Source organism: Marmota flaviventris, chromosome 8 (assembly GCF_047511675.1).
Source record: "Marmota flaviventris isolate mMarFla1 chromosome 8, mMarFla1.hap1, whole genome shotgun sequence".
Classification (NCBI taxonomy): domain Eukaryota; kingdom Metazoa; phylum Chordata; class Mammalia; order Rodentia; family Sciuridae; genus Marmota; species Marmota flaviventris.
In genome coordinates, this window is record NC_092505.1 from 106,418,934 (window position 1) to 106,707,291 (window position 288,358).

General features: G+C 41.3%; 5 protein-coding genes and 2 pseudogenes across 11 annotated transcripts; 2 read left to right on the top strand and 5 right to left on the bottom strand.

The window, feature by feature from the left end:
- Positions 1 to 10,284: 10,284 nt before the first annotated feature.
- On the bottom strand, positions 10,285 to 10,941 carry LOC114091488 (MOB-like protein phocein pseudogene; annotated as a pseudogene).
- An 11,887-nt stretch (positions 10,942 to 22,828) lies between these two features.
- Commd2 (COMM domain containing 2) lies at positions 22,829 to 31,757 on the bottom strand. 2 transcript variants are annotated; one of them, XM_027933978.2, is made up of 5 exons: positions 31,589 to 31,754; positions 31,434 to 31,511; positions 30,925 to 31,007; positions 30,400 to 30,573; positions 22,829 to 23,426 (listed from the first exon to the last, which is right to left on the bottom strand). In XM_027933978.2, exons 1-5 carry the CDS (start codon positions 31,653 to 31,655, stop codon positions 23,229 to 23,231), a joined length of 600 nt encoding a protein of 199 aa, XP_027789779.1. In that variant the 5' UTR covers positions 31,656 to 31,754; the 3' UTR covers positions 22,829 to 23,228. The 2 variants fall into 2 exon arrangements, with proteins under 2 accessions (XP_027789779.1, XP_027789781.1); XM_027933980.2 differs by lacking the exon at positions 31,434 to 31,511 and having other exon boundaries at positions 31,589 to 31,757.
- A 6,290-nt stretch (positions 31,758 to 38,047) lies between these two features.
- On the bottom strand, positions 38,048 to 64,325 carry Ankub1 (ankyrin repeat and ubiquitin domain containing 1). Of its 2 annotated transcripts, XM_027933586.1 has the most exons (6): positions 64,236 to 64,325; positions 62,644 to 62,787; positions 54,061 to 54,277; positions 48,538 to 48,652; positions 44,475 to 45,410; positions 38,048 to 38,177 (listed from the first exon to the last, which is right to left on the bottom strand). In XM_027933586.1, exons 1-6 carry the CDS (start codon positions 64,323 to 64,325, stop codon positions 38,048 to 38,050), a joined length of 1,632 nt encoding a protein of 543 aa, XP_027789387.1. The 2 variants fall into 2 exon arrangements, with proteins under 2 accessions (XP_027789387.1, XP_027789388.1); XM_027933587.1 differs by lacking the exons at positions 62,644 to 62,787; positions 64,236 to 64,325 and having other exon boundaries at positions 54,143 to 54,155.
- A 21,714-nt stretch (positions 64,326 to 86,039) lies between these two features.
- On the bottom strand, positions 86,040 to 86,384 carry LOC114091388 (large ribosomal subunit protein eL42-like). The gene has a single exon (XM_027933860.2). It carries the CDS (start codon positions 86,382 to 86,384, stop codon positions 86,040 to 86,042), a length of 345 nt encoding a protein of 114 aa, XP_027789661.2.
- A 9,848-nt stretch (positions 86,385 to 96,232) lies between these two features.
- On the top strand, positions 96,233 to 218,269 carry Rnf13 (ring finger protein 13). Of its 3 annotated transcripts, XM_071615519.1 has the most exons (11): positions 96,233 to 96,523; positions 123,645 to 123,720; positions 129,841 to 129,967; positions 133,560 to 133,640; positions 148,432 to 148,557; positions 174,387 to 174,474; positions 181,376 to 181,466; positions 189,970 to 190,075; positions 197,025 to 197,118; positions 216,538 to 216,618; positions 216,874 to 218,269. In XM_071615519.1, the coding sequence occupies exons 3-11, from the start codon at positions 129,851 to 129,853 to the stop codon at positions 217,236 to 217,238; spliced, it is 1,149 nt and encodes a 382-aa protein (XP_071471620.1). In that variant the 5' UTR covers positions 96,233 to 96,523; positions 123,645 to 123,720; positions 129,841 to 129,850; the 3' UTR covers positions 217,239 to 218,269. The 3 variants fall into 3 exon arrangements, with proteins under 3 accessions (XP_071471620.1, XP_027789348.1, XP_027789350.1); XM_027933547.3 differs by lacking the exon at positions 123,645 to 123,720; XM_027933549.3 differs by lacking the exons at positions 96,233 to 96,523; positions 123,645 to 123,720; positions 129,841 to 129,967; positions 133,560 to 133,640 and having other exon boundaries at positions 148,468 to 148,557; positions 174,387 to 174,484.
- LOC114091180 (ATP synthase F(0) complex subunit C1, mitochondrial pseudogene) lies at positions 136,848 to 137,228 on the top strand (annotated as a pseudogene).
- Positions 210,141 to 226,146, bottom strand: Pfn2 (profilin 2). 3 transcript variants are annotated; one of them, XM_027933553.3, is made up of 3 exons: positions 225,962 to 226,146; positions 223,920 to 224,112; positions 210,141 to 211,200 (listed from the first exon to the last, which is right to left on the bottom strand). In XM_027933553.3, exons 1-3 carry the CDS (start codon positions 226,091 to 226,093, stop codon positions 211,118 to 211,120), a joined length of 408 nt encoding a protein of 135 aa, XP_027789354.1. In that variant the 5' UTR covers positions 226,094 to 226,146; the 3' UTR covers positions 210,141 to 211,117. The 3 variants fall into 3 exon arrangements, with proteins under 3 accessions (XP_027789354.1, XP_027789353.1, XP_027789352.1); XM_027933552.3 differs by lacking the exon at positions 210,141 to 211,200 and adding an exon at positions 221,684 to 221,904; XM_027933551.3 differs by lacking the exon at positions 210,141 to 211,200 and adding an exon at positions 221,811 to 222,225.
- Positions 226,147 to 288,358: the final 62,212 nt, after the last annotated feature.

Genomic DNA, 288,358 nt, shown 5'->3' on the forward strand with positions numbered 1-288,358 from the left:
CTCATATATTCATTGATTGATTGTATATCATCTTCTGAGAAGTGTCTGTTCAGTTCCTTGGCCCATTTATTGATTGGATTATTATTATTATTATTTTGGTGTTAAGATTTTTGAGGTTTTTTTTTATCCTAGAGATTAGTGCTCTATCTGATGTGTGTGTGGTAAAAATGTGCTCCCATTCTGTATGCTCTCTATTAACCTCACTGATTGTTTCTTTTGCTGAGAAGAAGCTTTGTAGTTTATATCCATCCCATTTATTGATTCTTGATTTTACTTCTTTTGCTATAGGTGTCTTATTAAGGAAGTCAGGGCTTAATCCGACATGATGACGATCTGGGCCTACTTTTTCTTCTGTTAGGCACAGGGTCTCTGGTTTAATTACTAGCTCCTTGATCCACTCTGAGTTTTGTGCATGGTGAGAGATATGGGCTTAATTTCATTTTGTTGCATATGGATTTCTAGTTTTCCTAGCACCATTTGTTGAAGAGGCTGTCTTTTCTCCATTATATGTTTTTGGTATCTTTGTCTAACATGAGATAATTGTATTTATATGGGTTTATCTCTGTGTCCTCTCTATTCTGTACTATTGGTCTACAGGTTTATTTTGGTGCCAATACCATGCCATTTTTTTGTTACTATAGCTTTGTAGTATAGTTTAAGTTCTGGTATTGTGATGCTTCCTGCTTCACACTTCTAGCTAAGGATTGCTTTAGCTAATCTGGGTCTCTTATTTTTTCCAGATGAATTTCATGACTGCTTTTTCTATTTCTATGTAGAAAGTCATTGGGATTTTAATAGGAATTGCATTAAATCTGTATAACACTTTTGGTAGTATGGCCATTTTGATAATATTAATTCTGCCTATCCAGGAGCATGGGAGATCTTTCCATCTTCTAAGGTCTTCTTCAACCTCTTTCTTTAGTGTTCTGTAGTTTTCATTGTAGAGGTCTTTCATCTCTTTTGTTAAGTTGATTCCCATTTTTTTAGGCTGTTATAAATGGGGTAGTTTTCCTAATTTCTCTTTCAGTGGATTCATTGTTGAGGTATAGGAATGCGCTTGATTTATGGGTGTTGATTTTATATCCTACTACTTTGCTGGATTCATTTATTAGTTCTAGAAGTTTTCTGGTGGAATTTTTTGGATCTTCTAGATATAGAATCATGTCATCCTCAAATAGTGATAGTTTGAGTTCTTCTTTACCTATTTGTATCCCTTTAATTTCTTTCATCTATCTGATTGCTCTAGTTAGAGTGTCAAGGACAATATTAAACAAAATGGTGAAAGAGGGCATCCCTGTCTTGTTCCAGTTTTTAGAAGGAATGCTTTCAATTTCTTTCAATTTAGAATGATGCTGGTTTGGGGTTTAGCTTTTATAATGTTGAGGTATGTTCTTATATCTCTACTTTTTCTAGTGTTTTGAACATGAAGTTGTGCTGTATTTTGTCAAATGTTTTTTCTACGTCTAATTGAGATGATCATGTGATTATTTGATTCTATTGATATGATGAATTACATTTACTGATTTCCATATGTTGAATCAACTCTGCATCCCTGGGATGAACCCAACTTGATCATGGTGTACTATCTTTTTAATATGTTTTTGTATGCTATTTACCAGAATTTTATTGAGAATTTTTGCATCCATGTTCATCAGGGATATTGGTCTGAACTTTTCTTTCCTTGATGTGTCTTGTCTGGTTTTGGTATTAGGCTGATACTAACTTCATATATTCATATTGGAAGGGTTCCCTCCTTTTCTATTTTACGGAATACTTTAAGGAGTATTGGTATTGATCCTTATTTTAAGGTCTTGTAGAACTTGGCTGAGAATCCATCTGGTCCTAGGCTTTTCTTGGTTGGTAAGGTTTTAATGGTGTTTTCTGTTTCATTAGTTAAAATCGATCTGTTTAAATAGTATGTATGATCTCCTCATTCAGTCTGGGTAGGTCTTATGTCTCTAGAAATTTGTTGATGTCTTTGATATTTTCTATTTTATCGGAGTTTAAATTTTCAAAATAGTTTCTAATTATCTTCAGTATTTCAGACATGTCCACTATGGTATTTCCTTCATCATGTATTTTAGTAATTTTAGTTTTCTCTTCATTTAGCATGGCTGGGGATTTATCTATTTCAATCACTTCTTATTGTTGTCAAATTTGTGATCCTCTGGCCTTGGCCTCAGCCTCCCAAGTAACTGAAGTTACAGGTGCCCGCCACCTGCCTGGGTCAGACTCATACATTAAATTGCCCATTTGACATCTACATTTTGGGTTGTTTAAAGGGAATGTCAAAATTAAGGTGGTTAAAAATCAATTCTGAATGACTGTTGTGCGAGACATGCCCCCCTCTAAACCAGATGCTGTGGGCACATTACCCGTCTCACGGGAACTCTGAAAAAAAAAAAAAAAAAGAACTCCCGCAGTTGCCCCCTCAGTCTGCGCCAGGCTGGCCCACACAGAGCCATGTGTTCTAACCCATGTCTGGAAAGCTCATCCTTCAGACCCTTAAATGGGAAGAAAGGAAAGGGAGGAAGGCAGGATTCTGTTTTCCATTATAAAATTGAAAATGACTGAAGAACTTGATAGGGAAAATGACGGCAGGGGTGAAAGAAAACACAGAATGTTAGCGATTTCTAAGTCAGAGTTCCCTGTATTGTGGCTTTCTTCATGTTCAGTCCTCAATTTGTAATTTCCACATTATCTTGTTCTGAATTTTCCCTGGAGGACTCCTATGTTATGATTTATGATCCCACTTCTTGTTTTCTTTTCTTCTCTCTCCTCCTCCTCCTCCTCCTCTTCTCTTCTCTTCTCTTCTCTTCTCTCTCTCTCTCTCTCTCTCTCTCTCTCTCTCTCTGGTACCAGGCATTGAACCAGCTTTACCAATGAGCCACACCCCCAGCCTCTTTCACTTTTTATTTTGAGACAGGGTCTTGCTAAGTTGCTTCAGGCCTCACTAAATTGCTGAGTCTGGCTTTGAAATTGGGATCCTCCTCAACTTCCCAAATTGCTGGGATTACAGGCGCCGTGCCACCATGCCTAGCTATGATGCATATCTTGAATTTTTAAATCTACCAACTTATTTAACTTCTCTGAGGAAGTTTTACCTTCTATAAAACAGGGAAGTACAAATTCCGTATTTGTTCTGGGTTTTGTTTGGGGGGGGAGGTGGTTAGCTATGGAGCGTCATCAACACTTATATAACATTGTCTTCCTAAGAATCTGGGTTCCAAGTTTTCTTACAAAGAAAATGTTGATAAAATATTGAACCAAGACCTTTATGCAGCAAGAGCTCTGTGTTGAATTTACGAATTGCCATTCTAGTGCTGAGAAGCCTACTTATCCCTTTAACTAAGTCTAACCATAGTAGTCAAAGAAGAAACAAACAACACACACATACACACACATACACACACACACAAACACACACACACACAAAGATAAAAACAATCCAACAAATTTGAAAACTATTATATATATACTGTGATTAAGAAAAACCACAAAAGGAAAAATACATACTTTTCAAAGGAAAATAAATATCCTTATTTTGGGGGGGAAGTTATCTTTATGTTTATGCTTTTCTATTTCCTTTTAGAACCATTTATTCAATGATTGTTGAGACCTGATTTTTCACAGTAACCAAGCAAAAATTTGCATTTTATTTTTAAATTCAATTTCTATATTTCTAAATAGTTACAATATTTCTATAAGGGGGTGATAGCTGCTTGGGTGGTTCTGAATGTGAGCCTTAGGAGAAGGCTACGAGATTTACAGGTTAGAATGTGAACATTTTCATAAAGGGAGCTCAACAGAGAAATCCTGAGAAAGAAAATGTGAGAACCACACGCACAAGAATCAAATATTTAACTTTCCTCTGTTACAAAATGTGCTCCTGGATCGTTGATGATTTACCAACTACTTACTAGGGGTAGAGCTGGAGTTCTCTACGGGGCATTTATAGGGGGTATCTTTCCCCCTTAGAAAGCAGTTTCACTTCCACTATCTCATGTTATAAGCTTTTAAGGCTAGGGCAATGAATAGAACTTTGGGCTGTCTTTGATCTAAAAACAATGAAAGATCAGGAACTGTTCACAAAGACTATTCACAAGGGACTCACTGTTTAAATGTGCACCCTGCCTCCCTGGCAATCATTACCTTCCGTCTCTGGTGGGTATGTTGAAGCAACACAGCCATCAAGAAAGCCAATAGTTACCAGGATGGTCAAGAGTTAAATTGTTCCTCCCAGCATGGTCAATGTGCTGGGAAAAACTCTGCAGCAGAGAAAACTGGATTTGTGTCCCAAGGAAAGTGAGACTCAAGATGTGCGCCCCCTGGTGCCCTAGAGGTGAAGGGCAAGGTTGACAATTCCAACACAATGATCAAGTTGAAAGACTTTAATTCCCTGATTAGGTTTGGGAAGTGGAGAGCAAAAGAAACTATTCTCAGTTTGAAATACAGGCATAACATTTCATGTATTTGGAAGGTCTCACTTACATGCAGGTTTAGAAACAGAACATCAATAACCTGTGAAGATTCAAATTTTTCTAATTTGTGAGCATTCCTGTTTCCCTCTCAGATGTTGTATCATCATTCATAAAATAAGCAACACTGTCCTCACTTTGGAAAAAACACCAAGGCTAAGTTTGTTATGAAAATTAGTTAATTAATGAATGATAAAAAAAATCCTCTCTCTAAACTGTGCCATCAACTGGCAACTGGACCACCAACCCAAACAAATCATTAAAAATTGCTTACTCCTTTAGCTCAATGCACCCTCATTGAAACTGTAAAGTCCCCAGGCCCCATAGATCACTTTCAAAAGTCGGTGTGACCTTGAGAAAGTCAAAAGGCCTTCCTTAGTGTCCCACCTTCTCATATCTACCTTGATACCCCTATCCTGCTTCATAACCCTCACATCAAACTTGGAAGTTTACATCTCAGAGAAGCAGAATTCTTAGGAAAACAGACCAGACGAAGGGAGGGAGGAAGCAGAGGAATCAGGTGGCAGGAGCAGGAGACCACAGTCACTCATTCACTGGCCACAGGGTGCCAGGGCCCACCTCTGCTCCCCTAGCAAACCCAGCAGGTCTCAGAGTCTTCTGCTATCTCATCGGAGGGCCTTAATTTTTTTTCAATAGTTTTTATGGTAAAATGCATGTAAAAAAAAATTACTATCTGGACCCTTTTAAAGTGTATAATCAATGGCATTCAGCACATGTATATTGTTGTGCAACTACCACCTGTTCATCTCTAGATCTCAAATTGAAACTATATTCCCAGTAAACATTCTCCACTGCCCGCTCTTCCCAGCACCTGGCAACCATGAGTCTACTTTCTGCCGCTCTGATTCTGACTACTCTAAGGACCTCCTGTTAGTGGGATCATACAGTATTGTGACTGGCATGATATTGCCACTTATTGTAATATCCTCCAGGCTCAGCTATGCTGTAGCATGAGTAAGTTTATATTAAATGAATACTGAATGATATCCGTTGTAAGTGTATACCACATTCTGCTTATATTCACTAATTTATCAAGGGATACAAGGTTGTTTCCACCTTTAGCTACTGCAAATAATGCTGTTATGATTGCGGGTGTACAAATACCTTTTTGAGAACCTGCTTTCAATTTGGGGGGATATATCCCCAGAAGTAGTGTTGCTGGATCACACAGTAATACATTGTAATTTTTTGAGGTGCTGCCACACTGTCTTCCACAGCAGTCACGTCACCGTACATCCCCACCAATGTGCATGAAGCTTCCGATTGCTCCACACCCTCACACACACCTATTCCTTACTGTTCTGGAAGCGGCCATCATCAGGTGTCAGCTGATATTGCACTGCAGTTTTGATGTGGATTTCTCTAATGAGTAGTGATGCTGAGCATCTTTTCATGTGCCTATTGGCCATTTGTATATCTTCTTTGTAGAAATGTCTACCCACGCCCTTTGCTTACTTTTGACTGGGTTGTTGGCATTTTTGTTATTGAGTTTTAGGAGTTCTGTTTTTCTGCATATTAATCTCTCACCAAATCTATGCCTTACAAATGTATTCTCCCATTTTGTGGATTGCCTTGTCTATTTATGCCTTTGTTGCCACAAGAAATCATTGCAAATTCTAGTGTTGTGATATTTTGCCCTAAGAGCTTCACAGTTTTAGATGTTACATTTAGGGCATAGATGCATTTTGAGTTACTTTTTTTTGTTGTTGTTGTTATAAGGATTAAACCCAGGGGCACCTACCCACTAAGCCACATCCCCAGCCCTTTTCATTTTTTATTTTGATACAGGGTCTCACTAAATTGCTTAGGGCCTCATTAAGTTGCTAAGCTTGGTATCCAACTTGCAATCCTCCTGCCTTAGCCTCTTGAGTTGCTGGGATTACAAGTGTGCACCACCTCACCCGCCTTGAGTTAGATTTCGTTATGGTGTTGTGGAAAGGTCTTGTCATGGTGTCAGGGAAGGGTCTTGTCATGGTGTTAGGGAAGGTCCAACTTGATGTTTACATCCAGTTTCCTGCACCATTTGTTTAAAAGAATATCTTCTTCGCACTGAATGATCCTGGTTCCCTTATCAAAATTCATTTCACCAGGCTGGGGTTGTAGCTCAGTAGTAGAGTGCTTGCCTAGCATGTATGAGGCACAGGGTTCAATTTTCAGCACTGCTTATAAATAAATAAAATAAAGATCCATTGACAACTAAAATTAAATCAAAAAAGTGTATCTAATACAGAAAAAAAGAAAATTATAAAAAATTCACTTGACCAAATATTAAAAGGCCTATTTCTGGACTCTCTTCTATTGCACTCGTTATGTGTCTGTCTTGATGTTATTAACACACTGTCTTAACTGCTGTTGCTTCATATAGTAAGGTTTGAAATCAGGAAGTATGGCTTCAGCTTTGTTCTTTTCCAGGATTATTTTGCTGCTTACCATTCCCCAAGATCCCACATGGATGGAGATTTTTTTTTTTTATTTTTTATTTTTTGCAAAACAACTTATTACAGTTTTGATGGGAACTGCACTAAATCTGTAGATCAATTAGGATAGTATTGGCTTTTTAACAATATTAGGTCTTCCAGTCCATGAACATGGGCTACCTTTTCATCTATTTACGTCATCTTTATTTTTCTCTCAGAAGTGTTTTGTAGTTTTCAGTGTACAGACTGTTTACCTCCTTAGTTCCTAAATATTTTAGTATTTTTCATTCCCTTGTAAATTGAATTATTCTTTTAATTTACTTCTTAGGTTGTTCATCATTAATTCATATAAATGCAACTGATTTTTAAAGTTTTTATTAAAGCTGGGGATTGAAACCAGGCACCTGAACATGCTCTACCACTGGACTACATCCCCAGCCCTGCAACTGATGTAGTGGAATTTGCTGCTGGAGTCAGTTTTCTAGTATTTGGTTGAAGCTATTTTACATCAATGTTCATACAGAACACTAGTCTAAAGTTTTCTTGTGCTGTCTTTGTCTGGCTTTAGTATCAGGGTGATTCTGGCTTCATTGAATGCATGAGGGAACATTCCCTTCTTTTCTTTAGTCTGAAAAGGGTTGATGTTAGTTCCTTAAATGTTTGGTAGAAGTCACTGGTGAAACTCTCAAGTCCAAGGCTTTTCTTTGGTGGGAGATTTTGATTTGATTACAGATTCAATCTCCTTACATGCTATAGGTTTAGTCAGATGTGTGTATGTGTGTGTGTGTGTGTGTGTGTGTGTGTGTGTGTGTGTCTTAGTCTTGATAGACTGCATTTTAAAGAAATTTGTCCATGTCATCTAGGTTATCCAATTTGTTGCAGTACAACTGCTTGTAGTACTCTCTGATAATCCTTTTAATTTCTGTAGAATTGGTAGTAATATGGTCATTTTCATTTCTAATTTTAATCATTTAGGTTTTCTCTCTTAACCCATTATCTATTCAAAGAGTTGTCAATTTGTTGATATTTTTGAAGAAACAACTTTTGGTTTCTCTAATATTTCTCTATTATTTTTCTATCCTCTATTTTATGTCTCTCTGCTTTAATCTTTATTGTTACAGCTTTGCGTTTATTCTTTTAAATTTTTGAAACTTTGTAAGTTGCAAAGTAAGGTTGTTGATTTGTTTCTTATTTTATAATGTGAGTTTTTATCACTGTAAATTTTCTTAGAACAGCTTTCTCTGTCCCATAAATTATGGTGTCTTATGTTTTCATGTATCTCTAAGAATTTTCTAACATCCTTTGTTATTTTTTCCATGAATTTATATTTTCCAAATACTTAGAGAGTTTTTGGCCATTACTTCAAATGTTCTCTATCCTAGCATCTCTCAACTGTGGAACTTCTATACAGTGGCTACTCTAGTCCACTTGATAGTCTCATATGGGGCCCTTAGACTATTCACTTATATTTTTCTCCAATCTTTTTTTTTTTTCCTGTCCCTCATACTTGATAATTTCCACTGTCCTTTCAAGTTTTTCTTCTATCTGTTCACATATGCCTTTGGATTCATCTAGTAAATTTCTTATTTCAGTTATTGCACTTTGCAGCTCCAGAATTTTTAAAAAGTGTTCTTTATTAGTTTATTGATATTTCTAATTGATTCATACATCATTATCTTGACTTTCACATCTTTTTTTAGTTCTTGGAGCATTTTTAGGATAATTGTTTTAAAATCTTTGCTATGTGATGCATTATCAGCTCTTTTTCAAGGATGATTTCTTTTGGTGTGTTTGATTCCTCTGAATGGGCTGTACTTCACAGTTTCTTTGTACGCCTTGTGACTTTTTTGTTGAAAACTGTACATTTGAATCTAAGAAGGTGGTCACTCTGGGAATCAGCTTCTCCTGGTCCCTGGGTTTGTTGGAGATGTTTGCTTTGTAGGCTGTCTCTGTGGTGTGGATCAGCCGACAGCATGACCTTGAGATATTCTTAGCTCCTTCCTCCAGATGCATGACTAGACCAACATAGCCCTCTTTCTATCTCACCAGTGTAAATGATATTTGTACATGCCACTCCTGCATCCAGACTCCTTAAAAAAAAAAAAAACAGTTTTTACTCCATTCCAATGAGTTGAGAATCTGATGAAAGCCTTGGATCATCACCCCAATAAAAAGATGCACACACAATTCTGTGTGCAAGGTCAGGAGATCTAGCACACCTTGAAGCCGTCCTCGCCTGCAGGCTGAGCCCATGTCTTAGTCCACCATGAAAGGCGGATTCCCGTTCCATTTCTGACCTAGCCCCTGTAGCCATGGTTTTCTTCCATGTCAAGAGGGGAAAACATCCACACCCATTTCTTTTTTTGTTGTCCTGGTGAGGCAACAAGACACCAAGAGCACACACCTGTCCCAACTCCCAGAGGTGAGCAACAGACCCAGAGGCCGCCTACCTTTTTCACGTACACCTCATGTTAACTCTGTTCAAATATTTTCCTGAACCTTTGGAGCAAATTAATCCCAAATCTAAAAAAAGTCCTAAAATCCATTTCAAACACATGTACTTCAGCACCACCTCTACTCTTGCCTCCCTTCCCTTTTTTGTGCCGGGATTGTGTTTTCACAAAATTCCAAATCATTGGAATGGAGTAAAGACTTAGGAGATGGACTAGAATTAAATGGAAAAATCAATTCAAAACAAGCTTATTTTAAATTAGATATGTGTTCATGCTTCCTTGGAAAGTCTCAATGTATGTTTGGTTGTGCTATTTGCTTTCTGTGGGGACTCTCTGGAATGGGCCCATCGACCAGCATCGACTCACCTTGTGTAGGCTAGTGGAGCCATTCGAGGGTGTTCCCTGCACCTTTCTCCCCAGTGCTTCCTGTAATGCTTGACCTCAATTTTGCCCACGCATCATAAGCACCTGAGTGGTTTTTTTGTTTTGGGTACCAGGGACTGAACTCAGGGACACTTAACCACTGAGCCACATCCCTAGCCCTTTTTATTTTTTGTATCGAGACAGAGTCTCCCTAAATTGTTTAGAGCCTCGCTAAAGTGCTGAGTCTGGCCTCAAACTTGCAATCCTTCTGCCTTGGCCTCCTGAGTTGCTGGGATTACAAGCATCTGCCACCAAACCCGGTTTGAGGAGTTTTTCTTATTTTTTGGCACTGGGAATTGAACCCAGAGGCACTCTACCACTGAGCTACATCCCAAGTCCTTTTAATTTTTTGTCACTAAGTTGCTGAGGCTGGCTTCAAACTGGTGATGTTCCTACCTCAGCCTCCCAAGTAGCTGGGAATATATATATATATATATATATATATATATATATATATATATATATAACATAATTAACGTTAATTATGTGATCAGTACATTTTTCTATGATTCCCTTCATGCTTCACTTTCCCCAGAAACTGAATTCTGAACTTTCTCTTCTAAAATTGGTACAATCAGGTTATCCTTCGACATCAAATTATATTTCATCACAAATTTAGTAAATCGATGACATAAAAATGTTTCATTTTCATACTCATCAAATATCTGCCGGTGATGAAAATAAGCATGTGAAAATATTCTGTAAATTCTACGACATACTGATCCTAGTTTTGCTACAGATGATTCTTTTATGCTAACCCTGCTGGGAAAATATTTATTGCTATTCAGAAGACACACAGCACCATCAAGTGTGTGTCTAGTATAGTCTATAGCAGGACACTCTTTTGGAGTTTTATGAGCTGCACAAAGAAAAATCCATTGTTCAGTTGCTGTCATTTGAGTACAAGTATCTGGGTGGCATTCACTCTGAAGTTTGACAGCAAGTCCATTTAGTTCAAGGCAGAATTGCCTTAAATGTTCATATTTCCACATACCTTCATCTTGGCCTTCAGAAGATTCAAGAATTTTGTCAATATTGGAGCAATCTGCCCTTATGTTCTGTTGAATATACTGCTGAACAGCAAGTGTACTGTCCATCTCATCAAATGATTCATCAAGCCAATTATAGAAATCTCAAACTGTGGTGATCAGATCTGGAACCAAGGCAGGCTTCTCCTGGTGTGGAGTGGATAACCGGTTGAAGAGAGGGTCAGGTCCTATGGAAAAGTTGCAGCTGTCACAAGGGTCCAGAAGAGGTGGTAGAGTTTGAGAGCGGTGAGGATCATGCAGAGGATCAGGAAAAATGAAGTCAAGTGATGGGATGTCAGTCAGTCTGGGTCCTCATCATGCTGAGTGCATCCTTGTTTCGGCTGGTACACAACTTACAATTCTTACTAGAGGTGGTTTCCATCAGAAGGTTCAGGCCAGATCCTGGATTCTCTCTGCCTCACTCCAGGCAGTCACACAGGACAGGGCCAGTTCTCCTTCCTCTGCTTCAAGGGCCACCTGATCCTGTTTCTCCCAACTGGAACCCAGGTTCCCAGATTCCCTCTTGACTTTTCAACATCCACCATTCACCACTGTCGTCATTTCCAAATGGCGATGGGAATGTCTGTCTGCTCCTAGTGAATGACTTTACCTTTCCATCCAGGAAAGGGTAGTTTTGACTCAAGTGTGGGTGCTGCAGTCTTAGAATAGGGCCTTCACTCAGCATGGTCACACAGAGTCAAACCCAGGCTGTTCTGGAAGGCTCAAGTGAGGACCTGCCCTGCACTCCTTTCCTTGAATCCTCAGACTCACTTTTGACTTCCCATGAACAAGCCCATGAATAAAGCACATTTCACATGCCCAAAAGAATAAGTGAAACTGTACTGAGATGGGTAACGCACCTAATTCTACACTTAGCAAAGACATTACTTACTGCAAGGGAACTGTAATCTGAGAAACCATCTCCTAACCACAGACTGCTTTCACATTACCGGTCCCAGTCCGTTCACGCCTCAACTCAAAAACTTCCATCTCAGAAATGATATTTGGGACTTGATTCAAAATTAATAAGGGCAGGGCATAGAGCAAAGTGAGGGGGACTGTGAGGAAACAAAACTAGCCATACGCTGAATGTTACTAAAATCAAGTAATGGACCCAAGTGGTCATTATACTGGTCTACATTTTTTTTCCCAGTGTTGAATTGAACCCAGGGTCTTTTGCATGGTAGGCAAACACTCCATACTGAGTCATGCTCTCAGTTTTTTTTTTTTTTTTTCATTTTTATTTTTGAGACAGGGTTTCACTAAGTTGCCCAAGCTAGCCTTGAACTTGCAATCCTCCTGCTTCAGCCTCCCAAGTAGTTGGAATTATGGATGTGTGCCACTGTGCCTGGCTTCTTATCTATTTTTGTGTAAGTCTGAAGTCTCCTGTAGTTAAAAACAAAACAGCTCCATTTCTACAAAGGCTTGGCCCCTGATGTTTGCATCACTAGAAGGTTCTTCACTGAGGCATGCAAACAGATGTTGCAGCCCCAAAGGTGAATTCAGTCTGTACTTATTGCAAAAAAAAGAAAAAAGTCAAATATTCCCCCCATCTAGAGATGATTCCAGAGATTTTGGGGCAAATATTTATTCAAAGATCACATGCAGTTATGGGGGTCTTCCTTACCACAGCACTCTCCTTGAAGGAACTTCGAGCATTCCTCAGATGACACTATTGCTCACTATTTCTAGGGCTATGTGCCATCTTGCCTGATATGTACGCAGAGGATTTAGGCACCAGACAGGTAAAGGAAATTTTATCTGTGCTAACTTATGCCTCTTTTTTAATATTTATTTTTTAGTTGTAGTTGGACACAATACCTTTAACTTATTTATTTTTATGTGGTGCTGAGAATCGAACCCAGGGCCTTACATGAGCTAGGTGAGTGCTCCATCGCTGAGCCATAACCCCAGCCCCTATGCCTCTTTTTACAAAGGGACTTAATCAGTACAATTTGATGAAAAAGAGACTAACAAGGGCAGCTTTAAGAATGATTGGCCATTAAGCCTAAGTAGCATTAATCTTAGCAAGATTTAGGGAAGAGGCCTTGTTCTGCAATGTGGTCTTCAGCTTTATTAACTCAGAAACTTAAATGTTGGCATACACAGACCTAATGGGACCCTAAGGGATGATGAATACCAATTAATTAACTTGCAATGGGAGCCATAACTAGAAGCAGGCCCCAAATTCATTTTCTGGTTAGACATTTTCTGTCCATGGGAAACTTTTTATGCAAAGCCAAATTATAATCAAAAGGGTATTTGGTGAGAGCAAGCTCTAGAACAGTGAATTTTCAACTAGAGAGAGTTGCTATCCCTGGGGATAAGTAGAGCAAGGGCGGGGTGGGGGGCATTAGGGGAATGTGTACACGTGTGGTCTTTTGGCATGTGTAATTAGAAAAGGCATAACTAATGTTATAATTCAACATTTTAAAAAGAAAATGTAAAGTCTATTGCTTTCACAACTAAAATGATACAAAAGTCAAGCACACAATATTCCTGGCTGGTGACTCAGCTGGGAGGGTAGAAATCTACACATCAACGCTCTGGAGGACCTAGGACTTTCTGTCTTTCAAAATGAGGCAAGAAAACATTGTTTACTGGGACATTAGACAAGAGCTACACCAGACAACCTGCATTAGAGGGATGCAGATCAAGTTGTGTTTTCAAATTCTTTCTCACTAAACAGTTCTGTGATGAATATAATCATGCAGTTATTTTTAGTGAGAAGTTATAGAGAACCAGATCTATGTCCCTTGTAGAGTATCATATACTTCATAGTATATAATATAGTACTACAAAACTACTACAGTTTTTGTGAACAGATTCTGAAGCTGGCCCAAGACACTGTATGGGTACAGCAGACATCTGATAGATTCAGTGTTGATTCTTCTCTTCTTCCTTCCCATAAGACTCCATTTTCATTTGAGCATTGCTGTGGTTTCTGGGAAGAGAACTCTACTTTTATGTCAGCATATTCCAATTCATGAAGCTCAGCAATTGCTTTCAATCTACATGCTCATTCTACGGTAGCTGCCTAACTTCCAGATACATGATAATTTGCAGAGCTGTCACAATTTTTTTTTGTGTGTGAAATAAAGTATGCAATTTTACAAAGTTAATTTCATTGTATTGTTATACTTGCTAGCATTTAAGATCATTTAGGCCTTAACTTCAGCAGAGAATGATTCACAAGGCATGAATTAAGCCCCTGCAGAATCAAGGGACAGTCCTAAGACCAGGTCCCTAAAGAGAAGAACAGAAGCCACTTCTGAAGGCCATGGAATAGACCATCAAGCATCTTGCAAACATGCCACTAAAATGAACATGCATCAACCATCCTCTTCAATCCTGGGGCTTCAGAGTCCCAGGAGAGACAGGGGCTAAGTGTGGATTATGTAGAGCATGTTCCTTTGTCTGAGAGTCCCACCAAATTATGTCCAACTGGGAAGAAATTATTATTCTCCATATGTAAATAGAAGTGCAATGACCAAAACAGCAAAAACAATCATGAAAAGCAACACCTTCCTATGCTGATGCTCCTAGTGAGAATTACTCATCAAAAATGCAGACCTCCTTATTGGCTGTAGCTTTTCTCCAGTGCACACACCTGACTGAATTGATGTCCCTTTCCATTTCCTCCAGCTACTAAAGAGCCCCCCAAAGGCAATGGCTATAGCAGCTGCATCATCTGGATAACAGCATCCTGGGGCTCTCCAAGTGGGGCTATTTCAAAATTATTCTGAGGAGTGAACATAAGCAAAAGTAAATGACCTTTTCTCTATTCTACCAAAATTTTTAAAATTAGACAATTTTTACTTTTTTTTTTTTTTTTTTTTTTTGGTACTGGGGATGGAACTCAGGGACACTCGAACACTGAGCCACCTCCCCAGCCCTATTGTGTATTTTATTTAGAGACAGGGTCTCACCTCATTGATGCTGAAACTGGCTTTGAACTCATGATCCTCCTGTCACAGCCTCCTGAGCTGCTGAGATTACAGGTGTGCACCACCATGCCTGGCACAGATTTTTACTTTCTAATTTGAAAAACATACAAAATAAATATGCAAAGTCATAAATAGTTGCTTTCCTATTTTTTTCTGAATCTATAAAATGCCCACAGAACATGTCTTATTTTAGTAAGAAATTTTAAAATTAAAACAAAAAGAATAATAATCCAATTTATTTTTATTAACACATATTAATTGTACAAATTAATGGTTTCACTGTGACATTCCATACATGCATATTTTATGCATTGATCATGTCCAACCTCCCTTCCACTGCAGTCTGATTTTCCTTTTTTTTTTTAGTTATAGGCAGGTACAATACCTTTATTTATTTATTTTTATGTGGTGCTGAGGATCAAACCCAGTGCCTCATCAGTGCTAGGTGAGCACTCTACCGCTAAGCCACAACCCCAGGCTCATAATCTGATTTTCTTTAGGGTTGATTTCAGCTAAGCTGCTTCAACAGTTCATCAGATAAGTATAACTTTTGAGAAACTTCCCAAGTATAACTTTTTTGAGTAAGGCTAAAAATGAAATGTGGTACAGTGGAGACTAAATCTTCTAATAACTTGCTAAAGAAGACAATTTGCATCTGGGAAGAGAATTCTAAAATGTCATCATTGTAGAAAATACATTACTAAATCTGTTACCAGTTATGTATGTGTGTGTGTGTGTGTGTGTGTGTGTGTGTGTGTCGCTGGAGATTGAATCCAAGTCCTCATGCACTCCAGGCAAGTGTTCTACCACTGAGTCACACACCCAGTAACTCAAAGTTCTTTTATGAACACAAAGTTCATGCGGTAATTAATTTCACAGACCAGAAATAAGAATCAAATACTATTTTTTTTAAAAAAAACTAGACCATCCAAACAATGGGATATTTTTCAGTTGTTAAAATGGCAGGATATACTGATACATGCTACAATGTGGATAAATCTTAACATTACGCTAAGTTGAAAGAAGGCAGAGGCAGAACATATTACATAATTCCACTTATAGGAAATGTCCAGAAGAGGAATATCCACAGTGAACAGATTCAAGGTCATCAGGAGCTAGAGATGCTGCTAATGAAGATAGGTTTCTTCTGTGGATGATGAAAACAGTCCATAATCAGACAGCCGCAATGGCTGCACAGCTTTGTGAACATATTAGAAACCACTAAATTGCATACTATGAAAGAATAAGTTTTATATTCGTAAAACTTACATCTCAATAGAATAATTTTTTAAAAAGGGAGGAAGGAGATTTCATGAGAGGTTTGGCATGAAAATAAATTGTTCTAAGGACCTAAGCAAGGCATGCAATTTGATAGGTATTAAAACGACAAAGACTGGAAGAAAAAAGCACAGAAAAGAATACCCCATACTTACATCCTTGAGAGCCTGAACATAAAAACGTTTTTAATTACACTGGTCATACCACAAGATGTATCATTGTTGCCTTTTGGATACATGTTTTCCTTCTGCTATTTTTTTTCAGGTATTTGAAAAATTGCAGCCTTTCTTGGGCTCTTCTTTTAGCAATTATGTTGCAGCACTTATTCATTTGAGCCTTGTAAGAATTTTTTATTTATTTGGAATAAAGACATACGGTTTTCAGACTGTGCCAGGAAATCATATCCTAACCACCTAGACTTCCCTGGACTTTCCCCCTCATTCTCTGAATTTTAATCTGTGCTTTCAGTCTCTGAGTTAACTGAGAAGGCTCTTCGTTCTGTGAACTAAGCACATTCCTTTAAAACCACAGGCATCCACTTGTGACTGGATGTCTGACAATCACAACATTGGCATGCAGGTAAAAAAGAACTCAATTTGCTTTTCCCATCACACCTCTGGTTACCTCAGGGAACCCCATTCGATGGAGAAGGCATAAGGATCATCTCCGCCATCCCAGCCATATCCAGGCTTCTCGGCAGTGATCTCAGCTCCAGCCAGAGCGGCACATCACACTGTCACCTTCCAGAGGATGAAGGAAAGCACTGCCAGCAGCCAGACCAGAGAGCCCCTCTTCAGAATAGCCCCAGAGATTCTTTTCTGCAGCCTCATGAGTTTATGGATTAAACTATCTCAGGGGATGGACTGGCCTGAGGTATACTAAACTCATAAGATTAGGACTTTGTCCTTTGTTAGACACACAACATGGATCACTCTAAGCACTTAATCAACATTTAACAAAACTGAATCTGTATCATGTTTTTAAGAAAGTAGAAAAGGTGTCAAATTGTTTCTTGTTTTCTATCAAAATAATGCCATAGATAAGTAGGTAGATCACATCTTGGTGTAAGAAAGAGTAAAAAAATGAAGAATAAGAGGTAAAAGGCCTCATACTGTTGGTGAGAAAAGGCAGAAATCCATTTGTTTGTGTTCTCTCCTTTTTAGTTGATGACTGGGAAGGCTGTTCTGCAAAGGGCGGTCCTCTGCAGCTGGGGAGTGCCCATTTATTCAGCTTAGGCACAATAAGAGCATGTTCCCACTCCAATGGCCATGCAATTAGTAACATTCCTAATGATAATGCAATTTACACAGAAATCTTAAAAATTCATCTTACAAGAAGTTGTTTGGGTTTAGAAGAATGTGAATGAAAGTTTTAAAGCATATATACTCCTGATGTTTCGTTTACTTTAAGCTCCTTTAAAAAAGAAAAAAAAAAGGATTACTTTTCCTATATTTTTACATTATGATTTGCAGAATCTTGTGGACTCATGGTTATCAGGCAAACCTGAGTTATTAGAGTTCCTGGGCAAAGAAGAGCCATCAAAACATAAACCAGGGCTGGGGTTGTGGCTCAGAGGTAGTGCGCTCGCCTAGCATGCGTGAGGCACTGGGTTTGATCCTCAGCACCATGTAAAAATAAAATAAAGATATGTGTCCACCTACAACTAAAAAATTTTTAAAAATGTTTAAAAAAACATAAATCAAAGAGCCATTAAGATTCAGTGATCAGATCATGAAATACATATTTTAGTGCCATCAAGTTATTTTTTTAAACATCTGGCTTTTAGAGTTTACTCTTTCAAAGGAAAAAGGGAAATTATTTGTAAACTGAGATGCACAAGGTAGAGCCAACTATGAGTAGGAACAAAAATCCTACAGACGATTGAATCTCCACCGGTATTTTTATTATTTCCGTTGTTTTTACATGTACATGACAGGAGAGTGTATTTTGATATATGACACATACATGGAGTATAACTGTTCTTATGGTTGGTTGTACATGATACGCAGTTTCACTGGTCGTGTGTTCATATATGAACATAGCAAAATGATGTCCAATTCATTCTACTGTTTTTCCCATTCCCATTCCTGCCCCCTTCCCTTCATTCTCCCAGTGAACTTCTATTGTTCCCCCCCCCCACCCTTATTGTGTGTTGGCTCTGCATATGAGAGAGAACATTCAATCTTTGGTTTTGGGGACTGGCTTATTTCACTTAGCATGGTAGTCTCCAGTACCACCCAAAAATTCATAAAAAGTCATTATTTTTTATGGCTGAGTAAATATACCACATTTTCTTCATCCATTCATCTGTTGAAGGGCACCTAGGTTGGTTCCATAGCTTAGCTATTGTGAATTGAGCTGCTATAACCATCAATGTGGGTGCATCACGATACTATACTGATATTAAGACCTTTGAGTATATACTACAGAGTGGGACAGCTGGGTCAAATGCTGGTTCCATCCCAAGTTTTCTGAGGACTCTCCACACTGCTTTCCAGAGTGGTTGCATCAATTTGCAGTTCCACCAGCAATGTATGAGTGTACCTTTTCCCCCACATCCTTGCCAACATTTATTGTTACTTGTTTTCTTGATAACTGACATTCTGACTGGAGTGAGATGGAATCTTTGTGTAGTTTTAATCTGCATTTCTCTAATTGCTAGAGATGCTGAATGTTTTTTCATATATTTGTTGAGCATTTGTATTTCTTTTTCTGTGAAGTTCCTATTCAGTTCCTTTGCCCATTTATTGATTGGGTTATTTTATTTATTTTTTATTTATGTGTGTGTGTGTGTGTGTGTGTAAGTTTTTTGAGTTCTAATAGATCCTGGAGGTTAGTGCTCTATCTGAGGTGCAGGTGGCAAAGATTTTCTCCCGTTCTGTAGGCTCTCACTTCATGTTCTTGTTTCCTTTGCTGTGAAGAAACTTAATAGTTTGTTACCATCCCATTTATTAATTCTCGATTTTACTTCTTATGCTTTAGTTTTGTTGAAGAAGTCAGTTCTTAAGCTGAGAGTGGGAGTGGAACCTACATTTTCCTTTAGTAGGCACAGGTTCGCTGGTCTAATTAGTGCCATAAAGTTGTTTTTGTTTTTGTTTTTTTTTTATGGCACTAATTAGACCAGGGACCCTGTGCCTACTAGAGGAAAATGTAGGTCCCACTCCCACTCTCAGCTTAGGAACTGACTTCTTCAAGTCAGTTATTTTGTGTGTAAATACACAATAACAAACATGCGGCCCCTGGGGATTGAACCCAGGGGTGCTCTACCACTGACCTACATCCCACCCCTTTTTGTTCTTAATTTCTCTGAGACTTAGTCTTCCTAAGTTGCTGCCTTGAACTTGCAATCCTCCTGCTTCAGCCTCCCATGTTGTGCCCAGCTATCACTTTTTTCATCTCTACAGTATAATGCTTTGCAAAGCTGAAAAATGGGCTTACTCTACTTTTCTAATTAAAACATTGCTTTAAAAGTTTGTAAAGGTCACTGAACTAACCACACCAATGATGGAGTTGGGCTCATTTGTTTTGGTCTAAGAAAAGTATTTAAACTTGAACATATGGTGGTTTCAAAGGGAACACAGTTGAGTTAGAGGGACTGCAGGATGATGACCTTCCCACCAAAGTATTTTCTGCAGCTTGTGGAGGAAGACATGCGCACAACCTATGATTGTGGGAACTCTAAGGGTTAAGAAAAGTCTATTAAGGAGGGACTTAATTGGATACATATTTTTAAAAATAAGTAGAGAAGAGTGAGTAAATTATAGGAGGACAACTTTAACAATGCAACTGCCAGAACTTCCTGAACATAAGGCCTGTGAAAAAACCACAAAGTAGTGTTATATGTTTTCCTTTGGTGATTAAAATCAACACAGATACAACTATTTAGAAGTAAATTTACATCCAAAACTAGAAAAAGAGAAATGGCTTACTCTTGAAATTCCCATGCTTCTTTTACCAAAATGGCAGGCAGGGAGAAGTTGCAGAAAAGAGGGAGTCTATAAAGTCTGCTCACAAAACCCTCAGCCTCCTCACCTGTATCCTCCAGGGATCAAGCAGTCATGCACAGCTTTTTCTGGAGAGCTACATGTGTAACATATCAAGAATTTAAAATCTGGCAGGCTAGGGCTGTGTAACTCACTGGCAGAGCACTTGCCTAGCATGTGTGAGGCACTGGGTTCAATCCTTAGCACCATAAAAAAATTAAACAAATAAACTAAGGGCATCCTATCTATCTACAACTATAAAAACATTTTCTAAAAAATTAAAATCTTGGATACAAATATTATATTTAAATCCTAATATTTTCTCCTTTAAACTTAATATTTCCTAAATATTATAAAAGTCATTCAAATTCTAATTATAGACATAAAAATGAATGCCTATAATTTTATCACCCAGAAAAAAAACAATGGTCCCCCCCCCCCCCCGCCCCGTTTTCTTTTTTATGGTACTGGGAATTGAACTCAGGGCCTGGCACATTAGGCAAGCACTGAGTTTTATCTCCAGGCCTTGTAAAGTCTATTTTGAGACAGGATCTTGCTACGTTGTCCAGGCTGGCCCCAGACTTCCCTTTCTCCTACGTCAGTCATATGCCACCACACCCAGCTTCTCCCAGTTCTCTTACGGAGTATAACAGGATTCTTCAAAATAATTGGGATACTATATTAATAGTGTACACAACTATCTCAGTAACGGTAAACATTTGTTGCGTACTTTTGAAAGCCTGCTACTATAGTAGAGGATGGGAGCCAATAATGCATCAATGACACCCTTAAAGGCTACACGCTGTGGCAGATTTTAAAGGCTCCAACATAGGGATTCCTTTTCATTCAGTAGTTCAAGGAACTTTTGCTACTCCCATTTTTCAGATCTCAAAGAAAGTACATGATTTTTTTATGGCAATTCCATCAACTTTTTCAATTGCTGCTTTAAATTTCCAAACTTGGAAACATCTTTAAGTGTATTGAAATTTTGTGAAATGCTTAAGGAGACTTCAATGAATGAAGTATATTGGTAAGTGCCCACAGTTCTGCTACCGGATGTTCCTATTTTGGCTTTGAGACATGAAGGATATGACTCTCCTCCCCGCTCCCAGTACTGGGAACTGAACCCAGGGCCTTTGTGTATGCTAGGCAAGAACTCTGACACTAATGCCACTGAGCTATGTACCTAGCCTGAAGGATATGACTCTTAAACCTAAATGAGCATCAGCCAATCTTCAAAAAAAATCAGCATACTCACAATCCTAAAAGCTTTAATAAAAGTTTAGTTATCTATAATAAAGGCACATTATTCAGAGTCAAGAAACTTGGGTCATATTGGAGAGAACAGTGACTGCATCTGCAGAAAATCATGTTCACATACAAGCCACAAAAATTATCAAACATGCTATAAAACAAAGAAAGCAAGGGAGTCCAGAAGGATGTGGAAGGTTTTCACAAGAAATGGAAGAAGCTCATTTGATGGCCTGCACTAAAAGGGAGCCTCAAATTCTAAAAAGGCAGAGAAACAGTCCCCAGTTCACCCTTGACCCAGAAGATGCAGGAGGCAGAACATGATAGAAACAATGGAGTGCCCAGAAAGGTGGTCAGGAGCCTGACTCACGTGAAAAGATCAGCACACCCTTTCCTGTTCTGACTGGTGTGAGGACAGTGGACAAAGAGGTAAAGGCAAGGCTGCTCTGAGGAGACACAGGGTCACTCAGTCTTGTCAGGGCCAGCCTTGCTTACCTTCCATCAACTGTGGACAGACAACAAGTCTTACGGACCTACCGTGCATGCTGGGCAGGTGCTCTACCATTTGAGCAACATCCCCAGCCCAACATGTTGTTTTTAAACCCGATATCATGCTACTAATTTATATAATAAATAAAGTTCCCTTTGTGAGATGGTAATGAGACTTCCATTAATTGAATTGTCACTATAATTAAAAATGATTTCTGATTATACTTTCCTAATTAACATGCAGATAATATCTTTGTTTTGTAACTGCAGAACACATACTTAATGGAAGAGTGGTCCAGATGCCTGCAGGGGACCCTGTGGCAATTTCAAGTGTGCTTTTCTGACACTGTTCTTTGTTCCCTGGTAAGACTCTCCACAGAGAGAGAGAAATAGGACATCACTCAGACCTTAAAGTTTTTCACTCTTGAGAGTGTAGCTCAGAGACTGATGGTTCAGAAGGCCTTCCTGCAGCGCTCCATGGGGATGAGGCCTTGGACATACAGGGAAGACTAAACCCCATTTCTACCCTTCTATAAAATTCTTCTTTCTCAGCATCCCACTGTGTCTCTGTCTGATGTCAAAAATCAACATCTGAGTTTTTCAGATCAGTACCTTTCATTCACCTCTTTAAAAACAACAAAACACAAATCAAACTTGTACGGTAGGAAGGATATTTGCTTATAATGTAATGAAGAGGGTCTTCCATCCCCCATGTATAGTTTATCAAACGAAATGATAAAAAGTGACAAGGATTGATTATATTATTCTTGTTATTTATAAATGTATATGACAGTGTATCTCTTAGTTACTTTGGGTAAATGGGAAAAATTAATCCTTGTGAAAATTGAGTACTACTTAAGGCAATTAACCATAAGCCAAACTTCAGCAATATGGTAAAAACTACTTATCTTTACATACAAAGAAAAATGCATGAACTTCCTATAACAATACGGGCATATAATTAAAAAACTCATAGTCACTTTACATTATTCTGTGGCTAGTAACATCATGAGGTGCTTTTAAAAGTCAGAAATATTGTACTATTTAAAAATACTCTGAATAGGAAAGGAAGTAGCTGTAAATTTTATTCTCAAAATTGATCAATAAGGAAGAAAATAACAGTTAAGCAGACAAAAAAGTACCAAAAACAGGGTATTACTCATATATACAGAAGATATGAACAGTATAGATTCATTTCTAGTTGATTCAATCCTATTTACACATTTAAAATATAAAATTACATTTCAATCTGTCAAGAAGCTGACCACATTTAGCACCAGGAAAGGAACTTGACTTTAGCTTCTGATCATGACCTCAATATGCTGGAATAGGAAAAGAAATTTCATGGAATCTAGATGCATTTATCAACACCAATTAATAAAAATTAATTCTGAAAAGTAATTCCTGAATGTCATCCATTCACAAACGAGTCAAAGGCATTAGGACCTTAACACTTGGTACTACTTGATGTTGCGAACTACTCTCCTACAGTGGTTTGTTTTCATCTCCTCCAAGGCTTGTTCCAGTTGCTGAACTAAATGAAGTAGGGTGGCTGGGTCTGTCTGCAGAACTTTGGTGTTGTGGTCTCCATTCTGATTTAGGTGTAGTTTTATAGTCACTGCTGGCTTAATCTGTTGCCTGAGACTTCTGCTTGCAAGCTTGATGGTAAATAGAATAAGAGCACAATACTATTTAATAGATATGCAGAATATGAAATATTTATAATTACTTCACATTATACACAAAAATAAAATTTAAGATGATCATCACAGACTTCAAAATGAAGTCTCCAAAACCTTTGGAGAGAAAAAATGAAAATATATATGAAACCCTGTGGTACAGAAAAATTTCTTAAATGTCATACAAAATGTGCAGATCATAAAGACAAAACCAATGAATTTAGTGTTATATTAATAAATTTTCTTCAAAGAGTACTTGAAAAAATTGGCAACATGTCTATAATTAAAAAAAGGTTAGTATCCAGAATGTATGTCAACCTCCACTGATGTAGTAAGAAAAAAAACAAAATCCAAGAGAAAAATGGATTTTTTTCTGAAAAAAATGAAGATATGAATTAAGCATTTTCACAAAAGACAGGTAAACATAGAAAAATATGTTCACCTTTACCATACATCAGGAAAATGGTAAAAAAAAAAAAAAAAAAAAAAAAAAACTCATGAAATACAATTTTACATTCATCAGACTGTAAAAACTGAAAACCTAACCATATCAAGCACTGCAAACAATGGTAACGAAAAACTCTTGCTCATTCTAGTGAGTGCGGTGAGAGATCACTTTGAAAACAATATGCATTATCAGCAATTCTACTCCTAGGCAGACACCTTCAACTCTTACACATATGCATTTTACTCATAACAGTATTTGTTTTCAAGAGCCCAAAACAAAACATTTCAAAAAATCAGAAACATCTCAATAGAATGGAGAAACTGAGAATATTCACACACAATGAACTGTTCACTAAATGGCAGTGAAAAGAAATGAACTACAGCAACATAAAGTACTAGCATGTGTGAAGCATTAGGTTCAATCCTTAGCACCACAAACAAAGGCATGCTATCTACAACTACAAAAAAATTTTTTTTAATTTAAAAATGTCACAGAATATATGAAATATTTAAAAATGTACAATTTAGAGACAAAAAAATACTTTAAAAAACTATAAAGAAGAGTAATAAAAAACTCAGGATTATGATTTTCCTCTAGGTGGCTGGGGAAGTGGGGGTTAAAACTGGGAAGGGCCCAGATGACTCAAAAGTACTGATTTTATTCTACTTGCTAAGTTAGGTGATGGGTAAACATGTATTTGTTTCATTATTATTCTTTAAACTGGGCATCTTACAATCTTTTGTGTAATATGTTCTAAAGTGTAACAAATAAGCACTATTGACGTATTTTCAAAAGATAAAAAACACAAAACTATAAACAATGATAAACTTGAAGGGATGGCACTCAACCCCAGTGTAACAGAGTTCTCCAAAGACCCTCCTCCAGTAAAGAATCAAGGACCACTTTACAGCAGGAGCTGCAAAAAGGGACAGAGGAGTTGTACGATGAGCCTTGAAATATCTTACTACACAAGAAAGCTGTCACATCAGAAGGACAGGAAATCCACTTGAAGAGACTTCTCAGTAAGAACAAATCTAAACCTGAGATTTTGGGATTAATTTAATAATAACAGAATATTCTAATAACTTCTTCTAAATAATTCTAGGTGAGATACTTATCCAAGGCTGCAATTTTAATGTTTTAAAAACTTTGCAATTAATGACTTTGTTTCCAAGATAATTTGGAAACAGGCCAATCCCTTTGGACGAACTAGTCCTCAAACAAAAAATAGTATTTAATAAAGTGAAATATCTCTTAATATCATTTCCTAGAACAGAAAATTATAGATATGATATGCAAACTGTGACTGAAAATACTACTTATTCATTCAAATGTACAGTTTATTTTTGTGGGTTTTTTTGTTTTGCTTTTTCCTCCTGCATCTGCATTGACCGGGAAAAAATGTATTTAAGTGTGTAATTAATACATTTTTTTGTTGAAAGATTTAAAATCACTCAATTTATCCATCATTTTTTTTTTTTTTTAGAAATGATATCTAAATTCATTGACAGATGAGAGTCTATGTCCTTCCTTTCCTTTACATTTAAGCATACCATTTTTTAAAAATTTTAGAAAAGGCAAGGCACAGTGGTACATGCATATGATCTCAGTGGCTCCGGAGGCTGAGGCAGGAGGACAGCAAGTTCAAAGCCACCCTCAGCAACATAGTAAGGCCCTAAGCAACTTAGTGAGATTCCGTGTCAAAATAAAATAAAAAGAGCTGGGGATATGGCTGAATGGTTAGGTGTCCCTGGGTTCAATCCCTGAGACAAAACAGAAAAATTACAGAAATTAGTTTAACATCCTAACAAACACAGAAGACATAATTAGGCCTCATTTTTTCCTCAGAAAGAAGTTAAATGACATTCAGTACTACAGGACAAAGAACAGAAGCCCACATGGTCCACTGATATGAATTTATTTTTTAATGGGGATGAAATTCTGTCCTTCCTGTGAACATAACAATAACAGCAAATTTAAACTAAAATGTTGTATATCGATGCAAATTAGGGGAAAAAATGTTTAGTCTGAAGAACTATATCTCAAGGCCCTGAAGAGGGTAAAAAAAAGTAGGTAACAGAATACATAGGTCATGTTTCACTTAGTTAAAGTTGTTACAAGAATTTAGCCCTCTATTTGCCGCAGAGCAAGTGCTATAATATGTGAGCAGGACAGGAAGAGGATGCTTTGATGCAGCTGTGAATGAACTAGCCCCCAAAGCAACATTCTTCCGCATCAGTCCCAGATGCATTCAATGTACATACGCTATTAACAAGGGCATCAATTGTGCTGATAATTTATGAAGTCTGGGGAAATGCTCCTACAAGAAGCTAAACTATGATTACTTTGTTTCCCACAAGCAATCACACAATAATTAGATGGTGACTGTCCATTCACCACCAGTCTCCATGAGACAAGTGAATTTACTCCCAGATGAAAGGCAGCGTGTCCTGATATTCATTTCCTACGCATTTGACTGGTGTGATCTGTCATGCTTTCTTCCCCCAAACAGCAAAATCCACTTCAGTCAGAACCCCTTCTAACAGTTTCATCTAATGAGCTCAGGGACTCCATTAGTCCTGAATAGCTTTTTCAGCTTTAAATTTATTTCACCACATGTGGCAAGTCCCTCAGTATCTCCTCAACGTTAACCTGCACTCATCCTCATGTTCATGCAGCAACTCAAAGTCACCTCACTGGGCAAATTAACCCTCCAGTTTAATTTTAGAAAACTCGATTTTGTAATTTCTAACTTCTAAAAATGTCTTCATAATGGAAAATCAAAGTAAATCAATAGGGGCAGGGGCTGGGGCTGGGGCTCAGCAGTAGAGCGCTCGCCTAGCATGGGCAAGGCCCTGGGTTCGATACTCAGCACCACATAAAATAAAGGTACTGTGTCCATCTACAATTAAAAAAATAAAGATTTTTTTTTTTTTTAAAGTAAATCAATAAAGCCCAAAAAGACTCTATGGGCTACTGAGGCCTTAAAAAAGTCCTAAAAGCCAGAGAACACCCACTCAAGAGTCATAATTATGTACAAGATAAATTACTGATGGACCACCTAAGCATGACCACCCCCATATCTCCACCTGGTTATTAACGAAAGATCTAAACACACAAGTTTAAACACATTGATGAAACTTTTATGTGCCAGGTACAGTGCTGGGCACACAGTATCTGCTGTCATGGAGCATGCAGTCTGGTTTATACCATATCCTGTGATCGTGGCTACTCATCATGCTGGATTTTAGTTTACTTTTTGGTCTTCTTTTATGAAATTGTGATGACTTAAAGACAAGTATATTTCTTCATTGCTACACATATTTATCAACTTTCTGTTACTGTGACAAAATATCTGAGATAATCAACTTATCAGGAGAAAAGGTTTATTTTGGCTCAAGGGTTTTGCTTCCAGAGGTTTGAATTCACCTTTAATTGGTTCTGTTTTTTATGGGCCTGGGGCTCCTGGTGGGAGCACGTGGTAGGCAGAACTGTTTACCTCATGGAGGCAGAGAAACAAAAGAGAATTGGGAAGGGGCTAGAGTCCCAACATCTCCTCAAGGGTATACCACCAACTGCCTAACTTCCTTCTATCAGACTCCACCTCTTGAAGTTTCCATCACCTTCCATCAGCACCACAGGAAGAGCAAGTCTTTAATACACAGGCCTGGGTAATACACAAAGCCAAACCACAGCACTATGTCTACAAAGCCTGGCACGCTCCAGAAATCCAAGGAATGGTTTGATAATTGAATGGACATATGGTAGCATCAACTGATAAGTGGATATAAAAAATGGTCTTTTCTGTGGTTATCTACATATACTAAGGATGCTCATGACAAGAGAGCAACCTCTCCAAGCCAGCCACACTATCCCAACCGAAAAACCTCAAAATACAGCATGACACATACAGTGTCCAAATCCTAAGCCTTTCATCTTCTCAACCCCCTAATGGTCCTCAGTGTAAAATGCTACTCTTACTTCCATTGACACTGTATTGTGATATGGTTGTTCCTTTCTGAAACTATTCTCCCTTTAACCACCAGCTTTTCTTTTTTGTAATTTTTAAAATTTTGTTCTTTTTAGATATACATGAAAGTGGAGTGACCAGCTCTTCTTTTTATCAACCATGAGTAACCAATGAGATTCAGTTCAGCTTTCAGAGAAATCACTCTCATTTGTGGTCTGAAACAAGTCTTGTATGCAAGACTATGCTATGGACTGAGGCATACAGGGAAGAGGCTGTCCACAGCTGGCACGTGGGCACTTCCTCAGCTGTAACAGGGATGAAGGCACAGCACAGGTGCTAATGCAGGCAGGAGGCAAAGTGGTGGCAGGAATGTGTCAGAGTTCTCTTCTGATTTAGAAGAATGTGGAAATACAGGAGATGCTGAGACTTTGAAAAAAGAGCACATACAAGACATGCATGCTCCTTGCTATCCTAGGTTAACGGCTCACTGTGTGCTGTATAAAACAGGTACTATAGGAGTGAAATGGCTTTCCAAAATGGAAACACAGGTGCGTGAAAAGGAAAACACAAATGCCACCAAGATTAAACTGTAACTAGCAGCACAGGGAACTTCTCTCAGAGGGAGGAATCATTTTAAGCAAAAGCCAGCAAACCACGTATTTCTGAAAAGAACCAAATAATAAATACTATAGGCTTTGCAGAACCGCACAGCTTCCAGCACAACTAATTCAACTCTACCTTGTACTCAAAAGCAGCCATCGACAATATGTTAGCAAATAAGCATGATTATGTTACAATAAAACTTGACAAATAGGCAGCAAGTCAGATCTGACCCACAGGCCACAGTGGACTGAGCCCTGATGTAACCTGATATGTAAAAGGATAAGGAATACAATCAGAAGTAATGGCAAGGCAGGGGGAAGGCATTTCATAGAGAGGGCAAAATACATAAAGCCCCAAGTTCTTCCTACTTCTAACTCCCACTTTCATTCTGATCTGCCCAAGATACCAGATAAATTTTCTTAAATGTGACTTTCTTTTTCTTTTTTTAGAGCTGTGGTTTTCTTCTTTTTTCTAAATGTTACTTTCTTATCCAAGAATCTACAAGGGCTTCCTATTTATTGTTTGTGATGTTAAGTCTAAACTCCAACTGAATTTCTAATCTATTTGACCACTTTACCTTAATTCAAATCATGAAGAATCTATTCTAACAGCTGTTCACAAACAGTACTTAGTATTATTTGGGTGAAAGGGAAGCTTTTAAAAATTCTCATGTCCAAGCCAAACCTCACACCAATAAATCAGAATCACTAGGGGTAGAACATAGATATTATAAATTTTTTAAAGCTCCCCAGGTTATTCTAATGTGCACTAAGTTTAAGAACCAGAACAGTATACCAGATATTTGTATATTCATTCCCACATTCACAGGGGTGGTTTTAACTTGTACTGCCTCCTCTTCCAAGAATATTTACTCTTCTTTTCTCTATTCCTTCTGAAATTTCACTTTTTTTTTTTTTTGTTAAAACTTTCTGGATCATGCCAGTACACACTGAACTATGCAAATAAATAAATAAAGATAGATTTTTTTAAACACTCAGTTGGTATCTTTATTTATGTAATTATATTCTTTTTTCCCCTCCAGGACCTATTTTATAACTACTTAAATCTCTTATACCTTTTAGTGTCCCAAAACATTTAGCATAGCTGTTATCAGCCAATGGATGATATTCAACAAACATCTACTAACTTATCTTTTACTGCATAATAAAGGGCTACATGCAATAGTTTGAAAATTAATTAACTAATTGATAAATTTGTTTGAGATGAGGTCTCACTATGTTGCTCTGACTGGTCTCAAACTCCTTGGCTCAAGTGATCCTCTTAGCTTAACCCCGAGAGGAGCTGGGACTACAGGCATGTGCCACTGTGCCTAGCCTTTCCTTTTATTTAACTATGTGGCTTTAAAACAAGTGAAAGATAAGTTTCATACAAATAATTTTGTGCAAAAGCCAGAGACCAAAGAGTATTTAACAAATCATTCCAAATGTGGAAAGAGGAAAAATGAGTAAACTCTATGTGTTAGAAACAAGGATGCTGGTTACCTTTGAAAAGGACAGAAGGGGCAATAATTAGGAGGAGGCAAGGAGAATCCTTCTAGGATACTGGTGATGCTCATGTCCATTTCATAGGAGTTTCACCACGACATAATTCATTATGCTGTGTACACTTACTTATGTATTTCTTATATATGTGTTATATTTAAGGAGAAATAATTTTAAAAAGTTAATACCACCTAAAATGTCTGCTAACCATTTGCTTTGCTAAAGTAATCAAATTAAGTTAAATTGAACACATTATAAATAAAAGAAAATGAACTATTTGTGAAATGGTCTGAAAATGAACACTGATTAAAAAACCAGTTTCAAATCAGAGTTTGGTTGACATGGTAAAGAATACAATAAGTAGGACACAATCTTTAAATAATTCTTATTCTATGTCAGGTTTTTAAACACACACACACACACACACACCTGTACATCTAGTCGCCACTCAAGGCTGTGGTAACTGGGAAGGCTGGGTGCCAGTTCACCCAGAATAGTCCTGATCTCTTTTCTGTTGTCCAGGTAAAGCTGAAGCAACAATTTGTTCAGTTCTTCAGAGAATCCCAGAACAAAAACAGAGTCTTGGAAATCCACTTCAGAAATCTACAAATGAATTGAATTTAACAGAACATCAAAATCTATTTTTGTCAGGTAAATGATAAAATACTTGTTAAACACAAAAGATATATCTGATATCCCCTAATTCACTTGTCTAACATTCTTTATAGAGGAAGATAATCATTATTTACTATTCCAAGATCTGAGTTACTGTCACATAAAAAATACTTTTTTAAAAATATAAAAAGAACTAAGATGCCCAATATTGCCTCCTATTCTCTGTCAAGTCAGATACTGCTGATGTGCAAGGAAAGTAGATCATTTCCTTCCTCCTCCTCATAGGATCCGTCCCCGGCCTAAGGTCTGGGCAACACTGAATGCCGCAGGCGCCCTCACCATGAGCTTGGAGCTCTCGGTGAGCAGGTAGGTCAACCCTTCCACACCATGCTGGACAGCGTCGCTGCTCACGCTGAGCTTCCCTAAGAAAAAGGAAAACGAATACATCAATCACCGTGCGACATTCTTCTTTTTGTTCAAATTCCTACCTAAAAATAAGTATTTTAACTCGGCCTCTGGCTTTCTCCTCTGCTGGCCGGACGCCTTCCGGACTTCCAGCCCAGTGCAGGTCCAGCACGCGCAAGCGCACAGCCGCTGGCCTAAAGGGACGGCCCGCGGGGACCGCGCCCCGAGCCGCACCCGCTCGCTGCCCGGCCGACCCCCAACGCCCAGCGATTCTGAGGGGCGGGCAACACTGTGCTCCCCTGGAGCTGAGGAAACGACTCACGGAACTCCGGCCCACAGCCCGCGCCCCGCCCACCCACCCCTGGCACCCCGCATCCCGCCCACCCTCACCCCGTATCCCGCGGCCCGCCCCAGTCACGGAGGCTCCCGCCCGCCCCGCTTACTGGCGGCGCCCTCGTAGACCTTGGGGTTGGTCCCTCGCCTCAGGAACTCCACCGCTATCCGCCCGAACTCCACCACCACTGAAACGGAAGTCGGCAGGCCGTGAGCGCCCAGCGCCCGGCCTTCTCCCCGCACCTCGCCGTCGCCACACCCTTACCCGCGCTGTCCACCTGCGGCAGGAAGGCCAGGTGCTCCTTATGCTCCTCCGACAAGTCCAGCAGCATCTTCGCTGCACACCCTTTTCCACCCAGCAGCGCACTGGTCTTCCGCGCCACTTCCGGCTCCCGCGTCCAGAGCGAAGAGGGTCCGGCGCGGCAGCATCCTAAGCTTTGGGTTCCGGTCTACGACGGTCCTAGACTCGAGCGCCCCCTGCGGCGTATTCTGGGATTGCGGGTGGAGGTGTCCTACTAGAGGAGTCTAGAGGCAAAGCCTAGTGCAGGACGCTAGGCTGTACGGGGGAAATGGAAACTGTAAAATCCGACACCCCCGCCCCCATCACGTTTACAATAAAATACGTTTACAATATCAATAGCTAATTTGTTAAGCCCTGTATCAGGAATGTTCTTACCACCCCCCCACCACCACCACCTTCCTGGGGTGGAACGCAGGGATGCTATACCATTAAGCTACTTTCCCCAGCCCTTTTTGTTTTTGAGATGGGATCTGCTAAGGTGCGGAGGCTGGCCTTGAACTTGCAATCCCCCCATCTCAACCTCTGGAGTTGCTGGGATTACAGGCTTGCACCACTATGCCCATGGCATGCCTTTACATTTATTAACTGATTTATGGTTCATAAGAAACCTGTATAGTAGGCCCATTATTATTTTCATTAGAGATAAGGAAACCAACAGACAAATCAAGCAACAGAAACATTTATGGAGTTATTTCTTTGCAGGATTTTGTACATCTTATATATCTCATTTAACGCTCTCAGTAGCCACATCTCCTTATCACTAGTTATAAAGCAAAACTCCAGAGATATGTGAGCAGATCAGCGACAGAGATGGAAGGAGATGGTCGGCCCCCTCACTTGCCTGGCTCCAAGACATGACCTTCTACACAGCAGCCAAACGCTGAAGCTGCCTTTCTTATTGTTTTTTGTGGTGCTGGGATGAACCCAGTGCTTCACACGTGCATTATACCTGCTTTACTACTAAGCTACATTCCAGCCCCTGTAATGAGGTTTATGAGTGATGCTAAAATTAGGATAATAATGATGGAAATAGGAATGCTTGCCCGATTCTCAGCAATGCCATTTTTTTATGTTTTGAGAATGCATAAGAATTTGGTCCCTTTTCCCATTCTCTCTTCTCACCTGCTATAGTTCACATATAGGAAACTATAGAATTGCTAGGAACATGACTTTCCACCTTTCCTCCCCTTGGTAGGGGAGGGAGGTGAGTGAGAGAAGGGAAAGGGGAGGAAGAGAGGCACTTCGCATACACCTTTCATAACTAGGAATGTGGGGACTGAATTAGGCAAGCATTCTGCCACTGAGCTACACTCTCAGCCTTTAATTTTATTTTGAGACAGGGTCATGCTATATTGCCCAGGCTGGCTTTGAACTTGTCACCATCCTGCCTCAGCCTCACAAGTAGCAGGCACTGCAGGTATGTGCCACTGTGACTGACAAACAGCAATTTGTTTTTATGTTTTAGCCTCTCCATCTGTAAAATGGGTATTTTAAAGATTGCCTTTCTTTGCCATGCAGGGCTGTGATAGTGCTCCCATAAACTAATAAATTTACATTGAGAGACTTATTTTGATGATCAAATGCAACAATAAATTAGAATTAAGCAATTGAAAGACTTGTAAACGGAAGTGCCTGTATTTTATAGGAGCAGGTTTATGTACACAAATAATTGAGAATTCCTCGTAAGCCCGTCTTAAAATCCACTCACCTAATTCAGATATGCATTGGTTCACGCATATACTATGCCTCCGGAACTTGAGATGAATAAAACAATGTCCTTGCCCTCTAGAAGATAAAGACAGTAAAGTGAAGGAGACAGACACGTGATTTCAGCAGTGTGATAAGTGGTGACACTTGTGGGATGAATACAGTGGCCGGGAAGCACAGAGAAGGGGCAGTTAACCCTAATTTCATCAAGATCAGAGTAAGTGTCATTGGGTATCCTGTGCACGTTAATGATGCTTGACAGTTGCACCACAGGACAGGTGTGGCCATGCTTTCTTTCCATTCATGCTGTCTCTTCCAGGGCTAATATGGAAAGAGATCAGACATACAGTATTTTCCCATTGATTCTGGCAGAAAGCTGGGCTTCAGACTCATCATTCCCCAGTGCTTCGCCTCATCTTCCCTCTCCCTTCACTTTCATTTCCCCCTCAGACCTTCCTGTGTTCCTTTCTTTTTAGGAATTTCACACCAGACTCTTTGCACAACACATTTCCTTGCCTGTGTTTTGATAAGACATAAAATATTGTGACCACTGCAAAAAATCCCAGTTGAAGTCCGCACACATCACAGGGACGGAAGTGCAGTGACCATCCTTCCTCCCAAGCTGCTACCTCATGAGTCTGCAGTTGGCACCAAATGCATGAGTTAACCTCTGGTATTTTCTTCATTATTTCAGTTTACTTTGAAAATTTGTACTATAAATGCATATTGTAAATGGGTCAGGTAAGACAATATTCCTTGTTGAATTTTCTCAAACACTTAATATTCTAGAGCAAGAACTAGAATGCTATCAACTCCCTGGAACTCTGCAGTGCCCCCATCCTGGCACTATCTGCTCTTACTTTCTTTATAATAAAGAAGTTTACACACACTCCCTTACATCATTTTTTTTAACACACTCCCTTACATCATCTCATTAACATCAGCTTTGTATCTGCTTTTGCTCCAGTTGCATAATATCCAACTAGGAACTCAGAATTAAGTGTGTATGTGTGTGTGTGTGTGTGTGAGAGAGAGAGAGAGAGAGAGAGAGAGAGAATGAATGAGCTTTTAGATTTGGGGTGTTTTTCATTATTGTACCAGAATATATCTTAAAATCTTACCAGCTGGGCACAGTGGCACACACCTATAATCCCAGCATCTTGAAAGGCTGAGACAGGAGGATTGTGTGTTCAAAACCAGCCTCAGCAAAAGCAAGGCGCTAAGCAACTTAGTGAGACCCTGTCCCTAAATAAAATACAAAATAGGGCTGGGAATGTGGCTCAGAGGTCAAGTGTCCCTCAGTTAATCCCCAATACCACCCCCCCCCCCAAAAAAAAAAAACAACTCCAAATAGCATCAAAAACATAAAATACTTAGGAAAAAAATCAACAGAAGCCTTGAAAGACCTCTACACTAAAATTTATAAAGCATTGGTGGGGAAAATTAAAGAAGACTGAAATAAATTGGGGCTATGTTAGTCAGCTTTCTGTCATTATAACAAATCCCTGAGCTTAGCCAACTTATGCAGAGGAAAGGTTTATTTTGCCTCACAGTTTTGGAATTCCAGTCCCAAACTTATGGGTCCCAATGCTTAAAAGCCTGCGATGATGCAGCATATCATGCAGGGAGGGCATGGTGGAAAGAATCACTCACCTCATGGTTGGGAAGCAAAACAAAGAAAGAGGAAGAGGCTGAGCTCCACTGTCCTCTTCAAGGCATACCCCCAAAGACCTAAAGACCTCTCCTGAGGGCTCGCCTCTTCAAGGTGCCAGCCATCACACAGCACCAAACTGGACATGTGGCAGACGTTCCAGACCCTAACTATAGCAGTGACATGTGTCACGGATAGAGAAGTAAATCACAGGTGTGAGACCTAATATTGTAACGATATCGTTTGTACTGTATCAAAATCCCAATAGGCTTTTTAAAATACAGAATGGCAGATTCAATTTAAAATTTACATGGGATTGCAAAGGACAGAGAAGAGTGAAAACAAACTTGAAAAAGAAGAAAAAAAACCAGAGGATTCATACCTGATTTCAAGGCTGAGCACTGGTAATTAAGACAGTATGGTATTAGTGTAAGGATAAGGACATAGATCAGTGGGACAGAATAGAGTCTGGAAATAAATCCATATGCATGCTGCTCATTGGTTTTCAACAGAGGAGCCAAAGCAATTCAATAGGGGAAGGAAATTCTTTTCAATAGCTGGTACTAGAGCTTAAGAAATTTGTGGAAAAAATGAATCCTGATCTTATTGCTTATCTCACACATAACAGTTTGAGATAGATGTGAACTTTAACATAAAAGATGAAACCATCAAGCTTCTAGAAGACAACATAGAGAATATCTTCATGACTTTGGGGCAGGCAAAGAACTTTTAGAGAAGAAACAAAAAAAAAAAAACATGAGCCACTAAGTCAGGGGTGGTACACACCTGTAATCCCAGCAACTCAGAAGGCTGAGGTAGGAGGATCACAAGTTTGAGGCCAGTCTCAGAAACTTAGTGAGACCCTAAGCAACTTAACAAAACCCCGTCTCAAAATTTATATATACATATATGTGTGTGTGTGTGTATCTTATTAAGAATGTGTTTCATAAGTACACACACATTTAAAAAAAAAACAAAAAGTATGGGTTGGGTTGGGGTTATGACTCGGTGGGCTCAGTGGTAGAGCACTTGCCTCATACATGTGAAGCACTGGGTTCGATGCTCAGTACTACAGAAAAAGAAATAAAATAAAGGTGTTGTGTCCATCTACAACTTTATATATATATATATATATATATATATATATATATATATATATATATATGTGTGTGTGTGTGTGTGTGTGTGTGTGTGTGTGTGTGTGTTTATGAAATCCAATAAGTAAAAAATAACCCAATTTTTAAACGGGCAAAAACTGAATTTATTTCATAAAAAAAGATGTAAAATGGCCAATAAGTGTTGAGAGCCACAGCCGAGTCGGAATGGCCCCTGGTATTTTGCCAGAAGTAATGGTTGAGAGGCGAGCCATTAAGATGATGCTGGATTTATTCAATTGTATGTAGACCCCTGCTGTCCGCCTCAGGCGCCCGGAGTTCTCACTAGGGGATTTCCTGGGGAGTTCTAGTTGGTTGGGGAAGTTCTGGTGGAGGAAGTTCCGGTGGAGGGAGTTCCGGTGTGTGTGTGGTGTTCCTGGGGACCGCGTGGGTGGCGTTCGGGAGAGTTCCCCGGGAGTGTGCGTGGAGTGCTGTTTGAGTTCAGGCAATAAAGTTTCCTGTTTGAACATACAAGTGCTTTGTGGCGGCTCGGTGATTTGTGCCCAGCCAGACTGCGGCAAATAAGCATATTAAAAGGCATTTGACATTGAGATATCAGGGAAATGCAAACTAAACCCATAATGTTGTGCGGTTTCAACCCCACTAGAATGATTCAAGAGGAAAGGCGTTGGTGAGAGCAGGTGCAGGTGAAGTGTGTGAGGCTCCAGGATGCTGGTGTATTGCTGGTGGGGTGCCAAGTCCTAGGACGCTTGGGGAAAATGCCCAGGCAGTGTCTTATAACATTAAACCTTCACCCCATCATCCAACAAGTCCATTCCTGGGTATTTACCCCAAAGAAAGGAAAACATATACCCAGAAAAAGACTTTTACAATAATGTTCAAAGAGCTTTATTCATAATATCACAAAACTGGAGACAATTCAAACGTCCAAATAGTTGAATGGATACATTGTGGCACATCCATACAATAGGGCAACTTAGAGATAAGAAATGGACTTCTAATGCCTGCAACAGTATAAATGAGTCTCAAAATATCAGGGACAGTCAGGTCATCCGGAAAAATAAGGGAGGAACCATATGGTTGGAATGGTCTGGAAATCTTTACCTCTGGAGACAGAGTCAGAATTCGGTTCTGGTCCTGACTCGGGAGGTTGAAGAAATTCTCTGGGGGTAACTGCTATTCTTCATCTTGACTGGGAGAACCTTCCCACAAAGGTATGTTTGTTAAACCCACTGAATCTTATATTTACAAGCCACACAACTCATTTTATGTTAACTTTTCCTCAATTTAAAAAATTAGGGGCTGGGTTTGTGGCTCGGTGGTAGAGTGCTTATCTAGCATGCGAGAGGCACTGGGTTCAATCCTCAGCACCATATAAAAATAAATAAATAGAGGTACTGTGTCTATCTACAATTAAAAAAAAAAGGCAGTTAGTACCTGTTAAAAAAAATAATAGGAAACAATGTTTTAATAGAAGTTAAAAAGATGTCTGGACCACTATGCTAAACCTAGATGGTATCTGTAACTCTCCTAAGGACTTCCTTGTAGAATTTTAAAAATTTATTTACTCTGTTTTATGTTCTACATTTATGTGACTTAAAAATCTAAAAACATTGAAACAGATCCAAAGAAACAGAAAACAAGTAAAAATCCTAAGTTTTATCCTTGGTTCTCATCTTCGCTGTTACCACACCCTGTAGACAAGTACTGTTTTCACGTTCATGTAGATTCTTCCTCTGACTCTCTATAAAAAAAACTGTGCCCTACCTTTTCTCCTGGGGTGGTGGAGTCCAAGAGATCATGGCGCTCGTTGGCCATTTGGTATCCTTTTGGCCGAGAGCTGTGCGCGTGCACTGGGCTGTTGGAGAGATGATAGCTTAGGAATGTTAACACTAGAACTGGAGTTCTGCGGGAATAGGTCTTTTCCCAAACTAAGGTCGTCCTGAATTTTCAAAGCAACATTTCTGGAGGGTTCTCATCTGCTGCCAGGCCTCTGTGGGTGGTCAGGTGGGAAATGCTCTTTTTGGCAAGGGCTCTTGCTATTCCTAGCTGCTGAAGCCATCGTTTCTCCTTAAAGGCACTGTAAGAGAACAAGACATCATACGCCAGGAGGTTCAGTCTTCAGATCGATGTGCAGCTGTGGCTAGTTTATCTTACCACATGGGTACGATGTGAAACAGAAATAAGAATCTGTCTAAAACCAGCTCCTTTTGATCTGTGGAAATGATCTTTTCCAGTCAATAATAGAAATTTAGAAATCTCAACTGAAAGCAGAAAGCCCTTCATGTCAGGGGGGATTCTCCGGGTAGAGACAAGCTGCTCGTCCTTCCTAGGCATCCCTGTATCTCGCCGGTCGCTTGACCACTTCTCCAACCCCCACCCAATACACTTTAGGGTATTTTTTTTTTTTACAGTGATGTTAGTTTTTTTTTTTTTTTTGATAATCTAACTGAAATGCAATGGAACTTAATATTTTATGATATTTACTCTCTGGCTAGATACCTAATAAAAACCCTGTAAGTCTGAATATGATCACCTACTTTATAGGAGGCAAATATGACTTACAGCGGAAGACTTTTGCATTCCTAAAATGTGGGGGTTCTTCAAGGTTCTGCCTGTGGTCCTCCTCTCTTTACACCCTCACCCTAGGAAGCCTCATTTACTCCTTGCTGCAATTCCCATATGTATGACTCCTCAATCTTGGCCTTTCTTAAAAGTTACAAATCTCCAATTAGCAAATAAAAAGTATTTATCCTGTAGAGATTTCCAATTGAACAGTCTTTTATCTCCTTCCTAAGTTTGTCTGCTTCACAGTACCCTTGCTCTAACACACTGATTCTGTCATCCTTGCCATCCCCAAAACCAGAAACCAAACTCACTTCCTCCTTCACCACTGCTACACCATCAGTGACCAGACTTCATAGGCCGTGCCCCATCAGCTTCTCTCCCACGGCCCGTCTCCTCTTCTTCAGCATCGGTCTCCACAGCTCCCTGCACAGTCTGTCTCGGCCAGTCCCACCCTGCACAGTCGGCCTACACTTTTCCAGTGGCCTCCTACATCTCTCTACTGGACTCACAAACTCTGTGAATTACCTTATGAAAAAGAGCTTCTGAGACCTTCCCGCTCAACACCTCCCCATGGAGAGGAGACTGAGAAGCAAACTGTCCGCCTGGCACAAGGACGCTGCTCAGTGTGGATGTCCACCTGGAGTCTCCTCTCAGCCAACTTCTCTGCAACCCTCCAGGTGCATTTTGCCAATCCACTTTCTTTCCTGAAAATTAAATTTCTTGCCCTTTGACAAAGCAGCACCTTTGACAGTGTCACTGCCTCTACAGGGATCCTTTCCTCCACCACCAACCCTTTGGTCTGGCAAAATCCTGCAGACTTTTTAATTTTTCTTTTTTCCTGCAGATTTTTTAAGGGCTGTCACTCAGCTCATTGGGAGGGACCTTGCATAGACACCCCAGGGTTTCAAACATTTGAATAAAGTTTGTGTCTGCCTGTCTCAACGTTTTTGTTCTGCTTTCCATTTTGTTTGATGGCTGCATCTCCCTGGGCCCTCTGAAGTGGGTTAACCCATCTAGCCTGTCCACAAAACCCTGAGGCAACTCCCAGGCTCCTTAGCCTTTCTCCATAACCTACCTGACTGAAGCTGATGCACCCTCTCCCTCATTCTGACACATCTCTAGCTCCGCCTTGGTTCACAGCACATCAGATTCTCTCCCTAGCATTTGAATCTTGGCTTTTTTGCATTCGTTGAAAAATTGTTTATTGGGTAATTCCTCCATGCCTCTGTGTGCTGGAGATCCAAAAACGTGAACAAAAGATGTAAGACTTGCCTTTTTACTAAAAACAAAAGAAAACAGCTCTGCTTTTCTTTGGAGCACAGGAGCCCTCAGAGTTGGTGTCTGGGATTACTGTCCATTCTTGGTCCATTCCAACACTCAACCTTTCAGACCAATCCCCTGTCATCCCACTGTCTTTCCCATTTCCATCACCCTCCCTTCTGCCACTCCATCCCAACCCCCTGCCTTGGACTCTTCACTAAACAGAGCTTCCAAGTCCCAGGAACCTCACTGGAATCAGCTGACCAGCAATGAGGAGGGTTTAGGGACATTAGAGCTCAGAGGTGTCCCTTGATGCATGTGAAGCCTACACTGTCCTTTAGACAAAGGAATAAGACTGTGTGATCTTCTGGCCTTGGTCACTATCGTGGGCACCAGCCATAAGCACACACCAACCCAAACTCCCAGGAGCACTTGGTCGGTGCTAACTGCCGTGATACTATCTTTGGTTTAATCCTAAGAAGAATATTTTCATGAACCTGAATGGAGAATTCCCAAAGAGTACATGGTTCAGCACTTTCGCCTGAGGCCAGATAAGTTGTCTGAGGTCCTGACTGACCTTCCCAGACAATCGGGAATGCTAGCCTGACCAACTCTCTGGTCAGTACCATGAAGGACTACATTAGGTTCTTCCCCATCTTCTGGCCATGATGGTAGCTTCATGAGAGTGTGTGTAGACTTCAAAGTGTGCATGTCCAGTCCTCATGTGTGTGTCTTTTGGGCACAAGATCTGGACTGGTCATTTAGACTATCGGGCTTCCCAGCTCGACTAGAGGCTTCAGGTAGATATAGACATGGATGGGGAGGTAGAGCATGGTTAAAGGGAAAAGAAAAGGGTTGGAAAAAGAGAAAGGGAAAGAGCATTTGCTGGAGTGACCGCCAGGCACGTGTGCAGCGAGGCTGGCCACCACTCCCAAGACTCCCTTGTACTGAACCCTTTTCTTTCTTTCTTTCTTTCTTTCTTTCTTTCTTTCTTTCTTTCTTTCTTTCTTTCTTTCTTTCTTTCTTTCTTTTCTTCCTTCCTTCCTTCCTTCCTCCCTTCCCTCCCTCCTTCCCTCCCTCCCTTCTTTCTTTCTTTCTTTTGTGGGAGGGAGGGGTACCAGGGATTGAACCCATGATGCTTAACTATTGAGCCCCATCCCCGGCCTTTTTTATTTTTTATTTTGAGACAGAGTTAAACAAAAGTTTCTTAGGGCCTTGCTAAGTTGCAGAGGCTGACATCTTCCTGCCTCAACCTCCTGAGCTGCTGGGATTACAGGCATGTGCCACTGTGCCCAGCATGAAGCCCTTTCTTAGTAGGTGTTCTCCGAGAAATCTCCTTCTTGATCTTGCATTGCCTCCCTGTGATAACTCCAATACTCACGAGGTAAATCTATCAAACCTCAGCATACTGGTGTAACCTCTTTGGAAAGCTCTTTGGAAGTGTTTGCTAAAGCTAAACATCAACTTACCCTATGACCCAGCAATTCCATTCCAGAGAAACAAAAACTTATGTCTTCCAAAGCTCATATACAAGGTAAAATACTATACATTTATTCAAAATAGCCTCTAAATTAGAAGTAAGCCAAATGCCCATCAATAAGAAAATGAATAAATAAATAAGTTAGGATGTGGACTACCACATAGAAATGGAATATTACATTAAAATAAGAAAAAAAATCATACACACAAAACACTAATGAATTTCACAGGCAATATTGGTATGCAAAAAAGACCTAAAAATCATACCGTATGATGAACTTCATATGAAGTTCAAGAACAGACTAAACTAATTGTCAATCATAGAGATCAAAATAATGGCTCTATCTTGGAGGAATTATTATATTTTCCAAAATTTTTTACACAAGAGGAAACAAAATATACCTTGAAAGAGCTTATGCTCATTGGATGTAATTAGCCTGATTGCTTTCCACTAAACTACAGTGTCTCCAGACTTGAAGAAGTATTCACACTAATGTGTGTAAAGGAAGAAAGAGAATATTCGCTTAATTGGATTCAATTAAACAGCATACATGTACATTTATAAACATGGAGAAATCAACTTTTATTCAAATGTCTTTAAATATCTGAGAGGGATTATTGATGGGAAAGGGGCATGAAGGAAATTTTCAGAATGCTGGAAATAACTTACATCTCGTCTGGGGAGGGAGTTACATGGACACGTGCAAATGTAAAACTTCAACAAGCCATCGGGAGTGATGGCAGAAGCCTGTAATCCCAGTGGCTGGGGAGGCTGAGACAAGAGGATTGTGAGTTCAAAGCCAGCCTCAGCAAAGGCAAAGCGCTAAGCAACTCAGTGAGACCCTGTCTCTAATAAAGTACAAAATAGGGCTGGGGATGTGGCTCAATGTTGAGTGCCCCTGAGTTCAATCCCCAGTATGAAATAAAAATAAAAAATAAATAAGAATTCAACAAGCCATACCTGGGAGATCAGTGTTCCTTGTGCACTTTATGGTCTATTTTATTACTCAACATCCTCCTCCCTCAGGAAACACTCTGCACAGTACACCCCGGCAGACTCTCTCAGCTGAACCTATACACACATTGCCTCAAAGGCACACACTTCTGGGGCCGAGGAGGTAGCTCTATGGTGGAGTGCTTGCCTTGCATGCACAAGGCCCTGGTTGTGATCGTCAGCACCATAAAAACGAAGAAAAAACATACTTGTACATGTTTCTGTTTTGTCTACCCCTGCACCGGGCCATATAAACACTTACTGAATGTTTGCAAAATAAACGCATTTTCAACATGCATCTGTTGCAATAAATCCGTTTTTCCTTTCTTATGTTTACATCTTGATTTTAAGACAGGCTATATGATTTTTTTGTATTAATCAATTTCCTTGTAGTTTTCTAGGATTTTAGATGGCAGAGATATCTCACAAACTGAGGCTTTGATTAAGTTTTCTTTTACTGTCAACCTCAACAGGTTGGATCTTGTGCATTTTCAAGCCCAAGTAACTCTCACCACTAGGTGGCAACACCTAGCTGAAGGAAGGCCAGCGGACCCACAAGACCAACTCTGAAAGGCAATGCAGAGGCGCGCTGGCCTTTCTCTTCCATTTCCTTCTCATTGCATTGATTAAGGGGAAAAGCTCCTCATAAACCTATACTTCTCTAATATCTGCATCCAATAATACCTCATAAGTAATGGGTAGGACCAAAGATCTAATCTAAGACTTCTGTTTTCAGTGAAATCTAATGATCAAAATTTTCCCCTCCTCCCTTCCTCCTCCCCTCCCTCCCTTCCTTCCTTCCTTCCTTCCTTCCTTCCTTCCTTCCTTCCTTCCTTCCTTCCTTCCTTCCTTCCCTGAGGATTAAACCAGGCCTTTGCATGCTAGGTAAGCACTTCAGCATGGAACTATATCCCCTGCCCTCAACTAAACTTTTCGTGGTTCAATTTGTTTTTAAATAGTTCCTTTCTTCCACTTTCATTACCATCTAGTCTTTCATGACACCTTTGATGTCTCCATCTCATATTTAAAGTTTACTTATTTTCCTCACCAGTAACTAACAATTTCTTACCAGCTTCAAAAAAGAAATAAGCACCAGCAACTGATCTAAGTGATACTATGATCTTTTTCTTTGGGTTCTAGAGATTAAACCCAGCACTGCTCTTCCACTGAACTACATTCCTGGCCCTTTGTAATTTCTTACTTTGAGACAGGGTTTCCCTAAGTTGCCAAGCTCCCTGCCTCTGCCTCCCAAGTTGCTGGGATGACAGGCACGTGTCCCTGTGCCCTGAGACACTATGCTTTTTGTGTGTCTCTTTGACTCTTGAAGGGTTGAGGAGTAAAGCATTTACAGATTGTGGGGCAGCAAGATGGGCCACCCCTAGGCAGCCAAGATGGGGTCTCAGAAGAGAAGGAAAGGAGATGTCGGGTCTAGGGCACACCCATCATTTGCTCCTGACAGCCTCAACCACAAAGCTCCTCCTTAGTTATCCCTACCCCTACTCCCAGCAATGGCCAACCACAAAAGCTCCTTTAAAGCACTTTCTGTTGTGCCTAAAACCCCTCATCCCCACCTTATGTCAATAAAAGTTTGAAACTACTCTCCCCAGATTTGTTGAAGAAGACAAAAAAGAGTGTCAATTGGCCCCTTTCCAAATCCTATATCTCACCCATCACCTATAGGGCTACATCAAGCCCATTAAACCCCCTAGACAACAGGTACCCATTGGCAGCCCTGTCTTGGGATCCCTCTCTCTCCGAAGCTCTGCTTTCTTTCTATTGCTCTGATAAAGCCTGTTACTGTGCTCTCACTCTTGTGTCTGTGGATTTCATTCTTCAATTTTGCAAGACAAAGAACCCACTCGTGCACCGAGATGCATTTACACATTGGACTAGGCGGTGACTTCAGTTCACTGTGTCCTAGACACAGGCTAAGATGAGGACCTGGGGCTGGGTATGGCTGCATTGAAGCGACTTATGTTAGTACTGCGTGTGGCACAGGAGGCTTTACCAATGTCCCCTGCACTAGACCTGCCTTATCAAAGGCCTGCCCTTGTGTGTTCACAGAGGAAACGTTACCTGGCCACAGCCAAGCAGTAGATGGCGTTCTCCCTGGGAGTCCTCCCACTGTGCTGCTGGAAAGATGCGAAGCAGGACTTCAGTAAAACGTCCTCACTGCGCGCTGTGGAGTAACAGGGGAGCGAGTACCCCGCTCTTGAAAAGGGGGGGAGGGGCACTTGGGGGAGGTAGGCATTTTTTATGCACCCTTCTTTCCTCCGAGCTGTGGAGGTAATTTTTATCTGACTTTGCTGTTGATGTCTCTGTAACTCAGAGAATGCATCCGCATCTACCAGTGGAGGCAACACTAGGGGCCCATCTCCCGCTTCCCTTTGTGGAACTGCCACAGAGTCCCCAGGCTTCCTTCTTGTAGCGTGTCCTCTGAGAGGCGGTAGCTTGCTGGAGCTGCCTTGTGAGTCCTGGTTCCCAGCCTTATGCCAGCTCTTGGAGGTCATTTGGGGTTGGGTGAAACCATCCACCATCACAATATCTCCAACTTTCGCCCCACGGACCCCGGCTCTGCACAGCTGGCTCCTGCGAAGGCTGTGACTCTGAGCTCTGAGGATCCATTGTTTTATCTTAATATAAATCCTCATTGGGACAGAAATCTTCAGAAATGAGACCGTGGACCACATTTTATTCAGCAGATACAACACGCAGTCTTTATGCCTGTGTTTGGACGCGATGGCCAGGGGGGTTTGTCCTGCTGGGTCTTTGCATTCCAGGCACAGGACACTGCAGTGGACAAAGGTCTTCAGAACCAGCAGTTGGCCTGCTTCTGCAGCTGCATGAATGGGGCACTTGGAGACATCTGCGTGGAGGGCTTCGTGGCACCATGCTCGATAGGGGTGGGCACCCACTGCCTCATGGGGCCGCGCACCCTGCTTCAGGGCCCACTCAGTGAGCTCGGCGTAGCCATAGAAGGCAGCGATGTACAGGGCAACCCTTCTCTGATACCTGGAGGAGGGAAGCAAGTGGGGGAAGGGTCAGTAAAGCAGGGTCACCCGGCACTCACAAGACATTCTGCTGAAGTGCTTGCTCACTTCTTCCTAACGTTGACCTTGACGCTGTTTTAAGAAAGACTTATAGTAGCACCTGGTTGGATTCACAGGCCTGCTGATACCCCTTCTTCTCCCACCAGCAGGTAAATGATTCTAACTGGTTCCCTTGGAGTGGATGTCAATGTAAAAATCAAATGCTTAGGACAACTGTGAAGCTATATAGTAAAAAGGAAGTTATTGGAAGCAATTCAGCACATTTTAGACATCTGAGAGCTCAGTGTGTTTGTCTTGCTGTTTGGACAGTAATGTGTTCTGTCTTTTCAATTCTCTGCTACTCTCCTGAGCCACAGCCCTGCCTCCTATTACCCCCACCCTGCCTGGACTCCTGGTTGCTGTCCTCTGTCACCTCCATTGTACTGTGCCACCCTGGTCCTTCCAACATTCCCAAGGCATGAGCTGGGGATTGGTGATGGCAGTTCAGAGGCATGAATGAAGGAGGCAAACCTCGAGTGCGCCCAACCTCATCCAGGACACACGTGTGCAGGGGGACTGAACCCCTTGCAGAGATGGAGGCAGGTGGCCTGGTGTTACCCCTTCTCTACTTGCACACCAGCCTCTGCCTTTTGCTGCGCATGCAGCTTCCCATGTGTTTTCCTGGATGGGGAACATGCTCTGCCCAGAGCACAGGGGTCAGTTAGGTTATAACTAAATGGAGTTAAGGTGCTGGCATTTATGCACACATCAGCTTCACACTTGAACTTTGAAAGTCATCATGGCAAGGCAGCCTCTCTGAAGTTGACCCATCTTGGATGAGGAGCCTGCTCCTGAATGAGCTGTGAAAGACCCCTGGGACCTCTGGGCGGCTGGGCAATCATCCTTGCCCTGGTGACACCAGGTCCCTGGGCCATATCTTTCCTTCAGACATCTACAGTTTGATTGATGCGTCCAAATAAGCCCTTCAAGCTCACTGTGTCAGTGACTGAATTCCTCATCTTCTTTCCTAAGTTTGCTCTTCTTCTGAGGTTCCCCTCCTGGCCCAGCAGCTCTTCGTCTACCCCATCATTGAAGTCAGGAGCGGGGGCTTCAGATTTACTTTGCCTTTCCTCTCCTTTCTTCCCATACCTAGTCTGTTATTCACAGGGGCTGACTCTGCCTCCCACACCTACCCTCAGTCCGTCCTTAGCTCCCCCTGTCCTACCACAGGCCTGGCTCCACAGCCACCTTCTCCTTACCATCTACTTCTGTTCCACAGACAGCAGGCGGGGCTGTGATCTTAAATGCCAAGCCCATCCTGCCCCTTCCCTCCCTTCAGAGCCTTCCCACCGGCGAGAGACCAAGTCCAAACCCTTTCCATTCCTCCACAGGACTGCGTGGACTGGTCTCTCACCCTTCCAGCCACCAACTCCCTCTCAATCTGCAGTCCACCACCAGGAAAGGCATTCAGTTCCATGAACCTGCCCTCTTGCTGCTCGGCTTGGACACCTATTTTGGATCCTTGTCTTCTCTCCTACCTGCCATCCCCCTGGGTGCTGGTCCTTCAGGTCTCAAACAGGACCTCCCTTCTCAGGCAGCCTCGCTGATCCCTAGTGGAGCAAGTGGTCCACCTGCATGCTCTTCGGCCAGGCTGCACTGAGCCTTGTTTACAGCCCACAGCACACGGGCGGTGACAGCCGTGAAGCCTGACCCTCAAGGCTTCCGACCAGGCCTGCAGCACCCTTTGAGTCCTTATGACCACAGAGTCACTTCATCTCTAAAGCCATTCTCTGGGTAGATACTATTATTGTTGCCACTTACCAGGAGGCTGAGGTATGTGATGTTTAGGTTGCTCCCCATTATTTATGGAGCTGACCGTAAAGGAACAGGGTTGGCTCCCAGGCACGTGGGCACTGGAGTTGGACTCCCAAGCATTTTTTTCATTTTGCTTCTCCAGCAACTGGTTGTTTATTTTCTGTTTCCCCTACTAGATGTTAAGCTTGCTGAAGACAGTGAGGCCCTGTTTATTGCTATATTCCTAGGCTCTTAGTACATAGCAAGTGCTCAACAAATACCTGTTGATTGGGTGGAGGAGTTAAAGGAGCTTTTCATCTTGATCATGTACATTCTCAGCTCTTGGACTTTGAATATTAAGTCCAGGGGAGGTGATTGAGCACATGAAGACTAGAGGTGAATTGTCAGGATCCAAGATCCTGCTGTGCCCTTCCTTGACAGCAGCGTGACATTGGGGACATTTCATAACCTCAGTTTCCTTTCTGTTGTACAAGATAACAAATACTTACCTCATATATTGTCCTAAGGACAAAATCATGCAACTGTGCTCACGTCAAAGAGTGTACTTAGTAAATATGCTATGTTAAAGGCATCAAGGCGAAACAGATATTTCTTTGGATTCAGAACATGAAACAAGAGACTCATCACCATCCTAAATTAGAAATGGATGTAAAATACTTCAATATTTCACGAGACCGTGAAAGCTGCTCTTCCCATCTGTCCCCTCACCAAGCCCTTGGAGCTCCTGATAGTGCCTGCGCTTTTATAAGCAGGGCTGAACTCCCACGAGGGGGCGCTGTTCTGAACGCGGAGGAACGCGGACCTCAGGGTTACTGGGGCTTGTGCAGTTGGGCAGCTGCTGGCTGCAGTGGTACCTGGGAGGGTTCCGAGCCTCGCTCTTTACCGCCCAGGTACAGTTTGTGTGTGGCTAAATGCTGGCTGCTTGTATGAAATGCACTTTAAAAAATTACAAGTGAGCTTAGAAAGGGGCGGATCACGTTTTCAGCCAATTGATTGGAAAGTGTTTTTGTAGGATAACTAAAGTGAATGGCAAGATACTTATCGTCTCAGGTTTTAAAGTGACGTTTAGAAGTCCGATATCCAAATCAAACTGAAGTCACCTGTTTCATTAGTATTTCCAATCACTGCAACCCATCACCAAGGGCTGCCAGCTAATGCCTCACGTGTAATATTGTGTGCAGTGGAACCCGCCTGGAGCAGCACCCCAGGTGTAGAGGAAACAGCAGCTCACGGTCTGACGGGAGTTTAGTGAAAAGTTACTTAAATTAATTCCGTATGTGCCTCCTCTCTCGTACTTGAGCACTGGTCCTTCTCTGGATAAATAGCGTTGGACTTTTAGTTCCTGCCCAAGGAGGCAGCCCATGAGAAACTCCTTCCATCCATCCCAGACGTCCAAACGTAATGTTGTGCCTGTGGACACAGAGAGGCGGGTCACAGCTCGCGTTTGTCCTTGTGGTTGCTTAAAACTTCTAATGATAGCTCTCCTCCAACAGAGGCAGGAGCTGGATACACACTGGAAAGTAACGTTGGGATAAAGAGCCAGGGTGGTATTTTTAGCTTAGGCTTTGGGTTTTGGAAGAGCCACTCAGCTTGAGTACACTCCTGTTTTCTCATCTCTGGAGCCAGGGCATATAATGCTGTAGTTTCCTGCAGCCCTCTTAAAGCAGTCTTGTGGACGTTGATCCAGGGCTGAGATATACGTTACCGTGTAAACTGAAGCTGGTGGTTTTGGAAAAGGAAACTAAGCAAACTGGCTTTGTTGGACCCTTAGGTAAGAGCCTCATTAACTATACCGTCTCCTTACCTGTCCAGATAGGTTAAGGGGCTCTTCCTCTGGCTCCCATATATGCTTGGAAACTCTCTATCATTGAACATACGTTGCAGAAACTTTAGAATAGCCAGTTGACAAAGGCCAGTGGAGAACTGTGAGCCCAAGCACCAGGTCTCATCCAGTCTTGGGGGCCTGTTTTAATTGTGCCCTGGGGTTGCAAGAAGTCCCTCATGTGCATGAACAACCAAGATTTGCTCACAGTGGGCTGCTCCCTCTTCTCCCCAGGGACCCAGGACTCTCTCCCTTATACTCTCTATGTCTCTGTGTGTCTTCTCCCCTCTCTGCTGACAGGTTGCACCTGCTCACTCCTGCTTCTGTTCTAACATGACTTTGGCAAGCACGTGGCCTTGATCTGCCACAATCCAGCCCTGCAGTATGGCACCTTTCATCTTTTGCTTCCACTGATAAATGGCTTGCACTTATCAATTGCCAGACACACTTACTTGCCTACTCCAGGCCCCCACCACTGCCCTCTCTAGGTGTGTGCAGCTGGGTTTTTCTCAGCCCATCCATCCGTCCCTAGGTTCAGGGTCCCCACCGTCCCTAGCTCAATCCTCCTTAATATCAGTAGGGCACCTCTGTCAAGACCTGTATTTTATTCTACTTTAATTTCCTGTCTGTTAGAATTATCATTATTATATCATATGATATAATAATATATAATATATACTATTATTCTATCAAATCAGTTCCTTGCAATAAAGAGCCCTAATTTTTCAAAGATCAAAGATAACAATCAAAGAGTTTTCTTTTATTGCTCAACTTTTGAATATCCAGAGAATTTCTAAACAAGTTTAGTAAGCACCATTTACTGGCTAATCTTTTCATCCCAGTTGGTTTTTAATGCTCTTTTTTTCACATATTAAATTTCTTCATAAGCTTAAGAATTCTGTTGGAAAATAGAAATTTACTTGAAAAATGTTTTGCTGCTCCAGATGACACTACCCATACCTGTCACAGAAATGTGTAAAGGTGATGAGACTTAAGATTGGGGCCCCTTTCTGCATTAGCCTTCTAATTCTCTATTCTTATTTTTTTGAGGGACCCACAGAGGTTATGGAGCTTTCCAAACCTGCATCTGCTTGGTGTCTTCTTGCACACCTGTCCGCACTGCCCAGGGCCACCCTGGAAAGCAGATGGGAACAGCAGGGCCTATGCTAGGCAGTTGTCCCCAAGGCTCCCTGTTGGTCCCTGTCTCCCAAGTTCCTGGGTTCCTTACTTGTGCTCCAAGGGTCGATATCTGCCTGATTTGGGCTTTTTCTCCCAGAATATGCAAATCATTTCTTTGATTTGGACTTCCTGGGGCAGGGGAAACAAAGTAAAACATTGATCAGATCTTAAAGGGCATCAATAAAGGTGTTCCGGTTTGGCAGACCAGATTATTGGGAAGAACCCAGTTGGATGGAGTATGAACACTGTTTATTGGCAGTATGGTCTTGATCAGGTCATGTACCTCTCTGAGCCTCAGTTTTCTTATCAATAAAGGGTTTTAAGGGGCACATAAGGTCTCCCTGGACCTAGGACTTGCCGAGGTACCCTGAACCAGCTCAGATCTCAGCTCCAGGAAGAGTTTCTCATGTGCAACATGCTCAGGCTGTCCATGAACCCATACCACGAGCCATTTACAGTAAAAAAGAACCGACTGGCATCATTCCTAAAGAAACGGCTTCCATTCATTTATTCATCCTCCACTTACTCGTTTGTTTAGGTAGGTATACCTTGTTCCAGAAAGGATTCACGCCAGTTTTGAGCATGTATATTATGTGTGTGTATGTGTGTTTGTGTGTGTGTGTGTGTGTGTATAGCGAGTAACAAGCAGGTAAGCAAGAGGTAAACAAAAGCCTGGAAGAGACCTAGGAGTTGGGAGCAAGGCCAAAGGGAATACTTGTACCATATCGTTAATGCAAAAAAAGGTGTGTGTGTGTGTGTGTGTGTGTGTGTGTGTTGGACCTGTGTTGTGCCACTAAATTTCAAATCACAAATATTTGGATATGCTTAGCTTGATAAATATTTTTTAATATTCATTTTTTTAGTTGTAGTTTGACACAATACCTTTATTTTATTTATTTATTTTTATGTGGTACTGAGGATTAAACCCAGGGCCTCCCATGTGCTAGGCAAGCACTCTACCACTGAGCTACAACCCCAGCCCCTTAGCTTGATAAATTCTTGGTAAGTTAGTTATTAAATGTTCTATCACCAAAAAAGCCCTTTATCCCCTTATTTATTATCTTCTTCAATCCAAAATCCTTTTGTCACCACCTACTTTATTAAAATGCGCTGAGCCCCCCAATGACCTTTGAACTGAACCAGAAGCCTTTTCTTAGAGTTGCCTGGCCTTCACCAGCCTCCTGACAGCCTGGCCTTCACCAGCCTCCTGACAGCCTGGCCTTCACCAGCCTCCTGCCAGTAGCCTCTAGCCCACCCCCTGTTCCAGTACAGAGTCCTGGTTCTCCCGACTCAGACAGCTTTTCACGGCTCATTTCCCATTCCTCTGAGGTCTGCTTCCTTGCTAGGTCCCTCTCTGTACTTGATCTTTCCTAGGGCTTGACTCCCACCTTGTGGACAGGACACCTACCCCAACATCTGCTACCACTCAGGCCTGGCTCCCTGGTTGTCATGGAGGAGAATGGGAAGACTCAGGCGTACTTGCAGCCTCTGCGAATTTCCTCCTACCAAACCTTGGGACCCAGCTCAGCTCCCTTTCCTAGTTTGCCCACCCCCGTCCTTAGCGTCAGAGCCTTGGTCCTTCCCTTTTCTTAAATATAGGTCTGGCATGACTCTGTTTCTTCTTCTCCTTGTTACTCTGGTTGTCTCGCCCATTGCTGGTGGAATCACTTAATACCGGGACCATTAAAACTGCCGGTCAGTGCACCACCCTGCTGCAGTTTCTCCTCATTCCCTCTGCAGTCCACGCCGCTCATTACCAGAGGACGCTTCAGCCCCCACCGGGTGGCTGAGGACTGAGTGTCCCGCCATTCCACCGCGAGGCTGGGAGTGCAGCCCGAGCTTCGCGTATTCCTGCGCGAGCCAGGGTGTCCAGCGACTGCTTGGCCATTTACATCTTTGATTTTCAACAACGACTTGACTGCTTCTTCAAAACCTGGATTTTCCACTGCTTTTGGAAAAAGGGTCAAGGGTCAACTCCTGAGAGCCGAGGGGATGACTCATTGACTGGACTGGGGAGAATCTGGAACAGAAGCTAAGGGTCCTTCGCCCTCTGGTTAAAGCCAGGTGTGCTGGCTGTTCGAGGAGCACGGGTTATGCTTTAAGCAGAGGTGCAGGGCGTGCCCCTTGCCCCTGGCCTGTCCTCCAGGGCCCCCTGTAGCCGCGATGGCTAAAGCAGCCCATCAGAGGGTGCTGACCCTGAGCCTGGTCTCTGAAACCCTCCTCCTCAAGCTCTTTCCTCAGAGGCTCGTTTTAAGGGTTGGTAACTTCCAGAAAAGTTACTTAAAAAAAAAAAAATTTGTGAAGTCCTTTCTGAATTCTCTAAAATGCCACAGCATAATACGAGCCATATAGGACCAAAGAACAATCATCCAGACTTTATGCTAGTTTTGTTTTGTCTTTTGATGTTTCATTAAATAACCAGATTACAGTTGCTTGAGGACAAGTGTCACAGTGCGTCCTGCCTCATGTATCCCTCAGCATATCCGAGGGAGGGTTCAGTCTCCAGCCAGCGTGCACAGCCGGCATGTGCTCTATAGAGGAGCACTCTGGGGACAGACCCTACAACTTCATTTGCTCTGACCAAAAATGGGGACAATAATTGACAGCAAAGTTCTGAGAGCCTCACTTTGAAACTGCATGAAGGAATAATGCTAAGACAATACAACGGTCAGGAGAAGCACCAATAAGTACAAATTTAGCAGTTTTTAAAAGCCAAACCCCTTAACTTGAACTCCCCTAGAAAGCTCTGTGTATACTAGGCAGAAGCAGTTTTACAGCTTTGCCCTTCCTGCAGCTGTGCCCCTTTCAGCAAGGACTCACTCACCTCAAGTGATGACCTAAGTTCACATCATTTTCTAATAGGATTAAAGCAAATCTGAAGGCTTGTCAGATCTGAGGTTTTCTCATTGACGTCTGGTGTACCATGCGTGACCTGGATTACAGTATTGAAAGAGCAGTTGGAAGCTGTCTATAAGGGGGAAATGCTGGTCTGCTAAAGAAAGGCAGCTTTCCACCCTGAATCCTGGCATTCCCATGTTACAAAGCTGGTTTTTATATAACTGGTAACATTGTAGAATGAGATTGCACACAGAGATATTCAGAACAGTGTACAGTATATGCTGCTACTTGCATTAAAAAGGGGGAAAGAATATGTACTTGATTTACTTTTGTATATGCTTGAAATATACTTTCAAAGAGAAACAGATAAAGTGATTTGAGTTTTGCTCTTCTAACCTGAGAATATCAACAAATCCTGCTTCAAGAACAAGAGTTGGGGCTGGGGCTGTAGCTCAGTGGCAGAGCATTTGCCTGGCACATGTGAGGTACTGGGTTCGATCTTCAGCACCACATAAAAATAAACAAACAAAATAAAGACATTGTGTCCATATATAACTAAAAATTTTTTTAAAAAAGAACAAGGGTTGGCAGGACTTTGAGACCTTCCTTATTTCTTAGTCTACAGACAAGGGCACAAAGTGTTGATAACTTATATCCATGCTATTCTGGCAGAGGATTCTGATTAGAAGCAACTCCTCCATTTGCTGTGACTCAATTTAGAAATGCTTTTGATTCTCAGTCTTCATGGCCATAATGGTTGCCTGCAGGGGCTGGGAGACGCAGAGATGCCACAACCTTCTATACTGCTGACATTTTAAAACTATGTAACTATCAACTATTTTAAAATCAATAAGCAAATGAAATCAATATACTGCATTTTAAAATCCAGATTTCCATTTTCTTTTGAAAAAGTCCAAAATCTGGCTGGGATCAAAGCACCCCTTGCTGAGTGGCAGCATACCCACCGCCGAGGCCATACCAAGATGGGTCTGGTAGTCCCGCAGGGTGTTGCGATCATACATCTCCAGGCCAGCGGGGGTCCGCAGACAGTAGACGCTCACAGGGAGGCCACATCTCAGAGTCACCTCGGTCCTTAGGTCAGACACTGTTTTACCAAGAAGGGAAACGCTCTCCATTATTGGCATCGTCTCTTGGGTCACAGCGTTGAACACGTACAGCGTGGGCTTGTCTTCTTCCTGAAGGGAGAGGAAAGGAGGGAATGTACTGTTTGGAGGTTGGCACAGGGGACCAACCCGTCAGAGGGTTCTGAGGGCCTCGCTCCCTCCATGTGGGTGTGCTGGGGGTGGGGGACAGGATCAGCTTTGCACTCTGACCTCTGGTCTTGGTCTTGCCCTCTGTGTCCACATTAGCGAGTCCCCCTGCTTTGAGCAAGGTGGAGGAGACGCCGCGGGCTCTGAGATCTTTCGTCCTTTATCTACAGACCCAGATCCACGAAAGGAAGGCTGACAACCTACGTTCTTGCTGTGGTTACCCAGGTGTTAGTTTGGAAACACCCTCCACAGTGCTGCACTTTAATTTAGAAAGACCGTGGATTCTAAGCCTCAGGTCAATCTTAAAAAGTCCTTTCTGAGAGGCTAACTCTGAGGAGCGGGCAGGGAAGTTTTTCTTACTGCTACGTGCTCTCCATCATCTGTCTATGCAGCTTGACTCGTTAAAAATACAATAACCATGTATATTTAATTTTATGTTTAAAAAGGGAAATACTGAATACAGGGTTTTTTTTTTTTTTTTTAAGTGTCCTTTGTTCCTTTTCTTTTACAATCCAAATAGGAAACCAAGTGGCACTGAGACATCTGAAGCAGAGTTGATATGGGAAGCTGGTGGAGTCTCAGTCCTCTGTTGGCCACAGTCAGTCAGGACAAACTAAAACTAGGAACACAGCAATTGGGGGAGGGGGAGAATCTCCACATTTCCACTCTGTAACAGAAAGTGAAACTGACCTCACTTCCTCTTTGCGGACTGGGGAGGACAGTGACTCTTCCGTGGCCTGCGGTGGGCTGGGTGTGCCACTGAGGACTGGGTCAGGGCTCTCCTGAAGCTGGGCGCCCGGCTCCTCCTGGGCACTCCAGCCAGCCCTGGCATCTTGCCCTTCTGCTTCTTCACCCTCTTCCTTCCATCAAAACTCCCCTTCAGTCCCTAATGAAATTAATATATAAGAAAGAGGCCCTTCTGGACACCACTTTCTTATATACTAATTTAATTCCCTCCCTCCGGGTACAAGTGCCATCATATGAATCTACACGCGGAGCTCTGAGAAAGTCCTGAGGAGCGGCTTGCTGTCAGGTCTGCAGTGTCTGGATCTAGGGCACATCTCAGTGACTCCAGCCCAGGGGCAGGCTCCACCCTCTTCTCCTCACCTGAGGCCACCCCGCAAGCTGAGCTATGTGGACACTCTGCAGGATGGTTTCACAGAAAACTGCTCAGTACCCATAGAGAGAACCATATTCGCCCTCCCCTTTCACCAGGCCCATGCTTTCCTTCGGCTGTGCAAGGCTGGATCTGCCGAAGCCAGTCCGTGAATGTGTGCGTTGGGCAGAAATCCCTGCAAAGCTGAACAGAAAGGTGCTAAGTGCAAAAGAGAGGAGATGATATGTCATCTCCACCCTTTTCTTCTCTTCTTGTGGTCCTGGAGATTGAGCCCAAGGCCTGGCACAGGCTGGGCAGGTGCTCTACCATTGAGGCACAACCCAAGCCCTTCCCTTATTTCTTTAGAGATTCCTCTGATTTATCTTTATTCCTCTGGCTGGGTACTAATTTATATTTAGAATGAAAAGCAAATGAATAGAATAACGTGCAAACAAAATACAGGAGGCCTGAGTTACTCTCCCCAGTTAACTTGCTACTACATGAGGCCACATAAACGAGGCAAAGAGAAGCTTCACAGCACATGAATGATACCACATTCACATGGTAGATAAGCCCCTCTATTCCTCCCATGTTCCCCTCCCTGCCCCACTGTGAATCAGCCTCCTAATATCAGAGAAAACATTCGGCATTTGTTTTTTGGGGGATGGGCAAACTTCACTTAGCATTATCTTCTCCAAAGCCATCCTCTAGATAGGGCAGAGGGGTGGGAGGGAAAGGGAGGGGGCATGGGGTTAGAAATGATGGTGGAATGTTATGGTCATCATTATCCAAAGTACATGTATGAAGACACAAATTGGTGTGAATATACTTTGCATACAACCAGAGATACGAAAAAATGTGCTGTATATGTGTAATATGAATTGTAATGCATTCCGCTGTCATATAAAAATCAAAATAAATAAATAAATAGAAGCACTCACAGGCCAGGTGCAGTGGTACATGCATGCCTGTAATCCCAGAGGCTTGGGAGGCTGAGGCAGGAGGATAGCAATTTCAAGGCCAGCCTTAGCAACTTGGCCAGGCCGTAGGAAATTTAGTAAGACCCTGTTTCTAAATAAAATACAAAATAATAATAATAATAATAATGATGATGATGATGATGATGGAGGGGCTGGGGATGTGACTCAGTGGTTAGGTGTCCTTGAGTTCAATTTCTGGTAACCCTTCCCACCTCCCACCCCCCAAAAAAAAGAAGCACTCACAATTCCAGGACTATGAATATTTGTTTTGAGTTCCACTCTCCTCTGGTACCATCACCTGGAATTTTTGTAAACTTCCTGGTCTTGGTAACTATTTACTAAGGTTTTACAATTCCTAATTTGAACCTGTGAAAAACAGAGATCTTTTCCAACTCATTTGTAAATTACAAATTCTGTCTTTTGCTTGCCATTTTTTTTTTTTTTTTTTTGTACTGGGGATTAAACCTGAACCCAGGGGCACTCTGCTGAGCTATATGCCCATCCCTATTGTTTTTTATTTTGAGACAGGGTCTTTCTGAGTTGTTTGGGACCTTGCTGAATTACCGAGGCTGGCTTCAATCTTGCTATCCTCCTGCCTCAGCCTGTTGAGTCACTGTGGATTACAGGTGTGTACCATCATGCCCAGCCCTCTGCCTTTCATTCACATCCAGATATCTTCCTTCTCTCATGGGATATGCATTGTGAATATTTGGTGAAAGCCTTTTGACTATAAATGCCATGTTTTCCAGAGTGAAATAGAACAAAGCATTTTTTTTTTTTTACAAATAAAACTATTTCAATTCTACTGACAAAAAAAAAAAAAAAAGATAAGCCTTTCTAACCTGTCTCTAGCCTGTAGGTACCAGCATTGACAGAGGTGAAAACCAAAAGTGCAAGGAATCAAATGCTGTCAGGTCCCAAGGCCCCAATTAACACCTACAGAGAGTCAGTTTTTACGGGGAGGAGCATATAGGGACCTTTGACTACACAAGTAAATAATAAATGTCAAATGACATCCCAGACCTATTTCATTCATAATGCATCTATTTAAATGATATTTGCATTATTTAAACTCTACCTGTAATCTTCTATTTTAAAAACTTTGCTTTTTTATTTATAGTTTTTTTAAATCAGTGCATTATGGCTATACCTGAAGGTGAGATTCACTGTGGTATATTCATATACGTACACGGGAAGTTTCAATCAGATTCATGCCCCCATCTCCCACCATTGCCTTCTTCTACTCTCCACTGATCTCCTATTTTCTTTCTTTCTTTTTTGGTACTGAGGATTGAACCCACTTAATCACTTTACTAACCACTGAAACACAACCCCAGCCCCTTTTTATTTTTTTGAGATAGGATCTTGCTAAGTTGCTTAGGACCTCACTAAGTTGCTAAGACTGGCCTCAAATGTGCAATTCTCCTGCCTCATCCTCCCAAATACTGGAACTACATGTGTGCATCACCATGCCTGGCTTTTTTCTATTTTCCTGGGATCCCCTGCCCCACCATGCACACACTTTTTCTTTTTTCTTTCTTCCTTATTTTGTTCTACCTTCTGCATATGAATTTCTAGTTCTGTCTTATTTCACTTAGCATGATGTTCTCCAGTTCCATCCATTTTCCAGCGAACACCATAATTTCATTCTTCTTTACAACTCTGCTTTTGTGGGAAAACTCAGTTTGAATTTGAATGAGGCCCACTAGTTGGGTACTTCTGCATATTGGTTGTATGGACAGGGAGCCAGGGATGCTGATTATAGCATCTTACCCCATAGGAGGTGGCATCTCTCTACCTCTCTGAGTACACTGAGTCAGGGTGCTGGTCAGAACTTAGTGCATAAACAATGCCATATCACAAGGTGCATACACAAAATCAGGTCTTTCCCTCCACACACTAACCAAGACACCAAGGAGAGGCATACATGATGTCTTTCCAATAAAAACAAATACCTGAAATAGGATGGACATTCTTCCCCACTTCAAAGAACAAAGCAAACTCACTGCAAATACAGACATGTACATGAACAATAAAATAGGAAGGGTTTTAGAAACACTGGCTGAAAGAAAACAGAAGTTGAGTCTAGTTTTGAACACTGCTGTAATTTTGTGTCAAGTTCTCCTTTTTTATGTTTGCTATTTTGGAGTGGCAGCACCAAGACAGCGGAAACTTGCCCCAACTGTTCCGGAGTAAACCAAAAGGTGAAATGGTGTTTGTTTTGCTGAACTGAATGAATTCTGGTCAGATGTCTTCATAAATTCCTCTTGTGTGGTAGTCATCCTGGACAGGACGGGACTCTGATTTGAAACTAAAATATCTTTCTTTTCCAAATTCTTTCAATACTTTTTGTGATGGTTTCTCTTAGAAAAAATAACCATTTAGCTGGGGGTGTAGCTCGATGGCAAAAGAGCTTGCCTAGCATGCTCAAGGCCCTGGGTCCATCCCCAGCACGCCCCCCATCCCAAAAGAAAAAGCTGTTTATTATAAATGTATTCTCACTGATAAACTGTACATTTTGAAGAATCACATTTATACATGTTCTTGTGTATAAAACTGAATTCAAAATATAAAACTCCATGCTTCTCCTGGACTTTGGTGTTTATATATTCACATTTTAGCCTTTTGAAAGCTAAAATGTGTATCATTTTCAATCAGTTTTCCATCTATCAAGATAGCACACAGGTTTCCAACTTGCCTGGCAGTCAGGTCTGTACTCAGTCTCACAAAAACAGCTTCTCACAACATTCCAGGGATATCAGAAGGGATTAGGACACTTTGTTGGGGGAAGTCTGGTTACAGAAGGAAGCCAAGGAAACCAGAAGGAGTCTGAAGGAGACTTAGGGTGTCTTAGGAAGGCTGGGCTCATCTCAGCTCTTTGAGACACAGATGGCCGCCCCTTTGCTGTCAGCTTGGGTATGCGAGGAGGCAGGCCGAGTCCGACCTGCTTACCCACTCCTTGGACCTAAGAGCCCAGAAGGCAGGGAAGCAGCTGACTCGGGGAGTGGCAGCCCTGAAGCCTTGCTGGCCTGGCCACAGGGCTGACAGCAACTCCAGCACCATCTTCAAAGGTTCTTGGCAGCTGCAGTCTGGCCTTCCTGGACTAGTTCTGGGATATGACTTAGATATTGTTTCTGGTTGAGTAACCTCTGATCCTGGTAATCTTCCCTGCAAGATTGTGAATCATGTAAAAGCTCTTTAATATGTTTATTTTCGGCTTAAATCATCTGGGGTTTGTTTCTGTTGCTTGTAACTAAGAGCACGATGCAGACAGGGATAAAGGCCAGATACTAGGAAGTGCTTTGCCTCAAGAGTAGAGAGGGAGGGGAAGCCACAGAAAGGTGGGGATCCAATCCCTGAAAAGCACCTCAACACCTCGCTGTGAAGCTCCGGGCTGCAACCAGATCTTCCTAATTAGCTTTCATGCTCTGCCTCTCAAATCCTCATGAACTCACTCATTCAGTACACATGACGCAGCACCACCAGGTGCCAGGGACTGTTCTGGGCCCTGGATGACAGGAGGGAAGAAAGCCGCAGCAGTGATTTCCAGGGCAATATGGGTCAGAATGAAAGGGGCCAGTGCAGAAGCACCTCTGTGTGCCAGGAAAACCTAGGCTCTTGCAGTGCCCAATGCCATGGTTTTTTGTCTTAATATTTCTTTAGTTGCAGGTGGACACAATATCTGTATTTATTTATTTTACTAGGCTGAGGATTGAACCCAGTGCCTCACACACACAAGGCAAGTGCTCTGCCACTGAGCCACAACCCCAGCCCTCAATGCCAAGTTCTATAGGAGCAGCAGTAGCCACAGTTGTCAGGACCCACCCTGTGTAAACAGAACGTGGAGACACAGGCACAGAACGGGTTCTGTGGCTTCCATAGGAGTTGATGCAACATTCTCTTCACACCAGTCTTGACTGAGTCCCCATTCACTCCTACTCCAAATGTACCTACTTTGACCAAAGTGTGACATGCAGGCAAACTGGAAAATAACTATATTTCAAATGTAGTGAAGGTCAGATCGCCTGTAGATTTACCTAATATCTTTCCCTTTTGTCACCTAAGCAAACTTAGCAATCCACACAAGAATATAGGCATAATAAAATAATAATAATAAAAAAACTAAATGTCTTGGGTTTACTTCAAGTGTACAATACCAACCATACCTTTCAAAATAGAAAAACTGCATACCCAACAAGTCTTTGAACTTCAGTTTGGGGTTTGCATCATCATATTTCTAAGTTTGCCAAAATAAATCAGGAGACCCTAGCTTTCCGATTCTCAGAAGGTAGAACTCATGTGCACAAAGAAACATAGCTGGAAAATAATACGTGACAATGCTCATAGAACATCAAAACATATATAAACATGGGTTTTGTATCAGTGGTCCACTTATGCATTGACTACATATATCCCTTGTAGCTCTAAAACTGACATGTGTTTTCGTTCCAAACTTCTCCTTCCTGACATCCTCTTCCCATCTTTTCTTCTTGACCTTTGCCGGGTTTCTCAGGGGTCACTCCAGTTAAACTGGGCTAACTGGGCTGCACGAAATAACCACACAAGAGACACAAATACCTTTTTCTTTGGGGTCACTGTGACGGCTCCTCTGACCTTAAGGGTCCGCAGAAAGAGAGATAGAGCAAGAGCACGTGCTGACCCCTTTTATTGAGGAGAAGTTATTTAAATGAGGCAAGGGGTCAGGTTTCAGGGGGCTGAGTCTATCTTCATGATGTCCACTGTCAGCAGATTGACTGACACCTGGGTAGGCCACACCCAAGGGCACAGTAAGAGAAGGGGACACACACAAGGCACTTCCATGGAAGATTCTATCCTAAACAGGGCAAGGGGTTATATTACAAAGGAACAGGTGAACATAGCTTCACCCATGGGGCTGTAGCAAGACACACCCATGCATGAGACACCAACTCTTGCACCCAAGAAGAGTGGGGAAAGCTCTGCCACATTTCTGCGACTGAGCGTCTCAGCACCCAGCCAGGGAGCGTGACTCAGTCACATGTAAGATTGTTCTCCCACAGACCTTCTTCTCCCTGTCCATCTCCTCCCTCCCTCCTTCCTCCTGCCCATCTCTCTTCTCTGGTCTCCTTCCTAATCTCTCCTCCCTAATCTAGGGAAAAGGGATTCCTCTGAGTCACCTCTGTAATCCCACACCCCCAGCTCCCATGATGGGCAGAATCACAGGCTCTGGGACAGGAGTCCCTTGTTTCTCCTTTGCTAGTAAAGCAATAAAACTTCTGTTTCCATTTCCTCAAAACCTTGTCTTTGTTACTGGGTTGGAAACAGGGACAAGGACCCAGCTTTCAGCACATTTTGTACATACAAGCAGAATCAGTATGTGTTTTGTGACTTGTCTTCACTATTTAATGTTGGAGAACATTCCTTTTAAATACCCTTTTAGTTACTCACTGAAACACATATCGAGTTAACTCTCTACTACCATGAAAACCTTTTAAATATAAATATGAGAAAAGAATTGCCCTGTTTGGTGGGGAATGAATACTTTACTAACTCCTTGAGGTTCCTGTCTTCATGTAGGGTAAAGAAAGAGTATAGAATAATGCTTCTACCCTAGAGCAGCCCTCTTGAATTCTTTGGATGACTTGTTCCTTTAAAAATTGTTGTAAGTTAAGGACCCCCTGAAATATCTAGGCACATAATTTTGTGTATTTATAATTATAGGTTCTGTAAAGTCCTTCAGGGCTCATGAGTGCTTAGTCATGCACATTTAGTGTTATTAATTAAGGACATTAAGTGGAAAAGCTACTTCCATTGCAGCATACCTAACCCGATGACTACTTTGGCTAGATTTGGGTGAGGAAACTGCCCCACCACTCTTGTTACTGCAAATTTCTTCCTCTTCACTCCTCTGCCCCTAATAATCGTGGCCCATGAAGGGACCCGATCCAGTATTATAGATCTGCCCTGGACCTTGTTCTGATGTTGGATTGTGATGAGCTTGTGTTTACAGGCAGCAAAAGAGGTGGGGGGTGGGGAGCAGACAAGGGCAACTGCCTGGTCTCCAGGTCACTCCCCCTGCACACAAAGCCTGCCTAGGACCAGCTATGCCAACGGCAGAGAGAAGGCAGGGAAAGAAAACCTCTAAGTTAGTTACCAACTTACTGTGGCAGGATTATACACAATTTGGTACAAATTGAGACAGGCATCTTGCACAAATGTTATTTGGTTCATGGTACCTTAATGAAGCATTTGAGAGTCGAACAGAAAGATATTCCAACATCAGCAAGACTCCAGCTGTTCCTTAGAGCAGCTCCTGCATACATCAGCTCCAGGTACCGCCTGCCTTGTTCGTCTTCTGAGAGAGGAATGTGGAAATAATCCTTCAAGATAACAGCATATTATGAGGAGAGTAGATCTCTAAGTTACTAGACCGGAAAGGTAATCTCTACCCCCCCCCCTTTCTCTCTAGCTCTCACTCTTTCTCTCTCACTCTTTATCAAAAACATTTCTCCACTGAGCAATATAATTGGGGACAATGGGAAGAAGTATTAGGGTTCTTAACTTAGAGTCTCTAGACCACCTCAAGAAGTTTACAAACAGAATTTGGGTGGGATAAAACTATGTCTTCATTTCATGAACTCTAAATGAAATTAAAAATTTCCTTAAATTATGCTTGACAGCAACAAACTAAAGTAGCACTCGTCAGCTGTATCTGTGACTTTATCACGAATAAAAGTCACTAATACAGAGCTGGGGACATAGTGATAGAGTGTCTGCCTAGCATGCACAAGGTCCTAGGTTCCATACCCAGCACAAACACAAAAAGCTACACATACTTTCATTTTCACGTCACATTACTGGTGTGGCAGATATTTCAAAATGTCATTCATACTGGTCACTGCTTTGCAAGGGTAATAGTTGTTAAATGCACTGCTGGAACCTGTTAGTGGATAATAAAGCAAACCCTCTACACCATACCTCTACATCACAAATTTGATTTTATCATTTGAAAATTTTACTTCAATATAAAGGGCTTCCTTTTTTATCCATATGTATTTTATCTTATGTATTTACAGATATTCTGAGAAAGATTTCGTAGGTGTCACCTAACTTCCAAAGGAATCCGTGACGCATAAGGTTAAGATCCCCCAGGTTAGAAAATCCCGGTTGTCGAAATCAACCATCTATCACATAACTCAGCTCAACAAATGCTTCCCTGCCATTGGGAATGACCGTCTTCAAGTTAAATATTTGATGGTCAGTTACTAAATATTTTACTTAATTTTTTATTTTAGTGTAAACATTTATAAAAAAAATTGTAAGGAAGATACTGCATCCAAATAGTTTCTTATTCTAGCACTATGATCCTCGGTGAGATAGCCTCTCTGAGCTTGGCTTACTCTGAACACAAATGAAGTCACAGCTTGCAGTTGGCTGAAGTCCTCTGCTTCCAGAACCCTTTGATTCTTTTTATTTGCTTGCTTACCAAACAAAACATCTATCAGATGACTGGCATTTTCCACTTTCATGGCCTAAAGGTAGTGTCATATTGTTGTCCTTTCATGAAGAAATGCTATCAGATATGTAGGCCATGAACAACCTACTTTTTTCCTGAAAAGTTACTGACTCAGTTTGCTTCCTCATCCAACATATTCAAAATTGCTGTATTCTTAAAACTCTATCTTACAGATAGTGAGGTTTTCAAATAGTTTTTAGCTCCTTGTTTACTGAAAATATGCCGGATAGTATCTCTATCTATGTACATTTTAAACTACACTGCACAATCATAGTTAATGTACATTTTAGTGGCTTGGGACAAAGTACATACCTTTATCATCAGCTTGATAGCTTCCACCGTTTCATCTGCTGAAACATCAAATGGTTCAAAAGATCCTTCAAAAGCTATGAAAATCCTCATCATGCAATTACCTTAAAAAAAAAAAATCCCACCTGATTTCAAAGATCCTGCTAAATAGTTGGGAAAATTCCAACTCACAATTAAGGACCAAATTGATGGTTGTCCCTGTCAAAGGTGAGAGAATGTGGAGATCCAAGAGTGTCACAGTGCATCCCAGGCAGAGGCCACCTCTGTGTTGCAGGAAGTGCTTCTTTGCCACAGGAGCAAACTGACACCTGGTTCTCATATTACAGAATTCAGCACCCTTGACAATGGCTGAGGCAAGTGTGAACAAGCTTCCCATGTGTAAAACAAAAACACACACAGAATGACACCTTGGAGATGTGGTCACCACCCCGACTCTTGACTTCTTACTTACTCAAGTATAGCAAAATGAAGAGCCCTTAAAAACAACCCTGTGGCTGAGATGCACCAGAGAGAGAAGCACCCCGCAGTTGGCGACCCTGGAAGTTCTCTGTAAATAACTCAAGTTGAAGCATCTGGTTTCCATAGCGACTCTGTGTGCTTGTTCTCTGGCGTCTTTGTAATCCTGCCACGGGGTCTGGCAATATCTACTTGCACCAGGAGACGGATGTGTAGGCAAACTCGACTTTCCCTGGCCGTCCCCAGAATCTGCTCACAGCAACACGGTGGCGCGACATTTCCCTAAGTTCTGGCCTTTCTTTTACTTAGAACAACTTACCATTGTCATCTCCTCCAACCCCACTTGGTGTTGGTGGGAAATGTTTAAACCCCACTCACGAAGTGAGTGAAAACATTAAGCACCATTACTCAAGTTTGTAGAGGAAGCATTTTACTGGGACTTAGACTCTTCTGAGGTCCTTTGATTGGTTCATCTGATTTAATGCTATGATGCCTGTTCCCTTTTTTTTTTTCATATACATAAATCTTGCATTCTTCCTGAAGTACCTCCTGACCTAGAATAGTCATCACCTTGCATTTCTTTTAATTCTGTGGCCAGGGGACTGGGGTCTGGGGATTGAACCCAGGACTGCACGCATGCCAGGCAAGCACTCTACCCCTGAGCTATTTCACCAGCCTTTTTTTCTTTTTAATTTTATTTTGAGACAGGGTCTTGGTAAGTTGGCCTGGTTGGCCTTGAACTTGGGATCTCCCTGCCTCAGCCTCTGGAGCCTCTGGGATTCCAGGCTTGTGCCACTGGGCCCATCTATTTTCTTTTATTCTTTTCCCCCTTTTATTCTTAACAGCACTCAGACACTGTTGTCATGCGACAACAGCCAGTTAGCCTGTTCACTGTGAAGGACATGGAAACTGCCAAGCCCCGTGGAGAAAGGGAGAATGAGGGGCTTGGACCTTCACAGTCTGCTGTGTCTACAACTGCCCTGACTGCTGCTGCCGACACATTCTGCTGCTGATAAAGTCTCCCTGAACCCTACAACACTCAGACCCCTGTCGTGACCAGTTGCCATTTTCCTCTTGAGAATGTGCCCCTTCGCTGTCAGTGCAGCATCGCTGACCCATGGAGTCTGTCACTGTTTCTTTTTCTTTCATTTGGTGCCAACCCCTAGGATGGGGTTCACGGCTCTTCACCCCCTCCATCCTAACAAACCTCAGTCACGCTTTCATATTTCCTCTTATTTTCTTTTCCTTCCGCCTTATAGAGGAGACCCTTCACACTTTCCAGGTCCACATCAGCTAAACAGTGGCCAGTATGTGACCTGAAACCAACCCCACTCTTGGGCTGGGTTTCTGCTGCCTTACTGACACATGGATGGCAAAGACCTGTATCGGGTCCTTTTCTGGTATTGGGGACTCCCTCCTTCTGACCCTCTCCTTTCCAGTCCCTCCCTCTCTCAGTCTCTGAGTCCTCCAGATCAGAGGCTGCTTTTTGCCATTTTTATTCCCCTTCATGCAACATGGCCTGCTCATTCTTGGGAGAGGTCCCTTCCAGTCTCTCACAGAGTGCTCTGCCATCTGGACCTTGGGGATTCTCTACCATTGGGAATTGCAGGAGGGGAAGCCCTCTCATTCTCCGGTATAACAGAGTTCACTTGATGCTTTGACTATATCCCTTGTGGCTTTGAAACTTACATTTTTTTCTTTTTTCCCATCCTTTTCCTCCCTGGTCCTTCTTTTCCCTGATCTTCTCCTCCCTAATCTCTCCCTAATCTCATTTTTCTCTAAATCACCTCTATAAAAGCCCCCTATTCCTGCAGATGGGCAGAATCACAGCCTTTGGGACAGGAGTCCCCTGTGTTTCTCCTTTGCTAGCAAAACAATAAACTATCTTTTTCCTTTTTCTCAAAACCATGTCCTCATTATTAGATTGGTATCGGGGACAAGGACCAAGCTCTCAGCAACAACAGGAGACATCAAGTGAAACTTTGATCTTAACCACCACTCTACCAATCCTCTCCAACATGGGGGCTACTCCCCCTTAGGTTGTCTCATAAATAATTTTAAGACCCTCCGCTTCCAAACCGACCTTAAAATTAAATGCATCATTGGGCTGAGTACTCAGATCTGGCTGCAATATAAATTAAACAACCAGCATCAATGGCCCAAATTTGGCATGTTTGACCCCCAAATCCTCCAAGACTTAGACAATTTCCTCCAACAAAATGGCCAATGACCTGAGGTTCCTTACCTCCAAGCTTTCTTTCTCCTTCACTCAAGACCCTCATTATACCACCCTTGCTCTGCTCTATAATTAATATACTGACTGCTCGCTCCCTACGCCTTCTAGATCAGGCCTTGACCCCCAGCCCTCTTTTTCATGTACTGCCCCCCAAATAGCAGATGAGCCCCCACCAAAAACAAGTGAAGCTGGAGGCCATCAGGGAAGGTTTCACAGACAGGAGTGCCTGGTAGCTATCAAAGGAGACTGTCAGAGTCACAAGCTTTGAGTTAAATTGAGACCTGCAAATCTTCCCAACCTTCTATAGTGGAGGCTTGATCTGTTTTTGTATGTGCTGTATGATCACCTATCCCCAATATTTATCCCTCTTATTGGTCTAAAAAGATGTAATGTGGCACATAAAAGTCCTAACTTTACTAAGAAAACCCCTAATTGACACAGATAAAAGGACCTCTACTAACCACACAGGTAATGCCAAAAGGAGGGTATTTTACAAAAATCAAATAGCAATAAACAATGACATCTCATGTAGACATCCGTGACATCATAAAAGCTAAGTGTGGTGCGTAATAATTCTATCAAATGGGTTCACTGTGCTGACCCCCACTTGCTTTGTTTTCCAAGAAGCAATGTACGTGCAGCCCTGCTTGGCCTCTGTGGACAGGATAAATCACATTCCTTAGCAAACTACCTGTTCACTGCAGGAGAAATGCAGTCCCCAAACAATGTTGATAAAAGGTGGGTTAGATCCCCCTTCACCCAGGTGCTGGGAATGTCGGTCCCGACTTGCTTCAGTTTTTTTTTCTGTGGGAAAAAAATTTGTGCATGGGACAGAGGAAGGCTTGAGACAAACAAAGGCAGCGGGCTGGGGTCACTCTCCCGTGCTGCAGGAAGGTCTCACGTCCTAAGTCTGACTCCAACAGCCCGCAGGGTACCAAATATTGACCACTGTCTGTCTCTGTTTCGGATTGACTTGTCCCAATGTGGAGGGCACCCTCACCCAGTGAATCTTGGATCCAAAGATGAAATCTCAGTCTGACCTGAGGTCTTTGGGAAAGAGGTGCCCCATTAATCTCTCAAGCCTGAGCCACGTGACCTCTCCCTCTTCAGAAATGCTTCTACCCCAGTTCTGTCCACACTGTCTGCCCCTTAAACAGGGACCCATTATGAGAGATTCTCAAGATAGAGCTCCCCCAGCTTTGAAATTAGACTCCCTTCTCTAGGCTCTCACAGGACACATCTCCTGTACTCCCCTCAGCTGGCCAGAAAAAGAGCAGAAAATCTGTCTCAACTTAGAGTAAAACTACGCCTCATCTGTCCTAGTTCAGGAATCCAAATTATTTATTTTCTGTAGTGGAGATGTCATCCAGAGCAATAACAGGCTTGCCTCCCTTTTCAAATTGAGGAGCATAATATGAAATCATGGTCCTGTGAGTGTGAGGACCCAAAAGGACAACTGGGGAAATGAAACATGGTTAGAATGCCCTGTGCATGAGGTTTTTGCTCAAAACAGCAGCTTACCTTACTTCTTAGCTTCTGCCAGACTCTCTCTCCAAGGCCTACAGAGCATGCAGAACTTTCAAGATTTACAAGGCTTTCAGAGAACCAGTTGAGAACAAAGGGGAAAAAAGTGTCACTTTTAAATACAGGCCACTTGTGGAACTTAAATGGCTGGTTATCTTATCTCTTCTTAGCAGTCTAACATGCTGCTTTCTTAAGAAGTTCCTCCCTAAACACTACAGCACAGGGAGGGAAGACGGAATGATCTCATGGATTCAAGTCTTCTGTACCTTGAAAATCTTTATCTAAGGATTTCAGGGCTCTCTCTTTCTTTCCATATCTGAACTGACTCTAATCTGATCCCAGGGTATACTCTGATCTGATAAAGGTGTTCTGCATGCTCCTTTACTAATTACAACGTGTCATCTTTTTTTTTTTTTTTTTTTAGATCTCCTGCTTTTAAAAATTCTACATTTTGGAGTTCATGGTTTTATGGTGAAACCACATTTGATCCTGAATGCTTAAATTAAAATATTTTTTTCCTGGTCAGTCTTATTTTATCTAACTGTAGAGGTTTTTATACTCTGTCTTTGTTTAGATGCCAAATTTTCAAGGGTTAGCTCTCAAATACATTGGAGAATCTCTTTTTACAAAATCCTAAAAAAGGACATAGACATGGTGATGTTGAGAATAAATCTGATAGCCATTGAAGGCAAGTAGCCACCTGAACTTTTGATCTCAGTGTCCGCCGTGGCCATCAGACTTTACACCTAGCATTTCCAACTGCACAGGCCTCTGTATTTAAAGCGTAACTTGAAAGTCTGATAAGCCCTATTTTAATTTCTAACAGTTTAAATCCAAAAGAGGCTTTAGTAAACATTTGAGCATTGCCTCCTACCTGTGAAGATCTACCTACAAATAGCTACAAGATCTCTGTTACCTGTCTGCTTTATGTATGTGTGTACACCTGTGTATTGTGTTGGGTCTACGTATGTTCTTATGTCCATGCATCATATGCATGGTATCAAAACTGGCATATAGATAAATGATTGCTCATAAATTAAAATTTAAAAGAGAGATGGATCCAAATACCTTTTGGTTCACATGACTTTAAAAAATTCGATTTAAATTGAGTAGACAGATAAGTGTAAAGTTAAAATTACAACTCAGAAGTTTTTGTAGATGATCAGACAATCAACAGAAGGTTGGTTTTATAAAATACCTAGAATGCAAAATCCATTGTTTCTAGGATTTTTCTTCAACAAGCAAGCGATAGCTGGTACTGTTAACTATACTTGTCTGATATCTTGTTTTTTACAGTTAAAAATGAGTAAATTAGATTTAACATCAACAGAAATTGGATTAATCATAAATATGTCTGTTAGAGGGAACATTTGATTAATTTACAAAGTTAAGTGTTGGATTAGTCAGGTAGTCACTGAAAAAAAATACTTTTTACTTTACACTAGGAGAAATTAAAAATGAATCAAAGATTTTTATACAAAAATAGAATCCTGAAAGCATTAGTCTTCTTATTATGGATTTTTTTTTATCACCCAACGTGAAAAAGACCTTTCCAACAACAACAAAACAATCCCAAATTCATAAAAGGAAACATTGACAAGTTCAACCTTATTTTAAAAAATAGAATTAGAATTAGATTAAATGAAGGGAGAATAAATACATAGGAAGATGACACATGCCAAGGGAGAAAGAAGAAAATAATTTTACAAGATCTAGATGAAATTTAAAAAGAAACAGTTGTGCCCCAATCAGTGACTAATACTTAATCCTCTGATCTCACCTAGATTTCAAGGATAAAATCAGTTTCTTGATTTTTTTTTTTAAATGCAATTCCATTTGTTCAGTTTTCGGACTTCTGGTCCAAAACGTCTCACATTTTCCAGAACTTGTTTGTTGGTATCCTGCAATTGTATTGGTAAGAATGGAGAAAGATGCCCTTTTCCATCAGGAAGCATTAGTAGACTTCTTTGTAGGAGGAACTCAGCATCCCGGTGGCTGGGGAGAGCCTGTCTGCTGCTGTGATTCCTCCTACTTGGCCATGGTTGCTTTCTTCTGGAGCCCAACACAGGCAGCTTCACAGTCCTGGTCTACCTTCAGCCTAGGAGTTGCAGGATGGGAAGTTCCCATGCCAGGCTTCAACTCACCTTCTGTCAGCATACCTGACTAGTGGCTGGGGAAGGATAGAGCCCCGAGACATCAAGGGTGTTGCCCTCCCAGTGTCTTGATAAAGCTTGCCCCTGTGACGAATCTGACCTCCACGAACTTCTTGAAAAAGAACTCTACTTCCTACATATCACCACCTTACTAAGTCTTCAGGAAGCAAGATGTTCAACCCAGCATTTCTCTTCCACTGACAGGTTGTCTTTGGATTTGGAGAGATTGTCTTTCAATTTGGAAAGATGGCTAGCAGGGGCTTCTGTGACCCTGCTTTTCAGGCTTGTTGTTCTTTGGGCTTTTTTTTCAGGTATCGTCATTGGCCTCCTCAATGCCATCTTTCAGGGCCATTTCTGTCAGTTACTTGATTCTGTTTCTGTTTCCTTTTCCCTGCTATAGTTTAGCCTTCACTTTAGATTTCTTTAACAAAGCTCTGAAATAATGACATTTGCGAGGACACAGCATAACATGTCATATGGTAAACAGAATAAAAACAAAATTTTTATGTCACGTAGTGAATAATGTCATCAAGAATGCTGAATGACTGAGAGTCCTGTACAGTAATATTTCCTGTAGAAACATCTTTTTTCATTAAAAGTGTCAGCCCTCCCAAAGGGAACTTGTAATATATGCCTTAGATTTTAAGAAGTTGGTGGCAATGTTTCGAGAGAGAATCGATAGCATCTGTTTTTCTGTGCCAGGGATAGGACCCAGGGTGCTCTACCACTAAGCCACATCCCCAGCCCTTTTTTATTTTTATTTTGAGACAGGGTGTTACTAAGTTACTCAGGCTGGACTCAAACTTGAGATTCTCATGCCTCGGCTTCCAGGTTAGCTGAGAGTACAGGTGTGTGGCACCATATCTGGCTATTACGGCAACTTTTAAAATATGTCATTGAGTTCTGTTCGTCTCATCCAAGAAAACACAAATGTGCATTTGAATCACCTGATGATCCTCTTAATCTGGACCCAATTGAGTAGTTCTATAGTGTGATCTGAGGTTTTCAATTCTAACAACCCCCTTGGGCCATACTCTGAATCGCAAGGAACAAATGCTCCTTGGAGATTTTTTTAAAAAATACTTATTCTTAAGTTTTAGGTGGACACAATATCTTTATTTTACATTTATATGGTGCTAAGGATGGAACCCAGTGCCTCGTGCATGATAAGTGAGCGCTGTACCACTGAGCCACAACCCCAGCCCCTCCTTGGAAATTTTTAAACAAGCAATTTTAAAGAGGGATTTTGACCCAGCTGCCTCCCAATTTGATACAAAGAAAAGCCAGAGGATATTCTTCTTCAAATTCTGCTGAACATAGTTTTACAAACAGTAAATGATTCAGTCTTGCATCTTTGTAGTGAATTAAGGAATTTTCTTGACAATGATACAAATAAGCCTGAGATATGACTAATTGATGTCAATAAGCATTTTCAATTGTACATGACTACAAGAAAAATGAACTACCTTCAGCTTACAGTTTAAAAATTTTAAAGTTACATTTATCTATTAAAATAATTTTTAGTAAATTAAAAGGGGATTTATTTAGAACATAAAGCTTGCTTTGTATTTCTCCAGGTAAGAACGGGTGGCCTTTACTGGGGGTAGGAGAGGAAGACAATGTTCACAGCTCACTTCTGCTTCCAGGCAGGTCTTGCTGCCTGGAAAAGCCCTTCCTAGAACACCATCAGAAAGCACCTGCTGTTGAATAGGCCAGTATTTTGAGAACAAAAATAAGTTTTTTAGTAGAAAAAATGGAAAGACTTCTTGACCACCACATCAGAGCTAAAAATACTCTCTCATTATTTACTAAAAAATCTTCTAAATGGCAATGATCTGGAAGCGGAGCAGGGCAATGCAAGATCAGGAAATGCTGGGTGTTGGGGAGGGAGGGTGGGATTGATGATGGCACGATTGAAGCAGAGCAGTTGCTCAGGGATGGAATGTGATAAAGGAGGAGTGAGAAACTGCTACTTGCCCAGATCACAAAGGAGAGAATTATCTGGCTCTACCCTGGAGCTGGCTCCCTCATGGTACAGTGGCTACTTGTTTATCCCTTTGGTTCAGAGCCCAGATCTGATGTCTACAGACTTGTATTTAAATCCCAGTTCCAGAGCTCCAGAGATCTGTTACATTTCTCACTAGCCCTGTGAGTTTGAATGGTTATTTCATTTCTTTGAGCCATATTTTTTCTTGCATACAAAAATAGTGTAGCTGGGCATGGTGATGTACACCTAAAATCCCAGTGACTCAGGAGGCTGAGGCAGGAGGATCACAAATTCAAGGCCAGCCTCACCAATTTAACAAGGCCCTAAGTAACTTAATGAGATCCTGTCTCAAAATAAAAAAGGCTGGGGAAGTGGCTCAGTTGTGGAGCATTACTGAATTAAATCCCCGGTAAAAAGGAAAAAAAGAAAGAAAGAAATAGAAAAGAGCAAAAGAAATCCAAAATAAACACAACAGCAGGACTTCAGATTATCTTAAGGATATAGAGGTTCTTTAGTAGAGCGTTGTTGCTGTTGCCGTTGTTTTTAGTGAGGGAAGCAGAGAAAGCTTTAAAATGTTGAGCGGTTGAGGCCACTGGATCACAGAGATAGTTAGATGTGGGAACAAACAATGTTGAAAAGAAAAATGAAGAAGGTTTGAGAATAAATTTTGCCTAATTAAAAGTTTCATTTCGCATTGAACATGAAGAGACCAGTGGGTAAAAATTGGAATTATCATAAAACAGTAGCTGGAGGTAAGACAGAAAAGGAAGATTGAGTCAACACAGGAAAAGCTCAAAACAACAATCATCTTTGGCAGTTCTCAATCAGCGCATGTTTTCATCATGTCGTTAGCACTCCTACTATCTAGCATACTTAGTGTTTTTAATTTGATGGTCTGAACACATTGCAAATGTAATTAAGCAATTCCCTCATGTCTTTATTTGGAAATGAACAAATTAGGGGCAAATGCATTTCATTAAATTGTTAAAATTGATAAGACTAAACTGCAATCAGGACAGAAGAACTTCCAGACCTTAGAGCTCATCACCAGAGGCAAAGACTTTCAAGGAAGTGGAATCGTGCAACTGGTGGTTAGAATAAGCTCATGCTTGAAACAGAGCAACACAGCCAGCATTGCACAGGAGAGGAACACATATTCAGGAAAACAAGCAGTATTGGGGAAAACAGCAATTGGAAAATACAGTTTATTGTCAACTGAAATAGAATAGTAGGCTTATTGAAATACAAATCATCACATTAATTGGAATATTTTTTATCAATAAAGAACATGTAAATTAAATTCTATCTTTAGTTCCGTATCCCATTTAGTAAAATCAAACACATTGTGCTTGGTAGCTTCTTCCCTTCTGCTGTCACCTGCTGCTATCTTACCTGTCTCTTGTGTCTAAATTTCAGAGGAAACACTTCCATGCTCACCAGATCCCCATAGCAGAGTACGGTGCCAGCTCAAATAAATGCTCTGTGTTCCCTTCCTTCTGTCCAGTGCTACACATTCTGTGGAATTCCCTTCTCTGCTCCAAATATATTCTTTGACCTTGAGGTCTGCAAGGGTGAAAGCATTTGTCAAGTAGCTGAAATCTCTGCTTATCTGCTTTCTTTCTCAATCCAGAGAAAAGAATTCATGTAGGAGTTTCAGATACCATTATGAAGGTCCTGTGACTCTCAAGGCCATAACTGTAGGTGGCTACGTGCTTGATTTACTGTAAAGGTTAGCTCTGATGTATTTAGTTTAATGTAATAGTTTCATTAAAATGTTGCAAAGAAGGCTGACTATAAATGATCTCATACATTCCTGTTTAATGCTACTTTTACAATAAAAATCATTAATTTATATCTCCTGTTGGAACAGTTCCTTGCAACTCATTATATCCAGTTACTTCCTGGACCACTCCATTTGGATATCTTAATATTTTTTTGTTTGTTTTTTGATACTGGGGACTGAATCCAGGGCCTCACATGCTGAACTACGTCCCTGGCCTTTTTCAGTTTTTAAAATTCTATACCAGATCTTGCTAAATTGCCCAAGTTGGACTTGAACTTGGGATCCTGCTGCCTCAGCCTCCTGAGTGGTTGGGTTCCAGGGGTGTTGTCAGGCTGGGTAGCTTAATCTTCACATGCGCAAAAGTGGTGTTGTGTTTTTTCCTCTCCAAATTTTTCTCTGCCTTCATTGCTCAGTTTTCGCCAAATCATAAAAGGCACCACAAATTACTTCCTTGCTCAGTCCAGAAACTTGTGAGTCACCCTGATTCTTCTCTGCCCCCTCATCCTCCACACCCACCAACAAACTCGTAATGTGAACTCCCAAGTACCCAACCACTTCTGTCCACTGTTATTCCACCACTTTGGTCATTATTTTCTTCTTGAATTATTGCAATGATCTCCTAATGTCTCCTTATTTTCACTTGTGTCTTTCTTCACTCTATTTTCTGCACAGTTGAAAGGGTAACTCCCTTAAGATGCTAATCTCATGATGTCACTGCTCTGCCTGAAATTCCTAATTCCCCTTAGGATACAACCTGAACTTTCACCATGGTTTTTAAAACCTACATTAGGGGATTTTTACACACTTAGCACCTTTAAAGGCTCAGGGCCTTTGAACATGCTGTTTATGCTTCTTGAACACTTATTTTATCTTCTTTTGGAAGCATCATCCCAATTTCTTCATTTTAGTCTTTGGGACAGTTAATCACTGCACCCTGCTCCAGGGGTGGGCTCCTGTTACGTGGTGAGAATTGAAGGCTCCCTCCCTGGAATCCCACCCTCAGTAGGGTGAAGAAGTTGGAGAGGTATGCCAGGAGGAGGGTGATGATCAAGGTGGTCACTTAGAGCCCTTGGTTCCCGATTTCACAAAACTATTAGAGAGCATCTTTCTAACCCTGAACATTTCCAGATCCTTCGAGTAGATTTTCTTTTTTGACCTTACTTTCTCAGAGCCACCTTCTCCGGCTTCCCAACGCAGTATCCTCATTGCTCAGGTCTTAGCGGATGTCAATTTTATAGAGGTTTCTCTGACAGTCTTGTACAATATAGGCCCCTCTCTCAAATGCTTTTTTAGCACCCATTAAAATTATTTCAATTTTTCACTCTTTCTTTTGTACTGGTGATTGAAGCCAGGGGTGCTTTTCCACTGAGTTACATTTCCAGCACCCCCCCCGCCCCCCGCCTTTTTTTTTAAGGGAAGGTCTTATTAACCTGCTAAGGGTCTTGCTAAATTGCTGAGGCTGGCCTTGAACTTGCAATCTTCCTGCCTCAGCCTCCTGAGTTGCTGGGATTCTAGATGTGCACCATCATGCCTGGCTCAGCATTTCACATTTAAAATATGAATCATATTAGTAAATATAGTGAATCAAATTAATGCATTTTATGTTATCTTACATCCAAGGAATAAACACAATTTGATCATAGGTGGATTTTTTTTAAACTTTCCTAATTTTGTTTTCCCAATATTTTATTCAAGGTTTCTACATATTTAAAGTGAGATTGGCCTCTAATTTTTCTTACTTGTACTGTTTTCATTTAGTTTTGGTATAAGGTCATATTGCCCTTATGGAATTAGTTGGATATCTTTCCCTTTTGAATATGTGAAATAGGTAATAAACATTGGATTATCTGTCCCTTAGTGGTTTGGTGAACTCATCTTTAGAAACTTCTGTAGTTGAAAAGTAGATCTTACAAACATAGAAGGGAGAAGAGCAGAGGAAGGGAATCCAGGAGGAGGGAGGAGTAGAGAGAAAGGGGAAGAACTGGGAACTGAAGTAGGCCAAATTATTCTATGTGCATGTGAAATATGTCACATGCACATAGAATAATGGATCCTACTTTCATGAAGAATGCACGATTCAGATCAGTGTAGAAAAGGGAGTGGAGGAGAGGAGGGAAAGAAGAGGGAAGCAACAGAACAAATCATGTCATATACTGCTAAGAGCCACAGCCAAGTAATATGATGCATGGCATTTTTGGTTGAAAGGTGACGCCAGCAAGCCATTGAGATGATATGATTATGTTAAGATCTGCATTCATATGGATATTGGACTCCTGCTGTCCACCTCGGCCTGCTATGGGACTCCTGGGGAGTTCCCATTGGTTGGGGAAGTGCGGTAGGAGGGAATTCCGGAGGAGGGACTGCCTGTTGGGGTCCAGGAGAACGCCGCGTGGGTTGGTTGGCAATCTGGCTGGGAGCATACGGGGCATTGGCGGCAGTTTCAAAAATAAAGTTTGTTCCTGCTTGAGTGGCCCGTGATTTTGTGCCCACCCAGACTGCGGCAATTGGTGGCCCATGCGGGGGACTCCTGAAGCTTGGAGGTGAGTAAAATTGCTCGCCCCTGAGGGAAGGCGAGAGAATGGGTGACCATTTCAAAAAACAATGTGTTCTTGTTTTGATTTATTTTGTTTTTGTTTCAAGCTGCCTATCATTAGAACTTTCTCAGGCAAACTGGGAAAAAAGGTTGGCTCAAGGTTTGAAGTTGTTCAGCCCTAAGAAAGAGAAAATTGGTACAACGATTTTTTGTTCCATTTTTGTTTCATTCTGTTTCAGTTTTGTTTTATGTTATCTTATTGGGTTGCGTTACCTTTATAGTAGATTAGAAATTAGTAAAAAACAAACCGAAAGACTGTTAAGTAAATTGTTAGAGGTCCAGACTATGGTAGTAAACATGCAAAATAGAAGGTCTCTCGAGCTAGACAAACAGAGGAAAATTTAAAGGAAGAAAGCTTGAAGGACAAACAACCATCAGGGGGGAGCTACAACAGGAGGCTGCTACTAACTCCATTCTATCACCAGAGGGCATAATTCAACCAACAGCTCCATCTACAGCTGAGTGGCCCTCAACTCCCGTAGTTGATGGACGGAATCCTGAGGCAGGACCCCAAAGATAAGCATGCCCTGTACTTGAGCAGGCAGGAGGGCAATGAATTCACCATGCTTTAGATTTCAAAACAGTGAAGCAATTAAAGGAGGCTGTAACAACCTATGGTCCACAAGCACCCTTCACTGTGAGCATGGTCGAATCCATTACCAACTTGGACATGACACCAGCAGATTGGGCTAACGTGTCGATCTGTGCTAAATGGAGGACAATATTTGTTATGGAAGGTTGCCAATGAGGAATTTTGCACAGAGACAGCTAGGCGAAATGCAGCAGCCGGTTACCCTCAAAGAAATCTAGATATGTTATTAGGAAAAGGACCTTATGAGGGTCAACGGCAACAAATTGAATATGATCCTGGCGTATACGCACAAATTGCTGTAGATGCGGTTAGGGCATGGAAAACTTTACAGGGACATGGAGATTTACAAGGAAAATTATCTAAGGTAATACAAGGAACTAATGAACCTTACGCTAAATTTGTAGACAGGCTTATTCAAACGGCTTCCAGAATTTTTGGGGATACAGAACAAGCAATGCCATTTATAAAACAACTGGCTTATGACCAAGCAAATTGTTGCTGCAGAGAGGTCATTAGACCATGGAGACATGAAGATTTAAACACATATATTAAATTATGTAGAGACATTAATGAACAAGGGCAAGTCTTGGCAGCTGCAGTACAACAGGCTTTAGATGCCAGGCCAAAAACATGCTACAATTGTGAACAAACAGGACATTTTAAAAGGAGTTGCCCCATAGGAGGAGGGTTTAACAAAGCTAGGTATCAAAGGAATAGAATACCGGGTATTTGCCCATGATGCCGTAGAGGGAGACTTTGGGCTAATGAATGCCGTTCTCAAACCACCATAGAGGGTACTCCATTATCAAAAAACAGACAAGGACCAAGTGTTTACCCATGATATCGTGGAGAAAGGCATCAGGCTCCATTGCCAAAAAACGGACTGGGGGGTCCAATGCTCCGGGGCCCACAACCACAAATATACGGGGCAATGGAGGAACCCAGCAACACCATCAGGGTAGTGCCCAGGACTAATTATCCATTAAATCCCTCATCAGACAAACTAGAGGGAGCACAGGGTTGGACATCTGTGCCTCTGCCAGAGCAGTACTAACTCCAGAGATGGGAGTTCAAATCATTCCCACAGGAGTAAAAGGACCTCTTCCCCAAGGAACAGTAGGCTTATAATTGACACGCAGTTCTTCTACACTAAAAGGACTTATGATAAGTCCTGGGGTAATTTATCCCAATTATGAAGGTGAAATAAAAATTATAGCTAGTTCTCCAAGAGGTATATCAGTAATTTCACCAGGAGATAGAATAGCACAGTTATTACTAATACCCAGCCTGCGTGATAAATTTTCCAGTCATTCTGTAGAAAGAGTTTCCAGGGGATTAGGCTCCACAGGTGTGGATTGGGCTATGCTGTCTTTAAATTTAGAATCTCGCCCAATGCTAAAACTAAATATTCAAGGACATGAATTTAATGGGCTACTGGACACAGGTGCTGACCTTAGCATCGTATCTCGTCAAGAATGGCCAAAACATTGGCCATTACAACAAGCCACTCAAACACTTCGAGGCCTAGGAGTGGCAACTAATCCCCATAGAAGTGCAATGGTATTAGATTGGAAGGATCCTGAAGGATGTAGAGGAACTATACAGCCCTATGTATTGGATCATCTTCCTATAAATTTATGGGGACGAGATGTCCTAGATCAATTAGGTTTGACATTAACAAATAACATCAATTATAACACGTCCACTACTAGGGCTAGACAAGGCTTTAGGAAAGAAAAAAGATTAAGAGAACAAGAACAAGGTATGACAGCACCAATTCAAATAGGTCAAGGAATAAAAAGACATGGATTGGGTTTTCAGAAAGGGCCACTGAGACAATCAAAATTACTTGGAAATCAGAAAGACCAGTGTGGGTTCCTCAGTGGCCCCTGACTAAAGAAAAGATACAAGTAGCCCATGACCTGGTCAAACAACAATTAGCGGAGGGACATATACAACCTTCCGTATCTCCCCATAATGCTCCTATTTTTGTCATCAAAAAGAAATCTGGTAAATGGAGATTATTGCAAGATTTAAGAGCCATTAATAATGAGATGGTTATTATGGGACCTGCTCAATCAGGGATTCCCCAATTGTCTGCTTTACCAAAAACCTGGTATGTTTTAGCTATAGATATTAAAGATTGTTTTTTTTTTCAATTCCAATTCATCCTGAGGATAGTCCACGTTTTGCATTTACTATCCCTGCACCAAATCATGAAGGTCCTGATCAGAGATATGAATGGAAAGTACTCCCTCAAGGGATGGCTAATAGTCCAACTATGTGTCAAATTTATGTTAACAAAGCAATCCAGCCACTTAGAAAATCAAAATCCTGAACTACAAATATTTCACTATATGGATGATGTGTTATTGGCACATAAAGATAAAAACACATTGCTAGAATGTTATGCCACACTTACAAATTTATTAAAAAATTATAATCTAGAGATAGCAATAAAGTACAATTAAATCTACCAATTAATTATTTAGGAGTTCTATTATCCTCAACCATGGTCCGTCCACCAAAAATTCAAATACGAGTAGATCAAGTCAAATCACATAACAACTTTCAAAAGTTATTGGGAGACATAAATTGGATAAGGCCTTATCTAGACATACCAACAGGAGAGCTAGGACCTTTATTTGATATCCTAAAAGGTCCATCAGATCCAAATTCACCCCGCATGTTAACGCCTAAAGCAAGAAAGGCAATAAAAATCATTGAAACATATATGGAAAATATGCATTTGGATAGAATTGATATAAGTTTGCCATTATTATTTATTGTACTATGAACAAAAAATATTCCTACAGGAGTATTTTGGCAAGAAGGTCCATTATTGTGGATACATTTATCTTATTCTCCTAACACTGTTCTTACTAGGTATCCTGAGGCTGTAGGACAATTAATACTCAAAGGAATAAGAGCAGCAAAGGGAGTATTTGGGATTTCTCCCAATAAAATTATTACTCCATATACTATGGATCAAATTGATGAGTTAGCTAATGAGTTAAATACTTGGGCAATAATCATGTGTAAATCTAATGTTTCATTTGATAATCACTTACCATCTAATCCTTTGCTGTCGTTTTGGTCTAAGCATCCTGTAGTTTTTCCAAAAATGACAAGAAAAACCCCTATCATAAATGCTCCAAATATATTCACTGATGGGTCAAATAATGGTACAGCAGCAGTAGTTACCCCTGATCAAACTTTTACATTTTTAGTACCCAAACAATCAGCTCAAAAGGTAGAGCTTAATGCAGTATTATAAGCTTTTGTGATGTTTAAAGATTCTGTATTTAATTTATTTTCTGATAGTCAGTATGTAGTTAATGCTATAGTATCCCTTGAAGATGCTGGTAGGATTTCCCCTTCTTCTACTGTTTTCTCTTTGTTTTCCACTATACAAAGTCTAATCTGGGACAGAAAAGATCCATTCTTTATTGGACATATCAGGGCACATGCAGGATTGCCTGGAGCCCTTAGTTTGGGCAATGAAATAGCAGATAAATCTACACATGACATACATATTTTCTCCACAATAGAAGAAGCTATAAATTTTCATAAAAGGTTCCATGTTAATGCTAATACTTTACAAAAGCATTTTAAAATAACTAAAGAACAAGCCAGACATATAATAAAACAATGTCAAAATTGTGTGACTTTTTACCACAAATTAATCTTGGAGTCAATCCTAGAGGATTGATATCTAACCATATTTGGCAGATAGACATCACACACTTGCTAGAATTTGGAAAATTAAAATATTTGCATGTTACAGTTGATACTTCTTCCGGATTTTTTATGGGCTCCCTTCATGCTGGAGAAAAAACTAAAGATATTATAGCTCATTGCTTACAAAATTTTTGCCACTGTGGGTGTTCGAAAACAGTTAAAAACAGATAATGGTCCTGGCTATACCTCTAACTCTTTTAAACAATTTTGCTCATCATTTGGCATTACTCACATAACAGGAATTCCATACAATCCACAAAGACAAGGCATAGTTGAAAGAGCTCATCAAACTATTAAAATGTACTTATTAAAACAAAAGGAGGGAATTGGAAAGGGGTATATATCCCCCAAAGATAAACTTAAAATAACCCTTTTTACTCTAAACTTTTAAAACTTGGATTCATCAGGGCTTAGTGCTGCGGAAAGACATTTGTATCCCAAAAATGTACATAAGCCTAAGGTACTTTGGAAGGATATTCTAACAGGACAATGGAAAGGTCCTGACCCAGTGATTGTCTGGAGTCGGGGTTCTGTTTGTGTGTTTCCACAGGGAGAACAGCAGCCGATTTGGATTCCAGAGAGACTAACCAAAACAATTTCTACAGACCAAAAAGAAGATGATTTGACTCAAATCCATAACAGCTGATATCCAGAGCTCCAGCTTGGCTATTCTTACATCTGCAACAGTGATTAACCAGGATGCTTTTTTCAATATCTATTTTATTATTGCTTTTTCCCACATCATAAAGTTCTATTTTATTTTTGAGCTCATACAGACCTAGGTTAATGTTTTTCTGATCAGTTTTATTTTTTGATTGTGGAGTTTTTAAACATTGCAATGGAGATTTCACCTGTGTAAAGCTTCAAGGCCTTTACTATTGTCTTATGTGTTGTATGTTATGTGTGCACACTTCTGTTTTGTGTTGTATGTCTGTATGTGCGTATTTCCATATATCATATATGAGGAGCGCTCATGTATATATGGATCCAAATTTTTTTTTTATTATTCACGTGATTTTAATGGTTTAATTTAAATTGGGTAAACAGCTGTTGAGGATTGTTTTAATATGTGTACAAATAAGCAGGTTAACAGATCTGTTTGTTTACTTTCACCTTTCCTTTTCATTATATTTAGTAATTCTGTTCAGGATAATGTAAATTGTTCAAAAAATTGTTTTATTAGTACCTGTTGGAATGTTACATAATTTTTTTTTAGCAGCATTGTCAGAATTCCTATCTTCATCCCAGTGCCGGTGAAGACAAAGATGAAACCAAACTACAGTTTCTTCGATAGTTATCACAACAAACTGTATAAACTGATGCATCAATGAATAATAACTCAACAAGTAATGCTCATTCAAGGAGTCAATTTATTTTGGGAGGAAATGGACATATTGATAGATTCCTCCGCTTTGAACTGCTTGCAGAACTTGCCTGGACTATGTATCACTTGTATGCATTGTGATCTATCTGTTGATGCAGCGAATTATGGTAGTGCTGGAGTATCTTTGCTGATGTGTCACCAGTGATGCAATTTTTCCTAAGGAGCCATCAATTGGCTTGGTGTCGTGGCATTTCTGTATCCTCCTCCCTTCTACTATTGATGGTCTAATTTTGGGGGCCAACAGAGGTGAGGCAAAGAACCTCACCCCCCCCCCCACTGGTGCATAGGCCTATCCACAAGTATGGCTATATGCTGGACTGGTAGTCAGTGACGGGTATGATCCAATTGCAGTGGTATCAACCTAAGACAGGAGGCTGATGCCTAGAGGTCAGTTCATCCGATGACGGGTAAGAGCCATATGTTGAATTGGACAAACCTAACAGGCATGGTCCCTAGCCACATTGCTTGTTGCTTAATTAAACAGAAGGGGGGAGATGCTAAGAGCCACAGCCAAGTAATATGATGCATGGCATTTTTGGTTGAAAGGTGACGCCAGCAAGCCATTGAGATGATATGATTATGTTTAGATCTGCATTCATATGGATATTGGACTCCTGCTGTCCACCTCGGCCTGCTATGGGACTCCTGGAGAGTTCCCATTGGTTGGGGAAGTGCGGTAGGAGGGAATTCCGGAGGAGGGACTTCCTGTTGGGGTCCAGGAGAACGCTGCGTGGGTCAGTCGGCAATCTGGCCGGGAGCGTACGGGGCATTGGCGGCAGTTTCAAAAATAAAGTTTATTCCTGCTTGAGTGGCTCGTGATTTGTGCCCAGCCAGACTGCGGCAATATACATATAGGAATACATCACACTCCAAATACAGTCACAGTTATGTGTATTTAGAATGTACTAATAAAAATTAAATAATAGAATAAAATTTAAAAACCTTCCAGAGTTGAGAATTTTGGAGGAAATTTGCAGATTTATGACTAGTGTTTCAAATTCCTTAGCCTCATCAGATTTCCTACATTTTTTCATGTATTTAAGTTAAAAAACACTTTTTCTGCTGGGCGCCATGGCGCATGCCTGAAATCCCAGTGGCTTGGGAAACTGAGGCAGGAGGATCACAAGTTCAAATTCAGTCTCAGCAATGAGACACTAAGCAACTCAGTGAGACCCTGTCTCTAAATAAAATACAAAATAGGGCTGGGTATAGGCTTAGTGGTTGAGTGCCCCTGAGTTCATTCCCCGGTACCAAAAAACAGACAAAAAAACCCCCAAAAAACAAAACAAAAAAACGCCACTTTTTCTGGAGAAGAGAAACTGAGAATCTTTTGAACTCCAATGGAAAGAATTCTTTAACTTTTTACCAAGAATTTCAAAAATTATTTTTCTGTTTAATTTTGACCATAATGTGAGGTACTAGAAAACTTCAGGGACACTATATGTCCACAGAATAGAAACTCTACTGCCTCAGAGCCATACTGTTAGATGGGTAGACACACAAACTACATGAAAAAGCAAGGGAACAAATCGCCCTAAGCCAACCGAGATACCCCAGTGACAGAATCCATTGATACCACAGTGGAAGAAATGTCAGAGAAGCAGTTTAGAATGTACATAGTTAAACTGACATGCAAACTAAAGGACAGCATAAGGAATGAAATCAGAGAGAAAATACAGGAAGTGAAAGATCACTTCAATAAAGAGGCAGAGATTCTGGGGGGGAAAAAAAGCAAAATGAAGGAAACAATAAACTAAATTAAAAATTCAATGGAAAGTATCACCAACAAACTAGATCACTTGGAAGACAGAACCTCAGGCAATGAAAACACAATATATAATCTTGAAAATAGAGTCGATCACAGAGAGAAGATGGTAAGAAACCATGAATAGAAATTCCAAGAATTATGGGATAACATGATAGACCAAATTTAAGATTTATCAGACTAGATGAAGGTGTAGAGATACAAACCAAATGAATAAACAATACTTTCAATGAAATAATATCAGAAAAATATTCAGATCTAAAGAATGAAATGGAAAATCAAATACAAGACCCCAATGTACAAAATTACAACAGATCCACACCAAGGCACATTATAATGAGAATGCCTAACATACAGAATAAGGATAGAATTTTAAAGGCAGTAAGAGAAAAATATCAGATTATGTATAGAGGGGAACAAATGTGGATCTCAGCTGATTTCTCAACCCAGGGGGAAAAAAAAGTGAAAACCAGCAAAGGGAGGAACTACACTAAAGGATTAGTCAATAAAAGGAGAAACTAATTCAAATTAAAAACCAGAAATAAACCACGATGACTGGGAATATAAATCATATCTCAAAAATAACCTTGAATGTTAATGGCCTAAACTCATCAATTAAAAGACATAGACTAGCAGATTGGATTAAAAAACAAGACCCAATAATACGCTGTCTCCAAGACACTCACCTCATAGGCAAAGACATCCACAGACTGAAGGTGAAAGAATGGGAAAAAAGCACCACTCACATGGATTGCATAAACAAGCAGGGGTTTCTATCCTCATACCAGATAAAGTGGACTTCAAGCCAAAGTTAGTCAGAAGGGACAAAGAAGGAGATTTCATACTGCTTAATGGAATTATACATCAACAAGACATAAAATCATAAATATTTATACCCAAACAATGGAGCATCTATGTACATCCAACAAACCCTTATTAATTTCAAGAATAAAATAGACAACAACACAAAAATACTGGGTAAATTTAACATAACTCTGTCAGCACTGGATAGATCCTCAGAACAAAAACTAAATAAAGAAGCGGTAGAAGTAAAAGATACAATTGATAATTTAGACTTAATTGACATATATAGAATATTTCATCCATCAATGACTGAACACACTTCACAGCAGCACATAGATCTTTCTCTAATATAGACCATGTTATGTAAGTTATCACATATGTTGACATGGAACTGTAATAGTACCTTAATATACTTTTAGCTTCAGTAGGGTTATTTTGATAGCTCCCTTTCCATTGATATTAATTTTTGTGTTCTTGCTTTTTTCTTGATTAGACTTTTTTTTTAAATCAAATCTTAGCTGTATTATTTCTTCTCTATTTCATAGGCAGTAGGAAACTATATATTTGAAAATAATTTTATGGGGCTGTGGCTGTGGCTCAGCAGTAGAGCATTCGCCTAGCATGTGCGAGGCGCTGGGTTCTACCTCAGCTCCACATAAAAATACATAAATAAAATAAAGGTATTTTGTCCAACTACAATTAAATAATATTTTTAAAAGAAAAGAAAATAATTTTTGCAATTCTGGTCTCTTTTTTTTATGCGAAGATAACCTCAACATTTTATTATCTTCATAATAAAACAAACAATGAAGCTAAGAACTGGATCACTTGGCCCTTTCTCTTCTTATCTCCTCCCAGTTCAAAATGCTTGCATCTCTTAATAGCCAGCATTCTCTTAGATCTGCAATTAGGCTCAACACACTCAAGCCTCAGCACAATCTTCTTTGTAGTTTTAGCCTTTTTCCTGAAAATTGGCTTAGTCTGTCCACCATAGCCACTCTGTTTCCTGTCATACTGCCGCTTTCCCTGTGCATACAGAGAATCCTTGCCCTTCTTGTACTGTGTCACTTTATGGGGTTGGTGTTCATCACATTTCTTACAGAACGTCTGGCGGGTCTTAGGAATGTTCACCATGTTTGTGAAAGCATTATCGGCAAGGAAAAAAAAAACTGACCACTTTATAATACAAGTTATAATTGTTCATCTGAGTACTGTTTCATCCCAGAGATCCTGATATTTTAAGCTTTTATTATTATTTAGTTCAAAGCACTTTTATTTACTTTTCTTATGCCTTCTTCCTTGACCTATGAGATATTTCTAAGTGTGCCATTTAATTTTGAAGTAATTGTCATGTGGGGGTCTGGTTCTATATCTTAAGGTGATAAATTTCTTTTTTTAATTAAATTATTCATTTATTCTAATTTGTTATACATGATGTCAGAAATGCAATTCATTTCATATTATACATATAGAGCACAATAAGGTGATTGATTTCTAATGTAATAATCATTCAAGGAACACAGTCTGCATCATTTCAAATTTTAAAATAGTAATGGAAATGCTTTTTATGTTGATGGTATTGTCAAAACTGATCAAATTACATATTTCAAATATGTGCATTTTATTGTACTTCAATTTTACCTCAATAAAGCTATGGGGAAAAACCCACTTTTTTTTAGTGGGGTGCAGTAGTTGAAGCCTGTAATCTCCAGTGACTCAGGAGGCTGAGATAGAAGAATCACTAGTTCAAGTTCAGCCTCAGCAACTCAACAAGGTCCTCTGCAACTTAGTGAGATTCTGACTCAAAATGAAAAATAAAAAGGTCTGGGGATGTGGCCCAGTGGTTAAGCACCCCTGGGTTCAATTCCTGGTACCCCAAAACAAAACAAAACATTTTTCTAGCCAGGCACAGTGGTACAGGTCTGTACTTCCTAGATGATGGCAAGGTTGAGACCAGACTGAGCAACTGAGTGCAACACTGTCTTAACCAAAGGGGGAGGGCCGTTGGGATGTAACTCAGTGGTAAAGTACCCCTGGACTTTCAGTCTCTGGAACTGGAAAAATAATTTTCTTTCTTTAGAAAATTGTTCATTTGATATTTATTCATATTTATTATCTAAAGTTGATCATAGTATTATCTTAATTTTTAAAAACATATACATTCCATAGCCAAAACTTAATATCCTGTTCTGGTCATAGAACATAGATTATATGCAACCAGTTCTTTGGCATATGTTACAGTTTGCCTTTTTGGACTGAGGATGTAGGTCAGTAGCAGAGCACATTACCTCGCATGCACAAGGTCCTGGGTCCAATCTGGAATACTCCAAGTAAGAAGGTGAAAGGGGTTGGGGGGCTTGCCGTATGATATGATAGAATGCCATTTTGGGAAAAATTCCATATATGACTGAAAAAGAATGCAGAGCTTCCTATGTACTCTGTGTGCTGTCCAAACACTATATTCTTATTACAATGTTGTATGCTAGATTTATCAGTTGCTGAAAGTTGTATATAGAATTCTATTATGAGTGTAGGTTTGCTGAAGTTTCCTTATAAGATTGTCCATTTTTGTTTTAAATAGATGGCAGCTCCATTTCTACATGCACGTTGGTTCAAGATTGTCGTAACCTATTTGCAAAGTTTTCCTTTCATCATCATTTTTTTAAACAGATACAACAATTTTTTGTACCTTTATTTTTTATTTGTTCATTTTTATGTGGTGCCAAGGATAGAACCCAGTGCCTCACACATACTAGGCAAGTGCTCTGCCATTGAGCCCCAGCCCCAGCCTCATCATCATTTAATAGTGGTGTATACTGGTAATAATGGTCTGGCCTCAGGTCTGTTTCCCCCTCACCCCATGGCAACACCAGCGTGCTTGTGGTTACCTACTTTGAATACATTTCCCTCTCTTTTTACTAATAGCCTTTGGGTGGCCTTTACATTGTGGTACTGTGTCTCTTAAAAATGTCATAGAAGGCCATCTGCCCTTTCACTGGCAGGCCTGCTCCATTGCTGTGGTTTGTCCCCTGAGGTCCCGTGTTGGAGGCTCTGTCCTCTGTGTGGTAATGTGGGAGATGGTTGAGTGGTGGGGGGCACTAATGTTCTGGTGGGGCCACATTGGTTCTGGGTGATTTAGAGTTGACCCTTCCGGGTTTCTGGTGTCCTGTCTTGCCCCTCGACCACTCTCACTTGCGGTCCCACCACAGTGATGCCATCGGGTGCGAGGTCCTCACTAGAGCCAGGCAGAAGCATGCGATGATGTTCCTGGACCTCCCAGCTGTGAGCGAAGGAAACCTCTCTTTTCATTCCTCCCCATCTCCAGTTTTTGTTATACCAGCACAAACAGATTAATACACATGAACCTTTTTAGAAATTATTGATGTATTTCTTTCATCTCTTTATTTCAGTCTTACTGAAATACAAATGACAAGTATGAATTTAAAATTGTATGCATTTAAGGTACACAACGTGATGTTTGATATATGTGTACTTTGTGAAATGATTACCACAATTGAGCTAATTAACATATGTCACCTCCCAAAGTGACCTTTATTGTGTGGTAAAAATTAACTTAAGACCTACTTTCTTAGCAGATTTCAAGGATGTAACATGTTATCGTTCAGTATTCAATCACCTTTTTTTCGTCCGTTCATGTGTCCAGGGACACTTAGGTTGATTCTACATCTTGGCTACTGTTGATAATGCTGCCGTGGGTGTGGGAGTGTGCATGTGTCTTAAGAGACCAGTTCCATTTCCTTTGAGTGTGCTAGGTGTGGTGGCACCTATAATCTCAGCTACTTGAGAGGCCGAGGTGCAGATTTGGAAGTTCAAGACCAGCCTGGGCAACATGGTCAGGAACCCACCTCAAAAAAAAAGTTGTGTTTTTTTGGTCTTTGTTTTTGTTTTTTCCTTTTGAATACATATCGAGACCCAGAGTGAAAGTGCCAGATTGTAGGGCATTTCTATTTTTAACTTTTTGAGGAATCTCTACACTGTTTTCCCACTAACAAAAGGGTTTCCTTTTCCCCACAACCTTTACAGAATTTTTAGACTTTTTGATTATAGCCATTCTAATAGGTATGGGGTGATACCTAATTGTGGTTTTGATTATCATTTCCTTGATGATTATTGATGCTGAATAATTTTGCATTATTCTGTTGCCCATTTCTAAGCCTTCTTTAGAAAAATGTCTCTTCAGGTTTTTTGCCCATTTTAATCAAGTTATTTGTTTGGGTTTATTCATTAAATTCATTATTTCCTTGTATTGACATTTATTCCATATATATTTGGATATTAATTCTTTATCAGATATATGATTTGCCAATATTTTTTCCTATTCTGCCAGTTGCCTTTTCATTTAATTGGTTTTTAGTTTCAGAACTGTGGGCTCACTCCCAGTGACCCGCCTCCTCCCCCTAGACCCCCCTTCTGACAGTTTCCCCCACTTCCAGTGGTCCATTCAATCATGAACCCAGCAATGGACTAATCCATGCGTAATATCAGAACCATGTGATCCAATTACCTTCCAAAAGACCCACCTCTGAACAGGCTTGATGGGGAACCAAACCATAGACCCTTGAGCCCTTGGGGAACATTTCAGACTCAAGCTATAACAGACCCCTTGTATTATTTTTTTCTTCCCTTGTTTTTCTGACTAGGATTTTATACTGTGTGTTGATAGAAGAGGTAAGAGTGGGTGTGCTCATCTTATTCCTGATCATTGAGGACCAGTTTTTAGTCTTTCACTGTTGAATATGAAGAGCTGAGGGCTTGTTGTGTGTGGTCTTTATTGCACCGACCTACCTAATTTGTTGAGAGTTTTTAATCACAAAATGATGTTGAATTTTGTCACACATTTTTTTTTTACTGCATTTGTTGAGCCGATCATGTAATTTTCCTCCTTTGCTCTGTGTGTTGTATCACATTTATTGATCTGCATGTGATGAGCTATCCTTGCATCTACTGTTGGTGTCGGCGTGTTGGAGTCTCCTACTATTATTGTATTGCCACCTTTTTCTCCCTTTAGATCAATTAATATTTGCCTCATATATTTAGTTGCTCCAGTGTGGGGTTTATATAAATTCACAATTGTTATTGACTCTTTTTAGAATCACCTAATGATTTTACTTGTCTCTTACTATTTGATATAGTATGATAGTTAATGTTTGCTCTTCTTTTGTGTGGAGTATTTTCAATTTGAATATGTCCTGAAAGCTCACTAGAGGCTCTTTTTTTCTCTCTCTCTGTGTGTGTGTTGTGTGTATTTGTGTGTGTGTGTGTGTGCTCGTGTGCTACTTGGGGATCGAACTCAGGGCCTTGCACATGCTAGGCAACTTTCTACTACTGAGCCATATCCCCAGACCTATTTTATTTTGTGACATGGTTTCACTCAGTTGCCCAGGCTGGCTCTGAACTTGCAATTCTACTGCCTCAGTCTCCTCAGTAGCTGGGATTATAGGCATGAGCCATCACACTTGGTAACTAGTCTCTTCCAGGTAGCATATAGCTGGCTTTTTAAAAAACCCATTCAGTTGCTCTATGTCTTCTGATTGAAGAATTGAATCCATTTCCAATCCAGGTAATTATTGACAGGTAAAGGTTTACTATTATCATTTTGTTACTTGGTTTCTAAAGGCTGTGGGCTTCTTAGGCAGTGTCTCACATGGCTAGGGGAGACAGGTGCTCCCTCTCTGAGCTCTCCTCTTCCCTGTGGGAGAAACTGCAGACTCAGGAGTTTGTTTTGGCCCTGAGCTAAGCCTGGTATGAGGAGGGATGAGCTGGGCGAAAGAAAGCTGTTCTCACCCTGGTCAGTGCATCTTTCCCAGGATTGTTTTGCTCCAGCAGTATATTAGGACTTCCTGCTGGACTCTTGGACTCTCACACGAGGTATTGTGTGTGGGGTTTTCAGAATGGGTGCTTGGCTAAAGGGACGACAGCAGGAAGCTCCTCTTCTGTCATCTTGCTGATGTCACCTCTTCCCGTCTCATTTTGAATTTTCCACTTATAATGCCTTCTATTTGCTCCTTTCCATCATTCATTCCATGATTTTTCTTAATTACATTTTTCCACATTTTTAAAATTTGTGTATTATAGTTGTACATAATGATAGGTAAGTAATTATATTTTCTTGGCTCTCTTTTTTCATGTCTCTTGGTTTGGAAATTGTACTGTTTCTATGCTCTCTATACATTTTTTGTATCTCACTCCCTCCACCCCACTCTTTTCCTTCTGGGTTTGACTTTCATTTTCTTGAAGACAGCCTTTGTAAATTCTTTCAGTACAAGTCTGTTAGTGGTAAATGCTGATTTCCTCTGAAAATCTTTATTTTGCCCTCACTTTTAAATGTTTAACTAGGCATACAATTCTAAGTTGACAATTGCAATCATTTTTATTTTAGTATTTTAAGATATGATTTCATTGAATTCTAGTTTCTTTTTTTGTTATTAATAAACCAACTGTCATTCTGTTATATTTTATTTTTTTCTTTCTGTTTAAGACTTTCTTTTTTTTTATTGTCTTTATATTTAAGTATGTGTCTACAGTTGAATTTGTTTTGTATTTCCTTAGGGTATCTATCCTGGAGTGACTTGCTGTGCATAGAAAATTTTCCTTTTAGCTTTTCTATGCAAAGCTGAACTGTTTCCCCAAATGATTTTATCAGTTCACCTTCCTATGAGTTCTCCACTCCTTACGCTACATTGTGTCACCTGAATTTTTTTAAAACTGTTTTTGAGAGAGAGAATTTTTAAATATTTATTTATTTATTTATTTTAGTTTTCGGTGGACACAACATTTTTGTTTGTATGTGGTGCTGAGGATCGAACCCGGGCCGCACACATGCCAGGTGAGCGCGCTACCGCTTGAGCCACATCCCCAGCCCGTGTCACCTGAATTTATGTCTGCTTATTTTAGAAAATTCTTGTCAGCAAATCAAGGAAGACTGCCTCTCCATACCACAAATAAGAAAGAAAAGGTTGAACTCCTATGTCAGTCACCTTAGATGTGAGGGAATCATCTCATGTCATGTAAAACTATGAGTTTATTTAGTTTTTTAATTTTTAACAAACTTTAACAAACTTTGTTTGATATTTCTCAACTCCTCGAAGATAAACTTTGTTGAAAACAAACTTATTTCATTGTTCTGAACTTTTCACTTAACATCCTAAAAAAATGAATCTGTCCATTCATTTGGAACTTGGCAAGAAATGGGAGTCTTTTCTAATCTTTAGGTGAAAATTTCCTGAAGCCATTTTTAGAAGTTCTATTTGGTACTTTCTCAAATTTGTGAACTTCAAACATATATGGACTCTATGTCTCAAATTTGTGTACTTCAAACACATTTGGACTCTACTCCTTATCATAGTAATATTTTTTTTGTGTGTGGTTTAAGAATTTAATGAGCCATAAGACACATAAAACATGCACAACTGTGTCTGTTGTTTCCCAGGGTGACCACAGTCAAATCCCAACCCACACAGTCCATGAGCTTCAAATGTGCTTCATGTGTTAGCTCATCTAGGAGCTTCCTGCTGGAGGGCCTTCCCACATGGTTCCCTCTGCAGGAAAGGTCCGTCCAGCATTCCTGCCTGGCCTGTGCCTTAGTGCCCTCACACCTCACTCTGGGCAGCCTCGCTAAGACTTGTGGTGGCAACAGTGCCATTAGGGCCTGTGATTGTGTGTGAATGTGGTGTCCCTGAGAGGTTCCATCAGGATGAGGAGACTATTTTGTTCCTCACTGTATCCCTGCCATTTCTTAGGCATGACTTGATGGAGAAGTCTCCTGTGAAGATAGGGACCTAATGACTGTCCTTCCCTTATCTGGACAGAACGTCCGCATTTACTTCACTCTAGTCTTTCTGAGGCAATCTGTCATCCAGATTTCCTACCTTACCCACAGTGGGGTGACTAGACTTGTCTCAAATTAGCTGCTGTGTTCTTAACTACCAAGTGAGATCTTCACTGTCTTTCTAAAGTCCACCAAACCAAGAAGAGCCTGGTCAGGCAGGGAGGCCCGACCCCACACTGTCCTGTTAGTGCTCTGCCCTCAGCCCTCAATCCCTCATTTGGCTGCATGCCTGTGTCCTGACCTCATGCCTGGACCACTCAGCTGCTCTGAGCTTTTGTTGTTACGTTTCATCTGCTCTTCTCACCCAGTACCAAGACTGTTTTTTCCCAGGCAACCTTTCTCAATTATTTCATGCAGCTACCCTTTCTCTAAATTCCTTAGCCCTTACCTTTAAAACTATTGGAGCAATATTTAATTTTATGCATTGAACTCTCCTTCCTAGTTCACTCTTCCTCCCTGAGCAAGCAGTGTAGGACTGAGCCCAACCATTTTCCCTAAACCAAAGAAGTCTTCTTACAACCCGTGTTCAGCACCTTCCCCAGCACATGGGAGGTACTACAAAGATCCCTTTCAAATTCAATAACCCAGAAATCACTTCACAGTTTTTGCAAAGAATACCTCCTAGTAGGTTTCAGAGGCCATAGGTACAGAAAATAGCCAGTCTGTAGTCAGTACCTCTGGGACAAAAATCAATTGAGCAGCAGGAACAGCACCCACCAGATACAGTGAGATCCAATCTGTCTGCTTGACTACCTGGGAGATGCTGATGGGGCAGGAGCTGACCTGGAAGGCGGAAGCATGGCACCCATGTGAATGTGTGTGGATGTGGTATCCCCTGAGAGGACATCACTGTCCCCACTATCACTGCAATAATTTTATTTTTTGTTTAACCATTTAATGTTTTTGATTGTTCTCAGAACTTAAAAAGACTGTCCACATTCGTTTCAGTATTTAGGGGAAACTACTTCTTGATGAACCCAGTCTAAATCCATTTTAAGATTGGGATCCATCTCATCACAAAGTCATGAAAAGTTAATTTCTGTTCTACTATAAATTACTGCGATTTCTAAACTTGCTTGGAATTCCTGCCCGTGCCTTGAACTCACCCATGCCTGGCTCCCCCTGAGCAGATAACAACCCTCTCTGAAACCTCAGTGGTGCCTCATATATTCTGATGTTGGGATCTAAATTTATTCCCTACCTTTAAATGTTAAGCCATGTAGATCATTAACCTACTATAAGCCTTTATATTGTGCTTGTCAAAATCCTGTTATCTGTAAGTTCTCAAAACACTCCCCTTTGCAACTTTTTGTGCTATAAAACCTTGTTCCTGAGAGATGGGTGCTGTTCTCTGGCCTGGGATTTCAGGTGAGACAGTCACTGGCCAGCTTTTGTGTACACAAATACAAGCTTACTTTAATTTGATTTAAAATTGGAGTCCGTTGTCTTTTCTTTGCGGCGGGGTTCAATACTTCTAAGTTATTTTAGACAAGTAATTGATATTTAGTTTTTTTTTGTGTGTGGTTGCTATCTTACAATATTTTGAAAGTAGGCAGTTCTACAACTGTTTATGTGCTATCTGTACTTTATAGGAAGAGACAAGAAAACACAGACTGTTGGGGTGGAAGGTATAATTCGGTGCTTGAGTATTTGTCTAGCTGATGGGAGGCCCTGGGTTCAACCCAGCATTGCCAAAAACAAACTAACAAAAGACTGTCAGTCACAAAGCTTGAAAGCTCACTTCCTTTTATTTGTTTTCATAAGGAGATAATTAATGGTGTGTTTGAATCATGTGCCCTATCAACCCTTCATGTTTTGAAAGCCATAATCAAAATCTATGCCAATCTTAACTGCCTAGTCCACATTTAGGTCAATCATATTGCCTCATCCACATTTTAAAAAATTAGTACATTTTCCCAGTCTATCTTCTTCCAATCTGCTTCCACTCAACACAAATGGGAGAATATCTGTTTCTACAAGGTATATCAAAATTAAGTCTGCCTAAATGCAGTACAAACATACAAACAAAACAGGATCTTGTTTACAACTGAAACAACTATGCAATTATAATTTGAAGAAAAGATTGAAGCCACAATAAAACGTTCTGTACTCAAGGTGTCTAAGAAATTAACAGAGCTCTTCTCTGTGCTTTTTAACCTATGTTAACTGTTTTTCAGTTTTTTGATGTCATGCAAGAAATCTGTGATTTAATATAGAATCCAATTTTAGATGATTTAATGAAAAAATGCTTTGGAGATATTTTAGGCATTTTATACTAATTACAGTAGCTTTCGCAGTAATATTTCTGATGCTGACTTTTATTTACGTCTTTCTTAAAGACAGAATTACATAAATTTAGATGTTGATTATCTTCTTAAATCGATGAGGGTTTAAGGATACATAGGAGACGCAGAAGATCAAAGTCATTTTGGTGGTCTTTATTTTGCAATTTTAGAGAACAGCTGGGCTTTCCCGATTCCAGTGTCCTACCTTCCCAGGCCTCCTGAAGCGGTCAGTTGCATCCAGTGGTATGCACTGACCTCCACCCTTGTCTCCTTTTAAAACCCCCGTGCTGAGGGTCTGCGGAGCCTGCTGAAGGCGCCTGAGTGCTCCGAGGCCAAGCGGATGCAGCACCCGCGCACTAACAGTGCAGCCTGGACCCGCCGAGGCTCACCCCAAAGCAGCCGGCCGGGCCTTCCGGCTCAGCAAGAGGCCGCCAGGTTCGGAACGGTGGACCCAGCGGCAGCCGGGTCACAGGGCTCGACGGCGCGTGGCTACCGGATGCCGAGGTCAGCGCGGCTCGGGGCCAGGCCGCGGGCTAGCGCAAGAACTGGCGGGTCGCCCCTACCAGCAGGCCCTGGGTCTCGCCCGTCCGCCCCCGGCCCGGGCGAGGTTCAGGGACGCGACCTCGCCCTGGCCTCCCTGGCCGCAGGGAAGGCGGGTCGGCTCCAGAGCAGGTCAGCCTCGCGGTCCGTCAGCGGGAGCGGCCAGGCCCGCCCACCGCGGCCAGTCCCCTGCAGGCCAGCACCCCGCGGTCAGGAGCGACTCCTGAAGCTGCACTCGGGTTGCCCAGAAGGCCACCGCACCCTGCTCTCCCCTGCCTTCCCTTCCAGGGACGACGATCACGCGGCGGAGAACGAGACTCGCGAACTGGGCATCCTCCCAGCGTGGCCGGGACTGGCAGCGCGACTCCGCGGCGCGAGGGTGGGGAGGAGCCTCAACAGGCAGCGCTGCTGCCCAATGGCGGCTCCACGTCCCCGGGCGCGGGCCAATGGGGCACGCGGGGCGGGACTTCCGCCTCGGGTGTTGCCGTGCCCGCGCCGCCGCGGGGCTGAGGGGCCGGGCGGTGTTCAGTTATGAAGTCTGGGTAGGACTTCTCCCTCAGCGACGCGGCCCGCGAGCTGTCCCGCGGCCCGGCTTCCAGGTAAGACCGTGGAGCTCGGGGCGCCGCGCGGCGCTGTCCCCAGGGCCTGGCGGGTCGCGCCCCGCGCGGGCTCGGCGGCGGCGGCGGCTGGGTCTGCGCCGCAGCTCGCGGCCGGCCGCGGAGGCACTGGCTCTTTGCAGCGGAGCAGCCGCGCCACGCCCTCGGAGCCGCACCCCGCCGGCGTCCAGAGTGTCGGCGTCCGCCGAGGTTTTCAGGTGGCCTTCGGGGGAGGCAGAGCCTGGCCCGTGCTCGGAAGCGTCTCTGGTCCAGCACTTTGCCGCAAAGTCCTCGGCGAATCTCCGGACTTTAGTTGCGAGGCCTCTTTGGTCTTTGGAAAAAAATTAAAAAAGAAAAAAGGCAGTCACTTCCTTCCTTTCTCACTCACCCCCCTGTTCCTTCCTTAAGTGCCCAGCCTGCGGGCCGGACGTGACCCCGCTGGGGCCAGGCTGCACGGCCGCTAGGACCCTGCTGAGTTGACCTGCTCAGGCGAGAGCTCTGCCCCTGACGGGCAGCCGGACGAGGTGTAGCAGAGGAAGTCGTGCAACTTTGGGAGCAGACGCGACATGTTCTCTGGCTGCTTTTGGTAGATTCCTCTATTTTGTCCTCGTCTAGCAGTGGTACATTTCCAAAACTATGGTGTCATCCTCAGTTTCAGCACCGTGGGCAGCTGCTAAAATCTTATGGTTGCCCCAAACCTGCCTGGCTGTCCCTTTCGTCAGTGATGTAGCAGGAACAGTGAAGCTAATGCATTCCTTTTCAACAGTGCTGTGTTGTTCTCCAAGAGGAACATCCGCATTTTTTTTTTTTTTTTGATTCAGTGCAAATGAGTAAGGTGGTGTGCCTCCAAAGAGAAGCAGGTCGATTCAAAATTTAAGGAAGGGCTTTCAGGATCTTATCTGTTTTAAGAACAGGTTTTAATGGGCTGAGGAGATAGCGCCTTTTCAAAGTAACGCAACTGGATTTTGATAGCTTAAGCAGAAGTTAAGTGTGCAGCGCTGAATTCTGGTCAGTAGGGATTTATTAATGGATTTTGGAGTCAACTTAGTGCATTAATGTGGGCACTAAAAAAAAAAAGAAAAAGAAAAACTGCCAACTGCCAGAGGACATTTTAGGGAGTAAGAGTAAATATTAGTTAATGAAGCTTTTGTTTCAGACTTTTAAAAAAACGCTTGTGTCAAGATGAAGGTGTAAATATAAAGCATATTATCATATTATGGCAAAAACAAATATTTCATAATAAAGGATTTACAATTTGTGAGTCAGGCAGGGTACAGCTCTACCACTTACTAATTCTGTGACATCAATAAACAAGGAAAGAGTTGTTGTGAGGATTAAATGAAATAAAATGTGTCTGTTGCATAGTTACGCTTCTAAGTTTTTTTTTTTTTTTTTTTGGATAGAAGTACAGTTATTTCTCTATGTAAGGAACAACAACTGTCGTGTGTGTGTATTATATATATATATATATATATATAATATTTAAATATATTTTAAACCTTTTTCTCTGAAGTTAGCTAGTTTGATGTCTTGTCTCCATGTATGATGTAAATCAGATGGGTAAAACTTTGGCTTGGGAAATTTCATTCTGAAGGCTTCAAGTCAGGTTCTTATTTGTCCTTGTTATTTCTCTCAGCATTTTAGTGGGGCCTGAATTGATGCTAACATTCAGCTCTCTTCCCTTGATGTTTTCTACTCTATATCCCAGAGTAACATATCAGTTTTTCAGACACAGATTTTAGTAAAGTGAGGGTAGAACTTAAGACTGAAGGGAGAGGTTTAAATCTCAGTTGAGTTGGATAGCAAGGCATTTTATGTTTTGTGGTTCCTGCCATAAATTTTTATAAAATGAAGTGGCTTAGTCAAATATTTAGTATGCTTACTTCATGTTGGTATACCTAAAAATGGTTGGCTTTTAAATAAAAGGTGTGATTTTGGGCACTTAAAGATCTCTGAATTAATAATTTTTAGCAGAAGACAAAATGAGTTTGAATAAGAACAGTGTTTTGCACTCTTTGACATGTTACTGCCATATGGCATTGCATATGGTAGTTTCACATGACATAGAAAGGGGAAGAAAGTTGGTAAGTATTGTTAGTTTCTCAGAAGAGGAAACAGAATTAGTAGAAAAGTGAATTCCTTTTAAAACATGGTGGTGAATCATGGGTAAAAAATCATATATTGTGCAGATATTTATTGAGCATATGTAAGTTTTTACATTGCATTGATTTGCGAACAATGAGAGCATAAGACTGATATTGTCAAAGTTTATATGTCAGCATATAAGTAACAACAGAATAATAAGATTGTTTGCTTTTGGCCAAGTACATTTCTTAGTACTTTGTGTTATTCAGCATATTTCTCACAGTCTTCACTGTGGTAGATTTTAGGATTATCCCTTTTTTATATGGGGAAACTAAGGCATCTCAGATACATAACTTGCTGAGCTCATATAGGTAGTTGGTGGAAGAGCTGGAAGTTGAACTTAGGTATCCTGACTATCTAAAGCCTGCCCCTTTCATATTTCATTTAAAAAATACAGGATGCTTTTGGGCTGCTATAGATTTTTAACTTAGATGACTTTGGGTAAACCCATTTTCCATAACTCCTGGTCCAGTGTCTGGGAAGTGGAAGAGTTTGTAAAGCAGTAGACAGTCTGCCTTCAGTAAATGAGATGCCTCAGCCTTTCCTTTTGTTGAGGATGTGGCCATTTGAAAGATGGCTGGTGATTGGAAGAGGATGGGAGAAGAATTGTAGTTCCACACTAGGACACTGCCCCAGCAGAGCTGTGGAGGTTGGAAGGGAGAGTCCATGATTGTGTGTTTAGGGACCTGGGTGGTCAAGAGAGGGATGCAGATCCTGGAGCTCCTCAAGTGTCAGACTGAAGATTTTGTATGTGATTTTTTTTTAATATATAATTTTTAGGTAGGAATTCCATGGAGTCTAGTTATAGCAGTGTAGGCAAAATGTGATGATTGTAATGAAGAGCAGAAGATTCAAAAACACTTGACAGTGATCTTAGGAACTGACACAAGTATGGGCCTCAGACAAACTTTTGGAAAAATAGTACTGCTGATAACAGAAATAAGGCTATCATGATGAAGAACAAGTTTTGGTGGAAGGGCATTTGGGAGGAGAGAAAATGACAGGGAATGTTGTTTTGGAGCTGAGGAGTTGTTCAGACTTTTGGAAAGGAAAGGTGAAAACTAGAAGCTCTGATTGTTCATTGAAGGGAAGAAACCCTGTGCTGACCCTGGGAAGCAATGCCCTGGTGCAGCCATTCCCTTGGGGTCACTGGTGTGCCTGGATTTCCTCAGAGCTGCAATTCCTCACTTAGTGAGGACACACATTGTTTCCCCTGTACCATATTTTGTTTTGTGTCCTGGGGGAATATGAGGGGAGGTATTGGGGAAGGAGAAACAGTAAAACTGTAAAGCTCCCACTTATTGTTTCACAAGAGAAACAGTAAATTGGAGGCTAGTGATTCTCACACCAAGAAATTTTTTATTTTTTTATGTTGCGGAGCTGAGGATGGAGCCCAGGGCCTTGAGCTGCCTGAGTGCTCTACCACTGAGCTACACCCCCCAGCCCCCACACTAAAAACTTGGAAAGGTACTGTGATTTTTGTATACTGCCAGGCATTTATAAATCTATGTTGAATGTTCTCTTGTTTTAACATGTCCAGATTTACTTTTGGGAAGAAGAAAGATTCTGTGAATAGACCCTTGTGCCAGTCATTCTATAAAATGATGATGATGATGATACCAATTTTGAAAGTTGTTTTGAAAACTAGATTAATAAATGAAAAATGCCTGTGACATGGTAGAGAGTAATTGAGATGTTACTGTTATCATCACTATTTTCTTTTTGGTACCAGGGATTGAACCCAGGGGTGCTTAACTACTGAGCCACATCCCCAGCCCTTTTTATTTTGAGACAGGGTCTTGCTAAGTTGCTGAGGGCCTTGCTGATTTCCTAAGGCTGTCCTGGAACTTGGATCCTTCTGCCTCAGCCTCTGAATCTCTGGAATTAGAGGTGTGCCCCACTGCACCCCTATCATCTTTATATTAAGAAAGGGGAAAAACAGAATCCTAGGGCCTGTTCTAAGAAAGAAAGCAAAACATCTGGAGGGCCTTTTTTGAAAATAGACTCAGGACCAACTAGTATAAGGGCCTGTATGCTTCTTTTCTTGACAGATTTTCTGGGGTTTGGTGAAGTTGGATAGGGCGAGATGTTAAATTAAGCAGTAAATTCTGTGCATCTCTGAATTATTTTTAGCTTTCTGTCATGTTAGGCCTTAATAGCTGGCAAATGAAAAGTTATGGTTTTGAGCACAAGGGGACAAGGAAAGGTTTCTGTGTTCTGTGACACCACAGTTGGAAGCAGTTCTTGGATCCTAACATTTGAGTTTTTCTATAGCATTCTTTCATCCAGCAAATATTTATTAAGTACTTCATGTCAAGCACTGTTCTAGGCACTTAGAGTACATCAATGAACTGAGGAGACAAAAATTGTTGCCCTAGTGATATTTATCTTCTAGTGGGAGGAATACAGTGCATCTTCATAGTTAGATTTGTCTTGTATTGTGTATTTATAAATCAGACTTTTCAAGCAGATGATGAGTATGATACCAGATTGAAACTACTCTTGTAGAGCACTGTGAAGGAAGGGCCATGTCTTCCTCACTCATACTTGTCTCCCCTTGCTCTTCTTCCCAGTGGAAGGGCTGATTTTGTATACTGCCAGGCATAAATACATTGAATTGTTCTGCTGTCTCCTGGTTTATTTTTGTTATCTCCTCTTTGTCCCCCTGAACTGATTAATAGCAAAGCCTTTGAATTTAGAGAGCCTTTAGTGCTCAGCAGATGTAGGTACACATTATAGGTTTATAACGGGGGAGGTGGCTATGCTCAGGCAGGGGCTGGGTCTGGAAGGAGCCTCTAACTGCAGCAGTTCTCACCAGCCTGCGTACTCACTGGGTTGAGGGGTTGGGGCAGAGAGAAGGTGCTATGGATTGCTTTACTTGCTTGTCTTTGAGCTTGGAATGGAAATAAAGTTATAATAGCATAGCCAGAAGCATCAACAGTAGGGGATCTGGGTGTTAACCAGCTTGCCCACTAATAAACTGGGTGACTTTGCACAAATAACTTCACCTCTCAGTTCATTTCCTCATCTGTAAATGAGGTGATTGGAATTTTCCAATTTTTAAAAAATCTGCTTTTAAGATTTCTTATGAAATGCATGTTGTATTAATGTTTCGCTTCACTAATAGGGATAAAATAGAGCCAGTTACGGCCTTCTGCTGAGTAAGGGTAAAGCTAAATTTATACTTTTAGTTAATGAGCTAGTTGTTTAAAAGGTGCCCACAAAACTTGTTATGTTTGATTCTATTTGTTTATAAGACTGTAGTTTTTAGATTACAGCCTACTATATATATATGTAGTGTGTGTGCGCTCATCTATCTATATATGTGTATCTATCCATCTATGTATACATGTATTTGTGTATATATATGTGTGTGTGTGTATATATATATATATATATATATATATATATATTTAGATAGATAGATAGATATAAATAGACATATGATTTTTCCTCTTTACTAGGTAGAGGAAAAAACAAGCCATAGTATTTTAGACCTTAATAGTGGATCTTATTAGTTATGATCATGGTTTCATCTTTACTTAGTACAGTAATCACTTGCCTCTGGTTACTGTGCTACATGCTAGGTAGACATAATCAAAATGTGTAGTCTCTAACTTCAAGGAGCTTAAGGAACAGTGGGAGTGATGAACGGTTTAAATTAGTTTTGTTACCTAGTGGTGGCAAAGAGAAGGCACAGAAGGAGAAGCTGGGAGAAGAGAGAGTCCTTGGGGTTTGGGGGAGGATGGACTGGAGGAGTGGATGGCCAGGGGCAGACAGGATCCAGTTTATTGTGAGCTCCTGAGCTATTCTGAAAGCTGTTTAGTCTCTTGAGGAGTTTTATTCAGGGAGTAATGAGATCAGGCATTTATCTATCACTTAGGTGATCTGTGAAGAAATTTATGTTATTGCTGGTTCTTTCAGCAAGGTTGACTCTCTTGAGCAAATTAATCTTTTTTTTTTAATATTTATTTTGGTTAGACACAATACCTTTATTTTGTTTATTTATTTATTTTTATGTGGTGTTGAGGATCGAATCCAGGGCCTTGTGCATGCTAGGTGAGCGCTCTACCACTGAGCCACAACCCCAGCCCCCAAATCAATCTTTTAACTAAAGACTGAGGAACATTGTTATTTTGTGGCTTTAGGGTATCAATATTCATGAAACATTCAGACATTAAAACATGTAAGTGTTCTAGTTACATTAGTGTAAACTAAAAAGACAACTGAACTTTTATGGTATTTTGCTTGTTGATATAAGAGAACTTCTGCTCAGATATAAGAATTTGGTTTTGAGTCATTTCTAAGGAGTTAGAGTTTTGTTGAAGACTGTTTGATTGTGTTCAGTTTCTAATGGTGAAAATGCCCAGTTATACTTTGTAGAGGGATTTAAATAATCCCACTGAGGGACTGGTTCATGAGTATTTCCGAATGAGGCCATGAGACACAGCGTAGGGACTGAACTTCTTTGCTTAGATATAAAACACTTCAGTAAACGTTGAAGAATACTCTAATTACTCTTCTTGTGATTTACATGTTTGACCTCCAAAAGGAAGAATTGTTTGTAAATTATACTTTTGTCCAACATGATTATGAATGTGGATTTTTTTTTTTTTGTGTGTGTGTGTGTGTGTGGATTTTTTTGAATTGAAATTCACGTAACATAAATTTACCATTTTAAAGCACCACTTCTGTGTACTTTCAACACATTTTTATCACTCCAAAATGAAGCCTGTCACCAGTTAGGCAGTTATTCTTCTTTCTCTGATGCCTTAGCCAGAGCCACCCATCTGCTTTGTGTTTCTGTGGGTTTCCTTTTCCTGGGCAGTTTATTTAAATGGATGCCTATGATGCATGGTGTATATATATACACTATGGCTTGTTTTTTCCTCTACCTAGTAAAGAGGAAATTATATGTCTATCTGTATCTGTCTGTCTGTCTGTCTGTCTGTCTATCTATCTATCTATATACACACACACATGGGTACCATGGGTTGAACTTGGGCACTTGGCCACTGAGCCACATTCCCAGTCCTATTTTGTATTTTATTTAGAGACAGGGTCTCACTGAGTTGCTTAGCGCCTTGCTTTTGCTGAGGCCGGCTTTGAACTCTCAGTCCTCCTATCTCAGCCTCCCGAGCTGCTGGGATTATAGGTGTGTGCCACCACACTGGCTGATACATGACTTTTAATGCCTAGTTTCTTTTACTCACCAGCTTGTCTCAGGGTCACCCATGTCTCAGCTCACATGGGTCCTCCCTGGCATGTCTCAGGGTCATAACTCGCTCAGTTCTTTCCATCACCCGAGCACTATTCCATTGTGTTTGGGTACCACAGTCTGTTTTCCCTTCTGTTGGGATGGACACCGGGGGTTGTTCCATCTCTGGCTGTTGTGAATGGTGTGGCTGTGAGCCTCTGTGTACAAGGATTTGTTTCAGTACCTCTTTTCACTTCTGTTGGGTCTCCACCAAGAGTGGGATTGCTGGGTTTTTAGTAGTGTTGCTCAAGGTTTTGAGAACCTGCCACACTGCCTTTCATGGTGGCTAGACCCCTTTATATTCTCACTGGCAGTTTCTGAGGGTTCCAGTTTCTCCACATCTTTGCCAACACTTGTTACTTTCTGTTTTTTTAAAGGTTATTATTAGTGGCATTCTTGAAGAGGCCTCTCTGTGGTTTTGATTTTCATTTCCCTGAGGACTAACCATGTTGTCTGTCTTTTCAAGGACTTGTTGGCCTTTTGTGCATTTTCTTTGGAGAAAAGTCTATTCAAGTTCTTTGCCCCTTGTTAACATTGTATGGCTTGTCCTTTTTGAGTTATAATTGTTTTATATACTTTGGATACTAGAACAGATGTGTGATATAAGGTTTTCATTTCATTTTGTAAATTGCCTTGGTAATGGCTCTTGGTGCATAAAAGTTTTAAATTTAATTTTTTTTTTAGTTGTTGATAGACCTTTATTTTCTTTATTTATATGCGGTACTGAGAACTAAACCCAGTGCCTCACACATGCCAGGCAAGTGCACTAGTGGCTGAGCCCCAGCCCCAGCCCAGAAGTTTTAAATTTTGATGAAGTCTATTCTGTTTGTTTGTTTGTTTCTTTCTTTCTTTTTTGCTTGTGGTTTTGGAGTTATACCTAAGAATCCTTTCCTAAATCCAAGGTCATGAAGATTTACCCTTGTGTTTTATTCCAAGAGTGTTCTTTTGTCTGTAGGTTTGGTCCCTGATCCATTTTATGCTGATTTTTGCATGTGGTGTGAGTTAGGGCAGTGTCTTCATTTCTTGCATGTGAATATCCAGTTATCCTGGTGCTACTATTGAAGAGACTTTCACTGGTCTTGTCACCTTTATTGAAAATCAGGTGTCCATAGATAATCTGGGTTTATTTCTAGACCCTCAATTCTAAATAGTCTAAACAGTCCTATTCTGTTTTGAATATTGTAGCTTTGCAGTAATGAAATTTTGAAATTCAGAAACATGAGTCCTCTGGCGGTGTTCTTTATTTTAAATATTGTTTGTGTTTATTTACAGTCCTTTGTATTTCCATATGAATTTGAGGATTGACTTTTCTCTTTCTGCAGTAAAGATCATTGGAATTTTGATAGGCAATATATTGAATTGGTAGATAGTTTTGGGCACTACTGCTATCTTAACAATACTAAGTTTTTCATGTTTTTGTGCATTGTAGTTTTCTGTGTACAAGTCTTTTGTTAACTTTATTCCTGTGTTTATTCTTTTGAATGCTGTTACATGAGGAATTTTTATTAGTTTAATGTTTGAATTGTTTGTCAGTGAGGGCACAGGTGATTTTGTGTATAATATTAATTGCTTGTAGTGGTCTTCTACTTTTTTTTACTATGCAAACAAGGTCACGTAGGTATTGAGACAATGAAAAGTGGATCACTAGGTTGTTTGAAGTATATAGTGTGAAGAGTTGTGGGGCATCCTTTTCAGAACAAGGCTGGAGGGTGATCCTAGCCCAGGGCTGGAGGTGGATTCTAGACCAGGGCTGGAGGGGATCCTAGACCAGGGCTGGAGGTGGTCCTAGAACAGGGCTGGAGATGGATCCTAGACAGGGCTGGAGAGGATCCTAGAACAGGGCTGGAGATTACCCTAGAACAGGGCTGGAGGGGATCCTAGACCAGGGCTGGATATGGTCCTAGAATAGGGCTGGAGATTATCCTAGACCCGGGTTGGAGGGGATCCTAGAACAGGGCTGGAGATTATCCTAGACAGGGCTGGAAGTGGATCCTGGACTAAGGCTGGAGGTAGTCCTAGAACAAGGCTGGAGATGGATCCTAGACCAGGGCTGGAGGTAGTCCCAGAACAGGGCTGGGTGGTGGTGGTGGTGGTGATCCTAGAACAGGGCTGGAGGGAATCCTAGACCAGAGCTGGAGGGGATCCTAGACCAGAGCTGGAGGGAATCCTAGAACAGGGCTGGAGGTGGTCCTAGACCAGGGCTGGAAGGGGGTCATAGAACGGCTGGAAACAATCCTAGATGAAGGCTTGAGGTGATTCTAGGACAGGGCTGGAGGTGATTCTAGATCTTGCACTGTTTCATTTTTGGCATCTTGTTCCATATGCTTGGCCATTATAAAAGAAGAGGGACCTGCCGTTTTCTTAAACTTGGAGGAAGTGTTAGCACGTACTTCATTTAAAAACTTCTTACTTTTTGTGATTTAATTCTGATGTTGTGGCGAAAGCCTTAGGGATAAAACATTTTTATCACAGTCTGGTTCAGAGATCCATGAATAAAAAAGATAAAATTGGAATGGAAGCCGATTTGAACATATAAATGAACATTAATATACATTAATTTACTGTTTTTTGTTTTCCTTGAAATAAGTTTTCAGCTGTTTAACCCTAAAATATCATTATTGATAGACATGCAAACAATTTCAACCTCATAAATAAGAAATGGAGATTTATAAATATTTAAAAAAAATTAAAAGAAAGGGGCTGGGGTTGTGGCTCAGTGGTAGAGCGCTTGCCTCGTACTTGTGAGACTCTGGGTTCGATCTTCAGCACCACATAAGAATAAATAAGTGAAATAAAGGTATTGTTTCCAACTACAACTAAAAATGCAGATTTATATTATACTTGGATGACCTGGGAAGGATGGGATCTCATGATACAGGTCGTTTTTGGAATCCTGTCTCCACTGTAAGTAAGTAAGTAAGAGGTAAGTATTGTAAGGCAGGTTATTTAAGAGTAAGAGCAAATACTAGTTGAGCTTAACATGTCAGATACTGTTGAAGTCCTAGATGTTTCTGATGTAGGTCTTAGTTTCCCATCTTTATGGAAGGACAGTGGAACCTACTTCATAAAATTGTGAGGAGTAAAAGAAATAGTGTATATTAAGTACTTGGCCAGAAATGTAGTAAACATTCAGTAATCTTTATTTATAATTTTACTAACAATAACAGGAATGAGAAAAGGATAATGGGATGAGCAGCACATTTATCTGGAAGTTTAAATGGGAATATTCCTTCTGGAAAGCAATTGGGTAAGATCAAAGTCCTCACATTACTTTGTAGCAATCTCACCTCTTGGAATCTCTTCTAAGAAGATAATTAGAAATGTGAAAAGTGAATCATATTTTTTTTAAAAAAAATATTTATTTTTTTTAGGTGTAGATGGACACAACACAATGCCTTTATTTTTATGTGGTGCTGAGGATCGAACCCAGGTCCCGCCCGTGCTAGGTGAGCGCTCTACCACTGAGCCACAATCCCAGCCCAAGAGATTCATATTTATCCTAGAACTTTTTGTAACTGTATTAGTTGGAGTCAATTTAATATTGCTTAATAAGGGACTAGTTTGACACAATCATGATTCAGCCATGTAATGCAATGTGAAGTAGCTCTTAACACATTGTTTGTGAAGAATTTTAATAATGAGAAAATGTTTGACATAACTTGAAGCAAAATAGTGTGTAAATCATGATATAGTGAGATACAGATGGTGTCAGTATGCAAGAACAAATGCTGCTGTGGTTAGGCTGGGCAAGTGGAGCTGCGGTGAATGATGTGAGTGACAGAGAGAAAGGGTCAGACTTCAGGAAATCGCCAGCCCATTAAGGCACCTTCACAGGGTCACATGCCCAGTGTGTTGGTGAACTGACCGTCATGGGTTAGCTGGATGGTACCTGGGAAGGGGAGCTGGAAGTGAGGCAGGGCTGAGCTGCAGCATGCAAGGATGAAAATGTGTGGGCTGTCCATGAATGTAAAATAATGAGTAATCAGTGTTTGCCTCTTTCTTTCCAGTTCTCCTTAGTCTTAGCAATTAAATTTAAAAGCTAAATTCAGTTTGTCAGATTCTGAGAGAAACCACAGTGCATTTTGTATCTGCTACATTTTCATTCACCTGTAGTACTGATATTTAGGCAAGGCTTGAGTATGTTATTTTAAACTTCTGAAAACATTTTATAATTAAAATAATGTTTTAAAAAAATAACTACAAAGTTGCAGAAAAGCAAAAGCAGTACAAAACAGTATAAAGACCCACCCTTCACTTCTGTCTCCTGGAGTTACTAAATTGTTGCCTTTTGCTCTGTAAACCCAAGTACTTTATTGGAAGGTTCCTACAAACAAAAGAGTTTTTTCCTTGGGTGATTTTCAGGTCTGGGGCAGGATATGTACAAGATGGGACTGGAAAATCTTGTGACAGAAAAATCTTGTGACAGAAAACAAAGTGTTCAAGAGTGATGGGAATATAGACGCCAGCTTGAATGCACCTCTGCAGGCCAATTTGGAGACCACTGGGCATCAGAATAACAATTCCTAGAGTAGGTGATAACCCATTGACTAAAACAGTAGTCCTTGATTTTATATGATATAAATAAATAGAAATTTTTATGAGAAAGGGAACAATGACTATGGTAGACAGAATAATGATTCTTTCCAAAGATGACTATCACATAATACCTGAAACTTGTGAATAGTTACCTCCTATGGCAGAAAGAACTTCGCAAAGATGATTAAGCTAAATACCTTGAGGGGAGGGGTGATTATCCTGCATTACCAGTGGTCCCAGTATAATCACAGGGGTCCTTAAAAATGGAAGAGGGAGGCAGAAGAGGATTTGGGAAAATGTGATGTGGGAAGGAATCAGTGTGTCATTGTTAGCTTCGAAATGCAGGAAAGGGCTGTGGACTTTGGACAGCTTCTAGAAAATAGCAGGCTAACAACCAATTGTTGTGTAATTGAAGATATTTTTATTTTAAAAACTGCATGGATAATAGCCTAGACTAGAACAGAACTTTGTGTGATTTAAGACTAAATGACCCTACCAGGAGACCACAGTTGCTGTTTCAGACGCTACTCCTTGATGACACCCTAATGGCCATGGACTCACCTTCCCTTCTTCCCTGTTGTTAGGCGAGAGGCTGCCTGCTCACCTAACTGTGGGAATGACAGTCGAGCCAGTTATTCATTGCTTTTCTGCTCCAAACTCACCCTTCAGTACCTGCACTTTGATGATAGACTTTAAACATTTCTTCTTCACAAAGAACGTGATGCTCAACTTTATCAGATGCCACAGGAGGAAGGTGGGTCTGGCTTTCTCTTGCTCCTGCTACCTGGTCTTTTGGCAGATGGAGTCTTTGGTGTTGCTGTGTCTTAGTCATGTGCTCAGAATGCACAGGCCCTCAGCAACCTCACAGCTCAGTCCTGGTGGCCGCTTTGCCATAGCCCTTTGGATGTGAACCCTTTGGACTCCGAGCCTCATGACTGCAGTGCCTCGACTACCTCTGGGTGCACACCCCATCCTGGCTTACCTATAGCCAGGAACACTGCATGTTCCAGGTCTGCTCCCACAACAGTTCCCTGACCATTTCTGTATGCCTCGCCTCTAGCTTCAGCTTGCCTGCACCCCGCAGGGTTGTTCTGCAGGCCTGGCAACCTTGGACCAGCTCCCATCCAGCCCACTAAGGGATAGTCTCTGTTATCTAGTGTGGTGAAACACACTTGCTCCAGGACTAATTCTAGCCTCAGGGAGGACCTCTCTTCAGGTGTGCCCTGTTTGGTATTGCCCTCAATCATAGTTTAATAATTCTTATTCTTAAAAAAATTAGGAACAGCTATATTGATTGTGATAGACACCCAATAAGCTTTGCATATTTGCAGTATATACCTTGATGAGCTCTGACATTTACATAGCTATGAAACCATTACAGTTATTAAGCTGATGACATGACCATCACTCCCAGAGGTTTCCACATGCCCTTCTGGAATCCCTCTCTCCTATCCCCTCTACTTTTCTTCTTATCTTTACGTTTCACTATCGTGTCACAGTTTAATAATTATTGATATTAATGATCCCTTTAGTATGCTTATGGTTTGTCTCATGATCAAACTCTTTGTGGCACAGAATTGATATCTGGAGAGGTCCTAGGAGAGAGATGTAAAACCTGAGATTCTGGTATTGATTTGGTTGCTCCTTGTGGCCTCAGCAGAGTGCTCCTTGTTGTGGGGAATGTCAAAGTTTCTTAAGCTGTCACCTCTCGTTGGTGTAGTACCACCAGATGTACATGCCTTGACCCCAGGTAGCTGCATGTGTGGCCTTTATGGCCATAACGGTAACCAGGGGCCTGCAGTGTGGGGTGAAGGTATTTTGGTGTAGCTGAGTGCTTACAGAGAGAAAGCCTCGGCTTAGGTTTGTTTATTCTTTCCCCAAGATCTGTCCCCTTTTCATTCTTTTTTGATTGCGTATTGCTCTTCAGAAGAAATAATTTCATCTCTTCTAAATTGTGAATAGACTTGGGAGTTAAGAGCTTTGTTACGTGTTCATTTTAGTAAATGGTTTTCTATATTGTGTAAAAGCAGTGCATATTTATAAATTTGAATAGGTGCAATGGAGTTAAGATTTCTGTGTATTTTATTTTGTCTTTTGTTTAGTGTATGTTATGTAAAATGAAATAGACTTTAGAAAGTTTTTTTTTTTAATTCTGAAGCACACAGATAAGTATAAAGAAGATAATAAAAAGCATAGAGTCCCCCATGCAGAGTTTACATAGAATCTCACCATTCAGAGTTTACATGTATTAACAGATTATTTTGTTTTACAGTAGGTTTTTTTTTTTTTCTTTTTGAGTTAATATCTTACTGTGTTGGTGTCCAGGCTGGCCTCCAACTCCTGGACTCAAATGGTCCTCCTGCCTTAGCGTCCTTAGTAGCTGGGACTACATGCATATACCACTGTACCTATCTTTAATGGCAACGGTTTTTGATTTCTTTGGCCATGATGGGACCAACCCAGAGCCTTGTACAAGCTAGACAAATACTCTGTCTCTGAGCTCTATCCCCAATCCTGTATAAAACATTTTTAACATTACAGTCTTAAATTTTATTTTAGCTTAGTTAACATATGGCTACATTCAGAGGTTATGTAGAAGCTGATATATCAAGAGAGGCTGAGTATAAATTCATCCTACAAACATTAAGCACATAACACATGCTTGCCACTGTTTGTATACATATAAAATAAAGATTTGTCTCTCTGAGGAATATATACTTTTGTGGTAAAGGGGGACATTAAATAATAAAATAATAAGAAAATGAAAGAAAGTGGTAAGTATTATGAAAGGTTAAAAAAGCAGAGGAGGTTCTGTGACGAGTGAGGCGTGGCAGGCATGTGGACGGGCTGCACTTGGTGCCAGGGGAGAGTGGAGTACATACAGAAGGAGGTCAGGGACAGAGCTGTGTGCTGGTGTGTGAAGACACGGTGGTTGTAATCAGAGGTGATGGTGCCCTATGCCCTCCTCCATTAACACAGGGCAGATTTTACACTTACACACCCAGACTGTCTGTGGGTCATCGCATGCTCAGCTTTTTGTATATAAATTAAAGAAAAAGGAGTGGGAATGGAGATGGGAAGCAAGGGAAGAGGTTAACTTGTTCAGTGTGACTGTGGTATTTGTGCAGAGAACTTTGAGTCCCTGGAAGAGGGAAGAGGGAACAACAGTACAAGTTACTTTCTTCCTACATTGTTTCTTTTTTATTTTAAAGCTTTTTTTTTCAAGGATTAGAAGGAAAAACACTCATGTTATATGAGTGGCTGGCACAGAATTAAGTGTTCTATCAGTATTGGCTGCAATGGTGTGGGTGACATTCGTGTGAGGCATCATAAAAATAAAGGGGCAGGGGTTTTGATTTTAATGATCCCTTTAGTGTGCTTACAGCTCAGTGGTAGAGTGCTCACCTAGCATGCTTGAGGCACAGTGTTCAATCCTCAGCACCATATAAAAACAAAATAAAGGTATTGTGTCCATCTATAACTAAAAAATAAATAAAAATAAAGCGTTCTGCTTTAGGAGATTGATGCTTTCAAGTACACGGGGCATGAATTCTGATGACCGAGACAACCAGAATTTTTACCGTGTTTCCCTAAATGGTGCTTGGGATATCTGTGAAAGTAGTTTCATTGTTAATTGTCTCTTTCTTGTTTGCATGTGGCTTATTGCCGGAGTTGGCAGCCTTTGGCTCTGGTGACAGCAGGGGAATTAGAGAGGATCATGAAGTGTTTTTTTGTTAGCATTCCTATTTCTTTTTTTCCCTTTCTGCTCAGATTTGATCCTCTACCACTGTGCATTGGCTGGCAAGAGGTTTAAGCACAATGGTGTGATCGAGCCACTTGCCTGTCTGTGGTGGTGAAGAGTGTTTTCCAGATTTGACTTAATCATAAGGATCACTAGGTGACACTTCACAAAATCAGATTATAGACTTTCTGTCTAAATATCCCAGGGAGTGGCTGGGAATATTTTCATCTCAGGCCTCTGGTAGTGTGTGATTCACTGGAGTGAAATATATTTTCCAAACTTCCTTGGTGATTAGAATTACCTGGAGTACATGTTGGCAATATGAAGAAGAAATGGTCAAGTCCCATCTCATATGCCTAGGTGAAAAGAAGCGGTAACTCCGGGGTGGCTGGCTGTCTGGTTTTTAGTATTTGATACACTTAGTGTGTGTGATGTCCAGCAGTTTTTCAGACTATTGTTGTGCAGTGAGAAAAACAAAGCAACAAAACCCCATTTTGAGTGTCAAGTTGGAGCATGCTTATTTTTTCTTTTTTAAAATGGCTAGATATCAAGATGAAGAGTGTGCCTAAGATGTGTGTGTGGTTTGAAGAACAGCAGCAAGGCCAGCGCACACCTCGCCACAGTCCAGGGGAGATACCGAGTCCTGCCTGCATCTTCAGCACCTCTTCCCACCACACTCCTTGCTGACCCTTCTGGCTGCTGCTTGATTTCTAGGATTGCTTCCTTCCTTCCATGTTTTTACCTCTTAACTGCAAATAATTTGTTTTGACTTTTAAAGAACTTTGAGTAGGATCTGAATGTTAACATCTTTGTTGCTGGCTTCTTTGCTCAGCTTTATTTTTGTGAAATGAATCGTGTTGGTGATGTAGCTCTTACTCATTTTCATTGCTGTAGAGAAGTCCATTATATGCATGTGCCACAGTTTGTTAATGCCACTGTCATGGATGATGCTTAGTAATATAGTGATTTTTAATATTAAAAAGATAACTTTTGCTTGTGCCTGCGTAAGGACAAAGGTGCATTTTTGGGAAAAACAGGACATGAGTGTCTAACAGCAGTAAAAATACCTCTGATTCTATTATGATTGGTATTTTGGTATAGTAAAGTATTGTTTCCATGGAGGAAAAGGCAATTTGAGTACATATTATACTTGAGAACAATTAGTATTAAAGACCCTGAGGTTGGAAAGAATTAGGTGTTTTGAGGAAACTTATTTCTTAATCTTTAAAAGTTAAAATTTTGTACTTCTTGCTGATTTATTAAAAAAATCAAATTGTAAAAACAGTCATCACAGAAAGTTTTTGTTTGGTTGATGGGAATCGTAAAAACTTAGCTGAAGCTTGGTTTTAGTTTGGATGATTTCATGTTAGAGGAAGTAGTGAACAACCTTTTGTTTTCTTGCAAAAAAAAAATGGCATTTATTATTTTCTTAAAAAGGTTAAACCTTGTGGCTGGGCGCAGTAGTGCACACCTGTAATCCCAGCGGCTGGGGGTGGGGGCTGAGGCAGGAGGATAGCGAGTTCAAAGCCAGCCTCAGCAATTTAGTGAGGCACTAAACAACTCAGTGAGACCCTGTCTCTAAAAAAAACACAATATAGGGCTGAGATGTGGCTTGGTGGTCAAATGCCCCTGAGTTCAATCCCCAGGACCAAAAAAAAAGTTAAACCTAGTTTTATTTTGTTTTCTAATTTAATATTTTTACTCCTGAAAATCTGAACCATTCTCCTTAAAAGCTTCATTATTATGGGAATTAAACTATAGTATATGTTAGTAGTTCTAGTTGTCAGAACTCCTGGAAATCACAGAGCTTTATAAGGGATGCTATAAAGTTATTGATATGTTCAGGTTTTGTGTGAATTAAAAACATTATTCTGGAGAAAATTTTGTGGTACATAATATTTTGTCAACATTTGGATTTTTCACAAAAGTAGTTAACTAACTGTTCACTTTTTAAATTTTGGCAATGCTTAATATAATATACATTCTTTTGGTTCTTATTTGTCTGAGAGAGACAAGTAGACTCCATTATCATTAACATTTTTTGTAAATTAAGAAAAGATCGCAGTTATTCAGTAGTGGGATGTTTTGACCCAGTTTTTGCAGCTTGTGCTGCTCAGGCACGTAGCTTGAGAGCCAGTGGGCTGCCGGCCTGGTGGGAGGCTTTCTCATGGACTGGGTGGCTGTTCCATGAGTGTTCACTGGCCCTAAGGCAGTTGAAATCAGACTCTTGCATCACCAGGGCTAAATGTTATTTATGAAAGGATTTTCTGAAAGGAATGTTCATCCTAACTAAACACTTATAAATGGCTCTCCCATTCTTAAAATGAAGTTTTAAAATGTAATTTTATATAGATGAATCTTGTACTATCCCTCCAGATTTAAAAGTGAAGTTAGGATTTATTGTGAGGCTTGGTAAATTTTTACTAAAGCAGTTTTGAAGTTTTACAGTTACCAGTCCAGAATTAGATGAGTAACCATCATTTGTGCTCCAAAGCCATGCAGATAATCTCATGTGCCAGGCAGGAAGCCCAGGTTCTCAAAAATGAAGCTAAGAGTTGGTTTCTGGTGAAAGGATCAACAAAATTAACAAATCTGTAGCTGCATTGATTGAGAAAAAAAGAGATAAGACTGTTACAAGACAATTACAACACATCTAGTTTTGCAAATCTTACTGGGCTTATTTGTGATTGTAGAATGAGATAGCTGTCGACCCCAAATGGTTCAGTGTCCCCATACCACCACATGAGCAAGTTGTTTACAGTGGAGAAAGAAAGCGACATACAGAAAACAGAAGTGAGGTACAGAAACAGGCCAGTTGGTTGTAGCTGCATCTGCCTTATTTGAAGAAATGGTTTGAATAGTTGGCTGCTTGTGGTTGGCCAAGACTTGTTACAACAGTGGGTTATGGTCTGTTTGCATGTCAAGTTAAGTAACTTTGTACTATGAACAGAGAAATCTTAGACCAAACTTAAAATGTGTACAGAGAAAGCCTTAGGCTAAATTTAATATGACTTAACTAAAATCAGAAGTGAAAGAGGAGACATAATTACTGATTTTAAAGATTGAAAGAACATGATGCACAGTTGTATGTCAAGAAACTGGATAATCTTAATGAAGAGGACAGAGTCATAGAAACATACAATCTGCTAAGACTGAGTCATGGAGAAATAGAAAATCTAAACAGACCTATAGTAAGGAGATTCAATCAGTAGTCAAAAACTTTTCAAGAAAGAAATGTTCAGGTTCATATAGCTTCAGGCATGAATTTTACCAAATATTTTAACAGTACCAATCCTTTTCAAACTTTTCTAAAAATTGAAGAGGAGAGAATATTTTCTAACTCATTCCAAAGAGCACAAATTACCTGGATACCAAATCAGATGGATACTACAAACAAAAACAACAAGAAAAAAAAAAAACAAAAACTCCACACTTATTGATCAGTATCTTATGACTATTGATGCAGAAATCCTCAACAAAATACAAGCAGACTGAATTCAGTAGCACATTAAATGATGGTGCATCCTGACCAAGTATGCCGTATTCCTGGAATGTCTAAGGGATGATTCAAAATGAGAAAAGTAATTAATGTAATATACCATATTAACAGAATGAATGGGGAAAACATGATCATTTCAATTGATGCAGAAAAACATTGACAAAATTTAACCCCTTTTCATGATTAAAAAAAAAAAAAAAAAACCACTCAGCAAACTGAAAGTAGAAGGAAACTACCTCAGCATAATAAAGGGTATATGTGAAAGTCCCACACATAACATAATTGTTGGCGAAGGACTGAAAGCATGTCTTCCAGGATTAAGAACAAGGCAAGATGCCCACTTTTGCTGCTTCTGTTTGTCATTGTACTGAAATCATATGCAGAGCAAGTAGGTAAGAAATAAAGACATCCACATTGGAAAGAAGAAGTAAAATTAGCTTTCTAATTAGTAAAATTAGCAGATGATATGATCTTATATGTTGAAAACCCTTAAGATTTCACAAAAGAAAAAAAAAACTGTTAGAACAAAGAAAATAACTTAGTGAAGTTGCAGAATACAAGCAACATACAAAAATCACCTGCCTTCTTACACAGTAACAATGAAGAATTCAAGAAAGAAATTAAGAAAACAACTCCATTTCCAATAATAACAAAAAAGAATGAAATACTTAGTGATGAATTCAACAAAGGAGGGACAAGACCCTTACAATGAAAATAAAAAAAATCTTTTCAGAAAGAAATTAAAATAGACAAATAAATGGGTAGACATCCCATGTTCATGGATTGGTAGACAGTAAAGTTAAGATTTCAGTGCTACCCGAAGCATTGATGTAATTTATGGATTCATTGCAGCAATTCCTATCAAAATCCCAATGATTTTAAAAAAAGAAATAGAAAAATCTAACTTAATTTTCATGCTGAATCCCAAGAATTCCCAAATAGGCAAGACAATATTGAAAAGAACAAAGGTGGTCTTCTCATAATTCCTGTTTTAAAAACTTACTGCAAAGATATATAGTAATTAAAATATTGTGAGAATGACATAAAGACAGACACTATAGACCAGTGGAATGGAAAAGTGATCACAGAAGTTAAGTCCTACATATATGGTTAAATGATTTTTGGCAAGGGTGCCAAGACCAGTCATTGGGTGGAGTTTTATATAGCCGTTTTGATGAGTGGCATTGGGAAGTCAGGATATCCACATGCAAAGAGAATAACATTGGACCTCTACCTTCTTACACCATATACGAAATTAATTCAAGATGTATTAAAGACCTAAATGTAAGAAGTAATATATAAAATTCTTAAAGAAAACAGAGAGAGCTTTACGACATTAGATTTGGCAGTAATTTCTTGGATATGTCATCAAAGGTAACAAAAAGAGAAATAGATAAATTTGATTTTATGAAAATTAAAACTCTTGTATATTAAAAGACAGAATCTACAGAGGGAAAAGACAGTCCACAGAATGGAGGAGATATCTTGCAGTCACATGTTAGATAAGGGATTGATATGCAGAATATATCAAGAAGACCTGTGATTCAACAACAGTAATAGAAACAATCTGAATAAAACATGAGCAGAGGACCTGAATAGACTTTCACCAGAGAAGACCTACCCATGGCCAGAAGGCACATGCAATGATGCTTATTATCAGTAATCATTAGGAAAATACAAATCGGAATCCCAGTGGGATATTATGTTACTCCCACTAGGATGGCTCTTTCAGAAATAGCAAAGAGGGCTGGGGTTGTAGTTCAATTATAGAGCACTTGCCTAGCATGTGTAAGACACTGGGTTTGATTCTCAGCACTGCATATCAATAAATAAATAAAATAAAAGCCCATTGACAACTACATATATATGTTAAAAAATAGCTAAGAACATGTGTTAATAAGGATGTGAAGTCATCTGTGATTTCCATAGTGACTGCTAGTTTACATTTCCACCAACAGTGTGTAAGAGTTCCTCCTCCTTCTGCCTCTCCACCAATATTTTTTATGTATTCTTGATAGTAGTCATTCTAATCTGGTGAGATGAAATCTTGGTGTAGTTTTGATTTGCTTTTCCCTGATAGTTAAAGATGTTGAACACTTATTTTTATATTGTGTTTGGCCATTTGTACTACTTCTCTGGGGGAAATATCCATTTCATTTGTACATTTATTGATTGGGTTATTTGATTTTTTTTAAGTTGTTGATGGACACAACACCTTTATTTTATTTATTTATTTATTTTCATGTAGTGCTGGGGATCAAACCCAATGCCTCACGCTTGCTAGGCAAGTGCTCTACCACTGAGCTACAACCCCGGCCCCTTGATTTTTTTTAATGTTGAGTTTTCTGAGTTCTTTGTATATTCTGGTTATTAATTCTCTGTTGGAAGAGCAGCTAGCAAAAGTTTTCTTACCTTTTGTAGATTGTCTCTGCCCTCCATGTTTCTTTTGCTGTGCAGAAGCTTTTTAATTTGATGCTATCCCATTTTTTGATTCTTTCTCTTATTTCCTGATTCACAGGAGACTTATTCAGAAAATTCTTGACCAGAAAGATAATTTCAGATTAAATGTCTGTTAATAATTTGTGTAATCCTATCAAAAAGTATATAAAATTATATGTGATTAAGGATGGTGGTGATGTAATTATATTAGTAGATACAGAAAAAGCATTGACAAAATACAGCATCCATTCATGTTCAAAACATTAGAAAAACTATGTTCCTACTAACACACCTCAACATTGTAAAAGCTATCTGTGCTAAACCTAAGGCCATCATCATTCTAAACGGAGAAAAATTGAAAGCATTCCCTCTAAAAACTGGAACAAGAGAGGGATGCCCTCTCTCACCACTTCTATTCAACATAGTTCTTGAAACTAACCAGAGCAGTTAGGCAAAAGAAATAAGTTAAAGGTATACAAATAGGAAAAGAAGAACTCAAACTATCCCTATTTGGCGACAACATGATTCTATGTATTTTTTATTATTACTTTTATATTTTTATACTTTTATTTTATTACTTTTATATAGTTGTCAGTGTGTCTTTATTTTATTAATTTACATGTGGTGCTGAGAATTGAACCCAGTGCCTCACACATGCTAGGCAAACGCTCTACCACTGAACCATAACCTCAGCCCCAACATGATTCTATATTTAGAAGACTCAAAAAATTTCACCAGAAAGATTCTAGAACTCATATATGAATTCGGCAAAGTAGCAGGATATATAATTAACAACCATAAATCAATTGTGTTCCTATATATCAATGATTAATCAGTTGAAGGAAGAAGTAGGAAAACTGTCCCATTTATAACAGTCTCAAAAAATAAATATTTGGGAACCAATCTAACAAAAGAGATGAAAGACCTCTTCAATGAAGACTACCGAATATTAAAAAAAGAAATTAAAGAAGATGTTAGAAAATGGAAAGACCTCCCATGCTCCTGGATAGGCAAAATTAATATTATTAGAATGACTAGATCATCAAAAGCACTATACAGGTTTAATGCAATTCCTATAAAGTTTGAATGATGTTCTTCATAGAAATAGAAAAGCAGTCATGAAATTCATTTGGAAAAATAAGAGGCCCAGAATAGCCAAAGCAATCTTTAGTGAGAAAAATAAAATAGGAGGCATCACAATTGCCAGACTTTAAATTATGTCTTAGAGTTATAGCAACAGAAATGGCATGGCACCAAAACAGACATGAAGACCAGTGGAACAGAATAGAAGACACAGAGATAAATCCAAATAAATACAGTTATCTCATATTAGACAAAGGTGCCAAAAATGTACACTGGAGAAAAGATAGCTACTTCAACAAATGATGCTGGAAAAAGTGGAAATTCATAAGTAGCAGAATGAATTTAACCCTTATCTCACCCTGCACAAAATTCAACTCAAATATAGATCAAGGACCTAGGCATCACGCTGTGCCTAACTTGAAGAAAATGTAGGCCCAACTTTCCATCATGTCAGCTTAGGAACCAACTTCCTCAACAAGATTACTAAAGCATAAGAAGTAAAATCAAGAATCCATAACTGGGATGGAATCAAACTAAAAAGCTTCTTCACAGTAAATGAAATAATCAAGAACATGAAGAAAGAGCCTACAGAATGGGAGAAAATCTTTGCCACTTGTACCTCATCGTATTAATTTCCAGGATATATAAAGAACTCAAAGAACTTAACACCAAAAAACCCTCAAAAACAAACAACACCCCCCCAATAACCCATCAATAAATGTGCAAAGGAAGTGAACAAGTACTTCACAAAGAAGTACAGTTGGTCAAATCTCTAGCAATTAGAGAGAAGTACAGTTGGTCAAATCTCTAGCAATTAGAGAAATGGAGATTAAAACTACACTAAGATTCCATTTTGTTCCAATCAGAATGGCAATTATTAAGAGTAGAAGTAACAATAAATATTGGCAAGGATGTGGGGAAAAAGGCACTCTCATACGTTGCTGGTGGGACTGCAAATTGGTGCAACCACTCTGGAAAGCAGTATGAGAGTCTTAGAAAACTTGGAATGGAACCACCATTTGACCCAGCTGTCCCACTCCTTGGTCTATATTCAAAAGATTTAATATCATCATACTACAGTGATGCAGCCACATCAATGTTTATAGCAGCTCAATTCACAATAGCTAAGCTATGGAACCAACCTAGGTGCCCTTCAACAAATGAATGGATAAAGAAATTGTGGCACATATACACAATGGAATACTATTCAGCCATAAAATAGAATGACTTTATGACTTTTGCTGGTAAATGGATGGATCTGGAGACTATCGTGCTAAGTGAGATAAGCATATCTCAAAAAATTAAAGGTCCAATGTTCTCTCTGATATGCAGATGCTAACAACCAACAAGCGGGGTGTGCTGGAAGGCAGAATAGAAGTTCATTGATTAGACAAAGGGGAATGAAGGGAAGGGAAGGAGGATGGGAGTAGGAAAGACATTGAATGAATGAGACATAACTTTCCTATGTTCATATATGAATACACAAATACATGACCAGTGAAACTCCACATCATGTACAACCACAAGAATGGAAAGTTATACTCCATGTATGTATGATATGTCAAAATATACTCTACTGTCATGTAGTAACTAAAAAGAAAAAATTTAAAAAAATTAGTGTAATTTTATCAAATAATATGTAAAATTAAATGTGATTAAGGATAGTGGTGATGAGTGAGTCTTTAGAAATCTGTTTGGTAGTTCTGGAAGATTTCTTGCATATTCTTTTAATTTCATTTCTTTGAAGAAGCATAATTTTTTTTTCTCATTGTAGGCTTATTCAATACTCAGGATGAATATAGAGCTATGTTCTGTCCTTGGTAATGTGAGAGGGGGAGGTAGGGAAGGGAGGGCAAGGACAGAGCGAAGGGAAAGGAGAAGGAGGGAGGAAAGAAAGAAGTAGGCATTTGTAACCAGATGTATTTTGCTAGGTTTTCTGTGTGTCCTAAGTTTATTTTAAAGAATATCCTCAGGGTAAGTATGTTCTGTTTGGGAATGATGAGAGTCACAACCAAAAATACATAAATATTTTTTATTGTATAGATTGCAACAGTTAAATAATTCAATGAGGAGAGGCCAGGAAGACTTGTATTGGAGAAGAAGGGCACAGCACACACTCTGTGTCAGTGGAGGTAACCCATACTCTGAGTGACACTCTCATCTTGGTGACAGGTGCACCATGCCCTGGCACCAGATGCCTGAGCGCTGTGGGACCGTATAGAAGGTAGCATAGCATGCCAACCTGAAGTACATCTGCATCAGGAAGCCTTACATCCTCCAAGGAGTGCTTTCTTGCCCACCCAGTGTGTGCAGGATGGCAAACCATGATCTCAGGCTGTAGGCAGCATCACCTCCCCAGAGGAACACTCACAGGTGCTGAAAGGAGCTGCTTCTTGATAGCCCAGAGCAGCTTCCACTTCCTGCAGGTCTTGCTCAGTTTCAAGGACACACCACACAGGGCTCAGAGGTGCTTTGTTTTTGTAGTAAGCTATTATGGTTTACCCCTGGTCTTCCCAGTTTAAATGCTTTTCACCAATCAGGAAATCATTTTCCAGTAATTAATGTTGCCTGGTAGTAGCATACCAACATCAAAGGCATCTTTTTTGAGAACTCTTACCTTCATCCCAGTAAAGCTTTCATACTCACCAGAGGTGTGGGATTATGACAGGCCAGATAAGCGTGTAGATCTGCGTTTGTACTAAACTGGTAGGCTGAGTGCTGGGAAAGGTGTCAAAGATTTCAGCTTGTTCAACTTTCTCCTCAGAAGGTTTCTTGGAGAAGGAAAAAATTAAGCTAAAATCTAAAAAGAAAGCAACAATATAAGAGGTTTTTTTTTTTTTTTTTTTTTTAAAAGAATGTGCTGGGGCTGAGATTGTGGCTCAGCGGTAGATCGCTCGCTTAGCACAGGCGGGACCCAGGTTTGATTCTCAGCACCACATAAAAATAAAGGCATTGTGTTGTGTTCATCTACAAAAAAGATTCTCTATCTCTCTCTAAAAAAAAAAGAATGTGCTAACCACCACAGACATTTTTCATGGAAACCACATATATTTATACATACGCAGAATTGAGCATATAATTTCATAGGATTTGCAGGCCCCCCTCCCGCCCCCCCCCCCCCCCCAAGTATTTAGTTTCTGGATGACACATGAATAAAGATACAGAGTCACCAAGGTGCATCCTGGGGACAGAGAGTGGACTGAGCAGTGGGGACTGGTAGAACGCACAGACAGACTCCTTACATGTCTCAGGCACTTGTGGACACCTTAGCCCTGCCTGCCTCTTCTCTGACATTGGCCTGTTGACCAGTTGCCTCCTTCTCCCTGTATTTATTACAAAGTTTCTTTTTTCTCTTGACTTTTGTGAAATTAATATCCCTTTTTGTTCTGCTTTCTCTCTCCGCCTCTTACATTTACATATTCTTCTTTTTTCTTTTTGATGTTCACTTTTATCTTAAAGTGAAAATTATATTCTTCAGTTATCTATTTTTTGATGATCCCAAATCTCTGCCTGATGTGGAGCATCAGACTGTTTATCACTGCCTGTTTACATGGACACCAGAGTGTTCCACAAATATTAAGCAAAAATTCCCCAAATTATATTCATCCCACTCACTGTGTTTCTGGAGATTGCATTGTGTTCTCTCAAAAGAGAATTTCATCCAAGACACAGAACTTGGTAAAAGTATACCAATGTTTATTGGAAGAGAAAGAAGATAAGAAAACACTCTCAGAGAAAGGAGAATGACAGCTGCTGTCTTTGTAAGCCCAATTTTATTAAGGTGGGAGGGATATTTTTGGAGAATTTTGCTCAATCTTAGCTTTTGATTGACAGTTGGATTGTGTAAGATTTTTGAGCCTCTACTGTGCATGTCTGGATCAGGGTAATATGTGTGTGTGTGTGTGTGTGTGTGTGTGTGTGTGTTTAATGGTGGAGGAGTCTGAGCACACATTCTTCAGCCCTGAAAATGAAGAGTAACACTGAGAATAACAAGTTGTTAGTCCACAGGGTAACATACCTTTTTAAACCAGAGCGGGTAACGGCCTTGTGTGAGCTGTTCCTAAGAAAGGCATGCTGAGAGTTAACAGGTAGGCTTGGTCTCTGGAAGCACCCTCTTGAGCTCCATGTTCCTGCAGCGTGTCTGCCTGTCAGCTCTAGTTCTTCTCCTGGATTTCCTGGGTCATCTGCTATCTAAAGTCTTTCCCTTCTATACTTCACTGTCATGGTAAGCCCTTTCTGTGTATAACTGTATTTATTCTACAGAGCGTCTTTTAGGTCCTGTTCTCCTTTTAAAGATGAAACAGTTTATTTAATTAAAACATTTTGCCTTCAAATTATACTGTATTACTATTGTATGTAACAATGCTGGTACATAGACCCTGATCTATCTGATATTATTTCTTTTTATGTATTTTTGTGATAGGGTCCACTAAGTTGCCCAGGCTGGCCTTGTACTTGTGATCCTCTTGCCTCAGCCTCCCAAGTTTCTGGGATTACAGGTGTGTGCCACTGTGTCTGACTAGATCCTGTATTTCTTTTTCTTTTTTTTTTTTTTCTATTTTTTGTAAAATATTTTTTAGTTGTAGATGGACACAATATCTTTATTTATTTATCTTTATGTGGTGGTGAGGATCAAACCCAGTGCCTCACCTGTGCTAGATGAGTGTTATACCACTGAGCCACAACCCCACCCCCTAGATCCCATATTTCTTAGTGCATTTATTATAGTATCAGCCAATTCTATGGCTTTAATAAAAACAAACAACAAAACAAAATCTAAGGGTGTACCCATAGGTTCTTTAACTATAAGAATTTTTTAAATTTGTTCTAATTAGAATGTAGAATGCATTTTGACACATCATAAATAAATTGAGTATAACTTCTGATTCTTCTGGTTGTATATGATGTAGAATCACACCGTTTGTAATCACATATACACATGGGATAATAATACCTGATTCATTCTACTATCCTTCCTATCTCCATACCCCTTCCTCTCCCTTCACTTCCTTTTGTCTAATCCAGAGTACCTCTATTCTTCCCTAGTCCCACCCTCTTTATTGTGAATTAGCATCTGCATATCAGAGAAACTTTCGGTCTTTGGTTCTTTGGAATTGGCTTATTTTGCTTAGCATGATATCTCCAGCTCCATTTACCTGTAAATGCCATAATTTCATTCTTTTTTAAAAAAGTATCTTTTTAGTTGTAGATGGACACAATACCTCTATGTATTTATTTTTATGTGGTGCTGAGGGTCAAACCTAGTGCTTCATACATGCTAGACATATGGTCTACTGAGCTACAATCCCCACCCTTGCTTGAATTCTTCATAATTTCCATTCTGACTGGAGTGAGATGAAATGTTAGCGTAGTTTTAATTTACATTTCTCTAATTGCTAGAGATGTTGAACATATCTTTGTTGATTGAATATTTGTTGTATTTACTAAAAGAATATTTATTATGGAATTTATAATAGTTAAATGAAACATCCAACAATAGGGTTCCCCATTCTGTTCACTACACTATGGAACATTCATAAGGGATGTAGCCATCATGCATCCTTTTTCCAATCCGTAATTCTCACTTTGTATCAACTCATCACATATGGAAACCCAATATATGAAATAAGGTAAGGAAAATATAGTGTTCAAAAGGAATGGAAGCTCAGAGGGTCTTATGGACAGCTGTCTGGAGTGGTCCTTGATGGGATGTTGTGGTACAAGGTTTAAAATTTAAAGCTTCTTCAAATATAGTTAATGAATTAGGAAAATACAATGCAGTAAGTGAAGAGAATGTAGTTAGCAAGAGAATATGTACCGTGTCTCCCCAGCAAGAGAATATGTTCAGCTAAATATATATCTGAATGTACTCACAGCTGAAGTCTGGAGAATCACACATACATCAAAGTGTAGTCATTGGTTCTTCCTTATATGAAGACTGGGTGACTTTACTTTTTCCACAAATTGCTACAATAAACAAGAATTAGTTTTGTAAATAGACTGTAAAATCCAAATTCCAGAATATTAATTTTAAGAAGATAGTGAGCCTAAAAGTATAACCAAAGCACACTGCATATCGTTACACACACACATTCTCTCTCTCACACTCATGTATGTGCAGTGTCGAGGAAGGAGACATCCTGAGACTGTTGTGCTGTGGCCCTTGTTGGAAGAGTCTTGAGTGGCTGCAGGCTGGGGCATTGGCCCTGGTGTTGTGCTGTTAGGTGGGCCTAGGATGTGCACTTGAGAGACAACTGTGAGGTGTGAATTCTGGCTCTGCGACTATTTGTTGTTTATCTTGGGCAAAATCAGTGTCTGCGTTTTCCTCATCTGAGATGGCGCTTCTAGAGTTGTGGGTATCAGCTAACTTAAGACATACCTCACATGCCACATGGGGAGTGACAGGTGTTCGCTGGTTTGGTTGTTATTGGTCCTGTGTCTATTGTCTTTAGAATTATTTTCTCTCCATATTCTGCTCCCTCTCTTAACCTCAGAGGTTCCTGGAAATTCTGGAACTTTAGAAGGAAAGTCATAGTTCTTATTCAGATTCATTTTCCCAAATAGGGCACCAGTCAACAGGGTACATGTTTTTTCTTCTTAGTAAAATTTAATGGCAATCATTCCTTGTTTTGTGAGGATTTGTCTGTTTCTATGATTTGTGGCCAGAAATTGTCCTTTTCAGTGCTTCATTCCAGGGATCTATAGGACTAGCCCATGTGTCCTCCTGGCTGTAATTTATTACAGCAGAATCAGCAAAGGGAGAAGACACAGTGGGCAAGGTCTAGAGGAACCAAGGGGTGACCAGTCTTCAGCACTAAGTGTGGCACACATGTGAGGTGTCCACTGAGGCAGCTGGTTAGGATCTTAGTGCTGGGGTTTATCCTGTGGACTGTGGATGTGTATACCCTCTGCCTAATGAGTGCCAGGAGTCCAGACTCCAGAAGTAAAGCAGGTGTTCAGCCTGAACCACATTGTCTGCAAAATTTAATTACATTAAACTCTTATTAATAGAAAATGGTGGGAACCATCTGAAAACCTAAATTCATAAATGCCAGCCAAAGGAAAATCTTGCAAATAGGTGTTTCTAAGGCTGGACTCTCAGGCCTATAGTGGTAACTAGTTTCTGCATAGTAGAATGTTATCAATGTATTTTCTCTAAAATACTAATGTCAACAAAATAATGTTTTATAAACAGTATTCTTGTAACAACTCACACCCTGTAGAATCCACCCTCTCCTAGAGTCTACCCTGCAGTGATCTTCAGGACAGGTTTGGAGTTGTGCTACCACCATCACATCCTAGCTTTAGAATATTTTCATCATCTGCCCCTCAAACCTGCAGCCATCCAGCAGCCGATCTTCATACCTAGCTGTCCCCACCTCCCTCAAACCCCTCTCCTCTTCCCCCGTCAGCCACAAATCTCTTTTCTGTCTCTGTGGAACAATACTTGAATATGTTTTCATCTGTGATATTAATGGCTTTGTAAGATGATAGCTTGAAAATCATTCTCGGTATTTCCCTTCCATTATGTGAGTAAAACTTTAGAAACTGAGTCTGTCTGGTTGCTGCTAAACCCACAGCAGTTGTCAACAATAATCATCATCAGAATTGATGTCATGAGTTGGGGGCATTTAATGAAATAATCCATGAGAAAGCCTCTCATTTTTACAGATTTTTTTTTCTCACTTATTTGAAAGCATGCTGTGCATCAATTGAGGCCAGTGAGGGTTTAACATTCACTTGGCCAGCATGTAGCCCTTTCACCTTATCTTTTTGCTGTAAGATAGAAAGGGACCCAGGTGGGGACCTGGGTGTGATTGGGTGGAGTGGGGGGAGGGGGAGAATGTAGCTGCACTGTTGCCATTTGGATTTGTGGGGCAGAGTGTTAGGAGGGAAAGAACAGAGGCTGTTAAGGTTGGGTACCTCTGATCCAAAGTGCTGGAGCCCAGAGGTGTTTCAGACTTAGGAGTTTTTGGATTTTATCGACTTTACCAGTTGAAAATCAGAAATTGGAAATGCTCCAAAATCTGAAACACTCTGAGCATGTTGCTGTTCAAAGTTTCCAATTTTGAAGATATTGGATATTGGATTTGAGATGTTCAATATATACTTTATAATAAGCAGATTTTTTTTTGTATTCCTTAATGTGGGTACAACATACAGGAGTAAATAAAAAGTAAATTTGCCTTGAGCTGAGACTAAAATTCCTAAAAATTGTAGAACATTTAAAATTTCATCAGTTGTTTTCTAAAAAAAAAGTTTAATCTAGTTTATTTATTTCTCTGTGGTACTGGGGATCAATCACACATTATAGGCAAATGCTCTACCACTGAGCTGCATCCCCAGCCCCCCAAATTAAAAAAATTAAGACAAATGTTCTCTGTTTTTTCCCCCTCTTTACACATTTTTAAATTGGTGCATTATAATTGTACATAGTGATGGGATTTGTTATTACAAATATATTTTATACATGCATAAAATATAATTTGGCCAGTATCACTCCCCCCCACTCCCCCACCTCCCTTCCCTTACTGATCTCCCTTCAATTTTCATGAGATCTGCCCCATCTTTCTTTTCCTTTTTCCTCTCTGGATTGCACATATAAGAGAAAACATAGCATACTTGACCTTCTGAGTTTGGCTTATTTTTCTTAACATATTGGTTTTAAGTTCCATCTATTTTCCTGCTAATGACGTAATTTTATTTTTCTTTATGGTTGAGTAAGACTTCATTGTGTATATATACCACCTTTTCTTGATCCATTCATCCATTGATGGACACCTAGGCTGGTTCCATAGTTTGGCTGTTGTCAATTGTGCTGCTTATAAATGAGGGCATACATGTCTCTGTAGTGTGATGACTTTAATTCATTAAGATAAAAATTGAGAAGTGCTATGGCTGGGTCATATGGGGGTTCCATGCCTAATCTTTTGAGGAAACTCCATGCTGATTTACATAGTGGTTGTAATAATTTATAATCCCACCAAGAGTATAAAGCTCGTCCTTTTCCTCTACATCCTTTCCAGCATTTATTATTGTTTGTATATCTGATGACTGCCATTCTGACTGTTGACCATTTGTATTTCTTCTTTTGAGAAGTGTCTCCTTAATTCATCTGCCCATTTATTAATTGGGGTTTTTGGTGGTAAGATTTTTTTAGTTCTTTGTATATTTTAGATATTAATTCTCTGTCAGAAGAGTGGGTAGTGAAGATTTTCTCCCATTCTGTGGGTTCTCTCTTCATATTTCTAATAGTTTCTTTTGCTGTGCAGAAGCTTTTTGATTTGATGCCATCCTCCTTATTAATTCTTAGTATTATTTCCTGAGCTTTGTGGGGCCTATTGAGAAAGTCATTGCGTGTGCCTATATATCGGAGTGTTGCTCATACATTTACTTCTAGGAGTTGCATAATTTCTGGTCTGATTCCGATGTCTTTGATCCGTTTTGAGTTGATTTTTGTGCAGGGTAAGAGATAAGGATCAAGTCTCATTCTTCTACAAATGGATAACCAGTTGTCCCAGCACCATTTGTTAAAAAGTCTATCTTTTCTCCATTGTATGTTTTGGGCACTTTGTCAAGGATTAGATTATTGCATCTGTGTGGTTTTGTCTCTGTGTCTTTCTATTCTGTGCCATTGGTCTGTTTTTATGCCAGTACCATGCAGTTTTGTTACTAATGCTTTGCAGTATAATTTAAAGGCAGGAATTGTGGTATCTCCAGCATTCTTTTTTGACTTAGAATTGCTTTGGCTTTTCCGGGTCTTTTATTCTTCCAAATGAATTTTAGGACTGTTTTTTTCTAGTACTGTGAAGAATGTCTTTGGTACTTTGATGGATGTTGCATTGAATCTCTATATTGTTTTTGGTAGCATGGCCGTTTTAATATTAATTCTGCCTATCCATGAACATGGGGTGGGGGTAGGGTTTCCTTCTTCTGTGTCTTCAGTTTCTTTTTTCAGTGTTCTATAGTTATCATTGTAGTGGTCTTTCACCTCCTTGGTTAGATTTATTCCTAGTTTTTTCTTTCTTTCTTTCTTTCAAGGCTATTGTTAGTGGAATAGTTTTCCTGATTTCTTCCTTAGCAGATTCATTGTTGGTATGTAGGAAAGCTTTTTGTATGTTGATTTCCTAACCTGCTACTTCACCAAATTTGTTTATTAGCATTAGCAGTCTTTTGGTGGATTTTTTTTTTTTTGGATCTTCTAAGAATAGGATCATATTTTCTGCAAGCAGTGATAATTTTGACTTCTTTCTTTCCTATTTTTTACACTTTTATTTTATTCTCTTGCCTGATTGCACTGGCTAGAATTTTTCTTCTGTGTGTTTTAAACCATAATTTGGATTGTAATTTAGTTTTTCTTAAAATTAGATTAGTAGACCCAGCACTGTGGGAGGAAGTTTGCTTTGTGCATGACACACCGTGAGTCATGCAGGTGCTGATTATGCTTATGGATAAGCTTATGATATGGATTCTTATGCTTCTGGAATGTGTTTTCATTTTAATGTCAGCTAACACGTTTGTAATTAGAGTGGATATTTTTGAACATTAGGAATTCAATGGCATATGACTGTTCTCATGGAACTGGCACCAACTCTGATGGTTGTGTCCTTGTCTTCCAGGTGATTTGACATGATGCTGCTCTCCATAGGGATGCTCATGCTGTCGGCTACACAAGTCTACACCCTCTTGACCGTCCAGCTCTTTGCCTTCTTAAACCTGCTGCCTGTAGAGGCGGACATTTTAGCTGTAAGTAAAGGAAAATTTATTCATGTCTGAGCATTCCTTAAAGAAAGGCTTTATGAGAGTCTTGAATGACAGAATATTATGAAGATATGTACCTACAGACTTGCCCAAAGGACAGGTACTTGAAAATGGGGCATGTCTTCATTTTGTATTGTTTAACACCTGATTCGAGACCTCATGCACATCACCTGATAGGTGCTACCGCTCCTGATGTGTGTGTGGTAGGTGCCTGTGCATACCTGCCTGCATGCTTGTGTATTCAGGTGGAATCCTGCTGTTTTTCTTGGTACCTAGCATATTTAATGACTGTGAGATGTCAATAGCATCTGCAGCGATAATGATATTTTAAGAAATACTACAAGACACAGAAAATTTCAATTTAAGGTTAGCCTTAACGAGTCAGAAGAGCAGCAGAAGGCTCCTTTCTTTGATGGTGAATGGAGAAAGAGAGTGATTGCTCTCTAGACCTTGGTCATTCTCTCAGCCACGTCTTACTCTCTTCTGTATGGGAAGTACTTGTATTTCCTATTTCTCATTTTGTGAAGGTAGGGAAAGAGGAATTAACTCTGTGGGGTGGGGGTGGGGGGTAGATGGTCCTATACACCAGGTCTTTGCTAAGGATTTATTGTTTTTACTTTCTTGATGCTGTTTACTTAATGATACTGGATAAGGGATAGAAGGACCAGAATTGTTGCTGACTAAAGCTTGGTGTGGTCCTCAGCTGTGCTTCTGCATATAAAAAGCACTTCAGGAAAATTCCAGGATCTTTGTAGAACTTGGGTGAGCCAGGCTGGTTTTCGAAGGCAGAGCAGCTTTAGTGTGGACCATGTGAGATCCTCAGTCCCTGTCACTTTCTTTACCAGAGAACTGGTGGATTAGTTTTTTTTCCTCCTGCTGGTGTAGTCTGGAGTAGGTGGAGTGTAGGTGGCTTAGAAATAGAATCTTTAAGGACTGAGTCCATTGTTATTCAAATCTCTCCTCTAAACTGGTCCCCAAAGGCCTTGGAATATTGTTGGAATGCTTTTTGAAATGAGTAGGGGATTTATGGACTGATCAGGGAATGAGTTTTTCTTGTCTCCCTTCTCATCTTTGAGGTCTTCCTTTTTGTCCGTCTGTTACTTTTGGTGCCCGTCACTCCTTCCTTTCTTTCTTTGTGTCTGAGATGGGTTCTTATCTTGTGCTCCAGCTCTCTGGTAGTTAAATGATTTTTAGTGGACTGCTCCACGACTCCAACCAGCTGTGTGACTTTGATCAAATTACTTTGCCAATGTAGATGCCTCCATTTTCTTTTTAAAAAACTGGAGTGTTATGATAATTAAATGCGTTAACTACTAGAGTGGTATCCACACCTGGTAAATGTCTTGTATATCATTTATTATCTTCATTGTAATTATTCTGATTGTCCTTCACTCTCATCCTCAAGAAGATATGAGACTACTGGAGCTGTGGGTATTCATACAGAGACAGAAAAAAAGGCACAGTACAGAGGGGCATCAGTCCTCCTTGCTGGCTTGTTTCCTGTGCCTCAGGCATGCAGGCGTGGGATATGTTATGTGATGCCATCCAGCAGGGGCACCGCGGGCATCTGTCTCTGCTGGCACTGAGGGGCATGCTGCAGAGACCACTGGAAAGGGAGCTGGCTGGAAAGCCTATGGCTGGGAAGAGCAGGCACTGAGAGGCAAGGCGAGGAGTGAGGTAGGAGGTAGGTTTTCCTTTCAGCTGAGCCTGAGCATCCCTGAAGTCTGAGTTGGCCAGTACTGAGCTGAGTAGTTGGACTGCATGTTGATTCTAGTTCCATCTGGACCAGAACTGGGTGCTGCTTTGTAGAGGTGTCAGTTGATTTGTGCTGTTTGTCTGCCCAGTTCCTTGGTTTTCCTTTTCTTTTTGTCCATTGAAGTTTCCCTCTTGGCTGTCAACATGCTTGTGAACTAGTTGAGAGTTCTGAGGGGCAATGGAGATGCCTCTCTGGTGCTTTGCTGACTATTTCATAAGCCCCGAGACCTGAGTACCTGGGAGGCAGACTGTGGCTCACTAAGCGCTGTGCTCCTGGTGCCTGCTCATTGCACAAGAGGGCTTGAGTAAATGTCTGAACTGATTAAGAACCTTGGGGATTTACTGCTATTGTATTTTCTTTTAATAGCATTTGCTCCTTGCTTCTTTTAGATGACTGTTTTGTCTCTAATCTCATTATTTCTCTTTCCTTTGACTCCTGAAGAAATGTGATGTTATTGATTATGTGAATTTCCATCTAGGAAAATGGAAATTTAGACTTGGCAGAGCTAGCCGAGTCTAGCGATGACCAGATCGACACCAAATATCTTGAGGCCCAGAGGCCACAAGTGGCTTGTTACCTTTGAGTTTCATCCATGTTCTTACTGAGAAGTTGTATCCATCGCATTTTACTCTTTGTTTCATGGAGTCCAACTACTGGATTTTGGTCCACCCCAGTCTGCCTTGTGGTTCCATTTGTCAGAGGGTTGGCTCCTTGATGGTTGTGAGGTCAGCACGCTGAACAGCAGAGTGCACCCAGTGGGTGGTAACAAGATCACATTGTTTTAAAGAAGTGTTCTTACCGTGAACAAGGCTAGTAAAACAAAAGGTGCTTTACTTTTAGTACTGGGGAAGGAGAGAGATGCTGGTGAAATAATAATGCTTTCAGAAGACAGCAGGAGTGATGTCATTGTGAGATGAGTCTGCTGCCTCCTTCAGTGATGTTCACTCTACAGTAAATACTGAGAATAACAGAAATAAGGAAGAGGAAACTAAATGTGCAGAGTGAATAAGCAACTTTTGAAACAAAGTTTCAAAACAAAGTTTCTTGAAATAAAGCAAGAGTGTTTCATAACACTGACCATAACAGAAGGATGGGAGGACCAAGCAAACCTTTACTATGAGTATTTCATCTCACAATTGTATCATTACTACGGTCTTCTAAAAGAACAGTTTTATTTGTTAGTGGATGATTGATAAATATTGCATTTACCAATAATATTTATTGTATTGGTATATATTGTACAGTACTGAATATCTGTATGGAAGGGGCAAGTTTTGAAGAAGCCTGAGTACTTTCAGCTTTTCTGTGTGTACATTTCATTGCGTTCCATCCTTCCACTGTTCCACTCACTGGATAAAAATGTTCAGCTTACATCAAAATCAACAAGTCCTTAAAAGTATGATTTCCCCTCCTTTCACTGGGGAAGAGTCATCTTTCATAGATAGAGTCTTTTGTTCAATCAGACCCTTATAACACAGAAAAATAAAATGGAGCTCTCTTGCTGAAAAGTGTTCTGTCTAGAAAATTCCTTGCTAGGGAATTATCAGTGAGAAAAGCTCAGAAAACTGTAGCTTGTTTAATGTGACAGGGTCATTGTTGCTGTTTGATAATAATATATGAAGTCAGAATCAGATTTTAACAGTCGTATTTAAGTTGTATATATTCTTTGCTGTTTTAGTAGATGCACATTGTCACATTTGATTTTATTGTGATAAGCAGCAATAGTCAGAATTGTGGAAGTGACACTTTATCATAAACTTTTTAATGTTACGTATAAATTGGCTTTAACCTCATTATTTTTATTTTTAATTTTATATTTAGTATAATTTGGAAAATGCATCTCAGACATTTGATGATCTTCCAGCAAGATTTGGTTATAGACTTCCAGCTGAAGGCTTAAAGGTAAGAAAACAGTAATGTCATAAAGGCACAAGGTATCGAATAAGGATATTTCTGTTGTTCTTTCATTAAAGAATCAAAACATCATAAAAACCATGAGTGGTTGTTTGTAAAGAGTAAAAGCTGTTCACAAGGTATGAGAGAGGCCTGGGATTCAGTCCCAGTGCACACACACCAAGAAAGGCATGAGGAAGAAAGTGAAGCTCTCTTGTGGTTGTAGTAGTCAGCACTACTGTTACCATTTAGTATATAATATCTCAGATCTGTTTTCTAGGATATTTTCTGTGTATATGTATATGTAGATGTATGTGTGTGTTCATGTATTTATGTCAATGCTTGCACAATATTATCCAACACCACTAGAAACTTGCTACTTTATAACCTGCCTTCTTCCCTTAATTTGTATGCCGAGGTCATTTTTTTTTTATTCTGACAAGTAAAGGTATTCAATTATATTATTTATTATTATTATTATTGTTATTATTATTATTATTATTAATGGCTTAATGGTTTTATCATTAAATACAGTGGATTTGAACTTTGTTTTGTTTAATTTTTCATAGTAGATATTTGGGTTATCCATTTGTTACTGACAGCGAATGTTTTCATCCTTGTGTATTCATTCACTAATTTCTATAGTGTACATTTTAAAATATAGAATTGCTTCATTTATGGCATGCATGTCTAAAAAAATTTTTTTTTTTGTTTTTAGTTGTAGTTGGACACAATACCTTTATTTTATTTATTTATTTTTATGTGGAGCTGAGGATCGAACCCAGCACCTTGCTGGGCATATTGGCTTCTAGCTTTTTTTTTTTAAGATTTTAAATTAAGAAAAGATTCCTGACATTATATAATGATATCTTATTGTAAAAAAAGTATACAAAAGAAATGGAAGAGCCTTCTGTTATGCTTTCCACCTGTGTACACCAGTTGCATTTCCTTGTTGGCAGTAGATTTTATCAGTGACTTATGGACCTTCAGACCTCTCTGAATATGTGATGCTTTTCAGGTATTTTTTGTTCATAACTTTTTGAGCATATAAAGATAAAAAAATGGTTATCCTTTGTGTATATAAAAGCTTTCTTAATTCTTGTAATAGAATCCATTTTAGCTAGTTTTATCCAGAAAATGATTTGTAAAGGGTAATGATGTTTAGAGAATCACAGCCTGGAAAACAGTTTCCAGATAGTTTCAGGAATACGCTGACAACCACCTTGTAGAACTGGCTTCACAAAGGATCCTGTAGCCACTGGACTATCCTACCACCTTTTCTCTCATCAGAAAACTTCTTCAGTTTTATCCCCAAACATTATGCCTCTGCTGTCATTAAGCTAATCAAAAAAATAACCTTTGCCTGACTGTTTTCTCACATGATCACTTCCAAACGTAATACCTGGATTTTTCTAATTGACAAACTCTAGGCCATGTAATTACTAGCCACATACTTTGGAGAAATACCTACCTTTGGGGAAGGCTGGGAAATATGGTATTCTTTTTTGGTTTGTTTATGTTTGTTTATACTACTTAGGGAAGGTGAGAATCAGGGTGTCAGAAGAGGGGTTCAGAATATTTGGGGAACCATTAATGACAGACATTTATTATAATAGCTACTCTGCAATCCTGCCTGTGTCCTAAGCAGGTGATGGGAATGAGGTTTCCCCTGGTGGAATGGGCTGACTGTGAAATAAAAGCTAAGAAAAATAGGTGGAGGAAGAATCCACAGGACACAGAAAATAATTTCAAAAAGCGGGGGCAAGGACGGGCAAGCTAATCATATGGGATTGAGCTTATATACTAAAAAGACAAAATGGAGCCTGTGCTTACTTTATTTCTATGGGGGAACATCAAAGGCATTCCTTAGAATGTTCTTCACCAAACAAGGTTGAAGGTCAACTGTCCAGTTCCCAATGGGTTATGCTCTTCTCCGAAGTTAATTTGAGGGATCTTCCTAGTAGAGTGGAGGTAAAGGTCATGAGCCTTGGGCAATATATGGCATGGAAGAGCCACAGATAGTTCTCAAGGTTAAACCTAAAATCTTCCTGGCTGCCATACTGAGAGAAGACACTCAAGTAATTCATGGCCGGCTTCACTGCACTGCAATTTAATCCCTGTACCTCTTAGCTTATCAAGCAGCACCTGTAAATCTGGCAAGTTCCTGTTAAGCACTGCATGGTATTCTATCTTATGAATGATTGTGGTTTATTAGTCGTTTCCTATTAACAGATACGTTGGTTCCTTGTCTGAAGTCCAGTTATTTCTGTAGAATAGATGTCTGAAAGAAGAATGGGCACATACATTTAAAGTTTTCATAGATACTATCAAACTACTTTTCTAAAGGCTGTTCTGATTCTTTTCAATTAACAGTGTCGAGAACACCCATCTCTGTACTCTTGCCATCACTGATAATTATCGGTGTCTTGACTTTTGCCAATCTGATGGGCAAAAAGTATAATCTTGTCTCAATTTGCATTTCTCTGATTACTAACTATGTGAGCTGGCAGCCTTTCTTTCGGACTGTCCTTCTCACTGAAAAGCCTTTTTGCCTAGTGAATTTGTTTTAAAAGAGTTTCATTAATTCTTGATAACCATAGTCTTCTTGGTGCTCCTCTATTTCTGTGTTACTGTCAAGTCAGTTTACATTTCAGAAATAGTTTGAAATGTAAACAAATAATTTTGTTTATTTATTGCCTAAGAAAAAAAGAACATTAAGTATCTGATTTTTTGCACTGTGACAATGTAGGGTAAACCCAGAAGTGAAATATGGGAACAGTAAAGAGAGGATGTTCAAATAAATCATTGAATTCTTTTTTAAAAAATATTTATTTTTTTTTGTTGGACACAATATCTTTATTTAATTTTTTATTTTTATGTGATGCTGAGGATTGAACCCAGGGTGAGCACTCTACTTCTGAGCCTTAACCCCAGCCCAAATCATTGAATTCTTACGGAAAGCGTCTGTGGTTGCACGATTGGCTTTGCCATTGCTCAGAATCAGGATGAAAAACACCAACCTACTCATTGTTTACAAGGAGCACTTGATGATACCAAAGTGGGGTGGCTCACTATGGCATAATGTCTGTAAAACCAATAAGTTAAAAATATAACCAAGTTAATTTAAAAATGCATTGTGGTTATTAGGAGACAGGTGAGTCCCCAGGTAGGGAGCTGAGCACTGGGACCAAGGGCTAAAGCAGAGAGACTAAAAAAATGCAGACCACCAGGGCACTGCTCATTTCTCTGGCTCTGATCCACTTTAGTACCAGGGGTTTGATCAGGCCTGTGTCTGCCTCCTTCCTGAGTAGACTAGAGAACTCATCTAAACAGCCTTCCTACAGCAGCAGCTCTCCACTCCAGGTGGCCAGACGGGAGTTCCAGACCAGTGTTGTCTCCCGGGACATTGACACAGCAGCCAAGTTCATTGGTGCCGGGGCTGCCACAGTTGGTGTAGCCAGATCAGGGGCTGGCATTGGAACTGTGTTTGGCAGTTTGATCATTGGCTATGCCAGGAACCCGTCTCTCAAGCAACAGCTCTTCTCCTATGCCATTCTGGCTTTGCCCTGTCTGAGGCCATGGGGCTCTTCTGTTTGATGGTCACCTTCCTCATCCTCTTTGCCATGTGAGGCTCTGTGGGATCACCCACACGTCCCTGCTGCTTCACCTCCACTGGTGCTGGAGTGTGCTGAGCTGTACCATTAAACCACATTTCTCTCTAAAAAAAAAAAAGAGAGAGAGAGAGAGACAGGTTAGGAATACCTTTTAAACTTTTCCCAGAGAGTTTAGATGGGGTAATTACTGTTGGTCTTAGTTTTCCATGTTCTGTAGGTCTTTATGTCACTGGATTCCATCAGAATAATCTGGAAGACATAAGCATTGGTCATATAGCTCATATCAGTTGATTTCTGTGTTTGCAGTTCATTCATATATGTTCCAACATTAAGCTAATAATATTCAGAGGCCCTCTCTGTCTTCCCCTGTATTTTCTCTTTTTTCTACCCTGTATTTTTTTTAAAAAATGATGCAAGAGAATCAGAAAGCCAAGGACATTTTTAGCTAATTTGAGCTTCAATGCAAAAATGTGAATCTTTTCATGGATTAAGATATGCCATGCCAGTGTTATAGACCTTTAGTTTAAAAAATATTTTATATTTTTAGTTAGGAAAGGGCTGTTTTCAGTTTTATATTTTAGTTTCTTATATAAAAATATCTTTTCTAGATAACTTTTTATTAGACTTTGCAACGTATGTCATTAATGAAATCAATCAGTTTATAATTTATTTGGACAGCTTATTCTGAGCTATAAAAGAGTTATTTTTGGAAAATACTAGTTCTTTTTCTTGGTAAAATAATATTTTAAATATATTAAACAGTGTCATTTACTAGTATAAGTATAAAATTTTAATTTCCCCCTAACTACCCTCAATTCTTAGTTCTCTCTCTAGTAGTCGGATTAGTAAGAAGGCAGTTATTAGTTTTATTCTTACCCTTTACCTTCTAGATTTTTAGAATTCTATTTTTTAGTAGGCTAGATTAGAATTTTTAAAAAGCAAGTGAATCGGATTCTTAACTAGTTTATAATATTGCTGGTCTATTTGGTTAAGGCCCATATGAGGACATGACTGCTACTCTTTAAAAAATTGTCAGAAATCTATGTTTTCTATTTCCAGGCTGAAGTGCTTTAATCCATGTGAATATAAAGGAGCTGCAGGGAGGCAGCAGGTTTTAGTATATGGATAAAAATAAGTCTCTGGGAGAATCTTACGTTTTTGAGAATTCTGTTTTGGAGGCTCGTACTTTCTTGTATTAGAGCCGTGTTTGAAAACCCTTCATCTTCATTCTCTTCTCCAATTCCTTTTGCCAGGGACTTAACATCTTACAAATCACAGCAGGTGTACATAGAACTGTGTCAGCATCCTATGTAGACACTCCTAGGTGCTGTTCCAGCTCCCCCTCTCATTGGGCCAAATTAGTCTGGCCCAGGGCTTCTACCAGCCTCCGAAACCCTTTGGGCCTGTGTGAAGCCTTTCACAGTGTAGGAACAAACCGCTCCTGAGCTGGTGTTTCTGAAGACAGTAGCTCTCTTTCAGAACAGCAGCTGGAACTGTGGAGCATTTCTATTTCTGTGATTTTTTTTTTTTTTTTTGCAGCCACCTGTGGTTGTGCCTCAGATCAAAAGGGCATCAGTATTTTCCCCAAAGTCTCAGAAATGAGAAGAGAGCTGACGAAGAGAAATTGCATGGTGTGGTCCCCTTTCTGAGACCCTCACAGGGAGCTCATCGCCAAGAGTCCCCATCAAACATTCTAGGAGGTTCGGAGTTTGGGGTTGTGGCTTACCCCTTCCTTCCTTCATTGAAGGAAACTGAATTCAAGTATTGCTGTTTTGCTATGTCCTTGCCAAGACTTGGTGTTGTCAGAAGTGACTTTTTGCTAACATGGTGGATGTGAGATGGCAGCTTGTTCTGACTTGGTATTTCCTGGATTACAGTGAGATGAAGCATCTTTCTATAGGATTATTGATCAAGCAGTTTCTTCTTGTTCAAATTCTTCTTTTTAACTTACTTTTGGATTGGCTTGTCAGTTGTTAAAATACTGATTTATAGAAATCCAGACTAGAGCCCTTTGGTCCTTTGGCTGCAAGTTTCAGGAGTTTTCCACTCTGTGCTTAGATTGCCTTTTGTTATGCCCAAACTGGAATTTTGATGCAGACACCTTTTTGATAGTCTTCATTTTCTGTGTTTTTAATAATCCTTCTACACCCTGAGGTCTTAAAGTATTTTCTCTGTTTCCTTGAAAAATCAAGAAGAAAAATTCCCTTGCTCTCACCCTGTTCCATGTTCACGAGATCTCTAAACACAGCTGCTGCATTTTTTTTTTTTTTTTGAGTTAGTCCTATACTGTTTTCCGTGGGGGCTACACCATTTTACCTTCCCACCAACAATATTCATGGGTTCCTATTTCTTTATATCCTTGCTAACATTTGTTATTTTTCTCTGTTTTTTAATGCATCCATCTTAATGGGTATAGAGTGGTATCTCATGGTGGTTTTGATTTGTATTTCCCAGATGATTCGTGATGTTGAGTACCTTTTCATGTGCTTTTTGGCCATTTGTATGTCTTTGGAGAAATATCTGTTCAAGTCCTATGTTCACTTTTTAATCAGGCTTTTTGTTGTTGATTTATAGGAGTTCTTTCCATATTAAGAGTAGCAATCCCTTATCAAAGATGTGATTGCAAATTATTACTCCTAGTCTGTGGGTTTCCTTTTTACTCTGTTAAAGTGTCCTTTAGTTCTCTAAATCTTTTGATTTTCATGAAGTCCATCTTCTCTATTTTTTTCTTTTGTTGTTTTTGTTGCTTATAATTTTATTATAATTACCAAGAAATCATTGTCAAACTCAATGTCATGAAGGTTTCCTTATATTTTATGATTAAATGTTTCTTTATTTGCTGTATGCCCTAGGACAACTTTCAGAGACCATAAATGGTTATTTTTAAAACAATTTTGACCAGTTATGGCGAAAATTAGTTATGGAAGTTGTGAAAGTAGAATATTTCTTCATGATTTTTAAATCATTAATTAAAAGCTCACTCTGGCCAAATTATAACATCTTACATGGTTTTTTAAATTGACCTATCAAATATTGAGACATGTTATAGAGAACCCTATGCATTGTACCTGAGTTTCATATAAGCATGTAGGCTCTTGGATCGCATGTTGGTATCTGGCTAGGTGTACCTGCTGCCCAAGCATCATGAAGCTGTAGCATAAATTTCTCTTCTTTCCAGTAATCTGCATGTCATGGTTTACCTAATGATAAAAATGCTTCAAATGAATGGGCTCCCCTAATCCTTTGAAACAAGATATTCTTCTATAAACCTCCGCTGTTGTAATGATACTGCTTCAATAAAAAGGAGATTTTTGGTTTTGCTGTCTTTATATCTGATTCATCTCATAAAAATTGAATTTCAACTGTATCAAACACTGGAAGGATGTGCATTCAAAATGATCACCAACTTGGGTCATTTTCTCATGTTCCTATTAGAACAATTTTACCAATATTCAATATTTACAAATTAGTAAGTTGGTGAATTGGAAGCCAGGAAGGGAAAGGTTACCCTGGGGGTTCTCACAAAAGCGGGTTCTTTATGTTGCATATGCCTGCTGCTGTTGGCCCTCGGTACCAGTGGGCACAGCATTTATGGTTTCAAGGAACTGCGGGTCAAAACCATTTTTTAAAAATTGCATCTATATTGAACATGCATGTACTTTTTTCTTGTTGTTATTCCCTAAACGATACAAATGACAACTATTTACAGAGCAAGCACATTGTCTTAGATGCTACAAGACATTTAGGGATGGTTTAAAGTACTAGGAAGCCATGTGGGTTCTGTGCAAATACCATGCCATTTATATAAGAAACTGGACCATCTGTAGATTTTAGTACCTTTAGGAGGTCCTGGAACCAACTCCCCATGATCCAAAGGGATGACTGGACAGTGTCTGGCATGAATCGCAGATTTTTTGAGAACATGATCTCTGTCTTTACCTCACGCCATTAGGCTGTGCGTCCTGCACTGTCTGTCTTATAGTAGAAGATCAATAAATACTTTAATAAGTGAATATTTAAGTAAAAAGAGGAAATAAAACTGAAATTAATCCAAACAGGTTGACCTATTTGGAGTAAGTTATGAAGTAGGAAATGACCCAAATCTCTAAATATATATTTGTTATCTAATGTATTCATTAATGTTATTTGATAAGCATGAAAATCACATTTAGGGCCTGAGAGCTTGGCCTCTGCTGTGTTTAGTCTCTGTTATGTTGTCTGTTTTCTGCTGGACTTCACGGCCTCTGTGGAGAAAGTTGAGGATAAAACCCCAAATCTTCAGGTTGTATTTTGTTTTCTGACAGTAAGAGGTAGGTTGGAGATAAAGCAGCTTCCTTTGTTCTCCTTGCTCATCTTATTTTATGTCTTGTGAGAGCCGAGCAGGTCAGCAGCCTTGAGCAGCAGGGCTGCCAGGAGTGAGGTGGCATGCAGGGAGAGAAACTGAGCGGCTCAGGACTGCGGGTCACTGCTTCACTCAATGCACAGCTTTCATCCGACTGCTCTTTTCTCTGCTAAGTTGAACTTTTGCAGCAGACATGTTACTTGTGGTCTTTGGCATACAGTAGATTCTAAGAGAATTTTCTTTGTCATGAAATCTGAAAATGAATCCTTTATAAAACAAGGAATTTTTTCCTAAAGTTAATAAATAATTATAGTACTATCTGTTGATTGGGTAAAAGTTTTGAAATAAAGTAAAAATTATATTGACTGGTTCTGTACATATAAAACTGTCTTTAATTTTATGCTACAAATTCCCACTGGTACTTTGCAATTTATTTTAAGTGGCTTGAACTTTTTTCTTTTCCAAATGGGTTTGTTTAGCCCAGATATCATCTTCATCATTGGCTTCATGTAGCAACTAATATTAAAGGAAAATCTTCAGTCTCACCGATCTCACTTCATTTTCTTTTTGTATTTAAGTTAAATTTGAAAGACAAGTTTTGGACAAGAGGAACATCATTCTGTTTTGCTCAGGGTTTGACAGCATCACCATTCACCAGCTGAGTGTTCTTGGGAGAGTTATCATCTCAGAGCCTAAACTTCTTTTCTAAAGTCAGGCTGGAGGTGTTTGCTGAGCCTGAGTTGGGAGTGTGCAGCTGTTGTGTGTTCCGCACCTCGAGTGTGTTTGCTAGCCAGCTTCCTTAGGTCACCTAAATTTCCTGTAAGTCCTACTCAGACTTTCACACCACTTGCTGTCACATGCAGGTATCATGGGAGGTGATAGGAAGGTAGAAGAGAATACTAATAATTTAAATGAGATATATGCTTTTACTAAGGAGCAGTGACTGTGAGCACAGTGCCAGAGTTAGGGCTGGGCTGGCCCTGGTGTTGAGCTGCCTTGCCAAGGTGAGGCGCTCCTCCTGGGCAGGAGCTGCTGGGCTTCCCACGCCCATTCTGTCTCTGGTGAGTTCCCCAACCCTTTAAAGCCATCTACTTGTCCACAATAATGTACATCCAAAGGACTGGTGTGAAGAGAGTGGCTGTCATTTATCACTTCACTTTAATTTTAGGCTTAATTTGACCTCTTTTTTCCTGGTTTCTTTAGACAAAAGTTAATGAAGTCTGATTTGAAGTCTTTTCTCTTATCTTAGTGCTAAAAGTTTCCCCAAGGTAACATTTTAGTTGTGTCCTGCAGATTTTGCTAGGTTGTGTTTTATTTTGTTTTGTTGTTTCAGGCTGATGAGGCCCGCTTCTTTTTAATACTTTTGTAGTATTAATGAGCTGTTTTTTTGACGGGAGGGCACTGGGGGTTGAACCCAGGGGCTTTTTACCACTGAACTAAAACCCCCAGCCCTTTCTGTTTTTCATTGTGTGCCAGGGTTTTGCTAACTTGCTCAGGGCCTCTCTAAATTGCTGAGGTTGGTCTTGATCTTGCAATCCTCCTACTTCAGCCTCCCGAGTAGCTGGGACTATAGGCATGCCACCACCATGCTTGGTTTATTAATGGCTTTTAAAAATGATATTTTATAATCGTTTTCATTAAAATTTAAACTATAATTCATTAAGTAGAACATATAACCCAAAGAAGTTATTGGGGAGAATCCTAGCTGAGTGTAAAAAGTGAGATGTAATATTGAGACAGCATAAATATAATGTCGTATTTGTGAAAGGATTTTTCTAAATCTTTTCTTTTAATTCAGTTAAAATTTAATTTAAAAATTATTGTATACCTTCAAATTTCCATTATTTAGTGCTTTCCTCGGTGATGTGCAGAAAGACATGGGAGATATGGCTATCAAATTTGCAAGTGGGCATGGAGCTTGGAATAAGTAATACACTAATGTTTTTCCCTTCAGTCCTAAAAGATGGGAGAATTATAGCATAGTAGAAACATTGGTCAAATTTGTTGAAACAACTGTGATTGTTTGCCAGAAACTGAAGTCAGTTTTATGATGCATGCATGCACTGACACAGAACGTCTAGAGCAGGTTTAAGTGTGAGGTTCCTGTCACTTGCATTGGCCAGATCAACTGAGTGTAATCTCTTAAATAGTTTTTGTTACCAAACTGAAATATGAAGTGTAGGGACAAGTCCTATGCCACTTTTTCGGTGATTGCCTTTGTAGTTAGAATTGCCTCATTCTCTGCCGTTGTATCACACGCAGTTTATGCTTTTTAAAAATCTAATAAAAATAATTAAAAATTAATAATCTGTTAACCCTTAAATGCTAGTGTTACCAGCACCGTGGTAGAGCAGATTCTTTTTTGGAGGTGTGAACTGACTGGGAAGATAAAAGATCAGAAAAATAATAAAGAACAAAAGACAATAGGCAGATTATAGTTTTAAAAGCGGCTCGCCTGGTGGGTCTTCCAGCCTTGTTAGGAACTGGAACTGAACAAGGAAAAAAGGCCCCAATGCTTTATTTAAGGGGAAATACATTAAAAGGTTTCAGTGTGGCAGACTTCTTGAGGAAGACAGGATAAAGATGGGGCAAACACGTTGTTTGGGGCAGGTTATGCCCATCTCCAGGCATCTGCGTTTGAACCTAGGCACCAGCACATTCTGGCTTTCTCCAGCTGGGGGATTTCACCCAGTAGTTCCCATAACATAGCCTGCCTGCCTTATGTTGGCTCAAACAAACTCGTAATTTATACATGGCTTCCAACACCTAAATTTCTTGGTCAGGAACTCTTTCTTATCCATTAACCTCATAAAATGAGACTAGTGCGTTCAGAAGAAAAGGAGTTTATTTAAAGGAATTTAATATTATCTGAGTAAAATTTAAGTTTTTTTTTTTTTTTAAAATCTTTTCCTTTTCTTTAGGGAATCAAACCCAGGGGCCCTTATGCATTCAAAGCATGTGCTCTACTACTGAATGATACACCCCGCCCTGAAGGGACGTTTTAATGCATAAGAAAAAAATGGATCTCCAGCTGCCTAGGGAAAAGAGTTAAATGTGCTGCATGTGTGAAAGTTACCCGTAGATTTTGGAAGAATGATCTAAAAAATAAATGAAGAATTAGTAAAAAGACAGTGGGGACTTTTAACATTTCAGAAAGCTGATATAAATAAATTCATTTGTCTCACATTAGGAAAGACAGCTGATTACAAAGTGTGATTGATCACTTGAAACTTTTTGGTCTCTGTTTGAATATAAAACATATATGACAGGTCCCACTGACATCACTGTGACTTAAAGTATTTATATAAAATTTTGGAATCAAGGTTCATAACCTCTTGGTTTATCTTTATAAAAGCCATTCCTTGTTGCACATTTTGTTCTTCATTCAGAGTGTGCTTTTTCTTTTTTTGGTGGGGGAGGGCCTTGAGGCTGTGTCCCAGAGTGGCCAGGAGCGTAGGTCTGGGGCTTGAGCTCTGAGGTTGCATGGCTGCTTTATAAGACTTTGGCTTATTCCATCACTGTTTTGAGAAGTCTCCTTGTCTGTGCATGGAAGGATGATAGTAGCAGTTACCTCATAGTTGCTGCACAGGTACACTCTAGGTGAGGTGTTGTTACGGAGCGGAGGGCCCCCCCACTCAGCCAGCGTGAGGTGGTCCACAGCCCCCTGCTATTGGCCATCACTGTGCTCTCAGGTACGCACAGACACTTCACCACCTTTCTTACCTCACCACCTTTCTTGCCTCTCCCACTTGTGCTTTACACTCTCACTGCAAGAGGTACACTCAGGGGCCTGCTGCCAGTTTCCTTCTTGGCATTCCCAACATCTTCACTGGTGCTGAATCCAGAGACTCTGTTCAGCCTGAAACATCTTTTAGAAAATCACTTGAGTTATCTCTTTATGACTTCTTAACCATTTTAACTTGTCAACAAAAGTAATTATTTACATTACATTTACCCTAAACTAAATATCTTCTGAAGCATTAAAACAAGATTACTTTTAGTATGATTTTTATGTTTAAGTTATTTTACTATTGCAGTTAAAACTTGGTAACCCAAACCACTTTGAAAAACTGCTTGGCAGTGTTTTTATAAAGATTGGTACCCTGTGATCTAGTTTCAAAGTCTGTGATTCCACTTTTTGTATGCACATACTGCTGCCATCCAGCACCTGTGTGTCACCAGAGGGTCACAGCAGCCAAGAGAAGAAAGCTGGGCATGGAGTCTTCTGGGCACGGGCAATTTTCTTAGGGTGACTACATATTAGCATAATGTGCCCTGCTGATGCTAGAGGTGACAAGGACTCTTACTGCAGAGCAGACTCCTCTTAACGACGACGACGGGGCTTGGCTCTGGGTGACACAGCATGTGCACCTGGCTACAGCTGCAATATTCTAATTGGCCAAGTTTCTCATGCTGCCTGATAGACTTTGTGGATGAAAGAAAGTAAATGTAAACTTTATTTTAATGACTTACATCCGAGGGGAGGATAGGAATATTTTAGGAAGTTATTTGTTTTAGTATAATCAATAAGAAAGATAATATTTAATACTCTAAGACCTGTTTTTTTCAAGACTTAAGTCAATTTAAGGCAAAATCATTATTTTCAGAATTTTTAGCTCATGTGTTTGTTTTTATTAATGTTCTTTAGTTTTAAAATAATATAAGCTTCTCAAAATAGATTTAACAATAGATTCAAAATGATTGAAAAGTAAACATTCTTTTCCATTTCCACTCTCAGAGCCTTCTCATGTGCCTGTATCCTATTTCACTGGTTCTAAGGTGCATTTTAGTACCCTACAGTTCACCAGCTGTGAAACTGAGATATCTTTCACTTTGTTGTTGCTAGGTGGCATTTATGAAGGTGTTATTATCACCTGCCATGGGAAATTTGGCCATAGTCCTTTTATTTTTATTTTTTTTCCTTTTTGCAGTGTCAGGGGGAAAGGGTTTTGCTGTGTTGCTCAGGCTGGCCTTGAATTCCTGGGCTCAAGTGTTTCTGCCTCAACCTCCTGAGTAGCTGGTATTATAGGTACATGGTACCACATCTGGCTTCATGGCTTCTAAGTGATATATAGGTTGAGTTCAGTTGCTATTATAGGTATGTTGAAAAAGATTTACTGTATTATGTAATTTGAGTTAGTGTGTGTAGAAAGACACAGAAAAGAAAGCAGAGAATAAATGTAACAAAAGTAAAACAAATATTCATTGTTAGTAGGATGTCTGCAGTTCTGTTTCCTGGAGAAGCAAAATCAAGTGCTTGATGGGATCAAGAAGAGGAGCTATTCTATGAGTAAATGTAGGACATATGCTTTTTTTTGGTACCAGGAGTTGGGGGCACTCAACTACTGAGCCACATCCCCAACCCTATTTTGTATTTTATTTAGAGACAAGGTCTCACTAAGTTGCATAGTGCCTCGCCATTGCTGAGGCTGGCTTTGAACTCATGACCGTCTTGTCTAAGCCTCTTGAGTTGCTGGGATTACAGGTGTGTGCCACCTGCCTGGCTGACATATGCATTTTGTTCCTGAAATATGTACAGAAGCTTTGCCTGTGACAAGCCAAACAGTGCAACTTAGGGCAGGAGAAATTGACAAATCCAGTGAATTAGTTGATATGATCAGTTCAAGCACCATGCAGAACTTTTTTTTTTGGTATTGGGGATTGAACCAGGGGCTCTTAACCACTGAGTCACATCCCCAGCCCTTTTGAAAATATTAAAATATTTTATTTACAGGCAGTGTCTCACTAAGTTGCTTCAGGCCTTGCTAAGTTACTGAGGCTGGCTTTGAACTCACGATCCTCCAGCCTCAGCCTCCTGAGCCGCTGGATTACAGGCATGGTCACTGCGCCCCGGCCATGCAGAACTAGGGTTAAGTCTAAGTCATCATGTCATAGCTGTCATTGCTAATTTATTCTTATAAATGAATTTAATGAATTTGATCATCTTTTAATGTGTTTACTCATTTTTATACCTGTTGATAATCATTTGGTTTTTCTGTCTTAATCTATTAATTTATAACATTTTATATTCCATTTTGTGATGTCAGATCATCCTGCATTTCTAGGAAAGCAACCTGCTGTTTTCTTTTTAAATTCATAATTATCTTGCAGACATCTTTTCAGTTTACTATGTGTAGATTTTCCTCAGTTTTCAATGGCTATATTATTTTTCTATTAGATGAGTATACTATAATTTTTTTAGATAGCTGCATTGTGATGTGCATGATTTCCAGCTTTTTCTGCTAAAAGAATTTGGAATGAACATCTTCCTACATATACCTTTATAGACTCAGGCTAGTGTTTCTATAGGATACGTTTCTAGAAATTTTATTGTGCATTTTCCTTGTTTGATATCATGAATGGAAATTGGAAGCTAACTTTAAAAAAGGATTTGTTTGATTTAGAAATGTCATATGTTGGAAAATAGTGGTTGTTGCTGGGTGATTTTCATTTTTTTTCTTTAATATTTTAATTTTTTTAGCTGTAGTTGGACACAATACCTTTATTTTATTCATATTTATGTGGTGCTGAGGATTGAACCCAGGGCCTCGCACATGCTAGGCGAGCACTCTACTGCTGAGCCACAACCCCAGCCCCTGGGTGATTTTCTTATGTGTAATTTTTTTTTGTTTGTTTTTAACTCTAGTACTAAGACAGTTTATTTTAAAACACTCCATGTTTACAACAAATACTCCTTTAAATGTTCTGTGACTGGGAGCAGTCATAACTGCCAGTAATATCCACCCTGTGCAGAGCAGGCCCATAAGCAGTGGAGTCTGCAGAGGTGAGTGCTTGCTTCCTTGAGTGGGACAAGAAAGATGACTCTGTTGCAATTCTTTTTCAGGGTTTTCTGATCAACTCAAAACCAGAGAATGCTTGTGAGCCCATAGCACCTCCACCACTAAAGGACAATTCATCTGGCGCTTTCATCGTGCTAATTAGAAGACTTGATTGTAATTTTGATATAAAGGTACTATTTTCTTTTAAAAATTTGTTTGTTTAGCTAATTTAAGTATTCCTTATTTCAGAAAAGATTTAAGGTAGTACACAAAGTTGTCCAGATTAAAAAAGAAACAAGGCCTATAAGGAAAATGAGAAGGAGGTGGTAAAGGCAGAGAGATGGGGCCGGCTCACCTCAGTCTTCCACACTTTCTGCACAGCTCACCCTCCAGTGTTATAGGAATGAGTGCAGAAAGAGAGACACCTTAAGTTTTGTAACTCACAGATTTAGGAGCAAGTTGACTAGATATAAATTACTCCTAGTGCTTCTAAGAATTTTTAGGTGTTTGTTGGGCATCTAGTAGTGAGTCTAACTTCATCTAATGTAGGAATGGAACTTCTTCCTGCAGTTTTGGGCCTTGCCCTTCCAGTATCAGTCTAGCACCTGTTTTCTCCTTTGGTGACCCTGACAGTAAGGTTTCTCTTGTAACAAGTCAATGCTGTCCTTGTGCCACGTTTTGTCTCCTTGAAGTAGGTAAAACTGGGTTTCAGATAGGGAAACTAAGTTCTCTGTAGAACTTCCTTCATGACAGAAGGAATTCCTTAGGCCAATGATTATGTCAAGTAGAGTTTTTTGAGCAAAGAAAAACAAATCAGTGTGAAGTGGGGAAAAAAAAAAAGCAACACAAAATACATTTGTGAACCAGACTCCCCCAGAACCAGAGCTGATCTTAGAACTCCACCAGCACAATCCCTCAGCATTTGTAGAAGAGAGAAGGCCAATTGGTCATAGCTTAGTTCATTATCTGCAAGCCTCCTGCAGCCCCAGCGCTCAGTACTATGATTACCTCTGAGTTGCTTTTGTCTGCTGGGCTCGTGTGGGAGTTCAGTCCAAATTCTTGGCTTCTCACAGTAGTATGTCCCCTCCGTGCCACCAGGGCTGCTCTGAAGGCGTTAGTGTGTGGAGCTGTGTTTTTGGTTTGGCCTGGGCAGAAGCCACTTAGAGGCCTGTATAGAACAGGTCCTGATGTGACTGTACTAGCCTGCTCAGAGCTCCTGTCAACCTCACACATTCCATAGCTTGGCATAGACAATGCTCTGTTCAGAAGGGAAGGCTGCCCGAGCCCTGATGTGCATGGTGTTTGTCTCTCTCATCAAGAAGTGGTGCCTCCATAAGAAACTCACTAGAGGAGTCAAATAATGACTGAAAAGGGGTTTGAAATGTACATCAGTTTGTAAATGACAAGTATTGTATCTATGGTACATTAATTCCAGATCTGGACTCTCGATTGCCTTTAAATGAAAAATAGTGTTTGAAATCAAGTCTAGATTTTCCTGCCTTCAAAGTTGTTTGTGTAGTTTGATTTTTAAATTATTATGAGATTTGATCCAGAACCAAACTATTAATTGCACATTTCTTCCAGCCAAATGAAATATTATTGTAACATTCTGTTAACTTTTTGCTCATAGAAAATTAAATGTATTTTAAAATGTATTTTAATACTAATTCTCATGAGTCTGAGGTTTCTCTCTCTCTCTCTCTCTGACTCTGGAGTCTTTGGTGACAAGAAGCTAGGCTACTTTGTTGCTGTTGTGACTTTCCTTTTTAGGTGGGATGGTGGTGTTTCCCTTTGAAAGTTAGGGGAATAAGGTCACAGATATTCATTTTTGAGGTGAAAGCACAAGTCCAGAGTGAAGAAGTAGGCTGGTTAGCTCTCCTGTCCCTCTAGTGCATTCCTAATCAGGAATCTGGGTTCTGGTGGACTTTCACAACCTGAGCCTTACTCTAGCTCCTCTCTTTACACTGCCTGCCTGAGGTCTGTCCACTGCTGTGCTGTGCTGACCGCACCCCTGTGCCTTCACACAGGTTGTTTCTCTGTCTAGGGCAACTGTTGCCACCCTCATATTTGACTGTCAGGTTGCTTACATGTTTGGATGCCTTCTTGGCTGTCTGTCCTATCGCTGGCTGAGCATTATTCCAGCTGAGATTGCCAGCTTCCACTTTGCAGATGCCTCCTTTGTTGATCTTATCTTCATGTTATTTTATATATTTTCTTATTTTGTGAGCTTAAGGTGATTATAGTTCATGTTTTAATTATACTTATATATACATTTTGTATCACAGTGCATAGTGATCAGTCAATAAAGTTTTGTTAAATCAAACCTAGTAATAGTAAGCCTTCTGCTTATGTGTATAATGTATTCTTAAAAAATACATACATGGGGGCTGGGGATATAGCTCAGTTGGTGGATTGCTTGCCTCACATGCACAAGGCCCTGGGTTCAATCCCAGCACCACATACATACCCCCCAAATACACACACACACACACACACACACACACACACTCCCACTCCCCTACACACATGGAAAAAACATGTAAAGTATTTAAATTGAGCCATTGTCATTTGGAAAGGAAAATCTTAAAAATTTTCCTATTAAACTTTATCATATAGGCAGAGTCTTTTAATGCATAAAATTCTAGTCTGTTGTAGATTTTTTTAAACTTGATTATTTTTGGTTCATAAATGTATAATGGAGATTTTATGCCTAAAGATTCTTTACCTATCTGACTTCTGTTGATTTTTATCTTCATCTCAGTTGTATTAAATTTGGGGAAATTGGTTTAGAGGGGAGACATAGTAATTCCAATAGGTCCTAGGAATAGACTGCATATATTTGAATCCCATCTTTATCATTTACTAGCAGTATGATCTTGGGCAAGTTATTTAGCCTCTGTGTGCTTTATCTGCATATGAATTGATAAGCTGTCCTGTGTTATAGAATTATTGTGAGGATCAAATGAAATAGTCACTGTGAAATGCCTGTCACACATGAAGGAGGCTGTAGGCTTTAGTGTTGCTATTTCATGATTTTACCATGGAGATAAATAGAGAAGAGGTAAGGATGGCAAAGATGGTGACTCTTCAGAAGTTAAATTACTGGCTGATAAATCACACCATAATATAGTAACATGGTATCAGTTGATGTATAAGATTTATGATTTGACTTACAAGGGATGGTTATTCCAGTGTGTAAGGTATAAGTTTTATAAATTTGCAAGAGTAATTATGGATCTCTTCTCAAGGTGTTCTGGGTTGGTAAGGATATAGTCACCTTGGTCCCTGGAGAAGCAACTGTACTCTCATCCCAAAGACAATTTCCTTTCTAGTGTGGTTACTGGTGAATAAGTATTAGCTTTTTTGGCCATACTCCTTGATCAGAAATCTCTGATTGCATTTTCTGAGCTTCCAAATTGATTATTATATTTATAGCTTTATATTAGGTATGTTATGAAATCTAATCACTTATGAGAATGTATAAGACTTCTTCAGAACTGCCAATAAATTTCTCTTTGTTGATGATCAGTAGTGGTTCATGCATGTCCATCTACACTTCTGTATGGATGTCCTGGCTGAAGCAAATAGAAAATGACTTCTTTGCTTGTTCTGTAGGTAGCTCAGTAGACTGAGCTGCGGGAAAGCTTGATGCAGCACTGTCTACGGTACTGCAGTGGATGGTAGTTGCAAGGTTATTTTGTGGTCTTTCTCCTATCCAAAGTGACATCTAAATTACCTCAGATGAATGGGAATTGGCTCTGTCTTCCAGAGTTTTCCTAGGAGAAGGGAACCCCTTGCATTGCAGACAGAGAAGAAGAAAGAAGCAGGGGTGAAAGTAGATGGAGACAGTCCTGCTGATCAGTGGTGCTGGACACTCCGGAACTATTTTCTACAGCTCTTTACATGTTTTTTTTTTGGTCTCAGAATTGAACCCAGGGGCACTTAACTACTGAGCCACATCCTTAGCCCCCTTTTTTGTATTTTATTTAGAGACAGGGTCACACTGAGTTGCTTAGAGCCTTGTTAAGTTGCTGACATTGGCCTTGAACTTGTGATCCTTCTGCCTCAGCCTCCCAAGCCACTGGGTTGTTTTGCTTTTAAGGTGAATGTTGTGCTGGCATTAAAGAAAGTTATACTTTCTTTTTTCTTCTTTAAAAGTTAATGATGAAGTAGAATTTATGTGCTTTAATAAAGGCAATGGCTCATTTTCTTCATACAGATCAGTCCAAGTGTTGTGATGCAGAGGCAGCCACTGAGACTGCAGAGGGGCAGTGAACAATTTCTGGAGGGTGGAATCACATTCCAGATAAAGAGCACTGCCTAAACTTCTGCTTCTGTTGAGAGAAACAATCTGAGTCTTTCAATCTATTGTGCCCTGAGAAGAGATGAGGTGCAGTAGAACTCAGATTTAGTGTTTGGATATGTGAGATATTCGAAAGGGCAGTAAGAGAACTCCTGATGACATGTCAACCATTGATTCTGAAAACACATTCACTGACAAAAACTGTGTCCTCTAAAAAGTTCAGCTCTTTAGAGGACAGGCAAAGCAATGCTTTTTGTTGTTGTTGTTGTTTTGTACAGTGCTGTTCTTTGATGTTACAAAATATAATTGTTTGGAAATGTTACTTTTTGGTAAGAGTGAGCATTTGAGGTTAGAAACATTATTGGCTCTTTGATAAATAAATTAAAGGTATATTAAGTCTCAATTAGGAAAGTGACTTGAATCATTCTGAAGAAGAAATCTAAGAGGAATTATCTTCTGTCTGAAATCCTTCCTGATTCCTTCCAAGGTATAATTAATTACTTCTTTTGCATTTTGCTTAATCCCATGTTAGTCTCTGTCAGCTCTCTGAAGGAAAAGATCATGGTGAGATATGTGGTTCCAGTGTCTAATACACTGGCATTTAATATGTGCAAAATGAAGTATTTTAAACCACCATCAGGGCTTTAAATGTAAGTTAAACAGAGTAGGGGAAAAAACAGCATTATTGGAATTCTCTGTTGGTTTTGTGTTCATTTCTTGAAGTGCCCTTGGAAATATTTCTAAATCTGTGTATCCATTTATACCATTTTTCTCAAGGTCCAGGTGTTTCATGAGAATTAAAAAATTATCATATGCATTTTCTGGATTATTGTTTTTTTTTGTGGAATTTTATCTTATGAAAGTCCTCCTGTTTTCCTTTCTACACTTACCTTTTGTTCCCTCTCTCAGGCCTCCAGGAGAACACGTTACTTGGTATTCCAAGTGCGAGCTCCACATCAGTAGCACTAGGCAGATAAATACGATTTTTGAATAGAAATCAAACTGCAGTTATTACATAACTAGTGAAGGTCATGTAATAAATAGTTTCTAAATATTCCTACAAAGTGATTTATAACCTTTTTTGTTGATTTACTTCAAAATGTTTTTAAAAACGTAGTAAAGGCGTGTGCCTGAGGAGTGCTGTTGGAAAGGTGCCTGCCCATTAGGGTTCAAAGGCCTGGATGCGAGCCCTGCACTCCCAGAGTCGTCCTTAGGTGTAAAATAGGCAGTAAAGGGCAGGGCCAACACTGCCACCTTGCTGCCACTGGCCAAGGCCAACATGCGGTCAGAGGAGCCAGGCTTCCGAACCACCCAGTATTGTATGTACCATGTTCCTTTTTTTGTTTTGACTTATTACCTTTTTGAGTTTTATAAAGTAGTCTGCACAATAAAAATATCATAAAGTATGTGCAGTTTAAATAATAATAAAATGAATGTCTGCATTGTTAGGGTCGGGCAAACGTCGGAGGAAAGGACCACCAAGAGACTGTCTCATGCAAAAGCAAAGGGGTTTATTGGACCAGCATGCTGGGGCTCAGAGTTCTCCTGAGAGAAGCTGGAGCTCTGAGCACAGCTTAAGCAGAGTTTTTATGCAGTGTTTAAACAGGGAAGTTCATATGGCAGTTAGGGTGCGAGGGTGGGATTGTTACAAATTACCATTACAGAATAATCATGCTTTTTGTCAGGGGGTGTTGGGTCAGGGTACATTTTGACATAAGTAACTGTTTTTAACATAAGTTTCGGGTTCCAGGAAAACAGAACTTAAACTTAACAGGAGAGCAAAACTTAAATTTAACCTTTACATTCCCCACTTCTTTTTCTGAGTACTTCTAATCTTAGAAGTGACAGATTATTGAGGGGTATCACACTCTGTGTCTGCTAAAGGGACATACTGTTGTCTTATTACCATGAGTTTAACGTGTCCAATTTGAGCTTGGAGAAAGGAGACCACACGGTTGAGTAAACAGGGTCCCACAGGTAACAATAACATGAGGATTATTAAAGGACCAGCTAGGGCTGATAAGAGTGTAGTTAGCCAGGGGGATTGTGTGAACCAAGACTCAAACCATCCTTTTTGAGTTTCTCTCTCTCGTTGTCGCTCCTCAAGGCGTTTTCTTAATTTAGTCATTGATTCTTTGACTACCCAACTATGGTCAGCATAGAAGCAACATTTCTCCCTTAGGGCAGCACAGAGTCCCCCTTCCCTCATGAAGAGGAGGTCTAACCCTCATCTATTTTGTAAAACAACTTTAGAGAGAGAGGTTAGGGACTCTTGTAAGGCTGTGATGGAGGTTTCTAATGTTTTTAAGTCCTGATCTATTGCTGCTTGTAATTGGGCCATTTGTTGAGACCCATGGACCAGGGCAGCGGTTCCTGTACCCACTCCTATAGCAACTCCTATTTCTAATAATATGGCTAAAGTGAGGGACACAGGTTCCCGGCGGAATCGGGTGGTATATCCCCTTATTTGATCTTCAGATGTATTTGCGTCATGATAGAGCACTCTGGGAAATATTTGTACCATTACACAATAATTTACAGAGTTGTTAAATATCTGGGCTGAAATGCAAGGAGTTAACCCTGAGTCACATGCCCACCAGGTTCCTTTCCAGCGAGGCTCCAGGGATGACACCTGATGTCGTCTTATATAGACGAAGTCTCCCACTTGGTATTGGTGTGGGGTCCCTTCGTCTCCAGGTTGGCAGGAAGCAGCCAGCTGTTTCCACAGGTACTGCTGGGTTTTTTCAAGAGCTTTAAGTCTGTCAAGCAAGGGAGTATGGAAGGAATCATTAAGTTTCAAAGTTGGGGTTAGGTCTCTTATTGGAGGAGGGGTACCATAGAGAACTTCATAGGGGGTAAGATTACATAAAGAGACTGAGGGAGTATTTCTTGCATGAAACAGTGTATAAGGTAGGAGCATAGTCCAATCTTTTATGCCGGTCTCTAAGCTCAATTTTGTTAAGGTCTCTTTAATAGTCCTATTCATCCTTTCTACCTGTCCTGAGCTCTGGGGTCTATAAGCACAATGTAACTTCCAATTAATCCCCAGGGTCCTGGCCAATCCCTGACTTACCTGGGCCACGAACACCGGTCCATTATCGGACCCTATTACCTTAGGCAGGCCGAATCTCGGGAAGATGTCCTCCAGGATCTTTTTGATTACCACTTGAGCTGTTTCTTTTTTCGTGGGGAAGGCTTCAACCCACCCTGAAAAAGTATCTACAAAAAACTAGAAGATACTTAAGTCCATACCTTGCTGGTTTAATTTCAGTAAAGTCTATTTCCCAGAATTGTCCTGGTCTGGTCCCTCGTAGGCGCTTCCCTGTAGGAAGCTTGGAAGGGTAAGCATTAACCAATTGACAGACCCGGCAGGCTTTTATTACCCGTTTGGCTATTTCTTTTCGTTGTGTGCTGGTCAGCGGAAATTTCTGCTCTTGGTCCTTCAGGAATGCCTGTAGTTTTTTTGAACCAAGGTGAGTGAGTTGATGCACATCTTTAACATAGTGTAGGGCTTTTTGAAATTGCAGGCTAGGCCCGGTGGAGTCAAGGAGTTCAGTTTCAGTGTCCTCAGGTGTTAAATTGCCTGAGTACTCCGACGCAGTTAAATCTCCTGACTGTTGTTCCCCCGGTGAGGAAAGTGTTAACACGGTTACTCCGGTCAGAGCTGCCAACTTAGCTTCCTCATCTGCCCTTCTGTTTCAGACCGCCACGGGATCATTTCCCTTTTGGTGCCCTGGGCAGTGCACTATAGCTAGTTATTTGGGGTTTTGCACTGCTGAGAGAAGGCGGAGAATCTCATCTTTGTTTTTTATTTCTTTTTCGGCCGAGGTTAATAGCCCCCTTTGCTGATAAATAGCCCCATGTATATGGGCGGTAGCAAACGCATATCGGCTATCAGTATATATGGTGGCCTTTTTGCCTGTTGCTAGTTCTAATGCCTTCGTAAGAGCGATCAGCTCTGCCTTTTGTGCCGATGTCCCTTCCGGGAGACTAGAGGACCAGATGACTTTTGTCCTGCTAACTACTGCTGCCCCAGCTCGCCGCTTACCGTCCTGGAGGAAGCTGCTGCCGTCCGTAAACCACACGACTTCAGGATGGGGCAGTGGCTGATCCTTTAGATCCTTTCGTATACTGGTCTCTTCTGCCAGTATATGTTGACAGTCATGGATGACAGGCTCTGATGATTCTTCAGGTAGGAGTGTGGCTGGGTTAAGTGGGGCTGGGGGTCCCAGTGTTATTCTGTCTTTGTCAAGCAACAGGCTCTGATAGTGAGTTATTCTAGAGTTTGATAGCCATCTGTCTGGAGGCTGACGAATGATGTTCTCCAGGGCATGAGGGGCTATAATGGTTAGCTTCTGTCCCAGCGTTAATTTATCAGCATCTTTTATTAGAAGGGCCGCTGCTGCTATAGCTTTTAGGCAATGGGGCCACCCGCTAGCCACTGGATCTAGCCTTTTGGACAGGTAGGCTATAGGTCTCTTCCAGGGCCCTAAAGTCTGAGTGAGCACTCCTTGGGCTATTTTTCTTTTTTTTTTCAATGTAAAGAGTAAAGGGCTTTTCTACATCCGGAAGTGCTAGAGCTGGAGCAGATAGCAGTGCCTTTTTAATATCATTAAAAGCTTGCTGATGTTTGGGGGTCCATTGGAATTGGGTGTTTGCCTTCAACAGTGGGTATAAAGGAGCAGCTAGGGATGCAAACCCAGGAAGCCATAATATACAAAAGCCAGCAGTCCTGAGAGACTCTCTAAGTTGCCTCCTATTAGATGGGGGCGGTATCTGCACAACAGTCTGTTTTCTGGGCCCTGTGAGCCATCTTTTGCCATCTCTAAGGGAATAGCCCAGGAAAATAACTTATTGCTGGCAGATTTTAGCCTTTTTGGCAGAAGCTCTATATCCAAGCCGAGCAGGCTCGGATAATAGTGCTCGTGTTTCAGACTCACAGTTTTCCTTGGTGTCAGCTGCCAGCAGCAGGTCATCCACATATTGAAGCAGGGTGACTCCTGGGTGTGTAGTCCTGAAGTTATTGAGGTCCCTGTGGAGGGCTTCATCAAAGAGAGTGGGGGAGTTTTTGAACCCCTGTGGGAGTCTAGTCCAGGTTAGTTGGCCAGATGTTCCTGTTTCTGGATCCACCCACTCGAAAGCAAACAGTAGCTGGCTATCTTTATGTAAAGGCAAACAAAAGAAGGCATCTTTTAAGTCCAGGACAGTATACCATTTTTGTTCAGGATTTAGAGTACTAAGCAGATTATATGGATTAGGTACTGTGGGGTGAATGTCCTGTACTCTGTTGTTGACTTCCCTTAAGTCCTGCACAGGATGATAGTCTCCTCTAGGTTTCTTTACTGGCAGTAGGGGAGTGTTCCAGGCCAATTGGCAGGGCCTTAGGACCCCTAGAGCCAAGTATTTTTGAATATGAGGCCTTATTCCATTTTTAGCTTTTTTGTTTAGAGGATATTGTTTAATATTGATTGGGGAGGCAGAGGTTTTTAATTTCACTACTATCGGAGGCTGTTTGACTGCTAAACCTAGTCCAGCAGTTTCTGCCCAGGCATCGGGGTAATTTATTATCCATTTTGGGGGTAGCTTGCCCGTTTGATCAGTCTTAGAGGGCATGAAGAGTTGATGTTCATCATCTACTGACATAGTTAAAGCTGTGACTATGGGAGTCTTTACTGAAGGGTTCAGAAACTCCACTTGGGGACCATCAGGGTTAAAGGTTATTTTGGCCTGGAGTTTGGTGAGCAGATCTCTGCCCATCAATGGGGTCGGACATTCTGGGATTACCAAGAAAGAGTGATGAATTTTACCCTTCCCCAAGTCCATAGTTCTCTTAGTTGTCTAAGCCCGATATTTACTGCCATTAGCCCCTTGAACTAGTGACCTCTTGTTTGATAAGGGGCCCAGTGGAGTTTTAAGGGCTGAGTATATTGCTCCTGTGTCCAGTTCGAAGTTTACTGGGGTCCCCTCCACTTCAAAAGTTACCCTGAGCTCGGGGAGGGGGTCCGAGCCCTGACTCCCCTAATCATCTTCCAGGGTTAGGATGGCTGGCTGGCGTGACTGTTTCCTTTTAGGGCATTCTCTGGCCTAGTGTCCCTTTTCCTTACAGTAAGCACATTGGTCTGAAGCCAACGGCGATTTTTAGCGTGGGCCCAGGTACCCTTTTCTGTCTCCTTGCTTTTTAACTTCTAGTCTGTCTGCTGCTGTGACCAGGACCTTTGCCAACATCTTAGTCTGTCTTTTATTCCTTTCATCTTCCTTCTTTTCCCTTTCTTTCTCCCTTCTTCCTCTGTCTCCCTTTTATAATACACTTTCTCAGCCTCTCTGACTAAATCTCTTAAAGTCATATCTTGTAGTCCATCTAAACGTTGTAGCTTTGTTTTTTAATATCTAGGGCAGCTTGCCCGATGAAGGCCATTGCAACAGATGCCTTTTGGTCCTCTGCCTGAGGATCAAAAGGAGTATATCTCCTATATGCTTCCATAATTTTCTCTAGAAACATTGAGGGTGACTCATTAGGCCCTTGGATAATCTCTCTTACCTTGGCCAGATTAGTTGGCCGTCTGGCGGCCACTCGGAGACCCGCTATTAGAGTCCGGCGATAAGTGGACACATGCTTCCTACCTTTGAGGGTGTTGGGATCCCAGTTGGGTCTGTTCAGGGGAAAGGCAGCTTCAATTAGATTGGGAAGTTGGGTTGGTCGTCCATCTGGTCCAAGAATATTTTTCCTGGCTTCCAGGAGGATCCTCTCTCGTTCCTCAGTTGTGAAGAGGGTCCCTAGAAGCTGTTGGCAATCATCCCAAGTAGGCTGGTGTGAAAACATCAGTGACTCTATTAAACCTGTGAGTCAGGTGGGATCTTTAGAAAAAGGGGGATTATTATTTTTCCAGTTATATAGATCAGAAGAGGAGAAGGGCCAATATTGGTAAACTTGTATTTCTCCCCCTTGTCCATCATCAATCATTGGCCCGTAGGGGCGGAGGGGGAGCATTACTGGAGCATCAGGATTCTTAATTATTCGCCGTTGGCGGGTTCCCCCTGCTGGCCCAATTTCCTCCGATGGAGGAGGAGTTGGGCTTACCGCAAGGGAGTCATCTGGAGCAGTTTCCTCTACCAAAGGGATCGGATCTGCTTCAGGGGAATTGTCTATAGGACGTTGGGAGCTGAGGGGCAAGGGATATGGGGGTGGAGGAGGGGAATCTAGTAAGGTTAGATCCTGAGATTCAGGGAGGATGGAGGGAAGAGGGGGAGGAAGAGGAGAAGGAGCGGAGGGTTTGAGGGACAGAATGGTGGGGGTAGAGGTGGAGGCAGGTACAAGAAAAGGTTTCACCCATGAAGGGGGAGATTTACAGAGGTTCTGCCAAGTGAGAATATATGGCTGTTGATCTGGATGACCATGTGGCCCCGGCTGGAAGACAATATTTCTGACTTTTCGGATTAGAGGGAGGTGGAAGGATCCTTCTGGGGGCCATCCGACTCCGAGAGTGGGCCATTCTGATGTACAGAGAGTCTGCCAGGTCCGGTGTTTCACTGAAAAAGAGAGATTCTGGGCCCTTGAGTGGACTTTAGTCCAATGATCAAGGGTCAAAGACAGGGGAGTTGAGGTACCTTGTCCCATAATGATGGATATGCAAACAGTGAAAGTAATGACACAGACAACAAAGACAAACAATAGACGTCCATCACAAGTTTGAAATAGAAACCAAAACTGAGTAGCCGGCAGAACCTGACGGGCTGGCAACAGAGTCACTGAGTCTGAATCAGTGGCAAAATACACCTGAGCTGAGGGCTCTTCTGTCCCTCGCATCTGGGGCACTTCCGTCCCTCAATTTCCCGAGTCCACCAAGGCGTCCCCTGGGGACGTGGCCTGTGGCTTCTGGACACGTCTGTCCACCACCGTTGGGGAGAACTTATGCTTTCCACCAACAGCCACCTTGCCAAGCCCTAAAATTAAAAGTCCTGAGCCATCGCAATGAAGAAAACAAAATCAAAACAAAAAGGAGGCGCCTTACTTCCCCTGAGAAATGTCCGTTGGGGTCTTTCGTCCGCCGCTGCCGAATCCTGGACGAGCCCCCAAATGTTAGGGTCGGGCAAACGTCGGAGGAAAGGACCACCAAGAGACTGTCTCATGCAAAAGCAAAGGGGTTTATTGGACCAGCATGCTGGGGCTCAGAGTTCTCCTGAGAGAAGCTGGAGCTCTGAGCACAGCTTAAGCAGAGTTTTTATGCAGTGTTTAAACAGGGAAATTCATATGGCAGTTAGGGTGCGAGGGTGGGATTGTTACAAAATAACCATTACAGAATAATCATGCTTTTTGTCAGGGGGTGTTGGGTCAGGGTACATTTTGACATAAGTAACTGTTTTTAACATAAGTTTCGGGTTCCAGGAAAACAGAATTTAAGCTTACAGAAAAGCAAAACTTAACAGGAGAGCAAGACTTAAATTTAACCTTTACAGCATAATGAGCTTAAGAGAAACTGTTACCTTCTAATGTATCAATTTAATCTTCATTGGACATTATTATCAAGTGATTATTTTTAGGTTTTGTTATATATATACATACACACACACACACACACACACACACACAGACCATGTTAAAGCAGTATCACTATTTGATTTTCATAATGTAGCAAGGTGCCACAAGAAATTAAACTTGAATTGGAAGGTGGGAGGACAGGGCAGCCTGTGCTGTTGCCCTACACTCTGGTTGGAGGAGTCTGGGCTTACAGTCTGTGCGATTGGCTCCTTGTAGAATTAGGGCGGCAAAAAGGAAGGGCTACAACTGGATCCAATTAAGGCTGAATACTAGATTTTGAAAACAAACCACCAGACTTACCATTTTTCAAAATAATGAGAGAACTTTCTATTCAAACTATTTTAACATTGACATCAAGCATTTTAAATTAAGCAATACTAAGTTTACCACACAGTGATTGCTTATTATAGCTACTCATTTTTCGTCTTGTGTTTGGAAAAGTTCCTGATGGCAAAGATTCTTTAAAAAGTCCAGAGAAAACCCAGCAGTCCTCTGTATTTTCTTCTTCTCTACTGTAGATTCTTTCCTTTTGCTCTGTAATATTATTTTCCTCTCATGCGTGATTCTGGCCTGGAATCCCCTGGATGTGTTTTCTCACTGGGGCCTCCCGGGAGCAGAGCTCCTGTTTTTATAGTGCTGTGTCCTGAGCTTGCAGGAGGCACCAACCCAGTGCACAGGCAGGGGAGGGAGTGCACAGGCTTGGCACCGGGTGGCGCTGGGCATCAGGATCCTGCTGTGATTCTCCAAGTGGAGGGTGAGTCCTGTTATCAGTTCCAAGTAGGCAGAGAGTAAGTGCAGAGTTATCCTTTGGTTGCCTAGTTATCATTAAAGTATGCTTTTGCCCAAGCAGTTATAAATTCAAAATTGCTTTTATTTTCAATAGTAAGTGGGTTGAAATGGAGCTTCTGCTGTGTTAGATTGTGAAATAATTAAGATTTGATTGGAATATGAAACCTGTCAGTATCCAAAACTCAGATGGTATTCTTCATTTTAATATATACTTTAGTATACTTAGGAACTAGAAAATATTTTTTGAACACCCTTTTAAGGCTTAAATTGCAATAAAAACAATGAAATATTTAAGCAGGTTAGAGATTCATTTTAAAGTTTTTCACTTACAAAGTAAAGGTTTTCTTTTTATTGCAAGCTAATAGCAAGCAGTAGAAGTAGATGCATATAAGGGTTATTCAACGTTTGCTTAATGTCACCAGGAAAAAAAGGATTATTTTATTTTAATTTAACTTTATTAAATTAACTAATTTTATTATCTTAAGTACTAAGTGTGTGTGCCAGACACAATATTAAACTTTATTGGAAACAGTCACATTCAAAGACCATAAGATAATGGCTTTGATTTGGTAAGGGTGTTATGTAATATGATTGTTGCAATATGTGGAAGACCATTCTCTTCTGATTGTACTCAACCTACAGAACACTGGGGACTATCTGTATGGTTGGGTGCCAAACTTTTTTACTACAACCCACGGTTAGAAGTTTATTTTTATCCATGCATGGGTATGTATACAGCACATAGCCACAGCCCTACAATAGCTTTAAGAAACTTACCTATACTACCTAAAATACTTTAGTATATTAAATTCCTTTTTATTTAAAAGATAAATTTCATGTGGGTCTACTAAATGATTTTACTGTAGTGATTTTGGACTAAGTTTTTTCTTTGTAGTAGTGAAAGCTGGCCAGGACATTAAAGTATCCTTTTGCCCAAGCAGTTATAAATTCAAAATTGCTTTTATTTATAATTAGTACGAAATCTTATCACTCAGTACAAATTGGAGCTGGGTGTGGTGGTACACGCCTGTGATCCCAGCTACCCAGGAGGCTGAGAAAGGAGGATTGCAAGTTTGAGGCCAGCCTGGGCAATTTAGCAAGGCCCTGCCTCAAAATAAAAGATGAAAAAGGGTTGGGGATGCAACTCAGATGTAGAGCACCCCTAGGTTCAATCCCTAGTACAGGAAACAAACAAACAAACAAAAAACAACATTAAAAATAGTACAGATTGATTTTTTTAAATGATACCACTGGAACATGTAAAATCTTTGATTTTTGAAGTTCCAAGAATTCTGGCTTCTGTTTTCTGGTGTTCTTGAAACAAATAAATGTGGCTTTTCATATAACAGAGAAGATTTTGCTGACCCAACCAAAAATATTTTCTAATGCATTAAATAAATTCAACTTAGCCTGAACAAACATGTATGGGAGCAGTATGCCACTTACCAAAGGTCAGTTCCCCAGAACAGAACCTCAGGTAAAAAAGGGAACATGCCTGTGTGTCTCCGTGGTAAATGTCACAAAGCTGCAGCATCAAAACCATGTACTCTGATACTGCTTCTCAGAATTTTTGTGCACTTAATGTCTTAAGAAGAAAAGAAATTCTTGTCAGGTTTTGTTATTTCTCTACTGCAGAAAATACTTTAAGTGTGGACAGAGGCAGTGATATCTGACTGTTACTGATTGTAAACCCAAAGAGAAAGAGGAAGTAATGTTTGACACTTAGCATTGAGGACAAAAGGCAACTACAGTACATTTACACCTATTCATGATGACCTTGAGTTACTGGAAAAGGTCAGATCAGACTTGGTGCCCTTTAACTTGAGAAAGCTGGGAAAATTGCAGCATATATTAGGATTTTTTTTTTTTTTTTCACAATGACTAAAGTAAAAATTTTTGTGATTTTTTTTTTTTTTTTAAGGGGAACTAAAAAACAGATAAAAGAAAACTTTGTTTTTGTGAGTTTTATCTTGCTGGATAGGGCAGCATAAACAGTTATGTTAGTTACAGTTTATTTTAAACACTGTTTGTGTGTAATACTCTTCTAGAATTGAGATAGATACAATAAGCAAGATTGTTGCTTTCTTTAGGGAACATCAAGTTTGACATTCAAAATGCTTTAAATTTTATTAGATCTCTGCTTTTCAGGGTAGAAACAAGCTTGGTTTTTTAGTAATTAATATTTTATCAAAAAATATGAAAGAAATCTATTAATTTTTAAAGTAATACTCTAAAAATGTAACATCACAATTGAGTTTTTTCATATTGTGTTTTTCATTTATCTTTAAGTACAGCAGCATTTTTTTGGTGTGTGTCTGATCTTTTTGAGGCATCATGAAATTACTTAATAATTATGTCATTTTATCAATGAATCATGATAGATGCAAATTATTCTATTTAAAGTTTATTTTTTGAAACTAGCCTGATTAAAGTGATTCAGGTTGTCAAAGCACTAGGCTGGGTGTTAAAAAAATAATGCCCTAAGACAAAACTTGTGGTTTATAAAAAAAAGGTGAAGACATAGGTATCCTGCTGAAAACAAGCCATGGTTAACAACTCCCAAGTGCTTTTTGTTCTAAACTATTTTAAATTAATCCCCATATATTGTGTCTTGCTGTATGCTAATGCATTCTCCTACTTGCCCACCATAGTGAATACACTGAGGAAACTTACTACAGACAAATATTGTTATCTGGTAATTTTAGTAGCACAAATCTAAACTTTCCGTCTTGAAAATATTTCATGTAGTTCTTTTTTTTTTTTTAATCATTTTAGTATCCAATCAGGAGTTTAGCTATCATCTTTTAATCTGCAACTTTCTTGATCTTTTTTCTTCCCTCTTCTATTTTGTGTTTCAGTTTAGTAATTTCTGTTGCTTTATCTTCAGATTAACTGAGCTTTTCTTCTATAACAGCTAATCTTCTGTTAAATCCATCAAGTAAATTTTCATATTGTAATATTTTTTCTCTGGAAGTTTCATTTGAGTCTTTTAAATTATTTGGGTCTATCTTCCATTTCTCTGAGCATTGTCCATATTTCCTTCAGATCTTTGAATATAATTTTTTAGTTTGTAAGTTATAAATTATAATAGCTATTTAAAAGTCATTGTCAGCTAATTCCATTTCCAAGTCATTTTTGGATTTGTTTCTACTGACAATTTTTCTCCTGTTTATGGGTCACGATGTTGTCCTACTTCTTTGTATGTCCAGTAATTTTGATTGTTTGCTGGACATTGTGTTACATTGTTTGTGTGGGTTTTGTTGACTTTCTTTAAAGATCATTTAGTTTTATTTTGGTTGGCATTTTATTCCAGATGAAGTTGGTCCTTCTGAGGCTTGTTTTAAATATTTATTAAGTTGATCCAGAGTAGCCTTTATTCTGGGACTACTATTTTAGCTACTGTTCTCTACTAATAGGTGTGATTCTTCCGTGTGTCCTCTGATGTTCTGGATGTCCAGGGAGGTCTGTCTACTCTGGTTAGTCAGAACTTGAACTTTTCATGACAGAGCCCTAGGAATTATTCATCCTAAACTCCCCAGTAATTGTTCTTTCCCTGGTGGGATTATTTGTCCAGGCTCATAGTCTCATGCCCATCTTTGTATTCAGCCAAAGACCCAACAGGACCCCGTGCAAATATTTAAAGTAATTTCTCTGCATAAGATCCTTCAGTGGTACTCTAGGCTGAAAATTCAAATTTAATCCATGTGAACTTCCTTGAACTTGGGTCTTTGTGCTCAATGAGAAAAAAAAACTCAATGAGACTGCAATGTTCTGATCCAGGCAGAAAGCCAGGGCCATTGTGGAAATCACCTTGTTTCATGGCCTCAGAGAGCACCATCAGCACAGGAACACAGTACTGGTGGCTCAGTGTTTGAAAGCAGTTGTTTCATAAATTTTGTCTAGTTTTCTAGTTGTTTATAAAGGAAAAGAAAATCTACATCAGCGACTGTGCTCATGCCTAGAAGCAAGCGTTTCCCCATTCTCTGTTTGTCTTTTGTGACATTGATATTTTGGGATAATCCAGGACAGCTGTATTGTATAATGACCAGTTGGGTTTATCTGATTGTTTTGTCATGTTAGATGTAAGTTAAACATTTTTTTTTGCAGGAATCTTGCATGTGAAATATTATGTTTTTCTTAATTTCAGTTGTATTCCACTGAGCTATATTATATGTCTGCTGTTATACTTTGTCACACTGTCTTAATTATTCTAGCTTTGTTTAGTAGGTTTTGAAATTGGGAAATGAGAATCATCTAACTTTGTTCTTTCTCAAGATTGGTCTCTAGAATTTTCATGCAAATTTCAGTATCACTTTTTTATTTTCAGTTTATTACAATGTTATGCAATTTTCAACATACAAGCTGTATACTTCTTTCATTAGATTTATTCTTAGATGTTTTATATTCCTTTTGCTGCTATGGGATCTTTTCCCCTAATTTTACTTTGGATTGTTCTTTGCTAGTGTATGGATATGGATATGGATCAGTCTTTTAAGTCCATTCTGCTAATCTCTGGCATTTGATTGGGATGATAATGAAAAAGGCTGGATGAATGAATAAATAAATAAAACAGGAAAAGAAGAGTTACAAATCAAAATGTCTTTATTCTATTTTCACATTTAATAATGCTTTGTTCTGTGTAGATTCAAGTTATTGTTTTCTCACTATCTATTTCAGCTGTTATAGGGTTATTGACAGATTGCCTCAGTTTTGTTTATCTGTCAGTGTCTTAGTTTTACCTTCTATTTTTTTTTTTTTTTGTCGTTGTGTGTTTGTTGGTTGTGGTACCAGGGACTGAAACTAGGATGCTTGCTCTACACTGAGCCGCATCCCCATCCCTTTTTGTTTTTTATGTTGAGACAGGGTCTTGCTAAGTTGCTAGGCTGGCTTGGAACTTGAGATCTTCTTGCCTCGGCTTCCTGAGTCATTGGGATTACAGGCAAATTTTACCTTCATTATTCTTTTTTTTTAATTTTAGTTACATATATATGACAGAAGGATGCATTTTGATTCATTGCACACAATTGCTGCACAGCTTTACATTTCTATGGTTATACACGATGTAGTGTCGCACCATATGTATAGTCATACATGTACCTAAGGTAATGATGTCTTATCTCATTCCACCATCTTTCCTGCCCCCATGTCCCCCTCCCCATACTGCTTTCCAGAGTAGTTGTACCAACTTGCATTCGCATCAGCAAGGAATGAGTGTGCCGTTCCCCCCACATCCTTGCCAACATTTATTGTTGTCTGTATTCTTGATAACTGCCATTCTGACTGGAGTGAGATGAAATCTTAGTTTTGATTTACATTTTTCTAATTGCTAGAGATGTTGAACATTTTTTTTTTCATGTATTTGTTGATTGAATGTAGGTCTTCTTCTGAGAAGTATCTGTTTAGCTCCTTGGCCCATTTTAACCTTCATTCTTGAAGGAGAGTTTTACTGGATATAGAATTCCAAATTGAGTTATTTCTTCTAGTATAGAATTCCAAATTGAGTTATTTCTTCTAGTAACCTTTTGGTAGAGTCATCTAAATGGACAAGTATGTCAGTTTGCAAATATTTCTTCTTCCTTGTCTCTTCATCCACACTGGGCACTCCCTTCCCCACCTTTCTCCCTTCCTTCCTCCCCACCCTTTGCTCTCCCCATCTCCTCGTCCTCCTTACATCTTACTGGGTGGGTTTGGAGCTTAAGGACCATGTTGAAGATTGGTGGCCAGAGTGAACCTCATCTTGGTGCCATTGCTAAGGAGAAAGTGTTTGGTCTCTTACCAGCAAATAGCATTATCTATAGGTTTTTTTTTGTAGATGACACTGCTAACAAAAAAAAAATTTTAAATAACAATTTAAAATATGAATTCAAGTTCATATTTGGCCAGGAAAGTAGATTGGGAGCAACACTAAAATAATCTTTATTTTGCTAGTGGTTAAGCACTTAGAATACATTGTAAGACAGATGTATTTTTATATTTATACTTAAGCCAGGGGAGTTGAATTTCCTCAATATTTACTTCTTCTCTGTACTTCACTTTATTACTTTTTTACTAAAAAAAAATAATGACTTGTGATTGAAATTTATACATACATATGCCATGTATATTTTTATTTCATGAATTACTCATAATCTGACATATTTCAGTATATTCTCTTCTCACTTCCCAGTTAAAATAAATGATTTTTTTAATAACACTAACTTAAGTTAGTGTTATTAAAATTAGATCACATTTGGGCTGGGGATATAGCTCAGTTAGTAGAGTGCTTGCCTCACATGCACAAGGTCATGGGTTCAATCCCCAGCCCCCCCCCCCCCCCACACACACACACAAAAAGGATCACATTTAAAGCAACAATTCTTCTTTTTTAAAAGATTTTTTAAAATTATTTTTAAATTGTAGATGGATCCAATACCTTTATTTTATTTATTTATTTTATATGGTGCTGAGGATAGAACCCAGTGCCTCTCACATGCTAGGCAAGTGCTCTGCCACTGAGCTATAAGTCCAGCCCCACAACTGTTCTTTTATCAAACACCTTCTGCCACCACCTGAAGCCAGTTGTTCTCTGAAACACTGGGTATCCATGGGAGATGCATGAGCAGTGTTGAGGGCAGTCACCTATCAGTCTGCCTGTCTGAGATGATACCTTTGAGCTTGTTTTTTCAGTGTTCAAACATTAGAAATTTTTTTTCCATGCAAGAGAAGAGCTTCTGTAATTAAAAGTTTTAGAACTTGGAAGTACAGAGTTGCATTTCAAATAATAAATGTTCTCCATGTGTCTTACTTTACACAGACATCCAGAGTGCCATGTGATATAGTAATTGGGCTCTTTTCTATCAAGGAGTCAACTTCTGCATTTTTACTATTCTTGCAGATCGATAGCCCTGATGTGTGGACAGATCTGTGTATTTGTAGTGCCTCTTCCCAGGGTAACGATGAAGGATGATCAGCTCAGTTTGTGCATAGTTTGTAGTGGGACTGAAGACTATAAGAAAGGTGAAAATGTGAATGGACTGTGTTTTATAACTTTTTGTTTTCATCAACTGGTAGTAGATTCATTCTAAGTATTTATTGAGTGAATAAATGAATGACTTTGCTGAATATCTCTACATTTTTTTCTCACATCCCGATCATTCTTAGTTTTCTGCCCAGGAAACTCAAATTGAGTGTGTTTACAGCTAGTCTCTGGTGCCTCCCTGTCCAAACAAGCTCTTTCTGGCTTTCCTCTTTGGCCATGGGCATCCTTGAGCCCCGGGTCAGCAGTTGGCTATATAGGTACTCTTCACACATCACTGTCACCCCACCTATCGCACCTGTTCCCACAGGTTCAGCCTCTTCTTCCCGCAGGCTGAGCACCACCAGAGTGTCCAGCAACATCATTCTAGCCACCTCAGCCCCTTGCTCAAGGGTCTCCCTTGAGAAAGCCCCAAGTCTAGTTTCTGAGTGGCCTTCAAGGAACTTCCCAGTCTGTCCCTTTGTTCTGTGTCACTTCATTAGCAACAGTAACACTGATTTCAGGGAGTGGCCATAGCGTCTTGGACCCACCACCTTTGGTCCTGTGATGGGGAGGTGGAGGGTAGTGGGAGCACATGGTAGAGCAAGCTGCTCCCCTCACAGGGGCTGGGAGCAGAGGAGGACAAAGAGACCCACCGTTCTCTGTGAGGGCACACCTCCTACCCCAATGACCTGAGAACTCTTCTTAGGCCCCAGCCCTTAGGCTTTCTTCTAGTAGTGCCAATATATGGTTGGACCTGGAATGTCCCCCCCACCCCCATTCCCAAGCTTGTGTGTTGAAAGAATGGTCCCCAATGCAGCATGGTTCAGAGGTGGGGCTTTTAGGCAGTGATTGGATCCTGAGGACTCTGACCTCATCAGTGGGTTGATCCATTTGATGGATTAATTCATTAACAGGTAAATACACTGTGAGGAGGTGGGTCCTTTTTGGAGGAAGTAGTTCTCTGGGTGCAAGCTCTGGAAGGGCTTATCTTTTCTCTTCCTCTGCTTCTCAGCTACCATGAGCTGAGCAGCTCTCCTCCGCCATGCCCTTCTGCTGTGATGTTTCTGCAGTGGAGTTGTCTGACTATGCACTCTTCTGAGTTGTTCTTGTTGTATATTGTGGTCACAGTGACGAAAAGATGACTAATACAGCCAAGCTAAATCAGAGCCTTAAAACGTGGACCTTAGAAGTACATTCAAGATCCAAAACAAACCACCTGTACTTCAGATCTGAGCTCTGTGTGACCTCGGGGTAGCTCTGTTTACCTGTCTGTCCTTGTTTCTAAAATACAGAAAAGACTGCCTTGTAGGCTTGTGTTGAATACTGGAGATAGTAAGTAAATACAGGTCTCCTGTGGTAGTTGTTCTGGAGCCTGTATATATGTTCTGTCAGTGGTTTCCCCAACTCCTCATTCCTGTGTGTCCTGAAAAGATCTCTGCTCATGATCATTGTGACAGCACAGTCATTTCTTTCTTTTTTATAAGATGTTTCTACTAGAGTCAATAGTATTAATTTGTCCAAACGAAAGATAAAAGGAACTCTTATGACATTTCCAGGTTTTATTTTAGAACCTGTCTTATTGACAACTCTTCCTTTGGCAATCTGCTATCTTCTGACATATTAGCTATTTGTAATAACAAGCCAACAGTCCCTTATTTCTGTCAAGCTCTTGGTTAGGGGCCACCTGGTCCTCAAAATTTATTTGTATCTAATTTGTTGATTAAATGTAAAATATTCAGTGAATTTACTGCAGTTTGAACTAATAACTCTGATCAGTCTCTTTTAAAAGGCAGATTGGCAGTACAGTTCAGAGAGCTTTCTAGTGCAGTTTTGATGGCTCTTCTGGACTTAGGTTTTTGTTCACCATGCATGCTTTTTATTCATGAATCTTTGAGCTCTTTGCTTCCATCTGACACCATGTGTTTGAGGTTGCATTTTATGAATGCGAATCCTTGCACATGATTACTGAATGATTTAGGTTTTACTTCTGCTTCATGTGTTCTTAAAAATACCAGCTGCTCCTTAGTTGAAAACGTAATTTAATTTGAGTGACACATGAGTTTATAGTTCCTAAACATGAATATATTTTCCTTGTTTGTATTCATAAGCCTGTTGGTCCATATGTTAATGTGTTCCTTGATTTAGTTTTATTTCTTTATTTTAAAAAATCAATAACAACAACAACAAAAACCTTGGGAAAATCATGCTTGTTAAATTTTTGGAGCATGTTTCTATTATTTTGGAGTTCACATTTAAAGCTTACAAAATTCTTTCCGTTAGTGATATGATTTTATATTGTATTTATGTAAACAGTTACATTTTGGAGTGAGAGGGGACATTCCTCCTTGGTTGCTTGGCATAGTTTTAAGAACCTTGTGGTGAGACTTGGTCACACATGCAGCATGTTAGGCATCCATTCTCGCGCCCTGGTGGATCTTGATAATTTGGGAGTGAGAAAGCATCCTACAGAATTGATGATGCTTTGTCTCTTCTCACCAGAGACTTCATACTCTGACCTCTACAGGAGATGCAGGACCTTCTGCAGACCTGTTTTGGATAGGGGATGGTACATAAATACAATGCATGACCCTGTGTGAGGTCTTGAAAACAGCATAAGTACTCCTGGGTGGGGGGACCATGAATGTGGGTGACACAGCATGTGCACATGGAATGGGACAGCGGCTTCATAGAAGTGCCGGTCCTGAAGGCCTGATAGGCATCCAGAAGACAAAGGCTGCTCCAAGCAGAGACAGAAGTCTGAGCAAACCCTTAGAAACTAGAGCGCACCGTCTGCTGGCCTGGTCCTGTGCTCTGCCTGGCACACGCTCTGCCTGCTTGGTATGGACACTCAGCGGACACTCCAGAATTGCACTGCAGGGTTGCTCTTTACTGTTGTTCCTGAGACCACACACTGTGTCTTTACATGGTACACCTTTGCTCTCATGTATGTACTTCAGCAGAGGAAAGAAAGTTAAATTGTGTGATTTCAGTTATTATATGTGTTAGCTCTAAAAGAAGATTTAAAACTTCAGCTTTTGATATTGTTCTAATTATTTCTCAAATTGTATCTGTGGCAAAAGGCCCTTTTGAATGTGGGAAGAAACATTTCTCCTCAATTACATGGTTAGATTTTTGGAAATTGTTAAAACGGGCATTAAAACATCAGAAAAGCTCATGGGAACCCCAACCAGGCACAAGTAAAAGCTAAGTGAAGTCTTCACTGCTATGGTAAAGTTAATATATATGGTAAATAGGGGTTAACAATTAGAATATCTGTAACAGAGATTTTATTTTCTCTTTTTAGAATGTGGTATTGAAGAGGCTATGGGGAGTGACATTTTATCAATTTGAATTGAATAATAAAATCCACCTAAAAAAACATGCACTTATCTGCAGAAAATAGTGAACTTATGCTCTTGATTATTGACATTCTCTATACAACACTCCTTGTGACAGTTTTATTGTCTTCTTTATTTCTGGCTGTTATTCCTAACAGGAGTAAGTCCTGCATCAACAAACTAATTATTTTAGTTTTTAAAGATCTCTTTATGTCCAATTTTATCACTTAGGTTTGTGATGTTATATTGTGAGCTGTCAATTTGAACAAAAAATTTATTCATTGACTTATTCAACTGGTATTTATATAGTGAGTTCCTCCTCTGTAGGCTACTTCTTAGGTGCTGTGGAGGCTGTAAAGCTGAGCGAAATATTAATTTCGTGAGATATTAATATTTCCTAGAGATTCAGTTATTTTCAGGAATAGGATAAAATTATTCTGATTTGTCCACACTGCTCTCTTTCAAAAATCCAACTTGCATTAGTGGGGTCGTTCCAGAGAAGGCAAGGGTACTGCAGGAGAGAGTTTTACCTCTGTGAAGTCCGCTTGCCTGCGGGCCTGAGGACAAGACCTCATTTCTTGCCTACGCTTCAGAACCCGGGTCTGTCAGAATAATGACACATCCTATTACTCTTGGGAACTTGACTCCTTGGAACTTGATTTAGATTTTGTTTTTATTCAATCGTAATAGAATTTTGAATAATTTTAATGTTGATAACTAAAGTGAAACTAATATTAGACATGGAAGTTCTTTTTAAAAATTAATTTGCCTGTTTCTTAAAAACACAAGTACACAGAAAACATTTTGAGAGACACATTACTATGTAACAACCATTTAAAGTGATATATTTCAAGAGTTCCTATTAAGTGTTTAATAACTATACATTAAGTTATTATATTATACATAAGTGTTTATGGTTTTGTTCTAGTTTTATATACAACTATGTTTTAAAACATGTATTCAAAAAATCTCCAAAAGCATTTCAAGTACTTAAGATATATACATTTGTGTTTATGTGTGTTTATTTAACCAATATGGACATAATGATCTGATCCTTATTTTTTACCACTAGCCTAAGGGTCATACAATAAGTAGTTTAGCTGTGGATTCATTTTTATTTGTAACAGATTATTGTTTTACAAGTGAAATGTAACAGTATGTTTGGATACTTTATCCAAAGAAGAAGAAGAAGAAGAAGATTCTTCAGTGATATTCTTAAGGGGCAAAGGTTACTATTTTGGAAGATAGCTTTAAGAAAGATTTAATAGCTATATAGAAGCAGTAAGTAACTTAAGACTGGAGGTAATGTTAATTTTTCAAAGCTTTCAAAAGGAATTTGAAGTAATATTGTTGATGATTAAGCTAATGGTAAGAAATTGATTTGACTCATTTCTGTGTGTTAGGCGTCGTAGTAATTAAGCATTTTTAAAGTATTATTTTATGAATGAAAAAGACATTGCCATTCCAATTTTTTTCTTCTTCTTTTTTTCTAAAGAGAGAGAAAATTTTTTAATATTTATTTTTAGTTTTTGGTGGACACCACATCTTTATTTTATTTTTATGTGGTACTGAGGATCGAATCCAGTGACCCACGCATGCCAGACAAGCGTGGTACCACTTGAGCCACATCCCCAGCCCCATTCCAATCTTAAAGATTAGTAAACTGAAGATTAAAAAAAAAAATCAAACATAATTTCCCTGACTTTATTCTACTAATAAGTGGAGGAGACAGGATTTGAAAGCCCACAGTCTGATGATACCTAAGCCCTAGCATCAGTCTCTGTTTCAGAACTACATGTTTACTGCTTCAGATCCATTTAGCAATTGAGCTTGTATCCCTATCCTTTATTTGCTTCTGATTTCACTTACAACCATCAGGAATATACCTTAAGAAGTCCTTGGATATCAATTGTAGCATCTGTTATCTTCAAGAACACCTGAGATTTATTCCTACACGTGTATATAATTTAATTCTAGATATATAATAGAGATTTATTAATATTTATTGAAGTTGAGGGACATTCCACCTCATCACACCAGTGTTTTCTGACTTGCAGGTGTTAAATGCACAAAGAGCAGGATACAAAGCAGCGATAGTCCACAATGTTGATTCTGATGACCTCATTAGCATGGGATCCAACGACAGTAAGTACAGGTATCACTTTTCTTCTCTCCTGTTTGACAGAGCATTCAAAGCTAAAAAGTAACTGGATTTTCCTTCTCTAATTTTTTGTTTAAACATCAAAGTTTCTTCTCTATCATAATTCCCAGTTCTAGCCCTCTTCAGATAATCTTATTCACAATAGAAGTGGAATTTACTTGTTCTTGTCTGAGTGTGTTAAATTTTTTTTAAGCCTGAGTTTTTAATCTATTGGTGTTTTGTGGAAAACTGAAGCCTTAAATAGAGATTAAAATGCTCAGTTAAGAATGCTATAGGAAATTTTTTGTGATTTATTTGTAGATTCACAACATTAAATTTTAGAATACACAGATACTATAAGTATCTCCTAATTTGGTGGAAGTTCAGAGCCCCATAAATGTACTTTCTTATTAGTTGTCATTCTTGACTTTACATTGTATGTTTATGTTTTTCATTTGAAATGGGAATATCTTTTCTTAGTCTTGGTGGACCTTGGCTTATAGGGAAAATGAGCCAACTTTAGTTACAATGGCTTTATTCAGATGGTGATTTTTAAGCTGCAGGCTTCACTTAGTGTAGTTTCTGTAAAACAGAACACTGTAGGTTTTATCAAAACCTAATTGCTACTAAGATGTCACTGCCAACATTCATGATTAGAAGATCTTTGTTTCCCCTTTTTCAGTACATAGCTCTCATATCTCTTGCTACTAAATTCCATCAATTTGTCTGTATAAAGTAGAACTTGGAGCAAAGTGTGGCCACAAAGCCATGACCTAGTGGTGCATCAGAACATACTTAGGATTCTAAATAACTGTGTTCTCAGAAGTACATATTTTATATTCTTTTGACCCACACATCTTTTTATCTCTTATATAGTGCTTTTTTGGTTGTGTCATTGGTCATTGTCCTTCTTACCCCTAACATGGTGAGGTAAAATTATAATATCTAAAATTTAATGAGCTCCTTAGTTGATTTCTTTATATTTTAAATTATCATTTTAATCTTCTAGGTAATTAATCTTTATGATTGTAGAATAAATGAAGAATCCTAAGCTTTTCTAGCATTTAGGAACAGATCAATAACCACTGTGTTACAGGACTTACTAGATGAAGGGAGTTTACTTATCAAATGACTACTGTTGCTACTGCAGATTCTACTAAGTAAAATTTATTTTAACTGATACACAAAACCATAAAATTTGTATATATCAATTGAATACCTTGTAATGTCCAATACAGGTATGTTGCATATGTTTAATGGGTTAAACATTTGTCTTCTCAAACATTTATTCATTCTTTGTAGTGAAAAGTTTCAAAATCAGCCACTTTTCTGTACAAGAGCACCACAGAGCTTCTTGCTCCTGAGTAACTCAGTACTTTGATCACATTTTCCCCATACACTGTCCCATTCTCTGATAGCCCAGCTGTTCTGAGATGAACTTTGTGGATTGCATGTGTGAGTGGGATCATGGGATACCATCCGTCTGTGCCTGGGTTACATCACTTAGCACAGTGACTCCACTTCCATCCGTGTTGCCACAAACGTTAGGGTTTCATTTGTGCCATGTTGTCCATTCCTCAGTTGATGGATGCTTAGGTTGTACCTATTGCAAATAGAGCTGCAGTGAACGTGGCGTGCAGATGTCTCTTCAAGGTGCCGATTTCTTTTCCTTTGGGCCGATGCCCAGTAGTGGGACTGCTGGGTCAGATGGTAGTCCTGTCTTAACTTTTCGAGGAAGCTCCATGCTGTTTTCCACAGTGACAGTGCTAATGTACATTCCCTCCAGCAGTGTGCAAGGTGCCTGTTCTCCACATCTTCGCCAGCACTGGCTGTCTTTAGTTTGTTTGGTGTTTGCCTCTCTTTCTAGGGTGAGTTGATATCTTTTACTAGGGTGACTTTGATTTGCCTTTCCCCAGTAATTAGTCATGTTGAGCCTTTTTCGTGTGTGAGTTGGCCATTTTTATGTCTTCTTTTGAAAAATGTGCATTTAGATCTATTGCCCATTTTTCACAATTAGGATGTATTTTGTTGTTAAATTTTTGATATTCTTTATATATTTGGGATATCAACTATTTGTCAGTTGTATAGTTTGCAAATATTTTCTCCCATTCTGTAGGTTGTATCTTCACTCTGTTGAGTTTCCTTCACTGTACAGAATGTACTGCAGACTTGACACACTCCTTTAGACGCCTCCCTTAAAAATATCATCTCAGTTGATACATCATAGGTCAGTAACTTTGCCATCTATGTACATTATGGAAAAGTGACACACATATTCTGGCCAGATTCAAATTCCAGCTTCGCTCAAATTAGCTGTATAACTCTAAGCATGTTACCTACTCTTTGTGTATTTGCTAAAGGCCTGAGCCCAGCTTTTGTTAGCCCTCTAGATCTTCTCAAGGGCTCAATATTTTCTAGGTTGAACAACTGATTATTTGTGGCCTGTTTGCTCTTTCGGCGTATATTCAATAAAAATTGTGCAAGCTGCAAGTGTCAGTTCCCTTTAGAAACTGTTTTGTGTTTGTAATACCATAAAACCTTTTGGTTACAATCGTCATTTCCTAAGGAGGATGTGCTAAATATTAAAAGCAGCAGGTAACTATATCATCCTGCTGTTGCCATGGAAATGTTCCAATTAATTTATTTCAAACTAATGTATTTCAAAAATTGCTCTGGATTTTGGTTCTTTGTTGCCTGGGTTGCTTTTTTGTGATTTTTTTTTGTTCACTCTCTCTATGTTTGTATGTGTGTGTGTGTGTGGGGGGGGGGGGTGTTTAAACATTTCGTATATCCAAAGACAAGTGTTGTGAAGATCTTTACCATTTTCAACTTTGCTGTTTCTTGGTAGAGGAAAGAAAGCATGGATGTATTAGAAGGAACCCGACTGTACTCCTTTTCAGGACTTAGTCCCTACCTACAAGGAGTATTGGTGTTTTTCTGAGTTAAGATTCTAATGTCTGGAAACAAAAGGAAGTTTTTAGTAAAAGCTCATTTTGCCACATATCATGCAAAAAATACACTCACTTTTATATCATCCACATGTAAATGGGTTGAGTCAATGAGCTGGTAGCATTCTTTATCTTCAAGAGGCAGCATGTATGGGAAGAACACCAACTTCAGGACCAGGACGTGGATTTGTTCCAGGGGAGTCAGTAGCTGGACAGCCTGTGCCCTTGGGAAAGTCACTCAGCCTTCCTGAACCCATTACTGCCATCTGTAAAAGTGCAGATCCTCATAGTTCTGTCTGACCTGGATTGTGGAGACCATGTGAGAGAAGGTGTGCAGAGAACCCAGGCTGTGGTGGAGAGGGAGGAGCCAGGAGGAGCTGTCCAAGTGCAGGCTGTGTGGGTTCCCAGCTGTGCAACCAGGGCAGGTTATCAGTAGCTCTAGGTTTGCTCTTTCTCCTTTTTATCTTGCTTTCTTCCTTCCGCAAATATTTTTTGATAGTTTGCTTTGCATCAAGCACTGTTTTACGTACTATAACTGCAGCAAAAGGTACAAGGCCCTGCTTTGTACCTTTCATTGAGGCAGCAGAGTGCAGATGTTACGAGTACTTTGGGAAACTGCCTGCCAGGGTTGAATCCAGCTTAGCCACCTATGGCTCTGTGACCTAGTATTTGTGTACACATTATCCCACATCTCTGTGTCTCGGTTTTCTCATTTGTGAAGTGGGGATGGTGATGATAGTTACCTTGTTGATCTGCTGTGCGGTTACCTGGTTTAGTCATCATTTAGTGCTTGTTTAGTTATCATTATCATTGCATTCTAGAGTGGGATAGAAGAAATGAAATTGTGATGAAATAGAAGTGCTATTATGTCAAGAAGTAATAAGTTCTGTGAAGAAAAATCTCTCAGGTAAGGGGATGTGAGTGGCAGGGAGAAGGAAGGGTGGGTATTTTAGATAGGGTGTCAGAGGCTTCTTACAAGACACTGAGATTTGAGCATAAGTCTAAAATGGGAGGTTGCATCCTATAGATCTCTAAGGAGTGTTCTAGGAAGAGGGAGCCCCCTGTGCAAGGCTCTGAAACAAGACATGCTTGGAGCTTCCCAAGGCGTTCCAGTGGCAGAGTGGGAAAGGGGGACGGAGGCCTTCAGTGACATGGGAACCAGAGGCTGTGTCATGCTGAAACTTGTAGTCATGCTCAATGCTCAGTAGGTTGTTTTATTGTTTGTTTGTTTTTTTGTTGTTTTTTTTTTAAGAGAGAGAGAAAGAGAGAATTTTTTAATATTCATTTTTTTAGTTTTCGGTGGACATAACATCTTTATTTTATTTTAATGTTGTGCTGAGGATCGAACCCAGCGCCCCATGTATGCCAGGCGAGTGCGCTACCGCTTGAGCCACATCCTCAGCCCCTCAGTAGGTTTTAAACAGAGTTTAAACATACTTAGAAGGATTGCTTTGGCTGTGCTGTGGAGAGTAGACTGGAAGTGACAGGTGGCAGGAGCACAAGAGGCAGAGCCTTGAGGTAGCCCGTGCAGCAGCCGGGTGAAGAGTGCAGGTGTCTGGCAGTCAGACTGTGAGAAGCAGGAGAATTCTGGGTCTGTTTTGAAGTTGACAGAATTTGATGTCTGGAGCCAAGGACAGGGAAGGGTCAAGGATAGCCTAAGAAACACAGGCCATGCCATTTACAGAGGTGACTGAGGGAAAAGGGACACTCAGGGCTCTGTCTGAGACACCTGTTAGTTGATCAGGTGGAGACACCAGACAGACAGCTAGATACAGGAGTCTGGAGGGGTTGGAGCTGGCCGTTCAGGTTACAGTTGATCTATGATATGATAGCACTTTTGGCAGTATGTGTTTCACAGAGTTGTTTTATGTATGAAAAATATTCAGTGATTTTTAAATTTTTTTTTGGATGAACTAGAACATTTTCTGTGTTCAATAAATCAATGAATAAATAATGCTATGGTCTCCAAGGCGCTTTTCTCTTTCTTCATCTTTGTCTTCTCCTAACATGACAGTCTCTACATCTCTTTAGATACCATAATTCAGAAGTTGTGTTATTTTCAGTCATTATAGGTTGATACTTACAAACCCAAAGTTTCTATTTGAGTTTGTCAGAGTATCTTCATGAAAGAACAAAACATTTATAAAGGTACATAATTCCAAGTTTTAATTGTCAAATAAAATAAATTTTGAACTGATACATGGTAGAGTAAAATTTATTTTACTTGACAATTAAAACTTGGAATTATATACCTTTATAAATGATATATGATAGAGAAAAATTTCCTAGCAAGATAGAAAATATTTTCCTAAAATATAGATGGTCCTGGGATAGTACCTCTGCTGCTATTTAAAACCATGAGGTAGGTGCATGTTCACATATGACAGGTTATCTGACGAGTATCACTGAGTGGGAAGAAAGCTCTTACTTTTTTCTATTTTTTATACCATTAATAAAGCAATTTATTCGTTCTGTTGATATAAAAATAGTGATTAAGTATTCCTTGATAGCCATTTGGATTCCTGCCTTCCTTGGAATTACATGCTTGATGTGCTTGTGTGTGTGTGTGTATGTGTATGTGTGTATGTGTGTGGGGGAGGGTAAGAGTGTGTGGGAGTGAACATGTATGTGTGAGTAAAATAATAGGGAAGTGAAAAAAGTACTCTGATGGATACCAGGATTTTAAAAATTTATAACGAGCACACACACACACACACACATACACACACACACAAACAGGTCAGTGGTTGCTGAAGTCAGGGGAAAGAATTGACTATAAAAAGGGCTGAGGGAATTTGGGGAGCTGATGATCGTTCTGTACCTTAGTTGTGGTTAAATAATTAAATGTTATTGTCATAACTCAGAACTGTTGGTTACTTCTGGTAAAATATGCACCAAAGAGGGAAGTGTTGTAGTTGTGTTTTTCTTGTTTTCTCCCACACTTTTTAAGTGGATAATGAATATGCATTGTTTTTTAAAATTAGAAGAAAGTTATTTTGAAAATGAATAGCAAAAGAAAACAAATGGCCTTTCTCTAAGGCCAAGTCCATTAAATTAACTCACAGCTAATAATAGTCAGTCTCTTCTGTTGGTAACAGTAAGATTGTTTTTCTTTCTGTTCCTGAGTAATGGGTAATTTTGGACAAAATTCTTTTTTTTTGGTGGCATTTGGTTTTGGTTTTGAACATAGTTGTAAGAATCAAATGTCTTGAGATTCCAGTCTAAACAGAGATTTACTGTGAACTCCCGGCTTAGGAGGAAGTAGAGGCTCACCCAGCCCTTGCATCCCTCACTCTGTGTCCAGCCTGCCAGCCTTTGGCTCTGAACTGCCAGGGTGTATGGTGCTGGGGGCTGTGGTGGAGCATTCCTACTCTCACCTTGTACCTCTCCTGGAAATGGGTATGTAAAAGAAGACTTTTCTCTTCTTTACTTAGGAATTAAATTATTTCTTCCTCATGTTTCTTCTCTATCAGTTCGAGTTATATCTAAAGTGGAATAAATCAAATAGAAATATTAAAGATAAAACATTGTGTCTCCCAGCAGCTTGGGAGGCTGAGACAGGAGGATCATGAATTCAAAGTGAGGCGCTAAGCAACTCAGTGAGACCCTGTCTCTAAATAAAATACAGAATAGGGCTGAGGATGTGGCTCAGTGGTGGAGAGCCCCTGAGTTCAATCCCAGATATGCCCCTCCCCCCAAAAAAATTATGTGTCAGTCTTCTGGGGCTATTAATAGAATTAAGTGAGGAAGCAAAATACTTGTTTTTTAATTGTAAATGTACCATATTTCTAAACCACTTGGATAATGAGGGGAAATTTACAGAGTGGAAAATCAAACATAGACAGTTAAGTTGGTTATAATTATTTCCAGTTTCATTTGCTGCTATTATGAGGAAAGTTAAGTTGATTGTGTACTAAGAATGGGTTTTTACCAATCATTTTATTGTTCTTATATACAGTTGATGTGTTAAAGAAAATTGACATTCCATCTGTATTTATTGGTGAATCATCAGCCAGTTCCCTGAAAGATGAATTCACATATGAAAAAGGGTAAGTAGTGAATATCAAAAATAATTATAATCATAAAACTTAAAATTCTTCTCCTCCTCCTTTTTCTTCTCTCTCTTTCTCTGTGTATTTTTCCTGGTGCTGGTGATTTAACCTGGGATACTTTACCACTGAGCTACACCCCCAGCCCTTTATTTATTTTGTGACAGGCTGGCCTTGAACTTGCAATCCTCCTTCCCCAACCTCCCAAGTCTCTGGGATTATAGACTGTGCCACCGCACCTGGCTAAATTCTTCCTTATTTAGGGTGGAATTATATAATGTTCATTGTAATCAAGATTATGTTTTAGTATGAACTCTGTTGGCTGAATTTTCTCTCTTTAAGTCATGATTTTAAGACTGAATTGTACTGTTTCTTCTGTGTATGATTATATATTAAAGTATATTCATGCTAGAGAGTTGGTAATGTTGGCACCAATGTTGCTAACAAGGTATATGTATGTGTGTGTGTGTGTGTGTGTGTATGTTTGTATGTATGTATGTATGTATGTTATATGATTATAAAAGGGGATAGATTGGCTTACATCACCAGAAGCTGGATGGTTCTAAGGTGGCTATTTGTGAGCTGCAGAGCTGGGGGAACAAGTAGCTACTCAGTCCAAGAAGCTGGAGCCTCAGAACACCAGGTATCCTTGATGCCACCCCAGTGCAGGCCTGAAGGCCCGGAATCTTCCTGGAGAGTCACTGGGAGAGTCTTCTTTGGAAGAGTGAAGGAGCTGGTGTCTGATGTTCTTAGGCAATGACAGCAGCAATCAGAATAGGGCTGAGGATGTGGCTCAGTGGTGCTCAAGAAGAACAGAGCTTGCATCTGCTGCTGCTTCCTTATTCTTCCAACTTGTATTCCATCCAAGCCTCAACCTATTGCATGATTATGTCCACACTTAGGAAGGGTCTTCAGTTCATTCCTAGGAACACCCTCATTGAGACCACCAGAAGCCTCTTAATCTCCAGCATATCTTAATCCAATCAAGTTGAAAATGCAGATTAGCCATCACATGTATCTTAAAGAGTCTTTTTGTTTCTGATTATAAAATCATACCTTTTACATTAAAAAGTAATACATACATGCTGGTAAAATCTGCAAAACTTCAGAAGTGGAAAATATTTGAAATAAAGTTCCCCATGATGCTGTTCAACAACAGCTATTACAAGCTTTTAGTTTTCCTTTGTTTGATTACTCATGGTAATTAATGATAATGTGCTCATAAAATGGAACCATACAATACATAATATTTGTACTTTATTTAGTTGATATTCTTTTTATGTTGAGACAAGTCCACAAGACCTTTTATCCCATCTCTTGGAGGGAATATATTGAGGGATTGGAAAATTTTTGGATTTTTAAAAGTTTAATATTCCAAATAGGACTTGAGGCAACACCTGTAATTGAACAAGTTAATGTAACTGCAGTGGATTTATCTTTTCCTGTCAGTTCATTGCAAGTTGACTAGAAAATTGGAAACATCTAAATAAACATCTAGATAAACACAGGGTATTGAACGTAAGCAAATATTATATTTTAATGCTTTTTAGACTTGTACATATCTGTGTGCCCTTTCCAACTGTCTGTCCACCTGTGTTTCTAACCTTTTATCCATTCTCTTGTTTTCCCGTAACAAAGCTAGGGGAAAATATATTAATATATTTAATATTTAATACATAGATGTAATTATATGTATTGATGTACTTTTTTGCAGTGCTGAATATATGTGTTTTAAAAGATACAATAAATCCTGAAGGGATACTATTGCTTCTAATTTAAATTTAGGACTTCAAAATTTACTTCATTTATTTTAAATCTGTTTTATTTTTCTAAGTTTAAAGACACAAACATAATAATTATTATTAGTTTTAATTACACAATATAGACAGAGTCAGGAAAATAGTATCAGTACTATTGCCAACATTTTTTTGGGTGTGGGTACCAGGGATTGAACTGAAGAGCACTTGACCACTGAGCCACATCCCCAGCCCTATTTTGTACTTTATTCAGAGACAGGGTCTCACTGAGTTGCCTAGGGCCTTGCTTTTGCTGAGGATGGCTTTGAACTCTCGATCCTCCTGCCTAATTCCTCCCAGGCTGCTGGGATTATAGGCGTGCGCCTTTGTGCCCAGTTTATTGCCAACATTTTTAAAAGCAATTCTTCCCCTGCTTAGAGTATATCATAGTAGATATTAAAGTTAAATTATTTGCTGTAAAGACGTGGAATACTCTTCTCTATGTTGTTGTTTACAATTGGAAATACAAGTCTGTTTGATTCATTCCTTTCAGAGTATGGAGAGTGCTCCTCCTCTTGCTAATCACGATTTTTTATTGTTAAGTATAAAGTCAAAACAATAAAAATAAAGTATATTCAAATAAGTCCAGGTTGTATTCTATTCTTGTCCATCTTGATCTGATCCTTGCCTTATAATAGTAACATTTTTTTTCAAAAAGATCATTTATTATTTAATTCACTAAATTAAAGAATCATAGGCAAATTATATACCTTTTCTCCCTTATCTTAAGCTCTGAGTGATGAACTGAACTCCTCTTCCTGCTTTTGGCTTAACAGTGTACCCAGGAGATCATACCAGAGTAGACATATACTCGTCACACCTTCTTACAGCTGCATAGAACTCTATTCTTTGATTATGTTGGTTCACTTAACCAGTCCCCTGCTGTTGGACATTTGAATTGTTCACATCTTTTGCTGTTGTACTGGTGCTTTAGTGAGTAATCTTGTAGAGAAGTCCTTTAGTGTTTTTGTCGGTATACTTCTGGAATAGATTCCTGTAAGTGGTGTTGCAGTTCAGAGGTTAAATGTATATACTCTTTCCTGGCTATTGTCTTAATTCCTTTCACAAGGGTTGTGTCAGTTAATGTGTGATAGTACCTGCTTTCCCACAGCCTCACCAACAAATTTTGTTGTCAGATTTTTGAATTTTTGCTAATCTGATAGGAGAGTAATGGCATCTTGCTGTAGTGTTAATGTGTATTTCTCTTATTACGAACAAATTCAAGCATATTTTTCTTATGCTTAGCTATTTGCATTTTCTATTAACTCTTTAACCCATTTTTTTCCCTGTTAGGTTGTTGGTCATTTTCTTTGTTTAAGTATGTTAGAAATTTGTGATATGCTTCAAAAAATTTTTTGTGTTTTGACATTTTCATTTTATTTATGAGTTGGTTTTTAAAAATGTAATCACTTAGCATGATGTTTTCAAGGTTCATCATTTCATTGTATGAATTGGTATTTTATTTCTTTGTTTGTTTGTTTGTTTCTGAATGATATTCCCTTATATGGATATGCCACATTATATTTATTAGTTGATGGACATTTAGCTTGTTTCCAAAATATTTTGGCTATTATGAATAATGTGAGCATTTACATATAAGTTTTTACATGTATGTGTGTTTCCATTTCTCTTGGGTGTATATTTAGAGTGGAATTGCTGTTTACATAGTAACTTTATGTCTGATATTTTGGGCAATTGCTAAACTCTTTTCCAAAGGGCCTGCACCATTTTATAACCCCACCAGCCAAATGTGGAGGTTCTAATTTCTCCCAAAGAAATTTAGTAACCAACTTTTCTAGGTCTAGAAAAAACTGATATTTTTATCATTATTACTATACTTATAAATTAATTTAGGGAAAATTGACATTTTTAGGATGCTAAGTTTCCTTTTTCAAGGATGTGATATATCTTTCCTTCTATTTATTCAATTAGTAATCTTGAGTTTGTTTTTGGTGTTTTGTTTTTTTTTTTAAGTCCAAAATCTATGTGAGAAACACATTCCTTATGAAATTTATGGCTAGGTATTGTATTCTTTGCTATCATAAGTAGGGTCTTCTCTTTGTTTACATCTGACACTTGTTTTTTTATTTGTACGTATGAAAGCTCTTTTTATGTGTTGATATAATTATATGCAATTGGACTGGATTCTCTTATTGTTGTGAAGTTTCCCATTACAAATAGAAATAGTCTTATCTTTTGCTTTGTAATTTTTATACTTCTAATTGTTCTCTCTTATCCAATTGCCTTGGTAATAACTTCAGCATCACATAAATAATAGTGGAGATAGTGGCCATCTTTCTCTTGTGTCTCACTTTTGTGAGAATTCTTGTTTATTCTTTAAGATTCTTTTTATCATATTAAGAAAGCATGTATCAGTTCCTGTTGTGTTGCATTTTATTCTTTTTAGCAGTTTTCCAGTCTTTTAACTACTGTTAAAAAACAGCAGTCCAGGACTGGGTTTGAGGTCCAGAGGTAAATCACTCACCTAGCATGCCTGAAGCACTAGGTTTATCCTTAGCCCCACATAAAATAAAATAACAATATTGTTATAGGTGGACACCTATAACTGAAAAATAAATACTATGCTAAAAAAACCACAGCAGCCCAATAGTCCTTTATTCAGATCAATATTAATTCACTTACCCTGTGAAGCCACGAGATAAGCCTGGCTTATCATCCTGACTTCCATCACTTCTTAACCTGTTGCCTTCAACAAAAATTTATCATCTCTGGGCCTTAGCTTCCCTCCTCTTTAAACATGGGAACAACAATAATAGAATTTATATATACAGCATTTAAATTCTTTGAAGAATATCTAGTATGTAGTAAATTCTTCATAGGTGTTCCTTCTACAAGTAAATAACGTGCACTAAACAGAGTGCTGGGGGATTTTTGACCATACATTATGTGTAGTTGTACATGCTGCTTCTTTAGCAAAAGTACCTGCACATTACTAAGGATAAATTGTTGAAAATTTCACTGTAACAACTGTCACATGGCCCTCCCCAAAAGATAGTTATTGGTCTTTTTAGTTAACTGCCAATCTGATAAGAAAATGCATTGATGACATTAATACTTATTTATTCATAGGGAACCTTTTTGCAAACTGATATCCTTTGTGTACTTTGGTCTTTTAAAACTTTAATTCTACAAGCATTTTGTAAATTTGTACCTACAAAGGTAAATAACTAGGTGGTATACAGTTTTCAGCGTTGCAGGTGGGGAAGGAGTGTCATTGTTCATAGTTGTAGGATATGAGGGGTCACTTGGTGGCTCTCAGAAAGTCAGTCTTTTTTTTTTAATTTGTTTTAATTAGTTACACATGACAGTACAATTACCTTGACATATCATACATTTGAATCAGATGGGATGTAATTTCTCATTTTTCTGAGTATACAGGTTGCAGAATCATATTGGTCATGCAGTCTTAATGGACTCGCTTTCTCTTCTGAAAATGTGGCGTGGGAGGAAAGAACTTGCACTTCCCTCCGCCTTCAGCTTTCTGTCTTCTCAAGGCTGTGCTTTTTTTTCTGTCCCATCCCTATCCCTGGGCATAGAGACTGTGTCATCGTCAGTATTCAGTAAATGTGGGTGAAATTAAACTGTAGGGAACATAGGATGTTGGGTGAGGCAGCTGCCAGCTTTGTTTGAAAGGGGCAGCAGGTTCGAGATGGCAGTCAGCTGAGGCAGTGGTGGTGTGCGACCTGAGCACGGCTTGTCACCTAGAATGTTGGTCTGTAGGCCCTAAGCTGGGTTGTACTTGTAAATCCACTGCAGCTTGGTGTTTTGGGTGGCAGGGGTTGGGTGTCAGAACAGACAAGGCAAGGCCTCCTGTGAACAGCCCGGTGGGGAGATACTGTTAAGAAGCTTAGGCCGCAGCACTGGTTTGAAATGAACCTGGGAACACATGGAGAGGAAAATAAGGCCTTATTTCCTGGGCCACCTGGGACTCCGCTTCAGTAATGACTATCAGCTGCAGAGCTCATGGGGTATGCTATCCTCAGGAGTGGGTGGAGGTGGGTGCTAAGGTACTTACTAAAGCTATTTTAATACCTCCTTTTTCAAACACAGATTAGTCTGGGACCAGGACAGGGTGACTCTGCAGGCTCCACTGTGGGCGACCTGAGTACAGGAGGAAACAAACAGGGCCAGGGCACGGACGTGCTGTTGTTGCCCTCTGCCCTGTGTCCTCACCGCCACCATTAGCCATCCTCAAGGGATAAAAAAAGCAGTATCCTGCACGTGTGCTCAGCTCTCGATTCAAGGAGTCCCCCTTTATCATCATTGGCCATTTAAAATCGTCACGATGTACCTTCACAGCAAACTAAAATGACTTGAAATACAGCAGGCAAGCATTAATAAAGTATGTAGAATGTCAGGTTTCATTTGATTTCATTTTTATAGTTACAAGCACACAGGAAGTCTCTACTGAAGTGGCTTGATTTCTCGTTCACTGGGACTGTTCTTTCAGTTTATTTCGTACCTAGCAGCTCGTTTATTTCTGAGCAACCCTGGGGCTTGTTTTATGGGACAGTGTTTATTTATCTTGTATAAACTTCATGTGTCTTAGGAGGTAAAAAACATAAAGAAGAAAAAAAACAGAATATAAGAGGTGTAAGTGTTCTACTGCTAAAATATGAAGAAGCTACAGTCACTTAAATTGAGGCTGGCCAGACTAGTTTCCAAATCCCAGCGATGTTAATTTATAGCATGTAGGCAGGGTGAAGTGAGGAGGCTACAGAGGATTAGCATGTCATAGAAAGGCCCTTTGTACTTAGAAGTGGTACCATTGGCTCATGGCAGTCTCAGAGAGTTTGTACCAAGAACAGGGACATTATTTACAGAGCTGGCGTCCTGCTGGAAGAGATACTATCAAATAGATAAGCTCAGGCCTGCTACACTGTACCTCTTTAACACTGACTGATTAAAGCTACCACCAAAAAAAAAAAAGAAAGAAAGAAAGAAAAAAAATGCATGTGAAATCCTTTGTTATCCTCATTCTGGTGGAAAGTGACTGAAGTTAAAAAAACAAATAAAGGAAAAAAGAAAACAAAACCCCACTTGTATTTAAGCAATCTTGGCAATTTGGGGAAGGTGCTTAAATTTTGGAGGAAAATTCTTGGTATTTGTTTGTTTTTGATGAAGTTCAATGGAACTCCTTGAATGTAAGTGTAATAAATAATAGCATAAATGGAAGTAGTTTGCTTTCATGATTTGTTTCTTAAGAACAGTAGAATCCTAAGTACCTCTTCCATCATGGGGGAAGGAATCCACCTGCTTTTATCTACCTTTATACCGTGAATTATTTTACCCTGAACCCTTGTATTATAAGTACCTGGCTTTATTACCTTAAAAAACAAAACAAAACACCCAGCAGTGAGTAGTGCATTAGCATTGCTTGTACCATCCTAGCCTGGTGCCAGTGGACCCATGCAGTAGCTACTAGTCGCATTGCTGTACATCACACAGACCCTTCCCTAGACTAAGAGATTTTTATGCAAAGTTTAGATGCCATGTAAAAATTGCTCATGTAACAAATAGTGTGACTATTCTCATCACAATTTTTATTCCATGGGTCCCTGTCAGTTTTTCTTTTCTTTTTTTTTTATTAGTTGTTCAAAACATTACATAGCTCTTTATATCATATTTCATACATTTGATTCAAGTGGGTTATGAACTCCCATTTTTCTAATAGTAATGTCACAATAGCTATTAACATGGTTGATAACCAAAGGGAGTAAGGTACGTAGCAGCCCTTACCTTCCACTTCCATGGCATACACATTTCTATGGTTTTTTTTTTTTTTTTCAGTTAAGTAGTGGAGAATAGAGTGGAGATGGCGATTCTTGTCAATTTCTTTTCTCACAGATGACAGGCACAGTGGCGGTATCTGTGGGACCCAGGGCAACAGGTGCAAAGGAAATGTGTCTGGAGGAAGCAGTAATGTCTCTGTTTTCTACAGAAGGAAGTGATAAGCAGTAGTTTGGTTGAGGTGGGGGTTCTTGTTGACTTACTTCCTAAGGTACTACCATTGGTTTTTATGCTGATGATACATATAAAATATTACTTTTGCGTGGGCAATGAGATTGAGTAAGTAACATCTCTCCAGGACAGATATAGAAGCATTGATTGACTGATTTTATTTACCCAGTCCAGAACCTTCTTTTAAATATATAGGCAAATTATTTTGAAAAATATGGAAAGTAGATATAAAAAACATCTCTTAAATTATTGGGAATTCTTTATTAGAAAATGAGATGGACTGTAGCTCAGTGGTAGAGCCTCTAATGTATGAGGCACTGACTTCGATCCTCAGCACCACATAAAAACTAAATAAAGATATTGTGTCCATCTACAACTAAAAAAAAAATTAATGAAAAAAAAAGAAAGAAAGAAAATGAGATGTGTAGCCAGGTGCCATGGCACACGCCTATCACCAACTTGGGAGGCTGAGGCAGGAGATAGCAAATTTGAGGCCAGCGTCAGCAACTCAGTGAGACTATGTCTCAAAAATAATAAGGATGGGGGATGTAGCCCAGTGATAAAGCACCCTGGGTTCAGTCCTAGAAGAAAATAGAAGATGTGTGTAGTGGATTAAATTATAATGTCTATGTGTCTTTTAAAAAATATTCTTACTTAATTTTGTTTAACCTCATAATTTGACAGTGCTTCCTCATAATCAGTAATTGTTCTTTGCTTTCTTCCAGGGGCCACATTATCCTGGTTCCAGAATTCAGCCTTCCTCTGGAATACTATTTAATCCCCTTCCTCATCATAGTGGGCATCTGTCTCATCTTGATAGTCATATTCATGGTAGGTGAACTAACTTAATAATTATAAAATGTGGTACGAATACATCTAAAGCACATAGCGTTGGATGAGAGAAGCCTTACACTAAAGAGTAACTCCTACTACATGAGCCCCTGTGTACACAGTTCTGGAACACAGAGAGAACCCAATGAAGACATCAGAACAGCGGCTGCCTGCGGGGATGGGGCGAGGGTGTGCTGAGGAGAGCGTCAGGGACTTTCGGGGGGAGGGTCATGTTCTGTGTCCTGATAGAGATTTGGGTGGCACAGATGGGTGGCATTTGTCTGGATCCACCCACTCGAATCCTTAGCTTGTGCATTTCATTGTATGTAAATTTTCAAAAGAAAATGACGGAACTGTAAAAAAAAAACGTACTTAATGCTTAAGTAATGATGTATATGCTATAGTACTGGGGGAAGTATACTGTTGTCTGCAACTTACTTTGAAATGTATTGTAAAAAATTAAGAGGACTAAGGTAGGACATACCGATGGGGCGATAGAGGAACAGATGTCGTAAAGTGTAGCAAGACGTGCTAGGTAGTGGGTGTCAGGTGTTCGTGATCAGATTCTTCACTTCCATTCATTTGAGAACTGTTGTGTTAAAATATAAAGGAAGCCTGAGGCTGGAGGAAAGCGGGGGCACATTGCTTCTCCAAAAGTAGGTCTGCACACTATCCTCCCCCACGGGGGGCTGCACAGGATGCCCTGCCTCTGTCCTCCTCATCCCCCTGGGTGTGCAGTGGAACTTCTGAGAGGCCGAGGGGGTGACACAGCACAGGAAGACAGCAGATGAGAATCTCTCTGTATTCTCTTCCCACGTGGTCAAAGAAATTCGCAAAAATATAAAGCAATACTACCCTTCTAAATTTTTTCTTATTTTTCATAAAGAATATTTATATTAACATCCAGTGAGTTTATTATCATATTGAAGTTATAGATTAAGTTAGAGATCAAATGCCATCTTTGAAATGTCTAATTTCCCTATGATATTGGGGTATTTTTTTCATTTATTTAGGTCCTTCACATCCATCAGTTTAGTTATTTTTTCCTGTAAATCTTTTGTCTTTTGTTAGACTTATTACGTAAACGGTTTTTTGCTTATTACAAAAGATATTTTTGAATTTGCATTTCTAATTAGTTATTACTAGGATATAAGAACATTATTAGGTTTTTAAAAAAAAACGACAAAATCATAGAATTTACAGGGAAATGGATGGCATTAGAGCAGATTATGCTAAGTGAAGCTAGCCAATCCCTAAAAAACAAATGCCAAATGTCTTCTTTGATATAAGGAGAGTAACTAAGAACAGAGTAGGGTCGAAGAGCATGAGAAGAAGATTAATATTAAACAGGGATGAGAGGTGGGAGGGAAAGGGAGAGAGAAGGGAAATTGCATGGAAATGGAAGGAGACCCTCAGAGTTATACAAAAGTACATACAAGAGGAAGTGAGGGGAAAGGGAAAAATAATACAAGGGGGACAAATGAATGTCAGTAGAGGGGGCAGAGAGAGAAGAGGGGAGGGGAGGGGAGGGGAGGGGAGGGGGGGGGGTAGTAGAGGATAGGAAAGGCAGCAGAACACAACAGACACTAGTATGGCAATATGTAAATCAATGGATGTGTAACTGATGTGATTCTGCAATCGGTATATGGGGTAAAAATGGGAGCTCATAACCCACTTGAATCAAAGTGTGAAATATGATATATCAAGAACTATGTAATGTTTTGAACAGCCAACAATAAAAAATTTAAAAAAAAAAGAACATTATTAGGTTTTTAAAATTAACTTTTGATTTTGAAATGTTAGGTTTACAGAAAGTTTCAAACAAGAGAATTCTATACATTGCTCATCTAGCTTCCCTCATTGTTGATATTCTACATTATTTGTCAAAACTAAGAAACTCACGTTGGTACATTTCTATTAACCAACTCCGTCCTTTGTTTGGATTCCACCAGCGTTTTCACTAATGTGCTGCTTCTGTTCCAGGACCCGGCCTGGTGTTCCACACAGTGTTTGTCACATCTCCCTGTGTCCTCTGACTGGCAGTTCTCAGTTTGTCCTTGTTTTTCATGTACTTGATTGTCTTTGAAGACTGTGATTAGACTGGGTTAAGTTTTTCAAAAGGAGTCTCAGCACAGAGGTGAAAGGTGTTATCTTAACCCTGGGTCAGTGGGTTCACGATATCCAGGTAACAGTCCTGACAACGTGACCCTTCATGTTGGATAAGGTAGCATTTGCCAAGTTTCTCCATTGTAAAGTCAATATTTTTCTTCTGCTCTCCCTTTCTTTAGAAATGAGGCACCACATCTAGCCTACTATAAGGGTGGGAGCAGGAATTGAGCACCACCTCTTGGAGGAGGAAGTATCTGATATGTTATTTGACATACTTCTGTAAGGAAGACTTTTTTCCTTTTAGCATTCGTTCATTCATTCCATCATTTATATTAGTATGCATCCAGACATATTTATTTTATGCTTTGTTATAATCTAGTGCTACCTTATTTTTCTTGTTAAATGTGTTTGAGTTCTATATTCCTTTGACTTGACTCCCATCCTTTTGTTTTTTCAACCTTTTTTTATTAGTGCATCATAGTCATATATGACAGTGGGGTTCACTTTGACATTATCATGAATGCCTATGACATAAGTTACTCCATGTCAATCCCCAGAACTGCTCTCTTCCCTCTCCTCCTCCCTTCCCCTGACCTATTGGTCTTACTTTCATTAATTAAAAAACAATTTTTTTTTGTACCAGGGATTGAACTCAGGAATGCTTAACCACCAAGCCACTCCCCAGGCCTTTTTAATAGTTTATCGCTGAGCTCCTCAGGGCTTTGCTGAGTTGCTGAGGCTGGATTTGAACTTAGGATTCTCCTGCGTCTGCCTTCTGAGTTGCTGGCATTACAGGCATGTGCCACTGCGCCTGGCTTATTAATTTATTTTTAATTGGTACATGATAGTTATGTATAGCGGTTGAATCTCTTGTGATATGTTCACACCTGCACTGTATAGCATGGTGGTCCTCCCCTTTCTTGTCCCTGCTGCCACACACTTCCTCCCTTCTTCTATTCCAGTCTTCTCCCTTCTATGTGTTGGGCTCATCTTATGTTTTTCTTGTCCTAGTCCTAAAATCAGCAATTTTTCCTAGAAGGAAAATTCCTTTTACCAGAGTGCTGTAATGAGAAACCAAGATTTCAACATTGTACATCTTTGATTTTTATATATTAGTCTTATATTTACAAACTTGCTGGATTCTCCTGTTTGGGTAATTTGCTGATTTTCTTGGGTTTTCAATGTAAAAGCAGGGAAGTATAGAAAATTAGAAAATCAAACAATAAACAAAAATGCCACTGGTAAATTAGGTGTAGAAGTAGGATTATAGACTAAAAACTTAAAATAAGCATTATGAAATAGTGACATTAGAAGACTTCCCTGGAAAGTCAGGAAGAGGAAATGGATAAATGTTTGCTACTTAACATTTTGCTATATTATTTTGGTAAAACCAGGAAAAAAAGCAGTGTATTAAAAATAAAGAAACCAGATTTTTATTTGCTTATTTAACAGGTATTAGATTATATATCTTTCCTCTATCACCAGGTCATTGTTTTTCTCTTTTACTCTGTTCATTTGTTGGCTGTTGTGAATCTGCTTTTAAAATTTAAACATCTGGATATTCTGAGGATAAATTCTATTTGATTATGTTGTGTTAAGTTTTTCTTTATATTTTTGGATTATGTAGATTTCTGATACAGATCAATCTTATATTTGGACATAGATGCAAAAATTTCGTAATACTGGCAATCTGAATATCCAGGTAAGAAAAATCTTTAGTTTTATGGAGGCAGACAATCAAAACTTGAACAATCCTGTGAGTAGTATTGGTGGGACTATAAGATGGAACATATACCTATAGAAAACGGTATAGCAGTTCTTCAGAAATTAAACATAAAATGATCATATGATCTGGCAATTACACTTCTGCGTATGTTATCCAAAAAGAATTGAGAGCAAGGACTTGAGCATAGATTTGTATATCCATGTTCATAGCAGCATCTTTGCCAGTAGCCAGGGTGGAAGCAACCTAAGTGTCTGTTAACAGATGAATAGATAAACAAAATGTAGTGCAAAGATACAGTGAACTATTAGCAACGACGGACGGGAATTCTGACACATGCAGTAGTGTGTGTGAAACTTGAAGGCATTATGCTAATTAGTTAGTGGGTCACAAGAAGACAAGGACTGCATGATTCCCCTTGTATGAGGTGGTCTAGTTGATAGAAGCAGAAAGCAGTAGGTACTGGGCACCAGGGGTAGGAAAGAATGGGGAGTTACCGCACAATGGGCAGAGGTTCCATTTTGCAAGGTGGAGAGTTGTGTGGGTGGGTGGTGGTGATGGTAAAGCAGCAGTGTGAACAACAAAAGTGGGTAAGACTCTGCAGTATGTGTATTTCACCATAATTTCGAAAAAACACAAAAATACACAATCAGAATTATTCTAGCTCTGTAAAACTAAGGCTCTCTTTATTCTCTTTTCTGAAAGTTTTTTTAAAATATATAATTTGGATCATCTTTTTTTGTGGCGGTTGACTTTTTGGTGAAGGTTGCCTATAAAATCATCTAAATTTAGTGACCTTTCATAGTTACATGGATGTTCAGATATTTTTCTGCTCCTTATCAAATTGCATTTCTAAGAAATTATTTTTAAATACAGTGGGACAGTATGATTTATAATATTCATAGACTCATAATTTTAAGAGAGATTCTACCTTGTGTGGCATGAGTTCTCTGTTTCAGAGCCTCTGTGCTTGGCACTGTGTTGACAGAAGTTTATTGTTTTATTAGTCTTTCAGAGAGGTAGATATCACTAAGTGTTTACCCAAACTTAATTAGGCACTGCTCTAGGATCTGCGATTCAGTAGTGAACAAAATACCTAAAATCCCTGATATCAAGCAACTAAAATTTTAGTAGAACTTAAATTCTAAATTATTTACTTTCTTTTTTATCTTTGTCTTGCAATTCTGCTCTTATCATTAGTATCTTCTTTCTTCCACTTAATTTAGTTATATTCATTTTCTAGCCTATTCATCTGAATGCTTACTAATATTTTCTTTCATACTAGAAATGTGCATGTGTTATAACTTTATATTTAATAATAGCTTTAGTTGCATCCCATAACTTTTGATAAGGAATATTTTATTCTCATTTGATTTAAATTTTAAAGGTTTATTGTTATATTTTCTTACCTCTCTTGATATTTGCATCCATGTGAGGCAGAGCTCAATTACTGCAACTTCTAGCCTTCCTCTGCCCTTTTACCCATTCTGTCTTGGGGGAGAGGAAGTGTCCCCTATCTGTGTGGAACCTGGGAAGAGTAAATTGGACAGACTTTGCTCAGCTCCACCTTCTTCCTTGGGGACTAGCCTTTCATTGGGGTGCAGGTGCTCATTCAGATCCTCCAGGGTTGTTCTGCAGTTCTGGAGCAGGATGTTGGCAAGGCCATCTGAGTGCTTAGGACAGCTCAATTCTGTGGCTCAGTTGAAAGTTGTTTCTCTCTCCAGAGAGTTAATTACTTCACCTCCCCCTGTCTAAGAGTATGTGGTCTTATTTCTCATGTTTATAATATAGGTGGTAAATGAGCACACCAAAGATACAGGCCCCACGAGAAACTTAGTTATCTGTTATGATCTGTTCTAGGACTCTGAATTATTTAGTAAAATTCTAAACTTCTAAAATACATATATTTTATTGTCTTCTTTTCCTGTTAATTTCTACTTCAATTGAATTGTCTTCAGAAAACATTGTATATTATAGATTCTTTGGTTATTTTCAGACACCTGCTTTGTACCATAGTTTTGTGGTTAAATTTTCAAAATACTACTCATGTACAAAAATATCAGTGGAATGCAGAGTTATATGTTCATTGGTTCAAATTTGTGGATTTGTTTAATTTTTAAAAGAATTCTAACAGCTTTATTAAGATATAATTTATACAACATAAATGAGTTCAGTTTTTCCCCCTTATATCAACACTTGCATAGTCAGTCTACAACACTTGCATAGTCAGTTTGGTTATCCTGCTAGCATACCTGCTAGAGGGTGGTATGTGTGCCTGTTAGTAGTACTGAGTTGTCATTTCTGGTTTTTATTTTCCTGTTGACTAATGATGTTGGGGATCTCTTTAAGTGCTCATTTGCCATATGTGTATCTTCTGTGGTTCAGTAGCAATTACAATTTTTTTTTCAGGTGGGTGACTTAAAAAATTGAGTATTGAAAGTTTTTTTATATATTCTGGGTACAAATTCCTTATCATGTGTGAAATTAGGAAACGTTTTTTTCCCAGTCTGTGGAGTCTTTTATCTTTTAACTCTCTTTGGAGGACAGAAGTTCTTAACTTTTGATATAGTCATATTTGTCACCTTTTTCCTTTATAGGTGGTGTTTTGTACTTGGTTCTGGTCCTGTGGACTTCCCTTTCATTCTTGAAACCCTAACAGTGTTTTGTATATTTTGTCTTAGATTTCTGAAAATGTGTAGTAGAAGTATTTAATATCATGTATGTAGTAGAAGTATTTAATATCATTTAATATTATGTTGCTAGAACTAAAAGTGTGATAACTAATAGGTATGTGTTTGAAAATTTTATTAGTTTGTATCTTTAAAGGAATCTCAACTTCTCATTCTTTTTGACCCATTGAAGTCTTTGTAATATGTAGTCTATTATTTATATTTTTGTAAGTAAGTGGTTTTAATAAATAAAAAATTCAAAGGATAATATATAAATTAACTAATCACTTATAATTTAATGCTTTATAATATTATTGTAATTAGGATTTAAATAAATTGAGTGGTTTGTAGCAGCTATCCAGAAACTTTAAAAAAAATTGTTATTTTAATAGCCATTTCTAATTGCATGTTTAATATTTGACTCATTTTTCCCCCCTTTTATCTTTAGATCACAAAATTTGTCCAGGACAGACATAGAGCTAGAAGAAATAGACTTCGTAAAGATCAACTTAAGAAACTTCCTGTACACAAATTCAGGAAAGGTGAGTGAACCTGTTGTCTTCTAAATCACAGCACAGTACATGATGACCACACCCTGCTATCACCTTCTGAGTCCCTGCTGCCTCTACCTGACCCTGAGCAGACAGGTAAGAACCGGGGGGCATTTGTGGGACATGGATTCTGCTATGGCACCATGGTGACACAGGTAGGGTGCACCATCTGTGGGGAATGTACAGCAGTGGTGAACTGAGCAGAGTGCTTTTCATCACCACCCGTGCTACCAGTTCTCTGCATGTCGGGAGTAGAGCACTTCTCTGCACCAGGGTGGCTGGCTCCTCTTCTTTGTCTCTTTTCCACCATATGCTGTTTATGTAGTGTGGTATTAACTAAAAACGCAAGTAGCTGTTAGGGCTCTACATTTTACATTATATATTTTATATCAGTATCATCTCATTTAATTATTCCTTCCCTGTAGATGGAACAGAAGGTCTGGGAGGCGTAGAACTTTAGTGACACATAGCCAGTGTTGAGAGCTGCGGAGGGTGTTGTGGCTCCGTTCTGTGGCCAGTGTAGTGTCCCTTCTCTCTGCTTTCGTGATACAGGCACATGCTTTTTAAACCTTTTGGCTAGTACTTCCTAGACTTTTCAATTTCTTATACAAGTAAAAATGTTCTGTTTTTTTATTCAGCGGTGAGAGTGTAGGGAATGAAGGTAAAAACCAGACGGTGACATTAAAACATTTCTGCAAAGGTTTTTTTTTTTTTTCCAAGTTAAAAAAAATTTATTTCTTTTTAATATTTACAATTACCATTATGTTATTTAAAAATAAAGAATTTAATAAAAAAAAGAACACCATGTTAAAATAAACATATTGACAAATACATGTATGAAACTGTAGTGAACTGTCATTTTAGAGGATGCATTTTATTCAGGCCAGAATATAATAAAGACTCGTTTTAGGAATCACTTTTTAAAGCTTGATTTTATTTGTTTATTTTTGTATTTCTTAAACCCAGAAACAAAAATTGTTTTTTTTTTTTTTTTTAGAAGACGATGTTAAGATTGCTCTGGGTTAAAAACATAGGCAGAGTTGGCTTTTCCTGAGTAAAATGCGGAGCCATTGTAGAATGTTGAACAAGAGAGACAGAAACTACATTAAATGTTAAAAGGATTTTCTGCTGCTTGTTAAGAATAGACTTTTAGAGGGTCAAAGGTACAAGCAGAGAGACCAGATGGGAAGTTAGGGCAGTAACCCATGTGTGACATACATGTGGCTTGAATCAGAGTGGTGGACCTAAGGGAGGAGAAGAAACCTCCAGCAATTGGATGTGTCGGGGGATGCAGCCCAGTAGGTGTGTTAATGGACTGGCTGGAGAGAAGACTGGAATGGCCCTGTGGTTTTTGTTCTGAGCAATAGGCAGAATGCACCTTCCAAGTGAGGAAGGCCCTTAAATAGAAATAGGGATGGTTAACGTGGTAGAGCAGGTTTGGGGATGTTGGGAGCATGGGTTTTTGGACATGTGGCATTTCTGATGTCACCTAGACAGTATGAGTCATTGTGGAGCTCAAGAGAGGGGACTGAACTGGAAGTATTGGCATAGAGATGAATTTAATTATGAGGCTGCTTACAATTACCAAGATCATGAGTACAGAGAGAATGACATTGAAGACTCTGGGAAACTCCAACTTTAAGAGAAGAAATCAGCAGTGTTGATGAGGAGTGAACAGTTAGGAGAAAAATCAAAAGAGTGTGGTTTATTAGAAACCAAGTGATACACATCTATCAGGGAGCAAAGAGTGAAAACTTGTGTCAGTGCTCCTGACAGAGAGGTCAGTGAGAGCCTGAGCAGTTTGACCAGAGTGGCCAGGCCAGACCTTGTTTTAGTGTTTATGACTATGAACCAGTCAGCATAGCTGAGTTTTTCTCCAGCAATGTTTGTTGAATAGTGTTCATCCTTACCATTCCTTCTTTATTAAAATGTGAAGTATGGTATGTAGACGGAAGGGGATATAAGAGTGTATTTCTGGAAACATGCACTTCAAGAAACAGAGCATGTGCAGCCCGTGGAATCTCTCCTGTTCTGCTCTGGGTGGTATTCCTTCCTCCCCTCTGGAGACAGTCACTGTCCTGTCTCATGACGTCCATTGCCTTGCTTCTCTCAAGTTTTATCATATATGTGTATATAACCAACAAACACTTTAATTTTTGCCCATTTCTGAATTGTATTTTTTATTACCTCATTTATTAACATTTTTGGTCAAATTAATCTACTTATTGCATGTAGGTGTTGCTCCTTCACTTAATAGACGCTTGAGTTTCTCTCTGTGTAAAGCCATTATAGACTGTGATTTTGAGAACATTCTTGTCCATATATCCTGATCCATAAGTACTTGGATTTCTTTAGGGCATGTAGAAGCACATTAGGTAGGTCTTAGTTGGGTGCCATCTCCAACTTCATTTGGTATTGCCAAATCATTTCCAAGGTGGTGAATGGTGCTAGTTTATATTCCCACCAACACTGTTCAGAAGTTCCTGTTGCTCACATATTTACCAGCAGTTCCCTAGTGATTAATGCTGAACATCTTTTCCTGTGTTTACTGTATCGATCAACTTAAATTTTAGCCATTCTGGTGGGTTGATAAAGAGATCTCATGTGGCTTTCATTTACATCTCCCTCCTTGCCATCAAGGTAGGTGTCTGCTAACATTATTTACCGATTGGACATTTCACTCCATAGAATACCTTTCGTGCCATCTGTTTGACTCCGCCGTCCCCTCCCGCCCTGCCCTGTCCCCGCGTACCTGGGCGAGTTCTGTGTGTGCTCGCACCCACTCTGGAGTTGCATGCGTGGTGAATCACCCTTCCACTGTCCTGTGTGTTTTAACTATCTTTTTCTGACTTGCAGCTTTCCAAGGCTTCAAGTTCTTGACTTTTTTGGTAGTGTCATTGTACTTTTTAAAAGCACTCTTCTCCCACCCCAAGATTATTTACATATTATTTTGTACTATCTCCTGAAAGCTTCGTCCTTTTTTTTTAAGTTGCTGATGGACCTTTATTTTATTTATTTTATGTGGTGCTGAGGGTTGAACCCAGTGCCCCTCTAGGCAAGCACTGTTCCACTGTGCTACGATCCCAGCCCAAAGCTTTGTACTTTTACCTTTCATGGTTGGGTCTTTAATCCACTGGAATTGATTGTATAAAATTGGATTTCAATTTACATTTTTTCCCCTCCAATTTTTTATTTTCACTTAAAGAGATCTAATTGTCCCAGAACTAATTGTTTAAAATACACTGTTTTTTGTTTCTGGACTTCCCTTGGTCTTACTGTTTATCCAGACATCAGTATCACATTGTCTCGACTCCAGCAGGTATAGTTAATTCTGACAAAGCTGGTCCCATCTTGTACCTCTACAGTAGTTTTTAGCTATGTTTGACACTGCATTTCCATGTAAGGTTAAAGCTACCCTACTTCCAAACATCTATATAAGCTATTGTATTCATTTTGGGGGGGGGGGGGGTACCAGGAATTGAACCCAGGGGTACTCGACCACTGAGCCACATCCTCAGCCCTATTTTGTATTTTATTTAGAGACAGGGTCTCACTGGTTGCTTAGCACCTCACTTTTGCTGAGGCTGGCTTTGAACTCGAGATCCTCCTGCCTCAGCCTCCTGAGCTGCTGGGATTAAAGGTATACAGTATTGTGCATGGCTATTGTATTCATTTTTAAATGTAGTAAAATACATATAACATAAAATTTGTAATTTTAACCATTTAAAGTTTATAGTTGTATTAGCAAACACATTCTCATTGTTATGAAGCCATCACCATATTTGTCTCCAGAATTTTTTATCTTCCCAAGTTGAAACACCACACCCACTGAACAGCAGCTCTCCGTTTCCTCCAGCCGTGGCAGCCCCCATTCTGCTGTGAACTTACTCACATAAGTCCAGCCACAATGGTTTGCCATTTTTTTCTTACTTACTTCACTTAGCTTTATGTTCTCAGGGATCATGCATGTTGTGTCACCTATCAGAATTTCTTTCCTTTTCTGCTGAGTAATATTCCATTGTTTGTTTTTGCCACATTTCATTTCTATACCCATCTGTTAGTGGACACTTGGGCTGTTTCTACCTTTTGACTATTTTTAATAATGGTACAGTGAACAGTTTATATCCTGGTTTCCATCCTTTGGGGCATAGTGCAAGGAGTGGTGGTCGAACTTTGTGGGGAACTGCCGTGGTGTCTCTGCGGTCACTGTACTGTGTTACATTCCTAGCAGCAGTGCACGAGGGCTCAGATCTCTCCACACCTTTAGTGTTGCTTTTGTTTTCATCACAGCTAATAGTGGATGTGAAGAGGTATCTTATGACTCTCTTTGCAATTCCCTTGTGATTAATGCTGAACATCTTTTCCTGTGTTGACTGGAAATCCTCCTGCCTCAGCCTCCCAAGGAGCTGGTATCACAGGTGTGCACCACCATGCTTAGCAACCTTGTCAAAAACAAATTGGCCTTAGATGAATGGGCCATTTCTGGACTGTCAGCTTTATGCCTGTGGTCTACCTGATTATCCTTTTGTCAGTGTCACTCCATTTTAATCACTCCAGCTTTGTAATAATATTTGAAATTGAGAATTGTGAATCCTATAAATTTGTGATCCTCTTTCATTATTCTTTTAGCTATTTAGGATCCCTTTCAGCTTCACAATAATTTCAGGATGGACCTTTCTATTTCAGAAAACAAACAAACAAAAAGCCTCTTGGAATTTTGATAGAGATTGTGTTGAATTACTTCTTTTCTATCTGGAGTCCTTCTAATTTTTCTTGTCTGATTGCTCTAGCTAGACCTTCCAATGCTGTGTTGAGCAATGGTGACAAGGACATTCTTCCCCTGTTCATTATCTTACAGGAATAGAGTTCAGTCTTTGTTAAGTATGATGTTAACTATAGTCTTTTTTTATTTATAGATTTTTTAGTTGTTGATGGACCTTAATTTTATTCATTTATTTATATGTGGTGCTAAGAATCAAACCCAGTGCCTCAGACATGCTAGACAAGTGCTCTACAACTGAGCCACAGCCCCAGCCCTAACTATGGTCTTTTTATCTGGGGCTTTTATTATATTGAGGTAGTTTCCTTCTCTTCCTGGATTATGGAGTCTATATTATGAAATAGAGTTGAATTTTATTTGCATCAAGTGAGGTGATTATGTGGGTTTTGCCCTTCATCTTCTTACCATGGTGTATTACATAGATTGATTTTTGTATGTTGAACCATTCTGAATTCCAGGAATAAGTGCCACTTGGTCATGGTGTATAATCCTTTTGATGTACTGTTGAATTCAATTTTCTAGTATCTTGTTGAGAATTTTTACATCAATATTTATAAGGAATACTGGCTGCAGTTCTCTTGTATTGTTGTGTCAGGGTAATACTGACTTTATAGAATGAGTTTGGGAATGTTATCTCCTCTTTTTAGTCTTTCAAAGAGTTTGGGAAGGATTGGCGTTAATTCTTTTTTAATGTGTCTCCTTGGTTGTCGGAGAATATACTTGTATGAATTCAATCTTCTTAAATTTGTTAAGATTATTTTGTGGACTAACTTGTGTTCTTATCTTGGAGAATATTCCATATGCACTAGAAAACTCTGTGTTTTTTTTTGTTTTTTGCTGCTATTGGGTGGAATGCTCTGTATGTTTGTTACTTTCAGTTGGTCTCTAGTGTTCAGATCCACTGTTTCCACCATGTTTTGCTTGTTCTGTTCTTACTGAAAGTGAGGTGCCGTAGCTTCCCACTGTTGTGTCATTGCCCATTTCCCCCTTCAGTTCTTTCAGCATCTGCTTCATGTTTTTGGGTGTCTCATGTTAGGTGTGTGTGAATTTATCATTGTTATATCTTACTAGTGAATTGATCATTTTATAATTACATAGTGTTCTTTGTCCATTTTTACAGTTTTTGCCTTAAAATCTCTTTTGTCTGATATAAGAACTCGTGGTATCTTTAGTGCCATTTGCATGGAATATCTCTTTCCACTCTTGTTGGTTTTAACTTATGCATATGCTTAGACATAGTTTTAATACATAGCAAGTCTTGTACTTTAATCCCTTCAATCTACTACAATTATATTTAAAGTAATTTCTGATATAGGCTTATTATTCTGTTAATTTTTTTCCTGTCTAAAAGCATTTTTCTCTCACTTTTCTTCTCCTGATATATTTCTTTTTGTTGTTCATGATTTTATTTTTTTGTAGTGACATGTTTTTGGTTCCCTCTCATTTCCTTTCATGTATATTTTATACAGAATTTCTTTGTGGTTATCTTTATAAATTACATAGAATATCTTAAAGTTCTATTGATCTGTGTTAAACTGATAAATCATATCACTGTTTGCCTTCTATTTTGTTATTGATGACACAAATTGTTTTTATTTTGTATTCATTAAAATAGATTCACAATTATTTTTATGCTTTTAAGTATTTTTATACCAGATTTATAATTGTTTTACTCACCTACATTATGATGTTACAGAATTGATTGTATGTTTTATCTTTACCAAGGATCTTTATATTTTCTTGTGGTTTTTTTGTTCCTATGTATCATCCTTCCAATTCAACTTGGAATATTTTTTCAGTATTTCTTATAGGGTAGGTCTGGTACTGATAAACTCCCTCAGCTTTTGCTTATCTGTGAAAGTCTTAATTTCTTCTTATTTTTGAAGGACAGTTTTGCCAGGTATAGTATTCTTGGTTGCTTGGGGTCCCCACCCCATTGTTACTTTGAATATATCTTCCTGTTCTCTTCTAGCCTAAAAGGTTTCTGCTGATAAAGTCATCTGATAATTCTCATAGGAGCTGTTAGGAATGTGCTGTTGCTTTTTGCTGCTTTCAAGATTCTCTGTCATTTTTTAAACAGTTAATTATGATGTGTCTTGCCATAGATCTCTAGATTTTTTTTTCCCCCTGTTTTGGAGCTCTCTGTGAGTATTGCATTTGGATGTCCATATCTCTCCTTCAATGTGGGAATTTTCAGTTATTATTTATTCAAATAGGTTCTCTGCACCCTACTTTACTTTTTCTCCTTCTGTGTGTTCCAATTGATATGCTTTTCTGTTTGATGGTGTCCCATAAATCCCTCATATCCTCTTACCTCTCCTCTGTTCTTTGTCTTGTTGATCTTCCTTTTTGTTAATGCATCCTTTTCTAATTTTAGTTTTTTGTGTTCTTTTAATTCACTGTGTGTCCTTACAACAGTAATTTTGGATTCTTTATCTGGAAAGTCATATGTCTCTGTTTCATTAGGATCGGTTTCTGCACATTTTTGTTCCTTTAATGTATCATGGCTATTTCTTTGTGAGTCTTGTTTTTTCATCATTGGGATTTGGTCATTTGAAGAATCAGCCATCTCACCCAGACTTTGTGATCTAGTTTCATATAAGGAGGACTTTCTCCAGTCAGCCCTGCTAAAGAGTCTGGAAACCTCTCAAACCTCTGATAGGTATGCATCCTCCTTGGGGTGGTACATGTAACCTGTTTGAAGGGGTTTGTCAGTTTCTACTTGGGCACTATAAATTGTGGTAACTTCACCTAGTGTTCACCTGTGGTACTAAAGACTGGTGTGGAGCAGGTTCTTCTCCTGGTACCTGGTATCCAGTTCCTGATTTTTTGTTTCCCCAACCTTAGGTGGTACAGATAGCTTACAGGGGAGGCGGGTGTTGACAGGAGTTGGGTTTTCTCTTTCTCCAGATCAAAACCTCAGTAGATTATGATCTGGTAAATTATTTTCAAAATAATATACCCACACCAGAGTCTAGATGCACTGTTCTACCTAGATGATAGAGATGCAGGAGTGGATATAAATCAAGAAGTAACTGCCATATTTCAAGTGTTGTATAAAATTTACCAAAAGACACCATGACCAAGTTTCTGTGAATACTGAATTGATAGCTTAGAAAACATCTTCCTCTAGTGTACCTTTTATTAATTCTTAATATTACTCTACATATTGAAGATATTTTTCTTTCCATAGGATCATTTTTAATTCCTAAAAAACATTTATACCTAGTATGGCACATAGCAGGAACTCAAATATTTGCTGAATTGCTCCAAATTAGACTCAGTCACAATTCATTTAAATTCAGTTACATTAATCCTAAAATATTACTAAGCCTCACTAGCACTTTGTCAGAATCACAGACCTTCCGATGTGCTCACTGATGGTACATAATTTTTAATTTTCACACATGATTCAACTGTATACAGCCCCGATCCCACAGGCCTGTCACTGTCCCACTGCAGGCTGATCAGGAGAATCTAGAACAGTCACTGAATGGGTGGATTTCCTTAGACATGGCAGTCTAGACACATTATGAACACTGCTGTATTTGTGAAAAAGATACTGCTGTTTCATAACATGAAAAGGATAAATAAAAATGATTTCCACATTTAAATTTAAAATTTTTTCAGTTATTTCTTTGCCAAAAACTTTCAAGTTGATTGGTTTCTTACCCCTCCCCACTTGGGGCTACACTGGGAGGATGAAAGTCTGAGAGGCTCAGCATGTGCAAAGTCAGCGATAGTCTTGAACTGGTACTCCTCTCCTCCATCCTGTTTAAAGCCCTCACTGTCAGGAAGGTCCCTGACTCAGAGTTCTAAGTCTAGGCGACACCCTGCAGTCCTACAGTGTAGATGCTGCACCGCCCCAGGGAGTCAGCATCAGTCTCAGTGTCAACTTTTCATTCTCCTATTTGTGGTACCAGTTATTTGGGGGAGATGGCAATACAGTGCCTTGGGGAAGTGGCACTGGGTTTCTATGGACTTGCCTGGTGGTGCCCTTTGAGGCAGCAGGACGTAGGTCTAAACAGGGTGACTGAGGTGGCACCACAGCCAACTGAAAGGCCCCTGTCTCTGGAACCAGCCAAGTGACTGGACAGATGCCCCCACTTCTTCAGCAAGGAAGTGGCAGCAAGGGGCAGGACTGTTGAGACCAAGAGAGAATGACAAGTCACCGTCCAGTGCGGTGCGTAGGCCTTGCTTAGACACTGGTTGGAACAAACCCTTAAGACATTATTGAGACATTGGGGAGATTTTAGTTTGCTTTGGACACTAGATGTTAGGAAATTATCATTCATTTTGTTAGGTGTGGTAATAGCATGGTGATTATGCTTTTTAAAGTCTTTATGTTTCAGAGATACATTGGCTTTTAATTTCTTCAGGGAAACAAAGTGGAGGAAGGCAGATTTATTGAGAACAAGGGGATATTGAAATTAAGCCTGGTGATGGCACATGAGATGGTTTTATAGTAGATTATATTTTTGCGTATGTTTGAAATGTTCTCTAATTTTAAAAAGAGAGGAGGGGAAGAGAGAGGGAGAGGGGGAAAGGGCGAGGGGAAAGACACTAAAGAGAGCAAATTCTGCTCCCAACCTAGCCAGCTCCAAAACTCCACTACAGCCACAAGTCGTCTTCTTTCCTGTGACCAGTCCCTAGATCCCCTCCAACATCACCACACTGTGTCACAGATGCGTCCATGGGGGCAGGGAGAGAGGCATGTGAGCAATCCCTGTGGACCCCACAGCACAGAGTTAGCAGCTGACTTTCACAAGGCAAGCCCTTCTTGGAGGGTGGTGGAGTGGAATGGGCAAGGATTCAGAACCACAGGACCTTGTTCTACTACTGATTAGATGTGGCTTTGTGCAAACTATCTAATCTGCCTCTGATAATCCCTGCCTTAAGCATCTCTCTTAGGTCTGAGAAGAAAGCCCTACAAATAGCTTTTCAAATGCAAATTATTGTAGACCAAAACCAAGGCCTGTACCTTGGGAGCCACAGGATCTTTGAAATCCCACAGGCCAGGGTGCATTTTCAGGATGTCTTATCTTCTATAGAAAAGGACATCTGAGGTTGTTGTGTAGGTCCCCACATGTTCTGGCCACTAGAATTGACTCTTCTGACTGCTGACCTTGCTTTGCCTTCTGCCTTAGTTCCCCACAGGCTGCCTCAGCTGGCTGATTTGTCTGCTTTACATTTTATTTAAAGACGTCTCCCCAGATGGCATCATCACCAGTCACTTTCATAGGCTGGCCATCCTGTAACTCCTGTTAGTGACCACATGGTCAGTGTTGGTTAGATATCCTGTGCCGGCCACACTGAAAGAAACAATGAAGTATGTATAAAGTCAGGCTATAGCTTCTGCTTTCCAGAGAGGAAGAAGGTAGAGGGGAATGAGCTGGGCATCGTTACCCAAGGTCACGTACCTCTGTACTGTGGTGCCACTGGTGCAACTCTGCGTTGCATACAGTCAAAAGACATGAAAGCTGTGCTCTATCAGAATGCACTCTGTTGTCATGGAGAACTCATCAGAACAAATTACGAAATTCAAAAATAAATAAAAAAGGTAGGTTGTGGCCCAGAGATTATCAGTCTTTTTCTGCTTCAGTGGAATTATTTCCTTGTGCAGCTCAACCCAAGCTTCCTGCTTGGAGGCCACCTCCCACCTGGGTCTGGGGCGGAGCATCCTGACCATCCTGATCATCCCTCTGCCAGGCTTGATCCTCACTGCTTAGGCAAACAGCACACTTTTGAGGCTCACTGTGAGGCAAGCACTCATAAAATACTGGCCAACTCTTTAATATTTAGAATTAACTGACCAGCTTTGGTTAAAAATAGCAGGCCAGTTTGCTTGTATATTTAACTTCTCCCCTCTCTTTCCTGCTCCCTTTTTCATGTTGCATCTTACTAATGTCAATAAAACAGCTTAGGAACGACCACCACTTCTGATGTGCCCCTCACTCTCCCTGTGCCTGTGGACGGGGCTGGTGGATTGTTCTCTCAAAGGACGACAGTCCAATCTCCTCTCTCCACCCTCTTTAGGATGCCTTCATATACTGGCCGCTCCTTGGCTTCAAAGTGTCCAGTTGGCATCTGCTGCCTGCAGTTCCATCATCAACACGGAGTTAGAGGTGAAATGTGAGGCCAAACTCAGCCCATCAGGCAGGGTCTATGTGGAATTTATCCACTTCATAAAAAAAGTTTGGCTTTCTTTACCTACATCTGTATGATCAGCTCCTCTGCTATGGATTACTGGTTGGAAGTCAGAATCAGGATTTTCTGGGAATAGTCTGTGTAGTAATTGTGTTCCTTCAATATATTTTTACCAAATATTTTAATGTGTGCCAGGTACTGTTCTGGGTGCTAGGGAAACAGCAGTAAATAAAACAGGAAAATGCCAGCCTTTGTAGAGCATATTGGGGGCGGGCAGACAAATAACAACTAAAGTCACATAGGAGTGTTACAAAAAAAAAAAAAAAAATGATGAGTGGTAGGTGAGAGGGGCCTGTCTTAGGTAGGACATGAGGCACTCTGAACAGAGATCTGAGGATGTGAGGGAACAGTCTCTGGGCCTGGGGACAGGGAGCATGGCAGGACATTGCAGCAGAGGAGGCACCTATAGAGGCCTTGTGGCAGTGTGTGGCGGATGTGTGCTTGACGTGTCAGGGAGTAGCTTACGGGCATGTGACAGGGATCTGGCCTGGCGGAGAGTGGGAAGATGTGAGGGCAGAGGTGCACGGGGCCAGAGGACGCCATGGTGAAGACTATGCTTCATGGCCTGGCCATCAGATTGCTGTGGGAAGGGTCCCCCCCGCCAGGGGTCCACAGACAAGCAGGGAGAGTAGGTGCCCAGGGTTCCAGTGAGCAGCTTGCTTTTTCGTCAGCTGTCCCTCTGGAACAGATGGATTAACGTCGGCCCACTCCATTCAGAGCATGAGGGTACAATGAGAAAAGATGGCCCCCTTCCTCAGAGAGCAAAGAATCGAAAACCAGAGTTCAGACCAACCAGCACTAGCTGGTGTCTGTGCTTTGTGGAACTGTTTCAAGGGAAGAATGTTCTCAGTTTACTCTTAATAAAGCAAGTCAGGAACAGGAGTGATTCTCCATTTCTCTAAAGAAATGCCTTTCAAGATGGCTGCATAGGAATGACTTCATGAGAATCCAGGTTGGACAAGGAGGACCCACCAGTGTGGATCCCTAGAGACGAGTGTGTTCCTGAGTTTCTTGGAGATGAACTGGTTGTCACTTCAGGTTCCAAGAGGGCCATCTCAGGTCCACTCTGTAATGGCTTTGACTGAAGGGGGTTGGGAGACCTATACTGCTGAGCAGAACCAGGCCTTGCCACAGGTCAGCCCTTCTCTAGCCCAAGAAGTTAGTGGGATTTGTACCAGTGGGTTAACTGGGATTCACGTGGACTGGCGGGCATCGCACTTATCAGATTCAACACTTTTCCGTTGTGAGTCTTGTAAGTGCCACAACGCGCCTGCTACACAGTGCAAAAGTCAATAGCCTACTCAGCATTCGTGATCTCGGTTCTTAGTGACACAAGTAGGAAAGTACTTCCGTGACCATTTTGTAGGTATAGATGAGACTCGAGGTCAAAGTATTTGTGATTGGGGTACACTGTCAGGTAAAGGTACATTGCAGGGCTGCAATTCAGATTCCTGATTCCAAACACTAGACATGTAAATACAGCCCTACCCATTTTCCGCCTTCAGCAACAACCATTTCAAAGTAAAATAAGCTGCCTCCTGGCTTTCATCCTTCTAGTTTCCTCTTTTCTTACCCTTCCCCCATTCCCACCCCTGCTTATCCTCCTCCTCCTCAACTCACTATGTCAAAAGGAAATAACATGTTTTAGATAAACTAATTTCCTGAAAGTTAAAGTCTTCTAGCAGTATCTAAGAATCATTTTACTTTAACAAGGCAAATTACCCATTCATGTTTCTGCTTTTATTACCTGTCAGACCTTATGTTAGCTTTCTGTTACTATAACAAAATGCCTCAGATAATCAATTTAAAAAGATGAAAGGTTTATTTTGGCTCACAGCTTCAGAGGTTATAGTCCATGTTCAGTTGGTCACATTGGTTAGGCTTTGAAACACGGCAGCATATCATAGTGTGATGGACTAAACTGCTCACCTTGTGGTGGCCAGGAACCAGAGAGAGAGAGAGAGAGAGAGAGACTGACTGGTATCCTGTAATTGCCCTTGAGTGTATGCCCCCTAAGCACTTCAGACCTCCCAGCAGACCCTACCCACTTCTTAAAGTTTCACCACCTCCAGATGGTGCCACCCTGAGGACAAGGCTTAAACATTAGGAACATTCAAGGTCCAAACACTGAACACCATTTGCTCACATTTTTATTGGGATCTTAGTATTTTCTTATCAATTTGTATACACTGTTTTAAAAGAAAAATTTATGTTTGATTTTTTCTTATAATCACCTTTGCTACATAGACAGTTGTACTGAATATTAGGCTGATCTAGTCAAGCAGGCAGAACCATCTAGAAGCAATTGTCTTTATGCAAAAATAATGCAGGTCCCTTGCCACAGGTGTATCTGAAGCTGAGCAGAGTTCTTATTTAACCTCCTTTATGTGAAGCAAAAGCAAAGAAATACTGCATCCTAGCACACTAATATGTCAGGGCACATACAAGTCTGCGTGTCTTGAGGTGTGCTCTAGAAGTATGCCAACCCTTTCTCAGTGACCTGAGGAACAGCAGTGGAACAAGAAGAGTGAACCCTCAGTCCTTGCACACACCGTGCTTCTGGTACATTTTCTGCCTTTCTCAAATATCATGCACTTTGTCTCTTCAGGGTGGTGACAGATCTTTGAATTTATTTGATCCTTTATTCAGAAATACTTTGGCTATAGCTGTATTTTTTCCTGCATAAACCATGAAACCAAGTTAGAACCAATTAAAATAATAAAAAGTGATTATTTTTTAAAACTACTTTAGTTGTAGATGAACACAGTACTTTTATTTATTTATTTTTATGTGGTGCTGAGGATCGAACCCAGTGCCTCACACATGCTAGGCAAGTGCTCTGCCCTGAGCCATAGCCTCAGCCCCTGGAATGACTGTTTAAAATACAGTGAAAAGCTTTTTTAAAAAAAGACTACCCAAAATAAAATTTGGCCAAAGCTCATCTATAAGTAGACATGGATTTCAGTCATATGGATTTATTTAGGGCCTGCAAGGCTGTCGTTCTTATTCCTGTTCCCCAATTAGTAAGATGACTGTCCGACGGTTTCCCAACAGGCGTTCTGGCCTCTCCGCGGGCGGTCCCATCTCTGTGGAGACATGGCATTCCTGCTGTATGAGGTGTGTCTGTGTGGGGCTTCACATCAGAACATGAAGAACACTCACCACAGTGCTGCCGTGTACATAGCTCAGAGACAGCAGCAGCCCGTGCTATGCAAATAAAGTGACCCTTTAAAGTAAAATGTGAATGTCATAGAAATTCAGTCATCACATTTTTATGATACAAAAGATTGCACTTGGAAAACATGTAACTGTAAACACGACACTTGAAATTTCTTTTCAACAGTAAGTTTGAGGTACCTATATTTTTGTTTTATGATGTTTTGGGTTGTTATGATGCTTGTCATGTAAAATGAAAGAGCTGTGATTGTTACACATACTCCAGTGCACGCTGATGGTCTGGAGCACACACAGGTGCCAGAAACAAAACACTCCCCTTCACTTGCAGTGCTCTTATTGTTGCATCTAATTGAAAACATGAAGAAAACACCTCTGTGGATTTATCACTCCAGGAAGATGTGGTACCATGCCATGGAGCCTCAAAAAACTCTTCTAGGCTTAAAATAAATGTTAGGACATCTATGATATTTGTATTATAGTCAAATCCTATGCTCCTGTGCTCCCCCCACTTAAAAAAAAGAAAGAAAGAATAAAAGACACTGTTCCAATGATCAACTGCTTCATTGTCTTAAAACGTTTCTATTTTAGGTATATTTTAGAAATATTTGCCAGTGAACTAAAAAGATTTTGACATTTATACCTTCCTTAGGTGTAAGCTGTGATTGCATCCTCAGCAACTTCAGAACTAGCAACTTTCAACTGTTTCCCTGGTCATTCAGTCTGTAAGACTCGGTGCCTGTTAGGGACATGGTCGTCTCAGCCTCCTGTCCTAGTGATCTTATTGTGCAGCTCGTACAGAAATGTCTGTGCTGATTGACACTCAGACTGTCTGTGCACTGCCTTACTGTGTCTAGCACGTGTGACATAACACAGGCTTTTAGATGTTTTGTTATGAAACAGCTTCTTTATAAATCTCTTCATTACTCATTTTTGTTCTCAAAAAGCTCTTTAATTGAAACTGCTGTTTCCCGATCTCACTGTCTGCACTGCCCCACCTGTGCCCCCAGGGCTGGTGGCTGCACTGTTACCTAGCACCTAGAGCCCTGCTCCCGAAGTCCTTCTCCTGAGTGTGAGGCATACTCTCTGGAAGCTGCTTCCCTCCCCCAGCCCCTGTGAAGCTGTGGATCCCTGAAATACAAATGAAAAAATATAGATCTCATACCTGACATTTTAAGTTAATTAAGTATTTTTCTTGATACTTTACATATTGAAATTTTTCAAGACAACAGTATAGAAAGATTTTTACTTTAGAGGTTGGCAAAAGGCAACATAGCATTTTATAGTAGAAGGTGTAAAAGTGGGACAATGCTTTATTTTTATGATTTTTTTAACTTCTTTATTCTAATTAAGAAACACAATTTTTTAAACTACATTTAACTACCTTTATATTCTAAACTTAAAAGTAAATATTTGTTCTTTGTTTTATTTTTGTTTTTCCCTGAGCTTGAAAACAATCAGGAATAATTCTCAAAAAAAAATTTGGCTTTAAAAATATTTTATCCTGTTGTATTTTGTTCAGATTACTTGGGAAGTAGTACAGAGGAGAAGAGACTATAAAACCCATTTATTTTTATTTGCTAGAAAAAGCTGCTGTTTTCCACTGGCAGATACATGAACAAGTAGCAAGGCCCTTTCTCAATGACAATAATTTTTTGCTTTGAAGCTCATAAATCCAATGACACACCATCCCTGGCCATACTGTTGATACTCTCTCATGAAACCTCAGCTATTCAGTCCTGAATATTCAGTCTCTCTTATTGTTTAATTTGGGGAAACCTCCTCTTGGTAGATTCAATGCCTGGTCTCCTTTGTTGTAAAATTAAACAGTTAAGTTCTGCATCAGTTTATCTGCACTGTGACTAAATCACTTCAGACTTGCTGAGTTTTGAGTCATCTTTAGAAATGGTGATTCCTCTTTCTGCATCTGATTTTAAGTGCAAATGTTTTTGTCACAGTCCATGCCTGAAGAGAAAGACTGGTTGGTGGGAGCAAGGTGGGAGGGACAGCTCTGTGGTGACAGGAGGGGCTGTTTGTGGGAATGACACAACACCAGAAAACGACCTGGGGAGACAGGGAGGGGGCTCTTAGAGTAAGCCAAATAGAAGGGGACAGACTCCCGATGCACTTTGCAGGTCACAGGACTCCATAACATACTGTGCATGCCCCTGGGAGACAGGCCTCAAGGGCAGGCCAGCCGACACTCCACCCCCACCCCCACTGCCACCCCTGGCTGCTAGGTCTTTGTGCACCCCCTGCTCTGATGCTCCCGGGCTTTTGCTGCAACCGAGGAGCCAAAGTTTGAGGCTTGAAATGTAGAAGAAAAGCCAGGGAGAAACAGATTGGAGGGGAAATCAAAGTTCTGTCCACCGTATGTTATAATGTGATATTCCAGATTGATGACACTCTAGAAGTACCTTCAGGAAATTTTTTAGGAATTTTAGTCAAATAACAGTGATGCCAGAGACATTCCAGATAGAAACATTTCCTGGTTGTTTCACATAAGGAGACACAGATCTTCCCAACTTATATGTCCTGCATCTAGTGGTGAATCAGCAACATTTTCTTAGCCCGGAGGGGATGATATCAGGGTCTGTCAGCTCAGTACTATGACATTTAGATGGGGTGATCCTGGGTGGTTTGTTTGTTTTGTTCTAGACAGTGGGCAGTACCCTATAGGATGTTTAGCAGCATCCCTAGTCCACGAGATGCCAGCTGTGGAAACCACGAACCTCACGACAGCCCAGAGAGCCTTGGGGACAAGATCATTCCCAGTTGGACCACAGGCTTGCGCTAAGCAACAGAACTCTCTCCGTGAGGCCATGGGTGGCAGGACGGCACTGAGCCGTGCACTTGTCAAGTTCTTTACCTTGTACTCTCAGGACAGGTAGGAAATTCTAAAAGTCTGCTGCCTGTTTCTGATAGAACAGGCAAGCGTTCTGAATTCATGTCTGACTTAAATGTCAACAAAGCCATGTAGCCAAGTCACTTGATGCTGGACCGCAGCCTCTTGTGAACCCACTAACTAGATCTCTGAATCGTGCGACCCTTCTTCGTTTCCAAGACTTTTAAATGGAACAAAAATTGGATTTTGTCATCATTCTTGGGTTTTATTGATACATGCCTGTTCCATTCTTTTAGTTCTCTCACCATCTCTAATTTAACCACAAGTGGCTAAGGGCGAGGGGTACAGTACAACAAAGGTTCCGAGCCCACTGCCACCGGCTCATTGCTGTGTCTCTCTCCAGCTGCACTGCTACCCTGAGACATAGTGTGATGGCATTTTTGCTTTGCCTCTGACAAAACTGAAACAAAGATAAGTGTCTTTCAGAAGGTCATGTAACTAAAAAGTAACAGGACCAGGTTGGGAGGACCAGGATGAGAGCACCAGCCACCGTGCCCCTGGCTGTGGCCACCAGTGGATTTTCTACAGAGCACTAGGCTACAGTCAGGTCCTTGGTCACAAACCATACCTTTTGGTCTTCACCTGTCATCTTCAAAGTACCTGCTTTGGCCAGAAACATAGACCATGAGTGTAACTCCATCACTTGGAACGGTTCAGAGGACTGATAGGAAAGTTCAGTGACTACAGCGCATGTCCCACAGTTACAGATGACAGACTCAGTACAAACAACCCAGGTTTGTCATCTTTAGGCTGATAGAGGCCTCAGGGAGCTCCTCCTCTGGGACCTGGGGCATGTCCATTTCCTTGCCCTTCCCAGCTCCTGAGGCCACCCATGTTTCCTGGCTGTGACTCTCCCCACAGCCACCTGCAAAGTCAGTGCCACTGCATCTCACTGACCACTCACAGCGTCCAGGCTGATGCCCAACCTTTCCCTGACTTGGGCCTCCCGGGATTCCCTACCTCAGCCTCTTAAGACCTTTTCACAAGGTGAAGAGCACATTAGTCATGGCTTCATTCTTAACGCATTCCAGTCTGAGTCAGCGAAACGCCTGCACCCACCACAGGGACCCTTGGGAGCCCTCAGAGTGGGTGGTGAAGACAGGCGCCCTCACCAGCTCTAGTGAGGTTCTGAGGCACTCTAGTGCTTGCCAGCGATGTATTTGATAGGTGATGCAATAGTAACTGACCTCAGGGTTCTAGACAGGAATTAATGATGTCCATTAAAGCTTTCCACTTAGGACTACTCCCGGAGGCGTTTTAAATGACTAGAGGACATGGAAGAACCAATCACCCCCTTTTATGAATCTTATTCATCCAGGCTGTCCAGATTCTCTCAGGTTGTTTCCCTGTGTAGACAGGCAGAAAATTGGACTGTGTCTTGTTCCCAATGATATTTGTAAGTTTTTATGTACATTTAACAGAGAACCTTGAATTAAAATCAGTCACTGAGGTGTCTAAATCTGTATTAACTGAAAAAGCCAAGTTAAAAACTGCCACTTTCTATAAACATTTATAATTTGAACTTTAAAAAGAGCTATGAATTAATAAACTTCTGAATGTAAAGGTGATAAATTCAACAGTAAGACAATTAAATAGCAATGATATTAGTAATAAAGCTCACTTGTTGAACAACTGCATGCTGACCCTTTGCTCATTCCATCCTCACAGCCCTGAAAGACAGCTCAGGTCTTTTTACAGCTTAAGACAGGACTCCCAGGGCTGAGCGTGTGCCAGACACCACAGAACTGGTGAATGCTGGCGGTCTGAAGTTTTGTGTCTCTTCACTGTTCTTACTCACTAATGTGAATACATTTTAATGTTTTCTTTTGAATTTTGGGGGAAAAAAATGACCCAGAGCTGTGTGTGTATGTAGCTCAATGGTAAGATTCTTGCCTAGCATGCATGAGACCCTGAGTTTAGTGCCTGCACTGCAAAAAAAATAAATGACCCAGAGACTTTGAGAAATTTAAGCAATGAAATTTTGTTCTTCAACATACAATATTTCAAAATGGCATTTGAATAGTTATCTAAATTTCTAATATAATTATGACTCTTATTAAGATGTTTTGTGAAGATAATTAGGGTAAACAAATGTGACATCATTTTCAATTGCCTATTTCAGGTACAAGGTTAACTACTTATATTAAAACTTCAGATCCTTGAAGTATTGAATAGCTAAGTAGCTCCTTCAAGTTTTGACAAAACAAAACAAAAACCCAAGCAAAAGCCATCCAAGATAGACAGATCAATCAGGGGGCACATAACTAAGGAACACTAAACATTCGAAAAGTCTAATGAGCTAAGAGTTCTCTACATATTTTAATTGATGCTATTTATGTTCCAGGAGATGAGTATGACGTCTGTGCCATTTGTTTGGATGACTATGAAGATGGAGACAAGCTCAGAGTCCTTCCCTGTTCCCATGGTAGGGGTAATTACTGCTTTAACTTGGCACATAAAGGGGGTTTTATAGCTGGGTTCAGTGTTGCAGGGTGGGGACGCAGTTGTTAGTGCACCCTGAGGCAGGCTCTGCACTAGTTATCTGTCCCACTGAAGGTATTCTCTTTCTCTTGTCCCTACACGAGAGCACAGATCACAACATTGAATACACCTGATGGGGGACGGAGTGGTGTTCCCAGCCATAGCATGCTAACTGAAGACATGCATTTTGTTTCAACAGCTTACCACTGCAAATGTGTAGACCCCTGGCTCACTAAAACCAAAAAAACCTGTCCCGTCTGCAAGCAGAAAGTCGTTCCTTCTCAAGGTGACTCAGACTCTGACACAGACAGCAGTCAAGAGGAAAACGAAGTGTCAGAGCACACCCCCTTGCTGAGACCTTTGGCTTCTGTCAGTGCTCAGTCATTTGGGGCTTTGTCAGAATCCCACTCTCATCAGAACATGACAGAGTCTTCAGACTATGAGGACGAGGACAACGAAGATACTGACAGCAGTGACGCAGAGAACGAAATCAACGAGCACAGTGTTGTGGTCCAGCTGCAGGCCAATGGAGACCGGGATTACAACATAGCCAACACCGTCTGACTTTCGGAGGTGACTGGTTGATTATTTTCCTTGAAATGTTTACTTAGGTATGTAATTTGATTTTTTGCTCCCTTTAGAGGTTTCTGTAGAATTAACTTATTTTCTAGCGTTCTAGTTTAATCAGATTACTGAAACAGGCTTTTGATCGGTACTTATCTGCAGGAGTGTGCTTCCTTTCACTAATAACAGACTGGTGCTGTCACTCAGGCATCAAATGAGCTCTTTGGGGATGAAATTTAGCCAAAACATTAAAAAAAATCTCAATATAGCTTGCAATTAAGACATAGATCACAGTATGCAAATGTTTTGTGCTTTACACATGAAGTCAGTCCTGCAGCCATCTAGCTCAAGCTAAGCCAACTCTCACCTCCACAAACAGTTATAAGTAGGTTGAGTTGGAATGTGTATTTTGGTGTTCCCTCAGATGGCCATCATTAGTGAAATGCAACAAAGTAACTTAGTATTTTTCCTCCTGTCACCACAAACTCTGAAGCTGTTTTTTGCTTTCCTATTCCCAAGTAGTCTGATCCTGATAAGAAAGTCTATAACTAGTGCAGATTTTAAGTTTTTTTTTTTTTTTTTTTTAAGGGTTTAATACTATAGTGTTATGTACAAATTTGAATCAACAGTGAAGGTAATGTCTCTGGACTTTACTTACTGGATTTCAGTATCCTTAAGGGTTTTGTGTTGTGATCAAAGCAAAAGGAAAACGCTGCATAAAAATACCAAACTTCAGCAACTATTAACTCAGATCATATACCTCTTAATAAAGAGCATCTTATGCTAACTAGCCCTGCGAAACTATGTACAGAGAAATTGTTCAAGTATTGAATTCGAAAATAAGTGCTTATGTTTAACAGAACTAATGTATTGAAACAATGTATTATGAAAAGGTAAATTATATTATATATCACTGTAACTATATGTAGAAAATATAGACTTCTGTATAATCAAAATGCTAAGAATTTTTATACGGCCTTGTATGAGAGGTATTTGAATGTTAATAAACATGTTTTCCACTTTAAGAATAAGTAGATGTTTGTTCTGCTGTGCTACTTCTTACCACATTAGCCTTATTTACGTGTCCAGTACTGTAAAACTAAAGGGATAATGACTGAGGTCTGATCAACACACATCACTTAGAATGTTGTATAGTGTGATGCTCGCAGCATTTAGGTTAATCCATGAAAACACTAAAACCACAGCCAAAAATCATTCCAAAAATTAAGTGTATATTATGGTAATGTTATAAACTATGTGCATCTTTGCAATAGACATACCTACCAACATGGGAAACTACATAAAATCATCTTATAGAATAATAAATACAATATAAATAACAAGCCTTTTGTTAAAAATTATGTGTTTTTAAGCAAATTTAACACTAGGGAGAAATTTCACTTTCTGAATTATTTTTATTTAAAGAAATTTTCATAATCCGCAAAAACCATAACCTCCAAGTGTTCACTTTCAAAAATAAAAGGTTGAATTCAGTATATACTGTCTGGATATTACCTTATCCTGAGAAGGAGGACATCTACAGATTTACCAGGGTGGTTAAGCAGAGGTTGGAATGTGGCGTAACTGTATGACCCTGGTCTTTTTAAACCTGTTCTATAGTGTGTAACTCTGTATTAGATATGGTATTCTTTTATTAGTTATTAACCCAAAATTCAGATGAAGGACATGATTCAAGTTTTTCTGGATCAAAAATTACTTTTTTTGAAATTTCAAATTAACTTTAGTTGTAAAAAAAATGTGTGCAGTGTCTTAATAGCACTGGCTAGGACTGTTACTTGTTCTTTTAATATCTATTTGAAATTTTCTATAATTTCAGTGTATGGATTAAGTTTTTTTAATAGGAGAGCAAATAAAATGTATTTTTTTTCTGATTATAAAAGTAATGTTATTGAAAACATTGGAATCAAAATAGTCACCTGGAAACTGAGCCCAGGCAGAAACGTGTGTGCATCTACCACCTTCATAAGTATAAGTACTATGTCAGCAGATGCTATACATTACACTTTATGCCCCCTGACCCCCAGCATCCACTGGTGACCATGTTCTTGTGTCATTCCTCAATGACCATTCTGTCCTGGGGACACAAAATTTTGTGTCCAACCCATACCTCTGGTGCTGCTAAGTGTGCTTGTCCTAAGTAATGCCATGTGATGAGACATCTGATACACTAAGGTGTACAGCTCCATTTCCTCATGCTGAACTCAAAGAGCTAAGTGTAAAGCAAAGTCTGCATGTATATATTTCCAAAAGTGTTCTTCTGTTGAAACTGCAGGCCATGTAATCACCACACCTAGTCACAATTTTTCATCTGCCCAATCATCTTTTGTCCTTAACAGGAATCTTAATAGAACAATAAGCTCATACCAGGTTTTTATCATTTCACAACTACTACGGTGTGTTTAATTACCAAACTAGTCAAGTCCTGACACCCCATATGTACAGATTCAGAACTAAAGCCTGACAACTTGTCAGAGAAAAAGCTTTCCTATGTACAGTATTTTATTTTAAGTAAGGAAGAGATTATCCTATTCCAAACACACTTTCTCTCTCAAGGACAGCATGCAGTTCTGACTTTGATATCTGATGACTACTTCTGGATGCATGGAATCTCCCAGGTTAGATCCCTAGAAGCCAGAACCGACCCTGTGACAAGCTTCCCAGTTTCACTTAGATCCTCTAACTTTTGAACATCTACCACTGTAAGTTTCTGCTTGACATTTCATAGTAGTAATGATTTATTTAAAAAGTCTAAAATTTACATTTTCACTAAACTTTAGTACATATTAGGGAATTTACAGTCTCCAGGCTTAGACTATTTTGCCATGGTCGACATGTTACTCCAAAGCTAGAGAATGCAAAAGCATCCCAATTCTCTTAAATGCTGTCAAAGCAACATCTTCTGCTCATAGGATGGAGAGTCCCAGCTGGCAGATTTTCCATCCTGCCAGCACATGTCATGTGAAGTCACATGACATTTCAACAGAGTCCACAATGTTGCAAACCCTTTTCAGTACTGAAGCCTCTTACTGCTTATTAGATTTCACATCTGGAGACCAATAGAGGAAAATGTTTTCCAGCAGATAAGTCAGTTTTCCTCACACGGCATGAGGACATCAGCCCAAAATGACTAAAGCCATTTTTTAATAGATCAAAGTTTATTAAAACAAAATGCCTAGGTACTTAATTTAATGTTTGCAGCAGACTCTGGCTTATTCTCTATATTCCTATCATGTTGAAAATCAACTGTAACAGTAAGCCGACAATTTACATAAATAACAGGAGTCTAGAGTATTTGGTTGGAATAAATTTATTTCATCTGTCTGTAAACAAGGTGTTTAATAGTTATGGCATTTTTTTAAATGCATATTAAATCAGATGAGTTAGACTGTATCCCAGATGTAACAAAGTGCAGGGAAAGAAATGGACAAATCAGCAACAAGATTTGTTTTAAATCTGTACATTATCCACAAGGCCCAAACAATAGAAGCAAATACTAGAATGTCCCTAAAGTAGTGCCATTCGAAAGAAACCCTTAATAGGTCAGTTAAAATCCATCTCACAATAGCAACAGTTCATTTTAACAATAGTATGGCACAGAATACATATGAAAAAATTCATCACAAGACAGCCAAGTCCACAATAATGCAACCTCATATAAAAACTCAAGCTGCAAATAAAAATTGGTCCTATGAAGAACAAACTGGACACACTCCAGATGGTTATGTTGGGAGACCTAATGTCCATAATGGCAGCCTTTTACAGTTTTACTAAAACAAGTAGAGCTGGTGTGCAAAGAAAAAGACAGGAACAACAATGTGAGCTATTGCGGTGATGGAATGTCCCTGGGGGTGCGTCAGTGTGGTTACTGTGAGGTCGTGGGAGGAGTGCCTTTTGCTCTTGTTTTGCAGTTGCACTCTGCACATGTCCTGCAGACACTGTGAAGAGATCTGTCTACTCAAGTGCAACCACAATACTAAAAGCAAACTATTGCAGCTCTCAACAGCTCGTCAACAAAGGGGATATTAATTGGTTAAATAAACCAGGCACTGCATAAAAGAGGATGGAAGCAAACCAAATCCCTTATGTGCAAAGGGAGGGCAAGAGAAAAGAGGAGTGAAGGAGAGATGCATGCACTTTCTCCTCCCAACCATGCGCTACAAAAGGAAGACTAAGTGAGCCAAGTAAAGCTCAAAGTGCTGAAAAGACATCGATCAAATTAGAGATTGTACAACCGGCACCTTGCTTAATATTAACTTATTTTAGTAATCAATATCCCATTAATTGCTAAGACAAAGTGATGCCCAACTTGGCATGCCCCTCCCCCCAATTTCAAGGTATCATGCAAATCATTATTGTGCTGCAATTATGTTGCCAGTAGGGGTTGGTTACATACAGTGGTTAACAGACAAATGATCATTGGGCAAATAGGAACCATGACATTAGAAAGTAGGTAAAGAAAACTAGCTACCATCTATCTAGTCTGGTAGCAGATGACCACAATTGGGGTGGCGATGCAGACAGCTGCTAGGTAGATGGGGAGAGGCTGCTTACACATCAGACCTCCTCAGGTAGAAAGCGAGCTCATAGGCTTTCTTGTTAAGTGTGCCTCCGTGGACACCTTCCTTTCCCATGACTATAACCAAGGCTGGAGTACACAGGGAAACAAAACAAAAGTGAACAGCATTACTTAAGGAGGGGCGGGCAGAAAGAAAGACACCTTTCCCCACCAACAGAGGGATACACAGGAGACACAGGTTCATACCCCATCACCCTGCATTGCTAATAAAATTTCCAGAATTAAGACTTAAGCTTACCGCTAGGAAAGTTTAAGAGCAATTTCCCCTAATACTTAACAGTCTGCCTAGCAGCTAGAACCCAGAGTCTCTCAAGTATTTTGCCATTGAGTATGCCTTCTTATTCAATCCGCCTCCATGGACCCCTTCTTTTCCCATTACAAAGACCAAGACTGAAAGAGAAAGAAGAAAAGTGTTTCAAAAGAAGTGTTAATCAAGAAAGTCACATAAGTTTTAGCAGACAGATCCCTGATTAATAAGTTGACATTAAGTTAGTTTCCCATGAGCTGTCAAGCACTGAGGGCAAGTAGGTCTCCAGATGGGGACTTTCCAATCAGTGATACACCAAGAACAGAACATGGTAACTAGTACTGCAATACGGAACCCCATCTGCAGCAGCCTGATTCTACACAGTTATCTTTACACTGGTTAAGGAAAAAAAGTGACGATTTATCTTTCACTTCAGGACAAAAATTCTGATTGATATGACAAACATGTATGCCCTAAAAATATAAACTTGAAAAACCTTGGTATTTATTCACAAATTCTCCCCATATTTAAGGTTTCCTAAGTAGAAACTACTAAGTCATACAAGTGACACTGTAAATATGAATAGACATATCACTTCCAGAGGAAAATGAAAAACAATTTTAAACAGCTTTTTAGTTTCATTCAGAAGAGGCCAAATTAACAGAAGTTTTATGCATACTGATATCCTCACTCTGCTAGTCTTGTTTTTAAATGAGTCTAAATCCTGAAATAGACTATTTCTAACTAATACCAGGTTCTTTTATGATGCCATAGTGTGCAGGTATATGTCACATTTCACACTCATTGCCACTAGATGTCAGAGTGGTTCTGTGGTATGAAAATCTCTGGTTTCCTATCACGTGGTTGACTGACAGCTAATGGTTGAGAGATGTCTACTATTTCAAAGTCATCTCATTTCCCTATAAATAAATACTCAAACATCAACCCACACCAAAATAAGAGAAGCCTTTAGGGCAATCACAGGCAGCTGGCAGGACCAGGGCATTACACTACAGTGCAGCGCCAGTCCCTTCCCAGGAAGAGCTGCTCTGACGTGTGACATGCTGACATGCTAAGTCTGCCAACTGAGGCTGTGGGAGTCCTGTTTATTTAAATATTTCTACAAGTTAATACATCTAAATGTCCTTGCAAATCAATTATAAAGCATAATAAACTTCAATTTCAAAATATTTTTTTGAAAAAGAAGGATTTTTTTTTTTTTAAGTGCAGTTATCTGGAGATATCAGAATTTTTGGACAAGTATAAACTAATCGTAGTTTCCTACTCTTCAGTAAATCTCAGACACACTTTAGTCTCTGGATATATTTTAGTAAATGGACAACTCATTCCAAAAAACTCATCTAATTATTTCTCACTTCCTGAGCAATGTTCCTTAAAAAAAAGAAAAGAAAAAAAAAAAAAGAACCAATATCAATCATGCTGCTTTATGATGAGCAAGCGAAAAAAGGACAAATGACTCAGAGGTAAAGTCTCACAGGGACGAAAATAAGCCAAACAATGGAAACTGCTCAACAACTGCACGCAGCACAGGACCATCATCTGATTTGTCCAGCGGCTGGAGAAAACTCTTCATTTTGAGTTTATGAAGAGCTGATACTAAACTACCTTTCAGAAGGAAGTGAGGATGACAGTGGCTCCACTGCAGGGGCCACTGCTGTGACATGGGCAGACTTACAGCAGTGATTCCCTTCAGTGCCGGGCAGTTCAAGAAACCACCTTAACAGCCATTATGGACTGTCATTCAAAATGCTAAAGAAACTGCTCATGAAGTTATAATAAGGCATGCAATCTTTAACCACAAAAACACCTTGCTTACCTCTACCAGCTCTGCCGACAGCGACGTTGTATGTTGGCTCGCCACCTTGACTCTTTGTCCGGATGTCCATTGTGCAGTCGCCATCGACATATAGACTATCTCTGATCACTGAACACTTCTTTGCACCAAGAGTCAAACCGTTGGTAAAGAAGCCTTCCCGGTCTTTTCCTACAATCATATCTATTTCTACTGGCTGTCCCCCCAAAAGAGAGAAGAAAAGGAGAAACATTAAGTTGTAGTGAATTCCTGTCAGGGCTTGATCTAACAGGAAAGACTGCTAGTTTATACTACCACTACAAATCAGCCACCTTTCACTAAGTAAAAATCAAGACAATGCCTCACAGGATTACATGTTTTATATCAGTTGGCTCTCTTCTGCAGTTCAGTGTGGTCTGTGGTCTGCTAATAAAAACCAATCTATGTGAAGAATTTAAATAATGGGTAGTTGACATGAAACAAACTGCAATCTTAAAGAGTTATTTATAAACTGTATCAAGTCAGGTGGTGCTTTAAGGTGCTTATGTAATAATGGTTAAAATTCAGTTTCAAACATTTTGAACAACAGCTTCTCTCTCACATTCGATCAGTTACTCGGGTCATGTTGCATCAAATTTAAAGTTCCTTGAAAATCTCCGGCAATAAACCCTGAGCTTAGCAGATCTGTTCACTTCCCTGCATGGAACAGCTTGAAATACCCCTGATGGTGAGAGCTTCCATCTCTAGACCTCAGCGCATTCCCAAATTCATATTTCCCTCCTATTTTTCTAGCCACTACTCCTTTTTCTCTCCAACTTCCGTTCCCCTCCCATCTCAGCAATCAGTTTTCCTTCTGGGCAAACGCAAAGAGGATTCTGTCCAGAACACCGCATTAGGCGATGACAGAAGAAAAGAAAAGATGGAGGGAGACTGGGAGAGAAACTGAGGTAGCCACCAGACTCGGAAAGCAGAAACGTGCACTCCAACGTTCCAGGCTCGGGGAGGCGTCGCCCCCTAGAACTGCAGAGTCATAGCAGGCCCAGCCATTCCCCAGCAGCTCCGCAACCCGCGCCAGGCAGCGGGAACTCGCACACAAAGACCAGCGGGCTGCAGGCAAAGTTGGCCACCAGAGGCCGATTCCCGCGAGGATCCTGGTCCAGTGCGGGCCCAGGAGACTCCCAAAGTGCCAGTACCGAGAACTGAGTGCTGCAGCCAGCTCTTAAGCCACGTTTAGCAAAAAAATAATTAGTACCCCCAATAAGGGACCTGGGTTCTGGCCCTAGATGGCAAGTGTGGGGCTGAGAAATCAAGGGCACGTCCCGTGCCGGACCCGATGCTGAGCCTTCGGCGGAAACGGCAGACAATGAGCGGTGCGGGAGGCTGGGCAGGCATCCCGAACCCGCGGCACCAGTCGGAACCTGCCGGTCCAGGGAGACAGGCGGGCAGCGGCGGGCTGTGCGCCAGCCCTGCCGCACCGCTGGGGAGGAAGGCCCGCGGGCGACCAGCCCTCGCCCCGTCCCCTCCGGCCACCGAAACCCCCGGCCGCTGCCACCAGGGCTCAGTTGCGTAACCGGGCTAACGGTGCAGCGACGGTCTGCTCGGGAGGAGAGTCGATGGCAGTTCGCCATCTTGGAGAATTAAAGGGAACCCGGGGCCAGAGCCGAGTCGAGATTCACGGACCCACCTACGTGGTCGGCGGCATTTGTTGCCAGCCGCCGAGGCCTGGGCACCGGGAGCCTACGCCAAGTCGCCTGGAGAACCGGGGCCCGGGCGCCAAGCGAGGGGCGGCCCGCGGGGACCCCTGCCCAGGCCCGCGCGCCCCGGCTGGCCCCCGCCCCCGCGAAGGCGAGGCCACCTCGAGGCCGCCGGGCCCTGGGCACCCGCCAGGGATAGCGCTCCCGCCCCCGCCCGCGCCCCCTCCCCCACCCATCCCGGCGCCGGCAGCGCGGGGGGCGCAGGGCGTCCCCGGCCGAGCCCTGCACGGGGCGCGCCGCACACCTGCCGGCCCGGCCCCGCGCGCCCGCGGCCAGCTCGGCCGGAGCGCGCCGGCCCGCCGCGGGGCTCACCGTGATGCTCTGGAAGACGCCCCCGGCCGTGGCCGCCCAGACGTATTTGGCGTCGCAGTAGCCGACAATGGCGGCCTCCTGGCAGCAGCCATCGCACATCAGGTTGTCCACGTAGCTCTGCCACCCGGCCATCTTCAGCCCTTCGCACTGCAGCGGGGACGGCGGCAGCAGGCGCAGCGGCGGCGGCGGCGGCGACGCGGGAGGCGGGGCGGGGGCGGGGAGGAGGCGGCTCTGCGCAGGACCGCCCGCCCCCTCCCGGGCGGCGGGGACGCGGGCGCGGCGGCGAGGGGCGGCCCGCGGCGCGCCCGGCCACCCGCCCGACCCGGCTGCGCGACCGGCGGCGGAGCTGCCTGGCGCTGGCGGCGGCGCTGGCTCCCCGGGTCCCCGGCTCCGGCCGCGGCGGCGCGCGTGCGTGTGATCCTTCCGCGGCGCGACCTCGGGCCCGGGCGGCGGGGCTGGAGGGGGAGCGGGCGCGGAGGGCGAGGGCCGGGGGCGCGGAGGGATATCGCGGGCCGAGGAGCCCCACGTGCGGCGGAGGCGCCGGGGCTTCTACGGCGTCGCACCCCGGGGAGGCGGCGGAGTCCCCGCCGGCCTGGGCGCGCGGTGGCTCTGATGCGGAGCCCCGAGTGGCGGCGTTGCCCTGGTGACGGGATGCGGTGGGCGGAGGGGGGGCGCTCGCTCGCTCTTTGTGGTGGGAGCGGCTGGTGGCTGGTCGTCCGCGCGCACCCGAGGCGTCCCCGAGGAGCCGCACTTTCCCTGGACCCTTTGCCCAGTGGCCTTAAGGCGTCCCCGGTGGCGCGCGGCTCCCAGGAACCTGGCTGAGCTGTGCAGAGCCTGCGCCGTGGCCTCTGGGTACCAGCGGCCTCGCGTTCCGCGGATTCTTGGCCCCAGGAGCCCACTTACTGTTGCTAAGCACGGTGTGGCCAACGTGCAGACGGTTGGCAACCGGGAAAGTTACTGGTGGTCGACGACGTGACGAAGATAGAAAGAAGGCTATCCAGGAAAGGGCCCGCGAGGCAGCCTTGCGTGACTTCTGTGTTAGAAGGGCAAAGGAGTCAGAGCATCCAACTCTGTATTTACTAGGCTTAGACTCCCCGCGTGAGCCCTCCTGCCGCCGTTAGTAACTTAGGACTTGGCGTCCTACAATGAGATGTCCCACTACACGGACTTCAGTTTGTACAAAAACGACCTGCCAAGTAAGGGAAAGAAGAAAGAGACAGAAGCGTTGATTCTCCACTTTAAAATCTTTGTGGAGGGCCACAATTTGTAGAATCATAGGGATGCAGTTCTGGAAAGGAAAGAACGTTGCTAAACAATCTAATTTGTTCTGAGGTTTTGAATATTTTCTGCATCCTTTGAAGTGTTCTACTGCAGGGAGGAAAACAGTCCAGTAAGAGACATTCCAGGTTAGGCACCTATCAGATTGAGACAGTGTATTTGCTGGTATCCTGAAGATACAGAACACCTGCTTGGTGTAAAATGTGAGTCAAAAGTGTTTCCTCTTCGCCAGTGCTTCCACCTGACTTAGTTACACTTATTCATTCGTGTTTGCCTTTTGTGGTGGTTGTTGATGGCTTTGATTCTTGTTTCTTAGCCTGAAAGTTAATGGTGGCATCACTGTGTTAATAACATGGATCTGCTCATCAGGCTATGTCTTTAGGATTTATGCTCTTCATTTATGTATGTTCTAATCCAATAAATGTAAACAGTAAACAAAAAAGATAAACTGATAGAAAAGAAGACCTGATGATGACTTAAAGAAGTTTGTGGAAGTTGATATACTCAGAAGTTAAGATTTTATTTCTAGACTTTGTTATCACAGAGTTGGAAATAATTGCATTTCATAATTACATTATTGGCTTTAAATAGTAAAAGGAATAGATTAACTGAATTTTGGGAAATTCCTATCTCAAAAGATCCTAAAACACATCTATTGAGGAAAGCATCCTTAAAAATTTAGAATTCCTGTCATTTTCGTATATGTTTCAAGATACAGAAATGCATTTTAATTAGCTTTCTTTTCCTACATAGTGTTATTTTTCCAGGATTGGGTAGGGTAAAAATTGAGTAGCTATAGAAATATATATTCTAGGTAACAGATTAGCTGGATTTCACAGTTCAGATTCTTAGGTTATATATTCTAAGAGTCCATTTACTGTCTTTTTCAGGACTATGGTAAACTCATTCTGTGCTTATTTTCTTTAGAACTAGCATGTCACCTTATTTTTCATTTGTATATAATGATCTGTTACTGTCCTGTTTACCTATTGCTTATCATATATGTTTCAAAAAAGTATAAGACTTCAGTTTATACAAAAAGAGGTAGAATACTGACTTTTAGGAGTAATGCTGTAGGTTAAATCCAAAGGAAATCCACTGATATGGCAAGGAGGGGAGGAATTACCAACTTGTATCTTTCTCTACTTTTTTTCTGGGTAACTGGTCCCTAGAGCAATAATAGCAGTGTCCGGACAGAAATCTAGAAAAACTGTGGCTCTGTTGGTGGTACAGATATCCAGAATGATGTGCCATGAACAATTAGTAGCATTTTAAATTTGGAGTAAGCTACTATGCATTCTTTCCAAAATTCTTTTATTCTTATTGGATTAAACAATCTGTGGAAAACTTCATTTTTGAGTACAAGTCGAGCAGTGACTGAGCCATTTAAGCCCATAAATAAATCATTTGACGTCTTAGCAAAACACCAACCAGAAGTTAAGTTGTGGTTCATACGTACTCAACTTGGTAAACATTGGAGTGTAAAGCTATACAGAGTAATGACTCAATTATAAAAACCATAACTAAGTAAACCCATGGTTACCTAAAATTTTCACCTCCACACTTTATTTTTGGAAAAGCAGATTTATCATGAAAGTAGTATCACAATGATCAAAAAAAAATTAGAAATGGTGTGCTATGGCTTATGCATGTAATCCCAGCCAGCCAGGAGGCTGAGGAAGGAGATGAGTTTGAGGCCAGCCTGGGCAACAGCATGAGACCCTGTGGAAGGAAGGGGAGAGGCAGAAGAGAAAGAAAAATTAGGATGCAGAGAAAAATCACCTTAATCCCACAAGCTAATATAAATGTCATCTTTTGTACATTTTCACTCACTTACGATTTTTACCATAAAGAACAAGGAATACCCAGAATTCTGGAGTTTTTGATTTTACACTGAATCCACCCATTAGGTCTCAGCTCTTAGAATGTACTCATTTAACCTCTGAACATTCCTACATTGTCTCATGCATAACTTTCAGGGGATACCTCACATTCAAATCATAACAGTATCTCTTTTTTTTTTAAGAGAGAAAGAGAGAATTTTTAAATATTTATTTTTCAGTTTTCGGTGGACACAACATCTTTATTTTATTTTTTATGTGGTGCTGAGGATCGAACCCAGCGCCCTGCGCATGCCAGGCCAGCGCATTACCGCTTGAGCCACATCCCCAACCCTCACATCTCTTTTAATTTTAAACATTTAGCTGGGTATATGACAGTGTTTCATTTGGCTTTAATTCACATGCTCCCAGTGACAAAGGGAACATCTGTGTCATGTTTGTTGCTCATGTAGACACATTTTTAATGAAGTGCTTGTAAAAACCTTTTCCCCTGTTTGTCATGTTTAGGACTGCAGTAGTCCACTGAATGGATATATTGCCCTGATTGAAATATCAGTTAAGAAATAATCAAAAGAAAACTTAGTTATCCATTAAACATTTTTCTAAAAGCAAGATTTAAAATATCAAAGATGGCACTTAATTTTTCTAATGTGATAGGCATCATTGGTTAGCTTATCTGGTATGCACTTTTCTTCCTTGCTAACACAATCATAAGTTTTGGGGGGAATAACAAATCTGCTTCAAAATAGTCTGCAAATGCCCTTCCAGCTCAGGTGCTCATCTTAGATGGCTAGTGAGCTAGAACAGAAATTTCTTGGTGGAAAGATATATTCCCCCTAACATCTAGATAGATACAGATGTGAAGGACGGTTCAGGTATAGGCCTCCTGCCCTTGACCTGTCCTCCCCCTTGTCTGGATGTGCTGCAGCACTGGGGAAGGACAGAAGTTTGGAACTGTCCTGAGTGGTGTGGAGCAGGAGGGTAGAGGGGGCCCATTAGCTCCAGGGGCTTTGCTGGCCTTACAATGCCCACCCAGACTCTGCACTTAAGTAAACCCCATGTTCAATTAAGCTACCATCATCAGCCTATAAGTGTCACCAGGTCCTGCCCTCACCAGAACACCAACTGCCCACCCAGCTCAGGACCTGAGAATTCTGAATTATCTAGTACTAGTCCCTAAGCACTTGAGGAAATTCTTTTTATTTATTACGTTGCTATTGTAATTGACCAAATTGATCACATCAGAGAAAATTGCTCCATTAATTCCGTGACAGTAATATATTAAATAGTGCCCCCAGAGGCATCGAGGGTTTTTGTACTTTCTTAAATGTCATACTGACTGATAGAGAATCCCCCAAGAAGTCTGACTCATTTTCTCTGATTTACCACATGCAGAAAGGAGATTTGGGGATCACATATGGAGCATTTCAATCAAGAAAGTCACACTTGAATTTGAGAGATCTTTGTGGAATGTGAGGGGGAAGGGCGGAAAGCCTGTGCAGACATGGTAACATCAGCCTGTTATCTAATGTCTGAGAGAAATGCAGGCCCTCCCTCAAACTCCCAAAGAGAGAGTGCATCTCATTTCTCTTCATTTCATCCAGGAAGACAATAACATTTAATTAAGTAACTGTTTCCCTTAAAGTGTATTAAAAATAAAGCTTTTAAAATGTTTTGCTTTTCTCCAAAATGCTCAGCTGTCACTTCTAGGGAAAATTGTCTCTAGGTCCTCAAATATACGGATGAGCAGAGAACCCGGAGGATAAATTGACTGATGGATGTGTTGCATTTAAAAATGACTTTCAGAGTGTAGTTTAGGTGTTTTAAAGCGTCCTTTGATACTTGGAAGAAGGTCAACACCACCACCCACTGCAGTATCCTCATTCTTATTGAAAAACATCCATTCTTCTTCATGGATAGTAGATATTCCTTATATCTACTAAGATATTCCTTATAGTATCAGCATATTTCAAATCACATAGCAAGGTTGGGCTGTTGCTCCATCCAGCTGTACCTGTCCCTGTGCACTAAGGATAACAAAAGAAGATTGTGCCTCTGATTTAAAGTCTAGGCAGGGAAATAATGCCCACGACTTCTCAGGCAGCGTGGCCTGGCTAATCAGATGTAACCTATGGGCACTAGGTGGAGTCTAATTGCATAACCACAAGGTCACCATCGTGGCCAGTAAGCACTCAGTCTCGGAGGTTGAGGGTACAGCACCGTAATGAAAGGAGGCTGACAGAAAAGATCAAACTGTTAAACCCTAAGAAATGCACGGGACTGAATTTTGATTTTCAAAATCATGAAGAGAACATAAGCTACAGACTCACTCTTCCAAACAAAAACAGCCCATAGAATAGGGAATATCTTCACAAAACAGAAATCTGACAAACTATTCATTCAGAATGCGAAAAGTGTCGAATAAACTCCAATATGAAAGAGTAGTCACTTGTAAGTAAAGTGGGCAAAGACTTGAGTAGACTCCTCTTTATAGAAGAGATTATAAGGCCAGTGAAGGAAAGGACAATCAATCTTGTACCCATTAGAATGACTTATTTAAAAGATAATAAGTGTTATTGGTGATGTGGGAAAATTGGAACCCTTGCTTTCCAATAGGGTGGTTCCTGAAAAAAATTAAGAATAGAATTACCATATCATTCATAAATTCCTCTTCTGGGCATATATCAGAAAGAACCAAGGGCAAGAACTCAAATATTGTACATCCATGTCCACAGCAGCACTGTTCACGGTCACCATAGGTAGAGTAACCCAGGTACCCCGGCCGCAGCTCATACGTGCCCTGGAAAGTGAGTTGGTCCTGGAAGGAGGCTCTGACTCATGCAGAGACTTGATCACCTTGGAGGATTTTGTGCTGAGTGACACGGGCAGTCACAATGGGCAGAAACCTTGGGATTCTGCTTCCACCAGGTACACAGAGTGGTCGACATTATAGAAACAAAGTGGCACCTGGGGTCAGGAACAAGGGGAAACTGTTACTGCTTAATGCACACAGTTTCAGTTTGAAAAGATGAGGAGTGGTGGTGAAGAACTGCAATAATATGACTTAATGGGCTGGACTCCCCAAACTATCCACTTAAAAATAATTAAGAGAGTAAATTTTATGTGTATCTCACCACAAGTGAAAATTTAAAGGTACAATACAATGAGGTGTCACACATATTTGTCAGAACAGCAAAAACTAAAAATAAAGAAAATCTTGTTACAAACCAAAACACCGCACACAGCGCTGCTATTAGGAGTGTAAAATAGTATAATCATAAAAAAAATAAGATGACGTGATTATTTTGGATTGCTGTTAGCAGTATCTACTAAAAGTTACCTGTATGCAAACCTAAAGATCGCATAATTCCATTCCTAAATGTACATCCAAGTAAAAAAACGCGCCTTCCCCCAAAGACCACAGAACGTTCGCTGCACAATTCATAATGGCCCCAACCTGGAAACCTTCCAGATGCCCATCAGCAGTGGAATGGATGAATGAATTACGCTGTGTCCACATGATGGGCTCTTGGCCAGCAATGAGGATGCACACAGCCGTGGGTATTTCCAATAGTATAGTCAATCCCCACACATTTAAGCCCAAAGGGCTCAATCTTTTGGGTGGGGATTGTTTGAAGGGTGCCCTGTGGTGCTGCTATTAGTCCAGTCTTGATCTAGGTGCTGACTGCAGGGATTTCTGTGGAAATTCATCAAGTTCCAGACTCACAATTGGTGCACTTTTCTTTCAAAAGAAAAAAATTTAAACACAGCACTTCTGTGTGAGAGAGAACGCTGACTGACAAACTCATTCCAAGATTTGTATACAAATGCAAAGGACCAAAAATAATCAAGACAATCTAGGAGAACAACAAAATTGGAGCCTGTGGGCTGTCAGAGCACAGTGCCTGACATTGGTGCAAGGATGGGCCTGCAGGGCCCTGGAGCAGAATAGATCCTGCAGACATGGCCTGGGCTTCTTCAATACAGAGGTCAAGGTAGTGAGGGTGGGTGCAGGTGTGGGAGAAAGTTATTTTTTTTTTAAATTGATGGGAAAATTTAACATCTATGCAAAAAGTGAACCTCTACCCTTATGTCTGTCTCTGAAAAAGTTGTCTCAGAAGCAATCCTATTCTGTATATAAGTGCCAACAGTGTGAAGCTCTCAGGAGAAGAATCATGGTTGACTTTGAATTAGGCAAATAATTCTTAAACAGTACAGGACAATTATGAGCCAACAAGGAAGAAATTGACTTTAAAAATTAAACCTTATCAAATTTTTAGAATTTCTGTTTTTTATAACTGGAACTCTCATACGCTGAAAATGGAAATGCAAAATAGTATAATCTTTTGGAAAACAACTTGGAAGTTTCTTAGAAATTTAAGCATATCCCTAGCATGTGACCCAGGTGGTGTTCTAGGTGTTTACCAAGGAGTCTTAAAATCATATGTCTACACAAACTTGGAAAAAAAAATATTCTTGGAGCTTTATCTGTAATAGCAAAAAACTGGTAAAATTAGGAAATGTCCACTAGTAGATATGGAATGTCCATATAACGTGATAGCATTCAGCAATAAAAAAAAACACACACACATTTTGATACATTTGACAACAATGCATCTCAAAATTATTGTGATACATGAAAGAAGCCAGACACACCCTAAACCCCCCATCCAAGAAAGAGTCCATGCTCGCAGGACGGAGGCCACGGTCTGCGTGAGCACCGCCATAGCCAGGCCGATACCAAGAACCTACCGGGATGACGTGAGTTTGCAGTGTCCCAGGCTGAGCCTCTAAGGCCTCCTGACCTTCAGTGCTGTCCACAGGTGACATGTCATCTACAGAGTGCACATCAGCAGTAGACCAGCAGGGAGTTGGGTTAAGTTCAAACAGTGGAGTGGCACACAGTGGTAGGAATACATGAACCATGGCCATGTAATCCTTCAGGACACAAAGATGGTGTTCAAAGAAAGGCCAGGCACGAGGAAGGCTTTCGGAAAGCTGGTGATTTGCCTCTCGATAACCAGAGCAGCGTGTATGGTAAGTGCACCTGTCAGAAGGTATGTTTTACTGATGACGATGTTTATGTAAGCAAAACAAAACAGTGCTTCAGCGTTTAGTTAGATGCTCTTGAGTTAAAATGCCTGCCATGCTGTTTGCTGGATATTATCTAATCTCGCTACGGCGGGATAAATAATCATACCTATTTCAAAAGGTTGTTTTGAGGGTTAAATTAAATGAGATAGCACATATAATACAAAGTAAGGCACAGGGGCTGGTGCGAGATAAGCAAAGGAGGTCATTGTCATCCTTAGGATGGGTAGGAGGGGTCCCTCCAACTCTGGGCATGGCTCTGCTGCATGCACCCCGGGGACAGCACAGCTCACGCTGCTCTCACAGAGCCTGGCCTGACTGTGTCTGCTGGTGGCTTCTGCAGAGGTGTTCAGAGTAGCCAGGGAAAGCAGAGATGCCATAGTGTCCCTCTCTGGTCGTCTGCTCCACACAAGATCCTGTGCAGGTGTGGCCAAGACTCCCAGTATATAACAGGAAGCTTAATTAAAGGAGCAAGGCTGCGTGTCTGCCTGGTTTATGGAGTGTGGAGTGGCTGAATGGTGAGGCAGCCCTGGGGGAGATAGCAGTATTCAATAAAGAGGGCTCATCAGTGTGTTGTAAAGTGATGATCTCTATGCCCTACGGAGGGCTGTGGAGCACACGGACTCCACTCCCAGTTATGAAAGCCTGGAAGCCCACCACCGGTCAGAAGCACCAGGAAGGACGTCGTGCACATGGTCCACATGAAGGCAGTCAGTACGGCTGTGTTGGGGAGCTTGGTTAAGTGGACTTCACTGCTCGGGTCCAAAGTGAGCGGATGTGTGTTGATCTACTTCTCTGTGGAACCCACGTGTGTCCCATAATGTCATGTTGGGGACCTCAGATATACACAGCAAACCCTGTTTAAACAATGTCAAGGGTCTCTGCTGATAATAAGTGAATAACTGAATAAATACAATTGTAAAATAGACAAGACCAATAAATACAAAGTGGGAGAAACAAAGACCTTCCTTATGGAGAATTTATAACTGTATGTGTGTGTGTGTGTGTGTGAATGTATGTATATATGTGTATGTGTGTCTGTGTCTAGATGCCGCAGCCCAGCTGCAGCAAAATAACCGGGGGGGTGACGAATAACTTGTGTAGATTGATACAGCAGGAGTGGGAGCCGTTTATTGCAGGACAGGAGCAGTATTTATACATTCCACACAGCTTATCTAATTAGCATAAACTAGATACAGCAGTCAATCAATAAGGAATCTCCACACTTAATGGCTCGCTGGCATTACTTCACAAACCACTCCCTCTGGCATTTTGCCAGGCGCCATCCAGACTTGTTTACAGACCCTAACATTTCTCTGGCAAAATGCCAGGCACCATCCTAACTTGTTTACAGACTCTAACAATTCCCCCTTTTGTTTAATTTAAATAACGACCATAGTGGTTTTTACACAAACACCATAAATAATCTGCTACAAGCAGAAGGGGAGGATACAAAATGCCACAATACCAAGCCAATTGATGGCTCCATGCAAGAAGCCCTTGGAAAAATTATACCAGCAATGACACCGTTAGCAAAGATACTGAGTTATAATTTGTTGTAGATTACAGTTTGTTGTTTCAATCCAGGTAAAGCAGTGTCTCAATAGATTAACTCATAGTCCAGGTAAATCATAGTCCAGGTAAGTTCTGCAGGTGGCTAGCTTAAATCACAGTTCAGGTAAGTTCTGCAGGCAGCTAGCTTGATCTGAAGTCTCGTTTGGTTCTCAGCAACATTGGAAATTCTTCCACTTTCGTTTTCACCGGCACTGGGACGAAGGCAGGAACTCCAGATGGCTAAAGAAAATCCTGTAGCATTCCACTAAGAAAACAACCTTCTGAACAATTTAGTACATTATCTCAAGGTTTTTTACATTTGAAATAAGCCTTAATGGCGCTCATTACTCATTAGCTTCCAGGTGTGGGAAAACCATTGTAGTTACTGGCCTTGGAAATGATCAAACTTCAGGGACGCGGGCTGTCTTCCGCCTGCAGCGTCCCGGGTAGCCCCAGATGGCCCCAGAGAGAATCCGGGGAGTGTCCCCGACTCAAACTGCTACTGGGCACAGGGAGCAAGAGCCTGCGAGATTGTGCCTTCAGGTCAGGTCTAGATTTGGGCTTGCGGCAGTGGAAGAGCCAGTTCCCCGGCCGGGGGGCGGGGAAGAGCCTGCTGCCTCTTGGAAAATCCTTGCTGCGCTGTGACTAGCTCGCACACGTGGCAGCCGCAGCACCGATTCACGCACCCTCCGGTAATGAAAAGTATTCAGTAATAGCCTTTTGCTGCAACTTATTTTCCTGATAATCTTTCTTCTTCTGAACTTTCTTTTTCTTTCTGACTAGAGTTCCTGGGCTTCCATCAACATATGCCCTAACTATTCTTGGTTCCACTGGGGTGCTTCCTTCCCTTAGTAATTTACTTCTCACCCCTTCCATATTTTCATCATAAAGACAATACAATACACTGAGACAAAACAAGACACAAACATACTGTATCAATCTTCTCCATTTTCTCGAAATGGTCATTTTTCCTTTCGCCCTATCTGCCTAGGGACGAGCAGATTTGCTCCCGTCCTATCTATGGACGGGCAGCTTTTTTTTTTTCCGTCACTTACCCCCGAGTGTCCCCGGGCTCCCCGTACGGGCCACCATCTGCCGCAGCCCGGCTGCAGCAAAATAACCAGGGCGGTGACGAATAACTTGTGTAGATTGATACAGCAGGAGTGGGAGCCGTTTATTGCAGGACAGGAGCAGTATTTATACATTCCACACAGCTTATCTAATTAGCATAAACTAGATACATCAGTCAACCAATAAGGAATCTCCACACTTAATGGCTCACTGGTGTTGCTTCACAAACCACTCCCTCTGGCATTTTGCCAGGCGCCATCCAGACTTGTTTACAGACTCTAACATCTAGAGAGGGGGAGGGACAGGGACAGCAGTGTGTCTGTGGGCCTGGCAGGCCAGGATGCTGTCACAGTGAAGGACCATGCGTAATATAGTTGGGCCCTTGGAGACTTAAAAAATCCTCACTTCTGGAGGCAGACACTGAGTTCTGGAGGCACGCAAAAATCCAGAGAGAGGCATGTGGACAGTCGAAGGATCCTAGCGACAGATAGGACAATAGGAGAAGGAGATCAGTGCTGTACCCCTTGGCCTCGGCTTGAGGTACCTGAGAAGAAAAAAATGGATTTTGCATTTCAACTAAAAATGGTCATGAATCCAGAACATGGTGAATTTAGATCTTGTGAGAATTATTATCTAGGGGGTATCAAACTAATATGACTGAAACATCAGGAAGAAATAAAAATAAGTTCATTCATGCTCTTTATTAATGTATCAAATAACCTTGATGAATAAAGCAAATTCAATATATAACATTTTTTTAAAGAGAGAGAGAGAGGGAATTTTTTTAATATTTATTTTTTAGTTTTTGGCAGACACAACATCTTTGTTTGTATGTGGTGCTGAGGATCGAACCTGGGCCGCACGCATGCCAGGCGAGCACGCTACTGCTTGAGCCACATCCCCAGTCCCAATATATGACATTTAACATTTAGAATACTTTATGGTTAAATATTATAATCAGATTTATAAAATCATATTTTTTATTTTTAGTTACGAATGACAGGAGAATGTATTTTGGCAGAATATACGAAAAGTATAATTTATTCTGTTAGGTTCCCATTCTTATGGTCGTATATGATGTGGAGTTACTCTGGTCATATATACAAACACAGGGCTGGAAAGTTATGACCAGTTAATTCTACTGTCTTTCCTAATCCTCTCCTCCCTCCCTTCCCTCCATTACCCCCTTTCCAGTCCAATCATCTATTTCTATTATTCCCATTCCCAACCTCTCCTATTTTGGGTTAGCAACCACAAATCAGAGAGAATATTTGGCCTTTGGTTTTTTGGGATTGGCTTATTTCAGTTAGCACGATAGTCTCCAGCTCCATCCATTTACTGGCAAATGCCATAATATTCCACTGTGTACATGTACCACATTTTCTTTATCCATTCATCTAATAAGGGTACCTAGGTTGCTTCCATAGCTTGGCCTATTGTGAGTTGAGCTGCTATAACCATTGATGTGGCTGTGTCACTGTAGCATGCTGTTTTTAAGTTCTTTGCATCTAGATTGAGGGATTAGAATAACCATTTGACCCACTTATTCCATTCCTTGATCTAAAATCATATTTTAAAATCATTTTTTGTCTACTACTTAAGGTGGCTTCAAAGGTTCAGCCATATTGAGTTTATAATTTAAATTAAAGGAATTTAATCAAATTTTACATCAATGTCTAAACATTTGACCCGCTGGCATTAAACTTGGTGCTACTTGCCCATGCAAGTGCCCTCTCAGGTACAAAAGACGACCCACAGGAACAGCCTCACCCTAGGAGAGCGCCATGCCTCAGTGTCTGGGTCCTGGTCTGCTGGGACCGCCACCCACATCAGGGACCAAGCCTGAGCAACAGCAGGGTGCCTTCTCGGAGTTGTGGAGTGAGGAGTCTCAGGTCAAGGTGTTGGAGGAGGGACTCCTCTGAGGCCTCCCCCTTGGCTTGTAGCTGTTTGTATGTCTGGTTCTGTCTCCTCTTTCTTCTGAAAGACATTTTATAAATTTCAGCTGGTACATAAGAACTCAAGCATTGTACGGGTCAGCGGGGCACCATGTGACAGTTCACATGTCACGTGAGGTCTCTTCAGGTTGAGTGTCACCACGTGTGCCATCTCCTCGTGGTGAGGATACCGCGCAGCCTTTCTGCTAGTTCTGGAAGGCCACCCCTGTGCGGCAGCACCTCAGATCTCTGTCACTCAGAGCTCCTGCTCCCATCTGACAGAGCTCGGAGCCTCGAGTTCCCCTGGGAGAACCCCAGCCTGTCAGGGTCACCCACACGACTTCATGCTGCTGCGTATATCTCTGTACACATTCTGAGTTACATCTGTAGACTTTGGTGAGCACAATGTGTTCTGTAAAGATTTTTAAGACCAAGACACTGGAGGTTCATTTGCTGTGGGCACAAGGATCCAAGTTGCAAAGGAGCAGAGGCGGGAACGTTGGGGAGAGGGAGAAGGAATCTGGGGCGGGGGGCATCCCGAGGGCTGTGGCAGAGACCCCTGACTAAACACAGGTCACTGGGGGCATCCGAGTCATCTTAGTGCCAGTTGTACCCAAGGAAAATTCAATCAGAAGGCCTAGACACGGGATGTGCCATAGTAGTTTCTAGAGCCCCCAGGGGCTCCCTGTCTTGCAGCTGAGGCTGGAGACCAGGAGTTGGGTCAGGAGGCCTTGAACTCAGTATCTTGTAGAAGGAAAGTTAGACAGAATAACTTTTTGATCCTTTGGTATGCAAAAGGTGGAGACTGGAGGTTTGACACATGTCTTGGTCATCGGCACTGGAGCCAGAGGAGCCTCTGGAAGCAGCACTGGTGGTAAGGCCCCTCCCTCGAGACTCAAGATCTGCTCCTCTTGTCTTCCCTCCCTTTTCCCAGGCTCTAGACTTGATCCGGGCTCACAGGGTGCTTCTATGACTGAAACCGACCTTCACCCACACTCTCCCCACCCTCTGTCTCCAAAAATAAGGAGGAGGAAACAGTGAGAAGGTCAGTTGTATGTATTTGCAGATACACATATTCCCAAATATGCTGGGAATGTTTGAGGCAAGTTAACGGGCACATTCTTCCTCCTAGCCCACCAGGAGCCTGATCTGGAACAGCACAGCACTTCTGGATACAGGGCACATGCCTGTAATCCCAGCAACTCAGGAGGCTGAGGCAGGAGGATCCAAGTTCAAGGCCAGCCTCAGCACAGCAAGACCCTGACTCAAAATAAAAAAAACATAGAAAATGGGCTGGGAAAGTAATTGAGTGGTAAAGCACCCCCTGGGTTCTGTCCCCACAACCAAAAACAAACAAAAAAATAATAATAACAAACCAAAGAGCTGCACAGTGCTGCCTTGGCCTCTCTGTCCTGAGCAAATATTAGTCTTCACTAGAAATGACCCAAAGCAGATGTTTCATACCTAGAATGTTTTCTCACAGACAGTTTCAATAGAAATATTTTAGCTTTCCAGATAACATCCAAATAAAATATTTGGTCTTAAAACATTCTATTGTAAAAGTCAGTGAACTGTGGCTTCATTATAACAGAAGAAGCATAAATCAGAGACCCTTTTTCATTTGTAGTCACAGGCAAGCTATTGTGAATGGTGGAAAGTGAACGCCAGGGATTCAGAATGGATTTTTTAAGACATCCTCCCGTTGGGAAACAGAAACGCCAGTGAGGTTCACTGTGAGACCCATTCCCATCACCCTCATTAACATTACAAACCCAGGGTGACTTTTGATTAGAAAACTTTGTCCCTGGGATCCAGTGAAAATCGTGTGTGGACCGCATTCAGTCACATTTTCAGAGAAACATATACCACGCTAAAAAGATCTAATTCTGCCCAGATCTCAGTATTATTAATATGACATATCCACAACAAACTACAGGAAAAAGAAAACATGGAAAATGAGAATATTCTGCAACAATGCTTCCCAAATTTTGTGTAAGAATCAGCTGGGGAACTTACTTTTGGACTCTGACGGTGGGGAGGGGACAGTCTGCATTTCTAACAGGTTCCCAGCAGGTGCTGCTGACCAAGTCCTGGAGAGCGGGGTTCTCCCCCACCCAGGTGTCCCCCCACCTGCTCCCTTCTCTAGTGTGTCCATCATCTCCCTGCCTGTTTGCACTGCCTCCCTCTCCGCACCTTCAGCCTTCTCTTGAGTTAACCACATGTTTGAATATCACATTTAGATTCCTCCAATGTTTAGAGACAGCTGTTTGCATTTGACAGCTGGTTGCTCTAAGGGCTACGATCCACACCTTAACTCGTCAGAGTCTTCTTATAGTTCATATTGTACCACCTCTATGCTCTTTTATTATTATTGTTATTATTTTGGCACTGGAGATTGGACCCAGGGATACACTACCATTTAGCTATATCCCCGGCCCTTTTTTTAATTATTATTTTGAGACAGGGCTTTGCTAAGTTGTGCAGGCTGGCCTGCCTTGTGACCCTCCTGCCTCAGCCTCCTGAGTGGCTACCTGGGCACTGCACCTGCTAATGTCCTATGGTTCTCAAAAGGACAGAAGGGGTTCTTTAGAAGAACAACCTGCACTCCATGGCCCTCCATGCTCTCTCCCCTCATAGACGTCTCAGGACACATCCTGCAGGCATGGAAAGTTCAAGACCATACAATATTATTCATCCTGGAGAATTTTAGTCACTATAGGTAACAAGAAGTGACTCACATTGCTCAGTGCCTCTGCTGTGGATGGAAAGCTTTCCATCTCTCTTGTTCCGCTTTGCCCTGATGCAGCCCAGGTGGCACGGGGGCTCTCCTGTAACCCAGGCGTGGCTGGGTCTCCGGCTGTGTCCTAGGAGGACCTGCTTGGAGCTGAGAATGGCTGTGCTTGCGTCACTTTGACCTCCTAGTCAGATCTGTGGGCTTGTGGTCACCTGGTCTTGCTGACACCTACATCCACTGTCCCTGGACTGGGTCCAGAGATGCCCTGGAACTCTCTGGGGCTGTTGGCTTGCCTCGGAGCACCTCAGCACCAAGTTTGACTCGGTTGGTTTTGTTGTGAGAAATTTTGTGATAAAATTGTATTGTTTCTAATAAGCTAAGTAACCCTAGTCACCCCCCCTTTTAAAATATTTTTTAGATGTTGATGGAGCTTTATTTTTATTTTTATTTTATTCATTTATATGTGGTGCTGAGAATTGAACCCAGTGCCTCATACTTGCTCTACCCTGAGCCACAACCCCAGTCTGCAAACCCCCTTTTGTTGTGGAATTCCAGTCTCCTAAGGAATGTGAGAAATGGTTCTCAATGAATCCAGAGATTAATTGTAAAATAATCTAGCCCAGGTGACTTCTGTGTGAGAACCATGCACATTAGTACCCGTTTATTATTTTTCTCTTTCTTTTTTTATCCAACGAGGACTAACGAACATGTGTTACCAGTTATCACATGGGTTCCTCGCTGTGGGTGGCAGAAATATGTTTTGGGAAAACATACTGAAGAAGACAGACACAGAATCTAAATCAAAATATTGTTTCCATTCCTTTGAAAGAAACGAGGCCTTTAAGGAGGTGTGCTTGGTTCACAGTACTCAGATGGCCCTCATGCCCAGGAAGCAAAGGCCTGACCGTAAAGATGGATGTAGAGTCAGGTCACAGAAAAATCCTGCCGACTCCATTTCAGAGAGATCACGTCTGGGGTAATGTTTAGAAGTTCTGGTTCCTGTAAAGGAATGTTGGTCTTCCCTGCCTCCCGGGGCAGTCCTTCCTGATGCAGGGGCGCATGCGCGTGCGCTCACACACACGCACTGGTGCAGGGACACACACACACTGATGCAGGGACACACACACACACACACACACACACACACACACACACCCCATGTGCTGTTCCCTTCTTCCCAGAATGACAACTGAAAATTTGGAACTCTATAATCATATTCAAACATGTCACAGAAAACCATCATGAGCCCCGTGTGGATGGTTGGCTAGAGCCAATGATGCTCCAGGCATGAGGCTGGGACTTCACTGGAAGCTGGAAGCATTGCTCTGCTTTACTTCTGGGGCCCCAAGAAGATGGGATACAACTTTGAAACTATGAGTCACTAACGGATACTGGGAAGTGAAAATAAAAACCTGGGGCCATCGTGAGTGGCTCAGGTCATTGCATTTAAGGAAATCAAATCAAACAGAACCAAGCATACCAGGCCTGAGGGAGCGCGGAGTAGATTTCCACAGAGAGCAGAGTCACCCCAGCTGCCTCACCAAAGCCTGAGAGAGGGCAGGCCCAACACACAGCAGGGCAGGCAGAAGCACACCAGACCAACAACTCCATATGAGCTGGAGAGTGTGGCCCACAACTCCGTGTGAGCTAGAGAAGGTGGCCCACAACTCTATGTGAATTGGAGAGGGTGGCTCACAACTCAACGTGAGCTAGAGAAGGTGGCCCACAACTCCACATGAGCTAGAGAAGGTGACCCACAACTCCGCATGAGCTGGAGAGGGTGGCCCACAACTCCACATGAGCTAGAGAAGGTGGCCCACGACTCTGCATGAGCTGGAGAGGGCGACCCACGAGTCCATGTGAGCTGGAGAAGGTGGTTCACAAGTCCACGTGAGCTGAAGAGGGTGGCTCACAACTCCAAGTGAGCTAGAGAAGGTTGCCCTCCACTCCACGTGAGCTGGAGAAGGCGGCCCATGTGTCCGCATGAGCTGGAGAGGGCGACCCACAACTCCGTGTGAGCTGGAGAGGGTGGCCCAGAAGTCCACGTGAGCTGGAGAGGGTGGCCCTCAACTGTGCGTGATCTGGAGAAGGTGGACATTTTGGACAAATAAAGGAATCTCTGGGTTTGCATAGTAATATAATGGACTGAATGTGTTTCTGTAAAATTCAAATGTTGACGTCTGGACCCCTACAGTGATGGCGTTTGAGGATGGGCCATAAGCTGTAAGTAGATCATGGGGAGCTTAGGATGGGATCGGTGCCCTTGGAAGAAGAGGTGGAGGAGAGCTCACAGTCTCCAGAACTGAAGAAATGCGGTTCTATCGCTAGAGCCACCCAACAAGGGGTGGCAGCCCAAGCTGACTAAGGAAGATCTGGTGGCACATCGAGATGCCAGGAAGGCTTGGGGGTCTGACGACACCATGGGGCAGGGGACAAGCCTTGACACTGGCTGTCCTGGGCTGGGAGCCCAGCGAGGGCATGTGTCAAGAGTGACTCTGTATGCAAGTTAGTTGACCTCCCTGAGCTTCATTTGTCCGTCTATAAAATGACGGCGTTGTCTACCTCATCTGGTTACGGGGACTAAATGAGATACTGGGTGGAGGCATCTAGCACATAGCCCAAGAACTACAGAGGTAACCTGGCAACGTAGTCATGAATGTTCCTGTAACAGGATTGCTGAAAGAAACTCAGGGCTCTGGTCCTGTGGAGGAATGCCTGTGTTCTAAGGCAGGGGTCAAACATTGTCTGTCAAACACCAGACAGTGAGCATCTCAGGCTATTTGTGCCATATCATCTCTATTGCAAAACTCAACTCTGCCTTTTAGCATGAAGGCATCCACAGATAATCTATGAATGAATCGGCAGGGTTGTGTTCCAAATTAAACTTCATTTATGTGAACTGGAATTTGAATTCCACACAATTGGTGCAGGTCACAAGATACCCCTGCAGCAGAATATGAATCTCACATGATCACATACCCTTTACCTCTCCAAATATTATTCATCTGTTCCCTCCAACCACTTAAAAATATGAAGTCTGTGGTACCTCCATTCTCACCTCCTAGCAAAAAAAGGTGGTGGCCACGAGGGCTCATGGTCACAGCTTGCCCACCAGCGACGCAGGATGCCAGCTCAGAGCACTTCTGACAGTACGAACAGCAGCTTTCCTGTAGCTCTGCCATGCTCCTTCCTCTTTTGAGGACACACAGTCTACACTAAATGTGGGGCTTGGCGTCTCCGTGTTACGTTAAAGTGAGCTAAAAACATTTTGGAAAGCATGTCAGGATTCCATCTTAGCTTCTGACCATCTGTAGAACAAGGTAGGGGGAAGTGGATCGGAGCCACACTGACAAAGAATATTGGAATAAGTCATCTCTTGTTGGTGAGATCCGAAAATGACAAATGCAAAATGCCGTGGGGGCCATCCTCCATCTGGCAGGTTTCTGTTTGTGACCTGGTGGATCCTACGGTGGGACGTTCATCATTGATCAACAGCTAAAACGTATCATGCCGATGAAGCCCAGGACTCTGAAGGTAGCTTGGTGAGCATCTTTTAAAATGGTCTTTCTGATGACTAACGCTGGGACATCTGTAGGAAGGTTGGTAGTAGAGGACAAAATCTATTCTCAGTGTTTTCATTGGGTGTTTAAATAAATTTCCCTTAAAACTGGAAACCAGGATCCTCTATTACTACAGCATCACGGTCATCACGGTGACTCTCGGGGGCTGAAGCTTCCCTTCCCACGCATGCTCCCGTCTCTCCAGACGTCACCATGGCTGTGAGTAGAAAGTGCTGGGCAGTGAGTGAGCAAACAGGAGAAAATGCCATGAGGGACCTTCTTCACCTCGGCCCCTCAACATCCTCTCACCCTTGGAATTCACTTCTCATAATGCTCATCCTCCACCCCCATGGGCAGGTCCTGACTGGCGTTTCTTGGTAGAGTCAACAGCCATTAAGCACAGGAGACACAGCAGCTAGGAGCCAACCTATTTTTAGGAGTCTGAAAATGTTTTGATTTCTTTTAAACTCAGAAGAAAAACAATTAGTTTGAAGAAACATTATTTGTCTTGATAACCATATAATACAGTAGCAAAATATAATTTTCTGTATTTTTCTATGGAGGAAGGAATTCATGAAAATACAAGTACCTAGGCCTTCAGAAGTTATAATATGACTCTGATTCTTAAGTCTCAACTCTGTCATGAGCTGCAAAGGAAACCCAAAAATACAAGTTCCAACCTCTTGTCCTTCTGTTTTAGTCTGTTTCCTGTTGCTATAACAAAACACCTGGGAAGTGGATAATTTGCAAAGAATAGAATTTTGTTTGGCTCCCAGTTCTGCAGGCTGGCAAGTCCAAAGGCACTGTGCTGACGTTTGCTCAGCACCTGGCAAGGCCTTCTTGCTCTGTCACGACATGTAGAGGGCATCCCCTGAAGAGACAGAACAAGCGACAAGCTCAGGTCTCTTCTTACAGACTGCTAAGCCATGGGGGGCAGCCTCATGATCTCATCCAATCCCAAGCATCTCCCGAAGTCCCTGCCTCCAAATACCATCAACATGTGAACTGGGGGTTAAGTTCCCAACAAGTTGGACTTTCGAGACACATTGAAATCACAGGCTCCTGCTAGCTTTCCACTCTCTGTGTGTCTACCCTAGCAACAGGGAGAGAGGGTCCTGGGCCTCAGCTCTGAGGTGCCAGAAACCCACTGGGCTATATCCCCCAGGACTGAGCTTCCAGGACAGCTGCACCAAGAGTTCCTGCCAAGAGGCTGTGGTGCCTAGTGGAGGGCGAGGTCTAGCAGCTTCCCTTACAGAGTAGCTAGCTCCTGAGAACTACAGGGACTTGGGGGAGCCCTGTGAAACTGGAGATCCAATCTTGGGGGGAATGTCTGAGCCAGGCTGGGTGCATTGATGAAGTCAGACTGCTCAGGCGGCCGAGATGGCTTTCTATTGAGAAGGTCCACTCCCTCCCTGGTTTAGAAGCTGTGTGAAATTTTTTAAATTTTAAAAAATATTGACTCTAAGCCTCCATGGGTACAGTTTCTCCAGGAATGTGAACCCATTCCAGAAAAGAAGAAGTCAGAGGCAGACGGCGGAGGTAGGTAGTGTCAGTCTGTGCTGTGCAGGGAGTCCCCATGCCAAGCCTGCAAAGCCGCACCCCTGACTCACGGGTCACCTGGAAACACTGCTCAGCAAGTGTCCACTGTAGTGATGGGAGACTGACAGCAGGGCTTGGGAAGCCAAGGGCATGACCATGACCAGCCAAGGCCCCCCGACACCTGCCTCTGGTAGCTAGAGATCCCAGATCCAGGGCCTGACCCCCGAAGAGCCCAGGGAGGGTACATTCTGTGAGAAGCAGTGGTAGCAGCCATGGCCCAGACAGAGAAGCAGCTTCTTGAGTGCTGATTTTTTTTTTTTTTGGTGACTAAGTTTCTGAGTCTTGAAGCTGAGTCACTGTGAGAGAATCAGTTCTTCTCTTAGCCTCTGCAGCAAGTGAGGCTCCATGAGGATCTGCCACAGAGGAGTCTCGGGGAGCTGGTGGCCAATGGCAGGATGGTAGGCTAAGAGAACTCCCGCCATCCTGCTGTACAATGAAGAGTCAGGACAAGCACCAGCGGTCTTTGCCTTAAGTTGCTGGCAGCGAGCTTGTCGCAGCTGTGGAAGAGTCCACAGCAATGGTGATGGGTCTCCATTTCTCCCAGGAGGTGGTCTACATTTGTGTTGGCCAGGAGTACCCTCCTGCAATCCTAAGCCATACTGTGATCTGAGAGCGCCTTTCGGGCCTGCTTTGCCGTGTGTCTGTTTGAGATTCAGAGGACTTGGGCTTGGACATTGTTTCCATCAGCTTTTTTGCTGCTGTGACCAAAAGACCCGACATAAACAATTTTAGAGGAAGAAAAAGTTTATTTGGCGCTCACGCTTCAGAGGTCTCGGTCCCTGGTCTGTCTCCATTGCTCTGCGTCTGAGGTGAGGGGTAAGGCAGCACATGGTGATGGGAGAGTACAGTGGACGGACCTGCTCAGGCTGTGGCCACCAGGAAGCAGAGGGACTCTGCTCATCAGGTACAAAATATAAACCCCAAACGCATGCCCATAGGGACCCTCCTCAGCCACACCCTGCCAGCCCACAATCCCCACCCAGTTAATCCAGTCAAGTGGATGAATCCACTGACTGTGGGCTGAAGAGCACATGAGACGGGACCTTGTGTCATAGGCAACAGGCCACCCATCCCTGCACCTAGAAGCTTTTCTGTCTTCTTAACAGTGACCTTGATGTGGAGGTTACATCCCAGGGGGCTGCTACTTGCCATCAAATACAGATTTCTAAAACATCCCTGCCTTACCTTCACGCCTGATGAGCACAACTGACACTCTGTCCACCAAATTTCAGTCATGCCTAGATGGATGCAGGGGTCACCTCCCTTTTGCCCACTCAAATGGACACCAGACGCCTCTTCCTTGGGATGGTGTCACCATCTTTTCGTTGCATTCTCTTCCCAGAGTAGTCCGAGGTGAGAGGAAAGACGTCTGCGTCTGAGGTGAGAGGCTGTGCAAATGCAAACAGCCTTGGGCCTCTGAGAACTGGACGGTGGTGTGGCTCAGGGATGAGGTGCGAAGGTCACTAGTAGGCAATTTTGGCTTCTGGAAACTAGAGAGCTAGTGGGCAGGGTGGGCAAAGGGGGCAAGAGTCGTGAGGAGGATGGCCTCGCTCGGGTGGGGAGAAGCGTGGGCCAGTTGGTCAGCACCGTGGGCCTGAGACTCCAGTAGCCTCTGTTTTAGAAGTAGAGCTGCTTCAGCTCCGAGGGAGACTCTCACCAAGTGGTTTTGTTTGTGGAGGTCATAGCTACACACCAAAGGGGGTAAGAAATGGGCTGGATGTGCTTTCGGATGCCAGGGCCCCCATGGTATTCAGCTATCCCTTGATGCAGCTGGTGGAGGGTTTGGAGCAGCTGAGTCAGGAGTGGCCCAGCACTCATGACCAGAGATGCGGAACAATCTAACACCTGGCCGTACACCAAAGGGCTCTCTGAACTTCCACATCAGTAAAACTTAGTGGAAAAGAGGAAGAGGAAGGGGTGACCTTGGAGGTCCTCATAAGCCAGGGCAGGCTCCTGCAGCAGCCGGGCAGCTCTCGTGTCCTATCTAGGATTGTGCTAGGCTCCTCAGGGCTTTGGTCACATACAGAGCCTCCGAATTTGCTTCACACATGACTGGGTTGGTCACAGATGGCTTATTGGGGCCCAAAACTCAAGTGCCTGAAATCACAGTTAATGAGAAATTGACCCAAGCCTCAGTGGATGCTGATCACCCCGTTTCCATTTCAATTGGTTAGAGGGACTTTTTTTTTTTTTTTTTAAAGAGAGAGTGAGAGAGAGAGAGAGAGAGAGAGAGAGAGAGAGAATTTTTTTTAATGTTTATTTTTTTTTTTACTTTTTGGCGGACACAACGTCTTTGTTTGTATGTGGTGCTGAGGATCGAACCCCAGGCTGAACGCATGCCAGGCGAGCGCGCTACTGCTTGAGCCACATCCCCAGCCCATAGAGGGACTTTTGATGTACACTTGTGCCTCGAGGGGGAAGAAACACTCAACAAATATCCCATTTCTCCGCCCTTGAAGAAGAAACAATAATATTGTTATTATTATTAAATAACATTATTGCTTGAAGTGGGGAGATATTAAGCTTCGATGTTTGATGTGTACTCCTCACCTAGTTTCAAGTTTCCCAACTCCTAGATTTTCTAGAAGGTACTTCAAAAACTAGATCTTGGCCTATTATTGGATTTATGAAATAAAGTTAGTGGGGTATGATCAATGTTTTTGTTTTGTTTTAGAATTTTTATGAAAGATACATATAACAACTTCCCAAACTTCTACCGCCCAGCTTCAACAACGGTCAGCTTGTGACTGATCTCATTTCACCTACCCGCCAGTCCTCTGGCCCCTCTATTTTTAAGCAAGTTCTAGATCTCTTATCATATCATGTGTAAATACTTTGTAGGTACCACTAAAAGATACTTAGTACCATTTGAAAATGACAGATGTAGAACAGAAAATATCAAAGAGGGAGTGTTCATAATATTTTAGCAAACTTTTGTTTCACCTTATCTGAAGGGTTAAAAAAATTTCACAAATCTGTTTATTTTTAGAGACTACTAAGTTTACTTAAAAAAAAATTGATTGCAATTGCAGGGTTAGGCCCACATCAAACAGAACCTTAAGTCTTTCTGCCTGGGCTTAATCTCTAGTTACCCTGGAGGAGTTCAAGGCTGTTGGTTGGTACAACAGATTCTCCTGGTAACTACTGCCATTCACCTGCCCCACTGCCGTTCATGGTCCTGTGTCACTAAGTCTTCAAAATTTAGTGACTTTGGTGTAGTTATGAGCATGCAAAATGACGATAATTATGCCAGATTTAAAGTCAAGTTTGTACTGGACTAAGTTTTCTGGCTCATGCAATAATATTCTTTCTTCTTTGCCAATGTAAGCTAATCCTAAATCTACTTTGTATCTGAGTCTCCGTTTCATTGAGAAATGAGATTTTGATCTTTGCAGAGTCCAAAAGGGAAAAGATAAAGCAGCAGATCCTGTCAAAGGAAAGGTGAAGTCAATGTCAGACGTGGAACTGCAGAATTGGAAAGCCAGACTCTAATGAGGAGGCACTCACAGGACCGAACAAAGGGAGCAGAAATGAATGGAGGAGAGGAAGCCCAGTGTCCACTGATCTGTGCTTGCTCTTAGGACTTTCCAGGATCTAGCAGTATTCTATCATGGCATCAAAGAAAAACACATCACTTATCACATTATTTACAGGAGCATTTCCTCTGTGTGTGAGTTTTAGAAAATGGTAGCCAAATTAAAGTGTACTGAGAGTCCTTTTACGCTAGCCAGCAGCTGCAAATACACTCGTGTTCTTACCCAGACACTCATGCTTTGTGTGCCAAGCCCAGAGTTAAGGCTGGGGTCAGAGGCTTGGGGTCAGTCCCAGTCTATGAATTGTTATGAAAAGCAATTATGCCAAGTTCAAGTTAAATCCCCCACACTGAGCCGGCTGAAGGTGCTGATGTTGGAGACAGACACCGCTCACTGCTCAGTCCTGCCCTCTGCAGCAGGAGAGAACACTCAGGCACCAAGACCGAGAGAAGAGCACCTCATCTCTTTTATTTAAAAGACTGTGATTTCATAAGAGATCTTGTAGATAAAATTGCACAGATATCTTAAGAAATCCCTTAGCAGTCAACATATTACCCCCCCCCCCACACACACACACCCAAATGGACTCATCCTTGTCACAAATGTCTTGAAGTAAGCCACATCAAAATGTGAGACATCTTTTGAACCTCACTTCCAATGTCTTTGAAGTCTCTATTCTGGGCTTTGCAGACTCCTTGGCAAAATTAGTCCTTTGAACCTGAATAGAAAATATCTACATAGGGATACTATATCAGTTAGGGTAACCTCACCCCATAACCAAACTCCTATGCAGGGGCTTTGCAGGATATTTGTGCCCTTGGGATTTAACCTTTTGGTTTATCAACCCCTGTAAAATGGGGCTAATATTGGTATGTGCCCCATAGTGTTGTCTGGTGTATGAAGTTGGTCAATATTTACAAAGCTCTTAGGAAAGTGTCCAAATGAATGGCTAGTGAATGAAGAATGAATAAAGGGACCAAAATTGATTCCTTGTCACTCACTGTCCAGGGTGTGTGTGTTCCTGGCCTGGCAGTTTCCCTGGACTCACTGGTTCTTTTTTCTCGGGACACCTCTCCATGAGGTACTCAGGGCCCACCCATCCACAGCAGCACCCAGCAATTGGTGCCCCCCTCAGCTCCCTGGCATCAAAAAAGAAATGATATAAAGTTGGTCATGTGAGGAAAGATCCTGATTCACCAGCCACTTACCTGAGAGCTATGGATCACAGCACCCAGCTCCTTGGGCTCTTCTGAGAATGATCCAAACTTGAGCCTTTACCAACACATGTGGCCACTACTGGTCGTCACTGCTGGCTGATGCTAGTCTATTTTAGTTCTTCTGTTACTTGTCTTCCTCCAAAGAGGGGCATGTGTTTGACGTTATTTTTGTTGGTATTTAATGACATTTTCCACAGTCTCATCTCTGTGCGCTCTCCATTGTTTGGGGCTGTGGAAGGATCCTCTCAGACACAGATGGAAGTAGCCCCAAGGCATCCTCTTTCTCTAGGATGGGGGGTTCCTGGTGAGGGATGAGAGGCAGTGAAAGGGAAGAAACCTCAGGGCAGGAGGAACCAGGCCTTTCACAGGGGGCACCGTGGTCCTCCTTGCTGTCTGTCTTTGGAGTTGGGAAGGCAGAGGTGAGACAGAGGTCCTTCTGGATGTCCCCTGGCTCCCACACTGAGCCTTCGCTATGGAGCCACCAGGGTAAGTCACCTCAGGTCAGTGCCTGGTGTCCAGCACTGCTGGGCCACAGCTGACCACGTCAGGACGCTCATTGTTTATGAGCTAGTGAAGTGAGACACAGCAGGCGACTGTCGTCTGAGGGCACCACTACATGCGGCTCCTGGGACAGGCAAGAGAAGAGTGGCAGAAAGTGTAGCCGGGGCTGCAGGGGCTGGGGACAGGATGAAAGAGGTAAAGACAACAACAGAAAACGCAGAGGCCCAACTGATTGGCATCTAAGGACTGACTCACTGAGGGATTGAACCAGAATCTCAGATTCATGGAGTGGCTCAGGGCTGTGGCCCAGCGCTCAGCCTCACCCAGGCTGCTTCCTCATCCTGACTCTGGAGCATTGCGATCTTGGGCATGTCACCTCCCCCTGCTGAGCCTTGGTCTCCTCATGGGTAGAATACACTTATCTTGGAGAATAACTGAAGAGCAAACAGACAGCCTGAAGTGTTGAGTGACTGTCAGGCGCAGAGAACCCTGATGTTGCTGGTGTTACCTTCTGAAATATTGCTGTGGGAAGACATTCTTGGAAGCGACTGCAAGACTTATGCATGGTGTGTACGCATCAGGACCTAGATGACTGTGAACAAAGAGCCCAGGAAAGGAACAGCAGATGCGCATTGCCTCCAGAGAGAAGCTTTCTAGGGCCATGTTCCCCTTTGTCAGAGTCGGTGTCTCACTCATTGCCTGCGTCTGCTCGGTGGTACTCAGTAGTCTGGCCTGAGGGAGAAGATCACCAACAGTGCAGACCTTCTGCCAACCAGATTCTCGTTTTCTGTACTTCATGGTTACCATCCTGGGCTTAGATGTGTATTTACTAAGTTGAATGACTTCTCAGTGCTACCTCCCCAAAATTAAACTGAGAACACTTTGATTGCAGTACTAGCTATTCTAAAACTTTCTCATTCTTACTCCCACCTCCAAGAGCTCACCACTCAGAAACACTTATGCAAAGATACACACATAACACCACTCAGGTTAAACATGACCAAAAGAAACCTCAAAACACACCAAACAAAAGTTATGATAAGCCCAGACTGGAAATATACATTTCTGGAAAGATAAATTTGAGCATCATCAGCAACTGCATGACATTTAGTGGAGAGACTGAGAGAAACCTCAAAGGGAGTGCTTAGAAGTAGGCAGAGAAGAAACGAGAGACCAGGCCAGCAGCATCCAGATGTAGAGGTCAGCAGTAGAGGTCAGCAGATGAGAGGAGAGTCACAGAGGCTGGGGACCAAGAGCGTGGTGTCTACAGAGTGAGCGGCTGTGACAGCTTGAAGCAAGGAAGATGACCACTGAGACCTGTCATGGGGTGACCACCGGGGGAGCTCTACAGAGGCTGTCTGAAGCTGCATGGAGAGAGCCTGACTCAGGATGGCAGGGAGACCTGAAGCAACATGTAGAAAAGGAAAAGAGCTAGAAACCAACCCAGGAATGGACTCACGCTTGCACGTGCATGGAAGAGAGGTGGCTGGAGGACAGCCCCTGGCCTCAGGAGTGACCCCCTTGAGAAGCGCAGAGCTGGGCACTGCAGGGGAGAGTGACAGGGAATGGGAGAAGGTGTGGCCATGAGATTTTATTCTTATGAAACTTTTTTCAAAGTAATTTTTTTTACTTTGAGAAATATTTTATCATTTCAGTAATGAAAGTATTTTATTTAAGAAAACTTCAAAATCACATGTTTACAATGTATTTGTTGCCCATTTTATCCATTAAGTGTTGATCTTATTAGTGCCCACCTCTCGTGAAATGACTCTCCTGTCACTTCCAGGTGCTTGGAAGGTGCCGCCTGGTTGCCAGGCTCCAGGTCATTTGCAGTAGACCTTCTGTCCTGAGCATGTTCCGGTCCAGAGACATGGACGCATCCATGTTCTGCGTGAGAACCAAAACAAAGCAGAATTTTATTAGAATCTGGCATTTTCTGAAAGTTGGACTGCTTAACTAGGGGGGGCTCCATGGTGTGGTTTGGAGTCTAGAACCCCCTTTAGCCAAAGGCACATGGGCAGTGAGATGAGTTGCTCTTTTTGAATTAAATAAGACCAAAGTTTAATCCTCTAGATAGGCACTACCTGTGGCAGGGTGCTGCTGTCCTATATGCAGGAGGGTGTCCCTCCCCATCCCTCTGCACCGCCTCCTGGGGCTGGCACTTGCCAGGGAGTTGGAACTGTGACTTGATAAGCCAGTCCTCCTCCCCAGCCTCCTTTTGTTTCCACAATTAGCTGCACGTGCAGAACTGTTTTCATGTGTAATTGCTCCCAGGAGGGAGTAGCTGCTTCCAAAAGTGGATGTTGCACCAGTGGCAGGAGCAATTAGTCACAAAATGCACATAATTGTGCATTTCACTGGGCATCTGAACAGCAGCTTAAAAAAGGGCCACCCAGGGAAGGAAGAAAGTGGGCCTCTTTTCCCACTGAAAGTGTATTTGCAATTTGGAATCAATAGTGCCATCTCTAGGCCTGCCTTGGATTCCCCACTTCCAGGGCCCTATCATAGGACCAACCACTGAGTCCAAAGCTCAGCTCATTCACAAATAATAAGTTTACAAACAAGGAGTTTCTTAGGCTTAAAATTATGTGTTTTTTTTTGGGGGGGGACCCTGCAGACAATTGAATAAATTAATTTCTATCCTATCTGTGACTCTCATATTTTCCCACATCACACATGAGGGAAAACAGGGCCACAAAAATAGTAATGAAGTGATTTCTCTTTGACTCAGCTGCAGTCACAGAATTCCAGGAACTGCCCATTCTGAATCATTTCCAAAGGGTTAGGCGGAAGGCAGCCTGGCCGGGTGACCCTACCCATGTCCATGGCTTCTACGGCCCTGGGACGTCTTCTCCCAATCCAGATGGCCATGACCCCCTCCCCGCCCCCCACCCCGTGGCTTTGGCACTGTGCTTCTCTGCCGAGAGATGGATGGTGGGCTCGCAGGTGTCCCCACAGCCATGGAGACCACGTGCTGTTTTCCTTGTGAGCTGCCCTCTACCATGGCCCTGGGAGCACACCTCCTGCTCTATAGCCTCACAGACGGGTTATCCATGGCTTTTCCTCCCTCGTCCAACTTACTCTCAGGGACCTATAAGCAGAGGGTGCCAAGAAAAGCCAGCAGTGTGGCACAGCAGGCAGGCCCATCAGCAGCCCTGCAGCCCCACCCAAACCAGCCTTCACACTCCTACGTGAGCACACGGTGAAAGATATTCTAGAAGTTTCCTCTCATAAACTTCGGACCCTCATCAAACAGGCCTCCAAATGGGCTCCTCTTATGGTCTACAGTGTTTCTAAGGCATCAGAGAAGCCTGGTTTTCACTGGAAGAATGGTGAGTCTCACCCCTAGACGCCAGCTACAGGGTCCTGGTGCCAAAGGAGACCAAGAGAGAGGCAGTGTTCCACAGCAAAGTGCTTCTCAGCCAAGAAACAGCACGCTGCCACTGAGGAGCGGCCCACGGGGACCATGTCATCAGCAGGACACCGTGGACCCTGGGGCTGTGTGCTGTTCAGCATCCTACACTAGCAAGGCATCCTCCCAGGAATAAGGTCCCCGACCTCATCAACCAACTCCCAAAGACAGTGAGAGAAATGGAGCAGTATGCCACGCCCTCCTCCCGCCACGCCCTCCTCCCGCCACGCCCTCCTCCCGCCACGCCCTCCTCCCGCCACGCCCTCCTCCCGCCACGCCCTCCTCCCGCCACGCCCTCCTCCCGCCACGCCCTCCTCCCGCCACGCCCTCCTCCCGCCACGCCCTCCTCCCGCCACGCCCTCCTCCCGCCACGCCCTCCTCCCGCCACGCCCTCCTCCCGCCACGCCCTCCTCCCGCCACGCCCTCCTCCCGCCACGCCCTCCTCCCACACCACGCCACGCCTTCCTCCCCCCAGACCTGTGCACTTCTGTTGTGCTCAACGGGAGACTTTCGGGCTTTGGAGTGAGGAGCAGGTGTGGGAGGGTGAGCTCATTTGTTGACAAGAAACAACTTGAGGAAAATCTCCTGTGGGAAGAATGCATTTAAAAGCCAGAGGTCGGCACAGCAGTGTGATTTCAAGGCTGCTGTTCCAAGCCAGAGCTCAGCCTCAACCTAGTGCTCGTGACAAGTGTCCCCTGCCACTTGATCCCTCTGTCGTAACGCTGGGATGCTGCTCCACCTAGTACAACTCCCCTCTGTGGTTGGGCAGCCCCGTCCAGAAGACTTATTTAGTAGGTAAAAAGAGGCCCTAAGTGGCCAAGGATGACCAAGGGTGAGGGGCTACTGTTTAGCTGAGACTGACAGAGGAAATACTAAGAAAGAGAGAATTTGTGCGAGAACATTTAAGAGGACTGATCAGATATGGTGACGTCGGTGGAAATGCGGGTTGGTAATGTGGTTTGGGTGACCAGAAAAGGAAAGATCATTCTGAACCCTCGTAAATCCCCTTGAGAAGTGGCTGCCAGTGTGTCCCAGGCCTAAAAGGAAACCTATGACTGTTGGTGGAAGGAATTCTCTGGTATGACCTGCAGTCAGATGCTGTTCTCCTGCCTTTATGATCACTGTGTGGCACCAGAAGGTCTTGGCCTCGGTGACTCTGTGACAACAGCCTGCATTGGGAGGGCAAAGTACACATTCCCTGGCAGTGGTTTTCAGGGAAGGCCCTCTCTCTCTGTTTGCCCAGGCTAAAATTAATTTAAGCTGGGAATGAATGCTTTAATTGCTCACTTAGGCTTTAAATTCAAATATTATTGGAAAACATAGAGCATCAGCAAATAAATAAATAAATAAATAAAATTATAATATAAATGATTGACATGCAAGTTTATATCAGAAGGAGGCCATGGAAGAGGAGATCAGCAAAGAAGAGGGGAGAGCTCTGGGTGGAACAGAGGCAGAGGGGCTGGGGCATAGGTGGTGGTTTCTGAACGGCACAAACGATAGATTATGGGTCACCGAGGGAGACAGCAGTGTTCAGGGGTCATGGGCTCTGATGGACACTCTTTCCCTTTATCAGACAGTGGCATGCTTCTTACTTCTGAAAAGACTAAGTTTCCGCATGACCTTCCCTAGCCGTGTGTCCTAACTGACCAGTAAGAGGTCTCCACCACTTGGGGCACTGGCCCTCCCTACAAGATGCTATATGGACTCTTGGAGAGAACGGTTTCTACTTTACTCTGGGATTTCTGGTTGTATAGACTGAGTAAGCTTAGAGCTACTGGAAGCAATTTTCCCCAGGAGCATGGAAGAAACAGCCTAAAGAACAAAGCCTCCCACAGAGGAAGCAGAGCAAAGAGGTAGAGAAGCACATTCAAAGATCAGATGCCATGACTAAAGGCCCTGGATCCAGCCTTGCCTGAAGGTAAAACACCCCTTATTGCAAGAACTTCAGTAGAACCCTTTTTGGCTTAAAAGTGTCTGAGCTGGATTTTTGTCATTTGAGACCAAATGCGAAGGGAATTAACAAATAGAAGAGGCCAAAGGATTTTAGTAAGAATAGATATAAATTCTTCTGTTTTTCATAGGAACTACACAAAAAAACACAAAGTCTTTTATGTTCCTTTGAATATAACCTTGCTCTGGATGGAAATATGTAGGTCTTGGCTCTACCTGGGTGAGTTACTTGATCATTTGTTTTCTGCCTTAGGTGGGTGGATCTATGTTAATGGTGTAGAGACTGTTCTAAGAGCTCTGTGCACACATAACATAGGAAGTGCTCTCACTATACAATTCTTTAATACTTCCCTGAAGTCTCCTTTCTCTTTTCCTTTTTACTTCCCCATCCCACCTTTGGATCAAAGAAGGCAGAAGAACTAGTCTGGTTAAGGCAAAGCTTGCTGTGCAAGGTGGGGGCAAGAGATAGAACAGATGCCTCTTCAGTGAACGGGTTAGGAGAGTCTGGCAAGGACACACTCACTGACAAAGCTGGACCTGGCAAACCAAAGCATGATGCTCCTATGCCAGACCTTAAAGGCTACCTGGGTAGTGAAAAATAAAACTCCTGAATATGTGTCCTGGTATAAGATTTTAAAGACAATTTGCGAGGATATTAGAATTCATCCAACCAAATCACTCGGGTGAATGACATGGAAAGGAGAACAGAATGATCCTAATGTGATACAAAACTTTAGATGATTCAAGCAATTCATAGGTATTTAGGTTTCTATACATTATTTAACTTGGAGTTAAAGGTGCTTGGTTACAGAATATTTTGAAAAATAATCAGGAACTCTTTCAGGCAAGGCCCCTTGCAACGTCCTTGAAGGACAGAAGCATGCATTCTCATACTCATGTATTTCTGCAAAATTTTCAAAAGTAAAATATTTTTGTCTTCTTTTTTTTTAATGTGAGACCCTAACATGGTATAAGCTCCATGTCCCAAGGCCCATGAAACCTGGAAGCCCTGCCTTCCCATTAGGGCCTGGACACTATTACAGTAGGTTTCCTACCATATTGATAAGAAAAATAACCAAGCAAAATGTGGGAATCAAGATTAAAGGAAAAGCCATATCCCTTTGCCATCAATGAAGGGGTGCTCAGCAAACCCAATGGTGAGTGTTTAATTATCTAGGGAAATATGTCTTCACTTGACTCTTTTTTTTCTCTCGAATGTTTGAAGGTCCCAGACCATGTGAAATTACATATTAACCTGTGGGTTTTATTTTTTGTTTGGTATAGATACAAATGATTTCTGTCTGATAGAAAAGATAACCTCAAATATTTTGGTTTTATTGCCTGTAAGACATTAACCACTCTTGTACCCAATCAAGCAATCTCATTCTCCCTTTGTTGCCAACAAATACCCAGTTCCTCCCATGTTATTTGTGTCCAGATTTACCACTTCACTTGTTTACTCATTAATGAATTGAATCACGTTTGACCTGTGTTCATTCTGGATTTACACATTTGCTATGCCTTCAACTTTTGGAAAATTGTACTTGACTATATATTTAACTTTCCAGAGAAATTCCTTGTATTTATCTACTGCATCAGTATAGTATACGTCACTCTGCATTGTTGTCTGTGGGGGGCAGGATTCTCACTTGGCTTCCGCCTCATCACTTGTTTTTGTCAGCTTTTGAGTTGCTGTGTCCAAGATACCACACAAGAACAACCTGGAGGAGGAAAAGCTTATTTGGAGCTGTTCAGTTTCAGAGGTCTCAGTCCACAGGTGGCTGACTCCTTTGCTCTGGGCTCAAGATGAGGCAGAACTTTATGGGAGAAGAGCTCAGGGGAGGAGAGCTACAGACAAAAAGAGATGGGGGTGGGGAGAAGAGGACACTAGATGTACTGTTCCAGGACAGCTCCCAGTGACCCAGCTCCTCCAGCCAGCCCCACCTGCCTACAGTTCCCTCCCAGTCAGTCCATCAAACCAGGATGGATTGATTAGGGTACAGATGTTATAATCCAATAATTTCACCTCTGTATAACAAGAACTTTGGGGGGACATAAAATCATAACACCACTAAATCTGAGAATCTCTTTCATTTTATGACCTAGTGGGCTGGCACAGAATCTAACTTGAACACATATGGGTAACATAGCTAAGTCTCAGTTTCTTCATCTGTAAAATGAAATTTGCTATCAAGATTACATGAAATGAGGTCTTTAAGGCTCTGGAAAAGAACCTCAGATAGTAGTTCTCGGTGAGAGTTGGTGTCCTTCTTGCCTTAGCCAGTTTCCTTGCAGTTATCCAAGGCCGCTCAGATCTCAAGGTAGAGTTGAAAAGACTAGGACTCGCTGTTGTGCTTTCATGGAGATAGACAATTGTAGGATAAGGCACCAAAGGGGGCACTTCCCCTCCTCTTATTAGGCTTAACCATCTAGGTCCAACCCAAGACTCATTCAGAAGCAGAAGATGGCTTATCTCTTAAGGGGTCCCTTCCAGAACCTACTTGGTTCTCAGACAAGCTGAGAACTTACCCATCTGTCAAACATTTTACCAATTAATTGAGTTCTTTTTAATCAAGTATTGTCTATTTTTTCATCTTTCCAGTTTTCAATCTTGGAGGCAAAAAAATAAATCTACTTCCAGTTTAGTTTTCTAGTTCTTGCAGAGAACTCTCCTAAATAAATTAGCATAATAGTCAAAATAATTTCCATGTCTGGTATACTTGAGTGGAATCCATGGGATGAAGGATGTACAGGAAGCAGGACGTGAAGCTGAGTAGTTGGGGTGGCCAGAGTGAGAGATTATTTTAGATTTATCTGTGGATCCTGGCAGAGGAACTCTAGGACACTGGGATTATGGAGTGTTGTTTGTTCCATTCTGCCTTTAATAACATCATTTCATGTAATCTTAATATCAAAGTTCATTTTACAGATGAAGAAACTGAGATTCTGTGATCAAGTTGGGTTCTGTGCTAATCCAGTAGGCCATAAAATGAAAGAGATTCTCATATTTAGTGGTGTTATGGTTTGGATATGAGGTGCCATCCAAAACCTCTGAGAAGAATGTATATTCACATGTTAGATGAAATATTCTGTAGATCTGTTAAGTCTATTTGATTTATAATATTTTTTAGATACAAAAGTCTTTACTGAGTGCATGTCCAGATGATCTACCTATTGGTGAGAGAGGTGTGTTGAATTCACCCAATAATATTGTACTTTGAGGCCTTGAATAGTGTCTCTTTTATATAATTAGATGAGCCAATGTTTGGGGCATAAATATGTACTATTATGCCTTTTTGTTGGATTGTCCCCTTGCCATACATAGTGACCTTCTTTGTCTCTTCTAATTTTGGCTTGAAGTCTGCTTTGTGGGATAAGAAAGTAGCTACTCCTGCTTGTTTTCAGGATTTGCTCACATAATATAGCAATTTTCATCCTTTCAATTTCAGCCTGTGCCTGCCTTTGCCTGTAAGGTGAGTCTCTTGCAAACAGCATACAGTTCAGTTTTATTTTTAATCCTTCTGCCGGTCTATGCCTTTTAATATGAGAGTTAAGTTCATTTATATTTAATGTTATTGTAAAGAGATGTTTATTATTTCCTGCAATTAAAACGATATTTATTTTTTAGTTGTAGTTGGACACAATACCTTTATTTTATTTATTTATTTTTTTAATGTGGTGCTGAGGATTGAATCCAGCGCCTCGCATATGCTGGGCGAGTGCTCTACCACTGAGCCATAACCCCAGCCCAGCCCTAATTCCTGCCATTTTAATTTGTTTCTAATGTTTAATTTAACCTTCTCATTTGATTAGCTACTCTTCAAATGAGATTTGTTCATTTGTTAGGTCTGGAGTTTTTTGTTTTGTTTTGTTTTTTTAATTTCTTCTGTGTGTGGTATTTCTTTAAATAAGTTCTGTAATGCCAGCTTAGTCATCCTGAATTCTTTTTGGTTTGTTTATCTTGGGAGGGTTTCATTTCATCTTCAATTTTGAAGGATAGCTTTGCTGGGTATAGTTATTTTTTTTCAGGACTTGGAAACAGAATTCTAAGCTCTCCTGGTTTTAGAGTTGTGCTAAGAAATTGGAAGTAATTCTGATTGGTTTGCTTCTAAATGTGACCTGAAATTTTTTCTTGAGGCTTTTAGAATTTTGTCCTTGTTCTGTATATTAGGTATTTTTTAAAAAGATATTTATTTTTTAGTTGTAGTTGGACACAATACCTTTGTTTTATTTATTTATTTTTATGTGGTGCTAAAGATCGAACCCCAGGTCTCACAGGTGCTAGGCGAGCGCTCTACCGCTGAACCACAACCCCAGTCCCATACAAGAGGCATTTTAATTGTAATGTGTCATTGAGAAGTTCTTTTTTGATCTTATCTATTAGGGGTTCTGAATGTTTCCTATATCTGGATATTCATTTCATTCTCAAGATTTGGAAAACTTTCTGTTATTACTTCCCTGGGGAGGTTATTCATTCCATTAGCCTGCATCTCACATTCCTCCTCCATTCCAGTAATTCTTGCTCCTCCATTCCAGTAATTCTTGAATTTGGTCTCTTAACGTTGCTCCAGAGCTCTTGTATATTCTGATCATGTTACCTATTTTCTTTTCTGTAATGCTGTCTGAATGCTCAAGGCTGGCTACTTTATATTCCTGCTCTGAAATTCTATCTTCAGCATGATCTCTTCTATTAGAAAGACTTCCAAAGGAACATTTTATTTGATTTACTCTGTGTTTCATTTCTAAGATTTGTGTTTTTAAAAATATCTCTATCTCTTGTATTTCATTTCTAAGATTTGTGTTTGGTTCTTTTTTTAATATCTCTATCTCCTTATTGAACTTCTCATTCATATCCTGTACTAATTTCCTTAATTCATTCAGTTTTTCTGGGTTCTCTTGGATTCATTGATCACTTTTAGAGTTATTCTTGTGACTCCTTTATCTGATATTTTATTCACTTCAGTATCTTTGCAGTCAGTTCCTGATGAATTATGACTCCAAGGAGGCATTGCATGACCTTGTTTTTTCATAGTTCTTGCATTCCTGTGTTGTGTTTTCTGCATCTGTTGGCTTGGATTTCTCTTTTACTGTTGTGTGGGGGCCTTTTTGAGGCATAGCCTTCCTTTGTCAAAGTGTCCTAGAGTGATCTAGATCGAGACCCGCTGAAAGGTATGGCATCCACAGCCTTTGTGTTAATTCTCTCTGTTTTGGCTGTAGGGGTGGATGTCTGTGAGTGGACCTGAGGGCCCACTCCAGCCCTTCCTCCTTGGGGCCTGGTTTTAGTTTATATCTCTTCTATCCTTTGTATTAAATTATAATTGAAGTTTTAGTGACATTAGTTTGTGCATAGAACAAGGAGCAATGTCTTTTTAGTTTGGCAGTAGAATCTCCTTGTGAACCTGTAATATCCTTGTAGATTCCCAGCACCTCACAGAAAAGTGGGAAATATACAATAGCAACAACTGATGCAAATAATACGCAACATTAGAATAAATTACTGGTGCCTATGATGACATCCACAACACTTAACTACCACAAAAGTAGGAATGGTGGTGTGAGCAGTTCCCAACAGCAAAAACAATAGCCATCACCTAGATCTGGTATTGAAATAAACAGCAGATGTCAACAATGTCATCCACAGCAGTAATAATTACAGCAACATGAATGGTGGGGCCAGTAGTTCAAATAGTCCTAAAAGATGGTAAAAATATAATTCATTAAGAGAAAGGATAGTGTGATAAGAATGTAGAAGTGAGTTCAGAATGTTCAAATGTGAACAGTGAAAATTCAGAAGAGATGTAGCAACTTATGGCTTTATAAAAAGAAGAGAAAAAAAAGGAAAAACAAAGTAAAAGGAGAGAGAGAGAACAAGAGAATTGGCTGTTAGTGAAAGGAGAGAAAGAAACAAGAAGAAAAAAAAAAATAGACAAACCACAAACCTTAATTCTCAGAATACAAGTCAAGGATAAATAATTATATTAACACTTTCAATTGAGGAGCAGGTGATAGAAGAAATCAGGAGATAAATTTTAAAATTTTTAGAATCAAATAAGAATAGTGATATAAGATACCAGAACCTCTGGGACTCTATGAAGGAAGTTCTAAGAGGAAAGTTTACAGTTATGAGTGCCTGCAAAAGGAAATCAGAAAGATGCCAAATAAACCACCTAATCATGTATCTCAACGCCCTTGAAAAAGAAGAAAAAGCCAATTCCAAAACCAGTAGAAAAAAGGAAATAATTAAGATCGGAGCAAAAGTCAATGAAATTGAGAATTTAAAAAAACCTCACAAAGAATCAATGAAGATTTGGTTCTTTGGAAAGATTAATAAGCCAAACTAACCAAAAGTAAAACAGAGAATACCCATATTAATAAAATTAGAGGTGAAAAAGGAGAAATCACCTCAGATGTTACAGAAATCCAGAGAATTGTTAGGGATTATTTTGAAAACTTATACTTCAGTAAATTGGAAAACCTAGAAGGAACAGATACCTTTCTTGATACATACGACCACCAGAATAGAATCAAGAGTACACAGAGAACCTAAAGAGACCAGTAATCAACAAGGAAGAAGCAGTAATAAAATTCTTCCAACAGAGACTGGGGCTGTGGCTCAGTGGCAGAGCACTCACCTAGCACATGCAAAGTGCTGGGTTTGATCCTCTGCACCATATAAAAACAAATAAAATAAAGGTAAAAAAAAATTCCTCCAACAAAGAAAAGCCCAGGACCAGATGGATTCTCAGCTGAATTCTACCAGAACTTTAAAGAATAACTAATGCAAATGTTCCTCAGAGTATTCCTGAAATAGAAAGTGATGGAACACTTCCTAATTCATTCCATGAAATCAGTATCACACTTATGTCAACACCAGATAAGGACACATCAAGGAAATAAAACTACAGACCAATATCCCTGATGAACTTAGATGCAAGAATTCTTAATAAAATGTTAGCAATTACATTCAACAACATATTAAAAAATTGTATATCATGAACAAGTTGGGTTTATCCCAAGGGTGCCAATATGGTTTAAAATAAATATATCAATAAATGTAATTAATTACATAAATAAAATTAAAGACAAAAATCACTTAGTTATCTCAATAGACAAAGAGAAAGCCTTTGACAAAATTCAGACCCCATTAATGGTGAAAACACTGAATAAACTAGGGCTAGAAGAAACCTACCTCAACGTCATAAAGGCTACATATGGAAATATCCAAAGCCAGACCTGTAGTAAATGGGGAAAAGCAGAAAGCATTTCCTTTAAAATCTGGAATGAGAGTTTAAAGGTCTAGTCTCACCCCTCCTGTTTAATATAGTACTATAAATTCTAGCCAGAGTAACTAGGCATGAGAAGGAAATAAAAGGGACAAAAATAGGAAAAGAGGAAGTCAAATTATCATTTGCAGATGATTTGATCCTATACTTAGAAGATCCAAAAAGCAGCACCATAAGACTGCTAGACCTAATAAACAAATCTGGCCAAGTATCAGTTTGTAAAATTGGAAAAAAAAATCAATAGCTTTCCTATATACCAACAATGAATATGCTGAGAAAGAACTCAGGAAAACTATTCCATTCACAATAGCCTCAAAAAACCACAAACAAATAAACAAACAAAAAACCTAGGAATAAATCTAACCAAGGAGGTGAAAGACCTCTAAAAGGAAAACTATAGAACATTGAAGAAAAAACTGAAGAAGATATAAGAAGATGAAAAGACACCCCATGTTCATGGATAGGTAGAATTAATATTGTTAGAATGACATACTACAAGAAGCAGTATACAGATTCAATGAAATTCCCATAAAATACCAATGATGTTCTTCACAGACCTAGAAAAAAAACAGTCCTAAAATTCATCTGGAAGAATGAAAGATGCAGAATAGTGAAAGCAACTTTAAGCCAAAAAAGCAATGCTGGAGGCACCACAATACCTGACTTCAAATTACACTGCAGAACTACAGTGACAAGAACTGCATGGTAGTGGCATAAAAAACAGATGCCCAGACCAATGGCACAGAGTAGAAAGACACAGAGACAAACCCTCACAGATGCAGTAATCTGATCCTTGACAAAGTGCCCAAAACATACAATGGAGAAAAGATAGACTTTTTAACAAATGGTGCTGGGACAAGTGGTTATCCATATGTAGAAGAATGAGACTTGATCCTTATCTCTTACCCTGCACAAAAATCAACTCAAAATGGATCAAAGACATTGGAATTAGACCAGATACTATGCAACTCTCAGAGGAAAACATAGGGTCAACACTCCAACATATAGTACAGGTGATGACTTTCTCAATAGGATCCCTAAAGCTCAGGAAATAATGCCAAGAGTTAACAAATGGGATGATATCAAATTTTAAAACTTCTGCACAACAAAGGTAACAATTAAGAATGTGAAGAAGAACCTACAGAATGGGAGAAAAATCTTTGCTAGTTAACTCTTCTGGCAGAGGATTACTATCTACAATATACAAAGAATTCAAAAAACTTTACACAAAAAAACAAATAACCCAATTAATGAATGGGCAAATGAATCAAAATAAACATTTCTCAAAAGAAGATATACAAATAGCCAACAAATATATGAAAAAAAAATGTTCAATATCATTAGCAATTTTGGAAATGCAAATCAAAACTACCCTGAGATTTCATCTCACACCAGTCAGAATGGCAGCCATTAAGAATACAAACAAAAATAAATGTTGGAGAGGATGCGGAGAAAAAACTAGACCTACACATTGTTGGAGGACTGTAAATTAGTACAACCACTATGGAAATCAGCATGGAGGTTGCTCAAACGAGTAGACATGGAACTCCATATGACCCAGCTATACCATTCCTTGGTCTCTATCCTGAAGAATTAAATCATGCTACAGTGATACATTCATACCCCTGTTTATAGCAGCACAATTCACAATAGCCAAACTATGGAACTAGCCTAGGTGTCTATCAATGGATGAATGGGTAAAGAGAATGTGGTGTATATACACAATGGAGTTGTGAAAAATGTAATTATGTAATTCATAGGAAAATAGATGAAACTTCAGAACATTATGTTAAGCGAAATAAACCAAATTCAGAAGGTCAAGGGTCATATGTTTTCTCTCACACGTACAAGCTAGAGAGGGAAAAGGAAAAGGTGGATGGGCTGGGGATCTCATGGAAAGGGACTGGCAGAGGGAAGAACAGAGGGAAAGGGGAAATACTGGGAAATGATATTGGCCAAATTACATTGTCATGTTGTGTGCATGTACCAATATGTACCCAATCCCATCATACATACAACTGTATTATAGCACCCACAAAAAATGTGGAAAATGGAAAAAAAGAATAAAGTGAAATATTGGAAAAATATTTTTATAGCCTAACATTGTATCTATTTTATGTAGTTATAATTCCAGAATTAGTTAAAAAAATGAATTAAGTCAATTTGAGCTACAGGGGGAAAAAGAGAAGGAGAAGGAGAAGGAGTTTGTTACATCTCAGAGAGAAGAGGGCCGCACACCTCAGCAGAGCCAATGGGAAGGGTGGAGCTCCCTGGGACATTTGTGATCAACCAGCCGGAGGAAGCCAGAGGGAGACTTGTAGGAGGTAGGTATCTTCATTCTACTTTAAGAACTGGGAAGAGGCAGAGAACTGGAAACTGTGTCAAGGGTAACCAAGTTCTGCTTCTGTACTTAAAACACATGCTGAGGCCACAGGGTGTTACAGTCAGTCACTGCGCACAACCTGGCAATGTGCTAATAGCTATTGGAGTGTATGCTTTGAGAGGGTACATCTTATGGTATTTGGATTTCAATTTAAATTTTTTTTTAAGGAAAGTATATAGAAGGTCTGAACGACATTATCAACAAACTTGACCTAACTGATATTTCTAGAGCTTTCCACTCAACAGCAGAATACACATTCTTGTCAGGTATACATGAAATACTTATGTAGACAATATTTGTGATCACAAAGCAAGGTGTAAAATATGTAAAAGGATTGAAATCATGCCAGGGATGTTCTTTTTCTGTAAATCAATTAAACCACAACTCAATAGTAAAAAGATATCTGGAAATCTCCAAATATTTCAAAATCAAATTACACAATAATAAATAACTGTAGATCAAAGAGGAAATCTTATAAGGCAAATTAGAAAATAGTTTCAGTTGAATAAAAATGAAAACACACATATCAGCTAAAATAGTGCATAGAGAGAAATTTCATAGCATTAAAGACCAATATTAGGAAAGAAGAAATTTCAGCTTTCAATCTGAGAAATAAGAGCAAATTAAATCCAAAGCAAGTAGAAAGAAAAAAATGAAAAGAGCAGAAATTGATAAAATTTAAAATGGTAGAGCAATGGAGAAAATTAATGAAGCAAAAAACGAATTCTTCAAAAAAAATCAATATAATGGACAAGTCTCCAGCAAGAATAAGAAAAAAAGAGAGGAGGCAGATTGCCAAGATCAAGGACCTCGGTAAAAATCCTTCAGGCAATGAAAGCACACAGAGGCTGGGGCTCAGTGCTACAGTGCTTGCCTAGCACGTGTGAGGCACTGGGTTCGAGTCTTAACATCACATGTAAATAAATAAATTAAGGCCATCAACAACTAACTAATTATATATATCTCACATCCAGGGAACACATGGACACTCCACACTCAGAAGTCAGACAACTTAAATGGACCAGTTCCCTGAAAAGCAAAAACAAAGAAAACTTCAAGAACACCCTGACTCAACCAATATGCAATGGTGATTTGAACAGCCTGGTAACTATTAAAGAAATTGAATTCATGGTTACAAACCCTCCCACAGAGTAACTTTGGGTGTAGCTGGCTACCCTGGTGAGTTCAACCAAATATTAAAAGAAAAAATAAGACTACTTCTACATAATGTCTTCCAGAAACTATAAGAGGAGGACACATATCCTGTTCATATTATAATATTGGTATTATCTTGACACACAAACCCATATTTCTACAGCCCAGTTTGCCTGGGCACATTCACCTCTTCAACAGAGTACTAGCAAGTGGACTCCAGGACTATTAACATGTATTAACATGTGACCATCTGGGTATAGTACAGAAATGCAAGACTGGCCCATCATAGGGTATGGGTCAGTCCTCATTCACCATAGCAACAGATTAGAAAAGAAAATACATCAGTTCCTTTCAACTGATGCAGTGGAAGCATTTGACAAAGACCAATGCGATTCTTATTACAAACTCTCAGAGAGGACCACAAATAGAAGGGCATCTGCATCTGCTTGATCCAACTGACACTTAGGGACTGTTTCGCCCAGCAGCAAAGGGCACATTTTGGCCAGGTGCATGTGGAGTGTTCACCACAATGACCTATACGCACAGCTACCATCCTTCTTAAAGGTGAAAGACTAATTTCCTCCTAAGATGAAAAATAAGGCAAGTATGTCCCCTTCTGAACACCTCCCTTCAGCACTGCACTGGGGTCCTCCTGGCGAGTACAGGAAGGCAAGGCAAGGAAGTCGCATGCAGATGAACTGGAAAGAAAAAATGCCTCTCTTCGGAGATGTCATGATTGTCTAATAAACAATGACCCCCAGAAACTAATAATCTACTCAAGTTAAAAACTGAAATAACAATTTTGCAAGATACAGTGCCAATATGATAAAGTCAATTTTACCTCTATATGTTATAAATAATTAATAATTAAAATAGAAAAATATTTATATTAGCATCAAAAATCATGAAACAGGTATAAATCTAACAAAATAGGTGCAAGATCTGTATGCTGAAAACTCAAAACACTGATGAGAAAAATCAAAGATCTAATAAAAAAGGAGGTACAATGTGCTAGTAGTTTGAGGAAATCCTAAGTGTTATGATGTCAGTTCTCTCTAAATTGATCTATAGATTCGATTCAATCCAAATAAAAATTCTAGCAAGATCTTTTTTAAATTGTCAAGTTGATTTCAAAGTTTACATGAAATGCAAAGCACCTAGAGTGGCCAAGAATCTAGAAATGAAAAAAAAAATCGTGAATTGTATTGTATATAAATTACACCACAATAAAGCAGTTTGGAGGGAGAGCCCTCGATTGCCACAAAGAGAATGGATTGATGAGTGATCAAAGACTAAAGACCTAGATATTAATTTTTCAGAGACAAAAGCTAGAATTTTCAAAAAGAAACTTGACTGAGAATTAAGGGGAAAGCACAAGACCAAACATGGAAAGCACGAAAGCTCAAAACAGATGAGCTTCCCAGGCACAGATCTTCGTGTCCCAAGATGACAAGTCACCAACTGGCACGACAGACACTCCCTGGGTACAAGGGCCCCTTGTTCCCTTCCGGGCCCACTTTGGCATTGCCTGGGTGTAGAGCCAGCCTGCTCAGGCTGACTCCCAGGTAGCTGCATGTGGCCCTGCTTCAATTTCCTGGAGGCCACCCGAGGTCCCCAGAACCCTCTGCTGTGGTACAATTGGGCCCACGCCACCTTCTGAGGCTGGACTGCGTGGTGGCTGAGAGGCTCTTTGGGCTGGCGAGCCCACATCCCCCTGGGGCACTCACCTGCTGGCTCTTTCCTATCTTCACGTGATTCTGCTTGGCAAAGTTTTCCCACCCAATGTTAGAAGTTAGGTTCTTTAATGAAATTTAAATCTAACTGATTATCCTATGTTTCTACTCACTACATGGGACAACCCTGTACTTCAGGTCACTTTCCTAGGATTCTGCCTGTTGTGGTCCTAAGTCATCTCTGCAGAACTGTTTTCCCTGAGTCTTACCACTTAGGGTTTCTAGTAAAAATAAGTTTACACATCCAAGAGCCAAAACAGGCTCCTGTCCAGCCGCCTGTAAGAGCAGGATGGTCCGCACACTGTCCACGTCTGTAGACACTCTTTCTATGTACATCACTCTTATTTATACCAGCCTGTGTTTATTAATTACTTAGATTATTTGCTTTCTCTGTGTTTCTGGTTTATGTAGTAAATTTTGCTTGGGATGCGGACAATTGGGAGAGTGGGCTTTCCTGCCTATCCATGACGGGCACTCAAGAGAGTAAACAGAAAATTAATACTAAGATAAGGAAAATTAAAAGGAGTCATGTATGCGCATGCACGTGTGTGTGCTTGTGTGTGTGTGTGTTGCATACAGAGGTAGTCACCTACACACCCATGTATACAGACCTAGTATCGGGGAGCAGGGAAGGGAGGGACTGAGCTGCCATGTCACTGGCAGGAGCAGTTCTCTTCATGACGTGGGAAAGCCAGAGCCCCACAAAGCCTCCACATGTACCCACTTCCCCACGGCATGCCCCGCAGCGTTTATCTCATGGCCTCTGGTGCTCTCACAGTGGACAGGGAGACTGGGACTGCCTGGGACGCCTTCCAGGGGCTGTTTCACTACCAGACCCCAAAACAATCTGCAGCTGGCTGGTCCTTTGGTCAGGACTAAGTCAAAAGAGATAAGAGATAAGAAGAATAAAGGATTCCATATCCTGGGCCTGGCTGATCTTATCAGTAATGCTTCCCTGAGGATCAATTCACCTGCAAGCAAAGCTACGCAAACTTTGTTATGTTTAATTCCTTATGGTCACTCAGCCAACAGTGCCCTCAGCCACAGTGGCAGGGCGGGGGGGGGGGGGGGGGGGGGGCGGCGGGGCCCGGGACACGACAGGCCCTCAGTGATTATCAGTCCTCCCATTTTTCAGAGAGTACTATTGAGATCCTGAGAGTTGAGAGTGTGATTCCAAGCCACAGGCTTGCCGGGAGCAGGACCAGGGGAGGGACTTGGAACTCCAAGCCCGCCTCCCTCACTGCCCTTCTAGGCCTGCGCTCTGCTCCCCAAGCTCCACCCAGCCAGGCCTGCAGATGCTCCAGCTTGCATGCCCTGGTCCCCTGGGGTCAGGCGTCACCTGGATTATCATCCTCTCAGGGGGCCTTCCCCAGCAACCCACCTGTCCTGAACCTTGTCTGACTTCCCGCCCACACTCAGAAACATCTGATTATCCTCTCTATTCATTATTTTCTCTCCTAGTGTCATTTCCCTGTCATCACAGCTAGCCTCCTGACCTCCAGGAGAGCTGGGGTGTCACCTGCCCCATCCCCCCTGTGTGTCCTACCTCTGGGTGGTGGTGGGGTGTCTGGTACAGCAGTGTGCTCAGCAAACACTGTCAAATGCATAAAGGAATAAAAGAGCTGGCTTTAGTTGGCCTTTTGTTGTTGTGACCAGAAGACCAGACAGGAACAGCACAGAGGAGGAACAGTCTGTGCTGGCTCAGGGTCTCAGAGGGCTCAGGCCACAGAAGGCCAATTCCACCACTCTGGGCCCCAGGAGAGGAGAGCATCATGGTGGAAGGGTGTGGAGGAGGATAGCAGCTCAGGATATGGAACCAGGAAGCAGAGAGAGCTCTGCTCACCAGGGGCAAAATATAAACTCAAAGGCATACCCCAGTGACACATGTTCTCCATCATACCTACCCTACCTGCCTCTAGTATCACCTAGTTCCTGCGTCAGCGCACTGATCCACTGATGAGGTCATACCTCTCATAACCCAGGCATTTCACCTCTGACCTTTCTTGCATTGTCTCACACATAAGTTTTGGGGGTCACCTCTTCTCTGACCCATAATGGAGCTTTTCAAGATTCCTTCTGTTTATCTGAAATTCTGATTACCTTAACTTTAATATGTACATTTAGCTTGTTAATGATAATTACTATTTGCCGAGGATATGCTCCATTTTCAAACATTATGTTAGGTCTTTTACAAATCTCATGTCATTTATTCTTGATAACATACCCAGGCAGTGGATCAATTCTCCCTGTTTTACTGATGCAGAAGTTGAGCTCAGAGAAATGAAGTGGCTTTGGCAAGTGACAAAGCCACATTCAGACCTGCCCGTCTGACTTGAAAGTAGTCATACCTAAGGTTTGCAACATCTTTTATTTATTTTATCTGTTCCCAAGTGCTCAATATCAGGGCAATGTTAGTAAATACAACTGTGGACCACTTACCAGATTGTAAGAGCTCAGAACAGGTTTTGATTTCACATTAATAATGAAGCAGTCAGTTGCAAGCAAAGAGATGCTCATGGTTGCATCGGCCTGTGAATGTTCAAGTGACCTTGGCATCCTCACTTGTTTAGGTTTTGATTTGTTCATTTTGTCATCAGGCTCAAGGGGAAAGGGGAACGAGAGTGTTCCTTGAGGAAAGAGCTGCTGGCCATGGCCCAGGAACCCAGGAGGGGCTGATAGAAAAGGTTGGGAGCAAAGCTCAGTTTTGCGGGAGGCTCTGGCCTACAGGAGGAGGGGCTGGAGTTTCTTCATCAGGACCCCAATCGGGGTCCTAAGAAAAATTGAAAAGAGGGCAGATCTTTGTTTTCTGCTCTGGTGCCAAGAGCTGATGGCCAGCTCCCAGGCTGTGCCCCCACCCAATGCAGCCTGACAGTTGGGGACGGTGGACATGGCTTGAGGCCCACAGGCTTTTCCAAGGACTTCCACGGCAAGGACCACTCCCTGCCTTTATCCTGACATCCTATGCCTTAGCAGAGAGGTAAGAGGGATGCCCAAGGTGTTCATACCATGTCCACTTTAGGCTCCTGGTGTTTCCAACACACCAGAGAAGCCCCAGGGGAGAAGGCTCAAGAGGGACTGCTGGTCTGTGCAGCAGCTGTTGATCTGGCCCTAGTTGTGAGCATCAGGCAGTCACAGCAGACTGTCAGGGACACTTTGGGACCACCCTGGTGTGTGTGCTAGTCCTCCACCTGCTCTCTCCCTCAGGTTCCTGCTGGCTGTCTCTCAAAGCGTGTTGTGCTGAGTCTCTTCCCCAGCCTGGAGGGTGTTGTGCTGAGTCTCTTCCCAAGCCTGAAGCTCTCTCTCAAGAGCCTGCCTCTGGCTGGAGCTTCAGAGCTACCATCAGCTACGTTTGCATTCCTTTGCAAAACTCTGCATCCATGCTCGACCACGGTAACGGGAGTGTGTTTAGAATACCCAAAGACTCAGCGGAAAGGAGGAAGCGTGAAGAGCCAGGCCCTCTGCCCTCTGGATGGTCTCTTGTCCAAGCGGTAGGCCTGCAGGGAGTGGCTAGGAAACTGGCCTCACCCTCCATAGGCTGCTAGGTTTTAAACTGTGTTAATGATCAGAGGAAAGGATACTGCCTGGACATGAGATGTAAAGCCGGAGGGGCGAAGGGCTTTCTCTCGCAAGCCACCCTGAGGTTAGGCTGCGATGGGAGAGGGAGGCAGGGCAGGGGGTTTTAGAAAATGCAGCTTAAGGACGGAGCAAGGCAGGAGGGGGGATTTAGTGGTGTTATCCAAGCCGCTGATCAAACCTGACTTGAAAGAAACACCAACACCATGGGAGTTTAAACACATGGAATGATATAATTTTTAATTGTCATTTTTATTATCATTTGATTCAATTTGAATGGGATTTTCCTTTTTGGTTTTCAACATGCAGTCCCCCAGTGGGAGCTTCTGTGTGGAAACAGCACCCCCTCCCAGACATGAACCCCAGGCTGTGCCAGGCCAGTGAGCATGCTCAGAAGGTAAATGCAAAGACATTGCCTCGGTGGTCTGATTTGCTCTCCGGGGTCTCCTGAGGGAGTGGGGAAGCGGGTCAGCATGCATGTGCCCTGTAAGACGTGCTGCTGGACTCACCGGTGAGGCTGGAAGACACTGTTAGGAGCCAGGGTGTTCGGGTCTCCCACGGCACCAGCATCATTGACTAGCAGTAAATCCACAAGCAACACCACAGCAGTGGTGATCAGGACTGCTCAGGGGCCACCGGCCATCACAGCCCTTTTATTCCATTCTAATCTTAATTTCCAAAGTCTGTAACAATTACATTCAGGTTGTGCTTCACACAATGACATCTATATGGCACAGAAGGGACATCTATATGGCACAGAAAGGCTGAGGGGTCAGGTGGCCGATGGGTTATAGGACGCTGTGCCAAGGGCACAGGCAGGAAGAGGTGTGAATGTAGAGTTAAAAGGTGGTCAGAGAAGGGCTTAACCCAAGCAGTTCCACAGAGTTGTCAGGAGGACAGTCCTGACTTGGCCATTTCAGAGGGTCACCTTGGATTGGGCCGTGCAGCACAGTCATGGGCAGCAGTGTGCCAAGCTGAGGCCTGGAAACAGAACCAGAGGTTCATCACCATGGCAATTTTCCTGGGCAAGCTTGTGACCAGGTGACAGGGCCAGGGTACCACTGTGTCCACTCTTGGGGGGGCTCCTCCTTCCATGGGTTTTAGGAGAAGTAGGTAAGCTCCCGTGCCTGGTGTTGCTGGTATGATTTGGGATGGCTGTAGTCCAGGTGCTCCTATGTACTTTGGTAAGTTGGCATGAATAAGCTATTTGTCACCTTGTGCCTTTTGGTGGTGCTGGGCAGACAGTGGTTGTTTCCTTGTACAGAAAGGCACAGAGTCAAGGTGCCTGGGCCCTTGCCCTCAGAATGGAGTGACTCATGGCAAACTGCTGCTTTTCACGGTGGGGCGGCCCCAAGTTAGGCACAGTCTGAGAACTGCTGCTCTCCACACCGTGGCTAGCAGACCAGGGCACAGCCTGCTCCCCACACTCAGAGCTGGCCTTGCCAGATTGTCTCCTAACTCCTGAGAAGTAAGACAGCCCCAAATACCACAAGCTGGCGGGGCGTGGGCAGTGCCAAGAGAAGGCAGTGTTCCTGGTGGAGCACCCCCGCCCCTCCTGCACCCTCTCAGAGGGAATGTGCTCCCGGGGCCTGTGCAGCCTCGGCCACCCTGCTGGGGGCTGCTCTTGCAAAGTGCCCTTTGGTTGGAGCTTAAGGAGCACCCAGTCCTCCGGGGGAAAAAATCACCCACAAAGGAAAGCTGGGCACATTGGCAGTCCCCATTGCCTCCTGGTGTCGGTGTTGGAAGGTGGGGAAGTGCCCCTGCACTGCATAGCACTGCCACCAGCTTAAACTTTCCCAGTGTTAAAATGCAAGTGCCAGTGATGGTGAGTGCCACCAGACATTCAGTCATCACTGGGTGTCAAGTTGTCCATCAAACCCTCTCCCAAGAGCTTGGGGTTTGGGAATGGAGACAAAGGGCACAGTGCCGTCATCAGCCCGGCAGGAGGCAGAGGGGATGAGGGGAGGTTATCAGCAGCTGCTGTACATTGGGACCCTCCATACACCTGTCTAACTTGGTGCCTCCCAGAGACAGCGCTGAGGACACTGGTCCCGCAGAAGGTGTAGCTTAGCACATTGTGGGGACCGACCTCCTGAGAGGATTTCACGAAGTCACGTGTCCTTGGACACATTTTAAGTTAACATCTAAACTTTTTCATCAAAAATTTAAAGGTTCCATTTTTCAATTAATAGGAGTAGAACATATTGTATGTCTGATAAAAATGAAATGAAATCAGATGGAGGTTGATCGCAACTGGCACAAATAGATCATAATATGACTGGTAGGAATGCTTTTTAACTAGCTTATTGAATAAAGAGCACCAAATCTGAAAGAAATTATGTATAATCATGTTCTCTTCTGTATACCTTGAAAAATTTGGTAGCCTCAGGAAACTGCTGTGACGGGCTTGGGAGTTCACTTCCCAGACTTGGGTCACTCCGGCTTCTCTGAGCTCAAGGGCATCAGAGCGGGTCCCCAACACCTCACAATGTGAAGCTCCAGGCTTAACAAACTCTAAGACAGAAACCCTGGGTCATGACTTATCACTGAGGAGCAGGCCATCTCCAGCACTTGGATTCCACACAAGCACAGGCTCGAGGGGATCGAGGGGCTAGCCTCTCTCTGACACAGGCAGGAAACTGCAGTATGGGGCAGAGGGTAGGGGAAACTTATATCAGGTGAACCTGTTTCATGCAACAATGCAAGAAATTCAGATGTGGAAATTGGTTCCTTTAAACTGCTTTTATCTCCTGGGAAGTCTCTGTGTGTCCCTGGGATCCGTGCTCGAAGATGACTTGAGCATTATTCCATGACAGTCGGTTCCAAGGTGAGATGGATTAGAGAAATGCATGTCAGACTCCCTGACTGACTTCCTCAGGGCTCTGAGGGGCCTTCAGTAAAGGGACACATCCTTATTTATCCTAGAGTTTTCCAAATGTGCTCACTTACTTTGTTTAACACCAGTTAGCTTTCCATAAAGCCTCTTGGGAGAGTGCTACCAGCAGCATTCTGGGCCTAATGAATTGAGGTTATCACTTGCTCTACGCCAGGTGTCTACAATTCTCTCTGCAAAAGGTCAGGTAGAAGATGCTTCATGCTCTGGGAGCCTGTGTTCTCCCCTGTGAGTGTTCAGGCCACCAAAGACAATACGTCAAGGAAGGAGCATGGCTGGGATCCAGGAAACCTCACCTACTAAGTCAGTAAACAGACTGCATTGGATGACAGGCCCCAGCTTGACAATATCTGTTCTAGCCCATGCACTTAAAGGATTTGAACCCAGGTGTGATGGCTTCACAGTGTCACTCTGTCCATGCATCAGTCTGATGAAGTGTCGGAGAGACCTTCAGAGTAGAGGCCAGGCCCTGGAGGCAAACCTTGGGTGTTTTGCCTCCCTGGCCCCTTCTAGCATGGCTGTCTTTAGCAGGGAGTGTCTCCCTCAGTGTCAGAGTCTGCCGCCACCAACCCCTCTCATCTGTGATAGGCAACTGCTAGGACCTCAAAGTCCCCGGAGAACCCCCCCCTCCCCCCCCCCCCCACACACAGGCCTCAGTTACAAGGTGCCGAGCCAGGGAGAGCCACCTTCCAGCAGAAGGCAACCCAGCAGCCGGCTGTGGGCTCGGGTATGCCTGTGGAGTTTTCTCCTGCTGTGGACCAGCCTGCCCTCCCGTCATCTTTCCCAATGGCTGGCTGTTAGAGTGGCTGTTTCTACTTTAGTTAGCAAAGCTTTCAGAATGCTGAAAGATATTCCTGATCCTTTGCTTCCAAGAGGAAGATATTTACCTGGGAATGTCACCTGCAAGCCACCCTGATTTGAACCCATGCCCCCTGCAGGGCTGTCCTTGGAAGAGCCTAAGACATTTGTTTTTGGACAGAATCAAGGATAGTCATTGCTTAGTGGGCGGCATTTGCCCCAATGGAAGCAGAAGTCGACTGGAGCAGCTGCTGAGTGGTTCAGTGTTTGGGGAGCCCTAATCACGAGGACCCTTCTCGAAGGCTTCATTATACCGTTAACTTCAGCAAGAACAAAAAGGACTGTTTTCATTTTTCTAAGAATGGCAAGTCAGATCATGAAATATAGAGATATCGGGCTGAGGAATTTGGGTTGGACACGGCCAAGGAACGTGAAAGGTGCTCCATGGGCATCACAGTGCCCAGGTAACGGGGGGGGGGGGGAGGTGCAGGAGAGGCGGCTGGGTTAGGCTGGGGTGTGGGTGGTGCAGGCCAGAGGGGGCGTGAGAGACAGCTGTGAGAACTCACACAGCCGCCCAGATCGCAGGTTGTGCTGAACACACTGGAGAGCAGAAAGCTGATCTGAGAGTCAGATGCTGAAACTGAACAGACTTTCCCTGGGAGGATTGAGGATCGCCACAAAGCCCAGGATAAGCCAAAGCAGTGACGGGTCAGAGGCAGAGGACAGGCACTGTCAGAGGACTTCTGTGCCCACCCATTATCATGACAGATGCCTGCAGATGTGGCTTCCGGCCTCTGCCTGTACTTCCAACAGGTGGTCCCTAAGCGCTCTCATTATAGACATTCTGGAACTGTCCCTTATGTAAGAGGCCACGTTTTTGCAACAGTTGCAGTAGTCTTTGAAATAAAGATCTGTGACCCTGGCTCCTTGACTTAATAATCTCCTATATTTAATATTACCACAGACACATTAATATCCAGATGGGCTACCTCTTGAAACAAAGAAGGATGTCTTCTACAATGTAGAATGTCCACTGCAAAAGTCAACATTGTAGAGAAGTATGTAGAGTTGAGAGCATTTTCAAAGTAGCAGTGAGACACCCATCTCAATACAGAGATCTCCGAGCTCAGGCCAGTGTCCTTTCTGCCCTCTCAAAGCCTGCCAGGACTTAGCGGCTGTGGCAGAGATCTGTGCCACCCACAAGCAAGGGGCCAAGGACTTTGTGTAATTGTTGCAACTTCCCCAATTGTTTCGGAGTATCTCGGTCTTGGCAGGGAGCAGCAGGCGGGACTTGCTTTGAGTCCTCCCTCCTTTCATTCTGGACAGCTCAGAAGCTGGCAAGCTGAGCGGCCGTGGCAGCCACCTGACACCGCTTCGGGCTTCATTCCTGTGCTGCTGGACCTTGGTGGCAAAATCAGGTCCAAGTCACATCTCTCAGGCACTGTAGAGCAGCAGCCCTCAGGTTCTAGTTGTTCCCCAGGGTTGGCCCTTCTTGCTCTTGGCTCTCACCCTGAGTGGTCCTCAGCCTGCAGCTTTGGACATCTTCACTGAGTTCCCACCAGGAACCAGACTCCGTGTGGGGGCTCTAAGATGCGCAGAGCATGGTCCCTCCTCAGGGACTTGGCCAGCCATCTGGAGAGAAATATGCACGAGCAAGAAGCACTGACAGCAACCCCTTGAAGGCGTCAACATTTTTTGCAATCTCTCATCTCCTGTGCAGGTCTGTTCTCTTATCTTTCCACGTGTCTGTGTGGAGATGAATCCAAATCAGAGGTAGGATGGGAGAAAATGAAGTATTTCTTCTTGGAGGTCACCAAGAGGCTTTTGCTGGGTTTAAGACGGTACAGACAAATGTTGAAAATGTGTGCAAGACTGGGTGCAGAGGAACACCCCGACCCCCCAGCTGGCACCAGATGTCCTTCACCAAGGTCTGTGGGAGTTGTTTCATGTCCTGTAAATATTAGCTGAAGTTATTTTTTTTTTCTTTTTCCTTTTTGGGGTAGCTAGACAAGAAACCAGATACATTGTAGGCGAGAGATGGAACAAATGTACTATTTCAATAACCACTGGGTCCCAACAAACCCTATTCATTTTTAGTGTCTTGCTTCCGCTCCTGAAAGGTGGCAGATGAGTGAAATTCCCTGAGGTCTGGCAGTCTGTTTTTTACCCCTGCATTCAGAAAATCACTGAAGAAGCAAGATGCTGGGGAGACTTCACCAGACCGCTTGGTTCAGACCGCTTGGTCTACAAGGGAGAGAGGCCCTTCCACCCGCTCATCTTACTTTTTTGTTGAAGCTTCTGCATTTTGTCTGTCCAAAGAACATTCTGCTAATTACACAGACTTTTTTTTTTTTTAACCAGTAATTGAATTCAGAGACATTTAACCACTGAGCCACATCCACAGCCCTTTTTATATTTTATTTTGAGACAGGATCTCTAAAAGTTGCTTAGAGCCTCACTAACTTGCCCAGGCTGGCCTCAAACTTGTGATCCTCCTACCTCAGCCTCCTGAGTCGCTGGGATTACAGGTGTGCACCACCACACCTGTCCAGATGGTCCTTTAGGATGCTTGGTTTTTAAGGAAACAGGTGATAGATATCACGGTGTTCAGTGTCTCACAATGCCAGTTGGGATCTCTGCTCTCAGTCTGCCAACATCAGTGTTCCTCTCCATCATGATCAAAGGGCTGAGCCCTGTGGTTCTAGGTGGCACTAGGCACCTGCAGGCAAGCCTGCAGCAGGGGATCTTAGGGTGATGATGTTCTTTCCAGTCCAAAGCACAAGGATTTCAGAGAACTGTTGTCCAGGGGAAATGTTTCCTGCTTAAAGAAGAACGGATGTTCATAGAAGAAAGAGAAGACTAGAAAGAAAATCCAGAGAGCAATTAAAAATGTCCTGTATTTCCAGCACCCCCCAAATCACTGCTACCTTATTGTGCATTCTTCCTGGCCTTAAAAAGAACTATTTTTAATCTTGTAAAATAGGAAATTATGTCATATATACTCTTCTACAGATTTTATATATTACATTAAAATGTATTTGTGGATGTCTTTCATATCAGTCAGTACCAATCTAAATAATTTTAACAACCATTCAAGGATAGAGTAAAGTGTGTTTAATTAATCTTGTATTGAACATTTAGTGTATTTCTAGTTTTCATTTTTATAAACAACTTCATCATCAACCTTTAATTATTTTCTTGGAATTTCTCAATATGTGACATTATAATTTTTATAGCTGGACTTGAAAAATCATGTTGACTTTTAGAGACATAATTTGTAGATGTCCATTGTAAAAACAAAAGAAAATAGAGAGATATGCCAAAAAAATATATAAAAGATAAAAATAACTCACAATCTCGTGCCCAGAGAGACCTATGGCTGGATCTGACGGGTGCTCCATCCCTGGGCAGGCAGACACCCACTGGAGTACTCTGATCATTGCCTCTGCCTTCTATTTGTCCAAGTGGTTGACATTTTTTTCTGGATACTCTTGGAGCAAAACCCACTGACATCTTTACATTTTGCACATTATTACTGTTTTTCTTTGGGAGCTTGTGTACTATGTATTTCAGCAAAACTGAGATCAGTTCTGACATGACGCTACAGACGTCGAGGAGAAAACGCCACCTCGGCTGCTGCCTGCTGTCAGCCGCATATTTTTAAAAACATTTTTTTTTAGCCTCAGGCTCCTGACTTGGAAAATGATCTGATGCTACAAGTCTCTGCCACCTTCCTCCTGATGCCTGGAGTTCATCCTGCTGGGTCACATGTTAGCAGCTTCCTAAGCACCCACTTCGCCAGCTGGCTGGGGAAGAGCACTGCCCTCTGGATTATTCTGTCTCCATTGCCCTCTTTCCTATCTCTCCATTCCCTGACCCTGGGTCTGACGGGCACCCCTCACTCTCCTTCAGATTTCGTTTTGTACCCACCCCCAGCGTCTGACTTACAGTAGCAGCTTCATGCATAAAGTTTTGAATCAAATTTCCCTTTGGAATAATAATACACTGATGAGAGAAATATGACCTCGTTGTGACATTCGTGGGCTGTTGGTAACTTGGCCATGCAGGTGTCTTTCATTCATTAAAAAAGTTTTCATTTGCATTTTGCAACAGCTTTGTTATAAGGAGGGTTATAATGCAGTCTTGGCTTATCATTACACATTCATCATCATTATTATTATATCTTAAAAGGACACATTGGTGGGCCTTTGGCCCTTTGCTGGAGAACAGGTGCCCGTCTACATTTTGAAAGCTAGGGTAGAAGAAATGCAATTCTCAGGGGAAATCCTTCATCAAAATCACCTGACTTCGCTTTTGCACTCGCTTGGAGGACATCCTACAGGGAAAGCATGTTGCTTGTGGGTGTTTCTCAGGTAATCACACGAATCTCTGTGTTCATTATTACTATGATTCTCCATTTTAGAGAAAAAAAATTGTCAAGGCATAAAGAGATGAGCTAACGCACTCAAACTCACACAGTTAACAAATATAGAACTGGGATTGGCTCATCACACAGATGCATCCTGAGCTTCTTCCATGGTCTGGGCCCAGGTTTGGGCACTGAGGAGACAGCACAGAGTGTACAATCTCTGCCCCAGTGGGTTTCAACCTTCTGAGTCCCACGCCTGTGGCCTTAGCCCACTTGCTGCAGGCCACGTGGATGGGCTTCCATGTGAGCTGAGGTTTTGTCAGTGGTGGGAAGCTCTGTATCTTCAGGTGGACAGTCACACTCCAGCCAGAATCTCACTCATGTCTCTGTCTCTGCATGAGAAATTTTGTTGTCAGAAAACTATTCATTCTCACAGTTTAAAAAACACAAAGAAGACTAGAGATAATCTAGAGAGGAGGTCAAACTTACCTGTATTTCCAACATCCCCAAATTCCTGCTGAGAGTTTAATTATGTCTCTCCTGGCCTTAAAAATAAGAAGCATTTCTAATTTTTTTAAGAAAGTAAAACCAGCCTTCTATACCCATGGATTCTGCATCTGTGGGTTCCACCAACTGTGACAGTGTTTAGGGGAAGTTTACATCTGTCCTGAACTTGTGGACACGTTTCTCCTTGTTCCTTAAACAATGCAGGACAGAAGCTTCTCACAGGCACTTGCATGGCAGCAGTTGTGGGTAATCTAGAGTCATCGTCGCACACAGCAGGATGTGCACAGATACAGGCAGACACCACCCCATGTGTGGCCTCGAGCCTCCTCAGATCTGGTACCCATGAGGCGGGGGGCATCCTCAAACCAGTTCCCTGTGGATGACCAGGATGGCTGTAGGGTGTGTGCAGTCTTTCACACGTTTTGATACATCACGATGGTTGCAAATCCCTTCCACAAGCCACAGCTACTCATTTCCTTGGACTCAGAGGATTTTTCATGTGGGATCTCTGTGCTTTCCTCTATCATCCTGCCTCACTTTGTCAAAGGCTGGGATTCTTCTTGTCCTTGGTTGTCTTCGGGGTCTTCTGCTGTGTCTGACTCACTGAGACTGCTCGGACGAGCCGTACAGGGTGCGTGTCTGGTCTGGTCCTTGCCCCTGCTGAGGGCTCTCTGCGGCTCTCAACTGTCCTGGGTGCTCCTCAGCCTGGCTCACCAGGTCCTGCTTGTCTTGTCCCCTGATGTGCCTTGTCTTTTCTTCCCCGTTGCTCACTGTGTCCCTAATGAATTACCAGCAGTTCCTTAACCAGTCAATGAACATTTCCTAGGTGCCTGCTTCTTTCTGTGCTCTATGCAGCAGGCCAGGTATGGAGTAAAGATGGAGCTGCTAAGACCTAGAGATCAGCAGCCAGGGTGGAGAGAAGAGGGCAGGGATCCTTGGTGGCGGAGACCTCTCCCTGAGGGGTGGCAGGTGGGGGTCCCCGCCCAGGGTCCTTGCACGTCCACGCTGACACCATGAGGAGGATGAAGGGCTGGCATAGGGTGAGGCGATAACTGCAGAGCTGTCACAGCAACTGAGGCAAGGAACAGCGAGGGCAATGGAACGGAGAGGTGCAGGTGCGTCAGAGATCTGGTGCTAAAGCCGGAGCCTGGCGCTCAATGCCTGGGGATGAGGCGTGGAGGAGGAAAGGCTCCTGGCCACCACGGCTGCTGGAACACACTGTGCTCTCTCCCCCTACACCTGGACTCTTCTCTCTCCCACCAAATAACTGTCATCATCCACACTCGGGTCAGGCATGGCCTCTCCCTGGGGATCAGGGGTAGGTCCAGCAGCACAGAGGTGGCACCTGGTCACTGGGTAACTGGGGAATGATTAAAGGAACCAGTTATGAAGATGTGAGCAGATATAAGGAAACCAGAAAGTGACAGACAGTGTCCCATGACTCACAGCACTGCCAACACCCCAGGGAATGGGGTGACAGGGGACAGAAGGCCACAGAACTCAGGAAACAGTGGTGTGCAGATGCTCTTCTCAGACTCCACAGGAGCGGCCTCCTTCAATAGGGGTACAGCAGCCTGCAGGGACCCTGGGAGGAACCCTGGAGGACTGACAGCCCAGCCTTACTGTCCCCTTGGGCCACATCCAACCTGGAGCAGCCCCTGCAGATGGCCGGAGCCTTGAAGAGGCACCAGGAAGGCGCTATGACAGTGTGCCTGTGACCCCGGCCCCTGCCTAGGTCAGCAACTCCTCCTGCGAGGTCCCTGACACCCTGTGAGTCTCGTGGACATGTGCTGCTGTCACTTCTGGCCCCTCATTGACACCGAGACCACGTCCAATCTGCCTTTGGTGTGTCTGTGCCCAGGGCAGAGCCTGGCACATAGAGAAGGCTCCTTGGACGCTGGATACATCCCTGTCCCCATCTTGTGCAGATCTCATTTAGAAGCTAGATTTCTCAATGTGTCCTCCGCTGGCACCTCAAAAGTTTCTGCTCTACAGGCCTGAAGCTTAAAAACCCCCAGAGGACACATACTTGCTGATTTTATTCTTGTTTGGAGGGTACCCATGTGTGTCACCAGCACGAGGGCCCTCCACAAGGGCTGGAGCCCACATGTTAGCACATGTGGGGGACTTGCTTTCCTCCTATAAGAAAGGAGATGCAAAGCAACCGGAAGCAGTCACGTCATTCCATCCAAAAGGTAGAGGGTGGATCAGAGAGAAAGGCGTGTTGGGAAATTAACTTTGCAGCAGTGCAGAGCTCTGCACCACGTGTGGAGTGACGCCATCTGGCCGGACGCAGGCAGGAGGGCTGCGCTGCGTGTCCCAGCTGTCTGTGCTGGCTTCTCCATTTCCACGGCTGTCCCGGGTCTGCTCCTCCTTCAGTCTGGGCTCCCGGGAGCGCGTGGGGAGGCTGCTCTGACATGGTTTTCATCACATCAAGTAATTCTGTGGCCTCATGTTCCAACCCTTTTGACAAGTGGCTCCCAACCCACCTTTAGTAACGTAGCATCCGCGTGGAGCTGGTTCCCAAGCACACTACAGCTTTTATCTGCTACTGAAGCAAGATGCCCGTCCTCAGGGGCTGTGAGTCCTTATGGCTTCCCCTTCCCAGCAGGCCCTCATGAGGCTTTCTGATGGACAGTCCGCTTGGACGTCCCTTCTCCACGCACACCACTATGGCGTTCCACACTGCGGAATGTGGATGGCAGCAGTGTGTCATGACGTGGCTCCTCCCCACTTGGCTGTAATCCTGTGAACGGGTGGCTTCGCTCCTACCTCGACAAAGCCCAGAGAGCATGTGCTCCATGGACAGATCAGAATGTGTTACCTGAGCCCATTCTGTCCCCACACACGATGCAAAACAAGCTCCTGTTTCCAGGCTGCACATAAATAGAGCTTGTCCTTCAACTTCAGCAATGTCCTTGGCACAGAACACATAGGCCTCCCGGCCATAGGAGCTCTCCCTCTGATGAGGGGCTAGGCAGAGACCTGGGGAGGGCTGTTCATTTGTACCCATTGCCCTGTGTGCTCCTTCCACGCCTTCCTCTCCGAGACCCTACACCAGGCTGCCTGCTGCACACGCCTGCGTGAATGGAGCGTGCTGGCATGGTAGAACAAGGTGGCTTTGGTGAGCTTTGTCTTAGGTCTCTGACCCACTCTGCATCCTAGGAGGCAAATCTGTGTGGACTCCCACTTCCCACTGCATGATGGAATCCCTCGAGGACACTGGGAAGCTAGGAAGGAGGAGAGTGACCAGTGAACCTGCCTCCCTGCCAGGCTGCTGGCTTGGAACTAAGGGCCACAGCCCCTGCCCAGCCGGTCTCTGAGTTTTGGGAAGCACTGGTTGCCCTGCAGTTGGGGACTAGCCCAGGGCATTGTGCTGTCCCTCCTTGTCCTTGTCCTTCTGAATGACCCCTTCACTCTAACTCAGCTTGAGTCTGTCTGCTCGTTTCTTTCTTGTAATTTTGACCCATATAATGGTTGATAACGCAGAGGCCTGGCCTCCTGGGAGCCTTGTTAGTGTGGAGGAGAGACAGGCACACCTGTGAGGGCAAAGGTCATTTTAGACAGTTATAAGGGCTTTTAAAAAGTAAAATGGAGCAAGGCACCATGGCGCACACCTGTAATCCCAACAGCTCGGGAGGCTAAGGAGGAGGATCACGAGTTCAAAGCCAGCCTCAGCAACCACAGGAGCTAAATAACTCAGTGAGACTCTGTCTCTAAATACAATACAAAGTAAGGCTGGGGATGGGGCTCAGTGGTCAAGTGCCCCTGAGTTCAATCCCCATTACCCCCTGCCAAAAAATGTATAGTGGAGTAATGGAAGCGAGGGCTGCTCTCCTCAGACTGGCCAGGAAGGGCCTCCTGCGTAGGTGGCATCTTTCCTGCTAACAGAATGAGCAGCTGCAGCAACCTGTGGGTAAGAACCACCTGCAGAGAACAGCAGGTGCCAATGGCTCCCATGGGGAAAAGCAGGACAGGAGTGGAACCTGGTGGACAAGGGAAGGTAGCAGGAGATGGGGAGACAGGTCGTGGGAAGGGTGCAAGGAGTCTAGGACTTGGTCTTAAGGAGACTGGGAAATCATGTGGAAGTTGGGGTAAGGAGTGGCAGTGTCACTGTCTGCAATGTCACGTCCCACTCCCTGGGAGGACAGCTGTGAAAAGGGGGCCCAGGCAGGAGCTGGTGTCTGATGTTGACTTCTAACGGCTCCTTGGCGAGGTTCGGGGAGAGTGTGGGCGGACATGTAGGTCTGAGCATGTAGAGCTGGGGGACCACGAGTCCAGGAGAGGACGATGGGCTGGAGGCCTGGACTTCAGGGACAATGGACACACAGTACTCTGCACACCTGGTGTGACATGGAGGCAGGAAGAGGGAACTCCACACCTTCCCCTGCATACCCTTGGCCAGTTCTGGCCAGCAAACCCCGCAGTGTTCACAGCTGACACTTTAGAGGGAGGCAGGGACAGCCTGGGGACAGGGTGGAAAGGCAAGCTGCCCAGCGCAGGGCGTGCAGAACGAAGCCTTTCACACCCCTGGGTTGAGAAGAGCCATCCCGTCTGTCACTAGAGCCAATTCACAGCCTCAGCTGTGATGGACCAGCCGGCGCCCAGGTGGCAGAACTTCCCAAAGCCCTTTCCTGGCTGTTCTACGTCACGCTGAGGGCCAGAAAGCCCGACAGGTGCTCCTGCAGGTGCAGCCAGGAATCGTGCCCTGGCACCTGCACCCCACTGCAGCACAGTTCAGCTGCCCTGTCAGGAGGACAGGCAGACCATGGCCAGACCTGCGTCCTGGTTTAGAGAGCCCAGAGTTCTGAAGACCACACTCCAAGGAGAGAAAACAACGTTTTGGGGTCACTCAGGGAAAACCAATACGCGGAGCCTTTTGTGATTGTTTTCCTCACCTGCTTTCTCTCTCTCAGGAAGCTAGCTCTGGGAAAAGAGCACACAACAACAAAACAATACCCCAAACAGAGTGGGCAGTACCCTCCGGAGGAACCCGTGCTCTGCACAGGGGTGAATCCCACCCGTGGTTTCCAAATGTTCTGCACAGCAGACTCTCTGCAAACACATTCTGCTGCAGGGCTCAATGTGCACACAGTTGCAACCTCAGTGGCCCCTTCCCAGCCTGTCCCACAGACCCTGGTTCCAACCAGAGAGAAAGAGAGTCTCTATGGGAAAAGTGTGGTCTATGGAAGTATGATTTGTGTACAGCAAAACTCACCTGTTGTAGGGCTTAGCTCCCTAGAGGAAGAGCAGTCCAGACAGAAAGGCCCCGGGGCCCCGGCTCCCCACCCCTTTCTACTCAGTCCCTCCCCCAGCCCAGGCTTTGCAACCGCCAATCTGCTTCCATCCTGATCCCACTTCTGAGCCTGGTGGGGTTGTCTTTTCCAGAGTGTCTTGTAAACAGGTCGTGCTCTGTGGGACCTGGCAAGCATGACTTCCTTGATTGCCTGTTTTACATTCATGCGTTTCTGCACGCCCAAGTCCTTTGTTCCGTTTTATTGTTGAATAGGAATCTTATTCCTGTGTATTTTTCAAGCTTGTTCCACGTCTTCCGAACTCCTGCCTGCATCAACCATGAAGCTAAATCTCCGCTCATTTGATGGCTTGTCTTCCACAAAGTACTGGAGTCCAGTAACGACCACCACTCACCACAGGAGCCCGTGGAGAGGGTGTCTGATCCCGGGAGCCCCATCCCATGCGGCTCCACTGCAGCAGAGCTGGCCCCCCAGCCTCCAAAGTGCCCGCAGCCAAAATTCCTTGGCATTTTCTAGTCCAAGGAAGGAAGTCTTGCTTGACCTTCTTTTATTTAATTTTTAATTGTAGAAAAGAAAGAAGAATTATCAAGGATGGGCTTACATCCTAATAAAACTAGCATAAATCGAAAATTGCGCAAGTGGGAAATGCATTCCTGCCACATGCTACAGCCTAGCAACACGGTGCGCTGAGGATGCCCGGGTGACCTTGAAATAATTTCCCAGCTGACTGGGAGCTGGAGCTCACTACCGCTGCCCAGCATTGCAAGAGTACCCTACCATATATCGCTAGCCTGGAAAAGATCAGAATTTAAAACTCAGGGTACTGAGAAATATGGCTGCTTGGAGTGCCTGCTGCTTTTGCACTGTCTTACAGTTGGAAAATCTTAAGTAGAGCCATTCCAAGTCACCAGCATCTGTATCTGTACAGATGCTGCATTTGTTCAGACATCACTGGGTATGCTACGTCTTCTCAGGGCAAAGACACACGCCCCAAACACAAATCCCATGCGTGAACTGCAGCCACTGCTCACTTGAACACCTGTTGCAGGAGTCCTTTGGATTCTGGATTCTTCCATCTGGTACACAGCCTTGCTGGCCTTCTCAAAGGCTGCGCCCCTGACAACGCTCTCCCTTCTAACAGGCAAGCCCAAGCAGTCCAGGGCTTTCTTC

What these genes read in the sequence shown, in the direction of transcription:
- Pfn2 (XM_027933552.3), bottom strand. Translation starts at nt 226,093, where the DNA reads ATGGCCGGGTGGCAGAGCTACGTGGACAACCTGATGTGCGATGGCTGC. An exon ending in GCGTCTTCCAGAGCATCACG is followed by an intron (nt 224,113 to 225,961) that starts GTGAGCCCCGCG and finishes TTGGGGGGACAG; the next exon opens with CCAGTAGAAATAGATATGAT. An exon ending in TGTCGGCAGAGCTGGTAGAG is followed by an intron (nt 221,905 to 223,919) that starts GTAAGCAAGGTG and finishes TGTGTACTCCAG; the next exon opens with CCTTGGTTATAGTCATGGGA.
- Rnf13 (XM_071615519.1), top strand. Translation starts at nt 129,851, where the DNA reads ATGATGCTGCTCTCCATAGGGATGCTCATGCTGTCGGCTACACAAGTC. An exon ending in TAGCATGGGATCCAACGACA is followed by an intron (nt 174,475 to 181,375) that starts GTAAGTACAGGT and finishes TCTTATATACAG; the next exon opens with TTGATGTGTTAAAGAAAATT. An exon ending in TGTACACAAATTCAGGAAAG is followed by an intron (nt 197,119 to 216,537) that starts GTGAGTGAACCT and finishes TTTATGTTCCAG; the next exon opens with GAGATGAGTATGACGTCTGT.
- LOC114091388 (XM_027933860.2), bottom strand. Translation starts at nt 86,384, where the DNA reads ATGGTGAACATTCCTAAGACCCGCCAGACGTTCTGTAAGAAATGTGAT.
- Ankub1 (XM_027933586.1), bottom strand. Translation starts at nt 64,325, where the DNA reads ATGAGGATTTTCATAGCTTTTGAAGGATCTTTTGAACCATTTGATGTT. An exon ending in CTATCAAGCTGATGATAAAG is followed by an intron (nt 62,788 to 64,235) that starts GTATGTACTTTG and finishes GTTATCTTGAAG; the next exon opens with GATTATTTCCACATTCCTCT. An exon ending in CTCTCAAATGCTTCATTAAG is followed by an intron (nt 54,278 to 62,643) that starts GTACCATGAACC and finishes CTCTCCCTTCAG; the next exon opens with GAAGAAGACAAGCCCACGCT.
- Commd2 (XM_027933978.2), bottom strand. Translation starts at nt 31,655, where the DNA reads ATGCTGCTGGACTTGTCGGAGGAGCATAAGGAGCACCTGGCCTTCCTG. An exon ending in GCCGCAGGTGGACAGCGCGG is followed by an intron (nt 31,512 to 31,588) that starts GTAAGGGTGTGG and finishes CTTCCGTTTCAG; the next exon opens with TGGTGGTGGAGTTCGGGCGG. An exon ending in GGTCTACGAGGGCGCCGCCA is followed by an intron (nt 31,008 to 31,433) that starts GTAAGCGGGGCG and finishes CCTTTTTCTTAG; the next exon opens with GGAAGCTCAGCGTGAGCAGC.